The sequence below is a fragment of the Limanda limanda genome, chromosome 15, assembly GCF_963576545.1.
Source record: "Limanda limanda chromosome 15, fLimLim1.1, whole genome shotgun sequence".
In the NCBI taxonomy this organism is placed as follows: domain Eukaryota; kingdom Metazoa; phylum Chordata; class Actinopteri; order Pleuronectiformes; family Pleuronectidae; genus Limanda; species Limanda limanda.
In genome coordinates this window covers 7208722-7444237 of record NC_083650.1, presented here as the reverse complement: position 1 = coordinate 7444237, position 235516 = coordinate 7208722, and the positions used below count along the sequence as shown (strand labels likewise).

The following is a 235516-nucleotide window of genomic DNA, read 5'->3' as shown; positions in this document are numbered from 1 at the left end:
TACTGGGTGGACTGCCACAAAAGTTGCAACAGACTCTTAAGGTCCTTTGAGGATAAATTTAAACATCTTAACTGTCTTTTCATCTATTGCCACCAAGAAGTTAACGTTTCTGGGAATATCTTAAACGTTTCCTAGCAATCAATGATATTCGTGATTCCTTTGACTTTTTCCTCTCAGCACCACCATAAATTGAACCATAATGGATTGCCATAAAATTTGGTACCCAGTGTTTGTCAAAACAAACTGCCTTTTATCCCTGAATGTTCTTTTGATGCTTTTGGGAAAAATCACAACTACTGCATGTTTGGCAGAAAAAATACACGCGGACATTAATGGTCCCCAGACAATGATTCGTCATAATGATCCTCTGACATTTCATCTATAGCACCATCTTCAAGCTAAGAGCTGATTTGTTTTTGTTTACTACTCATTAGCGAATGTTAGCATGCTACATTTTATTAAAGAAAATTGATGTTCATCGTACACATACCTGCTTTCATTCTTCACTTTCATTGTTTCATACAAGTTTTCAAATTGTTTTAACGGTATATCAACCATTCTCATAACTCCATTACCCTGTGAGATGCAGTACTAGCATCCTCAGCATTTGACCCATGGCTAAGGTTTCATGGATCAAAATGTTCAAATCAAAACAATAGAGCTGGACCGACCAACCAGAAGACGTTGGGGGGCCTTTACACTTTTACAGCCATGCATGTAGCATGACTAAAACATTAAGTATCGTTCTGCTTTGACATCAATCTATTGTGACACCAGTACACCTTGTGATAAGCCTCTTACGTCTGATTTGGTGCCTGTATCCAACACCGCATGGTCTCAACCAGTTCCAACTGGCTGAAGACTTGAGGGGTGTTGTTCATAAATGAATCCCACCAGGGTCGTTGAAGATGTTAGCCTTCATAATGTGCGCGCTGTTGAAGGGGAGCATGGCAGTGACGACAGGCTCCCCAGGTAACTGCAGCTTGCTCACAAACACAATGAGTTCAAACTCCCCAGGATGAAAATATAGGCCGACACCCCGACCATTAAATTGACATCAATATATTTGTGTCCATCCACTTGCTGAGTTCTGGTACAACTGAAGTGAATACCTTTGTTTTTCTATTATGTTCCAGTTTTCTCTCTTGCTGCTGAAGCCAGCAACCTGAACTAATCCAAGCAGGAATCTGGACTGGAGGCTCGGGTTCTCCACGCTGGGTATTGAAGTTGGTCTTTCACCTCTGCGGCTTTATGGATCTAGGTGGCCTGAACCCTGAGCGATTTATCCAGACGGCAGGGTGGCTCTGTGTTTTTACAACTGCCAAGCCTGTTGCGTAAAAGGGCAGCAGGGTGCTGGATCTCGGGTGTCACAAAAAGCGAGAGAGAAAAAGAAAATATACTAAAGAAGTACGAGATCATCTCGTGTAAATCTGCTGGGAAGTGTGTTTTCCAGGTATATTATCATGTTGTGGGGACTTGATTACTCTGGCAAATAAAAGGTCCCCATAACATCAGTCATTGCATTTTAAGGTGAAGAAGCTATGGTCAGTTAAGGTTTGACAGGTGGTAGAAGTGGTGTTTAAGGTTATAGTAAGTCTAAAAGTTCATGTAAGTCAATGAAAGGTTATCTTGAGTCAAAACGATGTGTTTACTGATGGTCTGTTACTAGGTGATGTCAACTCCACATCAGCAGAAGGATCAATACAACTTTCATATTAGTCCATTTTGTAGTTTTCATATTTATAATAAATTCTGAGGTGACACATGACACATAAAAGACCAAAACGCTGAAACTGGGTAATGATCCCTGGTTTGATTATGTAAATAGTATTTCCATTTCCCAATATACTTTCAACAAGTTTGACTAAATGATCTATCCTAAGCACAGCAAAGGAAAAAATAATAATAATATTTACAATTTCAATAGGGCATCACTGTCTGTCAGTGCCTGTCAGTGCTTGGGCCCTAATTATCATCAACAGCAAATTTGAAAACAAAGTACTGAATAAATGAAGGAATGTGTCAATATTGAGCAAAAACAAATGGATCCTTGTGGGACACCATCACGAAAGTAACACAATGTCATTTTCAATCATCAAACTAATAATATTGTTTATATACAATTTATTCATCAGATCAATAATGTCACCCACACCAGCAGCTGCAACAACAATGAAGACAAAATCCTCACCACTGTGGCCCGAGCACATTACTGACGTATTATTTAAATCAACAGTGACTATCCACCTTCACTCAGTGGAACCACTTGATCAGTTCATTCGCAGAGAACAGGTTTTACCCTGTTATTCTGAATTAACATTATTACCCTTCTTAAGTCTAAGAAAATCCACTTGTTTATTCAACAACACAGGGCAAACATGTTTTTCTAAACTAAATGCATCTGTCTTCAATAAGAAAGTGGGCCAGTAGACTTTATCTGCCATCATGTGCCCTATGCTAAGATGTTGACTTGTCAACCCTGGTACTGTACATAGATTTGTTATCAGATAGATCATATAATGATTTAAACCGTGTTTTAAAGCTGCAGGTATGTTTATGATAGTCTGGCTGCAATGTGGAGATTGCAGGAAATCCCAGACTCTGCTGGCTTGAAAGCAAGGTTATAGAAAATCAAAGGTTGTTTTCCTCATCCAGATCACTAAGATCACTGCTACTCATCTTACCCAGTAGAAGAAGAGGTCCCTATAAAGAAACTGGAAATGTTTCAATTCAGGTATTGAATAAACTATGTCTGCATGTGAAATTCAGCACCAACATTGATTCTTGCACTTGTCAATAGTGTTATAAATTAATCACAGCTGTTGTGTAACTCTCCACCCCCCCAGCCCTCAGATTCACACACACACCCTGTCCCCTACATGCACTGTTTCTGCTTCAAACTGGTCTGGCACAACATGTCAATGTAATGCCAGTGTAGAGTACAAAACTGGGCCTCACTTGTTCTTTTTTCACCTCATTTTTCTGGCAGAGGGGGGGATTAAGGAGCCAAATCTTTTATGTAAGACCCTTTCTGGCTGCAGACCTCAGCTATGGGAAAAAGCATCAAAGTTTCTGAAGAGTCATCGGGTCATTCGGTGCGAAAACCAGGTTGACATGTGGTCCTGCTCTCCTCATCCCTCCCCCCGCTCGCTCTAGCTCTGCTCCCTGGGCTTTCATCTTTTGTTTCTACCTTTCTTTAGGGTTCTTCTTTCCATTAACTCTGCTCCACATTGTGACTGACCTGCAGGTCACGAGAAACCCTGCACGGTAACACGGGGGTGTCATTCTGATGCTGCTGCTGCAGTGTGGTAACGAAGAAGAAGAAGTGTGGATCTCGCTGCATGTGAATGCATGAAATCCAAAAAACAGAACTGTGAATAAATGTTAAAAAAAAACACATTACAATGTAAGCAATAATATAACGTGTCTATTCATTTGTGTTTCTTGAAGTAGAAAGTAGAAGAAACATGTGAAGTTGGAGCCAATAAAATGCCACTAAGTTATTTAGACCTTTAGAAAATGAGAAAGTGGATAAATGGCCTTTATAAATTACAAGTTATATAGGTCTATAAGTCACCTGTGTTTCCATGGTTACAACCATTTTACCCCCCTGATAGAACCCTACTCTTTACAGCCTCACACATTTCAACTGCATATCTAGTTATTTCTGTGAAACTGTCTGTTTCTCCCTCCAGTCTCTGCAGGATTCCCCTCCTTTTGGTTTATTTTCAACTCATTGTGTCTGCCTGGCTCTTTTCGAAACGCTGCTGCCACTTCCTGTTTGGCTCTGAACTTCCTCGAGTTTTAATCAGCATGAATGTGTTGGAGTCACGTGAAGGGCTGAGAAGGATTTGGAGTTTGGTGGGGGGGGTTTGGGGGCTTTAATCATGGGGGGAGAGGCAGCTGCGCCCTGCTGGTGCACGGTGGTGGTGTTATTACCATCTATCAACCGGTTCAGACTGGCCTGATGGCTATATGAACAGTTTCCTGGAGAGAGGTGGCCCCACACACACAGAGACACACACAGACACGCACAGAGACACACACACACGAACACAGCCTCAGCACATGGACCCACAACTCGCAGCACATCTTTTAGACGAGCTTATAAAACAGCTCATGTTCATTTTTGTAATAAGTTGATATTATTTTTTATGGTACATTCATGCTTTTTTCCCGTTTTGTGAGGAGGTTTCAAACCAGGTCGTGATTCGGACACCTATCAGGTAAACGGTTTTGTGTGTTTATTGTTATGCATGTGAGTGTGTGTGTGTGTGTGTGTGTGTATGTCTGTTTGTGTGCATGCTCCTCGTTAAGTTTTCTTATCCTTTTAACATTATTAGACGCTCATCCTTGCACAGTTTGAGCCAGAACGCCGCTCCGTGCGCGCCGCTCCGTGCCGTGCCGCGTCGTGCCGCTTCGTGCCGCTCCGCTGCCGCGTCGTGCCGCGTCGTGCCGCTTCGTGCCGCTTCCTCTTCCTCCAGTCCGCTGCTGCTGCTGCTGCTGCTGCTGGACCAGCAGGAACAGCTTTGAACCGGTTTCGTGCCATCTTTCAAAGCGGACTGATGCACACAATGCGCATTGTTGCTACTCGGTCCTTTCCTCGAACGCGCACCGCGGCGGAGCAGCATCCGCGGAGGATGCGCTCCGGTTCTCGTGATTAGTGAGGATCCGCCGAGAAGGGATTCTATTCGTGCATGGAGAGGTTCTGTGAGCAGCAGCTGTGCAGGCGCCTGCTGCTGCTGCTGCTGGTTGTGTAGATGCTGTTTGTGTAGATGCTGAGGTGAGTGCATCATGTGTTTCTAACGGAACGAGCACAATATGCGTGTGTTGATACGGAAGTAACGCGGTGTTGTGATGATAACATGGTGTGTGTTGGTGGTGAACATAGAGATGACATTTTTTTCCTAAGCTGTCATCGTTGGATTTTTTTTTTATAAGATGGCACCTCGAAGTCAAACCTGATTTACAAGCAAACACATGAAATGTGCAGAGCTCTGCACCAACTTTTTGTTTTTCTCACATTCATCATGATTCCTCATCCTGGAGAAGGAAATGCTGCTGCAGTGATGTTTGAAGTTGCTGTGGTCTACAAATTATTCATGATAGAGGTCTGAAAAACTTCAGGTCAGCCCAGGAGACAGGCCTCTCCCTTGTGTGTTCAGGGGGGGAGGGGGGCACACACACACACCAGGCAGTGCAGGTTCTTTAGTTTCTCCTCCTCCAAGGTGTGGTTCTAGAGAAAGGAAACAAAAAGGGGCAGCGGGCCGTGTCTGAGTTGCAGTCACACTCTTGTGATCAGGACCTCACACAGGTGACCTGCCTGTTTGGCCCGGCCATGCTCGGCAGCAGCCTCCGCCACACAGAGGCTCTGTGTAAGTGCTCTGTGCTGGAAGTGGACCGCTTGTATCGTCTTTTCTATTATCTGGCTCTTATCCTTATTTCTGTGATTTGTTTTTTTGCCATTCCCAGGAACCCCTGCTCCGTCCAAGCCGCTGCAGATCCCAGAGGGCAGCAGTGAATTCAGCACCATGGCTCCATCCGCTAAAGTGCTGGACGGAGGCTGGGGATGGGCCATCGTCGTGGCCTCCTTCATGGCCCAGCTCCTGGCCTATGGGTCGCCCCAGTCAGTGGGCGTTCTCTACCCTGAGTGGCTGCACGCCTACCAGGAGGGCAAGGGCATGACGGCCTGGGTGGGCTCCCTCGTGGGTGGAGTGGGACTAATAGCCAGTGAGTATTATACACTGTAATAATGCATCTGTACCAATATTTTGGTATTGAATAGATTATTGAGAATATATATCTGCTGACATGAAGGATTGAGGAAGATATGTTATATCTATTTATATGGCTTAAAGAACCAAGCAATAAACATTCACCTTTACCCGTGTTTTCTATTTCCTTAACGTCGATACACAACGCCATTGATAACAAAGCAGATACGATAAATGTGCAAAGTCTGCAATCAAGCTGTCGTCGTGGAACATATTTACCATAGCTACAGGTGTTAGAGAGTCCTTTTTACAATGCCACTGCCATGATAAAGACGGGCACTCAGCGTTGCTGTTATTGATTTTCCAGCAGAGCGATGCAAATGCAAGTCATCCACACTATGAATGTAGGCAGATCTCTTAGCTCTTAATCTAACCCCAGTGGGAGGAAAAGGAAGACTGATTGCGAGGCAGCGTGTATACACTGACTTGAACCTGATCGAAGAGTCTAAAGGTTTGGCAGTGTTGTTAAAAGCTGGACTTTGAAAACAAGTAGGGACATGTCATCTTTCGGCGAGCCTCTGATGACTGGACAGATTTAGCCTCGGACCTGGCTAAGTCCTGGAAGTGCGTTCTAGCTGTCAGACAGCTGCGATATACGACCTCCTGCTGCACAACAGTAGGGTCTTCCCCCGGGTTACTGGAGGGAAGGAAAACAGTAAATGATGTATCACATGATTTATGAGTCCAACAGCCTCAGGATATTGGAGTATTCACCAAGCACAGAGTAAACATTGCAATGCTGCACTCAGTTTATACATCATGCAGCGCTAATGAAAACGGGAACAATGAGATAAACAAGCATCTGATGCCAACGGGCAGGGAGGAATAAGTTGGTGTTTTACCAAATTGAAAGTGAGTTAAATGGGAAACTAACAGGTAAACAAAGAGTTGAGGATGAACACCGGTCCTCTCATCCTCCTCTGTGATGCTCGACACCTCTGTCAGGCTGCCATTTTGAACTTAATGTGGTCAGACAGTGTCATGGTCAGACTCAGCAGTGCCTTGTGAGACGGGGGTTGGATTTCCTCACAAACTCTCCAGACAGAAACTATCACCATGTTGTTTCTTCTCTCAGTATTTTTAGCTCTTCTGTCTCTCACCTTCTCCTTCTATCTCTTCTACTGTCTGACCCTCTGTTTTGTCCTCTCTCCTCTTCCTCAGGTCCCATATGCAGTGCATGTGTGGACAACTTCGGGGCTCGTCCCGTGACCATCTTCAGTGGCGTGATGGTGGCAGGTGGCCTGATGCTCAGTGCCTTTGCTCCCAACGTGCAGTTCCTCATCTTCTCCTATGGGATTGTTGTTGGTAAGGTACCATTCTATTTCTGTGTGTATTTTATACTATACAGGACTGTATATGAACTGGAAAAGCTAACGCTAAAAAAAGTGATCTAAGTTGCTCTGGTCATGGGAATCCACTAAGCCTCTTATCTCTTACACATATGGAAATCTAATAACACATCGTATAATCATGTGAAACAAGCTCGGGCACATGCCAAGTCCAACTTTTATGTAACTACAAAGTTTATAACTATTATTGTCGACAAAAAAAAGGTGAACGCCATACCCTTAAAGAAAGTAGCAAAATCCTGTGTATATACTTATTTTGATTCATATAATCTTATCCAGATCCAGACCATATGTAATATGTTCATAGATGTTAACACTGGAAACATAAAGATCTTTGTTTTTTTACCTGAGAAATTCAGAAAAGTGTAAAAGAAACGCCCTTCCTCACAAATATCAAAGAAATTGGAAAAAAAACCATTCCTGGATCTGCCCTCTGGTCTGGATCAGGATCTGGATTTCTTGACTCATACAGGATCCTTCTACCAAGTTTCAGGCTGAATCCGTCAACTCGTTTTCGCAGAATCCTGCTAAATAACAAACAAACAGCTGAAAACATAACCTCCTTGGTCGAAGTTATACAAATAATTTCAGGTTTGATCCATTTTTGACATTAATGCTTTGTGGGATGTTGACTTCCTGTTACAGACTAGTCCATCCCAATGTGACCCTTTATTGCCTCTGCACCTCCACCCAGCACCACCTGTTCTCCTGTGTAAAGTGACACCAAAGCTCAGTCATGCTTAATCCTGCTGAACCCCTTCACATGCAGCCAGGTCTTTGGCACATGCAGCACTGGAGAGAGAGCAGGGAGGCCATGCATATTTGAAGACAGACATTTATTTTTAGAGATGCCCTTAGATGATGGCTGTGACCGTTCATTCACTTGCCGCTTGTTTACGGCAGCTTGTTGACACCTTGAGCGAACCGCCCTCCGAACTCGGAGGTTCACGCTCATTGTACATTCATGGTTGTGATGATTCCTTGACTCCATACATCCAACCACAGCGAGCACAGTCTTGTTTTGCTGCATCGTAGTAGCGAAACAGCCTTAAATTCACTTGCCTCCTAGTTTTGCCACTCGTCATTTGAAGGTCGCTCGGGGACTCGAGGCGGTCCGAGCTGAGGGTGAAACCCTGGATAGGTCACCAGTCATGATCATTCATGTTGACACTTATTCAGAGTCACGTATTTAACCCAACCTGTCTTTGGACTGAGGGAGGAAGCCGGAGTTCCTGGAAACAACATTTCAGGTTCAGGTTCAAACTCAGTACCCCCTTGCTGTGATGTGACAGGAATAGAAATATGTCACCCCCCCTGGTTTTGTATTCAACGGAAAGTATTTTGCCCTTTCATCCAGGCTAATGAAAATTCTTCTTCTCTCTGTCCATGTCCTCTCTCCTGCCACAGGCCTGGGTTGTGGTCTGGTCTACGCTGCCACGTTGACAATCACCTGTCAGTATTTTGACAAAAGACGCGGCCTCGCTCTCGGGATTGTCACCACAGGTACTGCTGAGCACACCAGTACTTCTTCATGCATGAGCTGTAGGGAGCGTTTTGAAGCCAAGGAAAACATCTGTAGAGAAGCAAACCCAGTGTGGCCAGTTACCAGATTCTGTTGAGCTGTGAATCAAAACTTGTATAGTTGTAAGTTGGAAAATTTGACGTCACCTTCCGGAACCTTACTTCATTTCTAAAGTGTATTCAGTCCATTGTTAATGCTCAACATTTTAGCTTAGTCACTGTCGGAATATTTAAGAGTAATACACTTCCCAATAAATCTTTTCTTTTTTCTTGCTGACCTCCTGTGCTTTAAATAATTGCTTTGCTGCAGTGATGTAAAAAGTTTCGCAGGATTGTATTATTTTTTTATGGCATCAGAATAACTTGAATAGTAATGCAGTCATTGAAAAATGTACACATAATTGCTAAGTATTGATTAGTCTTTGAATTTCTTGAACAAACCAAACATTTCTGTCTTCCTCTACCTCACGCAGGCACAAGTGTTGGAGCGTTCATCTACGCCACCGCTCAGAATGAGCTGATTGCCCTGTACGGCCTGGACGGCTGCCTGCTCATCATCGGCGCTTTAGCACTAAACCTCATGGCGTGCGCCGGCTTCATGAGGCCTCTCTACATGCCGGGGTACTACCTCAAACAGAAAGCCGCCCTGGAGCGCAGCACGGAGGAGCAGCTCTTCGAGAAGCCCCAGGTGAACGACCTGCAGATCACCGCAGGCTCCACCGTGACCAGTCCAGAGAAAAGTCTGACAGTGAAGGAGATGCTCATCACCATCGATGGCAAGGATGTGGGAGTCCAGACGGATAAGACAGGCAGCTTCCTGTCTGGGTGGGCCATCATGAAAGTCATCAAGAGCAAGCAGCAGGCGTACTCCAGGTACATGCACTCCATGTACGAGATCCTGCAGGACCAAGCCATGGTGGCATTCTGTTTCGCTGTGTTCTTGTTCAGCCTGGGGGCGTTCCCTCCTGTGCTCTTCATAGAGGATGTTGCGCAGAGTCAGGGACTCATTGAAGGAGTGAGCGTCATCCCTCTGGTATCCATAGGAGCCATCGCCTCGTGCGTGGGTAAACTAGCGCTCGGCGGGCTGGTGGACATCCGGTGGATCAACAGCATTTATCTGTATGCCTTCACGATGTTCGCAGGCGGTGTGACGCTACTCCTTCTACCTCTCACTAAGACTTACATGGGACTGCAGATCCTGTCTGCTGTGTTGGGTTTCTTCTCTGGGAACTGGTCTCTCACCTCTTACATCACCACCCAGATTGTTGGCTTGGACAGACTTACCCAAGCACACGGCATCCTCATGTTCTTCGGGGGACTTGGGATCATGCTTGGACCCCCGGTTGTAGGTAAAAGATCTTGTTTTTATTTACATTTCTAAATACTGATAAACTAGTGATTCTAGGTAAATATTTTTTTTTTTACTTGTGCAGAAATAAACCTTATCATGTTTTCAGATATATGTCAAAAATCATAATGTTAAATCAGACAGTCAGGCGAAACATGACTAAGGTCAAACTAACCTCAATGTTGAGGCGGTCATTTTGCTGACTGCTGCATCTGCCAGGAAGCTCTGCTGACCAAGCTCATGTCTCTTTTTCCCATCTCCTCCCAGGGTGGTTCTTTGACTGGACACAGTCATATGACTTGGCGTTCTACTTTAGTGGGAGCTGTGTGGTGCTGGGAGGATGCATTCTCACTCTGCTCACCCTTCCCTGCTGGAACAGGAAGCACACTGAGAACGACAGACCTGACGTCCACTACACCAGCAACTGTGACAAAGTTGCCTCGGTAGCCTGAATATGACCTTCTCTCATAAGGACTCACATTTTACCCCTACTGCCAAACAATTGTCCACTATACCTAAACCACCTGTAGCAGAATTTTCCTTTGAGTGTATTTAACCAAATTAAGTTGCAGAGGTTTTGAAATTCAGGCCTTTCTTCGGCACTTTGCCTGCATTTCTCAGGTTCAAGCAATTTTACTGGAGATCTTTACCAACCAACAGGGCTCGTTTTATTTTCACCCTGTGTGTCTTTGCGTTGGACAACGTGGCAAGGTGTGGTGGAGTACTGCACCCACTGTACCATGGTGGCAGTTTGGCATACTTTGGCAACTGTGCAAGATAGAGACACAAAGATTGACAGGTGTGTAGTTGAGATCAAAACAAAAGCTTAGTTTGAAGTTAGGTGTGGTCTGACTGTAGACTGTGTGTAAGATGGACGGCATGTCCCATTATTCAGAAATTAAGCCAAAATGTCCTAGAACCCTTCGAACCCTATCATGCTGGACCTTTGGGGCCAGAGTCTGAACAGAGGTGATCAGGGTATGGATCTGTCGTGAGGTCCCGCCGATACACACGTTGAACCGCTGGTGAGACGGTCTTAGCTGTCATCCTGTTTTTATAGCATCAAATATCTAATTAAAATCAAACTTACAAGAAGGATTAACACTTGAGAAAACATCAGTGTGATAAGAACTACCCAAAACAACAGAACTGTATTTAACATGCACTTTGACCTTTTGTTTGGTAGATGTCCCATCCACTAACACGAAGGAGCTGGTGTTTATGACCTATAATGCAGCCAGACACTTTGGCTTCCCTTTTGAGGATCTGTCATGTTGTCCTTCCTTATATACTGTGTATGTGTCTGAACCATGAGCACTGAGAAGTAATGATGTAATAATAATAATAACTTCTGAGTACTCATGGGTTGGAACTGGTGAGGTCCCATTGCAAGATGATGTCTGGCTTTAAAGATTTGACTCAGGTGTCTGTGTTGATAATCCTTTTTTTTAAAGTTGCCTCATTTTACGAGGCAAACTGAACATTAGTGTTCAACTCCCAAATTCTACACTGTGTTTATACAAACAGTGGCTGTCACTTAACTGAGGAGCTAAAGAAATTGTGGTTGATGGGAAACTGGGTAGGGAGACATCTGTAAAATCAGCAGTTAACCTAATGCGGCGGTTCATTTGTCACAGTAAGAATCCCTCTGCAAATGCACAAAAATCTCCCAGGAATCTGACTTGAGCAGACAATACAGGGATCGGAATGAAGGAGGGAGTCTTCTTATGATAATCGTAATTATAGCAACACACCTTTTGTTTTGTATTTTGGTTTAAATATATACAAATATATCTTTAAAACACCACTATGTATCTTACCAAAGCATCAATTATAGTCAATGCCTGTCAACACATAATGCCTGTTGAAACAATACAAGAGCCTTGCTTTAAAGATAATTTTTGTTTTCAAGTGCATTGACTGAATTTCTACCTTTTTGTAATTGTTTGAGTTCCACATACCTCATGTTTATGGATAATACAGAACCTTTTTAAGATGCTGATTCAAAAACATGTTAAAACACTGAAGGGGTCGTACTGTATTTCAACGTCATGAGCATGTTGATTCTCTGTGGCATGTTTATCATGATCTCTGCTGGCATTTGTTTTGACCTGGCTGGTCCTTTTCATCATGTTGTGTACGTGTAAACGTATATATGTATATGTTAATGTGTGCGTTGTGTGTGTACGTGTTTGCACATGCACAGCTTCCTTAGTGCACAGGCGTGAGGGTGCATTGTTTGATAAACTTTTGTACTAGCACTAATTTGTAAGTCCCACATGCTAGTGACTTTTGTATGCACAAAACTGGCCATAGAGCTGTAATTTTTTTTATTTTAAAGTTGAAAGAGGATTAGTGTGACTATTGCAATGAATATGTTGCAACACACTTTGAGAATCACTCAAATGCTGTTAAATACACAACTGCAAATGTCGTTTTTGATAGTTTCAGACTTTAGTGTTTTCTTTGTGTTTGTAGATGATATTTACAGTGTGCTGATGATGTACAATTAGTACTGATCTAAAAGTGACAGTATGGTTTGTTGTCACCTTTTAGCTACTCTTATTTTTTATGCCAGTATTACAATATTTATGTATGTATTTCTGATTTATTATTTCGTTTATAAAGTGCCAATACAATATATTTGGATTAAAGAAGTTTAGATGTTGGTATATTTTTGATGGAGTCTAAATTTCATAAATGAAAGGTAAAAACCTGCTTTAGCCCATATTTTGTGGAAAAAAGGGAAAAGCTGCTATCGAAACATGGAAAACATCTTGTGTTCCAAACTTTTGTTGAAAATATATATTCTTATATCATATATCATAAATATAATTACAACATACATATATCTCCACACAGTGCAAGTATTTACCTTGCAACAAGCTCTTTTTTAGTTTTTCTGGGTTGCCAACTACGACTTGTTAATATCAATCAATCAATCAATCAATCAAGTTTTATTTGTATAGCCCACATTCACAAATAACAATTCGTCTCATGGGGCTTTAACATTGTGTGACATCCTCTGTCCTTAACCCTCAACAAGAGTAAGGAAAAACTACTAAAAACCCTTTTCACAGGTAAAAATATGTAGAAACCTCAGAGAGAGCCACATGTGAGGGATCCCTCTCTCAGGACGGACAGAAGTGCAATAGATGTCAGGTGTAAGAAAACATCATCAGGATTTTTAGCAGCATCCATTAGGCTAAACAATATGGGCTATACAAATAATATTTGATTGATTGATTGGTCATAATAATAAGAAAAATACGTATTGGTGTTGTTCTAACTGTTAATGTATATAGTACCTTTCTAAAAAGAAAAATTAAAGGATGAGAAGAAGCAAACAAATACAATGGCCTTTATTTAAATTAAAGATACGATTCAAAATCAAAGGGAGCAGATTAAAATATTACAACCTAATTCAAAAGTTATGGAAAATGATAGAAGAAACATAGAGAAATAAACAAAAAAGACGATAAAGTAAAGGCCATTGATTAAAAAACAAACTTTGAGGTTTTGTCCTGGTGGAATAAAAGAAGCATTCAAACCCATTTTAAAACTCAGAGGAGCAAAGCGAACCTTCAGATTTTAGCATCTTCCTACTTCACTTCTCCCTGGCAACCCCGCCTCCGGTCGCCATGGCCACACACCTGTCACGTGACTAGCAACGTAAACAACTGTCAGGGAGCTAACGCTGCGGGAGCTCCATGCTAGCGCCGCTCCGCTCCGGGACCGGGAGGACGGGATTCTGAGGAACCGGGACCGAGGTGCAGTCCGGGGGGGTGTCGGGACCGAGGCGGGTCGTTCCTCCTCCTCCGGGTGCGGGACTCCGGGTCAGTTTGAGAGGCGGACTCGTCGTGTGGAGGAGGGGACATGGAGAGATGTCCGAGCTGAACCATGGGAGCCAGGGCGTCGGTGGCGCTGTGTGTAAGTGTGTCTGTTGTTATCTCTTTACTCTGATGTGTGTGTTCAGCTGCTAGTGTCACTGTTTTATTAGCAAGTAGCTCCACGTAAATGAAGAAAAGTGTTGGTTTTACATAGAAATGTGACGCTATAAGTTAGTTCATGTGATGCTCCTCAGTGTAAAAGCTGAATTTACATAGAATTTTATGCCATTTCATCCAAATATGTGGCATTTATTGTGTCCTGTTCTGTTTTTGTTGTTTTCTAAAGCCTCTTAAAGTGGGTCATCATCACCAACCTCCAAGAATGAACTAATTTAATAACCCAGCGCCCAATTATCTAAACAAGATAAACTCATTGAATTCCTCCATTTGAGTTAACCCCTGCGCGTCCTGTCTCCTCTCAGAACGACCCGTCTTCGGTGAGGATCCTGAGGCCCGGCGCTAAGGTCAGCCCGCAGCCCACTGGTCCCACCCTGGACTGGGAGCCTGAAGTGGCCTCCAGCTGTGTGTTTGGTGTTGCCTTGGAAACGCTGAGGGAGGAAGGGCAGATGGTCGGTGGAGTGCCCCTGGTGTTAAGAGACATGGTGGAGTTTCTGGAGAGGAATGGTAACACAGGCACATCCTTTGTTTTATCCTATACATCTCATCTGACTCCTCCAATCCTAACAAATACTCACACGTCCCATGCTTGTGCACTGATGGACCATACTTGTGTCCCCATCACAGGAATGCATCACAGGGGTTTGTTTCGTCTGTGTAGCTCGGTGGCTCGGACCCGGCAGCTGAGGCAGCTGTGGGACCACGGAGAGCGGGTGGGCCTGGAGGAAGAGGCCGATGTGCCCACTGTGGCTTCGCTACTCAAACTCTTCCTCCGGGAGCTGCCCACCCCCGTGGTGCCGGAACCCCAGCGGCAGCAGCTCCTCCTGAGCCTTTCAGGTACGAGGAAATCATGCTGGCGTTGTCGGGGGTCAGATTTCGTGATCTGTATGTGTTTAAAGCCCTAACATGCTAATGTGAACACAGGGTACGTTCAATAAGAAAATAGTAAACAAGATTTATTCCAGGTCCATCAGAATACAATGGCCTTTATTTAAATCAAAGATATGCTTCAAAATCAAAGGGAGCAGATTCAAATATTACAACCTAATTTAAAAGTTATAGAAAATGATAGAGGAAACAGAGCAATACACAAAAAAGACGATAAAGTAAAGGCCATTGATTTAAAAGCAAACTTTGAGGTTTTGTCCTGGTGGAATAAAAGAAGCATTCAAACACATTTTAAACTCAGAGGAGCAAAGCGAACCTTCAGTTTTTAGCATCTTCCTACTTCACTTCTCCCTGGCAACCCCGCCTCCGGTCGCCATGGCCACACACCTGTCACGTGACTAGCAACGTTAACAACTGTCAGGGAGCTAACGCTACAAGCAACAGCTTTTGTTATTTTTCTCACATGCCCATATGTGCGAAATTGCATTTCTCAGAGGACATATGGCCTCAAATACCAACAAATGCAATATAAATTTGGTTACATGCCGTATATCCATTGATACTGAGGATTCATATTGATTGAAGTGTGGGTTGATAAATAAGGTTTTTTATGTTTTTGCTTATTTTCAGGATATGCAGACGAGGCAGAATTTAACCAGTCTCTGACGGGGAAACTTCGCCACCTCCCTGCCGACAACCTCATTATTTTGTCTTATCTCATCCACTTCCTGTCCAGGGTGGCTGATCACAGCCAAACAAATCACATGCCCGTGGAAAACCTGGCAACCATCTTTGGGCCTTGTATATTTCAGTAAGTAGCTGTTGTAATGTCTCATTCAAATGCTATTCAAACCACTGTTAGGACAAAAGGTTGCTCTAATCAAATCAGTACATTCAAGATACGTTCTGACCTGAAAAATGAGGTGTAACTTGTCACTGTGTAAATTACAAAAGACTGTTCCCCTGTGTAGACATATAGATGAAGATTTTCACACCAGTTTTGCTGTAGTGAGTGTTACGCCGAGAGATTCCAAGTATGATGAACAGCAACAGAATAATGCTTTGTCTGATTGTCCCGAGAGCAGCGTTCTAAATGTCGAGCCCAGTTCATCAGCCTCTGTGGTTTTGGGTCTGCTCCATTTTCCACTAAGTTTGGGTGGAGTCGGGTTCGTCTCTTCAAGGAAATGGTTGTGGATCATGGTTGATAACGGAGAGCATGACACTCAGAAGGACAGACACATCACAGTCGTTTTTCTTCTCGTGTTTATAGAACGTTGACGTCACTGTAAACAAATACAATCTCTTCCGGGGAAAGACTCAAACTTACTAGACTTGTAAGTCGCTGCCACTGAAGAAAAGACTCATTACATTCATTCAATATAATTCAATTTCATTTATATTGCGGAATTTCACCACATTCATTACAGCGTAGGTCAAGACAATACAATATCAAAGGGATGCACACAGCAGGCTTTCAGTCTCCCAAGAGTCTCATCGACAATCTGTCTATAGTGTGGTTTTCCTGTGAAAGATAAAGGCATGTCAGTGGAATGTGGAATTAGTCCCACACTGTGAAGTTCTGCACATGTTAGGGAAATGGAAGACGATTATAGCCGGAGAAAGAAGAGTCTGTTGGGGTCTGTTGAGTTGGTGTCAAAGGCTTTGAGCAAGTTTGGGGTGGGTGGGTCTGGTCAGCAGAACATCATGTGCTTTCTGCCTTCGGTTCCACAGGAATTAGAACAACAAGCAGGGCAGGAAATGAACGGCATAATCGTTTGAATGATGAGTGATTAAGAGATAAATATATCCCAAAATATCCAGCTGAAAAAAAGCTGCTATTTTGTGCAAAACAAAAGCGACTGCAGGTCTAGGCACATATTGGCTCTATTTTTTGCTATTGCTAATATTTCAAAAAGTTCACACAGGTTGAGAATTTGTTGTGGTCGTGGGTGAGAGGTCGATGCAGGATGCTGGAGGACTCATGCAGTTTAGATGGGGAGTGTAGTGTTCTGATTGGGGCAGCTCAGGTGGTACGGCAGGTCACCCACTTACCAGAAGGTTGGTGGTTCAACCCCAGTCTCCTTCATTCCCCAGGTGGCGAACTGCCCTTGGGCCCCAAATTGCATTGCATTGTGTGAGTGTTGTATAAGAGAGAATAGATAGATGCACTGTATGAATGTATGAATCAGACGACAAAAGTCCTATGTAAATAGAGACGGTGAAAACGTAAAGGTCTTATCAGGAGGATATCAGTTGTCTGTATAAAGTGAATACTAGCTCAGCAGTAGGGCACAAAGAAACATGTAATTGGTTACTGCACGCAACAGATTTACCTCAAGAGCAGTAATTTCCCTGAGTGGAGCAGGCTGCATGAGCACAGCCGGTATTTGGGAAACTCTGCAGCACATGCTCTTCAGATGCCATATGTGTGACATGTTCTTTGGCAACGTACCCCCCCCCCCTCCCCCCAAATAACTCCTTAATATATATCCAAGCAGCTTTCTATCTCCCCGTGGCTCTGTGAGTGTGTTTGTTAGGAAGTCCACGTGACTGCTCCTGTCCTCACAACAAACACATATCTATTATTACCCAGATTTTTCACATTCTCCTCCCCTGGGTGCTCGCTATGGCAACCAGTGCCTACTATGTATACATGCGACACAACCTAAACAAGACCCGGAATTGATGATAACGACAACAGCAGAATATACGAGGACACACCAACAGTAAAAAATAGCTGCTTCTATTTGAAGTCACATACATCTTGTTCGGAGGTGGGGCTTAGACACGTGTTGTGACCAGAATCTCCACATATCTCTGACATGTAGAGGTTTCACAGGTAAAAGGGAAACTTCTTTAGCTTATACTGCCTGTCTGCTTTTATCATTTAATTTTATTCAGGGTTTTATTTCACCATTTGCAGTCTGAGTAGTTTATCTCATGTCTTTGCTGTGTTCTGCCACTAGATGGAACCCTTTGCAATTATCTGTGATGCAGCACTTATCAGAGGACCATTGTGAACACACAGTACATGGCACTGTACTGTACATGTGACTCTGCATTGTTCCTCTACCACCTCCTCTTCCTGCAGCGTTCCAGCCGGACCCAGGATGCTGGAGGAGCAGAGTGTGTGTAATGCCCTGTTGCTCCATCTTCTCAAGCACCAGAGCGTTCTCCTTCCAGTCCCAGCCGAGAACACTCTGGTCCCCTCCATCACCTCCTCCTCCATCGCGTCCTCCTCCATCGCCTCCTACTCCATCGCCTCCTCCTCCATCGCCTCCTACTCCATCGCCTCCTCCTCACCACCTCCTCCTACTCTCTCCGCTCTCTCACACTTTGAGGTGAACAGTTTTTTAAAATTCCTTCCGGTGGAAATTTCACACTTCTTAATTACATGAATTATTCATAAGTAATCTTAGCACTTACTGACAAATAGTAGCCATGGTTGCACCAGTGTCTCAACTCATGTAATACAAGAAGCACAATAATTTCAGTTCCCTTACAAATTATTTTAGAAGTTTTAGGAAAAAGCTTTAGGAAAACAATCTTAAATCACATTTAAAATGTTTAGAATATATATTTTTTTGCTTTCCATATCCAGTAAGATTTTCAAACCTTTAAACTAAATGTAGGATTGTTGCTGCAGGCTGTTCAATTATTTTTGGTATGATTTGATTACTGGCCTCAGACCTGTAGTAGTTACTAAAGAGCTCATTATATGGTAATGGGGAAGTGACAGGTTTTAGAAAAATTAACTGAACAAAATTATTTTTGAATTAGTTAATCCACCGCTTTCCACTTTTCTGGTTCCAGGTTCTGTAAATTGATTGATTATGTAAGAGTTACTAGGAATTAATAATATATACAGCGGGGAATCAAAAAAGCTTTGTAAATGTCAATATATTCATACAAGTAATAAATTATAATAGGCTTCACTGTCCCTACTGGTTTTCCATCATTCTTTGACTGGTATGACTGTGAAGACAGTATCATAATGTGTTCTGTGTAGTATGTAGAGAGGTTTTTAAAAAAGTCAATAAAAATAATGCACAACTACGCTCTGAGGTTTTAGTACCTCTCTAGAGTGCTTTGTGTTTGTTCACTCCTGTTGTCCCTCGTAGGTCCGACCCAGCAGCCGTCACTCAGAGCGGAGCAGCGTGGACAGATTGGAGGGAGACACCACGTCCGTCTCACCGACGAGTGCTTGTGACCAAACAGTATGGATCAGAGCTCAACTCAAAAGGTACTGGTGATTGATGTCCCTTTGTTGTAACGTTAATCAGATCAGGTCCCATTTCATCCAAAAACTAGAGCTATTCATCGGTGCTATAGATAGTGGTGGAACTAATCTGTATCTAATGGAAGGACATCATTGCTGTTTGTGACATGAACAATCTAACTTTGAAGACAGGTAGTAATATACCCTGGTGGCTACATATCTGGGAACACAGACTGTGTCCCCCAAGTAGCAAACAGGAAATAGAGCTTGTGTCGCTCACCGTCCTTTCAGTCTAACCCTGAGTAAAATGGCATCTCTGTTTTCCTGCTGGATGGAGCAGAGAGAAGTAGAATAATGACAAATTGGTCACCCAGACAGAATCAACATAATGACAGTCATCTGCTTGTGGTGAACTTCAAGGTTACCGGGCAATTATATATTTGTAGCTCGTGAGCGTAGTTTGCCACGAGCTTGCTATTAAGGAATTAAATTTAATTAATATATTATCTGTTTCCATCTGCTGTCAGTGAGCATGTGACATGTTGACTATGTGCGCGCTGATGCTCGCCACGCGCGGATTCATTTTGTGGCAGTTAGCCATGTGTGCGTGTATTTGTTTGTCTGCTGTCTTGATTTGTGTTTCCCGTGTGGATGAGAGATCTGCTTAATGACGCTAACAGATATATAAACAATTTCTTGTTTTCTCAGCAGACGGGCAACTGAAAACGATCCGTCCTCGGTGGAATTCAGAAAACACGCGTGAAGTAGTCATTGATAATATTGTGGTGGACTTAAAGTAGAGTGAGATAAGGTCACAGAATTATTCAATGGCTGCAGCACGATATGGCGGCCAGATGTCGGACGAGCCAGACCGTAATTAAACCACCCACACGTGTCAGTTTGAAAATGAGTCATCAGTAGATGCGGGCCAGTTTTTTCTTGTCCAACAGGTGGCTTGAAATGTGCAGCGTGTGTGGTTGTGTGCGTGTGTGTGTGTGTGTGTCTTTCCCAGCTGACGTGGGAAAAGGTTGGTCGACGTCCAAGTCTGTGCACAGTAGACACGGCCCTGTATTTATTTCCTCAGCTCATGTTGGTTCACGACACTCAGTCCAGCTGCCCACCTGCCAGATCACTGTTTCTGTCCATTAGGCACTTAAACGGTTTCCTCATGTGGTCCAGTGCAGGATCAGGTTCGTCCCTCTGTAGTAGCATCATCTTACTTCAAAAACCTTGTAGTGAATTAAAGTGTAAAATTAGAGAGCCTCAGTTGTTGTTGCTTCACAGATCTGTCGACAGAGAAGATTCTGTGTTCGTCTCACATGCAGGCAGCTGCACAAGAGAACAACAGAAACACCTCGGTATTAAACCACATGGGAGGGAACAGATGATAAGTCGAGGTCACAGAAATTCATGTCAGGGTCGTCATTATCATGGTTAGAGTGGAGACTCTCTGAAGGTTCATCTTATCTCTGTGTAGGAAACAGGATGGTCACTCGGAACACAAAACATAAAACATCTACTCTAAAACATTCCTGCTTAGGCCTCATGAGTTCTACTCCATCACACGTCTAAAACAACACTTCAGTCACTAGTTCCCTGATAAACACAGAAACTTGTGGACACACCACCTTTAGATTTAATCTAACATCTGATGTGGAAGAGCAGCAAATGACCTGAAGACCATGGAGAAAACAATGGATCCAAAGTGGACCCTTGAAACTAACTAATTTAGACAGAAATGAGCTCGGACAATAAATAAATATCTTTTGACCAAGTTTCAGGATACTGTCAGGAAGATGGAGTGTGGATCTGCTACCTATCTACCACTCATCTATCAATGAGAATGGAGCTTTCACTTTATGTGCAGCAAGGAAGTCATTTGTCACTTAAAAGAAAGTCTCTCTCTCTGCACTCTGCGGAGTTCTGACAGTTACTCATACAGTAAAAGCTATAATTACCTCCAGAACCTTAGATAAGAAAGACATTTTCAAAGTAGGTCAGAGAGTGGGCAGGTCAAGATGAACTTTCTTTAACGAAGGCTGTACAGGTCCGTGTTTGTGATAAGACGGAAAGACTGTGAGTGTAGAGGGAATAATATCAGGCAAAGGAGGATTTAATATGTGTATGTGTAAGGGGAAAGGATTATTGAAGGGGAGGGGGTGTCACTTGTGCTCTTGACCATCAAGTGCTTGTCGTCTGTGCCCTATTTTCTTCACGTCTGTGGCGTTCTGCGTCCCTCCAATCCAGCGAGCGGTTGACTGTCACGTGTAGTTAGACGGCTGTGTGGTTCGGCATTTCAGGAAAGGATGTTTTCTGGTCTTATCTGCTTCAGCATCAGTGACACTCAGGGTCGAGTCTACATTCCTCCACAAGTGAAAGAACTTCTGCGCTGTGGTCGTAGATCCAGAGCAGAAACGTGGTTTGTTCACCAGCAAATGCATCTGTGCTTTGACTAATGTGTGCGTCTTAGAATCAAATGTGTCGTGTCTACACTGCTCTGAGAGAATAAACATTAATGAGGGTGAGGGTCGTCTGCGGTTTTTCTTCTTCCTACAAGTTCACTCAGTTTGTTTCTGCCACTCTTGCCTCTCTTCAGATGAAAGATGTTTGAGGAAGTGGGACTCGAAGCTGAGAAGTGATTCATGTTTATCATGCAGCGGCCGTCTGCTCGGGCACATTCTTTGATAAATGTAGCAGTAACAGTCATTAGTTCCTTGCTGCCGCTGCGCTGACCCGTCGGGCTGCAGGTTAGAGCTCCGGAGTCACACACCGTTTTACCCAAGTATACGTGACAGATGGGCTGCTTTTGGTTCACGTCACAGCAAATGAGTTGTGCTTGTTTTTGCTGGGAGCAGCTCATTAGAGCCTCTCTGTGGCTTTAAATCAAGCTCTGCTGAGTCATGCAGTTTGTTTTCTTCCCACCTGCTGCTCAGGGATATAAGTGTGGGACACAACTCGTGTTAGCCTTGTGATATGCTGATCAATACACTTAAAATCTGCTGTTATAGATTTGACTTGCATGTATTTCCCTCCAACATGACATGGGTTTGCTACTGCCAGTTTTGACATACTTGTTAAATGTTTTACTGATTTAGTTGTAGCAGTCACTTGGACTCAAAGATGAATTGATTAGATGCATTTGTCAAAAGTAAAGATCATGCTGACCTCATATGAGTGTGGGGAGGAGGGGGGGGTGATGTAGACTGAAATTGTCGGTTTTAATAAGCGTTATTGTTCTTCAGAAAAATGTCTACAAATGAGTGTTTCAAATACCTCTGGATCACAGGGCCACAGAGAATCTGGATTAAAATCCATGTTTTGTCATTATATTTAAAAATATCACGAATCATTCAGAAACACCTATTAATAACAGTATCAACGTACAGTGACAGAACAGCAGTTCTTGTTTTAATACTTTAAAAAGGATGCCTCAACAGAGAGTGTTATTTTCTCTTCTCCTCATCTCTTCCTGTCCTCACCCTCTGTCTCTTTCTGTCCTTCTATAGTGCTGACACTCTGATGCCGAGATGTGAAACCAGCTCTGACGTCAGTGCTGACATTCAGAGGCTGATTTCAGACCGGCAGGCTCTGGAAGAGAAGGGGAAAAGTACGGGGGCAGGCTGTGTGCCCTTCCGCCTCGCTGACCCAGGGCCAGAGAACCATCTGCACCAGAGGGGACAATTTCAAAAGGTTCAAGAGACACCATCAGAGGTGATGTGTACCACAGTGGGGTGAGTGTCTTTGCTGTTTGCCATACACACAGGATATATTTCCCCCTAAACTGAAAAATGTGTTTTCTCTATTCACAAAACTTTAATGCACAATCAGTTTTCACTAATAAAACTCTTTGAAATTGTGTTATTGTTCATCAACAGGACCTTTTCATCGTTCAAATCGTCGTCAAAAGAGAAAGAGCGGACAGAAGGAAACAAGGAAGAGGACAGACGGACACCGTCCTCGTCCATTAGAGATGACTGTTCACTGGTGTGCAGTGTTCATTTTCTCGCAGTCTTTGCATCTTGTTTTTTGGTTTTCTTTTTAAATTAATATTTTAATTTCTTTTTTTTATTCCTATTCTCCCTTTTGCCTTTTAAATCTCTCCAGTACTCACAACTCTTGGTGTTAATATAATTCAGCATCAACAGTTTTTTTGGTTTTCGCATTTATTTATAGACCTGTAAAGTGTGGTGAAAACGATGTACTGTAACTTGCTGCCTCCTACATATGCTGACAAATACATTCTGTGGAGTGGAGTGTTGCAAAATGATATTTCTAATGTGTAAAGAGGAAAGTCCTTTATGATATGCCTGAAAAGTTATACATCATGGATTCATTTGTTTTTCAGGCTTCTACAAATCCAGGAAGGACATCTGTTTCCGACTGCTGCATAGCCAACGGATCTCAGAGAAAAAGCCATGTGCAGAGTCAGCACACAGAGAGGTGAGAGGAAAGCTTCCACATGAAGACGGAATTCAATCACAATGTTGATTCTGCAAACATTTGTTCCTATTTATTATCATAAAGCAGCTAAGTAACAAAACATTTCTACCAAGATTCAAACACAAGTATAATACTGAAGCACTTTAGTGAGCCAGGATGTTTTGGTAGTTTTGGATCAGCCCCTCGCTCCTGCACTGGATTCCTCAGTTCAGCTCATGTCTCAGGCCTGCAGTCAAATGGGAAGTAGGTTATGGGAGCAATGTGCTGCTCACAGTCATGGTTTTGATGGGATTCCAGTCCAAATAACACCGACTGCCACGGGGTTCCACGTGGTGCAGGCCGACCGAGCTATCTTGACTGGGTCGACCTAGCATGGTGGCGCGCTGGTGTTTTTGTTTTGCGCTGCCTCCAATGAGCCACAGGACGGGTCATCTCAGTTGTGCCTCATTAGTGTCTGATATAAATAAGCCATGACCTTAACAGTGGCGCCAGATGACTGTCTGGCCTTCAAGGTACATCTAGCACACATCTGACTAAATACAGATAAAGCACAATGTGTGTCACAGTTATATGGAGTCTGTATGTATGTTGTTGACATCATTTTGTTTTTCAGTCTGCTGTGCTGCATCGAGTCAAAGACAGAAGACAAAAGCAAAGGGCCTGATAGGAAGGTAAACAAACAGCAATCTCCAAATCATTGAATAAAGCAACTGTTTAAAGTCAGGTCGGAGACGATCGTTCTGTGAAGGTCAGGTTACAGAGTTTGTAACCTTAAGTTTGCAAACTAGTGAAATGCAATGTACTAATGCAGCTTAAAACCTACCACTGAGAGAGAGAGAGAGTTCAGTCAGTTCACTAGAATTAAAAAAACAACAATTAAGTGACGTGTGAAATGATATAGCATAGAACAGGTGCTGACAGTGATGACACCATTATATTATTTATTTACTCATATTTCATCATATTTTTCAATATCAATAGTAATTGATGGTTTTAATTAGCAGTAACAAAAGACACCCACAATTCCAATGACCCCCAATCTTGGTGAAATTTATTTATGTGTCACTATACAGTATGTGGATGTGACACATGCTAGTGTGAAGGTTTCAGGGATGTGCCTTCATCAGTGAGTGTACTGTCTGCTCCTACAGGGGAGAAGAGGAGGAAGAGGAGGAGGAGGAGGAGGAGGTTGTGGTTCTTCTAACACTCTCAATGATTGCAGAGGCAGGAACAACAGTCATGACGTAAGTTCTCCTTCCCCACAGTCTTTTTTAGATACACAAATTAAACCTTTAGGTTTAGCGTTTCTATGACAACAGGACCATCGATACCTCAGGTGATTGTGTGCGTGATGCGTGCCTATGTGTTTATGTGCACACCTACAGTAAATGTGTGTCTGTAGGTGTGAGCACGCCTGCCTGTGGGTGTTTGACTTCGGTAATAGCAGCCTGACTCCCTCCGCCTCCTCTGTGTGACGCACAAAGCAGCGTTTCTTTTTTTTTTTATGAATGAACAGCCGAGGAGGGTGAGAAAAGGAGAAACCCAGCCCTTATCTGCCGCTGCTGCTGCTGCTGCAGATGATGATGATGATGATGATGATGATGAAGATGATGATGATACTGAGAATGTCAGAGCATCTAAACGCACAATAATATGTAACAAGGAAACAATCTGCTTCATATCCTCCTCATTGAGATCAGGATGCTTTTAGTGAAATCTTTATTTCATCATGAGAATTCATTAATTAAACATCCACGTTCACACACCGAGGCAGCCGGCTACGTGACTCTCTGCAGCTCTGTCAAACAGACTCGGTCTGACAACGTTGCCGTGGAAACGCCTCGTCATATAGTACCTCTCCTCCCTCGTGCAAACGCCCACAACGCACGCACCCACACGAGCGGCATTCCCGCCGACCCCCTTCCTCCTCAGCATGATGAATAATCCATGTGGAGGTGGTTTAGTAGCTGAGCTGCCGGGAATGCCATTCAGAGGGAAAACCATGTGGATGTAGGGATTCTCTTTGAGGGGGGGGCAGCTCACACACCCACAAACGCATCGACCAGGTGATGGGATTCACACTGTTAAAAGGAAAGCGTGTCGTTTATTAAGGATCCCACGCTGGATGCTGATGCACGTTAGGAATCTGACTCACTGACTGAATTCAGCAGGAGACATGTAGCTGGTTGGATGACTGGCAGAGACCTGAGGAGAGCTGCAGCAGAGGAGAGTCACGTTTTGGATTTGACCATTTTTATCTGGGATTGTACCTGACTGGGAGCTTTGAAAGATAATTTTTTTCAAGATTGCTCTTAGTTATTCAGCCAAAAGCCCAGCCCTGCTCTGACTACAACCTTTCTCCAGGGGACAAGGACACCACCCAGACTATTTATTTTCCCGTGAGAGAATAAAATGATTTTGCAGGACTTCTCCAGCTTCCTGGGCAGTGTGTGAAACATTGAAGACGACACATCTCCCTGACTTCTCCTCTCCCTGCTCGTCTGCATCCCTGTAGCCATGTTCTGCTTCTGTTTCCAGAGCCCCTTTCTCAAGCTACAAGCCCTGGAGGCTGACTCGGGATCCCTGCCAGCAGCAGGAGACCCCCGAGTTGGGGAAAGCCGTCCTGCTGAGGAACAGCCTCTTTCTCCTGAAGAGCAGAGTCTGTATCTGAGCCACAAGCCGTTCCTGCACTTGCCACCATCACCACCAGCTCAGGATTATAACACGGTGGACTTATCACAGCCTGGTAAGACAATGGCACACATCGTGGTATACAGAATTGATAATACTTAAGGTTTTGAGTTAAGATTGTGAAGATTTTAACTTGTGCGCCCTAATAAAAAGTAAATAAAAGTCGTAATAACACTAAACCAATTATTTATTTGATCTACCTATATCATAAATGTATTTATGCCATTGTGTTCTCAAAGGACCACACAGTGGAGTACGTTCAGTCCATTAGTGCAAGAGCAATACTCTGTACATGCTGTAGTAGTACCTTTATTTATAGCGTTTGTCATCTTTCATTCAGAGCATCTTCCAAGCTGCTGTAATTCCTTATAAGGGTTCATTAACAGGTGGCGAGCTTCATCATCTCCCAAAGCTGGGTGTGTCTTTTCTTGATAAGTTGAGTAACAGCTGGTTACACAGGGACGATGCTGTCGCTGTTGCATCACTGTACGGCCACCAGTGACATAATGAAGAGGTTCATATATTCCTTAACATATCATGTTTTTGATATCAAGACACCAAAGTAAATGCTCTTGTTTATTTTCTCACGGTTGATCTCAGTAAACACTGCAAAAAAAACAGTGTTTTTTAACTATAGAGATAAGAAGCTGTATTTGTAACAAACCAAATTAATAAAGAATTCCAGGAAAGATGTCACATGTTTAGCTTGTTCATTCTACTTCCTTCTCTACTCCCTCTCGTTCTCTGTTCTACCTCCTCCACCCTTTCTCTCCACTCTCCCTTCTCTCATGTCGTCCCATGTGTATTAGCAGAACGAAGGAAAATTAGAAAAAGTCCAAATCAATATAGATTCCATACCTTATCCTTTCTGTCTCTCTCTTACAGTACAGACACCTTCCCCTCTTTCATCAGAGTCCAGTCCCGTCCCCTCCACTGCCACTCTCTCTGAGGATATGTCGGGAGACGAAACCCTGTCGAGCACGACGGGCCCCCCCACCAGCCCGCTCCTGTCTTGTTTTACGACGACCGACGGGCCCGTTCCCTCGCCGCGTTGCTCCAACCTCAGCGACAGCCTGCGTTACAACTTAGACCCGGAGACGGCTCCTTCTCCACCGTGCTCCCAACACATACGCATGTAAGAAGATCATTTCCTCCCCAGCTTTATTCAGATGTAGTGGTTCACAGCTTGGATAGACTCAGTTTTTAGGTTCTCGATACATGGTTGGATGTAGTTTGTAAATAATCAGAGTGTTAATGAGGTGACACATTAGAAGATTTTACTTTGGTAGGAATTTGTTACTTGGATGTGTTCTAGAAAGTCCTGATTCCATAATAAGGCATAAATACGCAGGACGTCAAGAATGCAAATGGGCTGATGTGTCCTTTCCTGTCCTCAGGGCCCGCTGCAGCCTCCACACAGAGCCAGATGAGGGCTCGGTGTCCGTCTCCGTGCTCAACAGACACATCCACACCCTGAGGAGGAGGATCAGGCATTTTGAGGAGCGTTTCGAACAGGAGAGGCACTATAAGGTGAGGAGGGAGAAATCAGAGCTGCGTGGACGGTTGTATTCTCTTGAGTCATGATTGCATTGGAAGTTATTTCCTTTAGAATTAAAAACTAAGATTTATTCCCCAAACACATAACAAGCGCTCTCAGCCTTAGACGATTCATTTATCATGGTTTTTTAATCCCATGCTGAACTGTTGGTGATGGTGATGTTTTGGTTTTAACCAGAGGCTGCTGCTGCTGCTTTCCTCAAACACGTCATGAATACTAAAGTGAATTACTCCCTCTGCTGGTCCATGGACAAAATTACTGTTTGTTACACAAGTCATCCTCAGTCAACTGGTTGATAAACTGTTGCGGCACACAGGCCATTGACTGCTATGACAACCGAGCAGCCCCAGAACAAGGGACTAACTAAAGAAATCTAAACTAAAGACAGCCTCTGTACTTTTCATGATGAGATTTTGTTATAATTTTCTTTTTCCAGCCGGCTCATAATGACAAAACATCAGATCCAGAGATGGCCAGACTAATGAAGGAGCTCATTAAGACTCGCAAGCAGCTTAAAGGTCAGTTACATAACCATAAATACACAGTAGATTCCTAATGACTGCATCGGTATTTCAGACTTACAGTTTGTAAAAGTGCTAATAAAACCATGTCAAATACATGTACCAGTAACTTGATGAAATCTATTTCGCAGTTGTAAACATGCTAAATTAATTTTTGTTGTTCACACCTTCGCATTTTAGATTCGAAGGGTTCCGGTTTTCATGTCCTTTCTTTTTCTAAACTCTGGTTTTCCCTTCAGAGCTCAAGCTGAGACAAACGGAAGAAGCCGGGTTGAGAGGACGGGGACGTTTCAAAACACGCAGGACCAACACAGACCAGGGCGAGGCAGCACAGACAGGAACGGAGCTGCAGCAGCTCAACAACAACGGCAACACAACGCCAAACGTGGAGGAAACCGTCAACATGATAAGCAACCGACTGAAGGAGAGACGGAGGGAGCTTCGCCTGCCCGACCACATTAAGGTGGATAGTAAGAAATGAAATGTCCTGTTGTTACATCGGTTTGTTGTTCTAATTGACCGGAGATAGAGAGAAACTGTGAGTTACTGACCCTGGATGGATGGAAATCACATTTGCTTCATCTCTTGCAAGATAACACATCAAAACAGAGCCTCACAATCATCTTTAAAACGGTCTTACTGATTGATGGTCTGTTTACAATGTTCCCTGTGCCTACTTGTGCAGGAGATGACTCATTACCAGATGACCATGGAGAAAACTAGCATGCAGAAGTGTTTGCTCTTCTTTGAGAGTCTGCACGGACGACCGGTAAGAACAAACTGTGTTTATCTCTTATTTCTTACCTGAGTAGTTTGATTCTCTTCTCTCTGTCCTGACTGATTTCTATTTCTTTGTATTTGTATATAATCCCCAGTAACAAAGTTTTTTCTGTTTGTGTCTCGTTTGTGTCGTCAGACTACAAAGCAGGAGCGGACGCTCATGAAACCTTTCTACGACCGATACCGTCTTCTCAAGCAGCTTCTGCTTTTTTCTGCGGCCTCGACCGTCATTACGACCATTGTGAGTATCCATCTGATTCTGAATTTTGAATAAGGGCAAGTGCTCTTGTAGACAGGGACAACATCTTGACAAGTACACAACCCTGCTGGTTTTCACCCATGAGGATAAAACTGAGCTGCGCCTCTGAGGGCCCGGGCAGAGTCACTCTACTGCCACCTCCTGGCCTGATATAAGAGCTACATTAAACTTCTATGAAACAATGATCAGATGATTATTAAACTAATATTTATGGGGATTAAATGTCACTCAACATTTTTTGATATATTCCTTAAGACCACAGAGCATTGTTAACACTGCTGTATATGTTTGAGAGAAAATGAACCCCCCTGTGTTCTGTGGGCACAAAGGAGGAAGAGGAGGACTCTGATGAAGGTCATCCCAAACAGCGAAGCCCCAGGCAGCAGCCAGATTGGCTTAAATCTCCCAGGTGTGCGTCCTCAGACGAGTTGCTGCAGTTGCCTTCATTGGAAATGTCCGAAACGCCTCTGGTGTCTCCGCTTGAGGAGGCGAAGAGTCTCGAGCCGCAGATCATCACCTTGGCAACATTACACGAAGCTTCCAGGTATGGATTCTGCATCCAGCTCCAAAAGCTCTTCAGTGTGATTTACAGTTAATTTTCCAACTCAAATTAACTTGTTATATTTGAATTAAATGCACCACTGCATCCTTACTCGTAAAAAACGATTTAAGAGATGATAATAAAGTGTTTATTTCTCTGTTTGTACAGATCAGAATTGCTGGATCACCTCAGAGTCGCTCGATCAGAGAAGCGGAGGCTCCACAAAACACTCAGAGAGTTTGAAAACCACTTCTACACGCAGACCGGCAGGTAAAAGCTCCACACAAATAACACACACACACACAGCTCCATCCAAACTCCTTGGGTTTTGAATTTTATTTTTGTCTTTTAATAAACTTGGAACATTTGGTTTTCAACAACGCCGTGTGAAAAACAAAGAAAAAAAAACATCCACAGAAGAAATAACGTCGCAGTGGTACGACGTTAGTGAAATGCACACTTACGTAACGTTAACACAGCACAGAGAGCTCAGGAAAGAGACGAAGAGATAGAAGACGTTTGCTCTGGACTGTTCACATCCTTTGTACATGTACATGTTAGTCGTCCAAAGCAAAATACAGTCAGATCTTGATTACAATACACACTGTACATAGCAATCTGAGTAAGGCAACATAGGGACTATCAACCAGTTATGGAAGCTGCTGCAGGTTGTTAAGAAACTACAAAATAAGTTTTGCCTTTGTTTGCATCGTCTTCCCCCCGTGTGTTTGGAACAGGGCTTGTCAGAAGGAGGACCGTGGACAGATGGCCGAGGAGTACTGCCAGTATAAGAACCTCAAAGCGAAGCTCCGCCTACTGGAGGCCCTGCTCAGTAAACAACAGGACTCAACCAAGACCAGTTGAGTTGACTCACAGTGGGACTTTAATGTAACTTAACAGGACTGGATCAGATCTGAGAAGCTGGTGGGACTGGTCTGTTTTTTTCTTTTTTAATGCCATGCTCATAATGTGGACGCACTTTACATGAGGAGAGCGGTGATGGAAGTTGGAGAGAATCTGACTGAAATTCTGGGCGACTGCAGAGTTTTTTTTCCGTCCCAAAAACAACACATCCTTTATCATGTCGTGACACGTCTCGTTACAAACCCAATGTAGCACGTGTATCTTATGTAGCATTAGTGTGTATCAAAGATGAAGAGCTGTAACTTCTTGATGTTAGTTACATATTAGTTATTTTAAGATGACCGTACGTATAGCTATCGCACTTTGCCTTTTTTTTTCTTGCCAAAGTTCTATTTTTGGACAACTGTGTCCATAGTACATGTGGAGCATTTTTTTTATAGTGCTGTCTTTGTTAAACAAAAGGCGAATGTTTAAATGCAATCAGTGAGACAATCCTGTCGTGGCTGTGCATGTCAGTTTTTGTGCTATGAAATGCATTCTGAATTTTATAGTGAATCTAAATCGTGACCATGTAAATGATGGTGAACCTTTGACATTGTAGTGCAAGTTTTACTGCTGTCGAATTTGTCTTCCCCCCCATTTTTGCCTTTGCTTAATTAATTCCCCATAAATGCTGTTGTTGACAATGATCAGAGTGTGTGACATTGTGCACTTCTGGTTTATATAATTTTCTATATATATACAATATATATATATATATATGAATATCAATAAAAAATAAATATTTTTTCACATTTATTCTGCTAAACACAGTTTATGGTTCTACTTTCTTTGCACTGACTACAGTAAAAGAAGAGCGAGTGTTACAGAAAAGGTTGCTATGTGAGAGGTCAGCTTTCAGAACTGCATCATGCTTTGCTGCTTTTTCATGAGAAGTTCACATGAATACACATTTTTGACTGGTTGTTGCATTAGATTCCACACCAGTTTCATGTCTGGTTTTTAACACCTTTGGTTTAAAGAAAGATTACCGTTGATACTGCAGCCCTAGAATGCTGTAGTACCATTTCATGCCACTAGTAGTAGGTGGTAAAAAAAGAAACAGAAGTCAGACTTTCTCTACTGTGGAAAAAGAACAAAACATTTCTAGAAAGAGGAAAATTGGAAACAACAAAATGCTCGTCCACAATCGTCGGCATATCAATAATAACAAGGCAAAGGTTATGAACAAAATTAAAATGAAAAAAACTTAATTGAAGCAGCCCATGTTTTTAGTAGAGTTAAAGGGTTTGGGTCAGTACGCCAGAGATGACTTGCAGGATGGATGGATGAGTCCGTGGTGGTGTATCAGCTGGTGGTCCCTTGTGTGGACATCTTCACGTTTGATCTGATGTATGTTTTCAACATTTAAGGACAACCCCTTTAAAGACGAGGAGTCAATGGTGCAGGTGTCAAAGTGTGAGTCCCTTCCTCTCTTTTCCTCCGTTCTTCTTTGGGGACTGTCGGTCTCTTCAGAGTACAGAGCGGTGTCAGAGAGATGTCGGTGTGCATGTCTGGGAGTCTACTAAATCTGCTGCTTCATGCATGTGTTGGTCTGCTTCATCAGTACACGTGACCTTCCTGTGTGTGTGTGTGGAGGCCGGTCCCCTCTGAGTCCTTCCCTTGCTCTCCTGCAATCTGCTGTTGCTTAGCGCCCCACACTGATGTTGCAGGTCTTGCAGCTCGGGTCCTTCTTGGCGTTTACCGTGGAATTGCTCATCTGCTGGTACCCGCTGATCTCGGCCACCGTGCCCGACGACAGGTCCACGGGCTCCGTGTAGATGACCTCCAGTATGACGTCCTGGGCGTGATGGAACAGCAGGCCGCCGTCGCCCTCCTCGATCCGCTTGCAGGTGAGGAAAGGGTTGTTGGCCATGTCGAGCAAAGGGAGGCGCTGCTTGCAGAAGTCGTCGCCCTTGGAGCCCTTCGGCGCCAGGACCAGAATAACGAAGTGGTAGGCCGTGTACATGCAGTAGAAATCCCCAAAGTACAGGTTGGTGTCGGGGTTGAAGAGCGTGTCGGCCTGGACCTCGAAGCGGTGGCGGCCGTAAGGGGAGTCCTGCGGCGGTTTGCCGGTGTTGAACTCTGTGTTGCAGCTGAAGAAAAGGCCCTCCAGCTTCCCACTGATGGGCGAGCCATGGCTGCCACTGTCGTCCTTCACCGACGGCAGCATTCGGTTCTCCTGCTCGTTTCTGGAGGTCGGACAGAAGAGAACGAAATGTGTCGTGAACAAACAGAAAACGATTCATCAGCTTCCCTCTGGGGCCGATCAGTGACAAACACTGCTCATCTTTTAATAAACCCTACTCCCTAAATAAACTCCCTACTAAACCAGTTAAAGTGATTTTTGAATTGCCAGAAAGCAGTGGCACCACTTTACTCAGTTTCATTAAAGTATTATGAACAGTGTCGAGACAGCACGTGACAAGTGTGGGGGGGGGGGGGGGGGGTGTAGAGTAGAGTACACAGCGAGTAGAGAGAACTCTATCTTGTACGTGCAGCATTTCTCAAGCTGTAATCACATTAACAGAGTCAAGTTCGTCCTGGGGAGAAAAGATTCATGTTCGCTGAAAAAAAACCTGACACTTTTCTTTATCATTCTCAAATACTGCCAGAAAAGAAAAGCTGCTTCCAGACTGCAAATTAACAAACCAACATTCAAAGCAATGAACACTATTGTGGCAGCTGCACCCCCCTCCCGCAGAGCAAATTAAATCTCCGAAGCTCCAGCTATGAATCATAATTATATGATATCACTCCAGTGGTTGTCATTATATTCATAATTGATGCTTTGTTGTGGGCATTACAGAATTACACAGCTCCCAGTTCAGGTCAAACGATCTGAGGCCCCATCGGGACAGTACTGTTGTTTGCCACACGGTGGTGCAGTTTGACAGAAGCACACAGTGGCAGCTGCGTCTCAGCTAAAGGGGATGAAGCCTGTGCAGATGACGTCATTTTTTTTAAAACTCCAACAAAAGAGTGCTCACAGGCTCCAGTGCAGAGACAGAGAGGATGGAGAGGAGCCATTAGAACCAAGAGACAACAAGAGGAGGATGAGACGGGAAGGGACAGAAGACAGACTCTACTGAAGCAGCAGAAGCTCCAGGGATATTCTCCCTCTCTGTCTGTCACATTCTCCTCCTACAGTAAAGCAGACTTTTGCTGCCACGAGTATGATTTGTTCTGTCTCTATTCATTCGCCCGGATCTCCGAGCAACTGTCTGCTGTTGTCTGACAGAGTTACACAAAGCTTCGCTGCTTTGTTCTCTGCTGTATTCGACTGTGCAGAGTAAGTCACTGGATGCTGCTTCAGTAGATTGAAGTTCACCTGTGGATTTATGGATCTAATCATCAGGCTGCACTCTAGAGGTGAATCATCAGCTTGATCCGGAGTCCAGTGCATCGACCTAAAGCTACGTGCTCTTTATTTGCCTTTTACCTGGCATGGTCAAAATATTCTTTGTTCTGGTTCCTGTAGAAGACGGAGAGACGCAGCATCCGGCCGGCGATGGCCTCGGCCTTCTCCAGCAGCTGGTTCAGATGCACCGTGGAATAATCTGCAAAAACACAGAACAGATCATTAATGGAATTAGTGAAAGGAAATGGACAAACATCATTATAGGAAATCCAATTATTTTGATGTGAATTCTGCATATGAGCTCAGGGATCCAGACGCTCTTCCCTCCCTCACGTCTCCGTAGTTATTCAGAGGCTGAAGTGACTCAGCATTTAGACCAGAACCCTTCTCAGTCAGTCTTATAGTATCATCTACTTTCCCTCACCACCACCAAAACACAGCTCTGCCAACTGGGTTTGGAGATGATCCAAAGCATATGTATACAAAATCTGAATGATGCAATCATCCCAATTTCACTACGGGAACTCGAACACACCACTGAGGACGATTTGAGTAAAAAGGGAAGATGCTCTGCTCTCTCGTTTTGAGGAAAAGGAAAAAAAAAACATTTAGAAGAATTACTCAGCATTAAAGCTGTCAAAACATTTGTTAGACCTTGAGTCTATTAGTCATAGTAAGGGAAAGTCTCTGCAATATATTTAAGTATTTTCCTTCATCACCTCTTCGTATGACACATGCGCACACACACACACACACACACACACACACACACACACACACACACACACACACACACACACACACACACACATACACACACACATACACACAGACACACACACACTTTATTTTTCAACACATATTTCTTTCTGCATTTTCTCACATGTATGACCTTGAGTCTCTACTGAGAGAAGGAGGATTTGTTTTCATGGGCATTTATCTGTTAGATTCCAGGATTACACAAAAACTACTGAATCCATTTCTCTGACATTTTGTGGCAAAGAAGACCCAAAGAAGAACTCTTTAAGATAAATCTGAATATACAACAACAAAGTGTTTTGGATTTGATTAGCTTGACAGGTATAAAGTTTGATTGATTGAATCATAGCAGTCCTGAGGGGACCTAATGCTTCGTGACACTTTAACTTCAGGACAAAATCTCTGTTTGATTAATACTTTAGTTTATTGTAAACTCGAGACATAAACATGTCATTGGGACCATGTTTGCATGTGCACATTAGTAAACAAGGGGGGGGAGCTGCGGGGGCCGTTACATGTGATTACGTCTTGTATGTTTTAGCCTCCTCACCCTCTGTGATTACTCTGCTCGCCAGTCTCCACGCCATCATCTCTCTCCTCCTCCCCCCCCACGCTAAGCCTCCAGCCTGCGATGTTGAACCCTGTGACCCCTTGCATCAGAAGATATACAGCACGGCTCCCCTCCTTCCTTTAATCCCTCTCTTCCCTCAGCCCTCCCCTCCTCCATCTCTCCATCCATCTTTGCCTGCACTCCATTTAAATTAGCCTCCCTTCAATATGCACTGTGCTGTGTCCTTTCCTCCATTGTCTCCTCCCTCTCTGTCCTTTTTGGTTCAGTTGGTCACTTTTGAAATGTGTGATGTCACCCGTGGCCTGTGTTCCTCACCGCCGGTGCAGAACTCGATGATCTCACTCCACTCGGAGACGGCGTAGTCCCCGTCGGTCTGCTTGGAGGCGGTCTGCACGGCCACGGTGTACTCGGTGCGTGGGCTGAGGAACCAGTGGCCCCGGACCGTCATGGGCAGGGGCACGGCCTTGGCCACCAGCTTGGTCGGAACATCCTGCAGGGAGGGAGAGAAGAATGGAGTCGGAGAGTCAGGAGGAACTTCTCCATTTATGGCCGTCTCTCGGCCCCATGCAGGTATTGGCAGACGTCTGCTCGTAAACACTTCATATACATAAGTGCTGGACTGTAGTTTGTGGCCGTCACTGCAATTTTATTTATGTGTGTACAACTTTTTTTACCTCATTTAACCTACGCAAGTCTCCGAGGGTGTGAGCAGGTCATTGATTGGACCAGGAGCCTCTGCCTAGCAACAGACTCAGCGCCATCACTGCACAATCACTATTGGTCACAGACTAAATACAAATACAGTGTTTGGACCCTTAACTACACAACACCCAGGAAGTGACTGCAGGATTAGAGGAGGGAGAATGTTAAAAGGAGTCTGTAAGAAGCTGCAGTCTTCCTCCTCCTCTTCTTCCTCCTCTTCTTCCTCCTCCTGCTGCCCCTAAAGCAATTACTCTCAGGCAGAGAGAGAGAGACTGTGTGTGTGATATACGCCCATTACAGCTCAGACCACCAGCACACTGGGAGCAATAGCCACCGTGCAAAGTGTCTCCTTGCCTAAAGAAGGGTTATCTGACATGGTTACCTGTGTCCGAGCCTCAAACAGACATTTTAGGTTTCAAACTTCAAACTTAATCAAAATTCAGAATGTTTCAGAATGGTTAGGACCATTTAGTGGCATTGTATAGTTTATATTGCTTATAAATGCATCTCTTTCACACAATATAAATATTTGTAACACATTACACTGTCAAGGGATTGTTATTGTGGCCACAGAGCTCATGAAAAAGATTTAAATCTCAAGGACATTCAAATAAAGAGATGAAATAGTTTTTTTTAGAGCTGAATGATCACTGGGAAAATTGTTCATGTTTTTATAGTTTGGTAAAATACTTAAACTCTCTCTTTTGTCTCTGCTAGCTCATTGTGATTCTTCACTTTTCTCACACACTGAATCACATTTTTTACAAATCCTCTTATCCTCGACAAATTACTTCCTTTTCTTTGCGAATCGAATGACACTTCCATTTGAGGCCCTTTGTTGAGTCATCCCTCTGCAGTGAGACGAGCTGCTTCAACCGTTACCTTGTGCTTGAACTTGTTTGAGTTCTTGTTCTCCTTCTTGTTCAGGTCGATGAAGTAGTGTGTGATGCGTTCCTTGCTGCGTGGCTCCATGTCCCAGCAGATCTTGAAGGAGTCGCAGGTGATGTTGCTGATCTTGATGTTCTGGGGAACAGGAAGCTCCTCATTCTCCGAGATGCTGCCGTCCTGGGATTTACTCCCTGTGAAGGTAACAACAATCAATGTTGATGTTTCACATAAAAATGATCATAATTATTCAAGTTAAGCCTGAAATACTTTGCTCATTATGACTTCAGTGTTTTAAGACGTCAGTGAATGTAACATGTGGTGCAGACTGTATCTATGCCAAGCTTTTATTCATCCATTATCTGAACCCCTCGTCCCCTGAGGGTCGCTGGAGCCAATCAGCAAACATTTGGCAAGGGGGGGGGTTTCACTCTGGACCGGTCATCAGCGTATCACAGGGGTGACTCACAGAGACTAACAACAATTCACACTCACACTCACACCTGTACGGTTTACTTACAGTCAGTGGACTGTGGGAGAAAAGCCAGAATACCCAGAGAAAAGCCAGATAAGGGAAGAGCATCACAAAGAAAGGTTTGCCACTGAACTGTGATTTGAACCAGCAACCTTCCTGCTGTGATGTTAACCACTGTATCACCGTGCTTTTATTCAGCCCTCAGTATTGCACATAAAGGTTCCATACTACAATGCTCTCTAAGGAAACAGCACTCGTAGTGTATCCACCATCAGCCAAGCCCAGAGAGTTGCCATGGAAACACATCAGTCCCTCATCACACACACACACACACACACACAAACACACACACACACACACACACACACACACACACACACACACACACACACACACACACACATACATATACACACATACACACACACCTATCTGCTGCTCAGAACATACGCTGCATTAAATATTTCAAACGCTGCTGAATGAATCTCCTCTCTGCATATAGTCATTTCTAATGACCTACTACATATTTGTATATTTTTCTTTGTAAATCTGTTTAACAGGCACAATTTGTTTTGAGAATAACGTTTTGTAATTAAGTCGTTCATGCCCAATGACAGTAACGTTCTTGAATCTCCAGTTGTTTAAGAGCCTGAAACTTTAACGTTTAAAATACTGGTGAAAGCTTAGAACGTTTACTTTGCATAAACGTAGAAAATTACAATTTCACAGTATTTTGTCTCGTCGCTCTTCAGCCTGATCAGAAATTCACTACACCAATTAATCAGGTCCCTGCAAGTAACACAACATGGAACAGAGGAGAAAAATCCCAAGTGCACACAGAGGCCACAGCAAATGTCATCGGTTGAATGAGAGCTTTGTAGTTTTAGGATGAATATAGACTTTGCGTCACACTGGGACACGCCCACTTGGCACCGCAACAATGCGTTTTCTGTGCACGCTTAGGGGTCTAAACACGAGAGTGAGTAAAAAACAAGAATGCAGAAAATGCACAACCCCACTGAAAGTCCACGGAGAACAAACAAAGGAAGAAGCAGCAGAGCATGGAACATCCATCTCTGCTCATCAGCTGAGAGAGGGCCAGAGAAAAGAGTAATCCCATAATTGGGCTGTGAGGTCTCCTCTGTCTCGCCTCAACACATCAATAAGAGCGTTTGTAGATGGATTCATTTTAGGAAACGGACAAAACAGGAAGTGACTCCTATGACCAGGGAACATCTTACAATTGTATTCTGGTTTGGCTCATTTCCCAGTCATGACTTACGACTTAAAATAGACAAAAGTATGGTCTCCACCCCCAGACCAGACCAGACCCCCTACTTACTTTTATCCTAATCACTAGTTCCTAATCAGGACTATAGCTGATTACTGCAAATAATCATCTTTAACCAAGAGAGAAACCCTCTTTGGTTAAGTGCCTGGAAGATACCGCTCACCCCGATGAAAACTAAATACATGCACTTGGGAGTTTAGAGTTTAAAGATGACTGTAACAGAAAGAAATTATATAAATCTTCAGACCAGAGAAAGCTGGTGTTTTTAAACATGAGATTATTTTTTTTAATCAGAAATCATGTGAGCACTCCGTCCCGTTTTTTATGAAAACACCTCGTCCTGCTGCTGATCCACATCTCGTCGTATAAACCCCACTAAGCTGATGAAGTTCGGTTCAAACTGAGATAATCAACATGGGACATGACGCTGCAGAATTCTGTCAGAATCTGCTCCAGTGAGTCAGCGCAGAGCAGACGGTGATCTCAGCGAATTAATGTTCCCCCCGAGACCTTCTGCTGCTGACCTCTACCAAACACAAGAGAAAGACATCTCTAACATCTGCGTCAGGGAAAAGAAGGAAAGGCACTTAAGTTCAGACACGATCAAAAAAAATGACTACACCTAAAAGAACAGATTGTATAATAGAGTATCAAGTTTTAAAGAATGACGGATAAAAGACTTGAACAACTTAAATTTGAAAGATGACACAAAGCTCACCTTGAAGTTGAGTTAACTCTCGGAACTTGAGTTTTCAGAGTGAACCCCCTGAAGGACCAGTTTTATACAGTGTAACCTGTACGTTACCGTAAGCATGAACCTAAACCAACCAGCAGCGATGCTCCTGTTAACCCAGTCGCTGTGTTGAGCCTGATTGAGGTTCAACATCAACACCGATGTTTCCCTTCAAACCGACCTCATGCAGGTTGTTACCAGCGCAGCTCCTTCAGACTCCACACTGCTGATTTAGCTCCTGTTTACTCTAATGCTCTCTTAATTAACCTGCACACGGAGGCACTGCACCGACACAGCGAGGCTTTCCTAACCCAATCAGATATTGCCCACACAACACTCCAGAGGCCGCTCAGTCAGGCTGAAAATGAGGCTATCAGGGAAAACAAGACCTGGACCGCCTTCAGTTTACTGGGCAGAGAAGAACAGAAACTCTGTTCACTCTTATTCTTCTGAAATGAAAACAGTATAAAAACATGAATTTCATTAATGAACACATGTATTATATTTGTATATTTAATTAATCTACATGTCCGCCCAGTGATGTGCTGGGTGTACCCCGCCTCCTGCCCACTGTCAGCTGGGATTGGCCCCAGCAACCCTTGCAGAGTAAGTAGTATATATAACGGATGGAGAATGTCATTTGGCAGTATACCATTATGCAAACAAATTCATCATCAAATGTATTAAAAAAAATGCAGCTTGTCAATATAAATATATAAGCTGCGTGCAGGTAAACACACCGGCTTAGTGAGATCCAGCGGTTTAGCTCGGCACCGACTCCTCTGGGACTCAGGGAGAAAGATGGAGTGAGAGCCAAGGTCATTAAGGTGAAGAGCAGAACCTTTTACAGTCTCACACGGGAGACCTTCACCCCTCAGCATCACATCAGTACACCAGGACTGTAGCCAGCATCACTCTTACAGATTCGCTCTTGCAACCGGGTTGCGGCTGCAGCCAATATTTATTTTGTTGTGCTCTAACTTCACCGTGGAGGCTCTTATACACTGATGTTCTTCTGTTAAAGTATTAAACTCTTACAATGCACGATGCAGGGGGTGGGGGGAGTTTTGACTAATCATGATCAAGCAAAATGAGTCCGTTTGTAAGCCCTCGCTGTGCAGATTACTCATGCTGTGCACACATGTGGGGGGGGGGGTCAACAGAATGTAGCAGCACATTCAACTTGATACACAAGAGCGGCGCACATGCTTGAGCAGAGAAACAAAATGGAGGACGCAGAAATATCTGCACTGGTGCTGCTAAAAGCATCACATTTCACAAGATGGAAAGTCTTCTCTGTTGATTCTGACAAACCCGATCCAACGCTGCCTGCTGCCTGCTGCCCTTTCCCTCAGCGTGCAGCCAAATGCCAGAGTGGAATAGCAGCAGACGCACCAGGATCAATAGGAATCTTGTTAACGTGCATAGGTTGGTCCTAATGGCTCTCTTTGGGGGAGTTGGTTCCAGTCACACCTGGCCTCATGCTGGGAGTTACTTATTCGATCTGATGAGAGATTCGATTCCCTTTCAGGCCAAATGTACTCAACGGAACAGTGCAGGTAAACAGTGTGAGACGTATTCTCACACTGAGATTCATACTTCTTTTTCTTACTTTTCATATTTTCACTAAATAACTAAAATATCCACTCAGCCTTGAACAGAGGTGCAAAGAAATACAAGCCACAAAGCAGCTCCAAAAAACCCTAAGAAACTTTATTTGTAAAGCCCATATTCACAAATCACAATTCGCCTCAGAGGGCTTAACATGATGCGACATCCTTTGTCCTTAAACCTTAACAACAGGGCATCAGTACTAACATGTGAAATGTCCAGTAGAGCTGTGCAACGTCCACTGTGCCACCGTCACATTATCAATTCTGTTGCAGCAGCACCACGTCCATCCCTTCATCGCTACCTCCAGCTCACAGGGGAATATTCACAGATAGTCTCATGTCGAAACAAAGACAGTATACAACAATTTAAAACATTCCCCATTCATCACTGGGTTCTTCTACCTTGTTTATCAGCGGCTGACGTTCAGGAGGGAGAGCAAGTCGTCCAATAATCATAAGGTCTACGATCCCAGTCTCCCCGAGTTTCACGGCCCCTGGGAGCTGTGGCAGTGGAGTGTGAGTGATGTGTGAGAGAGAAAGAGCTGCACATAGGTGCAACAACTGCAAAGTGCTCTGAGTGGTTCTTCAATTTTAGCTGATTTTTTGTCAACACGACTAGAGAAGCGTTATAAAAAATACAGACCATTTACATCAGGCTATTTTATATTGTTTTCAAAAGTCGCCACCATATCCAAAATTAAGGCTTAAAGCTAATGTGAAAGAATCTGTTTAAAAAGTGTAGGAGGGTGTAGGATGTGAAAACGAGACTGACTGTCTCTGACTGCATATAAGTGGCCACTCATTTCAGACGGATGAGCCTCCTACCGTTTAAGTTGCAGTAGTTTCACATCTAAAATTGAGGTGTAGACACGAGCAGAGCAGCAGACAGTCACTCAGCGCTGGAGCTCGCAGGCCTTTTGAAAATCAGGCCTTTGTTCCTCTGAATGCAGAGACAGAGACAGAGACCACGCTGGGAGCGAGAGGAGCTGCCAACGGGGAAGCATCTTTCTCTCCGATTGAGATAAACAAAGCTCCGTTCATCAGGGTTGACAATGTGGAGTTCCACCTTTTTACAAAAAACAACAAGCTCCTGAATAGCAAGCTACGACAAATAAATTACACAAACGTGCTCATTGGTTCAGAATTGCCACGCCCCTATTCTTATACGTTCATTTTAATAGAAGGTCAGAATTTGGCCGAACCCAGAATGAGTCATCATTTCTCATTTGCATAGATTTTGAAATCAAAAGCAACTGCAGTAAAAATCCATATAAATTCTGTATAGAAGGATTTTGAATTAGCATTAGTGTCTCAAATCAAATTTCCAGTTCCCATATTCACTAATCCAAGTTTGCCTCAAAGGGATTAACATTGGTTCAGTAAAACTACCGCTATTCATTTAAAATGTTATAAAACAAAACAACACTATTTAAAAAATTCATGAGAAATAACCGTCTCAAACATAAGAGGAGAGGTTTATCAATGTTTAAAGCATTCGTGCCAAAAAGGAAAATGTCTGACAGAAAAGGTTTGAAGCAGATTTCCACAGCAAATCAATTACAAATAACATTCTTCACTATTTTAATCAGTAAAGTGAATCATAAGTGGCAGTGCACTATCTGAACCTGTTGCCAGCACAGTCATGGCAAACAACTGCTCCCACTGAGCACTGGCCAAACTGAAATGCCAGCTTACTCAGCCGGTGCTGTGTGTCACCGGGCCGGCCTCCTGTTGCACCGCCACGAACTGAAAGAGCTCCGTTCAACCAGATCGAGCAGCACTTTGAGTCTGTATGTTTCACTAATCCTCAGCATATAGTGTTTATCAAATCCTCTTGATCTGGAGGCTGGGCAAGGTTAACCCCACCTCCTCCATGTTAGCAGATGGCACATGGACCAAACTAGTAGTACAAAAGAAAAGATTCACAAAAGGTTTTCTTAAAAGATGGTTTCTGTCATTTCAGGTAGTTTCTTATCACATCGATGAAGCGTTCGATTGGCTGACCTGGAATTGGTCGGAAAAATGCAACTGCCCAAGATGGCGGCACCCAAATTCTGGTTATTTTAGCTTTAGTTTTGCACATCGTGAGAAAGCAGAGATGCGTCATCCATCTTTATACACACTCTATGATGTCACTATAGTTGAGATGTTTCAGTTATGACTGTGTTGGAATCAAACCAAGATGTCATAGTTAAAAAGAAATATCAACTTATGTCTGAGAGGCAGCATATTTTGTGTAATGAAAAAGAAAAACAGTCCCTGCTCAAAATATTTCTCCAACTACTGATCTAATCTTGCAAAACTAATTTTCATGATGATTCTCAGCTCAACAGTGTTTTTGAAAAGTGGCGAGAAAGAACAACCATCTCTCTATCACGGACACACACTGTCAGATTGAGGGTGACACAGCTGGAGCTGCAGTGTTTTCGCTTGGAGAGATTTCACAGAGTGCAGACAGAGTAGTACTTGGATGCATAAATGGCAGTCATCCATCACGGCAACCGAATGATGTCAACGGCCACAGCGGAAGGTCTTCGGAGACATGTAGCATGTATTTCATTATCCCCTGTAAATACACAGTAACTGGGGATGTAGAATCAAACAGGCTGTCCCTTCAGTCACAGCGTTTCAGAGCTCGGGGACAAATTTCTGTCCAGCGCAACATTATGGAACCTCTGTGTCCCCGGATCTCCGCACACATGCAGCAGAGACGTCTCTTTCATAAGTGCAGATTCTGTTTTAGATTCACTCAAAGAAAAACATTCCCCAGCTCTTGCTTATTCATGTCAAGACCCCGTCGCTAAACCGAACCATTAAGGCTGTGACATCCCCTGGAACAGGGCTCACACACAGAAACAACTTGTATCCCACTTTTGTGCATTGAAATTCTCAAACAGTCCTCGGTGTGTGTGTGTGAGGGAGAGAAAGCTCTTTCCCACAGATTACTGGAGCTGCATCTATTTTCCATTTGCTGGGTCAGCACAAGGCACGTAAGCCTCTCCTGCCTCTCAATTAAATATTAATGGATATGGGAGATAAATTTAGACGGCTATGCTTAACTGAAATGAATAGGGTGAGAACATTTTGGGGCGTATTGATCGGATAATAAAAATAGTCTGTTTCTGGGAAAACTGGAAGTGAGCGATCTGCAACACTGGGTGTGGCTGGGTAGGTGGAAACTTTTCAGTATCTCTGAAAGTTATTCTAAATGAACGTGTGCAATATTACATTTTAGGGAAATAATAGGAATACTAATATAAAACAACCACTACCAACCAGAATTAAACACGACAAGCTTCACCTGCTGTTGAGTGAGTGAGGACACTACTGGATTACGTTGATTAGTTAATGAGGGAAGTCAACTCAAGTCAATTTGAATGAAAGTGCTGGACAGGCTTAGCATATAGAAATAAGAATTTAAATATTAAGTCAAAATAAATTGAAGATACGAAAAGCAACAGAATGTTTAAGACCATGGATATTTAAGAATTATAATTTTGCCCAATAGAAGATGAAATCGAGGTGTCAAACTCAACTCTAATTGAAAGCAATGAGTTGAATGTTTCTATGGTGACAGTAGTTCTGACAAACTGTTGCAGAGATTAGCCACCTCAGTTCTTGAGTCTACACACATCAGGTTGGTCGACCCCAGTGCTCAGGATGGAGCAGGAGGTTGAATCTGAATAAAGTGGTGCCCGGCCATTTAAAATTTTAAACCCATCCTGAATTTCACAAGAAGTTGCCAGTACTGGTGTAAGGTGATCAAGCTTTCCTTTTCCAGTTAGAAGATGATGATGAACTCTACGAAGAGAAGTCGGTTCTACACCAGCACAAAAGGAATTATAATAATCGACCTGCGAGGTTACACCATTAGTAACTCTCTTGAGGTCTTTGGTTGAGAGATTTAGGTCCATATTCTATTGACGGGCATTTCCAGAAACTACTCAGCTATACGGCAACCACTGATAGTTTGTTTGCACAGAAGCTAGACATTGTGACTGAGTTGCTCCACAAACAGACACTATGTCGGGGTCTTAATGAAACACTATTAACACCCGACAATCTACCCGACGAACAGGAAAGTGCCTGTTTTGCTGCAAACACCAACACGGCTTCATCATAAAAGCTCCTGAGCTGCAGCATTGGAAGCACAACACCGGCACAGGGGTCCATTAGAGAGACGGCCAGCCTCAGCCTGTGTACACCATTATTCAAATTACAGCTTTAGGATCAGGCCAGCGAAGCACTAAGAGGATATAAACTGCATCCTGCTGTATTTCACTATGAGGAGCAGCTCCGGCAGATGAGAGAATGAAGCATGAGTGTTACACTGATGGCAGAGTGATAAGAAGCTAGGGGTCATTTGAAGGCTCGGTGATGACACACCATTGACTCCAGGCGCGTCCTGACCGACCAATCCAAATAAAGATCGAGGAAATCTGGAAAAACTCATTAAAATCTCCTCAGCTCCGAAAAGGTGCCCTCTCATTTCAATGTCATGCATGTGCATTAATCGACACGCTTAATTAAAAGGGGGGAATCGCTGTGACCATTAGTCTCAGATGTGCAATCAATGGGTTGTAATTGCAGTGATGGGTGTGTAGGGCTCCACCGCCTGTGCACACACACACACACACACATGTGGGTGCAGCCATGTTTGAGCGTCTCCTTCTCTCCTGATGATGACTTGCTTTTTTCCCCCGTCCTCACCATTATATTTGCATCAATGTTAAACCTGCTCATTCAAAAACGGCTGATATACTTTGATATGATATAAGTGGCTTATACATGCATTCTAAGCAGCGATCAATTTGATATCGAGACTATATTTTATGATTTATACAGAAAGGAAAACTTTTATGCAGCACAGACCTAGTGGGAGTTATTACCAGTTGATTATGGGATATGAGATTATAAAGATGCTTGTTTGTGTCATGCTTCAGATGCAAATCCATGAAGCCAGGAGCAGCGGTGATAGGGGGGGCTCTGTCCACGTCTGTGGTGCTGAAATCAAGTCTCCCATCACTTAACACTGTTCCCTCGTCCGTGCATGTTCAGTTTGCAGGAATGCACGTTTCGATTTCTGGCAGTGATTAATGCACACAAGCCCGACTGCAACAGAAAAGACGCTCAGCTATTCCACACACGCACACGCACACGTACACGCTCCATCCATCCATCCATCCACTCAGCAGAGGAACCGGCGGAGCGAGCGGCCCCTGGTATCCCCTTAGAACACACACCACGGGGACATGGTGCATCTACAAGCCAAAGAGGAACCCTCTCTGTGCACCGCAGCATGGTGCAGACTGCACCTTTCATGCATGTTGTAATGTGGAAAGCAAACCTGCTCACCATCGCGCTCGCACAGCTGTATGGCGTCCAGGCTCAGGTCCTTGATCATCCCCTCGCAGGGACTCAGCGGACTGGTGATGCTGTGCGCCAGGGCTGGTACCTCCATCTCTGCAGCGGTGCCTGGGTGATGCTGTCACCGGGGAAGGGGGGGGGAAATGCTGCGGCTCGTTGAGTGTCGTCCACGGGACTTGCAGGAGCACTGCTTCGGTCCTTTACGCACGGAGGAAGGAAAGAGAAAGAGGAAAGGGGAGAGAGAGGGGGAGAGAGAGGGAGAGAGAGAGGAGGAGAGAGAGGGGGAGAGAGAGAGAGAGAGAGAGAGAGAGAGGGAGAGGGAGAGGGAGAGGGAGAGAGAGAGAGAGAGAGAGAGAGAGAGAGAGAGAGAGAGAGAGAGAGAGAGAGAGAGAGAGAGAGAGAGAGAGAGAGAGCAAGCAGCTCAGCTCTCTGTCCCCTGGGTGGTGCGGCTACTGGCGCGTCAGTGGATCTGCAGGTTCGGCTCTTTGTGACGTGAAGCAACAGCAGCTCCTGCAGAGACGCGTTTGCACTTTAAAGCCAAGACAAGAGACCCTCTCGTCGTCTCTTGTCTTTTATCTTATTCCACTCGCTCCTCCGTCGTGCACGCGGCGCATTGTCTGGAGCCTTCAGAGCCACAAGTGCGCGCCGCCGCGGGACAGTGGAACATGAATAGTAGTTCAGTGGATTAGCGCGGCAGAGACGTTCTGCAAATTCAATGGCTTCTTATGTAACCAGATTATCCATGTGCCCCCCCCCCCCCCCTCCGGTACTGGTGCGGTCAAGCCAGCCGACACTCGCGTCTCTGTGGTCAAATCAGCCGACACACAGAAATTCTACTGCGCGCATATACTGATATATACGGTAAACGCATCCAAAGGAAATTGGATTGGATTATATCCAGAAGTATATATCGTCTCACGTCTCATTTCTAGCTGTGTATAACTTATAGAATAGCCAGAAATGAACTGATTTGATTGTACACATGTAGGACTTTACTTTGAAAAATATCCAAGTATATACAGTAAATATGTTTGATAGTGTCTCTCTGAATTTATTGAGCAAAGTGTTTTTACAGTACTTTGAAATATCCAGAAATTATATATTCCTAAGTGAAAATGTTGGACTTTACTTTGAAAAATATCCAAGTGTATACAGTAAAAATGTTTGATCTTCAGTATGTAGGTAGTCAGAGTGCTCCTGAACACAGGCATATCAGTCTCTCTCCAGAAATTACCTACTTGAAGCTAAAAATGTGTCATTTTTATTTTGTAAAATCTCATAATTGATACCGTCAAAACGCTATTTATAAAAATGGCACATGTTATACAATATATACTTCTTGTGAATTTAATCCAAGAAATTATTTTACAATTATGCATTTTGTATTGGCTCCATGTCAACAGTTTATTTTGAAACCGGACGTAGGCCCACATGTGTTCTTCCTCTGAGTACTCCGATGCCTTCCCCTTTCTGGGCGGTTTGATGCGTTTACCATAAGTGTCAGTATATACGCGCAGTAGAATTTCTGTGTCGGCTGATTTGACCACAGCTCTCCATCCAGATCCGCGCGCACATGCACTCCCTTTGAACGACAAGCGAGGGGCTCACGTGTCCTTATATGGTGAGCCGGAGGTCTCAGGTGCAGGAGGAGCCCCCAGTAATGAGCAGTGGGATGACTGGGACATATCGCTCCAGCATAATGAACGCGCCCCCCTGCTTCTACCCCTCATAAAGGATCATGTGTGCGCTGTGGACATAATGACACATAATAAAAATGCAAAACATGTCAGAAGACCATGTGCTTCTGTGTGTGAGGGGGGGCCCTCAGGACTAAATCAAGTTCAGGTTGTGTTAAGGTTAAGGTTAAGGTTAAGGTTAAACTTAGATTAAGGTTAAGGTTGGGGTTAGAATTAGCTTTAGGTTCAAGTTAGAACAAGGGTTAAAGTTAAGGTTAGTGTAAGTGTTGGAATAAGGTGTAGTTCAGGGATTAAATTAGGGTTAGGGTTAGAATTAGATTTAGAGTTAAATTTAGGATTGGGTTAGGTAAAAGTAAGGGGTTAGGGTTCGAATGCCTTTTAGGGTTAGAGTTAGAATTAGGGTGAGTTTGTATTAAGGGTTAGAACTAGGGTTAGGGTTGATGTTGGGGTTAGAATTAGCTTTAGGTTCAAGTTAGAACTAGGGTTAAAATTAAGGTTAGTGTTAGTGTTAGAATAAGGTGTAGTTTAGGGATTAAATTAGGGTTAGAATTAGATTTAGGGTTAAATTTAGGATTGGGTTGGGATGTAGTTAGGGTTAGGGTTATGATTACTTTCAGGGTTAGGGTTAGAATTAGGGTGAGTTTGTATTAAGGGTTAGAACTAGGTTTGGGATGGGGGTTTAAATTCAGGGTTAGACATGTAGTTGAAATGGTTAGATCAGTGGTTAGGAATGCATTATGCAAATGAATGTCCTCACTAAGTAGAAGTACAAGGTGGAGAGTGTGTGTTATCTCCCTATAGACTCTAGCTCACTACACCTCCTTTATCAGTGGTCCACAGAGGCTGCACTGCCGAAGCATGAAAGGTCAAGTGCGTGGGTAAACTGGGGCTAAATGCACAATGAAGGCTGCAGGCGCCTCTTTGCTGCCTACCACACAAATCTGATCATCATGAAGACATTTTAATTTTCATTCTCCCAAAACCAGTGTTGTCTCTTCTCTCCATCCTTCACAGGGGAACATGGGACTGAGGCGGTGTCACTTACCATTTGTTTTTGTCTCTGTGTGTTATACACGGCGCCCTGAGGAGAGGAGACACAGTGTTTATCTATTCAGCGGACAACGGATTCTGCAGCTGCGCCCGTGGGGCCCCTGAGTCATGCTGTTCAAAACGGCTGAGAGGGGGGGGGGGCTACTGCACCAGTCTGCTCTGAATCATAGGAGGGAAGCCACCTTAACTCATCTGTCACAGCATCATCATCTTCATCACTTTGGAATATGAGGAGGAAAGTACGACAGAATCTCAAACCAGAATATAGTTGCCGAGCGTTTTCATGCACGCCCCAGGATTAGTGGATGAGGTTATGGCCGGCAGGCGAATTAAACTCAGAGTAAGCTCATAATCACTGTGGCATTCAGATTCGGTATCAGACGCATTCACCGCTAGAAGGCCCGACTTTAGTCCACGCTCGGATTTCATGAGGGCGACGATGCATCTGGCTCAAATATCCTGCCGGGGAAACACAACTGATTAGAAGTGAAGGTCAGCTGCAGATCTCCTGTGTGTGAGGAGGAGAGGACCAACACATGAACTGATCTGAGTTCTGTTATGCATCCCTATAGTGCAGGGAAGTTTCATGCAGCTTTATGTTTACAGTGTATATACACACGTCTGACCCTGACTCTGTTCTCACTGACCTAGTGAGTGAGCTCATCCGAGGTCTAGTGGCTCAGACATAAACAATAAGAACCAGAGCTCATCTAACAGCCTGAAGTAGCTGCACCAAATAAAAAGCAGCTCATTGGTATGTACACCATCATCTATTTCTCTTTGTGGCCCTCCCCCCCCCCCCCTGTCCGTTTCCCAGCTCCGCCTGATGTGCTTATCTGCTACTGGAAAGGAAGAGGAGGACGAAGAGGAGGAGGAGGAGGAGGAGGATGTGGCTGACCGACTCTCGTGGGCTCCTTCTCATCCTATATCTCCAATCTGTCCTCCTTGCCATCCCTCTCTCCATCCCCTCCAGCCAGAGTCGCCCTGCGTTAGCGTCAGTGTTTCCAGTGGAGCTGCAGGAGGACGAGGGGAAAGCGACACAACGCCCGACACAACGCACACCCAGCCACAGGCCTTCCCCTCCCCCCTTCATTGATATCCTCCCTCTCTTCCTCCTCCTCACTTCCTCTATACCTTTCTTTCCCTCTTCAGATTTTTACCTTCTTGTCTCCTGTTCTCTCCATCACTTTCCCCCACCTTCCCTCCTCAAATATGTAAATCCTGCTCTCTGAGGTGCATCTGACTCTGCTGTGTCAGTGTGTGTCTGTGTGTGTACCACACGTCACAGTATGCCCTGTATTGGCAGTCCACTCGGATTTGATCAGGCCAAATGAAAACAGAGACAGATGGAGAACTCGCAGGAAAAGAGGTGCAGTGACAGTATAGGACCAAACTGGCCAAATTTCAGAATAACAGAAGGAGGAGGACAAAGAAGTGATTCATCGCTAAATATCTATCTCATTATGTTTACTCATCACTTTCTACATTTTCCTCTGGCTGTCACACACCAACATTCACACACACATACACACACACACACACCCTGCGGTCACCACACATCACTTCTCATCCCAGCCAGTATATGGAACACAGGTCACAACATTTTAAATGAGCAGAACACAATACCATAGTCTGCAGGGTTCAGTGTGTGTGTGTGTGTGTGTGTGTGTGTGTGTGTGTGTGTGTGTGTGTGTGTGTGTACGTGCACCACAACCACATATATCTGGGGGAAGCAAATGAAGTGTGTCATTGATTTTCACCATGAGCTCTGCCTTGAGCGGTTCTGCAGTACGATTGATAACGGTTGTGTGTGTGTGTGTGTCTGTTTATCTGGGTTTTCATGAATGGAACGCCTTCACTGCCCCCCCCCCCCCCCCTGTTGTCACGGTAAAAGATAATGAGTGTTAAAGTAACATTCAAGAACAAAACACACGTAATTGAAACAGAGTCGGATCATTTCTTAATTTATTCAGTTTATTTAATATAATGTAGGAAAAGCTTAAAGGAACAGTGTGGTTTTTGGGGAAATATGTTTATTTGCTTTGTTGAAGAAATGTTGACGATATTCAGCAATATCAATTTAGCTTGGACTGGCTGGAACCAGAACATCCTGGAGTTACAATTGGCTGCTTGATCAAGAAATATAGAGGAGGCCTTTATAAAACTAATAACTAATACTATTCATAACCTTTTAATGCCTTACCTTTTTGGTTTGGTACAAAAAAAACCATAACAAAACAGCATATAACTGAGTTTTAAATGATGCTGGGTTTTGATGCCCATGTGGACAGAGTAAGGTTTGGTATATCCCATAGTTTTTAGTCTTTACGCTAAGCTAAGCTAAGCTAGGCTAAGCTAATGTGCTGCTGCCTCTAGCTTCATCTTTAGTGTAAAAGTGGTATCAATCCTCTCGTCCATCTCATAGCAACACTGTGAATAAGTGTTTTTTCAAAAATATGAATCAATTGTGTTCAGAGACCAAGAATCGTCATTTTACCCTCTCAAGAAAACTGCTATTTCTTAAATAAGTTGTCTTAAAATGTTCTCTACTTTTAGCTAAAAGAGATAAACTAGTTCTCACTCAGTAGAGTAGAAACCTTCACCACGGCCCAACTGTTCCTTTGTATTCAATCAAGCTGCACCAAATGTCACCAGGCTCCATTAATTAAAATCTGCCTTTCACAATGTTAAATAAAGTGAAAATAAAATCCCTGGAGCCAAATTGTAATGGGTTCTCTTCTGGCCTGCGTCCCGTCCTTCCATTTAGTTTTGGGGGGAAATCAGTTCAGTCGTTTCTTTGCATAATCCTGCTGAAAATGAACAAACCGGCCGACAAACACACCAAAGGCTGATCCTCTTTGTCGGAGGGAATAAATGAAAGGAATACAAACACACTGAAAAGTGAAGTGAGAATCCACTAAGAGCTGCTGATATTCAAACAGTGGGAACATTGTGGTTCTCTGTGAGATTTGAGTCATTTAGCAGGAGAAAGGATGAAAACAGAAGGTAGACAGATACAATGAGCCAGACGGATCAGCCACTGGGAGCATATTGTCCACTGGACACCAGCCGGGTACTGTGAGGCAGCAAGTCGCAGCTCTATGTTACACCTTTCCTGCAGAGGCAAGCTGCCCATGAGAACAATATGTGATGCCTGTGGACTCTGCTGGTCTTCAAGAGGCGAGGGCGCCAGGATGCTGAATAAATGCATGCTTGGTTGGTGATTAAAAACCCTTTGCTCCATATCACTGCAATTCAGCCATCCTTCATTCTGTCTGTCTGTCACAATAGCACATGCAATTAAAATTAGTCATGCAGGGCACTAAGAATGATGGGCAGCTGGGCCATGCACGTAATCGCTGAAAATGAAACGAGGAGAGATTCAGATTTTTTTGTTTTTTAAAAGCTTTTCTCCAGAACTATTATACCTCACACATATGGGTGAAAATGTGTATTTGTTCCCATGGAAACTCAAGAGATCAAACTGTTTTCTCATCAAGATAAATAAGTTCATTTTCAGGACCTGGCAAGCAGACACTATGATAAGTGTTTTCTTAACATCCATCGTTTCTGTGTATGATAAGAGTCGAGAGAGAGAGGGAGTGTGTGAGAAAGAGAGAGAAAGGGGGATAGAGAGATAATGGGATAGAGAGATGGGAGACAGTGAGAGAGAGACAGAGTGAGATTGAGAGGAGATGACTAAAATGAAAACTCCTTCCTCACCTCAAGCAAAGGTGTATGTTTTGTATTTTGTGGACACACACACACAAATTAACTTAATTTATTGACCCAACAACTCAAAACTTTGTTAGAAGCAAATTTGTTGAATCCTATAAAAAACCCATCAGTATCTTTGTATTTTTGGAATAATTTGTAAACGTCATCTGTTGCTGAGTAACCTTGTCCTTTTTGAGGGGCAACACTGCCCCCCTGAGACTTTTATTGAAACTGCAACTCAGAGCACAGTCACAGTGATTCTACAGGAAATCATCACATTAAACACAGGTCGTCTGTTTATCTTTTAAATACATTGGTTTAATTCTCTCATTTGCTGAAATGCTCATATACAATAAGAGACTCTCATGGTTTGAAGTACACAGGCCCAGCTGAGCGACACAGAGCAGAGAGGTGGTGACACTGACCTCAATCCAACAGATGAAATGAAAATCTGAACCCTTCACCCAATTCCATCCTGATTTTCTTCTCGTACATTGCAGCATGTACAGTCCCCGTCAGTCACAGCAGATTCATTTTGATGGATTAAGCAGATCCAAGCTGTGCGGATTAGGTCTCATGTTTGCATGTGTGGTGCTGCGACGACTCGGCACGGCAGCGTGTTGCTCCTCAACCTGCAGAGTGTGTGTTGGTTCTCACTGTGGTCGACTGTGAGGCTTTGAAACTGAGATGTGGTGTGAAAACAAAAAACAACCATTTACCTGACTCAACATCATAGTTTTAACATTGTCAGGTGAGGTATCTTTGTGTCTTTCAATGTCCCTTAAGATCCAGGTTTATGAAAAATATTGCAAAGAGAGAACCAGTCTTATTTCTCCTGAATAAACCTTCAGGGCAGATCTCCTCTTCCGATGGACTGAGAGTTTATTTGTTAAACTTCTACTTCTAGTAAGGCAATGTTTTTTGTTCGAGGAAAAACCTCCCAGAGAAGTTTTCCTATGGAATGAATCAGTGCTGTGATAAAACTTTCTGTTATAATGTCCGACAACCTTGTTTGCCTACTGAAGAGGGAAAGACCACACCTAACACATCTCCCCCCCTTTGAAATAGGTTCACAACAAGGTGGACTAATCTTTTCATGTTTTACAATTCATGCTGTTTAGTTGTACAAGATGAATAAAATATTATAAAACTTTGTCAGCTGTATTTTTTGGCGTAAATATTTAAAATGTTCTGATTTTATAACACCTCATTAAAATTGCTGGCAGCAGCAGAGGAATCAGTGTTTCTGTGCTTTGGTTTTCGCTATTTTTATTTCTATTTTGCTACTTGCAAAACATTCTCTAGTTCGAAAAGTCTGTGCAGAGAAATCCAGGATTTCCTGAGAGCTGACAGATATCATCTTCCTTCCAGACTTTGGAGAAGGAATCGAGGATGATTGACGCCGATGTCTTTATATTCTGTGAGCTGCAGAAAACACAACATTTTAGAATAAGAGCCAAACACACATTTTGTTTGCATACATTTATTACCTTAATATCATTTGAATGTTTGAACAAACATCTCCTTTTGCCTGCTTGACAGTTTCTCCTGTTTATGTCTGCACTACAACACAGTCAGAATAACAACAACAGTGAACAGAGCTTTGGCCACATGGCAATGTTTACACACAAATTCTTCTCCTCTGGAACCTTTGTGCAGAATTGTACCTTTTTCTCACACACAAAAACAAAAAGGTTGTACAAGATGAAAAAAGTTGTACAAACGTTATGCGATACATCATTTCCTCTAGTGGTTTACATTTATTATAAATGTACCATTTGATTGCAGTTCAGAAGACTCCTTCGAATAAATCCCTTTGGGAACAACACTGTGACTAAACACAACAAATCAAAAGACATAATTGTGAAACTTTCCTATCGAGGGCAAAGAATTGACAAGCTTGGCAGTAAACTTTTTTTGACTTAATGAGTCCCTTCACTGATCCGTGATAATTCTGCAATAACATGCATCGATATTTGTTTTATTTTGAAACAACATTCACTTGATAAGACAAGAACCTCCACAAGAACCTTGAAAACAAATGTCTGCTAGGCAGGAACACGAGTCACAGCACTGGGAGAATCAGTGCTCAACAATTTAAATCTAGTACCATGATGAGTGGGGGGCGAACCAGCCCCAGGTTTTCCTCTCAGGATAAAGACCCCCCCGCCCCAATATTATTTATCTTCACACTTATACTTTGGCTTTTTCTTTTTGCCTCTGTAGGGCAGTCAACAGCAAAGAGGCGGACAGGACGTGAGACACGGGGTGAAAGAGAGAGACAATTATCTGGTTGGCGTCAGCAACCGTGTCAGAGTGTTATTCAGAGCAGTGTTATTATCGTGACATCCACTGAGAACGGCTCTAATCAGATGGGAGGGAGGATGGAAAGTGGTTTAAAGTGAACATGATAAACAACAAATTAAAGGAATTACTGCAAATTAAAAGAGGCGACTGGCTTATCTCCGAGATGATATGAGGAACGTTCCATCAGATTTGTCTACGTTAATGTTTGAATTCTCAGAAGTGTCTTCTACATACTCAATAGATTTCAAACACTGTATTCTCTTTTAAACCAAGATAAGAAATTCTTCAGTCTGAGCTTTTTATATTGAATCCACTACAAATAAACATCTTTTCCAGAAACAAAAAAGAAAACAAGCTACAAAGAGACTTAATTGCACTTGATACGAAATGCTCCGGACCTTGGAAGATGATTCGGCTCTTAGGCTAAATCCTCAGACAAATCTGAGGAACATCACACACGCAAGAAAAAAAAACCCACTCTGGAGTGATCCCACGTTAATGAACTGTTCAAAAAAAGGATGTTTCCCTTTTCAAAACAAAATATAGGAGCGTAGAACAAACACAAGCTTTAATGATAAATGCTGCTGCATGCATAATCCTGCGACTTCATTAAACAACGCTTAACCTGGTCTCTCTGGATATTTGATTGCGAGGCTGATACTAGAAAATTCCAGACTTCTATTTGTTTTCATCTTAGATCTCACGGCCCTTTCGACGACTCGGCTCGTCTTCTTCACTCCTGTCTCGCGGTAGCGCTCACATGCTCAGCTGTGAACATACTGGCTCTTTGTGTGATGCACCTCCTATCTGGAGAGCAAGGTCAGACCAAAAATATTAGTGTTTCTTAACGAAATATCTCCCTGCTGAAGAACTAGTTATGTACATTGGCACTTTTCTGGCACCTCTCACCACAAAGGCACGGCTCGCTCGGCGATGAGGTCGCTCCTCGCTCTGAACACGACAGCCAGTGAACAGAAAGACAGACAAAAATATCACGTGGCGGTTCTAGCGAGGCGACTCCTCTTCCGCATATATGGAGGAGCGCATTGAGATTTAGTCAGACAGCGGGAGCCACAGAGGAGGCCCGACAGACGCTGACAAATAACACATCAGACAAAAGACCATGCACTATAAACAAACAGAGGGCAAACCACAGAGAAATGCCTGCAGACAGAATCAGAGCTCCGGCCTATAGAGCTCCGGCCAAACTGCCTCACGCCTCTGCTGCTGTCGGATGGCACAGCCACGCCACGGCTCCACAGATTGAAAGGGGCAGGAACGAAAAGGAAGTAAAAGATACTAATAATCTAATCACAAAAAAAAAAAAAAATCATAGAAACTCATTCATGAACGTATAAAAAAATACATATGTAAACTGATTACCGTTAAACATCCCACCCGTTCCCCTAAAATAGTAATAAAAACTAAAACTAAAATCATAATGTATAGTGAGTACAAAATATGTTTTTTTTTGTTGTTTTTAGTTTTGTCTAGAAATACAAAGACAGACAAACAGACTGTGGTTGGACACGAACACTGACCTTGGAGGAATGTCCACCAATTAAAACACTTAAGGCAGCCAAAGGTCAAAGGCCACAACGATACTTTTCTTTGGTAGATGTGTTGATGAAGTCGCCACGTCGGCGACTCTGCACTTCATTTGGTGGCGCCCTTATCTCTCTGGCTAAGTGCTAACATTTGGTTTGGTACAAAATGCATCTGTGCTTTTTAGTCAATAAAAAAAAAGAAAGAAAAATGCATAGTTTTCATTGCTTCAGTCTAATGAATTAAGGCTCTCACAGGCAAAAGTCTAGTATTGTTAAAGTGCATGTCACTGATACGACAGCATAATACAAATGCAGGTAGTAACAATGTGTAAAATGATTGTATTAATCATTCTGCCTGTTCCCTTGAACAACAAAGTGGACAGAAATACTGGACAGTACCTTTCCTTCAGAATCAGAACAACCTTCATATATAAATGCTTCAAATAGACTGAATGTCTCCATCAGGAGTAAACACTGAACCGCAAGTGTCTGAGTATTCCCTTTTTTTCTTGTTGGCACTTTAGGTAAAACTATGGCTTTTTTAATATACATATATATGTATGTATGTTTACACACACACACACGTATTTATTTATACTATATGGTAACAGTGTTACTTCAGCTGAAAGAAGGGAAACAGCCGCTGCACCCTGGGCTGCTGAGGCTTGATGCTGATCTCCATCGTGGACGGTTCAGAGACGGGCTGGACGTCCGCAGGCGACTACCACCGCCCGCTCACGCTGGCCATGTCGGCGTGGAACTGGCGCGAGAGGCGGCCGCTCGCCCCCCCTTCCAGGAAAGAGGACCTGATGGGCGGCTCGAATAACTTCCTCCGGTTCTTGTTTAGTTCTGTGGAAAGAAAAACACTGTTTTTTTAATGAGAATGACGTCACTTGGGCAGCCATTGTAAATCAAAGTAAAGAAAAGCAAAAGAATAATGTACATGTTTCTTTTTCGTCTCCATTGATAGTCTGTGACATAAAACTGGGATTTAAATCATTACAGGTTTGCTCAGAACAAGAAAAGCTCTTTGTGTCCATCTGGCTTTACAAATTAGCCTGGACCAAACGCTTTCATAAAAATGTCAGAGGCGCACCATGGCATCTCGGGGCTGTTCATATGATAGCCACGTCCTGCGGCTGCCAGTACAAACCTCCAGATAGATTTCTGGAGACAGGCGGCTCACTCCTGCAGCTCTTTTTACTGGCAAACCTGCAGGAAGTTGAAACCTGGATTGCCTCGCCTGGCTCTCGATCTCTTTATAAAGAGGAAGAAAAACACGGCAAAAGCAAAGAGACGTGCATGCTCCTCTTCTGGAGCCGCTGAGTTGTGTCAGCAGAGATCAAAGCTGACCTGCACTTGGCTGAGGCGTCGGGCGGCCAAACTATTTTTGCCTTGGATCACCCTGCTTCCTTATTAATCAGAGCACTGGCCTCTACAGTTTCCCCTTGTTGCTCGCTCAGTCCAGCCTGGCTCAGGTCTGAACCATTGGTCCCAACACGGGCATGATTGACTTTGCAGGCTAACAACTGCGGCAATTACAATCTCCAACATATGACATCAGTAATGAAGTGAGACACGGACAAGAGTGTATTGAGACCCGGTGCTACAGCAGGCTCATCAGCATTCAGGAGACAGCTGGAGTCACTGGACAAACACCAATATACTCATGTGAGAGGAATGTGCCTTCATGCCAGTTATTCCTGCTGGTGAAAATTACTGCAACATGTTTCCTCATGTGTTTACGAGATAAATTAGTTGGAGCAGCACTCTTTTGAACTTCTGACACTAATAAGGGACACATATAGCTCTCACATCCAGAGGTCGGCGGAGGTGATGCACATATGTTGTCTTGTGGACGTACAGCTAGACTCTACTCACATAGCAGCGACAAAATAGGAAAGACTAATGAAACACAAAAAACAATTTGTGTGAACTGCCTTCAGCAGGAGTGAGCTGGCAGCACACAGCCCCCAGTTGGCATCAGCGATAACAGGCAGAGAAAATGACTAATGTGGTCGTGTGAAGGCATCTCTGCACCATCATCCATCCTCATGCTAATGTTCTTTGTGTCAGTTCCTGCTTTGCTGGGCAGACGACAGCAGAGAGAGACAGAGGACATGAAAAATGAAGTGTAATGAACTCATGCTCTTCTTCTTTTGTACCCGAGATGGCGAGCAGCATTTTCCTGCGGGCGCCGAAGGTGGTGATGCCGAGCTCCTTCAGGTCCTGGTCCGTCAGAGTCAGGAACGTCTGGAGGTCAATCTGGAGGCAGCAAAACGTCCATTTAATACGACAAGTGCCACAATTATACATTTTCCAATCACACAAACTCTGTACAATTCTTCCTCTGGGGACCAGAAATGTTTGTACAAAATGTCAAGTTGATGGATTGAATGGTTATTGGGATATTTGGCCCCTTCAAGGAGGTTTCACCCCTGTCCAATTTTGTGTTTGTCAACAGGATTACACAAAAAGTAATTTGAAACTCATTGAAAGTTGGAGGAGGGATGAAACATGGGCCAAGAAAGAAGCAGTAAAAAAACCCTTCAGATTTATGAGTTCCTATAATTTAGTGCAGATCTGAATAAGACTCCAGATCTAGCAGAATTTTATGTGAATTCTGAATTGACTGAATTTAAGGGAACTGTTGAGTCCCATCCATTTAGCCACATGACTAGCATGGATTCTTTTTTTTTTTTTTTTTTAAAGGCTTGTGCCCAGCTTTTTAATAAAAATTGAACACCAGAAAAAGATGGTTCACATTCTACGCTACCTCTTGCTGCTGGAAGACGTCCGTGTACTTCCCCAGGCCGAGCTTGCTGAACAGCTCGGGCAGGTCGGAGCCTTTGAGAGATGAGCTCAGGCTGCAGCCGTTGCTGCCAGGCACCGAGGGGATGCAGTCCATGTAGTTGCTGCTGCTGAGGAAATGCTCCGCAGCTGTCCATACCAGGATTAAGACCAAAATGGAAGGAAAAACAAAGACAATTTTGAAGGAAGCAAAGATGATTACACACTTGTCAGATACCCAGTGGTGGAATGTAACGAAGTATTTTTACTTCGTTACTGTACTTAAGTTAAGTACAGATACGTAAAATTTTACTTAAGTACAAATAATAGTGCATAGTTTTTACTTTTACTCCGTTACATTTTGCAGCTATTATCTATACTTTTACTCCGCTACATTTCTACAATATGAGTCGTTACTCGTTACATTTTATGAACACAGTTTCACAGAGTCAAAATGTTGCCGTCACTGACCGCCAGCGCTCCACGCGCGCACACACGCCAACAAACATGTCCACTCTTCCTGTTAAAGTTTGTAGTTGATCACTATCTAACCATCAGCTACTCTGTTTAGCGCTCGGCCGACGGAGGGTGCCCACTCGTCAGCTCCGCATCTGGGTTACACACACAAACACACACACACACACACACACACACACACACACACACACACACACACACACACACACACACACACACACACACACACACACACACACACACACACACACACACACACACACACACACACACACACACACACACACACACACACACACACACACAGACACAGACACAGACAGACACAGACAGTTGCTGGTAAGCAGTCGTCCGGACCACTCCGTGAAGAAGGAGGAGGAGACGTTTCTTTAGTTTGAACGCCGCCACTTTATTTATTGACTGGCCACCGGAGCAACACTCTCATCACCTCTAGGTGCTCGTTCACTTCTCGTATTCACACACTTCTTGGGCTAGTTACCCAGGTGCACTACGCCACTCTCTGGGCCCGTTCCTTAAAGGGGCAGGCCATACCTGCAAATGTTGTTGCTTATAATTATTATTAGTGACATCTGTAGAGGCATGAGTATTACCAGTAGCTATATCTGCATTCTTTATAAAATGGCACAGCCTAGACATTGAGAGACAACCCATTGCGTGAGTACTTTTACTTTTAATACTTAAAGTAAATTTAAAAGTAAGTACTTTTTACTTAAGTAGGATTGTTGATGTAGTACTTTTACTTTTACTTAAGTATATATTTTCTTGGGTACTTGTACTTTTACTTAAGTACTAAACTTCAATACTTCCTCCACCACTGCAGATACCACAGATGTAGAGTTGTAAAAAAACAAAACAAACATGCGTATTTGGTGCAAAGTGACTGGTGAATCAGTAAACAAATGAAACTGATAAAAGTGAGATGACAACATTTAACGTGCTGCTACATCAGTGACAACCTGAGGACGTGCCGAAGTGGAGGAGCCGGGGATCGAACCACAGACTTAGTGGACGTCCTGCTCTACCTCCTGAACCATGTACTAACCTCGTTAAACTTTGCTCTGCTAAAGCTGCACTGCTGGGAAATGATCAGTGCTTTTTGTCCTTGTAACAAAGATGCTATATAAACATTTGCTCCACTGACCAGATTTGTTCTGCTTCCTCTTGGGGCTGCCGATGGCGGTGGGGAACTCTGGGTGACCCGGCAGCCCGTTACCGTTTCTGTCTCGCCAGTTTTCCGACTCGCTGCCGTTCCCCAGAAGCTCCCGGCTGCCGGATCGCGACAAGGACAGCGGGGACCCCTGAGCAAGGCAATGCAAACATTAATAAGGCCATTGCATCAATGTAATCTTTTACAAACAGACACATAATGCCAATAAATAAACTCGAGAGGGATGAACACAGAGGGCCTGAAAGTCTGACCTCGAATGTGGTGCACATGCTGGGCTTGTAGGGCACGTGATTGGCTCTTCGCAGCTCCTTGATGGTCTCAGCTGGCATCGACTTAGAGAAGCCCAGGCCGCTCCAGGTGTTGGTCGGGGTCCGCACCTCAGTCACCACAGGCTTCTTTAACATGGCTGCGTGGATATAGACATTAAGTGATGCACACATACACCAACAGCGAGATGATAATACTTCTGGTAAACATTTAAAACCTACCCCAAATAAAACAGACTTGGTTTTTAATTAGTTCAATGTTCTTGAGTGAAATTCATTTTGTGGTAATTTATTCACATTTAGGAATAATTCACTGTGTTGGTGTCTTTGAAATCTTAACTACATTTTCAGATAATTGTTTTCATTTATTTGAAAAAGCCTGTTATATATTTGAAGACCAATGTCGTCTGTATGAATATGAGAATGAAAGAACAAGGAAATGTTACATAAAGCATTAAGTACTCAAAAGACACTTCTGGCAAGAATGAGTGTTATAATATGGGAAATATATTTAAGTGTGTATTTACAGACGTCAGTATTCATGATTGAAAATCAACAATTACTATATATTATATCACCTCAATATTAACAGCTATGTACCACTTCAGATTATCCAAACATTTCCTTGTTCTTTCATTCTCATATTCATACAGACGACATTGGTCTTCAAATATATAACAGGCTAAAATTTTGAAATTAGTACATAAAGCATTAAGTACTCATAAGGCACTTCTGGCAAGAATGAGTGTTATAATATGGGAAATATATTTAAGTGTTTATTTACAGACAGAGATATTTTTTTCAAGTTGATGAATTCACTGGCAGTTGTGACCTTAACATTATACAAAGTGAAGTTATGGTCAAATGACACAAACTCACCTTTGGTTGCCAACAGCTTCTTCTGTTCATAGTCAAAAGCCTGAAAAGTCAGCAAACAAGAGTTTTATTCCTTTATTCCTCAAAAACTGAGCATGATGTGTGTGTGTGTGTGTGTATGTGTGTTGGGTGAATGAGTGCACTTATACCTGCATGTTGGCGAAGGCCTCCTGCGGTGACAGCCGGATTCTCTCCCTCTCGTTCAGCTGCGCCGCTCGCTCGGCCGCCCGCTCGCTGCCCGGCGCCCTCTTGTCCGCTACGGGACTGTCTGACGAGCTGGACTCGGCGTCCGAGAGGAGACAGTCTGAACTGTTGGGATTAGACGAAAATAAACAGTATTGTGTGAGCACAGAAAAAGCACAGAGCCTCCAGATGTTGTTTTGCTCCAAACTCATCTTCTCCTCACACCATCTCTGAGGCTTTTAATGTTTCCAGCTCACTGGTTACAGCTGGTTACTCTAACACCTACTTCACATCTACAAGATTTTCAAAGTTGTCAGATGGCTGTGCACTTCACACTTCATGACTTGCTGTCCTGTGATTGGAAGTATTGCAGTCGTGGGTCATACAACACGACTGAACGGGTCACACACGTCACCAAGTTTCACCAGGAGAAACCGCCCACCAGTATGTCAGGTCTCCAAACTACGCACATTGCTGTTACAGATTTGTCTCGATATTTAGTTAGAAACTTGGACGGAGGAGACGATGTGTCAGCGAGCGTTCACACAGTGAGATCTGCAACTGATGATCAGACGCCGACTTGGCTCCAATCTGAGGCTTATGTTCCATAATTTGTTGGCAAGGGAGTTGGGGTAAAAATCGTCCAGCTCACGCAGCAGCCAATAAACCCATAATGTCCACGTGGGACAAAATGTCCATTTGGATCACTTTTCAGTTTTATCTAATTAATTCATTTTTCAATGTACAATTTACAGGCACAAAGAAATGAAGTGTGAACTCAGATTGTACTGGATGTATTTCCACACCTGTGTTTCAGTGGTTATCCTCACTCCATCCATGTCTAAAGGGATTAATAGAATACTGCCAGACATTCTACTCCCAGAGGGGAATGATGAACAGTCACGAGCTGTAAATGATCTCTCCATTAAAACGTACTGTAGATGAGAGTTCTTGGTGCCCTGCAGCAGCTCCACCGCCTGTCGCTTCCCTGATGACGTCTTGCACGAAGCAAGCATCTGTTTCAGCTCGTTCCCATTAGCTGAGTGCGAGGGGCTCCGGGGCATGCCCACCTCCACAAACGTGTCAGAGCCTGAAGCCAAAAGAAAAGACAAGCACATTTGGATTATTATCCCTTATTTCAAATTTCTTTCCAGTTAAAATCGACATCTACATTTCAACCAAGTGAAAACACAGAAACAGACTTTACTGCTGGCTCCTGTCCTCAGAAAATACATTAAATGCATATCTGAAATGCTTATTGCTTTATCTAAATTCCAATTTGTGCCAGTGTGTTCTCAGCTGGCTCACTGAGTGTAAAGTAAAGAGTGTGTGCAGCCTGGTGGGCATCAGTCCACTATGTGTGCATGCATTAAAGTGCGACAGGTCTCAGCTGGATCCTGGATTAATTAAAAGCATAGCAGCTCTGTACTTACAGTGGTTTTCATCTGCTTCTCTACTTTCAGCCTGACAGGAACCTGCTTTGTGTAACAGGACGTGCCATGTGTGTGTATGTGTGTGCATTCATTAGTATAATCAAGAAAGCCTGAATGTGCATGGTGCACTGTATAACATAAAATAATATGATGTCAGTCAATCTAATGAAGCTCTCTGGGGTTTAATGTTTGAACAATTCTGCAACGTTCCCTCATTCCGCGACGCAGAGTCGGCTCGGACCAGGCGAGCCAGTCCAAACAAATTCCGGGACACAGAAGGAGGCAAGGAGAGGAAACCTCACCAGGACCCGCTGCAGTCGGGGTAGGACCGGCTCAGAAAACAGTGGGGAAAAACGAGACGCGTGAGAGTGAAGGTTTGAGGGGGAAACCGCGAGTGTGAGACACAGAGGAAATGAGGGCCTTTCTGAACCACTAGGAGACCAGCAGCTAATCTGTCTCTGTTCCAATACAATAAAAGTAGTCAGAGGCAGTGTGAGGTTAAGAGGACAGTGCAGACAAATAGAAATAAGTTCATTCGAGGCGTTTTCCTCAAAGTGGGTTTAAGGGGTCGCATAAATCTCGAGTGGAAAAGTTTAAATTGTACATTTATGTTAAGTCGGCAAAGGCCAAGGTGAAGCCGAGTTAAAAATGTTAACAGCTCGAAAATTGTGTCTCCAGTGTTAGAATAACACATAAATCTGAAAGATCTCTAGTGACTCATAAGAGGGAGAGATTCCTGCTTTAAGTAGACTTAAACAATTGACTTCTTAGCCTTGTAGAAGTTTTGGTTCACGATGGTTTCCTTAACATTGAATTGAAAGTTTCTTGAAATAAAGATTGAACTGCAGTAACAATAAATAGTTAAATGCACTGGTTGTTTCCCACATTCTCCCACATGGTATGAGCAGCTTTCTTACAACAGTAAGATATTAAAAAAATATATATGTTAGAATATTCTAGAGAACATATTACACCTGTGGATTAGTCCAATCTATTACTACAAGTCTAACTCTTGTGGAATAAGTAGTGCTGTATTTATTAAATATCTTCAATTTTGTATTTCTTTACTTAATTTTTTTCTGGGAATTGCATTTGTTATGTGTACTTAAAACAATAAAGAATATATATATATACACAGAGAGTGTCTCTGGTTAAGTCAGGACAGTACAGATGACGGGCATGGGGGGGGCTCTGCTCACCTCATAACTAACACGTTTCACAGGAAAAGCTCATGTTTTTTGGATGGAAGGTGATTAGCACATGAGCTTGGGAGTACAGGTGTTTTCACTAACCTTTACGTTCTGTAGAGCTGAATATTCTGTGTGAATATATTCAAAACAGATGCGGACATGATTTTATCCAGACGACATTAAATGGCTGCGTAGACTGACATATTCTACACATGTTCTTCAGTGTGTGCAACCGGCACAGACATAAATCTGAATTCTGGCCCTTGCAACATGAGCAGATGGATCATGCACAAAGCCAGAATCTGCATCTTTCTGAAGAGACAATAACAGAACCGTCCTCTATTTTTCTGAAATGCCCTCATACTTTTTTTTACTTTCATAGAATGATGCAAGATTTTTGCAGCTAAATCCGGCCTTTGGAAATTCATGCGAAAAACCGCATCCAGTGGTCAGAAGGAGAGATTTCACAGCGTGCAGGCTGGGCTAGCAGAGTTTACTCAAGAGGGATACCTTCATCCGGGCTGGACTTGCTGGAAAGTGGCTCAGACGGGTTGTGTCCGCTGGCCTCTTGGACCGAATCACATGGAGCTGGATTCAAAACTGTTTCTGCAAGTGACGCAGTCGACATCCTCCCATAGACTGAGCCAGGGTGCTAAAAAAAAATAATACATGTAAAACATACAAAACAGATGAACATGTGTCAATGTGTTGAATGTAAAACCTTTTTAAGACCATAATGAATGAAATTTAAGTCTCAAGATGCACACTGCCAAAACCCAAAGAACTAATTTAAAAGCCAATTAAAGAGGTGTTAAATGAAAACTTAAAAACCTTAAGACCTAGAAAAATGTACTTAAGATCCAGAATGCAATATTTTAGACTTTTTAAGGCATTCAATTCATATTATTATAATATTTTAGACTTGTTTTAGACTTTGTAAGACCATGCAGAAACCCAGAATGTACTTAAGGTAATTGCAGCATGTGCCGACCTTGACGTGTCCATTGAGAGTGCAGGAGCCCTTGCTGCAGTCAGGGACCCCGTTGGGCTGCTTGTCGATGGGGGCCAGGCCCGGGGGAGGGGACGGCGTGCTGTGTGTGTAACCCTGCACGCTCGACAGCAGGATGCTGTTCAGGGTGGCCTGGGCGGCCTGGTGCAGCATCAGCTGAGACGTGAAGCCTGGAACCAAAGAACGTAGATTAGATTTGATGAAGTCGTTAGAGAAATACAAGCTCTGTCGGCTCCTGTGTGTTCATGCCTCTAGATATTTTACAGTAGTAGTTACAGGAAAAGTCCAGCAAACGACCTATAAAGTTCAACCACAAGTTGTATGTTTGTTGTTTTTATGATGGACAGTATAATGTCTCTACAATATCACACTGGTAAAAATAACACCTCTAATTTGAAAATGCACTTGAAATGAAAGGGTGCCAACAAAACCACACACCAGGGCGACTAAGTGACAGAAATACTGCAGACGGACCTTGGGTGCTGGTGAGTGAACTGGGCCACAGGGAGGGGGGTGTGGGGGTGCTGGGGCTCGGGCTCTGCAGAGGGCTCATGGACGAGTTCAAGCTGTTGAGGAGGGCGTTCGGTGCCGCCGAGTTGGCGAGGGAGTGGGCCGCCGCTGCACCCAGGAAACCTGAGGAGGAGAGAACAGGAGCTCAATGGATCAGCGGTGGTCCTGTCAAGAGCGTGGAGACATTTTTCAAGCTAATCACACGTTACCCCGAGGCCCTCAGAAAATAATCTTCGGTCTTCAGGCTATTAAACTGGAATTCCCTCGAACTGCCATCAACCAGACAGCGAACGTCGGGAAGGATTACTTACATTTCTACAAGGTCATGGATGCAAAAGTACATAACTCGTGCGTCCATATACCCAACCAAACCATGTTATTGAGAGCACCAACAATGTGGTGCTTGGTGTCTTTACCCAAACACAGTGTATGAAAACAGAAAGAAGCAGGTCTGTGGCTTTAACAAGGGGCTAGTTTGGCTCCAGGAATAATGCCATGGATTCTGCTGGCAGACAGGTCTGTAATCTGAGGAAGAGAAGCATGTAGCAATTACTAAAGGCCAGGATGTGGCCGTCCACAGCTTCACCCCCCGGCCCCTGGGTTTAAACTAGACAGCAAGAACCCAATTCTACTGTACGGGGACTTCATGGCACATTGTTCTTCATTTAGCTTTTTTTTTTATTTGATTGTCCCATCTGAATTGGTGAGGACACAAGGACACCAAACAAAACCATGAAAATCATTAACTTCATATATGCTACATTTTTTCAAAAATCAATAAATTCTCAACACAAATCAAAATCAATTTGTTTTACCTGCAAATTGCACACACTTACAAATATCAGTCCTCTCAACATGCCAGTTTTTTTTTTTTTTTTAAATCAAGATCCATTAACTATGTTCCGAGAAATTAACAATTTTGTTTCGTTAATTTCAATGTTGCAATTTAAAGAAAGACAATATATATTCCAGGCTCTGTGCAATGATTCAGATCCACACGTTATTCCTGACCGATACCACATCTTGTCATAAAGTTTCGTGGAAATCCGTCCAGTAGTTATTGTGTTAATCCTGCTTACTAACAGACTAACAAACAAACTTGGATGCAAACCTGAACTCCTTGGCAGACGTAAACATATCATGGTGATTATTTAATGATCATAATCTTCCTCCTCTTTTTGAACATGCAAATGTATAAATAATATAAATGTCGATTTGTTAAGGCAAGATTTTGAAATATGCTGCATTTATTTGACTTAAGCAGATCTGTGATGGATCTATCGCCAGCAGCAGCAGCAGCGCTTGTAGCAATAAATCATTTTAATCTTCCATCTCATTTCCTTTGATAAATTACTCACGTCCTCATTTCCATGTTGCATCCGAGGCCCAAATAACTGCATCATATTTAGGCAAAGAGCAGATAATCAGGGCTAAATATCCATTATGAAACTAAACTTACTAATTCCAGTTAAAAGTTCGCCCATGGAAACACTGAAGAAAATCTTGATGCCTTCCAAGCTGAACTCTGTGCCTTCATGCTGAGGTCAGACAAACAAACTCCTACGCCATAATAACTCTTCATCATCCTGTGATTCATAAGCTCCTGATTCATTCAAACTAGCACAACTAAACTGGTATTGAGGTTATTTTCTGATGGTTGACTGATCAAAGATTTCCACATTGGGAGCTCGCATGAAATCCAGAGGTTTGATTTGCGGACCAACATCTCCTATGGTGGAGTGCGTATAGAAACGACAGCATCACGGCTCACTGGATGTGATTTATGTGGATGCTGAAAAAATATTTGTGTCTAGAATCACATGCACTCAATTATTCGGAAACACGGAGATAGGAGGCTTTAGGGACATCTGGCTCCGAGAGATCTTCGCTGGTTGTTGTTGCTAAGAGGGAAAAACTCTCTCGTACAGACACGACACAGATGTACGAGAGCATTCGTTCATCTGCAAAAGATATTCAAATTTTAATGGATTCCATGCGAGAGACAAAAAAAGGTTTTATCTTTATCCTCCATTGTGGAAAAAAAAAACAAATAGCCTCTTAATAATTTAGTCAGTGTGATTACCCAGATTGCTCAGCCCCAGGCCAGCTGAGGCCAGGATGTCCAGGCCGACGGGGCAGATGAGGGACGGGGACGGGCCGCTGCTGCTCGGGTTCAGGGCCACGGAGGGAGAGGAGCACGACACCCCGTTGCTCTCCAGGCCCAGGAGGAATTTCCGGGCTTCATACATGTTCACTGCGTTCCTCTCCACGCTCTTGACGATCACAGACTGGGAGAGAGGTTGAGGGAACAGGTGATGAGCAACGAAAAACAAATAAAAAAAGAAGCAGGTGGAGGAGAGAGTCAGAGGACGAAAGGAGAGAGGCAGAAGAGAAGGAGGCAGGGGAGGAGGGAGGGGTAGATAGGGTAGGGAATGCTGGCCCCAGAGATAGGGAGAGAAAGGGAGGATGAGGGGGGGGGAAACATAAATGGGAGGAAGGAAGAGGGAATTAAAGGCAGATTAGAAGGATAAACATTGAAGCAGTGTGGGAGAGAGAAGGAGACATGGGAGCGAAGTCTGACGAGAAGCGTTTCTCAATCTTCTGCATAGAACACATATCCAGCTCACTGATATGACTGAAGAGAAGGCGAGATAAGACTATTTGCTCATATACTACGAAGCACCACATCAACACTCGAGTGGCAAAAACAGTAAAGATTGAAGTGAGAGAAACTGTTTCTTCATTTTACAGAAACCCTGCCCTTTAGAGTCATCAAATAAAAATAGGCACGTGCATAAATCATGCCCGGGCTCTTTGTGCTGTGCCAGAGCTGAGTCGTAGGAAAAATGGATCCCAATCAGGATCGGTGACTCCGACACAAACACACACACACACACTCACTCTCACACACAAACACAAACACACACACACACTCTTACACATAAACACACTCCTTTACAGGTCTGCCAAAGCGCCGCGAGCACAGAGGCTACAGAATGTGTTTGGAGGGGCCTTTTAGGATTACTGCTGTCACCTCGTGAAAATGTTAAAGTGAAGGGGTCTTAAGAGGATCTGGGCTGGGTCCGTGTTTACACTGGCACCTCCACACCGGTCCCCACAGGCCTGTCTGGTTCGGGCATCGAGCCCTGGCTCAGGCTGGGACGTGGGCACCTCGAGGAGACAGTCAGGACCGGGCCAAGTGGTGAAACATGATTACAAGTCATATTGTGTGCGGTGGAACATCGGAGGTTGTCTTTGAATACAGGTGCAGCACATGTTAGTGTAAGCGTGAGCAAATCCTCTTAAGATATATGAAAAATGATGAACATGATTTACTGACTCAGGCTCAGTTTACTGAAAGGCCAATTTACGACAGGATTTACTAAAAAAACACTGAAAATCAAGTCGGCCATTTCTTAGTTGGAAGAGCTGAGGCATAATAACAATATTTAGTGCTTCTGTCAGTCAGGAGAGGCACACACACGGCAGGCTGTGTGCACACTGTGATTCCCCATCGGGGCAAATCTGCCAAAACTATTCTCAGTGTTGGTGTGGCATGAGTCCTCCTGGTGTAAGATTCCACTTTTTCCTTTTCGAAATTTCATCAAGAGGTGATGAAATGTGACATGGCAATCTGTAATTTATTTCAGTTTCACGCTGGGACATTTGATGATGAGTAGTGATTCAACAGAACAGAGGCTCATTTGTTTCATGGTTGTCTTTTTCTTTTTTTAGCCTGACTGTGTTGGAACAAGTACGACAGCAGCTCGGTTTTCTCTGTGTCAAGGGTTCGGATGTTTTTCCTTCAAAAACTTTAAGGTTTGGTAGAAATTAGACATTTTATTTATCTTGTAAATGGACTGTATTCATGTTGTGTTTTCCAGTATTATCGACAACTCAATGAACTTTAAAGTCCAAGTCACACACACATTCATTCGGCTCTCCTATGTGCAGCCATCGTTTTTCATACACTATGTGCACAGCGATCAGAGGCTATTTGGAATCAGTATCTTGCACAAGGAAACTTCGGAAAGCAAACTGGTTAGCGGGCGACCCTCTCTGCCTCCTGAGCCACAGCCGCCCACTTGTCTTTTCTATAACCCAACATTAACAAATGTAGGTATCAGCTCCAAGAGCACAATAGAAGAATGAGAAATCAGAATCAGTGGCTTAGTATTTAATGTAACATGTATTAGATGCCTGTATAACTGCATTTCAACATTTGCATTTTATAGACCCTCTGGCAGAATAACAGTGTGAACTAAGATGCTCACAATGACATTGATGGATTGATTAGCATGCTGGCATTTGATAATTGCCATAAAACACCCCAAGTACAGCTGAGGCTGATGAGTTGATTTTTGCTGTTTCATTTTAAAAGTCCATCTAGAAACGAACACTAGAAATGAGCTCAAGCTATAAATTCTGTTGTACGTGGATTATTTTCACTAAAGAAATGAAAAGGAAACTGCAATTTTGAACTAGATGAACTGTCAGGTCATTTCCAGGGGAACAGGAAGATGCGCCAAACTACTTGATATTTCATTCAGAAACCTGGACTTGAACCCCATTTTGTTCCCAGAGGAATCCGAAGGGAACACCAAAGTTATTGGGAACAATCCACTGGGCACCACAAACCAGTGTGCAATATTTTTGAGTCAATATCTCAACATTAAACAGTTCCCTGAAGCTTAGTGGGCGGTGTGAGTGTGCAGGCCTGGTCTCTTACCTTGCTGGGCTGCTTTGGCTTTGGTTTGATACTGATGAAGACGTCCAGCTGCTCCATAAGTGCTGTGATACACTGAGGCTCCACCTCGATGTCCTCTTTGATGTCAAACATTAACACCAGAGGCAAGCAGCCCTGCGGAGCAAACAAAGATCAAATGAGTAACAAAAATACTTGTTTTCTTTGTCAGGAGCAGACCTTGATGCTTCTTTGTTCCTATATTGAGCCATTTCTCCTAACAGTAGTAAAGATTTCTTTATAGTTCACCATTGTAGACCTACATGTTTGCCATATACCAATAAATACAAGATTCACTGCTGGATCCATCCCACCCTGGGCTCGGGGAAATTCCGCCAAGAGCAATCTGTTTTGCATGATCACCACCGCAAGTGCCACAGACGTCTATATTCTGCGCCGAGAGCTGGACAGCGCTCCTATTGTGAGTGGGTGTAATTAGCAGCAGAGTATAGGAGCAGGATGGCTGTGACAGGGCCTGGGATCCGAGCTGTAATCTACAGTCTGGCTGGAAGAGGCCAAATCACACAGTGCGGACTTGCGGGCAGGACGGCTTTTACTTTCATAGTGACTCCCGGACTCCTCTTTAAACTTCTATTTCAATGGACTCTACAGTCCCCCTGCTTTCTGTGCTTCTGCTCCCTCTTCTAAAACCCTTCTCTCGTAAATCCGCCGCTTTTCACTCCCACTCAGACAGACAGTGAGAGGATCCCACTTGTGTGTCCTGTTTCCAGAGCAGGAGAGAGTCGTGTTTAGTCATTACAGCAACTTTGGCATTTGCTAAGTGTCTCCGGGGCCGAATGGGAGACCGCAGACAAAGAGAAGGCAGCTCTGGCTGAATTACTGCCCCACATTACCGATCTCCAAACACGGAGCCAGAGCTGTTTATGGCCGAGATGTCTCATACACACCAGCTCAGCAGAAGCTCCGAGCCAACAGTAATTAAGCAGCCATCACTTTTGGACATTTTTGAAGCAGATTTCTGATTCTATTCTCTAGTCGTTCAGATAAGAGCAGCCTCGGCGGTCACCGGCAGCAAGACAAGAATGACCGCATAACATTTCAGCTGTTAAAAATTTAAATCTGAGGCTGATCCTGCTGCTCCAAAACACTAATGCTAACGTGCTGACCTCTGAGTTACTGGCAGGGATGAGATTCCAGTTTGCCAAAATCTACTGTCAAGCCAAACCATTAACACCAATAAGGGTAATCTTCATGCGCACGAGATATTAAGAACCCAGGGAATCTGATGCAAACGTGCGTGACCTCCTGACAGGCAGGTATGTGGTAGCCATAAATCGCACAGACCGACTTTGAGGTGGCTACAGATAGTTGATGAACCGACAAGAACATTTCGGCAGTTTTGAGCAGAGCCAAGAGAATTGATTCAAAGCCCTCGAAAGCATCCGTGGCTGAGTCCCATCTCAAACCCCAGGCATCACTCACACATACCATGATGACGTCCATGAAACAATGACATCCCATTACAGCGACCGCACTGCATGTGGAGTCTGTGCATGTGAAGAATATATTGCCGTTGCCACCCTTTAACCACATAAACAATGCTTAGAAGTCTCGAGTTATTGTTCTTAACCGGCAGACGCCATTAAACCAAACACAGAGCCACGCACCATGAGATACTGCCGTGCCAGGCAGACCGACTCGATCGTGCCCTGGATGTAGACGGTGGATTTCTTCTGGGGGCTGTTGGGGTCAGGGAAGTGGATCTGGGCGCCCGTCCTCTGGGTGATGTGCTTGATGTTGCTGCCGTTGCGGCCCTTCATGAAGAGGTGGTGCTGCGGTGCGATGTCCAGGTGGGTGGTGACCGAGATGGTGCTCGCCAGGCTGCCAGCCAGGTGCTCTAACAACAGAGCTGTACCTCTCTGGAGAAACAAGGACCACAGGAGACAAATCATTGAAATAACATCGAAACTGAAGTTTCCCTGCACTTAATGTGTTTAGCTTATTGTTACCAAATGATCATAGTCTGCATTGGTTCAAGGACAAAGTGTGTTAATGCATTGACTTTATTATTATTCCAAACTGATTCTTTTTATGTCCTAAAATATGACTGCAGGGGATCTACAAACAATAGAAGTGCAGTGTATCTACTTTTTCAATAGATGCAAAATGTTTTTGTCTGTTAGTTAGCATGATTATGCAAAAACTACAGTATACGTTTTACCATGAAACGTGGGGGAAATATGTGTTTGATGGGTCAGGAAAGAACCAAATCTGAATATACGGACGTATCCAGGAACTTTATAAAAATTTTATCTACAGCGTTTCACAAATAATTTATTCCATCTACGACGGTCGCGGAGGCAGATGCACACAAACACTCAAGTGCAACAGGTTCTGAGTGACGGATACACACACTAAATATTGACATACAAGTTTGGCGTGAGGGAAACAGCATTGCAACAAAACTGCACCGAGCAAATAGTGCGCCAAATACATCTAGAGCTATACAATGCAGTAATTGAGCAAAGCACCAAGTTAAACATCTCCTATGTTACGAGTAGTGTCACATTTTTGGGGGGTTCATTATGAAACTGTGGTGGGACAAATTAAAATTTGGTGGGTCTCCACAATCTAGATAATTAATGGTAAACAAACACTGCTTTGACATGGTGAGATATGGCATTAGCCTTCGTGGTGGTGGTATATGCTCTCAAACTTCGCTGTTCGTTTTCATTATGATCTGTGAATCATTTTCTGGATGAAACTGTTTGGTCTATAACTGCTTGGAAAAGAGTAAATGACTTTAGCATTTCCCTGCGGCATGATGTGATATCTCCTAATTACTTGTTTTGCTCAACCAACAGTCTAAAACCCCCAAGAGCTTCAATTTACCCACAAAAAAACAAAGAAACACAATAAAAATACTCACAAGAGCCAGAGAGTGTTTGGTACTTTATGTCAGATAAATAAATTGTTCAGTTAATTGTTTATTTCAGTTAACCTCATTCATTTTAATGATCAATAAACACCTCTTTTCAGCACTTATCCCAACTTTCAGTTTATTTGTCTGTAGTGTAATGACACAATAAAATCCCACTTTTAATGCCCACTGATTTCTATCAAGAATTTCAAACAAAACTATTGAAATCACAAAGTTTTGACAAATTGTTAATTTCTTACAAAAAGCATTAAATGTTTAGTGTGGAAGAATATCCATTAACATCAGTGAACAATGAGAGATGTTGAACCATGTGGGCTCTACAAATTAAACAAGCAACAGTATTTTCTATATAACTGATGGAAACTATTATCTTTATTACTGTATTTTCCAGTATCTGCTGCCCAGTTGAACAGTTTAATTCCTCACTGTCTCTGCAAGCCATCACTTGGCCCAGTAAAGTCAGTCATTTCCAGCGTGCTACAGGAATCTACACACTGCGGCCAGCGTAACACAACAAGCCGCGGTGGTTTTGGCAACTTGATGGTGTTCCAAGGGTCTCCCACTACCACATAACATCGCACACATATTCCTCCAGTCCTCCAGGCTTCATCTGGCACGCTTCCCCCTCTCCACTGACCCCTCGGACCCACCACACATTCAGAGGCTGTGCTGAAGCATACACATTTATGCATTTGCAGTACACAGCACATAGGAATGTGCACTACAAGGCACATGGGTCTGCAAATGCAGTTGCTGGCCAACTGACATGAGGCCCAGTAGTGGACGGGATAGTTGGTGAGTAGGATTTCTTGGCAGAGATAATGGGAGGACACTTTAGAACCTTTTACTAGACACAGCTTTGGACATTCGTATTAAAGAAGTACAGCATGTCCATGAAGCTGCAGGAGTGAAACAGTGAGAAACTCAAAGACCAATTTTCAAACAGAAATGTGACCAAGGGGAGATGTATGAACTTGCTGCTCCAGTAGTGGGCACAGTTAAAAGAGCCGTGCAGACGAGCAGCGTCCGGTTAAAGCTACCGAACATCTCTCATCACTCTCCTGCCCCTGTGGTGCTGATGGGTAATGAGGCAGTTTATACGAGAAAAGTGAGGAACACCGACAGTGCTGGTGGGCCTCGACGCGGTGAGGCTCTGGAAACCTTTTCTGGTTCTGTGGCTCGCCGTGTAAGCGCGGGGGGGAGAGAGGGTGCGAAAGCAAATATTGATCTAATCTAAAATGACTGACACAGAGAGAGGGAGAGAAAGAGCACAGGTTCAGTTATTAAAGTAACACTGGCTGGTTAGGATCTTATTATTTGGTCTCTTGCTGAGGGGGTCAATATGTACTGTTAGTGCTAAGTTAGACGGCTGTAGCTTCATAGGGTAGAGCGGATCGTCCACCAACTAGAAGTTAGCGGTTCGATCCTCTGCTGCTCCGGTCCGCATGCCGAAGTGTCCTCAGGGCAAGACACTGAACCTCAAATTGCCCCTAACGACTGTGCCCACAGCGTTTGAATGACGTGTGAGAGGGAAAATGTGCTGCATATAGAAGCGTTGCACGAGTCCGTGTGTGAACGAGTGAATGTGACTTGCATTAAAAAACGCTTTGAGTGATCTCGACTTGAAAAGTGCTATATAAATACAGCCCATATTCCATTTACTTTGGATGGAATGTACCAGATGGCCTGGAATTTACATTTAGCACTGAAACAACTAGAATGGCACTCGGTGGAGCGCCTGCCTCTGCCAGGGCCCAACAGTGCACTTAAGTGAGGAAATGTGATTTGAATTCACTCCTCACCTTGACCGCGTTGGCGTTGTTCTGCGAGCCGCGGACCACGCCCGTGGCCCTGTAGAGACGTGTCGGGGGCTTGAAGGAGACTGTGAGGTTGTAGGTCTGCGAGATGTGCTGCACGGTGGGGGAGCTGGGGTCGGACTGCATGATGGCGGGGAGCTCGAATGACAACACGAGAGGGAGCAGCTCCTGGAGGGGAAGAGGAGGAGAGGAAGGAGGGAGGATGAATGAAAGAAAGAGAGAGAGAAAATGAATCAGATTTCTACATGAAGGTAGAGATGAAACATCACAACTGGAATACCGCAGATATTTAACATTAGAAAGTGTGTTGTGATTCTGCAAAGGGGAAATAAAACACAAAGTAAAACTAGACAGTCTATTATCTTTACTCAAACTAAAAAAAATGCCTTCTTTGGTGTAGACGTGTGTGAAATGATGCAAAACCCCTCCTTCAGCAGAAAGTTGCATCTCAGTCTGCTTTAAGTCTGTATTGGGATCATTGGGGCCATTCATTTAAATATTATGGCGACCCAGTCATTCAAACTATGTCTTTTAAAATTCTGCAAACCATCAGCGATCTGTGCTCTGTTCACTCTCATACATTAATTTCAAGAGTGCGATTCAAACCACAGGCGCAGCAGCAGACATTAGCTCCCGTCCTCTGCATCCCAGCAGTCGCTCAAACAAAATAGATGCAGACAGGAAGGCCTCGCTTTGTGTATACACTTACTTATGTATGCACGGGAGAGGAGTCACACACCCATACACAGACAGACTAAAGGGAATGTACACGTACACACTTAACAAAGGACACACGCTCACGTGCACACACACAGAGCACTCGCGCACGCACACACGGAGCGCTATCCAAACATTGACTCTTGGGCAGAGCGCCACTAGGGTTTTGGCTGCCAGTGAAGGGCAAGCAGCATGAATTGCTCTGACCAAAGAAATGCATCCCTGATCAGTCCCATATGCGCTTGGCCTTACATTTATATCACGTTTCAGCACTCGCTCTCTGAGGGCTTGAGAAATGTAGGTCAGCACTGAGGGAAATGCAGGAGAGGACAGGCTGAACAGCAGGAGTCGAGAGCAGGATGAAGAATGGACTGATTTGTCTGCTGGAGCTGACTGCAGCTCTTTCACCTGGCAGATATGAGTTTCACATGTATTCAGTCTGAGGGCGCCGTTAAAAGGCCTCAGTTCTCCTGACACGAAGGTGAGAGATGAAGAGAAATCACAATATCTTCAAGGAACCGAGCTTTCATCACCTGCCCGTCAGCTCCACCTCATAGAAAACCCCCCGGAGAATCCATCGCCTCAACAACCGACTGTTACCGACTCAAACAGAGCTCCACCCAAAAGATCTCAGAAATACAGTCGATCTTAAATGTCCACAGCAGTGTATCTGAAGGTTTAAGGGACATTTTTGCTAGTGTAGCTCCTCAGGAAGAGGGAGGGAGGATGTGGGTTTAAAGGCCACCCAGGACCAAACACACTGATCTGTATTATGTTATGCAATGATGAACCTCTGCCATAGGGTAGTGGTGATGGGGGGGAGGTTCAAGAAACTGCAATAGACCCAGAGCTATATTTTACAGTGTGTTGCCAAAAATCAAAATTGACTTTTGAGAAACACAAATTCCTCTCTTCATGTATCTGTCTGTTTAATATGAAGCTGGGATAAGGAGGTGGTACACTAGCTTAGAATGAAAAGGAGGAATCGGGATCGTAACCCGCAACATGTTGTCATTCACACTTGAGTCTTTACATTTTTTTTTAATATGCAGATAGGACAGGATTATTCAAAAACTACTGGATGGATTACCACAAAACATGGCAACAGCATACAGTATAGTATAGGAGGGAAACCATTCAATTTTGGTGCAGCTCCAAACAAATGGGTAGAATTTTGTTTTGCACGTGCCAACATAGATAGGGAATTAGACTTGGGGGGAGGAGTACACTCTCAGAGCGCCCTACTAGTTCTAATCTTTGTTTGAAGCGAGGAAATAAATCCTTTAAACCATAAACCGTAAAAAAAAAAAGGAAATTATGTTTGTTAAATTTGGTGTCCATTAATAAAATATGGAGATTAGATTGTGCATATATGTTATTTGAGGAGAGCTGCGTTCTACAGTGCTCCAGAGTGCTTCAAGTGGCAGATATGCGTCCTTTTATTTTGCTGAAATGTGAGGAAATTGCCTCCAGGTTTAGTGGTTAAGATAATAAAAGATCAAATTAACATGTGGAAGGACTGTGTAGCTGTGACTTTTGAGTGTTTTATGGATCAGCATTCAAGGTAATTGAGGATCACGGAACGAGGCGAGTATCAAGGTCTGGCTCTATCAAAAGACGCCCAGTTGACAGAGAGGGAAACCTGTCTTTAGATCCACCCCGCTCATTCGCTGACTCCGTGTTCTTTGGAGGGCAGAACAATCTTTGTGGTTCTCTACAGCTTATACTATAAAACCCCTTTGTACAAAGCTGCTACGTTTCGGTTTGATTCCAATTTTTTTTCTCCATCCATAGCAAAAAAGAAGAGCTGAGGAACTGGGTTGTGGCCTGCTGCTTATGAAAACAACCATTAAACGCAGAGAGGGAGGGGTATGCATACATGCTGACATTTGCCAATACACACCGCACAAATATTCATTATGACCTTCTCCACCCACCCAGCCCCCCTCTCCCTCCTCATCTCTCACACACTTCACTCAGTCAGCCTCCCATGCACGCACGGTTCGGTCAGTCCACAGTAGAGGACCGTTAACAGTGCACGTGAGCACGCAGACCCTGTGCCCACAGAGCTGAGGCTGGAGGTCCAGCTTCCAGTCAGATTGAAACTCGAGAGGGAGATGAGGCTTGGACGCGGGCTGGAGATTGGCCGGTGAAAAGGCCTGCATTTTAATAAATGTTCTAGAGAAGTGGTCTGGGAATAATTTAGGAATAGTGCTTGTGGCTTAGAGGAAGCGCTGAAACTGTCCCTGGAGTGCACGGTTATTTACTATACAACTGGCGCTCTTCCATTCCTATGATTCGATAGTGAACTTGGCTGTGTCGAGTCTGGTAATTGAGGAAGTATCTGTTTTTAAGGGAAGCTCGTGAACCAATCCGTTAACTTCCAACAGAATCCCTCCATCTCTGCTGCTGGTGGTTTTAAAACAAATATATAAATAATTTATATTTCCTGAATGACAGATTAATCCTAAAGCCTCGTCAGATAGATTTTAATGTGTAATGGTGGAGAAGATAACTACTCCCATGATTCCAATCTGCTTCTCGGAATCATCAAACTAGATCTTTTGTTATGGTTTTGATTGAGGAACCCCTAGTGGTCGAAGTTACGTATTGTACCTTTAAGTCTGACTTAACTCAGACAAAGTACACTGGAGTATTATCAAAGTAATGGGACTTTACAATAATCTGTGAAACTAATCCACATGCCTGCTCTGAAGCTCAGCGGGGTCGTCATGTGTCCAAGCTGCAGCAGCGGCAGACGTGTATTTGGCAGAAACAGGCCTGTTATAAGCAGTGAGCTGCAGGAGTGGTTTGAAAAGTTTTTATATGGATGTTTTGATGTTTTCTTCTCTTGGACTGCTATCGGCCTGTTGAATGAAGGTCAAAACTACAAACTTACAAGCCTGCAGGGCAGGAAATGACTGTTACTCAGAACTTTGGACTTCAGATGGAGTATCCCTTCAGGACAGACGTGGCCGGGTTCCAACTTACCCTTATTTTCATTCGAGCCGCCTCCACCCCTCCTGGCTGCCCTGCGATGGACACCTGTTCACAATAAAAAGGAACAAATGTAAATCAGTTTGCCAGTTCGCCAGGCTCACATCCCTGCATATAGCTGCACTTGATTTCAGTGTTAAGAGCAAAATCTAGGACAAATAACAGGAAACATTTTCCTCTTGACTTAAAACTGATGTTTCATATTCATGAACCACATCACTAACGATACCATGACTCTAACATCATAATCAGTCATTCTTGTCAGCTTTCTCCTCTCTTTTTCTTTCCCCTTGCTCATAGGGAACCGTTTATCGATGTGTAACAAACCAAGAGCTGCTTCAGTGTTTCAGCTCCGGGTTAAATCAAAACCTGCTTCTGAGGAGCCATTGCTGAAAAATAAATGAAACTGAGAACAGGAGTGAGAACAGCAAACATCGAGAGTTGGTTCGCCAAAGCAAAATAAGACAAACACTATTTGTCTATATACTATGGATGTTTTGTTGTTAGCATCCATATGGTTGTAGTGATAGTGTCTCAGTGTTTGTTGCCATTTGTCAACGCATGTGTGTAAAGCTAAATCAAATTATGAATAAAAAAGAGACAAGAAAAAGGAACAGGGTTGAGGGATTTTCACAATATAATTTTCTTCAATAGCAATATCAAAAAAGTGATATCATGATAATAATCAATATTCAAAAAAATATGTAAAATAATTTGTCTTTACATAATTTTTGTCATATCATATGTCGCCTAGCCCTAGAAATTACTAAAACTCTCTGGCCTTCTTTACCTTCACAAATGAGAGAACACACACACAAACACACATTATATTGGTTGTGCTGTGGACACAATTTTATCTTTAAAAATTAAAAGCATTGTTATAGCTACTCCCACTTCATTGATTCTCAGCGTTACATATATATATATATATATATATATATATATATATATATATATATATATATATATATATATATATATATTTGCTCATCAGAATCACTGTGCTTGTTAAGATGCTTTCTGATGCAATGAGAAAGCCTTTGAATAGACAAGCTTAAGGCTCCTTTGTCTAAAGGAGTCTCTTGCTACTTATCAGCCTGTACTTGCATCATTACAGTAAGACTGCAGGAGGTTTGTCTGTGAGATGCTCTGAGATGCCTAATTGTGTGCACACCATGCAATACCCGCAGAGATGAGGTCAAAATCACTAAAGTTCCAAAAAGGAACCCGTCAGTACTTTCACAGGTGAACTGCAGAGCACCTGGCAAACATGCGTTCCTGATGCCGTGCCTGGCTGCAAGCTCTCCTCAAATACTTAAACTAAACTTTGATGGTAATTACAGCAGGATCCTACTGCTCTTCTAGCGAGTCCAGCCAAAACACCTCGGCTTCCTCTGGGTCGGCCAAACTAAACAGCCGAGTCCACCAACTCTCTGCAACCTGTCCGGTCTGAGACCCCGTGACACTCAGTTAACAGACTAGAGATCCAATACACTTTCCAGAACGGAAAAACCAACACCAGGAGCAATGAAGCTGTTGCAGAGAGATGACAGTTAAGTCGAGACAGCAGAACTCAACGGACTTTAACTCAAACCATAATCATGCTGCAGTGTTGTGATCCATTAGATTAAAGATTCAAGGCAAACTCAGCAGGAAACATCTCGCTCCACTCCCAATTGACCCGGTGTGTCTGCACTGTGTGAATCCTTGTCTGCAGCTCCACTCACCTGGTTGCTTTTCTCTGTCTGGTTGTTCCTGTTGGAGTCGGGGAAATGGATGTGGCAGCCCGTCTCCTCCATCACCCTCTTGATGTTGTTGCCGCCTTTGCCGATAACGTGGGAGTGCTCTGTGTGGGAGACGTCCATCTTCAGCGTCACCCTGTTGCTCTAATGAGCAGAGAAGACAGGGATGGGGTGAAATGAAGATCGATAACACTTTACAACGGATGTCTGAGTGGATTGCGAATATAAGGTGCATGCTGCTATATGAGAATAGCAGAAACAAGGCAATATGAACACAGCGTCTGAACAAATATTGAACTTTATCCCGTAGATGTCCTACACCGCATTTATTTGGGAAAAATATTGCTGTATCGGCCAAATGAGTTGTGCGTGCAGGCATCTGGTACAAACTGTACAATTGATTGTGTCCCTGCGGCAGGATTGTGTGTCTAATATCTCCTCTGACAGGTTATAATAATATTTTACAGTACCCGCCATCTCGGTTCAAATCTAATTTGTCTGTTTTAATGGCCAAGTGACTTTTATAAGTGCAAACACCAGGAGGACCAAACCTTAGTGCTCTCTCTGGTTTGCACCCCTGCTCCTCTGATTATAAATATTGCTAGTCAGTCGGTCCAGGTCAGCATCTGCATCCTCTAAATAGCAACAAGATCCAAAGCAATTTCCTCTCCTTTAAACACTCTCACATGCTGCAGTTGTTTAGAAATGATGGAAACGAATGAAGTGCGTTAAAAATAAAGTAAAAATATCAAATAACTCTGCAGCGATTGCCAGACTGCGTCTCTTCGTGACAAAACCACATGAAACGCTGCAAACAAAGCCAATTATGTGTTGTTTGTTCCAAAAGTGCAAGGATGACTGCCTTCCCCCAGGGGGAGCTACGGTGAAGTTGCCCAGGTGGGGGGGATTTCTCGTGTTGCCATGGTAACGGACACCCCCATGCACACACTGCAATCCACGGCAAGCTCGGGATGTGAGTATCTGGCTAGATTGGTGGCGAGCTGGTGCTGTGTGCAGTCTGTCACTTGGACAAAAGGGACAGGGGAGGTGAAATACGTTCAGTCCGACTGGAGAGCGAGAAAGTGTGAGAAGCAGAGGAGACAGGGAGAGAAGTGCACACATAAACATGAAGTCTACATTGTATTAAAGATGTGTACTGCACCTTTGTGTCGAGGACTGACATGATTCTATCTTTGGCTTCCCTCACATTCTCCCTCTTCCCGCACACTTTGATGTGAGGATCTGCAGAGAGAGAGAGGAAAAAAGAGACAGAGCAACATTAAATATGGGAGAGACAGAGCTGGTGTTTAATACGTGTGCTTGTTCAAACAGTTCAGTGTGAGTGAGTCCGTCAGTGGTGATGAATGGCAGACAGAATGTGAAAGTGGGACACAAGTTAAACCCCATTTAACCAAACACGACACGGCAGTCAGCATTTATCAACAAATTACGGCGCGTCACAGAAAAGCTCCGCAGCAGTAATTGGTGCTTTGATATCTGCCGGGTCTCATTTAAATCGGCGAGTAACCACACGGCACGGGGAGGGAGGGGGGTGCACGCAGATGAGTGGAAGTATACAATCCCTGAGTCAGTCGAGCTCCATAGAGACACCGTGAGCTGTAGATAATTGTTCGGCTTCAATTTAGTCTCAATACAAGACAGACGCAATCATGGGATGTTTATCACGACATTTCCCCAAACCTCATTCTGTCATTCAGAAAACACACAGTCAGTGATTCTGCAGACGTAGTAGCAGAGGAGTCAGTGTGTCTGTGTGTGTCTGTGCGCTCTCTCTCAGCTCACACGCACAAAACCAACGATGTTTCCACAAATTCAAGCCGTCATGATACCAGGCCGCAGCAGACACTGCGACATCCCAGTGTTCTGTGGAAATACACGGAGTGCACGCACAGAGAAAACGTGCAATTATGGAGCTAATAGCTTGAGAAAACTTTGCCTCCGCAGAACTCTTCAGCTTCAAAACACTCCACTTAGAAAAAAGAAACAACAATAACAAACGCTGCATACCTAGAGTTTTGAAAGCTAATGCTCGTGTTTGTGGTCGACATCTGGCTCCGGCACATGCAGGACCCCTGGAGGATCAAAACGTGAATATGTGGGCAAACACACACACACACACAGACACACACAGAAATACACACTACATACCCACGGCCCATCGTCTTAATTGTAGTGAGCAGCAGGAAGTCAAGTAAGCTCCGTTCCAGGAATACCCCTCCCCACACACACACACACACACCTCAGATTTACAGTATGGCCGTAAGACAGGACCTGCTGAATCAGATTTATTTTTTCTAAGTCACTGGGACCTTGGAGAACCCCCTGATTATGCGTGTTTACATTTTTGCAGAGGTCTGCATGTGAAAAATCCTCAACGGTTTTCCACCATGGCCAAACAGCCTCCTTATGAAGCTACATTTACATTAGCTAGATACAGATTTTTTATTTTGAATCTCATGGGAATCAGTAGTTTTGGGGGATCTTCGGATTATTTAAATGCACTGCAAATTATTACATTTTATATGTATTCTTTTTGCCTAATTTACTCTTCCAAAGTGGGATAGGATTGTTTGAAGTAGGTCTAGATTACCTCCTTGATAAATTGGAGATAAAAACTATAACTCTCTACTTGCACATTGTCATAAATGTCCACAGTCTCCTTCAGAGAACAGCACAGCCTGGCTCATGGCCGGAGTTTGAAGAATTCTGTTGCTCTGACACATCAGAAGAAGCTCCAGCGCTCGGTTTAATAGGCCCTGGGAACCATGAGAACCACCGAGTGCCAGCAAACAAGCACTGATCTTGTTAAGTGTGTCACGAGGGTCAGGCGATTTCAACACACTCGTAGACGAGCCGCGTCGCAGGGAGCAACAACCGCTCCAAGACGCTTCGAGGGGTCAGCACTTAAGAGCCAAGCTGCAGACTGACACAGGTAAACAACGCAGAAAGAGAAAAGAGCAGCGAGAGCGGTCAGAGATGCGTTGCAGCCTCAACACCGGCTCCAGGAAACTTTCCCACCATTGAGCGGCTGCCGGGAACAATAGAAATCTTTTACACTTCCTCCTGTGGCGCCTCATGTGACCATTGGAGGGAGTATGATTCTTCCAGCTTCTAACCTGTGCAGCACATCTGGCAAACATTAGCAAAGGCTGAACGAGCGTTGCAGCCGTGATGTAGAACACCCCCGTATTTTTTACAGCGGAGTGAGCTGTATGCTTTTTTTTTTCGATGATTGATTGTGGAATAAAAAATGAACACCTACAGTCTTAATTCGGCAAAGGCAACACATATAGACTCAAACACAAACAAGGGCAGGCTTGCAGCTGTGAAGTGTTTTCAATCGCACCGATTTTACACAGTTTCACTTGACAGAGAAAAAAACCTTTTGACCTGCAGCTCTGTCCTGGCACGGCCGGAGCATTTTTCCAGCTCGGGACTACGTTGGAAGAATACCACACAAATGAGGGGAATTAAGTCCTTTTGGTTTGGAGTTTCTCATTCAAAACATCTGCGGAAATGTTGAAACAGACAAATGGCACGAAGCAGGGAGTGGTATTAAAATATAAACTGCATAGAAATATTATACATTTAACTTTTAGGATTAAAAAAAGTGCTTTAAAACAGGAAGGCAGGCCAGAAGCTGTCTCGTAGACACGTAATCGCCGACAGCGTCCTGATGACGTCCTGCCCCCAGAGGCTCACAACAGCCCTTATCACACTAGTGCAGGTGGCAGCCATAGCTAGCTGCAGGTGATAAATGAAAAGGCGGAGCTGGCATTTTGATGGAGTGCGGCCCCGCATGGGCAAAGGTCACAAACAGACAAAATCCCCATCGCATCAGCAGCCGTCCCGCCAAGGGTAACTGGTTCCAGACTGCACAAGAAAGAAGACGCCGATGCAGGATTCCAGGGAAACGAGCCGAACAAACCCAACGGGATCGGGATAGCTGAAAATAATCCAGAACCAAAATAGATACATCATCAGCTATTTAAGGTGCAGAGAGGGTTTCGTGTTGTCACATCCTGTGTTAGATGAGGAGGGGAGACAGGAATGTGGATCATCATTTACCCGGTGGCCTCCGAGAGGTTTTAACCCCTCATACATCTTCAGCTGTCCTAAGAAGGAGAGAATAGAACTAGTTCTAAACCTGTCTGTTTGAAATGGGCTGTTTCAATCCCCCTTGTTCCTAGATTTCCTTTGGGAACAATAAAGTATCCATCCTTCTGTCTGTCTGTCTAATGAAATATTCCTTTTATTAGGGAATTCTCCTCAAACACGTCTACAATATACTGTCACTTTTTTTATTGTCTGTGTTCTGGACGTTTTGAGTAGAGCAGAGAACAGTCGATGGTGCAAAGTGAAATTTGAAAACTTCACTTTGCTTCACTGCGTTCATCTCACCTGGTTTATGAAAGTGTCATAGTCAATGCTTTGTTCCAAAATGAAACTGCATTTAATAAATTACTGTTCGTGTGTGTGGCGTATTTATAATATTGATTTTACTGAACTGATGTTATTCTTTCACATATTGCACGTTTGCTATTTCAGAGGGTTGCTCAGCAATTGACACGATCTTCAGACTGAAGTTCACAACTTTTTAGCTATTCAGCTCAACAGGAGGCTTTGCAGCAACAAGTCAAACATTTAGCTTTTACATTAAAGGCAATTTGCTACAGAGGAAGTGATTATTGCTGCCGTGACTGAGAACAGCACCTGCAACTCTTGTGAAATAAAAAGAATCGGATTCTCAAAATGATCTGGTGGAAAGTTCTGACCTGTGGTTTGACCCAGTAGCTTGCACTAGCTGTGGCTTATCCAAGGACGTAGAAGAAGACTGAATGTTCTAGGTTCTGCATCTCCCTGGGCAATTAACCAAAGACAAGCCTAGTGTGAAGCTAATAAGATGACCGGCTCACGAGATGTGTTCCACAAACAGACATGTTTAGTAAGAAGATATGATATCTAGTCCTCTTGTCCTTTCTCTTGCACTCGCTCCCTTCTCCCATGAGCCCAGGTGGTTGAACCACTCACAAGTCTCATAAGACAACGGCTGATTACCCGACTTCCTTTCCACTTCTCTCCGTTTACGTAACACAGAGTCTGCCATGCTCCAAATCATGGGTCAGATTTTTTTATATTCTCACTTTGAGAACAGAACATCCTTCCCAGGTGGTGCTGGAGGCGAGTTTTGTGAATGAAATAATACTTGGGTCAAATGAATGATTGTGTGTGAGTGAGTGAGTTGCCAGTTCTTGCAGTTTGATTAAGTATCCAGCGAGACAAATGTTTGAGATTCTGATGCAACCATGTCAACTTTCCTTCCCGTATAGAGAGTGAGTGAGTGAGGAAGTTACATAACGACATCGGACTCCACATCTGGCTGGAGGACGCATACTCTCAATCCTCCTGAGAACAACAAAGTGGGCACAACTGCACCCCCCGCTCGTCTTAAACCCCGCCTCACTCCCTCCCAGAACAGCTTTAAATAACCATGGTGTTTTTTTTGCTATTGGTAGGAGAACAGGAACAACCTCAGCCAATAAATGTGTGAGATTCATACAAGAAACTCCCAAATTCCTCAGTGCAGATGAGATGTCTCGCTTGTGAGGAACAGAAAACATGCGAGCTTTCATCTTCTCCGTTGACTTATTACTAATGACAGACCAGTGACGTTCCTGAGAACATATGCCTGGTTAAAAACAACAATGACTCGTAATCATTAACCTGTGCTGCCAGCTTTAGATTCACACAGACAGTCCAGCAGCTGGTCTTGTTGCCGTCTAATAAATTCATTGTGAGTCTTGGTGAAAGGAGCTGAAGTGATACGTTCAGGGAAAGTCCTGAGATCTAACAAGATGAAAACAGAGCTCATGATGCGATTTGTGGGAAACTTTTAAAAGTTACCTTTTTTGGACTTGGCTCCAATTTTCAGTTTGGACGGCCAGGCTATCTGCGTTTGGGTCTCATCCATGATCTGTAACAGAATGAAGCAGGACAGACGTTAGCTCAACACACACGTTAAAAACAAGCAAAGAAACATATGTTGATTCTTCAATCTTGACTTTCATGATTATATAGTTTCATAGCAGTAAACTCTCAGTTTGGAGCATTTGAGTTGGAGGAAGAGTAACAGATCATTAGCCTACACTCACTCTATGTTGATTAAATATGGTCGTTTTCAGACTTAAACTCCAGATAATGTCCAGACATTTGGGATCGGACATTTTTACATGAAACAGATTTCCCAGGAAAAAGAAATCCACAAATTGATCTTGATTTTTTTTTTTGTTAATCTGGAAGTTAGAGGACTGACGTGTATGACTGTTTGCAATTTGGTGCAGATCACCCAAAAATCTGGATCTAGAGGATTTAAATGTGGTTTCATGAGGGGACTGTTGGCTCTAGGCGGATGTATGCATTCTACAGAGTGCAATTCCAGTTTCATGCTTTAATAACAGTAACAAAACCCTGGTAACCACTGGGCTCTAGTCAGTATTATATTGGAATTTGTAGATTTTTTTCTCCAGCGCCTTAATGTGGCTTTGGATTTGCATGAAGTGGGGGAAGCTATTCACCAATTCGCAGCGAGCAACAGCAACAAAGAAAAGCTTTACATGATAAAGTCGCACAGAGAGACTTCTTCATACGTTATGGAAGCCGGAGAAGTCAGAGGAGTACACTTGGCCTCGGAACATGTGAAAAGTGCCAACTGCAATTAGCATGAGAGCCTTTTGACAAGTCTAGTCATCGTAACCAGGAGCATGTGTCCTGACGTGGAAATAAAAGCAAAGTGCTGCCGGTGTAAGGTGCCGATGAAGATGCTGTCAACGGTCCAATCAGGACAAGTCTCTCCCCCGATCTTCTGCTCCTCTTCTCAACCCACAGGAAAACTTACATTGCTCGGTTTTCTGGCTGCAAACCCACAAACAAACCCCTTGAAAAAATTATGAAGGGGGAAGAAAATACAAGAGGAAAAAACCATCCGACCTTAAGAAAGGAGGGAGGCCGTGTCTCATAATGTCCTCAACGTGCACTATCCTTGTTTTCACAAAGGCCCTGTGGTCTTTTGTTTGTTTTAGTTCTTTCCAGGGGTTTGATCTTTCAGAATATGAATTTCTTAAAAGCTCTCAAAAGTTCTCAAAGTCACGTGATCATGCACCGGAGGATTCCCTCAACCCATTACATGAGCTACCTCTTCATATTCCTTGGTGGTCCGGTGCATTAATGCAATAAGCGGCGTAGTGTAACTCAAACGTGAGAGGAGGTGCATTAAGAGCCATAAGTGCTTCCTATGAAGATTATTTATTAGTTTTATTAACACTGCAGCAGCAGCTCGCAGCCTTTTAATTTTTTTCACAAATATGTTTGAATTATCTCAGCTCTTGTTCCTTGCCAAAAATATACAAAAACAACAGCCTGTGCACAAATCAAAATGGGAAGTGCTTAAATTCCTCCATATGCTGTTGTGGAAGTAGCACAGTCTGTTTGGCATCTTTAAAACAAAACCTGACAGCGAATCCACTGCCAGTCACACACACACACACACACACACACACACACACACACACACACACACACACACACACACACACACACACACACACACACACACACACACACACACACACACACACACACACACACACACACACACACACACACACACACACACACACACACACACACACACACACACCTGTACAGCACAGAGACAGCTCTGCGGCGAGCTACTCACAGTCCATGATGGTTGACTGGAAGCCCTTTCAAGCCTCAATGATTTTCTGTGAAAGCCTATAAAAAGTGGACGGGGCAGTGCCTGAGGAAATCAGGACGGATCACTCCGTGATTCCTTTACTTGGACTCGCCTGGTTTTACTTGAGCTTCAATTTGTTAGAATTTTCGCATAAAATAAATTGTTTGAGTACATGTTTTTGCTGAATTTGTTTTATACGCCAATTGGTTCCTTTGAGAAGCGGTTGGTTTTAGCGAATAAAAAGGGCCCTATGAATAAATTACAATCACATAACTAGAAGAGTGCAGACCTCCACCAAGGCCCAGCGGTCCCCTTATGAAACCACATCTGAATCTACTTGATCCACATTTTTATTTGGATCTGAACCAAATTGCCAACACTCGTAAATACATTCATTACATTGGTTTTTATTATTATTCTGAGAAACAATAAAAATTGTTGAAATTTTGCAATGTTGAGGAAAATATTCCAGGATCTGCCCCCTGATCAGTATCCACACCAAAATCGGATGAGTTCTTCCTCGGGTAATGCCCCCCCGTCCCCCCCTTTGTTAAGTACTGCTTGCTGTGTAATCCTGCTAAAAATCAAACAGAAAAAAAACATAACCTCCTTGGCAGAGGTGAAAGTGAACAGCCGTGATGAGCAGCAGCCTTAGGAACCTCTGTTACTAGAAAACCAAAATAAAACCTGGACTCAGGAGTGTAACTTTTTCAAAGCATCTTTAGATTTATCACAACCAGATGGAAGAACTTTTGCAGTGAGAGATTTTTAAGTTGCTCAGAAAAACACAACCAATAAAATAATTGCAAAACACATTCGTGTAACCAAAGTGTTTTTTTGTGATATTCTTCCTTCTCCCTCCTCAGCTCTTGGCTCATAACTGAATTCCTTTGGTTGTTATCATTATTACCTAAACACAGAAACATCCTTACTTCTTATTACGTCTCCTGATTGTGGTGTTTGATTCCAGCTGGAATCAAAATAACAAAACTAGAATAAATCTGATTATCATTCTGTGCTGTGGAATTAAAGGAGAATTCCTTTCTGATGATCTCGGCTAATTTAGTCAATTCTTCTTCTATGGTATCATTAGAGTGACGAAACCAAGCATAGTTCTCACCGATCATCCCCCCCCTCAACATCCTCCTCAACTAGAAACCTGCTGCACCATCATCATCAGTCTCTCACTTTTACACGCAATGAATTTCAGCCGACAAACAGAAATCTGAGGAATCTGTGTTACAGGGTTTAGCAGCCGGAGGCACAAGCCTGTGAGATCTACCATCTTAACATCGTTTGATTATATTTGGGGAAAGACATTAATTCACTAATACGCCAAAACTGTTTTCCTTCATCGACTGAAGTCACATGTTCACACCAACAGCTGGACGCGTCACGAGCAACATTAAAACATTCTGTTCTCTGTGATAAGGACAAAATCCTCCACGTTTGCCTCCAACTTTTTGTCTTGTTTGGCTTTTGTTCTTAAAAATCTGTCTCTTGGAAAACAGATTAAAATTGAAAGAACTAAAACATGACTGTGACTCCGAGGTTGTTGGAATAACAGAAGAAAACAGAGATCCAAATAAAAATAAAGATAGACTTGTTTATTTACCAACTATTTAAAAACATTTAACACCAAACAAACCCAGTAAATGCTGATGATAGAAACAGCAGAAATATCAGGTGACTCCGATCATACTTTCCTTGAATTATCAAACTATATGGCCTATGCCTCATCAACTTTTTCTCTAAAGGGCTTTGTTCGGAGAGACCTGTTTCCTGTCCAGTGTTGCTGTTCTTGGCAGCGTCCTGCAGATGGGACTGATTTCTAACAGACCACACACCATTTTAAAAGGATTGACGCCGTTTATTTTTACGAAGGAGCGACCAAATACCTCTCAAATGGGTCAAGATATTTGCGCAAATTAAGTTACCTACGCATTTAGTGTTCCTCTCCGTCGCCCCACCCAGGCTGAAAAGAATAAATACATAAATGACGACGGTTCTGATCAGTTCCATGGCACAACCTTGACGTGATGATTGGCTCTTAAGAGGTCCGCAGCTGGTGCACGGAGGCGTGAGGGTGAAACCAAACAGTGAAGTCCTGGAAGACGGGACATGTGCTGAACACACGTGACTCTGTACGTAAGAAAGCAGCAATCAGCATGGCGGAGGTATGTTTCCTGGGCCGCGCTACGACGGTGCAGCTGTTTATTCAGCTGGAATGTGTGCGTGTGCATGTGTGAGTGTGTGATTGGGAGGGGGCACCGAGGGATGTTGGGGGGGGGGGATGTAGAGACCGACTGAGGGAACAAAAGAGCTGAAAGCTGTCAGCTCAGACTGGACCAACCTCCTGAGACTCAGTCATAACGGGGTTCATGTTAACAATCCGGGTGCTAACTTGCAGGTAAAGCCTCATTACACCTCTGGTCTAATACCAACATACGGTTATAGACGAGCAACTCAAATTACAACTAGGGATGCACCGATCCGATATTTGTATCGGTATCGATATTGAAGAAATTTCTAGATCGGGTATCGGTGACAATGGGCCGATCCATATCGGCTGATCTATTCAGTGTAATTCTATGCTGTGCGGTGTGAGTCATACGCAAGCAACACGCCGTGCGGAGCCGACAGTGCCCGGCGCCTCTCCCCGCGGCCCCGGTGCGAGCCGAGCCGCCTCCACCGGGGCCGCGGGGCTCCCCGGAGCCGGGCTGCCGGCTGCTGGTGCTGCTGCCCCGGGACCGGCAGCCGGAACTTTGCCCACTCCGCCCGCCGCCGCCGCTAGCTTCCCCGGGGCGGCTGTGAACCCCGGTCCGGCTCCCGGTCCGGCTCCCGCTCCGGCCCCCGGTCCGGCTCCCGCTCCGGCTCCGGCTCCCGCTCCGGCCCCCGGTGCCGCTCCCGGTCCGGCTTCCGGTCCCGCTCCCGGTCCAGCTCCCTCCGCCGGCCCGGTGCCTAACGGGGCCCGGTCCGGATCTCCCGCCCTGCTCAGTTTGAACGGAACCGGCAGAGCTGCAAAGTTGGTGAACTCGCCCGCGGGTGACTTAGAACTGGTGCGGACCAGGGGAATCCAACTGTTTAATTAGTATCGGTATCGGATCGGTATCGGCCGATACTAAACCTCAGATATCGGTATCGGTATCGGAGGTGAAAAAAGCGGATCGGTGCATCCCTAATTACAACATCTGCAGAAAGTTTCTCCTTTCCATCAAGATTTGAAGCAAGGATTTTCATCCCTGTCCAAGTTTGTTTTGGTTTGTTGTCAGCAGGATTAAGCAAATTTCATGAAACTTGGTGGAAAGATGGAACACGACAGAACATTTTTGTGTGGATCCAGGATTTGTTTCCACTTTGCAAGATTTTTGATTTTTTCCATTATTCATGGATCTTGATGAAAAAGAAATTGGCTTATTTGAATCTAGGGTTGGTAATCTAAGAAAAGCTAGAGCAAAAGCAGGCTTCACTTTGAAAAGAAAATACAACAGATCCATCCCACCCCCTCGTCAAAGCTACGCCCCCAAAACACGAGAAGGCCTCCTCAGCAGAAGACTCGTGCACAGGGAGAGCTCGGGCAAGCAGGTCAGTTAGTGACGGACAGGTAACCCGACAAATTCAGACAGTCCAAATTAAAGGATTGATCGTGTTTATCACAGTCCTACGAGAGCCACAAACACCAGAGGTTTTCTGTCAGTACCTGAAGAGGATTTCAACAAATGATATACAAAAGTCTATCAGAAACAAATCACTGACCAAACCTTTAAGGCACTGATAGGTTTGTGTGTGGTGCAGCATGATTGAAATCAAGATTTTTTCTGTGCCCCGGTGGCATTAATGCACTGAACAGAGTGTTATTCTAGTTTCTATAGTTTGCTTTGATGGCGCTCATACTGACGTAGTCGATTCAACATTGCACAATTTTCTGTCACCAAAATATTCTATATTTTTTTTCTTTCAACACCCAGAAACGCGAGATGTGCAAATGCTATGAAACCAAATGAAATGAATTACGCCTGGCCTGAGATCAGAGTGCGCTGGCACTTACATGTCATGTCTGGCTCTATTCACGCAAACCACAACTCCCGGGAAGGAGCCATGGAAGAGGGATGAAGTGACTATAGGGGTTCAAAGGATTCTCTCAACACAAAGCCACTCCGAGCTCTTCTGCGGTTATCGCCTCAACCAGCCCGAGCTTCTCCTCTCTGTCCCACGGCTCAATTTCTGCACAGCTCTCCAAACAGCTAATTGGTCAGTGTCCTGCTTTCAATGCTGCGACAGTTAACAGTCTAAAACTTTCACTGCAAAAACAGTCCCCTGACACGTTTTTTTCTTCTGTTCCAACAATCGAGCATTTAATTTGTGGAGAAATCCCCGTTTAAAAGATTGATAACAATGACACACTTGTGGTTTGATGGAGTGAAATGATGAAATAACATTAAAAACAGCAGGAGGGAGGAGCAGCAATGAGTGGAGAGCGGCAGGGAAAACATGAGATTGAGATTTGAGACTATACCACAGCTGGAAAAGAAAGAGGGGCATGAAGCTGGTGAGATTCCACAATGTGAGCAGCAGGGCTAATTTCCCAGCTGTGGCACCCTCCTGTGGTCCCACTTCATCATGTCTTCCTTTTTACTTTTCAACTGACTAAATGAAGAGGGAGGACTGTTTACGCTCTATTACAAAAATGTTTCTTTGGACGTAGAGGAAGTTCAGCAGACTCTGAGAAAGAGGGAGCAAGAGCAACAGGGGAGAGAGTGCGGGGGTGGATCATCTCATGTTGCTTTCGTCACAGACTGAACTCTTAATTCTCACTGCTGAGGAAACAACCAAATCTAATTCCCAAAGTCTAGAGTGCACGTGCATCAGAAATCACCACATGGCTCCTCATGAGGGAGAGTCATAGTTACAATCATGAGGTCTCCGGCTTGTGGCCGTGAGTTCACCTCTAGTTTCTACTGAGTGAGAAAAAAAACTATAAAGGAAATATGATTCAGGTTCTGTGCCATTAAAATACAGGGAAAATCCTTTCAGACGATATAACTCAACTATTTTTAAATAATTCCTCATCATTAAAGTGTCAAAGCTCAATCAAATACTAAACTCTACTCTACTATCTAAAAAAGTTTCCAATACTGAAACTGATTGATATATACATTAAAAATAACATTGGCAATCATTCTCAAGATGTTATCAATACCTTTTGACATTGAGGTTTTATGTTTTACAGGTTTACCATAAACTTTGTTAGAAATAACTATAATGGACACACACACACACACACACACACACACACACACACACACACACACACACACACACACACACACACACACACACACACACACACACACACACACACACACACACACACACACACACACACACACACACACACACACACACACACACACACACACACACACACACACACACACACACACACACACACACACCAAACTTTTACTTCACTTTTTCCTTTTGTTGTCTTAACATCAGTAACTTGGGACACAAATCCCTCTAACACAACTGCAACCACTCACTAGCTGTTAACATCATAGTGGTGATACAGGAGAAAATCACATAAAGTATTGTGAGATATAATAATCAGGGTTCATACACATTTTGACCAATGGATTTCCATGACTTTTCCATGACTTTAAACCAAATTTCAATGACCGAACATTTCGTGAAATCTCGGTGTATACGCGAAAAAGTGACAAAATGTAGTATTCAAACTAACAATGAGAATTCCAAGGCATACAGTGTACCTTAAATTACACAAACCCAAGTATGCCTGCTTATATTTTGAGCATATTTCTTTTAAAAATATATGAATTATTTAAAACTCAGCGTAAATGAACTAGGGATGGGCATTCGATTAAATTGTCTTAATCGATCGTCGGAAGAATTAACGATCGTTTTTTCGATTAATCATTCGTATTTTTATATTAAAATTTACTATTTATAGCCTATATTAAAATGCAGTGAAAATAGAAAAAACAGCGTGTTTCCTCATTGAGGTCTTTATTACAAGATGAACAACTCTTGTGGCAGTTAAACGGGATCCGTTCAATGTTACACTTGAAAATATGCGCTGCTGTAATCTTGAGCCCCGAGAGAGAGCAGCTAGCCGCTGAGAGCTAGCTCGATCTGACGTCTCTCGATCTCTCAGTCCGGTCGTTGTAACGCCCTCACTCCCGGAACCCCTCACCCAGACCCGGGTCTGTCCGGGTTACCCTCCGCGTGGACTGACGGTCCGTGTGCGGACATGAAGCCGAGCCGCGGAGGCTTAACTCCGGGCTGCTTCCTCCAGCTGCTAACAGCCTCGCTGTGCTGCGTTCAGGGCAACTCGGATATTCCGACCTCCTGCCACATAGCGAACATGCAATAGTTTATCGATGAAAAAATGTCATCAATGAAATTCTTAATGATCAATTAATCAATAGTCGAGTAATTATGCCCATCCCTAAAACGAACGACATGAAAATAAGAATAGAACAAATTTCCATGACTTTTCCAAAACTTTTGGGAGATTATTTTTTTCCATGACTTTTCCAGGCCTGGAAAAACACATTTTAAAATTCCATGACTTTTACAGGTTTTCCATGACCGTACGAACCCTGAATAATATCTTTGTGAAGGGCAAATTTTAAATAAAACTGCCAATTTTCGTGCTTTCATGGCAAATAAGTAAAAACATTTAGTCTCATTCCCAAAGCTTTGTTCATACCAGTGCGTCAGAAATGAGCTGCGTCTCACATGAGGGAGAGCGTTGCTACGCGTGTTCTTTATTAGTCAGAGCGTGTGTGCGTGTGTGTGTGTGTGGTACATGGGTGTGTTGGACAGGCAGGAAGCGGTCCAACTAGGAATTTCCATTTTCATCAACTTCAAGGTATTCGACACACACACACACACATACCTCATCCATATTCTTTCAACAATACCGTTCCACAGTCGCGCTCAGGGTTTATTTTCCTGGCTTTAATTGGGCATGTATGGTGATCACGCTATCAAGAGGGACCCTGCCTTGTATATATCCAAATGGAAAACCTACAGTAAAAACATGAATGTACTCCTCCTCCACCAGGCTCGCCAGCCTTCCAACCCAAACAGCTGCACCCTAAATTCATAATTGATCATTTAATCTTTGCTAACCACCGACTCTTTGAACTGTGACAATATTTAAACCAGGGACTTAAAATAAAAAAATCACAAGCGGTAGAAGTTGATGCTCCAGCAGCCATATTTTGTCAGACTTCACACCTACATTAAACATTTACAGTACACTTTACAGTTACATCCAAACCAAAGGAGGTGGAGACACAGCTTCAGTATATCTACAGCCCCTGTTAAAATTCCATGGAGCAGAATCCCATGCGCCTGGTTTGTATTACTTATTTTTTTTTAAAAACTGCTTTAGGGACAGTTAAATTGCCTCCTTCTTTGACATTTAACACGAGCTTCCTAACCTCCAAAACCAAATACGGAAAATAGACAAAAGGGGAATACTAAACCAAACCGCTGTCCATCATTTATTTCATTACAGCCCATTAACATGCTATAGAGGGACTTAAACATTCTCAGGAAACATAAACAAATCCACTTCGGACACTTAAAAGGAAAACCACATGATTAACAGGATACCTCCATGCTTATGAAACTCCGTTAACGCGAATACTCGACTGTGATGATGGAAATGTGACCGCTTTCATTATTTTCTGATTCATTTCAATACGTTACTTTATTTATCATGACAGTACTCACACACACACACACACACGTTAGGGTTTAAAGGATTTCAATGGGGTGTATCAGAATAATTTATTTGCCAATTCTTGAGACATGTTCTCTCTCCTAAGCCCTTAATGTCTGTTTTATCTAATAATGAGGCCAACTGTGGTCAGATTTTGCTTCACAATACAATGAACTGTGTCAAAATTAGATTCAGGAAATATGGAATAAGAATTTACCAAGAAAAATTATTTTCCGATGGATTACGGCACTTTGAAAAATAGATTTCATGAAGTTTGGATTCTTATCCATCACACTCCATGAGGGAGGCCAAAATGAATACAGCAGCACGACAACGACTCAAACCCAGAGTCATAAAGAACCATCTTCAGTGACAAGGAGAAGAAGAAGTGAGAGAAAACACTGAGACGGCCTCAGAGGAACAAGGGCAAAGTTTCCAACAACTGACCGACCTAAGTTGAAGAATGTGAGCAAGTGTACCAAGGAGCACTGGTGCTTCATAACACTCATGCAGATAGTTTGCAAAACTGGATGGAGCTATTTCGTAAAACAAAGGCGTAGATGCAGATTTTGGCTAAAAGAGTAGAAACTAGAACGTATTTGGAGTAGTGTAAAGAATTTGAGTTAGTTGATTTATAATAACTGCATATGTCATTTATGAAAGCAGCACTTTTGTCTTATCGGGGAATTGTTCACACACATGTTTGTTTTATAAAGTTGATATTTATCAGCCATGATCAGGACTAGGAAATAGAAATTGAGGAAACGCATAGCTGCAAGATGAATGAATGTTCATATATAATTTCTTTATTAAAGACATAGAGGCTTTATTCGGGACAACCATAATAAAAATCCTTGTTGTTACAACTTGGATTAAAGATCATTAATTTAAAATTACCGTAAAAACCAACAAGGTCACACACTGAGTAAAGAATTCCCATTCGACACTGTTTAAAATTACTGAGGCGGATCCTTGTTTCACTGCATGTAATGAGCCTTTATCACATTAACTAATTAAATGAGTGACAAAGTCGATGAGGCAGTTCTGTCCCGGTCAGGCATGTGTTTAACTGCTCTCTCCTATTAAACGGCAGAGATGATCTGGTTTACTATGGTGCATTATGTAAGGGGGAGTGGGGGCTCAGTGTGTTGTGTCAGCTGTGTTATAGGATCAGAGCCCTGGAGTGACTTCACGTCACTTTCGTTCTATTGTCTTTGTTTGTTTGGATTTGTCGGTACGAGTGACCGGAGGAGCACCCGACATCTGCAGCCTTCTAGACAGAGAGGGAGAGAGGGAGATAAGAGATAGGGAGAGAGACAGAGACAGAGAGAGAGAGAAACGCTGGTCTGTGGGCTGGAGCGAAAGAGACTAGGAAGACAAAGCAAACACGACCCAAACGCAGACGACACACAAACTCACCGTCTGGAAGAAGTCCTCCCCGCCGTTGACTCTCCCCTCTGTGGCAGCTATAGAGAGAGAGACGGAAAAAGAGAAGAAATAAATATCCGTTCCCGAGAACCCGGTGTAACGTTGACACAGCCAAATCACACACTGATTATCTGGTCACCTCAGAGTGTCACAGTATCTTCACTCACACTCACAGAGGCTCTCAGCTTCTTTGGATATTGTATTTGGCACCGGGACTCGCGCTGCTAATTTGCAGTAACGGCGTAAATTCTCCAAGTCATTTTCTATAATCCTAGAGATTGGATTCAGCTTCCGTGTAACAAATTGATGGATACAGTGAAAATATTTGGGCGTATTTCAGAAGCAGTTAATGGAATATTTCGTACCACACTAAAGTCCACTGGTGTCGGTTTCACACTTCTTCAAATGAGGCATCCGCACGTTTGAAATCCGTCTGTCAGCACACTGTGCGCTGCCGGCCTTGGGAACCACAGTATATGAAAACTTGTGAACAACCTGTTAACTAAATAAGCACTTAGAGAGAGCCCTGGTGTTTTAAAGTAGTTTTCCCAAACAGGTGAAAAAGCCAAGAAACTCTATCCGCAGTTGATACAGTGAGCTGGACAGAAACCCAGGGCCCAGGACCAAAGACAGTCAGGGCCTGTAGTCACTAAGACACATCTGCAAATCCTTCAAGTTGCGGGCGGCTCTGTTGATGCAAAATACATCTCTGCTGTCCAAGAAGAATTCTCATGTTCCTCTGTCATTTGGGAGAACAGGAGAGGTTTAATGATGCATAACAGCCAGCCTTGTCCAGGAGGGATCTGCTGCTTTCTGCGCAAATCTGGGTCAGGAGCAGTCGATCCGGGTTAAACAGTTCAGTCGTAAAAGTTATGATGATAGCTTAAAGAAAAAGTCCTGCTGAGTGAGTGATCCGTCAGTGGGTCGACTGAACGTTCATCAGGGACTCATTTGATTTTATTCAATGAATCAATCCACTTTTTATACAATTAATTTGAGTAAATTCTGTATCTTTATAGTTTGCTATTGTTTAGATTGGTGCTCCACCCAATCTGAAAATGTTACCTAGGGCTTTAAGACACTGTGAAGGGAATAAAATGAAATAAAATGAATAAGTGTGTTGTCATTTCAATTGTTGTGAACGCCCTGTTATGATCAACCATGTCAATTACATTAAAATGAGTCCAGAGCGCTGGTCATCAATTATATACAAGTAATATACTAATACTAAAATACTAAAATACTAATATTAAAAGAATATTGAAAAATTGCGTGTACAAATCGCACCAAATCCAACACTACACTTCCTTCTGCACGGTTCTGGAGATATGAGCCAAATACAGACAGGCAAATTTCTGGAATTATTAGATGGATGATGATATATGATGGTGTTTCCCCTTCAGACTGACAATGTCATGGCTATAAGAAGTGTTCTTAATGGAAACTTATATTCTCTAGATACTATTTTATGCTAAATATATTTTAATGTATACCCCTTTAACCTTAGAAAGAATATATAATGGCAGCACTGCACGCAGAACTGAAGGACGATCACCATTTTAAACTTGGGTGTGAAAAACATTGTTATTACTCTTCATGTCAACACGACATTTCAAAGGAGAAACACGGAAAATGAAAACCATCACTGAACAGTTTCATTTCCAACCATTGCTGCTGGAGTTATCGGGAGAATTGAACACATGTCCTTATGTAGGCTGCCCAGTCAACAGGCCTGACTTGGCTGAAACAGCGATTTGTGTACGTAAACTGCTCAGCTCAGCTGATAAATAATGATTTGAAGGAAATTTAAGAAGGACGTACTTTAGAGACTGACGTCCAACGCAGAGAAACACGATAGTGTCACAGGATTCTCAAAACTGTTTTCTTAAAGCGGTCAAAGAAACGAAAGAAATATTCCAACCACCAACTATCACCCTTCCGTCATTCTTATACCGCTTAATCTGCATAGACTCAATTTAAACCCGACAATGTCCAATTCAGTGTTTTTACCCACAAAGTAAACCTGTGACACATCCAATTACTGCGGACCCATGTTTTAAATACACGACCTACTCTGGAAACACAGTTTCAGTGACAGAAATTTACAAAGAGAGCAACATCAACAGATGGAAACCGTCACAGATGATGAAATAAAGTTGCGAAAACAAGTTCTGACACTTGTTCTGCAGCTTCCAAAGCAGCCAGGATTTTGTTTAAAGTCACAGCAGTGTTACCAAGTGGCTGATGCTCTCGAACGCAGCCTGTGGATAATCAGATGACAGATCCTGCCGAGAATGGAGAAGACAGTGGAAATGACGTGCGGCTCGCCAAACAACACTGACACATGTCTCAGAGAGGAGTTAGGACCATCGCCGAAACAAGTCTACAATAGTTTTAAATAATTTCACCAAGCAATAACAGACAATTCTTTTTAAAGAATATGACAACTTACTCAATAACTGAATGTTTGAGATTTAGAGCTGAGGGAATTAGTCGGGGTATTTGCCATAATTTGTGAAATATACAGGATAACTCATTACAAAGACTCAGATTAACTAACACTGAAAAGGAATATTAACGGCACAGGCACTGTTTAGTTTCATGAGGACCAGCTGTGACAGGAGCTCTCAGTTCCTAGGTGGCCTGCAGTTATCCAAGATTATGAAAGACACGGTTACTGGAAACGTTTCCTGTAAGAACTAAGACAAACAAAAAAAGACGAGCAGTAACATCTAACAGCCTGTCCCCCCCCACCCCCCCACTCGTCTACTGAGACAGTTTAGCAGAACCAGGTCAGTGGCTGTTTTTCTCTGTGGTTTATATCCTTTCATTAAAAAAACAATAATAGATCCCAAAGGTAAAGTAAAGTCTCAGTGGCAAATGAATGCAACTGGGTACTTGACAAACTAATTAAAATGCCACTTATAAGCAATTTGCATGAGGAAATTCTCCTTGGTAATGATGCTGAACTCTTTTGATCATTCTGTATTGCTTAAATGTTCAACTAGAACTGTCATGGATGTGTAACAGATGTTTTCTCTTTGAATAATACGATGCATGCATGAAGAAGGAATAAAAGAAAACCATCTGATTTGTCTGAGTTGTGTGCATGGTGTCAGTAACACAAGATGTGTAGCTACAGCAGAGCAGTCAGATCTAGTAATTACACACCAAACACCAGCTCATTTTAACACAAGTTCGACGACACTTTTAATTCCGTTTCAGCCTCAACCCAACTGTGCCGAATGGAATATAATTTTCGTAGTATTAATTCATGACAACGAGTTTCCGTACATGCAGCTTAGACATATTCCAATACCAGGATCCAAAACACCTCCAATACTGCCAAAAATGTTGGGTTGGACATCGACGAGTATGCAAATCTACGCACCGGTCTGATAAACAGTGAATTAGTTTCAGCCAGATAAAACAGCCATTTGCTTTTCCCAGAAATCACTTCTTCGTCACACCAAAGGTGCAGTTGCATTTCACTGCCACTGGCAAGTACTGCTTTAAGAGCTGTGAAGAAGATAAAGTGATTTGCAGGAGAGAAACATTAACCAGAACTGAATAAAATGTCAGCAATTTGGCAAAGATTTCCCTGTGGAATGTTCCACAAGTAAAATGGCCATGTGTACTGTGAACAAGACCTGAGTTTCGGGGGGAGTTGCCAATAACAACACTAGTAACAGCACATTCAACAATGATAGCAATCATTACACATAGGTTCTGGATCAGTTCTCCATATTGACCGATATGCAAAGTCCAGGTTTCGGAATCTGTATCAGGAACATCTCTAATCCAGTCTCACTTTCTCCAAAACACAAAATCAAAGATGTATTACAACAGATGAATAAAAACAGAACACAAACTATAAAACTTTGCTTGCAGTGTTCCTGCATCAGCAGTTCAGAATCTTCAAATATTCAGATTCAAGTAAAAAACTCTTGTCAGCGTCAAACAAGAAGGTCAAACGAGGCCACGACATGATTTAGAGACACAAATAATGACAACTAACTTATACAGTGTGTTTAGTTATCAACCTCACAGCAGCCGAAGACTGAGACAAACAATGCAGCCTAATCTGTGGCATGTGAGCGCAGGGAGCTGAAATAAATCAGAAGATGAGTGAAAATATGAGCCATGTGCGGAGAGCAAAACATCCTGTTGGAACATGTGTGCTGTGTAAACCGATCATGGGAGAACCCAGAGTGGAGATAGGAGAGGTGCAGCAGGGGGGCGTCCAATGAGCTCCGAGATATATATCAGTACGGAGTCTTCCTAGATCTGCAATAACAAACAAATTCCTAAAAACACACAAATGACTGTTTTAACTTGAATCTGCTCTTAAAGGAAATGGCTGCTTAAGGCATTTGCAGCCACTAGAGCTTTTTAGAGAGCAGATAAAGGTCACTACCCAAAGCACTACACTTGGTTCATGACCTCTGAATAGAAGGTTTTAGTGCTGTGCTCATTGATTTGAGTGGGGTTAGCAATGATGATGTTATCATCCAGTGCAAGGGCCAGAAAAGCAGAGCTACATCGGTTGTGTAGATTGTCAAACATTAAAGAGGAACTTAACACATGAAAGTCTGTTTAAAAGATCTTGGAGACAACTACTGCGTAAGTTGTATAAAACTTCTCTAGAGGAAGCGGTTCCAAGTCTGATGAGTTGCCACAAGTGATGCCACTTAAATTAGTGTCAGTTGGATCCGCTGCTCAGGGCTGCATTAATCCTGACCAGCATAAGACAACTGAATCTCCACCCAAACTGTCAGTGGTGAAGTTATTTTTGGGTAATGCTGCAGTGATTAAGTGGAGTGCTAAAAGTTCAAGAAGCCAATCTAATCCGTTTAACACCGACTTCAACACTGCTGTAGGTCATTAAAACTGCACGTTGAATAAACGTCTTGATCACTGCTGATAAAGTTACTGTGAGCTGCTGGTAGTTGGACTCACCCATAGGGCCTCTGTTTTCAGGAATCGTTCTCCTCCCCTTCCACCTCCAGCCTGTTTCCATTTTCAACATCACCTCTGCTACAGGAAGTTCTCAGCGCACATGTGAAACTCGCCCGTCACGCAACATTCTTCTTTTGAGGCATTTCCGAGCCATTTTTAAAAAGGGATTGTCGCTACTTTGCAGCAGTAGTCCCTGGATCCATGCCACCTAAGACGACTGTGATTAAAAAAAGAAACGCACACAAGCCAGATTGTGTTTTTTTCCCTTCCTAAAGCCGAAGGATACTGGGTGCAGCCAAGCCGTTCTCCAGCGCTGACACAGCACTATGGAGATGGCTGCTGACTGGCAAACTTTTCAATGCCGGAAAACACCAAAATCAAATACGGCGGTCAACAAATTGACGTTCTCTTCTACAAGACGTCTCTGTTTACTTGTGGATTTTACTTGCCAACGACATAAGATCAGAAGGAGGAGAAGCAGAGCGGGGAGATCTTTTACATTTGTCTTTGCCCCCTTCCTCAAAGTATTGACAGGCATTTCACCACAAGAATGCATAGTTCATGGCTCATTACTTAAATAGCCCAGAAACCCACTTCTTTGCCTGCCAACCAAAAAGCCCGGGTGTAAATTATAGGCCTTCCATAAGTCAAATCGATGGAATGATTGGACGAGGAGTTGAAGAGAATACCCCTCGGTTAAAGTAGGTTTTTCAGAGTTTAGTAGCTTTGAGTTGCATCAAAGCGGATTCGCTTCATTTGTTTCACGAGTGCTCGAATGTTCCGATGGTGTTGTTCTTTTCAAGCAGGTTATATGAGGACATTGCAGCGCTCCTCCCTCCCAGCGCAGCAGATTGTAAAGGCATCACAGCTGAACCATGACAAAAGACCCCTGAGCTTTGATCACGTGTCGCAATCAATTCTGTCCTCTTGTTTCTTTTTTTTTTAAACATGGAACATTAATCTATTAATCAAATAAACACGGTTAATGAAATCCTGTAATTTTCAGTATTTGATGTTTTTAATCACTGTCACACTTAAAAAATAAGAGTGAGAAACGTTACAGTGGAGGAGCATAGAGGACTGGATGTTGGCAGATGTGACCGGGTCTGGTATCCATTATTTTGTGGAGGGACTTGACTTTCGGGAGATTCCGCTGTTTTGACACTGGAGGAATGTAAATAGCGCAGATTTCTGCAGCCCTGGCTTCAATCCACACACAACAATCAAACAAACAATAGGCATTTAATCCCAATAAATCCAATCAAAGGACTTTTTTGATACGGATATTTTCACTATCAGCGTGTTTGAGTTTCTACACTTCACCAGGTACAATGGAACGCTTGAGAGTGAGGCGCAGTTTAACAAAAGCCAAATTAGAATTGGCAAATCCACAATGACTTTTATAATAACACAAGGGAAAATACCTCATAGCTCACATGTAAACCAATATCCACTTATTTTTGAACAAGTTATATCAGTCATTCAAAAAAACGATCAAATAATGAAAGGGGGAGTTTGTACACCTGGCTGCCGAGAGATTCGTGCTGTCCCAGAATTATTAAGCGAAATCGTTCACGTCGAAGGATCTCGACGGAGACGGGAGGATTTAGATTACAAAAAGCAAAAGAGCCCTGAGGCACCAGCTAAATCTCAAAACTGCAGGGCTGCTCAGACAAAAGCCTCTGTTCTGGCAATAACCACACGAGGACTTAAGGTGAGACATGGGACATTTCACCGAAAACGTCTACGCAGGCATTCCAAGTCTATTTCCCCCTGGATAGGATTTCATAACAAATGACAACCTTAATCTAGGAAACGGTCGACATGTCAGTCCTCTGATGTGAGACAGATTAGTATTAAAGCCAGACTTTTGACCCAACCCTTACATATACACACAGATGACATCTACTATTACATTGAAAAAAAAGGACATTTCCCTTAGATATCTTAAAGGAGCAGGTGGGCACCAGCTCTCCGACGTCCCTCCCTCCAGTGCAGGCAGCAGCTCACAGCTGATTCAACATGGAAGCCTCAGGGAGCCGCAGGCAAAACATGAAAACACATGTGTTGCAACAAGCTCATTAGGTAAGAAACCGTGCTCACTGCTCTGTGTAGTGACCCTGTATCGGCAGCAGGCCCGAGTAAGACAGCACCATTTATCAACCTGGATTACAACGTTTTTTTCTATTTTAAACCATTTTATAACAATTTTTCTATATTAATCTGCAATCGGACTTTTTCACAACTCAATAACCTTGAATAAAGCTAAGATGGCCGCTTTGGTGCTCACTTTTCTGCCGTTTATACTTTGACAAACACACAACAGCAAATCCCATGTAGGTGTAAACCTACATGGCAATAAACCCTGATTCTCTTATAATGAAATTACAGTGATGTTGTCGCAAGTAAAAGTGAGACAATTTACTTAAAAGCTGAATTAGTACCAATTTATAGTTGTTATACTCATTCAGGGAGAGCAGGTGAAATGGTTTAAGTTAACTCTCAGTTTTGTAATAGTACTTTTCCATATTGATATGTACAGTTGCATTATATAGTAAATTGCCCAGAAGATCAATTGAGAAAAATTTAAAATCTGACAAATGCATTATCACACTGCAACAAGTACGTCAATCCAGATCAGATGCTGTATTCTTCCAGAGATGTAAAATAAAAAGATGTGTTAAGAACTTCCGTCTCCCACTAAGCTGCTCTGGAAAACATTGGGCGAGTTGGCATCTTGAGAAACACTTCAACTGTTGGCAGCTAATCACCAAGTAAGGATTGGAGCAGAACACATATACAGCAGAAGCAGCCGTCTACCTTATGTGCCCTTTCATATCAACACTGCCAGAGAAGCATGTTGAGCTTTCAACACCGACTTCTTTAACTTTGTTAAAAGAAAAAACGGAGGCTATTTATATTTTGTGATTTTCCTCCTACTACAAATCATTCTTTTGGAACAGAACTGTTGTCATGTCATTTATTTATTATGTGAGATGTTTTGCGTAATGGTTGTTTCTCAAGATTCACTTTACACAGATGCTTTCTGAGCGAAAGTGATGGCAGGATTCCTAGCAAATGATAGTTTACTGCCAACTACCAAATACATGTTGCTATATTTTGTAATAACACACAAGATTTTGATGTTTTTATATGTTCTGTATTTACTTCTATGTTCGGTATTAACCTCTATATAGTAGCTTTTTATTGATTGTGGCATAGTCAGTTATTTCCCTCAGATTCAAATTGCCAACTAATGGACAAGGAAATCCAGGGATACAGAATGTAATCCAGTCTCACTGTGAACAATGTTTAACTGTGCAAAAAAATCGGATCACAACTGCAGTTATTTCTGCAGGTTTAGCACTGCAGCCTCAGGGCACGGAGGTTCTCAAGTTTGCATGTTCATGCCATGTCTGTGTGGGTTTTATCTGGTTACTTCCTCCCACAATCCAAAGACTGGTGATAGAGATTGGTGTTAATTGGAGACTTCCAATGCTTGAGTGTGAACATGAGCGTGTATGGTTGTTTGTCTTTGTGTGTCGGCCCTGCGATATCATGCAGACCAGTCCAGGGTGAACACAACTCTTGCTCAATATCAGCTGGAAATGCCTCTAGCCCCCCAAAGGATAAGCGGTATAGATAATGGATGGATGGAGTTTGTTTGGCTGCACTAAAACAGATAAAACTGTCTCTTTTGCTGCATTTCTGAGAAAACAGCTTTCAGTGCGTGTGTACTTTAGTATCAAACTGAATCTGTTCCCACCAGTGACTGCGGGTGACACTGGACTGTAAACCTGAGGAATATAACTTGACGCTTCGAAACCACAAGCACTCCCAGCTTTTGGTAAAGAAATTATCTCCCATAAAATTGAACACCTGTCAATGTATTTCTGTGTCGAGCAGAAGTCACCTCAGTACTTAGAGCGCCTCCTTCTCGACTCCTGCAGTGTTGCCAAGTAACTGTGCTATCAAATACAATCCCTGAGTGCCAGATGTTGCTTTCTGGCACACAAAGACAAACGCCTGCCAGAGGAAACTAGGACTGAGTGACCCCGGGGTCAGACGGATGACACACTGGAGAAGTAATTAGAAATATTCCATGGTCTTAACTGTTTTTTTCACCACGTCCATAAACACTAAATCCATTATGAGTTCACATAGTTATATCGCACAGTCCAGGAAACCAGACATCAAGTATCAGGCCGTCGCTGGTCAGATGTTTGGGTTATCGTCTCCTCCTTCATCTCCCTCGTGTGAACGCTGCCAAGTGATTACACAACACTGTACATTCCCTGTGCCTGGTATCTACTGTGATGGATCCCCCATGGAGCGAAGGGAGTCAGTCTCACTCCACGGGTCGAGAGCTGCACTGTCAACATTGTAGTCTTAAGAAATCCCTCGCATTTCACATTTGTCTGTGTTTTTCAAACCATTGCTCCCACTTGAGGAATCTGTACAGGATTTCAAAAAAAGACATTCTTTCCTCAATAATTGTCCTTGATAACTCAGCCTTAGTTTTCTCTACTGATATGAATTAGCAGTAATTTATGCATAATAGAACAGCTCTATGGTCTTTAATTAAACGCCAGCTCTCGGACCAATTTATGCTAAACTAGATTTCCTTCCCTCTTTCCCCACCTTCTGTCTTTTGTTCAACTGGAGATAATCTGGCAGCAGCAGCAGCGAGCAGATTTAAAAGGCACCGTTATAAAAAGGCTTTCTCTCCAATCAAGGCAAGTGGAGAAAAGGCAGATTGTGCTGGATGTTGAATGAGGAGTGAGAACAACAAACCAAAACCCGAGGTTCTCCAAAGGATAAACACTGAAAGCTCTCGGGGGGGGGGAGTGGTTAGTGGCTGGGTGGCGTGCATGGGTCTGTTGTGTGTGTGTGTCGGGTGTGCGCACGCGTGCGGCATCACTCGGGCCTGCACCCCCAAAGAAACCTTTCTAAAATAGCAACCACAAACCAGACAGAATGTAAATCTGCACTTTGAAAAGAGTTGAGGAAAAAGAGCTTTGAGGGATGTAGAAAAACAGGTATTCATTTCAGCCCATTTACAGTTCCAGGAGCGGGGAAATGGGTCACAGCACTCCAGCTCCACTCGGACTGTTGAAATAGGACTCCCGGTTTTATTTTCTCGAGTAATGAATTACAGGTTTTTCCACGGACTGAAGGTGAACTATATTACAGCTCCTGAAAGCTTCATCATGCCCAGGATGAAGGAATTCAATGCGTAAGCAAAGTTGAATAGAATTGTTTAATTGTATCAGCATGTTTCTGTAAAAACGGCACGAAAGAGAGGGGGTTGGCGAGAGGTAACTGGGCAAAGCCGACTGAAGAGTGGAATTGAGTAATTAAATCTACTGAAGCATCTAAATTGGAGTCTGGTTGTTTTGATGCTGTACTTTCCTTGAAAACAGTTTGGATTCATTTTAAAATGCTGCAAAATGTTCTATCTAAGATTTTATCAACATAGTGCTGGTGGAAATTATTCTACTTAACATTCAACAGATTCACTGGCAGAGGCAAATGATTAATTATTTTCACAAAGGCAGGAAGACATATTGCTGTAGAGGGAAAACCTCACATTTCTGGACAAACTAAAGGAGTCGAATGCTTATGCCAGAGTACTTTTCCTGCTTTGGGAAAATTGGCCATTTGGGAGATAACCAAAATACTTCTCAACTGATGAAGAGGTGAGAAATTCTACTCGCTCTAAAATGTATTTTTGTGATCAGATTCTACATTTACTCAAGTTATCATCTAAACATAGAATATGTATCTTCAGCTGCTAGGGCTCTTCTCAACCAAAACACTAACGAAAGACATAGTTTGATGACACATCAAAGCAGCGTGGAATCATGGGAGTTGTTGTCATCATAGCCATGGTCGATGAAAATCTACCTGACGATACTCAGGGGCGTAAATGATGTGCATGGATGAGGGAATGTTTACGTTTTAAGAAGAAAACGGTAATGAATAACCACGATCCATTAACTTTGGAAGGAAGAGCAGCCGACTGACTTACTGGCCGTCAGCGGGATTTTAGTTCATCATTTACCCCAGAAGTTAAAGAGGAGACGGGCAAAGCCACAGGTAGAGCAGATATAGGTCGACATTCTCAGACTTTTTAATTAAGAATTATTACATCTATCTTCACTACTCAGTAAAAATTTAATTTTACAGGTTTGTAAAGAATATAGTTTAAACAATACAACAATATATAGAGGAAAAAGCTGCTGGAGCAAACCTGGCTAGTAAGTCAACCTCGGGACATGATCTTTATTCCAATACTTATTTCCCCCAATATTCTAGTTCTTGCTCTTAATTAAATGCAATGACCATCCTGTATTCACTCTGCATGACATTAGACAAAAGACACAAATTAACAATATTTCCTGCAGGTCACTCCATCTTTCCTTAAACTGACAACTGAAGAATGTCACCATTTCCCAGGCCAAAGTTTATTCAGACTAAAGTCAAGAACCTATTACTGACTGAGGTGAATGCATCTCGATATAAACCCATCTCTACTTTACTGAATAAGAAGCGTCTCTTTCTCCCGACAGCAGCAACTACTCTTTAAGTGGATCCGAGGCTCCAAAATAAAACCAATAGCTGCTTTGGCACGGCCACAGCTGCCACACACAGAATCCAGTCTGAATCTAGCTTAAACAACACAATGTCTCCGGATGACAGATGATAACCTCATCTGAGGGGATAAGGGATTTTCACATCTTTACATGAGAAGGATTTTCCTCTGGAAAGCTGGCTCTGTCCATTGTTTTCCACTCCTTACTGCATTTTTTCCAAAGGGTGGTCTCTGTAAGATTCCCCTACTTCACCATCTCTGTCATTTCAGATTAGGGAAATATAACAAAGTAACATGACATACAGCACGATGTCTGAAACTCGAAAATACTTTCGACCAGTTTGTGTTTAATTGTGCAGCCGCAGCTTAATTTTTTTGGCTTCAAAGCCGAGCACGACAATCAGTCAATTCAATAACATTTTTGCTTGGCTTTGCTTTGGTTTGAGTTCGGAGGTTAGAGGAAGGATTGTGTTGTAGTGTAGAAATAATGACCCGTGAAGGTCCAACGACTCAGTAGTGGATCTGATGGAAGCTGGAACAACAGAGCAGTGTTTGAATGCTCGGGAGGGAACAAAAAAAAAGGGGGGGGGGGGGGGACGGACGAGGGAGCGAAGCCTGCAGCACATTCCCCAAAAGACACTCACTCCTTCCTGTCTGCGAGTCTTACTCAGCACCCAGGAGGAAGAGGAGGATGAGGCCCTCACACATACTCCCCTCATTATGTGGGCATAGAAAAAGCCAGAGAAATCATTGGGAAAACATTAAGGGGAGAAATATTGAAAATGTAATAGTCCAATTTTCACTGGAGGGATGGTTTACTTGCTGAGAGGAAGCTATTCCATTGGCCTCCATTATACTTTTCTGTCTGTTGCCTCAAATTGCAGTTTTTCCAACATGCTCATTCAGAAAAACTCCAAGAATAAGTAACCAGAGTACAACAGTTATAATACTTTACTCATCACTACATATTGAAAATACCTGTGATACCCTTGTAATTTGCCAATCCCTGCCATATGGAACAGTTTTTCCCCATTCTGAGACAAAGCCACCCAATAATAGTCTGTGGTTCAGGAGCAGCAAAACAAATTAGCTCAATGAGGAAAATGATTCACTTAGCCTAATGTAGCCTAATTGTAGGCTTTTGTCGCCGTTACTCAGCAAACATGTTGTTACGATGTGTGCGCACACACACTTTCCTCCACCAGGACGTTGTGCACAGTCACTGAACTCCCATTAATACCAGTCTGAGCAGGAAGAGCTCTTCAAACTGTCCCAATCCCGTCAGAAGACATCGGTAATGTACGCTTGAATAAATCCATGGAGAGCGATTTTTTGCAGATGCTCAATTGCGATTAATCTTGCTTGGAGAAAATGTTACCTCTTTCCCACACTTGTCCCTGGTCTCTTAACTTCATAATGAATGTTTAAAAAAAAAAAGAAAGTCACAAAAGTTCTCTTACACTGTTCCCTGAACGCATAAAATTATCTTTCAAGCCTTCGTGCCTCTGTCAAGGTCTCCAAGCTATTAACCGGAGAGTTCTATTCCAGGGTGCCAGCAGTACAACAGTAAACCCAGATGGCTGTCAGGGTGAGATCTAGTTGTCACTTTACACTCTATTTACCGATCTCAGCACAGAAACCTGAGCGCCAGTGAGAGAGACAGTAAATCTGTAATTACTCGGCAGTTAATAATTTGCCATTTTCTCCTGATGCAAATTGGGCTCAAACGGGGGAATTAAACTACGACAGAGTCAAATAATGGCTTGTTAAAGTGTGTACGCTGGGATTTCACTTCAGTGCGGGGAAACGCTGGTGAGTCACAAACAGGTTTTAATGAGCCCGGTGAGCTTCTGGGCCATTTTTACTCTGCAGAATTCATGCAACCCTTGATTATATGCCTCCCCACCAGTCCCACGTCCCACTATGACCAACTTCCTTTACCGGTCTGAGTACAGCTAGGCTTATTATTAGGAAAAGATCTTCCAATTTATAATTAACGGCCTAAATAATTGCTTTTAACGCCTTGGCACTAGATATACACTCAACTTAAAGGACATCAGAATCTTCTGGCAATACCTCAAACACTTTAACAGTCTGTCTGTTGTACCAATCAGAACAAAATGCTGAGCCATATACACAAAATGATTGAATTAATAATCACACACTCCAATTTCCAAGCTATCTTTTATTTCAAATATTTAGAAAAGAGTTGTCTTCCCCCAGTCCTCCCCCAACTGAAAACCTTCCACAGGTACACAATGACATCTGCTGTTTCTGGTTCTCGTGCAATTTTATTATCACAATGCATTGACTCTATCTTCCAGAAATACAATATTCAATAAAAACTGTATTCATATGACACACAGCTTAACCGACCAGATACACCTGACACCACCTACTCAATGAACCTTTTTCATTATCGTGTCGACAAAAGGAAAACTGATACAATTATATTTAGCTCCTTGTGCTTCAGCCTCTGTCTACACCATGTTGTTATGTTTTGTTCCTGGACAAGTTTCTGAAACTAAAAAGTTAGCAGTGAGAGTAAAGGTCAGTTTTTATCAGCTCTGAACCGCAGCCAAATTAGAGCTGTTTTTGTCTCAAGAGGACCTGGAAACAGTCGTCCATGCTTTTATCACCTCTCTGCTGGATTACTATAAAACCTTGTAAATGTGGATTAATCCATTCCGCTTTTTCTGATCTACAAATGAAAATTCAACATGCAGCTGCCAGACTTTAAACTGGTACTACAAAGAGACCATATTGCTCCTGACGGGCAGGTTACTGGTTACCAGTGAAATACAGAACACTTTTTGTTAAAAAAGTCCTTTGTGGTTAGTTCCACAACACCTTAAAAAATGTTCCGATACCAAGGTGGTTCTCACAACAAAACAAGTCAAACTTCAAGACACATTTGTGTAAATCTTAATTTATTTACCCGTTTTTAATTGTTATTTATTGTTGTTGGTTTAATGCAAATCTCTTGTTTTTCTTACAGTTCAAATGCTTCATAGTTTAATTAATCATTTGATATTATTTGTGCAATTTATTGATTAAAGTGTTTATCGGGTCAGATTCTGTATTTCAAAAGAAACAAATCTTTCACAAAAAAATCTCGAATGAATGTGTGCGGAAGAAATGTGTTAAAATAAATATTGAGTCTTACTAGAAGAGTTCCAAGCGTCCGTCACAGCTTCTTTGATATGTAATATTCCTGGACTAGGTGCTCAGTGAACCGCGTGCAGACATATTACCTGGATCTATCAAATACATGTTAACTTACTGTTGTTTTGGATGTGATCGTAGTTTGATTTAACCTGTGGCTCTTTGCCGTGGGCTCAAGCACAATTAATTTTCCAGGACCAAAAAAAAGGCAGGGATACCGTCACGGACAATAAAACATTGTAAAAATATACTGAAGTTCCCATCAAATTATTCAATTATAGTCAGAACATGATGTACCGAGTCTAAATCTACATTATATCCAATCAAAACACAGCCAGATGTTATACAGCCCTGGCTGAACTGGATAAGACCAAAAAGGCAATTTTTCTATTTAGAATATTCGAGTTTAAACTTTCAGTCAAGGAACAAAAAACGAGAGGGGAATCTCTGATTCTTTCAAACAAATCCAGATGATAACTTATCCATTTGTGGTTATTAATACATCATATCTGCAAAGTCAACAGACGCCTCAACTGCGTAAAGTCTACTGAGAGACAACAACGCAACGTGTGATGCAACCAGACATCCTGGATTCTCCCCGAAGGCCTGAGCTCAAAGGTTAAAGCAGTTTCACAGTGGAGATAACTTTTTTTATTTTATTTAAACCTGAACCTACAACTGACCAGAAAGACCGGGACATGGTGGAACACAGCGGTAAGTCCTGTTCTGCATCTCAGCTGCAGCAACACGACCAGCATCAGCCATCATGTCACGAAGCAACAGTTGGGAAACAGGATGTTGGCAGATATACAAGAGCAAACTAACAAACTGTGAAGATCCTGTAAACTACATATATTAAACACAACGTTCAGGCACTTTCAGACGCCCTGTGTGTGACGTGGCGCGCGGCATGTCCGGGACACTCAGATTTAGGGCCGGCCTCTGGTTAAGTTGTTTTCCTGGAAGAGTTTGGGATGACATGGAGCTTTGAGGAATGTACTGAGGAGCGAGGCAGCAACCAGGACATTCTCAGGGGGAAATGTGTGTGTGCGTCTGTGTGTATAGGATAAAGGATAAACTTACATCAGGACCAGCTGCTCGCTGAGGATTTCCCAAAAGTTAGTCACAAACTTAAATACTGCGAACGAGCAGTTTACATGAAGTTTGTGTCTTCAAAGCTATACACATCAGAAATGTGGATTTAGTAAATGTTATGTTATAACTACAGGGCAAGTATGTCTGTTTCTCATAAGGTCATGTTTGGCTGCTTCCCGGCTCTGGCTTGTTGTCTTCCGGTGGACTTAATAAGGAATCCAGCCAACTTACCTAACGCTATAACAATATTCCATTCCATGTGATAAATGCCCAACACCTCCCGAGTTTCCAGGGACCTCAGGGGCCGGCCTTGGCTCTTTATGAGCCTGTCATCGTTTGTTTAACTGTTCACTGTCACGTCATTAGAGCTACAGATCACACACTAGATCAATTTAATCATGAAAAGAAAACATGCCGCAACGCAACACGTGCAGAGAGAGTCCACATGTGCTGTCGCGTGTAGCCTGCAACACAAAGGAACTTTCTGGTTTCGAGGTTTGAGGCAAAATGCATCGATGTCAGAAAGGAAAATGTACTTTTCTAATTAAATCTGTGGTTAATGTACTTATGATTATTTATCATGTTGACTTTCTGTTATTGTTTGAGTCCACTGGGGCGGTTGCATCAGTTGTGTCTCCATGCAAACTGTTTTGCAGATAAGTAAGTGAGCTGCAAGTTCAGGTCAATTTCAGTTTAGTCTACAAACAAATGGGCGCCATGGGAGTTTGCACAGCGACAGCTTGTGGCCGGGGCACGTTACTACCTCTGCATGCACACACCACGACTCACTGATGGTTGACCTGCTCTCATGTCTTTGACCTCCTCAACCTGCATGTCCAATGTTAAGCTTCACTCAGCCTGAACGATCATAAAAGTGTAAGTCCAGAAAAAAGTTTTTAAATGTTGTTTTTATTTTGTTTGTAGAAGGTGGTGACACTAATTGGAAGTCCTAAATTGACTTGCGTTAATTGGATTAATTGATTGGTTCCAGATAAGGCACGTGACATCCTGAAGTTCCCTGATCACGCTCCCGACTAATGCAACACATGGAGGTTGGTAGAAGTTGTAGTTGTGTTGTTTAAATGTTGCTTTATGTGTGAAACACAAACAAAGGAAAGTCAGAGGACATATATATATAAAAGGAAGGAAGTTTAAAAAACGTATTAAAAAGTGAGACTATTCCAGAAAACGAGCACATGTGTGGGTGTGTTTTCTTTACCTAACAACATGACCTCCAACTTCTTACGGTCCACCCGGAACCTCTCCTCGGTCCACTCCGGGTCGGGCAGCGGATGCGGTCCGCTCAGGTCCTCCTCGGAGCCGGGCAGAGGGGAGTCGGTGCTCCGCTCGCTGTTCGAGCCCTGGTCCGACTGCTGCTGCTGCAAGTATCCGCTGAGAGTGTCTGGGCACTGGGAAGCCATTGGTGCTGCGCCGCTGCTGCTGCTCCGGAGGCCACCGAGTCAAAGTTCAGTTCTCTCTGCAGCCAAAAGCGTCGAGCTTCGGTAAAAAGAAAAACTTTGGGGTTCTTAGTTTTCTCCCTCGTCACTCCGCGGCGCTGTGCGAGCTCATCGCAGCTCGGTCCAGTCCCGGTTCCTTTCTCCTCTGCAGTTTTCCTCAAGCCCCTTCGTTTCCCCCCATTGGTCTAAAAATAGGTCTGGAGGGTTTGAGTCCCTCCCGAAGTGAACGCAGCTCCGCACGGCTCAGTGCTGCACACACACCAACCAGCAGCACCTCCTCAGCAAAGTTTCACGTGTCATCCTACTGGGAGAAGAAAAAAAAAAAAAAAAGAGGAGGCAGGACTCCTCCCAGAACCAGCATCCACTACCTCCCCCCTGGGTTCCTGTGAAAGTCCCAAAACTTTAGCCACTGGATCCAATTTGTGCACTGCAAGACTTTTTATGTCTCGTTTATGGGAAAGCGTTGAGGGGTTATAGCCAATTAGAGCAAACAAAACCACAATTAGGATGAGTTTGAAATCACATTACAAGTCAATGTCATACCACTAGATTGTATAAATAAAGTAAACATGAACAACTGAGCAGGCCTGACTTGAAGATCTAGTTATATTTCTATATACGTCGTGGCTGGTGCTGGTAACACCCCATGCTTCCCATTTATTGGTTATAGAGGAAACACTACACACCCTGAGAGTGCTGAAAGGAAGTAATACAGGAAGGAGAAACCAAAACAACGTGGAGCAAGTCTGCAATAAGTTAAACAGACTCGAACTAAAAAAGAGAGGCCATAATCCTCCTAAAAACAAAGATGCTCTTGTAAAGTAAGAAAGAACCGAGAGGTCTGTGAATCCAGTAAAGTCTGCAGGTCCTTGTAGACATGTTCTTCTGGGCTTCTTCTCACGCTGTGTCCAGGAAATGACTGATGACAGTTCCCAGTGTTATATGACCTTGTTAAATGAGGTTTTCCATCTGATGAATTTACACGTCTTGTGTCTGTTGGTCCCTCTCCATGTTCGCAATAATATTTTCTCATCCCAGAACAGGCCAGGCCGTGTTGTTGGTGATATTTTGCCACCATCACTGTTAATCTTCATGTTCAAATAAACTAGTCAGGTGTGAGTCTCACTGGCAGCCTGGGCCCTTCTTTACAAAGCAGTAACCATAGAGCAGCAGGACCAGGTCTCCCTCTCGGTCCACTTCAACATTATACAATCCGGGATCAATGGTAGAAATTACCTGATAACTGGATTTCTTACTCTGAGAAAAACCATCAACCGAACTTTTAAAAACTGGGAATCGCTTTGACATTTGTGTCTTTAACCTTAATTTACAGTTTTTTCCACAAGAGTTTTGAAGAAATTCTTAAAGTTCAGAATTCAGATTTCATTATAAGGGCCAAATTATCTAGTTATGTGATGCTCCAGGTCACATTTGAGCCCCAGGATATAGACAACTCTTACACTGTCCTAATGAAACTGATATTAATTGGTATCGGGCTGTTTGCCAATAAGTCTAAAAGGTTAATTTAAGACATGTAAAAATCGAGAAATTCCCTTAGACCCCAGAGAGTTATGACAGGCTCCTCATTGTCTAAACTACACCAGTGGGAGTAGAGTCACATTTACTGTCATTACAGTCTAGTTGGACTTTTTGAGCAGCCTACCACATTTAAAAAAAATCCCGAATTTCACTTTGAAGTGTTTTGTACATCAAGTATTTCTCTTTGCTCAATTTAAAGTCTAAATCCTAAACTCACATGAAGTAATGGTTTTTCCCATGTGAGAAATCCTCAGCTGCAGCAGAGCTGAAGCTGTTGTTGACTGGAGCATCATGTTCTGTGGATGCTGGAGAGCAGAGTTCCACTTACACCCCCCCACGTACACCTGAGAGACTGAAGATGCTCTTCAATCCAACAGTTGTATCCTCCATCATGCTCGGCACCTCAAAGCAAGAATGTTCCCCACTTGCATTCCAGTCTCTCCGTGTTGAGTTTACATGTTCTTCCTGTGTCTGTTTGGATTTTCTCTGGGTATTTCCCTCCCAGCTTCCTCCAACAGGCCACAGACATGTAGATTGAGATGAGGTCAATCGTAGAATCGTGGTTGTGTGGATTTCTATCTGTCTCTACCTCTCGCCCAGTGGCAGCTGGCTCCAGATCCCCCTGCAACCCTCACAGGATTAACAGTACAGGTAATGGATGGATGGATCTTATCAGTATTATCACCATATAATATCTTACCCCTTTGCATATGCAGTGATTTTTACTCAGTTCATTTAACCGGCTTACTCAATACTTTTATAGTTTTTAATTTTGTGCCATTAGAGAACTTAACCAAGTGTGAAAACATCCAACTGTGCAATATTATCATATGCAATATAACTGAGTACACAAGCTTGACTGTTTTACTACCCTGTGTTTGATTCAATTTGTTGCTTGTTTTTTAATGTTTATTCATTAGAATGTATTGTACTTAATGTTATTGTATACTATGCAAGGACCATAGAGGCTTTGCATATGAATGAAATAACAGGTAATTTTACTTCTACTTGAGAGACACGAGTTGTCCTTGAGTACAATTTTCACAGCAATGTCCTCAATGCTGTTTTTCTACTGGTGGATTATTATTGCTGAAAAACTGTACAGTCATTGTGCTGCAGCCAGCAGAGGTGAGATAATTCCTGGCTTGATTTCAATGGACAGAACAGCTCTTCTCTTTTCATTACCAAAACAAGACCCTGTAATAGACACTATCCACATGAATCAATCACCATTAGGCAGATGGGCCTGGATTGGATGTAATGCAAATATGAAAATTCAGTTGTCAAGGACAAAAAGGGCCTTATGTAAAAAGGCTTGGGAAGTAAAACGTAAAGACTCCCCCCTAGTGGTCATATGACTAATAAACACATCTCGTTTCTTTATATTACAATGCACACATTTTATGATGATAAATAAAAATATAATGTTTTATGTGTCACAAAAAAAACAACCCTCAAAGGTAATTCAATTTCGATTAATGCTTTTAATGCAAAACAATGCAAAATAAATTCAGTACAGGTTTGTACAATATACAGTAAATATTTTAAAAGAAAAATACAATCCGGGTATCTCGCCACTGCTAATAATAATAATGCCAATTTAAGGGGAAAAATAAACAGTAAAAACAGTTGAGTCAAGTAAAATCTGAGTAGAGAAAGTGCTTCAAGCGTATAAAACACCTCAGCTAGAACCAGTGTGGATGAGCATTTCGAACAGTACTGTCATATTACGAGGTGTTCCGGGATGCTTTGTTGTTGTAGAGATACGTTCCTTCACATTGCATACTTATGGGTCCATTCCCTGGCTAGTTTGTTGTACCTAGAAAAGAAAAAAGGACATCAGAATGGACCTTAAAAGATAAAGTGAATGTTTTTAAGTTTTCACCACAAGTCAACCTCTTCAGGCAGCTTTCATACTTGCCTTGGTCTGTCCGATTTGTAGGTGTGTGCAATGTCAGGGACTAATGGATCATCTGGATTTGGGTCACATAGCAAAGAGCATATGGATAGTAAAACTGGAAAAGGACACAAAAAAAGAAGAGTTAACATGACTTTTCAATTTATGAGCTCAATCTCCACAAACCAATATAAATATAAAAGGACAAGCTTTGATTTCAAGCACCAATCATATCAAAAATGCTGTTGGTTCAGGTCCTTGAAACCTTCAAATTCTTCAAAAATGTAACAAGAACAAAGTGTTCGCAAATCCTGTGTTTCAAGCTGCTGAGCATCATGGCTTTACAGCAGAGGGATGGTGCAACCAAACAGGTTTCACTGCCTCACTTGTCTGCTGTGATGTCAAAACATTCTTTGACACTCTCCCACATATTCACTCAAATTTGGTTGAAAAATTTAAAACCCTTGTTAAATTAAATTGTACAACCCAGATCACACCAAGTGCCGCTGTAATGGTCTCTACTGGTTTTGTTACCTTTTGACACTGTCAGCGCAGGTGACCACTGGGACCTCAGGATGTCCAGGCAGATGCTACCATTGCTGTTTATGTTTGGGTGATAGATTTTCGTTGTAAAGGAAATCTGTGGAGAAAACAAACCCTCAAATAAAACTGAAAAATTTCATTTAAATGCAAATCTGCATCTTTAAAATGAATAGTTACAATAATCTGTATTTTTGGGATACGAGTGTTAAAGAGAAATATTCCTACCTTTGGTGGTTTAAAGGGATAGTCAGTGGGGAAATGGACAGACAGGAAGAACACTCCTCCATGATATGGGCTGTCATTCTGAAAAACAAGAGGATTAGAGAAAAATGTTAAATAAAAGGTTGGATCCTGAATGAGATAATAACCACCTCCAGGTAGAGAGGAAACAAAAGATGCTTAAATGAAGATATTATGGTATTTTTTCCCTGTAATGCTATGGGCTGCAGTGAGGAACACTGGGATAGAGGTTGCTAGTATGTGTGTGTGCGTGCTCCCCCACACCAGAAAAAAAAAGTAAAGTCAACAAAAAAAAACACTATTGTCTAAAGATCCAGAAGCAGCTTGGCAAAAAACACAAATATCCAGAAACCATATCGAGAAAAATCTCACCGGTCCTGTGATGGTGGCTTGCCAGTGAAACACTAGAAGAAACCAAACGGGTAAAGGAAGAGTCATTGGGGATCTTTACACAATATTAACACATATAAATACACATCTTTATTGTATTTTCGGTCACGTACTGTCCTCTCCTACAGGTCCAGCCGAGCACGAAGCCGGAGGATCCCTCTGTAAGTCATTCAACTCCTGTGGGGGAAGGAGACACACAAAAAAAACACACAACATCATTGTTTCACAGCCTCCGCCCAACAATGTACAGCCTTTAAACTTTAAACTATTTAATGACGGCGGACCAACGGAGCTGACCGACCTTTAATAACAACCTCTGACACCGAGAAGACATCGAGCACGGCGCAGGAACACAGCTACAACTCAAGAGACAAAAACACAACCGCACAGCTCGCCTTGCTAGGCCGTCCTTAGCAGGAAGTTAGCTACATCGACTTTTAACCGCTTTAATGTCGTGTCACCGCCACGAAGGCTCGAATCCCCAGTGAAATCCAGGGGCGAGGGAATCGCGATTGAGCCTTTAGAAAACCGGGGAGAAGACGCGGGGGTGGACGACGACGAGGCGGCACTGGGGCTAGCGGCTAGCGGAGCGAGGCTACGAGGCGGCCGGGGAGAGGCTAACGAGCTGGGGCGACGTTTCCGTGTCGCGGCGACCTTTTCAGGAGCATCAGACAAACTGCAGCCTCACCTTCTGTATTCTCTTCAGGGCCATGGCGGCTCGCTGGGGACGGTCGGGTGGAACTGTGACAGCTGTCAGCTACGACTGCGAGGGCGACTCGGGGCTTATTTGTTTTGACAAACTGATTATTTCTTTTGTTTCCGCGTTTTTGTTTGACGACGAAGAATGCGCCAGTGCATTGTGGGAGTCTGAGTTTCAGGGTGAGGTGCAGGATCGAATCACTCCGTGGCAGCTGTTGGGACGTAGAGAGGCTCTTCCGGTGTCAAACGAATCTGCCACTGATGTGTAGAGGCAGCTTTCTTTTAAACAGTGGCAGGTCGTGGGCTCACAGTGTAGGCAGATGACTTTGACGTCATAATGTTTGATGCCAGCTGCCTTGGTTGTCTCACTGTTTAAAAGGAGCTGCCTTTTGTACTTAAATGTATGGAGGAAGCTGCCTTTAGTGTTGAATTGAGCAATATTGATACAGGCTGATCAAATAAAGTGAAATGTACTGATATTGAAGCAAACTGTTATTTATCAGAATCAGAATTAATTTATTTGCCAAGTATATTTGCACATACAGGAAATTTCCTTGATGTGGTTGGTGCACTGTAAATAAAACTTACACACAAAATGGACCTTAAACAACAATATACACACTAAGACACCTTTCCTGGACAACCATTCATTTCAAGTGCATCTTCACCAAGGTTACAGGGAGTACCACTTGTAAAGATAAAAAAAAAAAATATTGCTTTTGATGACAGATAGACATTCAAAATGTGTCGCTAATTGCCTTTATTTTATTATTTATGAGTAATTTGTGCAAACGCGGATCATAAGTACTAAATTATAGCATTGTCTATTGTAATGGTTTTCCCAAAAAATATTATTATGTTACTTGTTCTGTGTTGCTGTTGGAGTCTGAAGTATGGCACAGGGACATCTTATAAAATAATTAACATGGCATGGGCCCATAAAATGCTTAAAACATCTTATCACAGTTTGAATAAACAAACCCCCCAAAACATATTTTTCAGATGAAAACCATTAACTCTGTATATTTAGTAGAGAATGTTTTTATTTGGGAATTCAGCCGTATTTAAATACAGTTCACATGAGCACAGAAAGCTGAAGTAGTTGCCCTCAAACCGGGGGGCAGAAGTGGCAGCTGCCTCCAAACAGTGTGGCAGTTGCCTTTCCATATCGGTGGCGTTTTCTATTGCCACCGGAAGTGCCTCTACGAGCTGCCGCTGTCTCCCCTGGTTGTCTCCCCTATGGTCTCCCGAGCCTCTTAAAGGGACCGTTCACCCGAAATACCTGATCAAAGGCTGGTTGTTCAATTTAGTAAGTTCGCTAGAAACACTACTAACACTAACACTAACACTCTACTACTACTACTACTAATTATAATAAAGCATGTTAATAAAAGCCATTTACTAATTTCATATACAAGCCTTAAGGTATATATTTTGGTGAATGGTCCCTTTAAGCGGCTCGACTGAAAACTCAGAGTCCCATAATAAAATATAATATAACAGTACTCATCTAAACAATGTTACAAAATGCCCTAAAAAATAACATGGGAATAAAACGACACAGAGCAAACCAAGACAAAACAACCAAAATAAGAAAGATAACATAAAAGAAGATATTACAAACAAACAACATGCATTTCCTATAAGACTATGTTTTAAGAAATTATTGAATAACTGTTAAAGTGCTGTGAAGTCTTATCTCCCCAGGCAAAGAGATTCAGAGCCTCCGGGCTTGACTTAATGGATAGTGCAGGCCTCAGGTTTATTTCAATCATATTATTCTTCAATGTAAATGTCAGTCACATTACATATAAATTATTCACCCCTTATTGACATATTGCAGCTGGGAATGACAGCTGACTCAGACACCTTTTCTGCAAAGCTGTTACATTTTTAGTATTCAAATAAATCATACTTGACAAGGATACATTCAAATTAAGGCTTATCTTTCCCTAGACATGTGATTGTCTATTAGCCTCTTTTTATTGCATTTACAGCTTTAGAATCAGTGGCGCTCTGATGAATGAGCTGCACTCAGGGTCCTGTTGTGACTGATGACTGACCTTTCAGGAACATATGGTATTTGAACTGGACAGATGTGACTATGATGTAAGCTTCACTAATGAGTTGGTGATATCTTGGCGCTTTGCTTATTCAAAAGATACAGTGAAAACAGTCAGAAGAGATTGTAAATAAAACTGCCTACCATAAATCAACCAGCTGTTTAATGGCTTTAACAATTTTAATGGTGCAAAACATACAGGTGGAAATTATTTATTACATAAAAGTATCCAAATGTTTTTAAAACAAGAGAGAGCAGAATTCATGTTTAAACAACAAATACAGAAGACCAAAAGATATACAAGATATATTTTAAAACATGTTTTATGTTTTTGTTAGATGTCAGCAATAGAGTTTATGTCAAATGTGTTTTGTAAAAAGGTTATCTACAATAAGTTGTAGCCTCAGCCTTTTTGGTTTGAAAAAATCTTTAAAAACTATAAACATTCTTTTCAACTGTGACATTTCAAAGAAATTCAAATGACATATGGAATACCTTGACCTAATGCTGCTTTGTGGAAAAGGTTATTTCTGTGGTTGGAAGTGTCCTCATGTGCAGAGGGGAGCAGTTTGATTGGTCAGGGTGAGGCAAGACAGATGGATGGCATCACCATGAGCATGAAATATTTATATAAAAAAACAAGGCGAGGCAAGTTTATTTGTATTAAACCTTTTTAACACAGAAACTGAAACAACATTAAAAAAAAAATCCTTTATTTAACCAGCTAAAAGTCTCAATTAGATTGAAATCTCTTTTAAGAGAGACGTGGTGAGAGGCCAACAAAACATTGTTACAACATCAATAAAACACAAAACAAAGAGACAACTACAGCTCTCATACACAACACAATCCCAATAGCAATTTAAAGGATTTCCATATGTGAGCATAACAGCTGTTTTCTCGATTCTTTAATCGATTTAAATTCCCTCATTGTAACCAGGTCTGGCAAGTTTCTATTTCAGTTTATTGAAGGGAAGAGAGGCAGCATGGTTAAAATGTTTTTTTTTTTTTTTTTTGTATTGTGAGAGCACAGCACGTTTTCATATTGGCTTTTACACATGTATTGTATGTACATACAAGGAGGAACCAACCCATGGAGATACATGTATCGACAGAGAATAATATAATTCAACATATATTATTGTACAGTATAACAGTGCATTACAAGAGTAATGCATAGGGGCGGATGTATACTTAATAGAATATACTCAACCAAAGACAAAGGATATATTTATATTTAATTTATCTTTCAAAGTAATTGAGTTGAGGTAAAGTACATGATGGGTAAATGGGGGCTGGTTCCGTCTGTGAGCAGCAGAGTCGCTCAGTGTAATGTGCTGTTTGATTTTTGCCTGAGGCCCTTTTAGCTGAATGCTTCCTGAAGAACTGAGGGTTCCGTTGGGATTATTCTTAAAATACTTGCAACATGTATTCAATTAGCCCTTAAGGAATTTATACACTTCCTATGTTACTCTATAACTAACTGGAATGATAACAAAATGTCCGAATGGTTCCTCGAGTAGCATCTTGAATTGGTCAAGATGCTTGAGTGGATTGTTTCTGAAAATCAAACAAGCAACCATTGTTTAAATTGAATCTGTTGACAAAACCGAGACTGAGTTTTTCTTCACCTCCTGTAGAAATTCATCTTAATTGTTGCGATGTTTGGATCATAATGGACAGATGCCACGACTGCTTTGACACAGCTGCCGGAGCTCATATCTGAATCCGTTATAACACCAACGTTTAATTCTCTCTGTAGTCTCTTAATGCATTTACATCCATGAAGCGACTTTAGAGTAGTTGGCGGGATTACGGGATTTAGATTAAAAGTAGCATAATTAATCTGATTCATGAAAAGATTCATGATGGAAAATGTTAACAACATGACCCCTGACTTCAGCGCAGCCATCAGACAAATGTAGTAGACAATCAAACCTCAATGTCCAATCTATTTATAAGTGTTTTGTAGTCAGTGGTTTAAAAGGCTGCATTCATTTCTTGCAGCACAGTCGGATGTTTTTGCTGAATCATTAAGACATAAGTAATTTAATACATTAAATAGTGCTCTCCGATGCCATTTTCAGATAAGATCAATTTATGTTAAAGTTGTTGACCTGAAAATTTGATTTTCCTTAATTATTGCCCAATATACGTAGGATTTAAGTATTTTATGTTGCTTTCTTTTGTATTGCTTGTTTTTGAGAAGGCAATAAGTGACAGCCTGATCAAAGTGACCCATTTGCAGCAGATCCTGCTTAAAATAGACACACAAGCAAAACATAGAAGATAATGCAAAGAGAGAATGAAATATGGACATCATCTGACTCAGTATCCAACGCTGTGACATCAGTTACCAACTCTAATATCCAGGATTGTATGTTTCTGATGTTGCAGCTCACTGTGAAACCGAGTGGACTCGATTGTTAGATCCATCTTGCAGAGAGCTTCAGTCCTGAGAGAGAGCCACAGGGTTGATAAGAAGGACAGGAGGGAAAAAAACATAAAGACACGGACGGCATCTACAGAGGGAGGAAGGGCACATCTGTCATCTTTCACGCCTGGACTGCTGCATATCTCAAAACCACAGATTGCAAGCGAATTAAGAGGTTTTCTGTTTATTCATTTATCGCTGCAGAGCTGGATGCTCCGCCGCTGATTCACAGAAACTCATAGATGATTTATAACAGTTTCTTACATTTGAAGTCAGTGTCTGATACAGTTTTATGGAACTTCCTGTAAAATATAAATGCAGAATTTGACTTGAATATGTTCTCTTATACAAGTAAAAGAGGAATTTTCACCCAATCGTTTTTTTTTGTAGAATAAAAAGAATAGAATTTATAATTTGTTGTAGTGTATGCATAAGTATAGGATCTACTTTAGACTATGGACCTATACTTGAGGAAATGTACTCGTAGTTACTTTCCACTACTGATTTAATCCAATTTACCAAATTAAGACGAGACAATATCCCATAACATTCAAATACAACAATAGTGCAGTGTTATAGCTCCGTTTTCTCATTAAGCGGTTGTAGTGAGTAAGTATATTTATTTTATAAAGCACCTTTGAAATCCAAAGTAACAAGTTGCTTTACAAAACAAACAGTAAGAGAAAGACTGTAAATAACAGAGTTAAACACAAACAACAGAAGAATAAAACACGACACAGAGGGCAAGCAGAAACAATAAGGAACCATGAGGACTGGACCAAGTTTAAATATTTACCAAATAGGTGAGTTTTTAACAGTCTCTTAAAGTTGTTGACGGTTTCCGCATTTACTGAGGGAAGACGTTTCCAGAGGGTGGGAGCCATGACAGAAAATCCCCAGGGTTAATTATAAATCTGGATTGAGGGATGGCCAGAAGTCCTTGGTTGGTCGACCACAAAGATCTCACCGAAACGGGGGACAAAATAATTTAGAAATATGATTTGGGGCCATGCACCCTGCATGTGTAGTGCTTTATATGTAATTATAATAATTCTAAAATCAATTATACAGTGTATGGGTAACCATGAAGACAGACAAGACAGTTTCTCCTCCAGGTGCATAAATAATTAAATATGAAATATGCAGCATGCAGCTTTGACTGCAAGATTGGCATTTGTTCAAATATTAATAACCTGCTAGTCTCTCCCTATCACGGACCAGCTTCTCCAGAAGCAGCACGTTTATCTCTTCAGCAGCATAGCAGCACAATTTGAGAGAAATGCTGTTTGTCTCCCAAAACGCGTTGTAATTTATTCCTCGCACGCAATTGGTCGTGGATCGATGCGCGTTCACGACGCTCGGAGGTGGCGAGCCCGTGCCTCGGTATACGGCATCGTTTGGAGGGAGAGAGGGGAGAGGAGAGAAAGAGAGAGCGAGACGGAGAGGGCTGCCACACCGAGTGTCCACCGAGTGTCTGTCTCCTCCTCGCGTTGCCAGTGAACAGTCCTCGCATTCCTATGTCTGCCAGTTGACACCGCGAACCAGAAGGGACGGGCTTCCACCGCTGCACGGATTCAGGAGTCCTATAGCGGGGCTGCGCGTTTTTTCAGGTAAGCCCTTCTCCTCCTTCTCTCTCTCCTCTTATCCGCCTCTCCTCCTCTTATCTCTCTCTCTTCTCCTCCTCCTCCTCCTCCTCCTCCTCCTCCTCCTCCTCCTCTGTGTTGTGTGATCCGTGCATCTATTCGTCTTTGAAGCTGAATAACGGATCCAACGGGCGCGGGCGTGTTTTCTTGTGTGCGTGCAGTCGCTGTCCAAGGTGCTGAAGCGGCCAGCGGCTCGTGGTAAGAAACCTCAGCTCAGTGTTTATACAGAGAAACGGCCTCGTGTTCGGAGCAGGTTACATGACTTCGCTGTTTGCATGCTACGGGCTATTCGGTGTTGCAGACTCCCAAGGATGTCGTGTGGGAGGAAATCATCGAGGAGCTGCAACGTGCATGTGCGATGTCCGCTGCGATCGTGCGTGTTTTGGCTCACGGTGCAGGCTGTAAGCGAGTAGATGGAGCTGAGCTGCATTGTAGAGCCTCCTCCAGGGTCGGTGTTTTTGTTTTACTGCATTTGCCGCTGGCTGACAGGGTCCGGGGCTTCACCTTGTCCTGTTCTTCTCAATCTTAACGTGCGTCTGCAGTAGGAGGAGACGATGGAGCGCACCGATGTCAACAAACAGAAATAAGGACGGGTTCAGACAGTTTTTTCGCGCACAATGAATGCAACCGAAAAAAAGAGTGATGGCACTCCTGTATTTCACCCATCACTGCTTTTCAGTTTAAACTTTTCCCCTGTGCAAAAATCAGCTTCCTTTCTTTTCAAATAAATGTCCTTGTGAAGACCTTGTGAGATGAGCACAGGTGTAGCCAAATATCAGATCTGCGCACCTGTTCCATGTGGAAATGTCAAATATGTTGAGAGGTGATCCAGGCCACGCAAGCTATGTAAATTGTTCCCCTTCTTGGCAAGGTAAGGGCAACGTTCAAGCTCTGTTGTTCTTCTGACGGACCAAAATATCCATTCTGTCCACAGCAGGAGCACCTGACATTTCCTGTGGCAGATTTACTCACTGGATCATGGCACAGACCAACAGTGGTGGGCAGGGGACCAATGGGGTGGCGGATGAGTCCCCCAACATGATAGTGTACAGAAAGGTAAGGCTGCTGCTATTTTTAGCCTGCACGTGCATGTGTGTGTTTGTGAGTGTGTCTCTGTTGTACCTGTTTACTTGATGACGAACAGTGCAATGGAAATTGCCAATACGAATGCCGAGACTTTGTTCCTGTGCCGTTGTTGATTTAAGGGTGTCATTTCAGCTTGTTGAGGGCATGGAGAGAACATGCAATTTTAATTTCACATCATACATGACATGCAATGTTGATTCCAAGCTTGGATACACACATAAATAAACACCCACATTTCCCAGTTAAACCATCAGCTTTTATCGCTAACAAGTCGGAGGATGGATTTTTATCTGACTGACATTAATGGAGCTGAAAGGAAGCCAAAGGCTTTTTGAGCATCCACCCAGTTCCACTGGTGTATCTCTTCACTGTTAAATCTGTTCCTGTATTAGAGAATGAGAGGGAGGGTGGGATGTGAAATGGCCCGATGTTGAGACACCTTAATCCAGTACCGCTTTAAACATCAAATGGATTAATGAAATTATAATCCGCAGGGAAAATAGCACTTGTTTACTTTGTGGCTCGAGGTCCAGTTCAAGAAACTCTAACACATTTCTGGTGGAATATAGATGTGTGAGGGTACTTCTGATGTTGTCTTGTCCCAGGATAAAAACAGCAAACTTTAGGATTAACCTCAAATAGGCCATTTAGAAAATTGCTTTTGCTACAACAAGGTTTCTGTTCCCTGGTGGCACATCAGCTATTGTCTAAGAGTTAAGGTTTTTCTTTCTGATCCTTTTTAGTAGAAACCATATGGTATGTTCATTTCTTGCATGTGAAATCTTGTGCATAATTCACTTAAACTAAGCATCATTACACAATAAATAAATGAGGCTGCGGTTTCTAGTTTGGTGTCCTGGGAATGTATTAAACATTTAAATTATCTCCCCAACAGCTGTATGTCTGTGGACAGGACGAGTCCTGATGGGCAGTGTAAATGTTTGGCTTCAGACTACGATGCACCAATGAAGAGGTCATTTTCGCGTCCTACTTGTTAACGACTCAAGCATTGAGTGAATTTCCTCATTTCTTTCTTTTTCACCTATCGGCAAATGCACCTATTCCATCACCGACTGCTTCTGCACACCGGGAAGAGGATACGCTTAGCATGATAATATAGATTGACGGTCCTTTATAGCCCTCACAGCGTGTTAGGTAATAATACTGCCAGTATGGGACAAGATTTGCTGGAAGTGTTGCTATGCTTCTAGGAGGAAGGGGTGCTTTGCAATTTTTTTCACCAGAGACACAATTTTCTGCATTTTCCCAAAGTACAACAACAGGCTTGTGAAGTAGATTGTTCATAAAGTCGGCCAAATATTAAAGATAACGGAGATGGATGAGTGAATCCTGTTTTGTTTTTCTATTAAGTTTTACTTGTGGAGACGGTGGAGGAAATCTCTTATTGAATTTCATTTTAAACACGGACCAGTAGGAAATTTACGAGGGCCTTTAAAACTAGTTGCATCCTGTATAAGAGCATCAAGTATTGACTTGAGGTCTTTGCTATTCAATTACATGCTACTTCTCTTTCTTTCTCCTTCTATTGATTTGAAAGTCCTGCTTTTTCGATCATGCCATTAAGGATCTGCTGAAGAGGATATGCAAACAGGAAAACCACCAGGGTATGTGTATATTAATTCAGAGCTAGAAAGAGGCAAGCATCATTTGAGATTAAAGTAACTGCTGTGGTAAAATGCTCGGCCTGATTAATATCTCAGTCATTAAACTTCCTTCTCTACTCCCAACTTGACCACAGCTTGGCTCTGTAAACTGATAAACTCTGTAAACTCATCCAGATACAATGAAGAGTGAAAGAACACAGTGAGAGCATTGAGGATGAAATTGCGTTTCTGGAGTGGCTTTAACTCAAAGAGCACCGTCTCCAGACATGTGGATGCGGTCGGGGTTGAGCGGGTGCCTCAAATGCTATTCAGATGGAGATGACTTGGCAGAGGTGTTGCAACCCACACTGACTGGGCCACACGGAGATGGAGCCGGATTCTCAAGTGGAAAACCTGCTTTAATGTTGTGCTCTGCTGCTCAAACCCTCTCACAACAGTAACTATACAGAGGAAGTGTTTTATAAAATGATTATATATTAAGCAGGCGGCTGCTTCTACCTGACAACGGGCTGATGTATAGGAGTAGAAGGATTATGTAAGATCAGCAGAGGGAGTTTTATAGTGCAGGACAGCAGATCATGCTTTGATAGTCTTTCTACTGGGAATTTCCTTTCACTTCTCTCAATGTTTCCTACTCTCTGGTCCATCTACCCCTCCACTCTCGTCATTATGGTCTAATGAAAATGGTTGGCTGAGCAGAGGTGTTGACCCGCTTGCTGTGGAGATGTTTGCAGAGACGCACACACACACATGCCTTGATGAATGCATAATACAGTTATATCAAAAATCTAAATGCACAAAGCACAAACTCACACACAAACAAAGATTGTGAGTAACTGAATTACGTGCAGCAATCGATCTTGACCCGGAAATTTTCATTACTCACCCAATGGATCCGAAGAAGATGCTAACATGTAATGTGTCAGAACTGCTTCAGTTCATCGTGAAATCCCAATTAAACATTCATCGTTCAAAGGATAATCATATAAGAGTCTTCTTGATGTCTCGCTGCTCATCCATTAACCAGGATTATATCATCAAGTGTACCTGTGTGTATGTGTGTGTGTGTGTTTTTTTTTCAAGCCCGCTCACATGTGTGCACCATGAATAATGCCGCGATGCATGTGCGAGCGTGTGTGTGTGTGTGCTGTATGTAGGGCGAACGTTGCTCAGAGAGAGTCCTGAATTTTTTATGCGAGCCTAAAACAGCTCCAGCGAAGTTCACAGCTACTCAGCGAGGGGGGGGGGGGACATCTTCATTCACCCGCCGACGCTTTGTGTGCGCTTGTGATCTTTCTCGTTTAGTTAAAACGTATGAAAAAGAATAATAATAATGATCATATTTCAGGTGGAAGGCAAGACAAAGTGAAATATTGATCTTTTCTCTATGTGGCATCACCCTCAGAATGTGAGGGTCTGTATTACTCACCAGTTTCCTACAACTTTGCTCAGTTAGTAAGAAAAGAATGTAAGTCGAGCACCGTGGCTGCAGACACCGCCAACTGTCTCCCCACTGAAATCCTGTCATGTACCAGACTTCCACCTTTACTCCCTCGTGTAGTTTTATATCTTTGACACAGTTCCTCTTAGAAATGGAACAGGAGGAGACTGTGAAAAATTTTCAGATGCATCTCACACCACATCGAATTATCCGAGATTTAGTGAAAACAAGAACGTTCATCGGAGGAAGTGATTTGCCTTTTTGTTGGAGTATTTGAGGAATATTTGCAGTTGATTCCAGATTAGCCCAACAGCAATTGCAGATAGTTTCTAGAAAGATAACAATTCAAGACTCCATTTAGGATAAAATAAATAAATAAATGAAGATCACCTTTTTGCATCTTAACAGCAGGAGCCTGATCTTCCTCTGTGGTGTCGTATCTGACAGCCCACTCTTATTTACATCTGAGCTGCCAACGTGCATCCAGCAATTGTTCTTCCAATCTCTGTCTCTTTAATCCTATACTCTATACTTATTGTTGTTCCGTTCTGTGATTTTTTCCCTTCCGAGTAAATCTATCAAGCATTTATTGTTGTCTTCAGCCGATGTGGGGGAGGACTGTTTTCCATTCCGGTGTTCAGATGGATGTCAGTACCCTGCGTCTTTGAAGTAACTGGTCCCCTGTTGAAACTTGGTGTTTGCTGCAGCTGACGATGATTCACAATGTGTGCGTCTGCAGTTCTCATTTTTCATGTACATGTCACCACTTGGCACTTTAAGTCTGAAGCTATTAAGGCCAAACAGTGGCAGATAATGGAATATAACACCTCACTTAAATTATGATATCCCTTCATGTTGATGTTTGACCTGCAGCTGACAGTAGACAGATTTCGCATTTTGTGTATTCATGTACTTTACTGATCATAACGCTCTTTATGTTTTCGGCTTCAGGGAGCTCTGTCCTTCACACTTCTCAAAGAGGTGTTGATGCACTGTGCGATTTAAAACATTCCTCCTCTCTGTGACTCACTAATGAACAAACAGAAATAACAAACAGGGCAAAGGTATTAAAGCAGGCTATTGATTTGCCAGCTGATTAAGTGGTTGTGTAAAAGAGATCATTTCACTTGAACACGATTTTCCCCTGTCCTCCGCATCACTGCAACACCGCAGTAATACAGTGTTATTAGACGATGCAGGGATGCATTAATACGCAGAGTTTTGTTTTACATTGCGAGAAATTCAGTGGAGACCATCTCCCAACCATCCTGCGTGATTCAAGAGTCGTTTAGGAGAAGCAACGGAATACATTTTCTACTTTTTCTGAGGTAAGAGTCATATTAGGGTTCTCGTGCTGCCTGTCTCCCCCAATCTGCAATCAGAGGATCAGTAAGACCGGGGGAAAGAGGGAGAGTAGGGTGAGAGAAGGGTGAGGTGGAATGATCTATAATTGCCAGATCAGAGAGAAGTGTGTGAAGTACGGCACTCCAATGTCAGCTTGCCAGCCGGGTGATTTTCTCCCACAGCGTCTGAAAACATACATGTTCTCTCTTTTATTCTCTGCAAACACTGAGAGGAAAAGTGCGGTTGTTTGGCAGACACGGTCGGATGGAAAATGGCATTTATGGCTTTGTTGTAATCCATTTTGCTTGGATTTTCTGACGTCAATACCTCAACGCCAATTAGAGCTGCTGGCATCTCTGACACATGCGACAGTCAATATTACTCCGGGATTCTTCTGGTATCCCGTCATACGCCTGGGGGGGGGGGGGTGGGCTCAGATAATCCATCCGGTCATGCTGCACCTGGTCACAATGCAATTTAAATTTATATATATATATATATACATTGCACAAATGCCACAAATGACTTGAGGCTCTCTTGATAAAACCAATTTGAGAGCGCACAGAGAGCCGTCTATGTGGGTAGTTCAGTCTCCTCAGTCCTACTTTTAGTCTTCAAAGAGAGAAAGTGAAAAGATAGAACAAACAGTCAGGGAGAATACACGCAGTAGGTGGTACTACGATGTTAGAGGCAAGTGATCACTGTATCTGTTTCTACATCTAAACACGCATTGTTTTCATTGGTTCTGTGTTTGGTAGCTTAACAGTTGGTGAACATTAGTGCTTATTGAACTTAAATACTGAAACTTGTTTTGGCGATATAAACTACGTTGGGCTGAGAGCCAGGTCTGTTAAAGTGACACTCTGCCACCCTTTGCAAACCATTACTTCCATAGAGGCACTATTTATTGGGAGTGGGTGTCTGGGAGGGTTATGTTTCTTCCAGAATGTGATAAAATATCCAACTTTGGCACCCTCCTGTGACAAAATCACAAAATGACACTGTGACACACAGAAATCTCTTTTATCTCTTATCATGTTGAGGGTCATGGGAGGGGGGGACTCCACACAGTGAGACCCACCTTGCCATGAGGGCACCATGCAAACCACCATATTTGAAGTATCTGTTACATGTTCACTGTCGGAGTTAATCTGTTTATTATAGGGAAAAAAAATGTTCAAAGATATAATTGTGTGATTTGAACAAATGGAATACAGTGTGATATATATGAGGTTGGAGGTGTTGATAGGAGGATTGTCTCACCTTCAGACAGAGCCAGGCTTGCTTCTCCTTCCTTTCTTTATGTTAATCTACGGTAACTGTCTCCTGACTCTGGCTTCATATATTGAACAGAGACAAATGCGATATTAATATTCTTATCTGCTATCAACAATTTCCTTAAGGTATAATAATTTCATGCAAACTTGCTGAAGTTGAGCAGAATCAGAATCAGATCCTGGATTTCCAGTATCAGATGTGTACATGAATGTTGTTTGTTTTTCAGGAGCAGAGCTTGTTATCGCACATTATTTGCATATTTTAGATTTGAAAAAAAGCTGAAATTGTATTTTGTGTAAAAAAATGTAGTTAAACGTATAAATGAATGGTAATTATACAAAATTGGACTTCAGTGGATTCGGGCTGCTCTGTGAAGACAGTTAAAAAATAATACTTCAGCCCGTCCTGCTCTAAGCTCTCTCTCTTCTTTATACGTCTGCCAAGTCTTTGGTCCTGTCTGTTTGGGTTACATAAGGGTCTGAGGAGGAGCATTAAAGATAGAAGCTGACTCAGGCCTCGCATCCGTCTGGTCACTTAACTGCAGCTCAGCATTTAGCCAAAGACTCCGGGACAAACTGTGGCGGCAGTTGTGAACGAGTCCTCCTTCGTCTCCGGTGTGATGGTCTCATTAAGGACAGAGATGCTCAGTAAGGGAAACCGGCAGCGTGACAGATTGAGCTCTCTGCCATGTTTCTCCATGTCCACTACACGCTGGTTAACATCTACATGTGTTAATTTTCTCCTTGTCTATGTCTCTGTCCCGCCTCTCCCCCAGCCTCCAACTCCACATACCCCATCTGCATTTCATGTCCATGCCGTCTCATCAAGTTTGCCTCCTTGTCTCTCGTCTTGGCACGTGAGAAATGTTGTCTTTCGCAATTGCATACCTTTCAAATACCATAACTTTGAGTTATATTTAGCTCACAGCACCATTTTCATACAAGAGGGCGCTACAGGGGTTTGTTTCTTCTGCTGTGACATAAATCAGATAAATTGGATATTTACTGTAAAAAACTGTAATGTCAACATGTGCTGGTTTAATGTTTGCAGTGCAGACACCATTTGGATTGTGAACCATCAGTTTTAATAAATGATCCATTATGAGAAATAACGCAACCGACCTAATATCTTATTATTTTTTTCTAATGTCAGTGCTTCTCGAATCAATAATTAAAATCCACTGAAGCGTTCTGCCAAAGAAAAATAAAATAATTGGACGGACGCTTTTCTCCAAACAACCGCTGCATATTTCAAGGCAGCCTCAAAATCGTTGCCAGAGCTAAAATCATATTTGCACGTCAAGCGCCTTCAAAAGTAAACAGAAATAAGAAATCGTGTTATCTTCTCTGCGGAGGATCTCATGCATTACCTCCCCTCTCCTCCATGTGTGTTGGCAGCTCGAGGCAGGAAGAATATTGTCTCTCTGCAAAACATCCTTTCCCTCCTCTGTCTCTCCCTCTGCGCGTCTGTCTGTCTCTCTGCGTCTAGACCTGTGGAAATATGTCTGTGTGTCCCAAGCCTCTCTGTGTGTCTCATGCTCCGGTTGTTCGCACTTTGCCCTTTTTCCGTTTCCATCTCTTTTATCCCCTCACTCTCCTCACTCTCCCCTCCCACGCTCGCGGCCTCCTTTGTTCAGTTTCGGGTCTTTGATGTTTTCTCATATACTCGCACTATCACACTAACTTTTCTCCCTTTGCCTCGCCTGCACCCTACCTGACACACGTGCACTCTCTATCTACACCCCCCCACCCCCGGCTCCTGCCCCAGCCGCCCTCCTCTTCCTTCTCCTCCCCTGTGTTTTGTTCCCTACCTGTGAAGCAACCCTCCACCTCTATCTCGCCGTCCCCTCCTCTCACATCGCTTGCCTCTCTTTGAAGTCATTAGCGCACAAGTCAAAGCCCATGCCACTCCAGTCAGCTTTTATCATCACAGGAGAGGAATGGATTTAGACCCTGCCAGAGCACAGTCATCTCTCCTCCTGTGTGAAATGATTCACGTGTGACTCATTGCTTTATTGGGAACTCTCTCCCTCTCTAAACACACAACCATTGGATGTGGCATTCTCTATCCAAAATGACTGTAACTGTAACCGAGAGAGCCGGCCTGACGGTCCCACTGCAGCTCAGCGCCTCTCTCTTCAAAACGAGGAGCCGCTCTCCCAGAAGCAATCACGTCTCAGTGATTAGCTGCCGCGACTTTGTACCGTTGCACCAATCCAGTACTGACTAAATAATACAACTCCAACCCATGCACGTCTTCATCTGCCAAACAGACAGACACACCTTTGTCAAAAATAAAACCTGTGACCTCTCAACCTATCACTGCGGCTGACACACACAAACACACACACACACACACACACACACACACACACACGCTCAGCTTGATGGTTGCAGTGTTCTGAGCTGCTTCCACCTGCAGCCCACTGAGGCTCACAGCTTCACACCATTAGTTCAGCTTAGCAGGCTCAGTCATCCACAGTGCAGCCCGGTGTATAAACCTCAGGCGCCATCTTGACTGAACCGGCTGCTGCCTCCTCTTCTCGTCTGGTTCCTTCCACTGCTGAGGGTTGCAACCATAAAGATTTCAAGCCATAAACAAAATGCACGCAGCTTTAATAGGCCGACTGTATACATAAGTGCACCTATATCAAACAATAAAGCCTCAGCAGAGTTCCCTAATAATGTTGTTCAAGTCAAGCAAACTTTAAATTCTACACGTAGCTGCATTCTACATATATAAATATAGATGAGATCTGTTAATGCCCGGACGTAAATAAAAGATTAAAAATGTGGGGTTTAAGTATCTTATGCAATCTGGAAGCAAACGCTAAGCAGCCAATGTTATTTCCATATATTTTAGCATTTGATGGATGTAAATTAGGATCTGTGTGGAGAAAAATTGGCCTCATTAGATGAAATCGAGTTCTGTCTTTCGTGTCCGGGGTGGAGATGTAAACAAGATGATGAATCCCTGCTATTCTGGTATGTTGGCAATGGAAACGCATATTAATTCCCCATTTCATTTGAATGCACGTTGTTAGGATGAGAGCTGTTTTTAGGCACGTTGGCGGCTATACTACTTTTATCGAGACTGAAATATCTCACTCCAGTTTAGATGGAATTGCCGTGAAAGTTTGCAGAGGCGTTCACGATCTACAGAGGAAGACGTGTTATCCCACTGATTTTATTTTAGTCATCAGTTCAAACATTTAAACTTCTCTAATACTTCAGTTAATGACAAAATAACTGCAAAGCTAATGGCATTCCCATCTGGCTGAGCTGTACTTGGTACTTTCCACCTGCTTGTATTCCTAAGGAAAGCATTAAGAGGTGAACAAGGCAGCTAGCTTCTCTCCTTCTCATGTTTGAAGTGGACCTCTAACAAAGCGCTCTTTTCAGGATTGATGTGGCCAATATCTTCAAGGAAACTCTTGTCCCACTGCTTTTGTTTCAATTCCTCACCTTGAGGGCCATTTTATTCCTGATTCCACGACTCCTGACTCCTGGCAATAGCGTCTGATTTGTTAATTGAGAGGTGACATCACTGCGTTTAGACGATCATGTCCAGAATGGTTGTGCTTTCTCCTGCCCTCCATTATGTTGGTGCTGCGGTGGCTGGTGGCGGTTTTATCGGGATCCCCATGACAACCACACCAGCAGCCTGTCAAGTGCTATTATCTCAAACACTTCAAGAATGTGTCCAACACAGCCTGAGCTGAGCGGCAGAATGTGTGTACATGTGTGCGTTCTGTGTTTCTGTGCGTGTCACTGTGTATGAGTGAGCAAACATTTACACGCTTTTAAGGGCGCTGCTCCGTCTGGTGAGTGCAGTGGCTGAGTTTACGCTTCTGTCACCAGAGCATTTATTTTCCAACTACACAAATATAAGGATGAAAAACTCTTGGATCACCAGACCTGAGAAATTAATGTTATTTCATATTTTCTTTCACTGTGTTGCTTCTTGATATGTTTATGCCGAAGATATAAAGATAAAATATAGTGTGTTTTTACTCCTAACCCTTTTTTTCAAGTTCCAAGTCAGGCTTGAAATCAAAATGCCAAACATGATGAGACCAGCTTCGTAAATGTCACCATTTGCAGATTTCCCTCATCTTAATATTAATGTGAATTGCATTTCTGTGGGCTTTAGACCATTTATCGGACCTAACAAAAGACTTGATATTAGGAGGCTGGGAATTGTAAAGGGCATTTTCACAGTCCTCAGATTCTTTAGAAAAATAAGATCATCAATTAATCAAGAAATCACAGATAACTGATGATGAAAACACTCGTTTAGTTGAAGCATTAATCACGTATCCAGTTCTGTTATTACATTTAAGTTTGTACCTATGATGTTACTTTTTGACCAAATTTGTTTGTTCATGACTCAGGTCAAAGAGTAAATTTACACCAGACTGGGATCCACTGCCTCTCTGTGGCTAGAAGTTAGATTTCTGTGGCATCTGTAACCACGCCCATTTATAGTGATGTCACTGTGTACTGACCCACCCTGAAGTACACGTCTGCATATCTGCAGCAAGGCAAGAATTGAAACCTCAATATTTTTACTCATTTCAATCTTTTTACTAATGTTATTTTGTTGTTTAATTTTACTTGAATAAAAGATATAATTACATGATTCACCAGTGATAAATAAAACATAGCGTGTATTAGATTCTCTGCACAGCCTGTATATCAGTGACTGGATATAGTAAGTAGTGTTTCTCATCTACCAGTACAAGGCCAGCCCACATCTCCTTCTTGATGCCTGTGCTGGACAAAGAATAAAACGTGTTATCTAAGCCAGAGCTCAGTAGAAAAAAAGAAGGCGAGCTTGGATCTAACAATGCATTAGGATATGGCGGGAAGGGTCTCTATTCTTTGCAACAGACTGATTTGATTTGTTGATATTAGCTTCCCTTGGCTTCAATATTAGAATCTGTTGCACAGGAAAAGCTGGTATACTGAGGCAGGGGACAGAGGAAATGACAGGGTGAGGATGAACGGGAATGATTTGAATCCCCAGATTTAAAAAAAAGTCACTAGACCAAGTCACTCGATGCATATGGGGTTAGATTTGGCTGAAATATCAAACCACACCATTACACACAGCTGTTTGCAGGATGCAGAGGGATGAGGTGATGTATGGTGATTCACATTCTGACCCCATGGGTAAACCGTCCCTGGCGAAAAAGATCGAGAATAGTTTATAGAAAAAGCCAATTTTCTACCTGAACATCTCTTTTAAGTGTTTTAGGCAATAAAGAGGCAGCAATATTAAAATAAGACCATTTTATAACCAGTTAAAAAAAACCCTGTAGGGGCTACAAATAAATCGGTGGGGTCCTCTGAGTCAAATTGTGAAAAGTCTTTGGAAGACACCATGACCTGGATGACTGGGAACCTTCAGATACACCTTAGTGATAATAATGATTGGTTTATAATAAATTTAGCACATCAAGTGTGGTACTGTTGCTTTCCACTCATCTGCGTGAGGCATTAGCATATTTACGGATTCTACCTGCTGATGGTCGCTTTGAAAGGTTCAACAATCGTCCATCATCTTCACTGCTCCGGCGGTTCAAGTGTCTCTTACGTCAAACACTCGCTCCTCATCGGTTTATCATCTATCCTGACTGATGTGTCCTCTGAGGTGTGCACGTGTGTGTGCATGTGTGTGTGTGTGTGTGTGTGTCCTGTCAGACACCCAGTCCTTGTCTTGTCTCTGTTGTGCAGACAGGAGAAAGCAGAAGAATGTCAGCCTGCCAGAATCCAGCTGCTTCTCTCTTATTGGTATTCAGGTCACACCGAGCCGTCCTGAGTGTCTGTTGCACGTGCCAAGGAGGAATGTGGGAAACGAGGGGATGGAGAGAGGAGGAGAAGAGGAGAGAGGCCCCATCTCTCTCATGTTATCTGGACCTAAAAATAGACAGCATCCTCCCTTCTTTTCTATTCCCAGAGCATCCATGTTTCCATACTCAGCCTCCCTCTCTGTTTTCCTCTCATTCATCTCCTCTTCCTCTCCGTTCCTCTGTTTGGTGTAAGTAAACATGCTCTCTGGTGCCCAATGATAAGACTCCTTAAACTTAATAACAGACAGTTTGGCCACTAACAGCCTTAACGAAGGAATAGCTATGGGGGTGATGCAGGATTCCAATGGCCAGACTGCACTGTTTAACCACCAACAGTCAGAGCACGATTCTTATAGCTCCTAAATGAAAAATCCCTCTGTGTAATCACTGCATGATATTTTAAAACCAATCTTTATGGAATTATGGATTGGATGTAACCGGTGCACGACTGATTAATAGAGCATCCATGTGTACACCATAATCTTTCAGCAATCAAAAACTTTTGCACAGTACATCTGAAAGTGATGCTGCTTTCCACCTCCTTTATCTGCTAATTTATGATAGCATGCTGTTTGAGTGATGAAATCATGGTAGGTGGGCAGGAGGGATATTGGCTTTCAGTGGATTATGTTCTAGCACATGGCCAACCTTGGCTTAGTCATCCCGCCCACTGCCCGCCCACCAAGAAGATGAGAGTGAGAGAGAGAGAGTGTGAACGTGAGAGAGAGGCCTTGCCCTCGGAAAACTATCCCACCACCACCACCAGTACCAGCATTAGCAGCAGCAGCCAGGAACAGGAGATCATAGTACGTAGTCTTAGAAATAGACAGAAATCAGTGTCTGCAAAACAGAGCCAGCTGAAGGTGGAGACAGAGGAATAAAGAAGGTTTTACTGCAAGATTATTGTGCCGACATGGACCAGAAACTGACAGTGCAATGTGAGTAGTGGTGGGAGTAAAACAAAGAAGAAGACAGCACTGACACTGAAGTAATAAAGGGAACAAGTGTGTGTGTGTGTGTGTGTGTGTGTGTGTGTGTGTGTGTGTGTGCGTGTGTGTGTGTGTGTGTGTGTGTGTGTGGGTGTGTGTGTGTGTGTGTGTGTGTGTGTGTGTGTGTGTTTGAAAGTGCGTGTTTGTGAATGTGGGTTCATGGATTCAATGCCCTGAGTCACGTCTGTCAGAAAAAAGCACAGCATTTATTTATCTCTTACCAACGTGTTATTGTCGACCTTGACACTCACACAATCAGACTATCACTTATCAGTATCAGTGTAATTTATTTAATCTTCAGTTACGACAACCTTCCATTAATACTCAACACTAACACTATCAGTAGATAAGGCTGCATGCAAGACACATACGATTAACAATCCATACTAGAGAGAATTGCCGTAAAGGATCAAGACAGTAATATGTACACAGTATTGTATTATTGTAATTTAAATAATATTTATGGTTGCGAGTATTCACATTTAAATAAATCTCTTCTCTGATGAACGTTCCACTGTGTTCTCTGCTCAGTCACTGACTCGTCTACCTGCTGTTTGTTGCAGAAGTAGCAAACAATAAATAAGTTTCTTTTCTTTTTTTTTAGACAGCTGCCTGCTTTGGCTTCAAAACGAAACTGATTAAATTAATGAGAAGGAAACAAAACAATGAAGTTCTACTCAAACTGAAACTGAGCTGAAATATGACGATGGCTGTGGGTTTTTCTCCATGCAACCCTTTCCAATCCCATGTAGACATGATCCACTGCCATACAAATTACTAATGCTGCCTTATTGTGAATAAATATAATTGTTTATAACTTTACTTTTCATAGTAAAAGTATTAGATTTAAAGTTCTTTTATCACAGCATTAACCAAAGACAGAAATCTGAACTGCAGTCGGTTTTTAAACAAGTAAACAACAGTAAACAAGCCCAGTTCTTTTCGATCAGAGAAACACATTCACAGCTGCACCAGCAAAGTTCAAACATTTGTATTAGTCATGAAAAACAAAAACAGATGAAGCAGAGAACAGCACTTCCTGTTTGTGTCAGCACCATTCAGTCGTATATATTCAAATATCAAATCCTTAAGGGTCTATTGTTAAAATAAAAGGGTATTTGCTTCATGTCAGCGTCAAATACAATGATGGGTTTGTATTTTACTTTCTAAATAGTCATCACATAGATGTTTAACTTGAAAATGAATTTGAAAATAAGACTATACGCAGTTATTCCATAACGTTTGTGAAAACGTTCTGTGGTTGCATAAAACATGAAATGACAGAAACCTACCGGCTGGCAATTCAAAACAAGAACTGCATTAACTGCAGCAGTGTTAAATGGGGATAAATGCCCGTGCTTCATTTTGTTTCTTTCCGGGGAGCAGGCATAGGCGGCTGTTTACCTCTCATCCATGAGTCAAGGCTCGCCTCTTTCTGCCTATAGCAGAGGGTCGTCCCTGGGGGAGGGTGATGTTCAGGAGTCAGGGGAAATATTGAGCATCCTTCTGCAGCCAAGCACCGGGGATGATGATTCTCTGGGGGTGCAGGCATGAGGAGAGAGGACGTGTGTTCTTAAAAGCTGCAGAAGTTGACAGGGAAACACTGCGAAGGAGGACTCAGTGAAAGTATCTGTGGCAACCATCTGGAAAGCATTTAAATAAAATAGTGTTAATACCATCTGCCCATCAAACCAGATGACAACACTGCGCATCTGCTTCTGCACAGGAATTCTGTAGCAATGTGTTTTTATCGTGAGATGAAGACGCAACACCAACCAAGTAGTCTGTTTTATAAAAAAAGGCATTTAATGATATTGGAGCTGCAAAGGAGATGGATGAGTGATAAGATAACTGCAAAGTGAAACTATAATAATCCAGCAAATACAAGATTGTTGATCGGCCAATGTCATGCAGATTTACTCTTTGCTGATTGCTGTCTGCACGGATTAGCTCGGGACAGACATCAAGACGACTGAACAACAGACGACTGACAGGTCTCTGCTTCAGTCCCACATCAACATCGATCTTTCCTATGGCAACACTCGCTCGGCCGGGATTTGGTCTTTGTCTGCCTGGGAAGAACACCAGTTGTTCACTGCAGCAGTTTTTAATAAATTAGAAGCCGGTCGTTCATTATGCAGTTGCAGTATCTCATCTTGTTTTGCCTTCAGCAGGACGTTTATATATTTGTTGTGGGTAAAGGGACTTTAACACAATCGACTGAAATCTTCCGGCAGAAGAACATTAAGAGATGTGACGTTAAAAGATTATGAGTTCTATCACATCTGCACTTTATCAATTGTTTTTTATGTCACAACCTAGACAGTGTGTTGCTGCTGCAGGAAAACAGCAGAGGAGATGATTTATGGGCCCGAGACTAAAGGTCAGTGTTGTCCAACAACATCTGAAGACAAATAAAAGAAATGAGAAATGAAAGAAGTGAGATTAAAAGAGAAGCTCAAATTACTTCCTATTTTCCCCTCTGGACCTGGTGAGGATGAATCTTTAATAACTTCAACCACCATCAGTTACATCTAGTCATGCAGCTTTAAATGTTTCTTTATATTTTATACTTTGTTCCTATTGTGTATTATTTGACAGCCCAAAGCAACAACGATTTATTGAGCAACATTTGAGGTTCCAGACCTTATGAGTGGGCTCCTGTTTAGTTCATCTTGTACATGTGCTCAGGGATGACATGACACATATTCCTGCCGATGATATTACAGTATTGTGCTGATCTACAGGTGATGGCAACATGTCAAGACGTGCAGCATCTTTCAGATTAGGCAGAATATTAGAAGACTGTGAGCAACCAAACACCAATTTAAAAATTCTGGAAGATATCTTAGCACTTAGAATTACAATCATTAAACATTGAGGATACAAACAATGTGTTTAATTGACCATGCTGTGAGTAAACTAGCATTTTGTTTGTTTGCAAGAAATCTCCACAGGGCTACAGATCCAAACAATACAGTAATCAGTTTTAAATTTTTAAAATTTCAAGTGTATTACATTTATTTCAAATCACTGAAGTATTAAATTGTTATGATTTTAGAAAAAGGATGCTGCATATTCTGCTCATGTTCAGGTTTCATTTGTTTTATTACCGTGGAGGTTTACGCGCTCTAATGTTCAGAAAACACATTCAGCAAAGGACAGTATGATTACTGACAGTATGATTAGGGTCATTGCTGCAGCTCCTCTTTTCAGCTTCTGACTGAAACACTTTATGTTTTAGCTCCTGTCCCTTTAAGCCCCCCTTCCCCTCCCAATATAGCCCAGTCTGCTCTGATTGGCCAGGTTGGACCACTCTGTTGTGATTGGTCACTTCCAGCACATGTAGGAAATGTAAGCTTCTGCTCTCGCTTTTCCACCGACAAGGCGTTTCTGGAGCTTCCGTGTTTTCTCTGGTGAGGAAGAGCTGTAATATCTCTCTCCTTGAAGTCAGTGACATCACACAAGGCATCTCAGATCTATTTGTTTCCTACGAACATCAGTCTCACTTTCCGCAATTGCAAATCCGACCAAATTGAGATTAGGTCATTATGAGTCCCTCACTCCCACCTCGAGGATCGTTTCAGTCGACGACATTCAGAATCGTCCAGATAAACCGACGTCTGCAGTAAGACCAACATCTGTCCTTCATGATAATACTGCAACTAAACCCTGACGCCACTGGAAAAAGAGTGTTTTCTAGTGGCGTCAGTCCTCCATTATGGAAATGATGGATCCAGCAGTACACCACCAACTGGTACATTATGAAACACATTAATGGTATTAGGTGTGAAGCGAGAGAGAGAGGAGGCGCCGGAGAGGAATAATTTTCCTCTAAAAAATTCATAGTTTGCTGCAAAGATAAAGACGAGAGCTGCAAATGGCAGAGAGGAATGCTACCTCCTCAGGTTCTTATAAGCAAAGTGCGATGTTTTTGCAAATGACATATAATGAAGAACAAAAATGACAGGGGGAACAAATGTGCCGAGTGAGAGAGCATCCTGGAGTGTGAAACTGTGAAGTGACATTCCAAGAAACAGATGCTCTCGTCTGACTGATGGCTCAATGGATCTTGATTGTGTGCACGGCGACTGTGGCGATGAATGCAACCGAAAGGAAAAAGCCTTATCGAGCACCGAACTGCAGATGCTGTTAAACGGCTAATCACTGGTTTGCAGAGTCTGCCTGCAGCATGGAGAAATAAACATTGTGTTTGGATGGGAGTAATTGCCTTCTCTGCAGACAGTGTTGTCACCTGGACATCTGCTGCTCGTGCTCTCTGACCCGGCCCGCTGTGAAGCAGGCTGCTGTCCGATCCGCGTGTGAGAAGTCAGCGTCGACACGACTCCGGGGAATTGAACGGGCAAAAGGGAAAAAATAAGGGAAGAAAAATGCATAAATAAGCAGGCGTGAGTATTGAGGGGAAGAAAATACAAATCAATTTTACATAGGATGGATTAGAAATCAGGACGTTTGCGTGTGAGCAAAGCAAACAGAGCATGACCATCTGTTGCCGGGGCGAAGGGAAGAGTTGCTGTTTTTTTTTTGCCCTCTCACTTTCCTCCCGTCAGTTTGTTGGTGATAACTAACTCTGCAGCAGTCCAAAATAATACTGTGGAATCATAACAATAATAATATTACACGATGTACCCCACACACACACACACACACACACACACACACACACACACACACACACACACAAACACACACACACACACACACACACACACACACACACACACACACAAACACAGTGTATCGTGCAGCTAATAGATGAACAAATGATTAAATTCTAAGTAAACAAAGTGTTATTTTAAGTGATGGCAACAAAGGTAAAAGAACATAAAACCAAATCCCATCTTCTGATCCCCTTTAGACAAAATCTTCCTCTGTCTCTCAGCCCTGTCTCTGACCCCTCCCCCTCGGCACCACCCCCACAGCCACCTTCTTTTCTTTCTCTCTTATGAATGAGCGATGGCAGGCTGCCAAAGATGTCCTTGTGATAGTGGTCGCGGGCCGTGTTGCTGTGGTAACTCGGAAGCGGTAACCTCGGAGAGACTTAAGATTCATGGCATCTATTCAACAACCTTGTCAGCGTGCGCTCGGTAACTTCCCTCACCTATCTGCAGGGTAATTATCATTTCCAATGCCCCAAGCGGTGCAGTGCTTTACAGGTGCAGCCTGGAACGTCTGAATAACTTTGAGTGTATTCCAGTGTTTTCAGTTTCGTGTCAGCGAACAGGAGCCAGTTAGCAGAGTGAATGGGTTTACTGTTTAATCTGGTGCAGCACTTGTGCTTGTTCTTTTTTATTATTTGACATATAAAGTGTTTATTCTGACTCAATTATGAGTGCCCTGCAATATAATTGGTTGGTTGCAGTTGAGTGTTATTATGACCTGGGGTTGGATTTCTAGTGCACTATCTGCTGCTAATAATTAAATTGATGATTGATACTTAGAAATAAAAATAATTTTTTATTTTATTTTGGGTGTGTAATCCTGGGAATGTTTTCTGCCTCCACACAGTTTTTGTCTCATTAGTTTTGTAAATTTATTTCAATACTCACTCATTCAGTAAACGTCCTGATCTTATATGTGGGCCTCTCTAACAGAGGGCGACTGTACAAAGCATTGAGTCAAAAGAACATTATTCTTCATCACATGTTTGTGTCGTAATACGTTCATATAGGACCCAAGGTTGACCTATAGGAGCCCAGACAGATAAAAACTGGAGGAATAAACTAAATAAACAAAACAGGCCTGTATCATAAGAAAGCAAACAGTACTCATAAGACAGTATAATGTTTGACCAATGAGGACATTACATTACTGTGAAAACAAAGTCAACTGGTTCATTAATTTTCTCTGTGTAAATCGAAGGACTTCTATGTACTTTATTAAAACGTTAAAACACAACAACATCAGATCAGCCTGTCTACCAATCGATGTCAAGTATAGGTAGAAGCAGCAAACATAGGTTCAAGGTTCAAGGATCAAGGCGTCTTTATTTTCCCTGAGGGGCAGAATGATGACATGAATGACGACAGGACGTATGTTTGTCACACAGAGGTCAAAGGTCTCCTCTCTTAATTGAGATGTGAAAACCTAAATCAAATGTAAACAATGTTAGACACAAATCTTGGTTTGGACTGGTGTAAAACACTTGTATTGATCATTAGCTTTATCTTGGACTGAATATCCGTCTTCTAGCCTGTAGAATAAATTTGTGCCGCTTTTAAGTTGAAGCCTTGCATGTTCTACTTCAGAAATATAATGGCTGATTTGCCTGTCATGCATTGTATCTACTGCTGTGCAATACAATGATAAGTCTTTCACTCTCTTTTAATATTTGAATTATTTAACTCAATAATTGTTGTGAAAATGTTCCCGTTTAATTATTCAAAAGCTGCTTCACGGTGCCAGACATGTTTCTGTAACTGCTGTCAGGTATATGATTGATGTGTTTGTATATAAGAGCTCGATACAATGCCCATGTAAAGTGCTCTTGTTTAACAAAGGGCCGTTGTGGTATGAATGCCTCTGGTCATGTTATCTCCCTCGTGTTTGGTAGTAAATGAGCAGTTGACCTCGACGTTCCTCAGTGGGGTCTAGGAGCGCGTCCATTCATCATCTGCTTGTTTGTGTGTGTTTAATGTCTCGTGAAAAAGAGAAGAGAAGAAGAGAAGAAGAGAAAGTCTTTCACCCGCTCATAAGCACTCGTCTGTCTTCAGAGATTTACAGCTTATATAAGAACGGATAATCTAATTACGGCAGTTTGAGTTAATCAAGCGCTGCGATTTCTCCTCCTCACCTAAATCTAGGTCACCGCCGCCGAAGAGGAACGGAGACATTCGAATATGTCACCTTTGTACAGAGGGAGGCAGGGAACCTTGTCGATCAAAGATCAAATAACATCGAGAGGTAACTCGATCAAAAGCTGCACCGGGGGGGCAATACTTTCAGACACAGTTTGTGGGGCCTACGTGTCCCACTCTTATCCCCCAAAAGCATGGCATGAAGAACATGGTGTTTTTGGACCTGCTTTATATGCTAATGCACCGGGTTGTCTGGAAGACATACGTGATTCATTTCGTGGTGACTTAGCGTTTCCCTGCGAGTTAGTGCAGCTGCAAAACCTCTGAGTGCTTTTATTATCACAGTATTGATCCTATTAAAAATTACTGACCCCAGTTCTGATATGTGTAATGTATTTTAATGTAAAAAACCACGGCTGGTTTTTGAAGGCAGAAATGAAGTGTGAAATTTTATCGCTCAGCCTCCACCGCAGGTTCGGCCTTGTTCACGGAGCCGAGGTCTGCGGCTCAGAAGGAACCGAGATCAGACAACTGCAAAGACGGTTATATCTGGTGGAGCTGCCATGTGTAGCCACAGGGTCTGTTCAGGCTCCCCTGCTCCGCCTCAGGAAGCCAGACACGAGCTCTGCTGCTCACCTATTTTGATAATGCACATTATAAAATATAATCATCTCCACCTTCGCGGTTCATAAGCTTTCAGACAGTGTGTGTGTGTGTGTGTGTGTGTGAGTGCATCCTGCCCCTTGCTCTGTTTGCACGGTGACTGATAGTTGCTGTGTTTTCGGTGCATCCTGTAATGATGGGACTATCTCTGCTGTTCCTCTGCGTGTGTGGATGTTTGCGTTCCCCTCTGTAATGTACGATGTTGAGCTGGGAGGAATATCTGTTCTCCCCCATGTAGACACACTCGTCCACAGATAACACTGTCGAGGTAATACCGTTCTGCCTGCACATCTGATGCAGTACAGCACTCACCCATCACAGCACAGGAGGGAGGAGGAAGAGGCGAGAGGAAGAGGGAAAGGAGGAGAAGATGGAGAATAGAGGAGCTTTTAATTTCCCCAGCAGCACAGTTAGTTAGTCTGTCAACACAGACAGACAGAAACTGGAATTAACTCGGTATGAATTTCCAACAGGAAGACAAGCTGCATTTCAGAGAGTGTGCAGGCCTCCAAGTTTTGTCAGTGGACGTCATGGCAACATTTCTCTTTATTAAAGCGCATCTTTATGGATTATTTAGTCTCAAATAAATTCTGATCTTTCTTAAAGGATTTAGAGCTCAAAGGTAAGCATGTTGAATAATACAAATAAGAAGTCCTTTAATAGTAATTTGCAATATAAAAAATGAATGGAATTAGACCAATATATACAGTGTTAAGATATGTGAGAGAATATGTATAGTGAATGTTTTGCGTTTATATTGCACAGACAGATGATTATGGCACAGGGAATATTGCACAGTTGAGAAGTGTAACAGTGCAGGTGCAAGCTTTGGAGTTCATTGCATCCTGAGAAATTAGTTCTATCTTAGAAATCTAGGTCAACACTACAAACTACAGCCTGTAGACTGTGCAGCACAATCAACAACAAGAACAACCCCCCCTGCTTGCAGCTCAATTCAGGTGTCGAAGGTTGTTCAATGGTAATAATGAGCCACATTTCTTCACCTGCATCAGTGAGCCCACCAAGGTCTCTATCGTAACATCACTGAACTCCAACTAAATAAAAGCTCTCAGGCTCAATCATGGTGTTTATTTATTTTATTCACAGGTACACATTGGGGAAGGATCTTATTTGAACAACTATTCACTTTTGTCTGTCGCAAAATGTGCTCGAGTGAACCAATTCCACCTTTCCACATTCTACTGTTGCTACCGAGGCAGCAAAACAGTTTTCCAGCCTCCCCTTTTTTTTATTATCCTTCCATTGGCTGTCTTAGGATATTGAAAAAAAATGGTGTTGTTCCCTTTTAAAAACCTCCCACCTTCCTGGTGTGCTCGGGATAGAAGCTTTCAAATAACCGGGCCTTTTATCGGCTCCTTTTTCCTCGAAAAAGCCTGTCAAATAAGTGGACTTATGGTGCACTTAACAGCGCCTAAAAAGAAATCTAAGAGGCCAGGATTGATTTACAAACCCGGTTTGAAATGTTACTTTCCTCCCAACGTTGCTTCAGAACATGGTGATTGCACCCTGAGTGCCCTCGGTGATTGTCTTTGAAGTGCTCGGAGCCGTGCGTCGAAGCCCACTATGCGCTGATATCTGGAGCCTCTGTTAGTCACTTCATATGTACTGAGTCCTGTGCCATCATTATTCAATGATTCACACTGTGCAGCCAAAACACTCCCTCTTATCTGTTAAGGGGCTGATGCAGTCAGACGGCTCTATGTGGGTGTATGGGTGGATGGGTGGGGGACAGAGAAGAAGAGAGGGACAGGGAGAGGGAGGGAGAGAGAGAGAGAGAGAAAGAGAGAGAGACAGAGAGAGAGAGAGAGAGAGAGAGACTTGCTCTCCCTCTCTCTTTTGGGAACCGACTTTCCTCTCTTCCTCTCTTCCTCTCAACATGAGGCCAGAGAGCATCCTGACTTCAAGAGCTTTAGATCCCGAATATTCACGCTGGTGGCATTTCACCATGTGTAGGCGGTGAGGGTTTTGCAGAGATAGGAGCGAGTGTGTGAAGTATCGATCACTGCCGCCGTTGTCCTCGTTTGCTCTGAGTCTCACGGTGCCAGCAGACTCTCAGAGAACGATAGAGAGACTCAGATGCCGGGAGGAGGCTGCCGTTATAAGCCATACTTATTCAACTGGGATGAGCTCAACACAATTAGGATTAATTTAGAGACATATGTTTGAAAAACAACAAAAGGAGTGATGCACACAGCACATAAAAGTAGGCCACGCGAGCACTGGAGATTTCTGCTTTGCTGCTTTTTTTTTTACCAGCCTGAAGAGTGATTCTAATACTGGGAGGATTTTTGTATTTAATTTTAGCACCGACTTCCTGTCTCACTTTCCCCTCGAATTGTTGAGGAACACCAGAGACGGATTCAGACGTTTGATATTCAACTGTCAAATGTCAACATTCCCTGAAGTTCAACAGCCTCCATCCATTATGATGTGATGAAATATCCTAAGTCTGTCTGAGCTGCACCCTTCAACCTGCCTCCCATTAAATCTTCTCACATTTACAAAGTGCATATTTCAAATATCAATTTGTTTTCTCTTGGCCTTTCAACTTTCCTCCAGCAGCTCTCACAGTAGCTGCCTGTGCTCCATCATTGTCAGTTGGGCTGCGATCACTAACTGGGAGGATTTTTAGCTCCGGGGTGTTTGACTAGCTAAAAGCTTTCTTACAAGCTCGTGAAAGTGCCAAACCCAAGTAATCGCATATTTACATATCGAACCCAGCATTTTATTTTCCATAATCAGAACTGTTCCTTATTCACCACTTCTTCTTGCCACAGAGTTTTATTTTCGCCCACACAAAAGCTCCATTTGTTACAAAATGGAACTGGCTGCTTTAAAATTTTGTGTTGCCTTTCCAAGATGAGATCCACTGATAATGTGTGTATATGTTTGTGTGTGTATTACACAAACATGGAGGAGAAACAGAACAACGGGTGGAGATCCATTGGGTCAGACCTGTGAGAACAACCTATCACAACTTTCCTACACAAGGTTACGATTGGTTTTATGTTTGGAGTAATTGGAGAAAAGAAGATTATTTTAAACATAACGTACAACTATACAGTGGTAATATCTTTAGTCGTGTAGGCATTTGGCTCTTTCCAGATGAGGCTCCTCAGGGATCTTTCTTGGTTTCCTGCATGTTAACATTTTATGAACATGTTTTTGATTTGAAAAAATTGCCTACATTTTGTACAAAATACAAATCGTCATATTGCTGTAAATTTGTGGCAAAATGGTTTGTCTTATTTTGAATACTGGTGGATTTTAGAGAACTATCTGCAACTTCTCGAATCTGAATAAACTGATGTTATTATTTCTGTCAGCATGTTAAAAATAAGTCTTACTATCATTTGTCACCTACAGTGGATTCATTCTTATCGGTTTACTTTTTATAGAGAGGGGTAATTCAATTGAGCAACAAATTCAATACATTTTACAACTGTGTACTCAGCCAGAAAACCAATTTCCCATTTATTGTGTCGGTTCACTGTGGTGTTAAGAATAGATATTAAGAGTTTATTGAGGGAAACATTTGCTTGATTAAAAGATTAATAAGGTCAAGCACCCCCATTACAGAAGCAAGCATCACTGTATATCATAATAACACTGCCATTGAAAGGAAGCAGTCAGAAATGTTCTAATTCTACATATAGTGGCTTCAATGGGTTGAATGAGACTGTTTACCAACCTTGATCGTTTTGAAGTAAAGACACTGACAAACAATTTCACCTTAATTAATTAAATCTGCCAGCCCATGATCATTTCTTTTCAGATTAATCTCGGCGTAAAAGCTCCAAATTGATGTGTTATTTCTCTGTTAAATTACACAGACAGAATTACCTCAACATTTTGTGTGCCTGTTTCACATATCAGTGTGTTGCCGGGCAATTAAAGTTTGCGTAGATATTTCCATGTGTATATTTTTACACCGAGGAAGGGGTTTAGAGAGATCGCTTGGCATCTGATCTGGCTGCTGCACGGTATCGGGGCCTTGCTCTGCTCTCTGCTTCGCTCCCTTCTGTGTGTTCTTGGAAACGTTGCTGCCTTGTGCTGCTCTGCCAGGCCCTTGAGACAACTCCCAGTACATTTGAGTCCCAGTGACGCTCGCAAATGTTTGTGTGTTTGCATGTGTGCCCGTTTGTGTCTTATCGACCATGCATGTCATCGCTTTGTGCAGCTTTTGGTTTGAATTTGCAGCTCCGTCAAAGCCGAACACGAAGCATTTTCGTGACACGAAAATGCTTCGTGGACACGATGTGTTTTGACTTTGAAGCGACAAACATTTATCTTCTCCGCTCCGCAAGATTTTGTGCGTGTGGCTGTTTGGGGACACAGATATATTGTGATGGATAATAACTAGAAACCTCATTGCTAGGCTTCCAAAATTCAATTTGTGTGCTGCAGAACTCAATGAGTGCAGCTTACTGGCAGTTTCCTGTGATAAATGACACAAATCACAAGGATTTGTCAAAAAGAGGCTGAAATCTGACAGCAGACACTGTTAGTCGCCAACTTACTTGCCTCACTTTCCCCTGGAGACATGGCCGTTTGTATCTGTTTACGTCTCTCTGGGCTGCACACACACCACCACCACCACTTTCTAAGGCAAGTTCATGGAAAGAGCTCACCCTCTCTGTTCCTCTCTCCCCCCTTTTCATCTCTCCCTGTGCTGTCCAGATGGAGGAGGTAATAGCCCACATGCAAGATGAGAAAAATGGCATCCCCATCCGAACGGTGAAAAGTTTTCTTACCAAGATCCCCAGTGTTTTTTCAGGTAAGTCTCTTCTCCTCTATTCTATTATATTCTCTTCTCCTGTCCTGTCCTGTCCTCTCTTCTCTTCTCTTCTCTTCTCTTCTCTTCTCTTCTCTTCTCTTCTCTTCTCTTCTCTTCTCTTCTCTTCTCTTCTCTTCTCTTCTCTTCTCTTCTCTTCTCTTCTCTTCTCTTCTCTTCTCCCACACACTAAGTACCCAACTACACTGTTCATGCCAAACAAAACACTGAAAGTATTTGGAGAGTTGTCCATTTTGCATTTCATCTCGGCAGTGCTGGTGTCAAGAGGATCATGTTGGATTTTTCGAGCTGTGCAACCTAATAGATAAGATTCATGCTGGAGTGATACTCTATAAGAGATGAGCTCAGTTAAACACTGCATTTAAAAGCTAGACAGCGCTCAGCCATCGATGTAATTTTTTACTGCATAGGAATATAAAAATAAACAATGCCCTGTAAGTGCTCTATATGCACTTACTGTATTAAACTTAAAGTACTACAGCATCATTTCAAAAGCCTATGTCAGCTAATAAAAGTTAGAGCTCTTAACAAAGCATAGTGTATTAAACAGCTACAGATCAATAGAGCATCAAAGTCCTGATAAGACATTAAACATTTATACAAGTCTACTTATAAATTAGTAATCCGAATCCTTAATGTAGTTGTTAGATTTGTCATATAACGTCTTCTTCCTGTCAACTGTGCACAAACGTGCACATCTCTTAGGATGCATTTGAATCAGGGACCACCACTGGTTGCTATCACTGCTAATAAGTGTGTAGCCTGTCACAACACGGGACATGTCCTGGATCTTTTGACATGTTTGCTTAGAACGTTAAAAAAGAAGAGTGGCAGTGAATTGCACCAATGCATCAGCACACATATAGATTTAAATGGCTAAATTTAGCTGTGGTGACGTTGGTGGAACAATGACGACTGCTTTGGGCATCTAAAGAGCAGCTGATGCACAGGTCGTCTCTGATGCCAAGTCTGCTACACAGTGTGAGTTTGTCTTTAGCAAAACAAACAGCGTCAGACAATATTGATCAATGATTTTACACCTGGCCAAAGCAACATCAGCTCGGATCCTGTCCTGTCTTTTTTTGTCAGATATTTTCGAATCAGTGCAGGAAACATGAACGCTGTCACGAACATCCCAGAATGCAACAGATGGCGTTTGTATGTAGCCCTGCTTTGCACATACTGTTCAGTACATACATTTACAACTACAATACTATACTAGAATATCCTAATAGTGTCTAATACATCGCAAACACAACCGTCACAGTATATTTCAATGTGTGATAGCTGGACTGAACCTCCCCCACACCTCACAGCTCCCCTGCAGTCTCTCAGGCTGTAACAAGGACAACGGCCCTCTGTAGCTTCCCCTCTGTGAACACTGCCACTTGGCCAAACCGTAAACAACAATGTTACCAATGCAGGTTTCTGTGACTAGTTTCTCCTCTGCACCAATTAGACCCACAAATTTGACAAAATACATTAATCTCTACAATTTCCATTTTCCATTGTTTTCCCTGAGCTTTCTGAGAATTATTTAAAAACAATTTGCATGAATATCTAACTAACATTTATTGTTAATATCTACATGTGCATACTCATACAGTTGTGTTGTTTGTGTCTATTGTGGAATTTTCTTTATAGCATTAAGTGAGAAACAAAAACGTAGCTAAGAAGCAACGCTGTCATCCTCATTTTATTTCCATTGTTTTTACGACTATTCGTTGTTTTTTTTCAACTCTTCAAGGATTTTGCTACTGTGATTTAAGCAAACCTCTAAATGTTTTAAGTAAATTTCATTCATTACATACTTTTATTCATGCATCCTCTCTATTTGAAGTATTCCTTTGCAGTTCTATATGCTGCCCTTTGCTGCAGCAATTATCGAATATGTGCCCTCACTGGGATCATTAGGATTTGATCTTATTGTTTATCACTTTGTTTTTATTATTGTTACATTATAAGACACACAGACACACACACACACACACAGACACACACACACACACACACACACACACACACACACACACACACACACACACACACACACACACACACACACACACACTAATCTATGGTCATGTTACTAATCAATTCTGAGAACAGCCTTGTTACATGATTACATTACACATCTCATTAAAGCTCTATCTTAGAAAGTGGGTCATCTTTGATAGTGTGAAAATGGGGTTGTATTAATGATGTCAATCCATGGAAAATCTCATTTGACTATGGGGGCACTAAACAGAAAGTGGGTACAGTGATAGAGAAATGCAGAGACAAACCACAGACGGACGCATGAATTCCCTCATATCTCCATTTCACACCTTTCTCCCCCGGCCTGCTGTGGCTCTGTCTCCTCGACACACCTTCACCTGTCAGCCTGACAGACAGTAATAGTAACTCAGTATATATATATTTAGCCAAAGTGCCAAAGTCTCATGTTGCGGCGAGGTGTGAAAATGCCCGGGGGGACGGAGGGAACTGTTTTTCTGAGATGTGAAAATGATTAAGTTGCATCCTCAAATGGAAAATAGCAAAAGGTGATTTACTAGTCATGTCTAGACATTTGCCTAAAATACTTTTTGATGACTACACTGTGTCATTTTAAAACAATGATGCAGTGTCCTGTCTCAATCGTTTTCCTTTTATTTGATAGTGCTGGATATGTCAAACATGACGCACGGACCTACTAAATAAAAAATGGCAACTGCAATATCTGTGCTGTCACAGAGTCCTACACATTGTGTTGTTACCATAAACTAGGGATGCTTAATTATGTCTTTACACCTCTCTGGTAATTTATAAAAGAAAAGAGCTGGCTCGGAGAGGATGTCAGAAAATAATATTTGGTAATGGATTACCATTACCCACCCACGTGGTGCAAGGTGAGAGGAATTGGTATGCATTGTGATGATAGCGGGTGGTGGGTAGAGTTAACAGGGCCATTGTTTTCTCTTTCATTTGCATATATATGCAGAAAATGTCTCGGCCCCCTGTGAATACATCAGCTATTTGGTAATTCATATTCATCTGCTTTCTCTGGTTTCAGGCTCTGAAATTGTTCAGTGGATGATCAAGAATCTGGACATCGAAGATCAAGGTAAAGGAGCCGATCAGTATTGATCTTTGGGACAGTTCAGGGTTTGGGAGATGATTTGTGATCAGATGTTGGAGCTGCAGAAGTGGAAGTCACATAGCTCATTGAGGCTTTAGAGGACATGATACAAATATCCTGACATTCATTGCTACTTACATTTTCCAACATCATCACCCCAGTGTACAAAATAACACCCACAAATCAAGAACTTAGAATCATTCAGAATTTACTCCATAGTGGTCTCTGCATCCGTTGATACATTTTCCAAAGGAATTGCTAATAACAAATTCTGACAAATTACTTTCCTAATTTCTTAAAGATGTCAATGGTTTAAAATGTACAATAAGTAACTTCATGCACTATGGGCGTGTCAATCAAAACAATAACAAAATACCTACTTTGATGACATCATGGGATCATGGGAGTTGTTGTCCTTACCACCTTTCTTGTCCCAATATCTTGGGACGCTAGGGGACCCTGTGTGATTGCAGCTTTAGGGACAGAACGTGCAGAGAACAACAATGAATAATTATGATTCATGACTAAGGCACCGATACAAACAGACGAAGAAAAAAACAGGCAACTGGTTAGCAGCATGTTTTTCATTTGTCATACTTAAAGACCATGAATCAAATTGGGGATTTCTCTGGCATGATATATATAACATAGGTCTACTTGTTTGAATGCATTTAAATGAAGATTCGTTAAATGTTATATCTTTAACAAATATAGGCTAAAATATGGCTTACGTTGTAACTCACACCCAACTCACTGACTGTCGCAGCATATAATTGATGTTTATATCATCCCAACATTTTTTTGTAATACACATTTATAGTCCACACTGAAAGAAAGAACCCCCCCCCCCCCCCTCCTCTGTGCCTCTGTGGAACCTGCGTGAAAGTGTCCACAGCTCTGCTTCTCCTTTGATCTGTCTTTTTGTGTCCTTCAGCCACATCAAACTGTGCAATTCTTGTTCTTATTTTTCCTCTTTTCTTTCCCTCCTGACTTTTTTTTCCCATTCCACTGCGATGAAGTAGAACCAGCGTGTCTGGAGGCGCTCGCCAGATCATTAGTTGAGCCTTTCACTGCACATAAAATAACTTAAGAGTTGGCAGGTTTGAGCTGTGATAAATGTGGAAAGTAAAAAACGGTTTGCTTGCTTGAGTTACAGATAAACAGAAGCACGGTTAACACATTTTTAAAGTTCTGTAGGTGTGTGTTTACTGCTGTTATTGCAGTGTTTACATGTGTGTGTGTGCACATTCATCCAGTGTTTTCCTGCTCTAGTGTGTATCCTCAGTGTTGCACAATCGAGTTCGAAGTGGTGACATTGCCTATTGTGCACTTAGCTGACTCAGAATTCCTTTGTGTGGTTCCATTTGTATGCAAGGATCTTCCTATCGGTTTGTGTGTGTGTGGGTCTGTCTGTGTGAGTGTGCGTCCCTTCCTGAGGGAGTGTTTGTGTGATTATGTGTCATTACCTAGAGCATATTTACATGTATAGTGCTCTAATTTGTGTCACCTGCAATTTTCTAAATTAAAATTGTCAAAAGCTGCAGTTTTATATCTGTTACCCGAGCAGATGTTCTCTGTCCTTTAAGATTTTATTCTATTGCACTTTTTTTTTGTTGCAAACAGATACCGAACCCGCTGTCAGTTGCCCTGCGGTGTTGAACACAACACAGCGTTGTGCAAAGCGACGTGACTCTTCGCACCGAGCAGCTCCTGGCGGGGCTGACAAAACACGGCAAAGTGAAATGCAATTAATTTGGTTCACAGCACGGTAGCAGCATGTTTATTATATAAAGGCAGATTAGTTTATATCAAAGATGACTGGGGATTTAGAGTGTTTTTGCCAAATGCATGCAACGAATAATATACAGACGCCCTCCAGATGAACCCATTATCGTTCCATTGGGCAATCTCTGCAGCGCCTCAATCCTATTTCCATCCAATGCTACATTATATTAGCCAATGCAAATTTCGGCCTGCAAAGCTCTTCTCAAAAGTTTCATGACGTCTCAGGGGGATGTTTAAGAAGTCGGTTTTGCACTTATCACGTTTAACAATAATACTTTCATTACAATTCAGACCAGTACAGATTATCGCCAGTCATTGTTCTTCCAGAGACAATTGGTTTGGCAGGCAGATTTGATTAATTAGCATGCAAATACAGCGCAGCTCAGTCAAGACGGGGATTAGAAACACTTAGAAGATAAATGTGAACGAGGAGCCACAGCATGACATGATCTGCAACCTTCTGTTTTCGCTGTATAAGTTCCCTTGATCATATATGATCAGAGAATATGAATTTAATGTTCATCATTATGCTGATGACACACAGTGGTATATTTTTTTGCCGGAGCCAAACAAAAGTAATTCAGTTAACTATTGTTATATTGCCGCTACAGAGAAAACAAGAAGCACTATTCACACTGTAAATACACAGCATAGGGAGCCTGCAGTCACTGAGAGATGTATAGTAGCGATGCCTTAAGCCTGTAAATGAGCAGAGTGGAAATGGAGCAAAAACAGCCGAAGGGTCAAAGGGGTTAATGGACTAAAGACTGATTCTCTCAGAGTAACTTACTCCATGAATTAGCTTTGGTGTATTATGATTTCATTAGAGCTGCAGGGTTGTAAAAACCCGTTAAGTGTCACCAGCTCTTTTGACCTCTCATCTGCCTGAAAATAAATCCCTGCCGGAGTAGAACTGGTCAATATGGCCTTTTATTGCTGGAAATAAATTCTATGGTGCTTCAACGCTCTTACACATGCATCAGGTCTGTTCCTTTAAAATAAGTCACATCGATATAACAATGAAATAATTTATTCAGAAACAAATCCTACATATAAAGTAGCATCACTATAGTTTTGCTGCAAAAATACTGACCCTCTTCAGATCATTATGAGCCACGTGTAGTAGTAGATCATCAGTTCAGGGAGCTCAGAAACTGTGTACACATCTGTGATGGATGCTGACGTATCAGGTCGTCATGGTAACATCTAATAAGTAAGCAGTTAAGGTTACCGAACCACCAGGGTCTCCACTCACTCGTCACTCGTACGTCACTTCTCTGCTCCCATTGTATATTCTACAGGCGCATTAGGTCACCTAACAATAAAACATAAATATGGGCTGTAATAAGCCTCTTGCACAGGGAGGACAGTCACGTGTGTGTGTGTGTGTGTGTGTGTGTGTGTGTGTGTGTGTGTGTGTGTGTGTGTGTGTGTGTGTGTGTGTGTGTGTGTGTGTGTGAGTTAATGGGAGAGAAAAAGTCAATATATTGAGCTGGACCACACATAGGATAAGAACAAAGCACTGTCCCTTTTTATAGAATCTGAAGCGTACACAACACCAAGTGGAATTTGTGAGGTTGATAAAATCTCTCCCCCTCAGGATGATGTTTTGTTTGACCTGTCGACATGTCGATGGCTATAAGAGATTGAGTTATTGTCTTTGTGTGTGTGTGTGTGAGTGTGTGTGTGAGTGTGTGGAGGACAGAAAAGATATAACAGATGATTGAAACTCTCATTTAATCACCATAGCTTACATTAAATAGTAGTACAATAGTTAAAAGAAGTGTTAAGATTTCTTAAATTTTATGTGAAATAGTTTATTGTGATGCCCTTAAATAGTTTCGTTTATAATAATTCAAATTCTTAAGGGGGATTTAACACCGGCCGTTTAAACAAGTCAAATTCCCCCACGAGCACATCCACTAAAACCAGCATTCATCAACCTGTCAGTGAGCGCACACCAGTGTATTATCAAGGGTGTGAATGGCATTTGGAAGAGCACCTATGATCTGCTCCGCGGAGCATCAGGAAACAGTGGCGTGATGTCGGAGGGGGAACATATGGCTCGTCAGAACAGCCATGGAGAGGGTGCACACTGTTCTGCATAATGGTCCTGGTCTCCTCCTGCAGCCTCCTCTAAGCCTCCTGATCCTTGTGAGTCACTGCTGCAGTTGAGCACTTCACATGCTCTTTTTCAGCCTCCTGAGATCAGTGAACTGCTACAGTGGCATGAAGTCGGCAACTCACTTCAAAGGAAAAGGCATGGATATAGGAATCAGTGTCAGTTGTCTTTTATCAGTCCCCTTATTAGTTCAGATGCACATTTTATTCGTTTGATGCTACTGTCTCCTCCTAATTAGCTCAATAAAAGCTTTGGAATAACAGTGGGTAGATCCTTTAATTAGGAAAAACAACATGGAGGACGTGTCCCCAGTTCCTCCCGTTGTATAAAACTGGGGCTAAAATATCTCGCATTCACATGCCGCCATCTTGTGCTCTTGATGCATCTACTGATGGAGTGAAGCCACAAGTACGAGGTCCTGCAGATACACACGAATCATATCACGAGCCAAACTTAGCACTTGAAAGTCAGTTTGGTCCATGTCCCATCCGCTTATATAGAGGAGCCTGAGTTTATGACCTATACTGCAGCCAGCCACAAGGGGGCGAGGCTGCAGTATAGGTCTGTAGAGGCTTTGGCTTCACTTTTTGGGAGCTGTTACATCATCCATCTTTATATACAATCTTTAGGTTCACAAAACTAAGCTGAGAGGTTGTGAGACGAGATAACACTTACAATCATAATGGAAATACTCAAAGCACAAGTACCAAATCTGCACCTATACTTGAGTCAATGTGTTTATTACTTTTCATCTCTAATTAAAACTAAGACTCGTCGTCACCTCAACCTCTTCAAACTGTGAACAGTGCAAACATAAATCATCACACTGTAACAATCTCCTGCACATCTTTAGGAAAAGCTCCACCGGCTCCCACACTCTACTTGGCAGGCCTCCAGGCTGCTGGTTTTTTTGGCACTGAGCCGTTAATATGATGAAATCAAAGGGTGTTTTCCCCCTGGACTCTGAGCCCTTCTCCACAACTTGACTTATTCCAGTCCAAGGTTTACTCAGCTGTAAAGCTTATAGAAAAGCCTACGCTGTGTTAAATTAACTCCCCTGTAACCACTTGATCCTTATAAACTCCTATACCAGAAATGCAACAACAAAAAACCTTCTTTGTTTATCTTTTATTCATTCCTCAGAAAACTCTCCATCACATAAACCTTCATGTATTTGAATACTCTCTATATACTTAATGTAATTACATCTATGTTATACCTGTCTTTTAATGTGTCCCTAAAGTGCAAGTGCGAGTTTACATTCAGCATTCAATCCTCAAAATACCATCAGAAAAATGTCAAAGCGTCACTGAGATAAAAGCAGAGAGAACAGTCCCAGGTGACAGCGCCGCTCAAACACCACATCAGAGCACATCAGCCCCCTGGTGGAAGGACAGGAGACAGAGATCTCTGTCAGATGTCACTTTTCATACTCTGCTGACTTTACTTTCATCTGACATCTTTCCTACTGAGATAACATTCCAGAAAATTAAATATTTGAATGGATTATAAGTAAAAAGTGTCCACGGATGAACGGTTTCAGTTTGTAAATGTCTGTCTTGAATTTCCTCAGTATTTCATGGACAGAAGCTTCATCCCTTTGGTTCTCTGACGTAAATGTAACATGCATTAAAGCGCATTAATATAATATATGGAGAAAATGCATATGTATTTATAAATATGAATCAACATAAAGAGGGTGTTGCTGTTAGAAATAGTACAGTCGATGGATGAGGAGGAGGAGGAGGGGGGGGTGTTTATAAACAGGCTTGAATAACGCATGACTCATAATTTATTAATTTATGGACCCCAGCCATACGAATGCACACAGATGCACACATATAAGTACCCTGGCCTCTCAAAGATGTGACAGTACTGAAGGAAAAGCCAATCTATATTTATAATCACATGCACACACACACACAAACACACACACACACACGCACACACATACACACAGACATACGCACAACTGTGCACGCACACACACACCCTCTCTGTGTATGTGTGAGTGAGACGGAGTGAGAGAGAGTGAGACAGAGTGAGAGAGCAGGGATGTTGCATATTTTATGCATGCATAGTTATAGCATTTACAACGCCGCCTGTTTTGAGCATGTCAAGCATTTGAACTGAGCTTATTAGTGAGTTAGGCCAGTTTACTCCCAGTCTCTCCAGGGCTTTGCACAAACCATTCCAATAAATAATCAAATACGGCGGCAGGAATAGAGGAGGACACGGAACAGTGTGTAAACAGACTCTCCTACTATTCTTCATTTTACCAGGAGTCAACAAAGAACTGTGAGGACGTTAAACCAGACGTGAATAACAGACCTCTACAGGTCGAGAGCAGCAGGGAATAATTGGAAGCAGGCGAGACACGCAGCTGATTATATGTTTTCATTATCTGACGGTTTTAAATCAGGGACAGTCTTGTGCCGCGGAGCTGCCCGAGGGAAGCGGGTTTTCACCCTGACACCACAGCGAGTGATTTGACTGATGAGTTCCGGCTAAAGACGGAATAATCAGCGAGGCCCCCCCGCTGTCCTCATGGGTTCAGAAGCCTTGACCCGCCCATCGTTCTGTCAAAGCTGTGTCAGAGTCTATTAAAACACGGCTCAGTCCGGCCATTTGTCAACGGGGAATTTTATACTTGGGGGGTGAAAAGGTGAAACATTTTTAATTAGTGGCCGCGAGCGAAAAAGGCTTCATGCTGGCCCGGGATCTGAGACAAGAGAGTATTGATCGTCAAATAATCCAATTTTAACAAAGTAGAAAAGAAAAGGATCCGAGAGCTGATTCATCTTTTAACACCTCAGAGTAAAGTGAATGTCTTTATAAACAGAGCTTTTCTTGAATTTCAATTAAAGAACGGTTTTATCGCCCTTGTACTCAAAGCAAAAGTTTGACAGTGTGGAAATCATGGTTATTGTTTTTTTAGGCAAAAATCAGTACAACCTCTTTTAAGGCATGAGAACCGATTTTCTGTTCAGTTCTTTGAATGAGGAGTAAAGACAACATGAAGTGAACCTGAAGCTGTTTTCATTTATCTTTGACAGTACTTGTAGTCATGTGTGTGTTCTCGTGCACTGTGTCGATGCCTCTGGTTTTTGTTGTTGTTTGGTAACAACACCATCTTCCTAAATCTCCTTGAGCACAATCTCAAGACATCAGGATTTGTGTCTGTGAATCTTTTTAAATTAATGAAAGTTAAGAAGCACATGCTGGTGACTAATATATATATTTATATAAATCCCTGTGTTCTGTGTTTTCTCATAGTGGAGGCTCTTCACTTAGGAACTCTGATGGCTGCACATGGTTACTTCTTCCCCATCTCAGACCACGTCCTCACACTCAAAGACGATGGCACTTTCTATAGGTTTCAGGTAAGAATGATATACATAATGCAAGGATTTGTATTTGCAAGCCATATATCAGCCCTGAGTTGTACAGGGTGGTGATATGTTTAAAAATACCTCCAGAGAAGAAAACAATTAGAAGATCTTAATTGTAAATGATGGGGTCAATGACATTCAAATGCCCTAGTAAATCAAAAAACAATTTAGTTTTAATTGTAAACTCGAGGTATGTTGATTAAACGTGTTTTATGTCTAATAATGTTGTTTCTGATTAAGACTGATATTATGGGATAGGGCTTTAAAAGTAATGATATTACTAATACTAGTTTAGATTAATGTAATTATTTTATTGGATATTTCGTCATAGGCTTGTATCTGAGCATGTGCATGTATGTTCATTTATATATATGTATATAAACTTTAGTGTTGGTGTTTGTGTCTGTGTATATACAGTGAAATACAGTGTATATCCATCTGTATTTGTACATATGCAGTACCATATATCATTTCTTTACGTGACCAATGGAGAAATTCCCTTATGTAAAAGTATATTTAAGCCCCAGTCATGTGAAAAGCTGACAGGGTTGCACAAGATGTCTACACGGATATTAAATGATTTGTTTTGTTTATTTTTTATAGACAAAGAAATACATTTAGTCTATACAAAACACAAATTGGAAATAAAATATAATATAAAGCATTTCCAACTCTATAACCTGCAGTCACAATATTTTTTTTTAATCTATAAAAGGAGCAACAGGCAAAATGAATAAATAGAGCTCATTTCAACTCTCCCAGTGTGATTTCCTGGAGTTCTAAGACTAATTAGGAGCTGTTGGACTGCATAATACTTACAGGTTCATGAAAGAAGGAAAAACCCATTGCTCTGACTGTCAATTGGTTGACTGACACTTTTAGTGATTTTACACCCAGTGAGCTCCCTGAAGTGTGCAGCACAGGACTGAGCCAAGTAAATCAATGTCTGTGTGTCTGTGTGCGTCTCAGGCTTCATTTAGCTCTTTACATGTTATCAGCTCTCATCTGAAACCAGTGTGTACACCGGTGAACAAGGAGGGTCAAGATTCCTGCCGCTGTCTGCTCTCTCCGCTCGCCCAAAGGAGCTTATGTGCTTTAGACATTACGCCGACCCCATTATACAACAAAATCTTTTGTTGTGACAGATGCGGCACTGTGCCTGCATGCCCACCTCGTCTGACAGTGCACGCTTTGAATCCAAACACCATGCGGTTAGACGCACGCTGTCAGAAGCCAGCTCTCTTTTTTGAGTTTCTTAGCTTCTTTAATGACCTGTTCTTTTCCTCCCCCTCAGACTCCATACTTTTGGCCATCAAACTGCTGGGAACCAGAAAACACAGACTATGGTGAGAGAGCCGCTCTGAGTTCTTACTGGGTGCTGCAGGTGTGTTATCAGTGCTGGCGTCACAAAAGGTTCAAACGATGAAGCTGCAGAACGTGGATGTTTGGGAGAAACATAGAATCACTTTTAAGTTCTCCTCAAATGCTTCAGCTACAGCACAATCAATTATAGAGCCGCGGACCGGTATTTACTCTGTGTGCTTCCTGCTTTATTTATATTTCACCATTTAAAAGTATTTATCTTCATGTATTCCATCCTCAGTCCGACTCTGGCTGACGCAGGCTGATCACAGCCAGGGTGACCAGGAATGTGCTCAGCTATTGTTGCACTGAACGTTTTCACGGTCATAAAGAAAGACAAGCTCCTCATTGTTTACAGTGTAACGCAGTGAGAGATATTGGCATTTCATTTTTCATTGTGCCGAAAATGGTTCAGGTTGAATAGTCCGCCGCCGCCCTGCAGGTCTTTCATTTGTTGTTTGAATGGTGGGAATCGAGGATAAAGGCGCCTGTGCTCATTGTGCGACTCGTCTTGTGGGCGTTCGGGGAAGTTAGAGAGACTCGCCTGTGATTCATGTGAATGGTGCACCTTAATGAAAACAGCCTAATGGGGTAATGAAAGCCTCCACGTAAATGGTAAGTTAACAGAGGGAAGGAGGGATGATGATAGTGCAGGAAGACATCAAAAGTCACACACACACACACACACACACACACACACACACACACACACACACACACACACACACGGTAACAGACGCTCAGACACAATCCACAGAGAATGACCTTTGTGATTTGCAGGCCAGTGTAAATGTGCTGTTGAGAGGATTAAATGAGTAAACGCGCTGGGGCCACTTACGGCTGTTAAACCGAGCCGAGGTCCCGCTCCGCCTCTATTACCAACCTCCCTGACCCCCCCTCCCTCTCTCTCTCTCTCTCTCTCTCTCTCTCTCTCTCTCTCTCTCTCTCTCTCTCTCTCTCTCTCTCTCTCTCTCTCTCTCAGCTGTTTACCTCTGCAAAAGAACAATGCAAAATAAAGCACGTCTGGAGCTGGCAGACTATGAAGCGGTAAGTGAAAGAGGTCTCGTGGTGTCAGCCCCCCCCCTCCCCCCCTCACATATCTGCTCTCCTCCTGTGTTGTCAACCTCTCTCAAGATTTATTCGCCATCTCCTGCTCGCACAGACACCGGGAAACGTTTGATTTTCATCCCCTGCGTGTCACTGCACCATTTGTTACTTTCCTTTACCCGATGCCATCAAACGAATCAGTTGCACTCTGGATTTTTCACTGTTTGATATGCGAGCAGGGATCATTAAAGATGGAACCCAGCTGCGCCCTGCTTGCAGCATGTGCAGTAAATGTAATCATCGGATCAGATCCCTCATAAGTTAACGACAACCCCCCCTAAAAAACTTTCTTTTCCTGTTTGGTTCTCTTGCTTTACTTGCAGGAGAGCTTAGCGAGGCTACAGAGAGCTTTCGCCCGGAAATGGGAGTTCATTTTTATGCAAGCAGAAGCACAAGCAAAGTAAGTCTCACACACACTTAACGATAATCACCATGTCATGATTAACCTTACAGCGTTTCCTGTAATTTCCTGCACACACCTTCACAGACTAATCCTGCATGAGGAGTATACAGATGGTATGAGTTAGATAACGTGTTGAAGCAGTTCTGAACTCCTCGTTCTTGCTTCTTTTTCAGAGTGGACAAGAAAAGAGACAAAATTGAGAGGAAAATCCTCGACAGTCAGGAACGAGCGTTCTGGGATGTGCACAGACCAGTGGTGAGGGAAATTACTGATGTTGCTGTGGCGATCACCTTTGGCTCTGCTGATATCACTGCTGACATTATGAGCGTAGTAAAAAAATTGTTGAAAATAATAATTTCACAATGCTTCACGGGGAATCGTCTACGCTCTGCGGGTTTGTTTTTTTATCGGTTTCCCCACATTTCACCTGCAGCAGAGATTCGTCAGGCAGTGTGACGAGGAGATTGTGAAATGTTTTTTTATGATTCGTCCGACAGTGTGAAGAGACGAACTCTGTAGACCCTCCATTCGGTCATTCGCACACAGCGTCACATCAATAACTGTCACAACACATCAGCTTTACCGCTGCTCTTTACCTTGTGCACACACACTTTCGGAGCATTAGTATTTTTAGTCCCCCCCCCCCTCCAGGGTCTCAGGGTCTCCTCTGCTGTATTTCTCTGAAAGCCACTGCTCCATGCTTAATTGGAAAAATAACACGTTCAATTTATGCGTCCTTGGTGCAACACAATCAATATTAATTCAAATTTCACAGTGACGCCGTCAAGCTACTTTAGTTCTGTTGAGGAGACCTAGATTAGACCACTTGTTCAATCAGCCGGAATTTGCACAGTAAGACTCTGATTTCCCTCTGGTTTACTATTTTTGCTAGATTTGGCACATTCCATGTTTAATTAACCGGCATCTGACACATCGTTTTGCTCTGACTCCTCGGCATCACTTCACGCCCCAGACATAAGCACGTCGGGTTTAATTTAACAAAACTCATCTAATGGCAACGAAACGCACCTTTCCACGTCTGACTGAGGCTCCGGCCTACAGGGAAGAAGCATAAATGCTCGAGTCGTAATAAAAAACACAATTCAGTCTGGTTTAAATCGATGCTGGTTCTCTCCTCTCACAGCCTGGATGTGTGAACACAACAGAAGTCGACATAAAGAAGTCGTCCAGAATGAAAAACCCACACAAAACCAGAAAGGTACAGCACTTCTTCTCACATCCCACCTCCCTGTTAACGTCAGGGCTGATAACACTGAATTTCACGCTGTGCCCGTCCTCAGCTGTAAGTCCAGTATAAGTCATTGTTCTGTTGTCTCTTCTTTTCATGGTTTTCCTTGTTGCCTCAGTCTGTGTACGGGCTGCAGAACGACATCCGCACCCACAGCCCGACCCACACCCCCGCCCCAGAGGCCAAGCAGCCCACAGAAGAGGAACTGCAGGAACAGGTTAGACCAGCAGGGGGTGCCTCACTATTACAGTCAGGGTCTTTAACAGTTTACCTTCAGCAAGGAGGTTCGTTGGTTGGTTTACTACCGAACAGGAAGTCTGCGTTGTGGGTCAGGAAGTGGATCCAGGAATTCTTTTTAACTTTAAACATTTCAAGATACAACGTTTTTCAACATTCTCACAATTTCCCCAGAGAATATTTATTGGATATTTATTGGAAGTCAGGTATATTAACAGAACTGATTTCATTGAGCTAGTGCGATTAATTGCAGCTTCAATTGATTCAAAGGATCTTTCCGGCCTTGGCAGATTTATCCACTATGTGTTTTATCTCACCACTTTAATTGAATTCTGATCTTTACACAACGAAGCAGATGTAGCACAGCATGTAGTCGAGTCAGGTTAAATAACAGAAATACCTTGAAGTCGTTTTTTAAATATAACCAAAATGTGTCTTGTGTATTCATGGAGACGGATGCTTGGTAATTGCTCCCTGCTTTGGTTTCAGATCACCTTTTGGCAATTGCAATTAGACCGGCATCGACTGAAAATGTCCAAAGTGGCGGAGAGGTGAGTGATGTTCTCTGTGTCTTTATTCAGTTTGGCCATCGATCCGTTTATCGAGCTGTTAAACGGCCCAACGTGGCGAGGGATTAAGAGCCCTGGTGACCTTGAGGAGCGATCGTGTGGGCGTTAATGGTGCAGACATTTCCTTTACTGATAGAAAGGTGCATTCAGCGGTGAGCTCTCTGTCCTCGTGCCCTGAGTTCAGTCGCTGGTCAGACACGACCTTTCATTCCAGTTTTGTTCTCAAGAGGATTTAATTTACAGGTTGCCGTTTAACGCTCACAGATAATTTGATCACTCACAGAGAGGTATGGAGCATAATCTAAACAGATGTGATGACAGTGGAAGAGACGTGACTTCATTAACATGCTGTCTGTTGTTTCACAGTTTACTGGCCTACACAGAGCAGTACGTCGAATACGACCCGTTCCTCACGCCTTCAGATCCGTCCAACCCCTGGATCTCAGATGACGCCACGCTCTGGGAGCTGGAAGCCAGGTGGGTGCGCTATACGTCTGTGATTGCGTTCAGATAGACACAGAGTTCAGATGATGTGATTTAACAGTTTACCTGTTTCTCCAGTAAGGAGCCAGGCCAGCAGAGGGTGAAGAGGTTTGCTTTTGGCATCGATGAGGTTCTCAAAGATCCTGTGGGGAGGGAGCAGTTCCTCAAGTTCCTGGAGTCTGAATTCAGCTCAGAGAATCTCAGGTACACACACACACACACAAACACACACACACACACACACACACACACACACACACACACACACACACACACACATGTACAGAGAGAGCGACAAGTTATTTTATATATGTCATGTTATTCATGGTATAGCAGAATTGCTGAGGTGAATTGAAAGGGTAGACAAACATTTTTTATGTATTATGTGTAAAACTGAAAGACAGGGCACTTTATATTAGTAACTGATGATTTATTGTTGTTTGTAAATTCCATCTGAAGTATTTTAATGACTAATATTGGAGCAATAAGAGTCTCAGCTCCAGCACCTCCTCTGGTTGTGAGCCCTCATTTTTACATATTAGCCATTAGGTCTCTTGCCAAACCGCAGTTTTTCTAAAGTTTAGTGATTGATGTAGAAATTAAAGTGGGTTGGTTTATCCAGAGCTGAGCTCACATCAAGTTTGAGCCACAAAAAAGTTGGATTAGGTTGACTTCTGACATTCAGAAAATAATGAATTAATTGTTAAACCTATCATCAATCAGCTGACAACATTCTGAAATAGTCCCAGTGTGGATCTCAAACTTTCCTTGACATGAGCTGCTGTGTTAACATGTAACTATATTTGGCTGACTGTGGTCTGCAGGTTCTGGCTAGCGGTCCAGGAGGTAAAGAAACGTCCCATCAGAGAAGTTCCGACCCGGGTCCAGGAGATCTGGCAGGAGTTTCTGGCCCCCGGAGCACCCAGTGCCATCAACGTGGACTCCAAGAGCTACGCCAAAACCACCCAGAATGTCAAAGATCCCGGTCGCTACGCCTTTGAGGACGCACAGGTGAGTGTCAGGCAAAAAGATGATTATTCAAATACAAAAAAAGGAGTTAAAATACAGGATGTACAACTTTAAACATTTTCACTGCTCGCTACTTATGAATCCTCGCACGGATTATTGCGTTTCATGATTTCCATCCAGCACTGTTCTTGCATCTGACGCTTCGATACATCATGTTCGTTTTATTTGTCTCCACACAGGAACATATCTACAAGTTGATGAAGAGTGATTCTTACAGTCGTTTCATTCGTTCCAGTGCCTACCAGGAGTTATTACAGGCCAAGAAGAAGGTAAAAAAAACAAGAATACTGATAGGAACACAAGATAAATAAGATGAAACGTAGACGAGTGCATGCAGGTGACAGTCAGGGACAGGGACAGGGACTAGAGGACATTAATAGAGTCTGCTGGAGGTGAGGATGATGGAGGAGCTGATCAGGCCTCCTGTCGAGCTCGAAGGAGCCGCTGTGAAGCTGCCATAACAAGAAGAATCATTCAGCACAGGTGGATTAATGTGCCTCCTACACTTTCTCGGCCTGTGATTCTGGAAAAGCAGATTTTATTGTTATAGCTGGAGATATAAAAGAGGTAGAAACAGACAAATCTACATCAGCATCAACAGCATTTTGTTTGTGAATAAAATGCACTGGAAGACAATCTTCACAACATCTACACAAAAAGTGTATTTTTGCTCTTTTTTCATGGTTTTATAACAATGGCAGTCAAATCTTCTGCACAGTAAAATCCCTTTTTATCTTCACAGAAAAGTAAGAACTTGTTCTGAAGACTCTTGCTTCCAGGTAACGTCCCACACAGAGTCATTCATATTAAACATTTGAATTTCGGTGGCTGTAAATGAAGTAAAACCACAAATAAATGCTGCAGCCACAAACATATTCATTCATTCTCTCTCATTTCCATCTGTTCCACTCTCCTTTCTCTTCCACCAGCGCAGGGGAAACCACTAGCGTCCAAGAGGCTGACCAGTCGTGTGCCATCATGCTAAAATCAATGCCATCCTTCTCTCTGGGACATGGGGAGGGGGACCATTCCATCTCTTCTTCTTCATCATTGTCTGTCCATCTGCTCTCGGCTCAGCTGGGCGACGAGTCGGGCCGTCTGTCCGTCTGTCGTCCACAGGATGTTGCATGTCCACCGAGAGGAAGCCTCTCCTTCTCTCCTCTTACAGTACCTGCTATATTTCCAGTATTCCCACAGAGGAGGTACTACTGGACTTGTGAGGACACTGACAGACTGGCGAGAGGAAAAAAAAATACGTCATTGAGAAAAAAGAATAAAAATCCAGTATTCCTGTTCTTTCCATCGTAACTGCTGGATTTGAGCCCCCTCTCTCACTTCCAGCTAAAACAAATGATGTCAGAGAGAAAAAAATAAAGATAAACACAAGGTTAAATAAATAAAATGACAGCTTCAACTGAAAAATCTAACCAATGTCATTGCTTTACATGATCTGAGGTCACAGATACTTTGTTACGCTATGGGAAGTGTTGTGCAGAATGAATATACCATATATATATATATATATAAATATATACATATATTATTATTATTATGATTATTATGATTATTTATTGTGCATTTATTTTACTTTGCATTATTTTATTGCACTACAATAACTAGCACATATGGTTTCCATCGCACTTGTAAAGTCACATTCAAAATCAAACATGAAATGCTGTCTCCTGTCATATGTAGAACATAATTCTTTGTTATTCTCTCTTGCATTTATTTTTATACCATATTTAAAGACACTTTTAATTACTTGTATTATTAAAGTTGGCCCTCTATCTGTTACTATGCATGGATCTTGTTTTTTTACTCTCTGCGTGAACACAAAACATCTTGTCTCATTCTGCAGGGTTTTAGCACAACACAATAACACACGCCGCACAATGCACTGTTGTGTTCCACCAGCAGAGGGGGATACATTATTTCCTAAACAAGCAGCTCCTCATCAGTGCAGAGCAGCAGAATGCACCACACTCCTTTTCAGACAAATGAAGTTTTGTCGTGCAGAACCCATCATCATCCTCCTCCTCCGCTGTGATGAAGGGCGCATTGTTCAGAGTGTTTCTCAGAGGCTGAGGTTCCGCAGGGTCTGTTGCACTTCAGCCCTTTGATGACACAAGTGACAGTGTCTGTGCCCAGTGGTCAGGGCACAGAAAGGGGCCACAACACAGACACACATCTTTGTCTCCGTTTGCATCACGGCCCTTTTTCAAAGCATGTTGTTTGCTGTGTCTGGGGTAGAGTGATTTATGGATTGGGGGATTATGGGGCCGTGATGTGATGTGGTCACAGTGTCAACGAGGGAGGGGGATTTACTGTTGGGTTGTTGTTTTTTTTTATGAGGAGATCATTGTTTCTTTACTTAGTGGCAAAATGTCTCAAGCTTCCTGAAAAAACAACACAAACACAAGTGTCAAACAGCACAAAAAAAAAAGAAAAAAGGCACATAAAGGAAAAGCTGTCAGTTTTGAATTTGTCATGGACGGGTTTGAATTACCATAAAAGATGTAAAACTATCAATAGGCAGAGAGAGAGAAAGGGGGAGACAGACTTAAATGAAATGACGTGAGGCTTGGTTTGATTCACACAATGACCAGGGCCAATAGGAAAAACCCTCCCAGTCTTGAGGAGGGAAGAGGAGGTGGTGGGGATTCAAACTAAGGCAGGGTTTACAGTGAGTCAAACACTCTCCAAAGACAGACTAGAGGCAGTCTGCACAGCGCTAAGATACAGGCTTACTGCGACTTCAACCTGGAGCTTCTCTCCTAAACCCGAAGACATGACCCAAACCAGGGAGTTAGACAAAGAGAGGAAGTGAGAGAGAGAGAGAGAGAGAGAGAGAAGTACTCATTTTCCAGGGAGATGGAAAGCTGATCGTGTGTCCAAGACTTTAAATCTTTAGTAGCTGTAAGAAGGGAGAAGAAAAAAAAAGCAGCAGAGAAGCAAGGACGAGCCGAGCCTGAGGATACTACAGACTATGTTGCCATGGAAACCCAAACTTGGAAGCGGGCGCGAGGACCAGTGAAGGTGGACGACCATCCTTGACTCCATCCTTGACACATTACTGCACACTGTGGTGAGAGGTACATGAACCATAGTTTATCCTCTATATTTCTTTACAACTCTTTGTCAAAATCGCTCTTTCAAACGTTTTACACGTTAGAAAAACTTCCTATCGATGTTTTAAAATGTTACGTATTATAATAAATAGCATGCACTACTTCCAAATTCATGTTTCCTTCAAGGGCATTCTTCATTTAAGAGTTTACATATGGAAATATTCAAATTTAGCCTCTTCATTGGTTGATTTTAATTCCTAATAACAGGATTTCAACATATAATATAAAAGATAATCTCATGATGTACATTCTGTGCAGTGCAGGTGATAAAACTGTGACTGTGTATGTGAAAGCATCGTGTGCGAGTTAGAGAGAAAAGTGCAGCTGAGTGATCCCGGTGCTCCCACGTGAGTGTGAGACCGAGTGACTCAGTGAGTCTCCGGGTGACTAAGCAGAACCATGTAATTTGAACAGCAGGAGTCGTGCAGCTATTTAGTTAGATCTGCCAACAACTCTGGTTTGATTCCCACTGGGGGCCACCCATAGCAATAAAATGTGGTGCCTTCAAGGTGCTGTAAGGTGTACGGGATAAAAGTGTTTCCTAAATGACTATAATTAGTGGCTGGAGGTTCCAGGGAATTAGTGTTGTGAGTAAGAGAATTAGTGAGTGATGACAGTATGTTCAACCTTGTCTCAGTGAGATTTAGCGTCAGTTCAGTTTTTTCCATTGAAAATAAAAAACATAAGAATGCAAGATAATGCTATTTTTTTAAATATACACATACCTATATAAACATATATAAATAACCTGTATTTATGTTTACAAAATAATATTTGTATCTCTGTTCATGTGTACAGGGATATATCCATGTTCGGGTGTTCACCTTTGTATCATTGGTGTATTTGTGTGTAGTCATGTGTATACTGATGTGTATCTAAGTGTGTGTGAGTGAGTGAGTGAGTGTGCGTGCGGTGAATGGTGGAGCGTTTTCCCTCTGATCCTTCTTACAGCTCCGGCGACTGCACCACCTTGCACAGTCCGCTCTGATGTCAAAGAGGATTTAGCGCACGGACACATTACAGTTTCTTTAGCAACTGAAAACACTTCATTCTAAGCCTCTAAAGATAGTAAAACAGGTATTTGATAGAGACCCTAACAGCATTCCTAAGACCTGTAGTTCACACATGAGCGAGCGCCGAGAAAATCCTGCAGGAAAGTGGATTAGAGTGGCAGAGAAACGCTGAACTTCAACCAGCTGCGGCGACATTTTTAACCAGTAGAGAATTCTGTGTTTTTTTTCTTCTTCTTTTTGCTTGTGTGCAAAATATGGCTTTAAAGAAATGCATTTAAACTGTTTAACATGCTGCGGCCTGTCAGAGCGCCAGCCATTGGGAACTCACGCTGCGCCGGCCAAACATTGTTCAAAACCGCAGAACTTTATTTTAGGCTCTAGTGGAGATCCCGAAAGTTTCCAAAGACACTTGAATAGATTTAAAAATGATGCTCGGGACATGTGAAATATTTTCTGTTTGATTGATGGCCAGCCCATAAAATGCACCGTCTCGGTCCCGGGCTGTTTCACTCGTAAAAAAATTAAACAGCTTCAGTAGAGATCTGGAAGAAGCCGATACAGACTATAAATGTGACAGTTTACCACAGTGTGAAATGTGGCCGTTTGAGGAACTTTAAAGATGCTTAAGGGGGAAATGTGATGGGAAAAAAAATTATGTTAACAGGAATAAATAAACTCCACTTTAAGTGCAAGTGGAAGGTCGTGTTAATCACCGCAGCTAAGTAGTGTCGTCCTGATGCGGAAGGAGAAACTCTTCACTATCACAGCATCTCTAATTGCTCCTCATCCTCCACCAAAGCGCTTCGTGTTACTCCTGCCAGTGCTCAGCTTGGAAAGCATTATATCTGGGCTGCTAGTCATTATCAAGATGGATTGTGGTGACAAATGGCTGCCCGAACGGCCCAGAGCAGCCTCCTGGCCATGTTGGCATTAAACACATTTGCACAGAAAAGCCCCCCCCCCCGACAGGAGCCCCCACCAACTCCCCAACTGTTAATGAGCCAACAGCCGAGCGTATGGGAAAATACAATCCGCAAATGCAGATAATGACATGGTTCCTCTTTGTGTAATTGGCTCCAAGTGAAAACATTTCATTTACCTCTCTTTCCCTCTGTATCCTGTGTGTGTGTGTGTGTATGTGTGTGTGTGTGTGTGTGTGTGTGTGTGTGTGATTGAGGTTTGAGCTGCACGGTGAATTAAATGCAGTTCTACTGTAATTAACTGCATTTACCAGTCTGTGTATGAGACTTTCTGACGCACCAATAATTGAGGCATCAGGTTTTGTTTGCTTTAACCTGCCTTTGAAGACAAGCTGGGAGGATGTTTCACATGGTTTTAGCCCGAGTACATCTGTGTGTACAAATTTGAAAAAAACTCGACAGGGTTCTCGTCTCTTTCTTCAATTATTCCACAAGCGGATTTTTAAATATTCAAATATTTAGCAGCAGGGGCCGGATATTTTTACTGAAGAGTTTTGTTTTTCATTTGACTCTGAGATAAAAAAAAAATAAAAGACCCATTACTACACAGACAGAAAACATTACCAGGGTATTATAATGCCACTCTGAAAAAACGAAACATAACAACTTCCCGCTGATGATAATGGCTGTTTTCAAAAAGCCTTGTGTCTAGCTCAGCAGTCTCTCTGGTATTTGTAATTTCATTAGAGGTCTGAATTTTGGAACCAAGGTCTGCCACAGTTCAGTGAAGCGTAGCCCCAAGTATTTGTGGTTCTGGTAAAACATAAAGCTGTGTTTGTGGACAATATTAGTATTTAGCAGACAGAAAGGTCCAGTTTTAGTTTTTTTTAGTCCTGTCTCAGCATTAACACACGAAACCACAGTCTCCTTCCGTCTCCGGGACTCTGCGATGATTAGTGCTGTGCGTCGAGGAGAGACAGAAAGATAGAGTGACAGAGCGAGACGGATGGAAAGAGGGAGACGAACAGCTTGTGGAAAGATATGCAGGCGTGGAGGGACGGCAGAAACTGTGCATGAAGCCCAACCAGGCCTGGTTTTGTTTCCCAGTAGGTCATTTGTCCCATACCCCACCATCTTCACCCCCTTTTCCTTCTATCTTCTAACCTCAACCACTAACCGCCCGCCCCTCCACCTCAGCAATCCCCCCAGAATCCCTGCCCCAAAACCACAATTTGTCTTGCCGCAGAGATTGATGAGGAGAGCTTGGCAGGGCCGGCACTATCATACTTAGGCCCGAGTTTGGGAGTGGAGAGGGAGCTCGGCTGCCGACTGTATGGGTCATCCGTCATGCCATGTGAGAACACAGTCGCTCGGGTCATCCCTCCCACAGTCCCTGAGGCTTTGCAGACCGTAGCTCTTCGGAGCAACGGGGCGCCTCTTTAGGCGATGGATGGTGGAAAACAGAGAAGGAGACTCTGCACACAGAAGCTTTGCCTGTTTCCTCTGACTGGGGGGTTGATGCTTTTCAACACACAGTCAGCAGGACGGTGCAGCGAAAAGACAAATGAGACTGTGTAGCACATGGAAGGTAGATCACTGGAAGATGGAGTGGGGTCACGACTCCCCGATGCTGTAGGTGGTGGAAGGACCCAGTGGGAGTCTTTGGTTTAGTTATTGTAACCTTATGATGGGTGTGGGCGTGTGCACTGGCTCGTGTGTGCGTGTGCTTACAGATCCATCAACAAGAGACTTGACTGTAAGTGTAGAACACCTACATCTGATTTCTTGGCAGATAACTCACAAACTCTGAAATACTTCCTCCCTGCACAGGTTTGATCTCTCAATGAAGACAACAAAGAACACAAGGAAGGGTTAAAAGGAAAAGGAGGTGTTCTGTGTCTATCTAACTCCAATATGTCTCCTGATATGCTTGAGAAAGAGGCTGGTTAGAATCCATGCAGCACCTCAGCTCGCTGGACACACAGCTGCTGTGTAGCTCACACTAAGTGCTGCTGGGACAGTCATCTACGGGTTTAAGTGCTCGTGCAGCTCGGGCAAAGCTGCCATGACCTCGAGGTCAAGGGCAGAGAAAAGGAGGCAAAAAAACTAAGTAGGATTATGAAAAAGTTATTTGCTCCATGACAGCGTGAGTTTCAGGTCCCGGAAAGAAAGACAGAGAAGAAAGGGAACATACTACATTTGCACAGCAAAGGAGAGTCTCTGAATATGAGCAGCCAGTGGCCTTGAGGCAGTTTGGTTTTCTGTCAGAATTTCTGACTTGATGTCATGCAACGCTTGTCGGGAGCAACATCTGCTGGAAAGATGCTTGAGTGATGGTCAAAAATGTGCTGGCACAGATACTGACAGCATGCACGCGGGCGGTTGCTCCGTCCTGAATGGCAGAGGAATCATTTCCCTGGATCTTGCTTTCATACGTTTCTCTAACATGATACAGAAGATACCATGGCGATTATGGACACAGGTCATTCTCAGTTCAGTTGGCTCCACACTATATCACCAAAGAGAAGAAGCGGTGACTCCCAAAGGGTACTGTAGAGTTCCCCATCTCTTCCCCTAATAACATACAGATGGGCCTCTCTAATGCCTGTTTACATATCTGCGGCATAGTTCATGACTAAAGTAAGCAAAGCCCTAATTATTTTACCCGGCGACGGGACCAATAAAATCAACTTCCCCTTCTCGTTATGGGTGTTTAAGTGAATCCTTTGATGGCAGGGATCTGTTTATTTTTGGAAGAGTTGCGTAGCCGAGAGGAAAGCAAATAGAAGTAATGACAGAGATGCTGACAAATGGAGGCCCTGGTGATGGATTAATTTCCTCAATGAAGCCTGGAAGGCTCGACTCCTGAGGTGGTTCCACGTGAACGCACGTTCACACAAATGCAAACACGATCGATAAGAACATCATGTCAGCGGCTGTTGTGCAACATCACACGCTGCCTGGATTAGACCTATTGTGTTAATCATTTGAAGATTCAATTAATGTGACAACACGTGTTGGACTCTGTTGAGACATGTAATACATCGCAGTGTGTCTCCTTCTTTTTGCAGAATGCTGTGGAGAATAACTATCCCAGTCATACTGGCTGGCGTGCTCTGCATCACCGCCGAGACCAAGAAGCTTCGGCCCCAGGGATCCATCCCGTCCCCGCACAAGACCAAAGGGAACCTGTCCTCAGAGCGATACCACCGGCTCCTGCAGCAGAAACCAGAGGTGTTATCCTCCAGCAGAGAAGCCCTGGTGGTGACAGAGCGCCGCTACCTCCGCAGAGACTGGTGCAAAACCCAACCGCTCCGCCAGACAGTGAGCGAGGAGGGCTGCCGCAGTCGCACTGTGGTCAACCGCTTTTGCTACGGCCAGTGCAACTCCTTCTATATCCCCCGTCACATGGGCCCGAGCTCCGGTCAGGGCCAGGGCCGAGGCCAGGCCTCAGGGTCTGGAAGGAAAAACCACAACAAGGCCCAGGAGCCGTTCCAGTCCTGCTCCTTCTGCCGGCCGCACCGCATCACGCAGCTCACGGTGCAGCTGGACTGTCCGGACCTGCAGCCGCCGTTCAGGCACCGCAAGGTGCAGCGGGTCAAACAGTGTCGCTGCATGTCTGTGGAAGTGAGCAGCCATGGGAAACTGTGAAGGACTTCAAAGGTCTTTGAAAACCGAAGGGACATCTGAATATTGTCAAAAGGCGAACATTCCCAGACTTTGCCAAACAAAGACTGGCTTCAAGTTGAACTATTCTGCATCTTGTTTGACAAATTATGGCCTGTCACACAACAAAATGACATAAAACATGGAACTGATATTAATACACAAAGGCCAACATTGATTTAATCAGAGATGTTGGTGAGCTGATACTGTTGAGACTGATCCAAGTGGCTGTGTAAAAGACACTGAAGCAATGTTCCTCCAGTTATTTGACAAAACTCATATCTACCTGCTATTGGACTGTTTGTTACTACAATCCTTTGTGAAGAAGTTGTGTTTGAAGCAGTGCTCAGTCATTTTGACTCTGAGAAAAACCCCAGTCATGCCGATCAGTCGTCAGGTGGAGACACACAGACGTCGTTCACATCTACCTGTTACTTGTAGATCTGCTCTTTTGTGATAAAGAAGATAAGAATGTGACTCTTGAGCTCTGAGACACATCATGTGCACCGTCAGAGACCATGCTGATAATCAATTTCCTTAAAGGAAATAAACTGTACCCTGTGACCCCTTTAAAATGTTTTGTAAGATGACATCTGCAGTAATTACAGTTTGACAACTATATTTTTTAAATTGACTGTTTTAGAAGAATTATATCTGCTCTTCTGTATCTTTTCCTTCACTCACATGATGTAGCAGATGATCCACACGTTTATGTGAAGGACAGGAAGTCAAGAAACATGAAGCACCACAGCAACGGCCGGTGGGATCTACGTGCTTGGACACAAGCCCGGCTGCATACTGTACATTCACCACTCGCCAGCATGAAAGCATAAAACAGCATGTCTAATCGGGGTGCAATGCAATATATACAGTATATATGTTTTATGTATGTGTGTAAGTATGTATGTAAAAAAATATATTAAATCTATTTCATATAAAACAGCCGTGAGTGCATCTAGTTCTGAGTTACACAAGTGACAAAGAAAACAGTGACAGCTCCATTTATATCAAAGATTTATGTAATTTCTTTTATTCAATAAATATTTTTTCATGGTCCAGGGTATTCAATCCAAACATGTTGTTGGCATATTGTAAACGAACATCACATGATAAATGTTGCTCAAACAGCAACTGGGAGTTCACACACTCGCATACAGTCGGAAAGGCAAAACGAAGGCATAGACTTCAGCTCAAAACATAAAACAAGTCGACAATAGCACTGAATAAAACAACATGAGATCACAGCCCTTAGGCCTTTTCTGTTGAAAGAACATTTAACCACACTAGATGAGGTGCTGCCTGGGAAACGAGTCCGAAACACACTTGATGAAATGATTAAGAAAAGTCGGGCATCAGCCTGTAAAAGAAACCCCACTCTTCTTCTATACATGTAACATTTAATCACAGATGATGTGTCTCAAAAATAAACTGCGATAAGGCACTTTTCTGTCCAACGTATAGAAAGGTTACAAAATTCTGTGCTTTTCACCACTAAGGGAGAAATGAAGAGAGGGGGTTCGTGTCTTACTAAGAAAAGTCGGCTTTGACGTTGAACTACAAATGATAATAAACCATGGCTTTAAAAATACTGAGAGAGGTTCGTGTTGCTACAAATTATCTGATGCACATTTTCATTTAAATGACTCAGTTTCATTTAATCTCATCTTAATGGTGTCTCAGCAGCATTTCTGGCTGGTGCCATCAAAAGCTGGCCGAGAAGGAAATGTTTTGATTCCACTTTTAAACAAACAATATAACATCCACTTTGAACCAACCTAAAATAAAAACAGCTCTAAATCAATTGAAAACAAATACGGGAAGCACATAAATATAAAAATGACTGATGACTCATGTCAGATTGTACAAACAGTGCTTGTGCAACAGGCTTGATGATGATCATTTTCCACTTTCTGCTTCAGATCTTCTGACCCAGCTTTGCTTTCTGTGGAATGAAATAAGAAGTCAGGGTTATTTACAAACTGGCAGCTCCACCACTCGAGGACTGTTGTTCACTCTAAACACCCCAGGTGAGAAATTACTATGCAGCAAGTGAAGAAAAGGGAAAGAGGGTTGATGCCGCTGGAATTAAATTGAAAGAAGCAGAGAGTAATAAGCAGAGCAGAAAACGTACTATTCCAGTTGCGTGTTTGGGTTTCACATTGTAGGCAGCCTTCTCCCTGGCCTGCTTGAAACAGTCTTCAGCCATTTTGACCCTGAAAAAAGACCAGCAGTAAATATCAGTCATCCTAAAGAGAATTAAACAGCCATGCTCACTGCTGCAATACAGAATTTAACCATTTTAAAAAGAACGCCTGCACAAAAGTCGTTTCTTGGATCGTCCAGACGATGGTCATGTGGTATTTGGACACGATGCAGTCGGTTTGTCAAAAGGCCAAAACTCCAACTCTGAAGTGACTCACTCCAGTTTACTACTGCAGGGAGCGAGCCAGCAGCGTCACTTATTGGGCTTTAAAGAGACAGATCAGCAGCGTGTTGGCAATGAGCGGGTACAACAATTTACATTGACAGACTTGCATCTTTGCCGTTACTCATCACGTGGAACCTGAGTGCCAGCACTGTGTGTCCATATAGTGGAAGCGAGGATTAATATCTATAGTTCCTCTGCAGTACAAAAGAAAGAAAACCGAGCAGGAGTATGTTGGGATGACTGCCGATGGCAAAGGGCAACGAGTTAATGCTTTCAAATTTGTTTTTATTCTTTCCTACTGTACAAGCAAAGCTTGTGACATTTCCCTTCTCTCACAAACACATATCACAGTTCAATCTTCATTTGGCATAATGGACCAATTTGCTCTTTGTTGACATTTGCAGCAGTATCTTTATATCCATCAAACCACTGGAAGCTAACTGGATGCTCCATGTGTTTTTTTCATTACTGGGGTGAGGACATAGATTCGGGTCATTTAACCTCTTTTCCCTTCATGAATGTGGATGAATCTGATAGGATCTGCAGCGAACACGAGATGGACTGCAAGTTATTAATGGTTCGGAAACTTACGCTTGAGGAGAATTTGAAATGTGGGGAACACTGATGTTTCTGTAATGACATTGCAAGGGTCAGAGTGTGGTGTACCTCTCCCAAAGACAAAGGCAAATAAATGAAAAGACCCCGGTGTCTCCGCAGGGTTTGATTTTGGGCCGATAGCTTCAAGTGTCCTGTCAGAAGAAGGTATCTCATGTCACATTCCGAAACAGGAACCCTCTCTCACCGTTCCTCTAACATCAGTTTATTCTTCTTTTTCCACTGGTCTTTGAAATCAGTGGAGAACTCGTGCCAAATGGAGAAGAGCGTGTTGGGAGAGACCTCTTTCTCTCCTGCCTTGGGTTTGACTGAGAAGGACGAGCTCAGCTCCAAGAAACTGAGGGCAGAGAACAAAAACATTACTTCAAGACCAAACTATTACAACATGAGATTACAGAAACATACAACCGATTGTTGTGAAATCGGGCTGTGCTACGCAAATATGCAAAATATGAAAGTTAATCTTAGAATAATATGCTTTTTTACAGACTTAGTGGTGAAGTGACAGGAACAAAACACAACCCAACGATGACTCTGCAGTTCAGAGGAAACGCGTGAGGAAACAAAAATGCATCTACTGACACAGAAACCGCACAGTCACTCACTGTGTTTTCTGTGGGATTAACTTCCAGGCCGAAAATAAAACTCTTATAAATATCATGCACAGGGTTTAGCTTTGTCACCGAGCTCCTTGGCGAGCGTTAATTTCGCAACTTCCATGTTGCGTGTGTGTGTGCATAAACACCCACATGCTGCAGAGGCATGAGTGGGAAGAAAAGATGCACAACTTTGCACACAAAGGCAGATCGAGCCAAAGAAACACATGAATGCGGACCGCATTCGCAGTGGATCAATACAGTGGACAGGTTGGGGTGTCTTTGTTTGGAGTGTGCTATAGGAACACATTCCTCGCCAGCAGTAACAGAAGCCTGGAGCCAAGGCTGTCTACTCTCGCTCCGCTTAGATAAACAAGGCAGACACGGCACAGGGGGCCTCCCGTCTGCTGATGGCCTGGCCTGGCATGACGGCCCGCACCTTCCGTGTAACTGTAGGAACCAGGACTCCTAAATATTGACAAAGCAGCGAGATTATATTTCTTCACTGCAGCGAAGAATACGTGCGTTTGAATGGTGCTATGCCGCGTTTTCAATTTCAAATTCATGGACTGATCACTGGTGCCGCGTTTTTAGACAAATAGCAACAAATGTGACAGAAACGGAAGTGACTGCGTTTACTCTTCGGCTGCAGGGAAACGTGTAGAAAGCAACAAAAAAAAGTTCTTACATCTTCTGAGTGTCTGCCAGCTGCGTGTCCTGAGTTTCCAGTTCAGTTTTGGCTGTGAAGTAAATTAAAAAGAGTTGGGAAGGAGGAGAAGAGCACAGCAGATTGTTGGTACATAAAGAATTATCCCATTCACAGGAGAAGATCCATCTTTCACCTGCAGGAGGATTCCACATGTCACCATTACTTAAAGCCACCCGTCTTTTCAAGGTCAGTGTTGTGCCACCAGGTTATTAAGTGTTGAACTGTCCACCGCTGCACAACTGACAAATGAGTCCTGCAGACCTCGGGACAAGTGCTTCTTTGTGCAGGGGTTACTGCGAATGGAGACAGATGACTGTGAATGTATGTGTGTGTGTGTGTGTGTGTGTGTGTGTGTGTGTGTGTGTGTGTGTGTGTGTGTGTGTGAGATGTGTGAGTAACAGAGAGAAGGTAAGAAAACGAGGAGTTGGACACCACGGTATCCATTAGGAGATATTTCCAGCAGGCCGCAACATTTATCTCGATGTGCCATCAGGCCCCTTTTGACTGTGTTATAAATTATGATATAGGAGAACAGCAGTGAAATGTGACAGCCTCAGTCAGGATATTCCCACAGGTTCCTACTTATCAAATTTCAGAATCTAGGGGGCTGATTTTTAATATATAAAAGAGCTGCAGTGGAGTCAATCCAGCTGTATTTTATGCCGGCCTGTATCTACAGTGCGCTGACGGACAAAAGGTTGGACAATAAATTCTCCCACACGGCTTCTCTGTCCCCCCCGTAAGCTGCTTTTGGCTTAAACTGTCAAATGACCAGAAAAGGCCTCGTCGTGGCTTTTTCCAAGACACACATGACAGTAGATGGGACGAAGAGTCTTTTCCTGGCACTGATCTGTGTTCTCCACTCTCTTATGTTGGGAATATCTGGTTGCTACGTGTAATTGAAGCCAGAGCCACATCTGAAAGGTCCCGGACAAACCCGCTGAGAGCAGCACTACGCTCTACCAGTCCTGCGATTTAAATCACCCAGTGGCCCACGATCACGTCTCTCTCTCTCTCTCTCTCTCTGCTGACGGCCCATCGATAAATTATGACATATTGATACAAAAATGGGAATGTGACTTGCTAAAGGCATGTTAATATCAGTGTTCCAGTCCTGACAGTTCAGATGATTGAAGATGTGACTTATTGTAACACTGACCCTGGAAGATGCTGTTGTGATGTGAAATCTATTCGTAGAAACATTGAATATCAATTAAGGGAAACTCTGACACTTAACTTAAAGTTTCCCCTGACACTGAGCAATTCATGGAGTTGGTCTTATTGATGAGTGCAGTGCCGGCTCTGGACCTCCCTGTTTGGAATGGGCTGCTCTCTTGTCCTGTATTAACGCTCCGGAGCTACTTCCGAATTATTCCCTGTCATTAGTGAGTCCTCTGCAAACAGCTCTAAATTATAGGGTCCCTTTTTATTTTGTGTTCATCCTACCTGGTTTATCTCCATTGTTTTTCATAAAATGAAACAGAATTTGCCTTGTTATTGTTCGTGTGTGTTTTATTTAGTTTAAAGATGGACTTAACGAGAGTTACTTGGCATGTTGGCTATTTCTTAGGTCTGTTAAGCAACACGACACCACCTTCAGACCCAAATTCACAGCCTTTAAAAATCAAAGCTTCTTAATTCAGCTCAAAACAAAACATTGCAGCAAAAAGTTTAGAATAAAAAGTTGTGCGTTTACGTTGCAGAGAATTGCGTTTACGTTGCAGAGAATTGTTGGAAACGGGTCTAACTCTTTAAATGTTGCTGCTTGAGCGGGGATCAACACCCGCGACTCACGTCAACTGTGTGGTAAAATAAAAATAATACAATTATATCAGTTATTATTGCTGGTGGACCAGTTTTGACCCGCGGGCACTAGTGTAATTTACCCAAGGATGTAAAGGAACACTGACTGTTTGTCTGTTTAATCAAAGTTTGTTAATACTGAACAGATCATGTGTCCAACACGTATCGAATTCAACACTGCACTTTCTCAGGCCATCGACAATACCAGTGATAACTGTGAAGCCGAGGAGATGAACGCCTCTCCAGATATGTGAGCAAGAGTCATACAGACGTTTGTAGAATGAGAAGGTAGATCTGAAGAGAAAGAGGGAAACCATGAGACCCATACAAATATACAGAAATAGTTTAAGTACGTTATTTAAAGGCTGTGTTACTGAACTAACATCAACATGTCTACTTTTGGGGTATTTTTCACAAACACACATTAAAAGATTCTATTAGGTTTGAATTTAAACCACATCCAGCTACATAATGGAACAGGATGAGTCTGCCAGTCTCACTGATCTATACGTCCATCAGAAACAGATTATCACATGGCCGATGCTCCCTCGCAAGTCCCAGCGACTCCATCAAAGGCCTGCATGCATGAGAATTGGTGAAGCGAGCGGGGAAAATTGAGCTAGACCAAACAGCCGAGCTCCGACAAGTCCGCTCCCACTGTTATTCTGTGGTTAGTTTCATGGTCAGAAAATAAACAAAAGCGGCTTAAACTATGGAGCCAGAAACAGTTTAACCTCAGGCTTTTAGAAATTACAGAAATAACAAAAATAAGACATTTGGGCTGTTGTTCTTTTTTTTCACCGCAGCAGTGGAGGAACCCCAAGAATCCCGTCTGGAGCCTCTCGAAGTCACATGTCCATGTTACGGTGCGTACATTCGGCTCTCGGAAGGGGGGGGGGGGATCTCGTCATTTGCATCAAAGAAAGAGCTCCCATATTTCTCCCAAACACAGAGAGAAAAGAGAAGAGAGGAAAGGAGAAGGGGGAGAGGTGGAAATGGGAGACATGCTTTCATCTGCAGACTTCCTTTAAAATGGACAGTGAGCATTACCGCGGAGGAACACATGCTACACATTATGCTCTCATTTGAATACAAAAGCAGTTGGTGAGAGGCCTGCGAGCCGGGTCCTTCCGACAGATTGGACGCAGTTGAATGAATGTAGCCGGGGTTCACAGCCAACGCCACACAGGGAATGACAGTTGGCTTGTCGTGTTAAAAACATGCAAGTCAAAGTACACATTTGAAGTGAACCACTTGTCAGATTCTTGAGATTAAAGCATGAGTTTGAGACGTCTGCTGGACGTGACGCACAAACACAACTGCGTTCACAATGGATGAACAAATATCTAAATAAAAGGTAATTCTAGCTTTTGGACTCGAAACACAATATTTATTTTCTGTATCTTGATTTAATAGTTTGTACTGGAGATTTAAACTCTTTGGTTTAAATGGTCTTGTTGGAAATCCGCCAAGGATGTTGTGTTTTCATGCTGGTCTTTTTGTCTGTTGTGGATTTGTTTTAGTGTGTCAGAATTACGCAAAAACAACAGAACAGATTTCCATGAAATTAAGTGGAGGGCTGCGGTGTGACCAAACAAAGAACCCTTTAAACTTCTGTGTGGATCCAGGAATCTGCTCGGGGATTCTTTAACATTGTGAGATATTACGTTTTTCAACATTTCTTTGATTTCTCAAAGAATAAATCACGGAGTTTGACAAAAACAAAATCTGGATCTAATGATTTTAAATGTTTCATAGGGGGCCAGTGGAGATATGCGCTCTACTGAATGCCATTCTACTTTCTTCTGTCTTTAGCTTGATCTATTGGCATATACAGGAGATATTTAACCATCTCATGGTGCCAGTGTACATAGACCTTTGCAGAGCTGCTGGCAGTATGCAATATATTAAAGCTGCACGTTTATTGTCCACGGTTTCTTTAAATTCATCGTTGTCATTTTAACGCGCGTGGAGCGATAGAAGCAAAGACGACTGGAAAAATAAAGGAGGCCAGGAACTGAAACAAGAACATAGGAGGACAAAAACATTTCTCGATGTCAAAACCTCCAAGAGAAAGGAATCTTCTCGGGCGTCCAGCTCTGCTCCCTGCAGTCAATTTAACTGCGTGACAGTTTCACCTTCTTTAACCACCCTGAATCCTCCTCTGAGGCAGAATGAGACGTTCTCTGTTTTCGTCAAGATAAACACTGTTGCTACCAAGTGCGATCGTAATCCATCAAAGCAGATAGGCAAACTCTAAACAATAGCTGTGAGTTATTCAATACACCCTGGAACAAACACGCGTCCCTGCGGAAACAACACTGAGTGAACCCTCGTGTGAAAACAGCATCAAACAGATTTGGAAATGTGTCGGCAGACATAGAAGACCTCCATCAGTCTGAGTGATGAGCTGCTGCACAGGCTCCCACACCACAGAGGACTCTGAAGCTCAGATATACCAGCAGCACACCAACACAGAATACTCTATTAAATAAAAAGGAATACATTATTTGCCTTATTTAATTTTAACCCCTCTTATGATGGTAACACACATGAGCAAACATTATGTTTAAACAGACTCAGCATCACTTGATTCATCAAATCTAAAAAGATTAGCCTGGCGATATTCTCATGAATATGATGAATAGACAAATTATTTTAAACTCATCAAAACTTTCTGATCCATCTGAACATCTTGGGGGGGGGGGGTTTGACATTTTTTCGTTATCCTTCATGGATTTTAATGGGGGGGGGGGAATCAGGCATATTTAGGAGATAACTGTCTGTGACTGTGGACATTTTGGTGCCGATTAGCATAAAAATCTGGATGTGGTGAAATTTAAATGTGATTTTCTAAGGGGACTGTTGGACTTTGATGAAGGAATGCTTAATAGAGTATGACTTTGGTATTGGACAACAACAGACTCTTGGGCAACACAGACAACACTTGTTAGTTGAATCAATTCCTTGTTGCTCCTGATCTTTTTTCGTGGAATTTGTTGACAGGAATTAAAAATGAAGAATATAACCCTTTAATGAGACTGTTGAAAGTCTCATCAGTTATCTGTTTCAACTGATTTGGAAAACAGGCTCACCTCGGCTGAGAAATGTGTCCATCTTGTCCTTAAAGGGTTGCAGGATCTCTTCAGAGGACAATTTGCAAACTTTCTGCGTCTCTGCCGAGCACGCTGAAACAGCAAGAGGGGAAAACGTCTGTCAGAGCGATACAGCATTAATATCCTATCCAGAATTTCTGTTGTGATCACAAACTTGACATTACACTTCACCCTGGTCGTGCTCGCTCTGATAAATCGCTGCTGAACTTCAGACATAATGACCCATAATGACTAATAACGCCCCCCCCAGGAGCCAGGGATCCCGGGGGAAACTCATCGTCACGCACAATCTGCAAAAACAACAGATACACAAACTTTGCCGAGGTGGAGAGGCCATGAGACGCTTAAGGGAAAGGGAAGGTCGGGAATAGGCAAATGGTAATTCATAGACCATATGGCGCCTGGACCTGAAAGGTACACACTGAGCTCCCTCCACTGTGCTGTGTTGTGCTGATGTCCTTCAGGCCAGCCAAGGCCATTTCTGCGCCGCCCACCGATTAGAACCTCCCTCTGGGAACTGTCATCGAAGCCCCGGGTCTGTTAGAGCGCTCAGCTGGCCCGGCAAGGTAATGAAGAGGTCTGCAGGTATAGCATGTGATGATGTATTTATGTAGGGACAGCATGTGCCACTGCCACTGGGGTCGGAGCAGACGCAAGTCCGTTTCCCCAGCGAGCAACTCCATCTTTATGAATTGCAAATAATGAACAGCCTCAAGAATCATTATGGCAGAGGAACAACAATATTTGGCAAAAACGGACCAGGTACCTGATTGGTTTAGCAGCAAAGATACATAAAACATGATAGAGAACAGACCAGGTTCGGGGAATAGTCGATCAAGCCACGAGCACACAAAGTCACACACACACACACACACACACACACGTACTCACTCACACGTTTTGCACAAAGACACACAGACGTTTTTTACCACCTGTTTGAAGTGCAGCGTTTGGAAAGTGTTCCGGGTGCTGTGTGACTTGAGACAGAGTAATGAAAGGGAGTATTTCCCAACTGGCTCGTTCATTAGGACTCTCTTTCACTCAACAGCTCAGTTTAGCTTGTCAAGCATAATCCAATTGCCACACTTGTATCCCGAGGTCCTGACATGCAGCAGCAGGGCACATTTATTCTCGCACACAGCATTTTGGATCATCCATGTGCCAACTGCATGTTTAATATATCGAAAAGCAACATATCAAGTCTCTGCATGAGGTCATACTGTCATTGTGAGTCTCATTTTATTGCGTATCGATTTCACTGGGAGATTAAATAAATGTAATCAGAGCTGAACGGAAAATTCAGTCTCCAAACTTCTTGGCTTGTGAAACCAACTCAAATCATTTCTGTTGTTTTATTTCCTCTTTCCTCAGAGTTGATTAGCGATGATGATAAAGTTTTACTGAATAATAATCACGGTTCATGACATTTACATTGGTCAGTAGAAAATGAAAAGTTTTCTAATAGATGAACCACATGTATTGGTTCAGGAACTGGCTGAATAATGAATGGCTAAAGAGTTATTATAGAGTGAAATATTAAACCATTCAGCTCTGACTTAGTCAGCTATTAGTCAGCTCGTCTGTGAATCACATTGTGGACCCCTCTGGGTGAAATGACGACCTGTGACGTGCACAACCACCCGCAGGAATATTCTGAAATTCTCATTGTTGTGTGTTGGAGGTTTGTGGGTCGCAGGGTCAGCGAGGGGATTCAGAGCTGCAGGACAGAGTCTTCCAGGCTGATGAACCTTTGACAGTGCACACAGGTAGTGGAAGTTCCCAGACATCACCCCTGTCTAGTTTGATCTCTGTTTCACGAGGACAGTAAAGGAACGCCAGGTTCAACAGGAGTCTACATCTGACAAGTCCCATCTGCTTCTGGTTAGCTCGTCTGTACGACAAACAGATGCTATCTCTGTGTTGACCCGCCTCCAGGATCCACACGTAACCATAGCTGGTAAGGTTTGGGAAATTATTTTCCATTGTACCAAGAGATATGCACATAGATTAATACGTAATCTATGGCATCAGACAGCGCAGAGGTAATGATGTCTAATCTACGGAGCACATGGCTTTCATAGTTCTGCTTTACGAGCCAGTAGCCAGTCAGATTTACCTGAAGCCTCAGCGTACCCTCAAGCTCGGCCTGTATCGTTAGTTGGTAACTTAAATTGTTCAGAAGTCCTTTAAAAAGTACAAGGGATATTCACCATCTAGTCCTATATTCTAAAATGTCTACATATATCTCAGTGTGATGGGATTTTAAACATGATGATGGTGTTGTGGAAAGCGATCATACCGTTGAGATCTTTCCTCATCTTGCGCAAATCTTTCTGAAAGTCCTCGAACTTCATCTGGGAGGCCTGAAAGAGGTCCTGGGGCTCAGGCAGAGGGTAGACCGACGTCTCCCTGCCTGCATCCTGGTAAAAGCACAACAAAAAATATCACATACACACACACAAAAATGTCAAAGTCAATCTCCCTCAAATGAGAGCAAGCCTCTCTGGTATATACTGTACGCACCAGGGCCACATTGAAATAAAGGTTCTCAGAGACCTACATGCATGTATTAGCAGCCCAAACGTCCCAGAGAAGACACGACAGAAAGTACAACAGAAATGAGAATTAAGCTCCGTGCAGAAAGTCCACAGCAATTCCCTCCATCAGGGTTACTACAAGGGATATTATGAGAGCTATATTCATGTCATGCAGGTTGTTTTTGGCAGGCAGCACTCTACTGAGTTCATCTCATCTGGAGAACCTAATTATTTACACTAGCGCTCCTTTGGATGCTGTGCCAATGAACAGGCTGCAGGTTTGAATGAAGCCAGACCAAAGCGGAGCGGCAGAGCGGGAGATGAAGAGTGAAAGACAGAAAGCGGATCAGAAGAGAGCCAGAGAGGGAGAGAGATTTGTTCCTGCCGTAAATGAGGAAAGGGAAAATAAATAATTTGATAAAGGATAAGCCATGGTATCCTCTGGCAAGAGGGGAGATGAAAAGAGAGCTCTGGAAGGATTTCTAAGCAAATTAGTCTGAAACAGAAAAGTGATTCAAATAAACAGGAACCAAAACATACCTCATCAAAGTGCCTTAGATAGTAAGCAACGATGTAAGACAAAAGACTCTGGGAGTTGTCCTGAAAGAAAGAAAACGATCCAAATAAATAAACCAAAACCTCTTTATTTATTAATTTAATCATTTCGGAGCAGGATGATTTAATTTGCATGGGGCAAACAAGAATAAGGACAGCGGTCTTAGAAGTCGGGGATAAATCACGACGTTGGAGAAGCAATGCAACCAAACACAACTGTGCTGGTCTGGCTGTCATAACTCAGAGTTGGTGGAAAGTTTGATGTTCTTTATGGATACCTTACTCAGTCCACCACCACAAAAACTCCAACCACTGTGTCCTTATATGGCAGTGCCAAGGGTACGCTGAACCGCTTGTGATATTAAATAAGAACAGTAAACAGAATGGCCTCTCCTCTAAATCTGCTGCAGCTACGTTCTACATGTTTGGCAGCCGGGGGGGTTCGGTCTCCTTCTGCTCCTGGAATCTGTGTTTATCACATATTTTCAAGTATAGTGTTTTATTTCAGAATAACATTGCGGTTGCAGATAAATCACGGGGGGGCTTGTCTCCTTTCCTCATTTTGCACAGATTCAAACATGTATTTTCTGTTTGCTTGAAAAACATTTCACAGAAGCTGCGTCCCGATTCCGGGGGCCGGTGGTCTTCGTGGGCCACAAGAGGCTGAGCTGAAACGAGACGGTCCGGTCTACAGAGGATTTCCTCGATCAGCGTCACCAGCTTGTCCCGCCCTCGCTGCTGTCACCTAGCAACAGAGCTGAAGCTGGACCCGATGAGAAGGATTTAATGCCCCTTGGTTTGTTTAAACATGTGTACCATTACTTCTCGTCGCATGCCGGCTCCATTACATCTTTGAAAAAACGTTTTTGTCAACAAAGCGCAATGAATCCTGGATCCACCTGTTACTCGACGCATTTGTTGGAGCCTTCGGGGATTGGGACAGACTAGTCGCACCGCTGTCATGTCTCCAAATGCGAGCTCCGAGAGGATTGCGGCCCCTGAATTGAGACGCAGCTTGAGGGTGGGCTCTTGTAGCGCGACTCAGACTCTCACTGTAACACTCACACTGCTCTTGACGTCCTTCAGTTTTGGCAGAATGTCCAAGGAGAAGCCGTCGGCCTGCCCTCTGGACCGATTACCCCCGTTCATGAAGTTGCCAAAAGCCAGCACCAGGCCGAGCACCTGCAGAACAATCTGACTGCTCTGGAGAATCTGGCGCACACAAACAAACACACACACACACACTCACACAAATGAGACAAAGATGTGAAGTTAAATTCAGAAAATAAACAGGAAATGAGACATGCAAGTTGCTCACCTTGCACACTCGCTGAAGGATTTCTATTTTGCGGAGGACGGAGGTGACACACTCATGGAACGTGGATTGAAACAGAATGCAGAACACCCGCTCGGAGAAGTTGGGGATCTGGGACAACTGGAACAGGAACCTGACGAGGGGACACGATGGGTCATGATAACATATCTGTTCAATGACACAGCTCTTCATTTAATGAATTTGGATCAGCAGGGAGGTTTGGCTCTCACTGTTCAGGCTTGTCCAGCGGCTTGGCATCCTCCGTGTCTTTGGATGATTTAATGTGCTTCTTAATCTTCTCCATCTCATCATCTTGAGCTCTCTGTCAAAATAAAGTGCAGAGTTATTTAGGTAGGAAATGAACCATGAACAGTTAAGTGCTTAATACCACCAGGTACACATCGGGGATATGGACAAATTCCAAACAACACGTATCTGCAGATCTTATGGTAAAAAACAACAGCAAACTGCAAGGAACGTCTGAGTTGTAACTCATGACTTGCAAAGAAACTAAAACTGTTTCAGCTACTAATATTGATGCATTTGCACATGTACCATTCTCAATATTCACAAACCTCATTACACACTTTCACACGTTTGCAAATCTGAGTATGCACACACACATTCTGAAAACACATTAGCTAATCCCAGCACACATTAGTGGATTCCTGCACACATTAACAAATCTGATTACACACACACGGCTTGAGATACAGTTTCACAACTCTCCGCACACGCCAACAAATAATATTGCAACAATATTGGCCCCATGCTTTTTATCTGATGAGGATCGTAGGAGATGATTGACAGCACCACACCACTGACCAATGGACCTCGACAAACTTGTGCTCAAGAGTAAAAGTATTCTAAAATTGGGCCACTCTGTGCGCAAACTCGTACCGTGTGCCAGTCTATACAGTATAAATTTCCCAACTGATGAAGAGTTGCTTTCAGCCGGAGTACATTCCTGACCATTATGCTGCTGTCAGACTCTGGACCACAGTTTCTATACAAGGTGGTTTCAAAAAACACGGGCCAGAAATGCCCCATCGTTTCACAAGAGGCAAAGACAATAGATGTTAATGGGTCTGACGCACACGGGCAAAACAATAAAACCATCCCCAGGAGGAGAATGTAAACTGTGTCTCCGTCCCTCCAGACCCCGTCGACCCCCTGAGCCTGAGCAGTCTGCTCCTTCCTCCTCTTCCTCTCCATCGTTCTCTCTGGGGTTTCAGCATCGGCATGGATCCTTGGGAAACATCAAACACGGGCATCAAACGCAACCGAGGGCCCGATTAGTATTCTACACACTGCCGCCTTCTGCCGAGGAAGGCAAGCTCCCCTTCGCCTCCTCTCGAGATGTTTTTCAAGTGTAAATATATTTAACACAAAGCAGATCCATTTCAAAGGGCAGCGGTGGAGCCCAGCAGTGTTTGGTGTAATTGGGGACAAGTAGGCATTAGCGTGTGATCTTTGAATTGCTAGGGCATGTTGCAGCGGCTGTTAGCATGAGAAATACAGGCCCATGTGGAATATCGAATGCAAAGGAAAGGAGGATGATATTCGCGATGCCAGCACTCGAGCGGGAGCCAAGTGGTATTCATTAGCCATGTTTCTAGAGAAGGGCCCGACTGAGCCAGCCAGGGCTTGATCACGATTTATGTCACTCAATTTTCAATGAAAGGCCATTCATAAGGAAAGGCCCATATGACTGCATCATGTCGTACATATATTTAGACTTCACAAGGGCGTTAAAAAGCACGAGGACACGATTTGTAGTGTTAAAACTCGTCGGAGGGACTATAACTCTACTGACCTCCATGACATTTAGCTACCGTCAGCTGAAAGGAGCCAAGTTCAGACAACCAGTCTGGGCCCAGATTAAGGCTGGGGACATTAGAGGGGAGGGAGCGGCGTCCCACTATCACTGTGACCCCTTCAATGGCATTGGCTTATTGTTCAAAGAGGAGTGGCTGTAATCCACGGCTCCGAGGCCGAGCAACTCCGTCCCTGCTTCTGTGTGTTTGTCCTACAGTACAGTATGTGCACATTGGTGTGGGCCAACATGTTTGTTTGTGAGCACGTCGGTGTGTGTGTGTGTGTGTGTGAAGAGAAAAAGAGAGAGTGAGAGCAGCGTGTGATCGAGCTCCGAGCGCAAGGGAGCGAGGGTGTAACCATTAGAAGCCCCTCGCATTCCTCAAAACAAGCTGACTGTGCTGCCAGCTGTGGTTTAGGGGGCTGGAGACCCACAGACAGGATGGAGTCTCGCAATACAAAAGAGAAACAATTTGGCTCCTCAACCCAATAACACAGCCCCGGGCCATAAGGGGGAGACGGAACCAGAGCGAGAGGGAGAGCGCTTGAAGTCTCGGGGTGAGCAGAGAGGTTAGAGGACTTTTGATCCTCAGTTATGACACATTGGTTCATAACTACAGCTTGTCTCAAGCCTTAGTCTCATTCCCATGATCAACATTATTAATATGCCTCTGGCAGCCAAAGGTCCAGGCCTTTCCTGTGTAGTTGTGCCAAAAAGCAATTCACAGGAATTTCACAGCATCTTAAAAACTGTATCACTGTTGAAATGTGGAAAACATGCCCGTTTTCATGTTCCATTATTTACTGACCCGGGACCTGAACAGCTTCCACTGGGCGGGGCAGACGCTCTATCGGTGAAGGTTGATGAATACGTATTTACTATAAAGCCCTCGTAGCCAAAATGGAGACTTGTTGGAAAACAGATGACAGCTCCGTAATTCTATTTATGCTAATATCATCTGATACAATGTGGTCATTTCACTTGGCAGAGCTCAGTGAAGTCTTTTTCAAGAGAAGCCGTATGACACAAACACTGGTGGGTTTCCAACTGCCGCTTCCTTTGTGCGGGGGCATTAGAAAAATGGAGTCAATCAGATCCAGTATAAAAAACTACCCTAGCACTCGGTGGAGCTCGTACCTCCAGCCAAGGCCCAACAGTCCTCTGGTGAAACCACATTTAAATTCGCTAAAGCTGGATTTGGATAGAAGAGAACTATAGGATGAGGTGGGATTATTGTGTGGATTTGTAAAAGGAAAATAACTTTGGTGCCACAGAATTAATAAATCTTACTCAGAAATTATACTCACTATGGTGCGGCAAACTTTGGTGACTCCTCAACAAAAGACAACAACACAAGTCAATATCGCCCACACAACAATAACCATGTTCACTGCATCAGTTTGCACAACAAACAATAACCCGTGCCATAAGAGTAATTTGACATATATACTGAAGTAGAAGTGGAGCATTCACAACAAACACCAAGCCAACAGAAACCCAATTTGAATTCACTAGGTACAGGTTTGTGTTTGGATCTGCAACAAATTTGCTTTTACTTTTCTTCAAGATCCATTTATTATTCTCTGAGAAAATCAGAGAAACAAAGAAATGAAAAACACTTAATTTAGCAATATTAAAGTGACCAAGTTCACTGGAAATCCATTCATTTACTTGTGTGTTAACTTGTTCACAAACAAACCAACCAACAGACAAACCTAAAATATTTACTATGTAAAAAATATTGCTCTCTTTCCAGTCCAGCAGGCAGACGTGTATAGGAGCGACTCAGCTGCCAAACAGCACACATACCAGTACAGCTCGGGACTCGCCTGTTTGTTTTGGTATCTAATGCACACTTCCTTGACTTCACTCCTTCAAGTGCAGCGTGGAATAAGAGCTCCACATAGAGAAATATGTTCCCTGACAGTGAGCTGACATTACCGACACTGGAATTGCATTTAAAAGAGGATATTTTCCCACCTACACTGTACACAAACGTTCAGGCTGATCTCGAGTACATCCTTTGATGGATGGCAGTTGATGTTTTGCGGTTTACCCTGAGTCAAGTGCCAAATAAAACAACACTAACAGCTGATGAGTGATTTTTCTTTTTGCCATTTTGTTGACATCACAGCTTGTTGAGACTTCTCAGGTTTCCTCCTGTAATAAAATGATCGTCCTCGTTTCCTTCGTCTATATGGCATGAAATCGTAAATCTGGCGAATTCTCACAAGAAAAACTGCTCCAAAATAACACTTTCACTGCAAAACCACAGAGGGAAAGGGGGAGAAAAAGTGTTTTCCCAGACCGAAGGCTGCAGTCGGGATCAGCCTGAACTGTCAGTGTTGTTACTTTGTATAATAATTGTACTGGGCTTGTTGCTCAACACTTTGTATTCATATGATTCAGCATTGGCAGGAAAGTGCAGAAATGAATTTTCTTTTCACTGGTCTTCTGGTTTTACTGAAACCACTGTCCACATGAGACTTCATCATCCCACCTCCCCCCTGCTTTCAAAGTCAAAGAATCTGCAAGATTTGAAAAATGTTTATTACTGTTGAAACCATAAAGACTAATGTCTAATTCCAAGTAGCACCACAGCGTGTTGTTGTACTCACGTTTTCATACAGGGCTTGCAGTGTCTCCAGATCCACGACCGTGTTGTCCATATTTAGGACGGCTGCGGACGGAGAAGACGACATGGTTCATGTTAAACGTTAACACTCAAACATGTCATGACATTTCTCGGCTTCCTTCGAGGAAACGCCGTTAACAAGTCAGAAATCAAACCAGAGCAAACGGGCCGTCGCTTCCAGAACCTCTAGATTGTTGCTTTTTCACCATAAACAGTCACAGAAACACATTTTCAAATCTGATTTTATTTCACTGGAGTTTAAAGGGAGGAAGGAGGGAGGGGGGGGCTTGATACAAGGGCAAAACTCTCCCTGTAAGGCCAAAAGAAAGCGTCATGCGCCGTATGCTGCGAGTTACATAGTTATCAGCCCTCATCACGATAGCATGCAAGGGGCCACAAACTAAAACATAAATACGAAGGTCTTAGAAATCTGTCAAAGGTACAAAGATCTGTGTTTGAACTCCAGTGTTTGAATTCCTGGTGTCGCCTTTTTGTCTCGGCGCGAGGACCTGGCGCCCGTGAGCATTAATCCTTTGAAAGTAAATGTTTAAAGACAAACAGAGCCCGGGGGTCTGCGGTGTTGAGGCTGAGGTGTTGCTCTCCGCACAGTCATCCAGCGAAGCACTCGACACCTATATATGTATTTCACCGCGTGCTGTGGGTGTCCAAATTACTCACATTGTTTTGATCTGCTGATTTGGTGTTGAGGTACAGGGGGAAAACTGGTGTCAGACGGGATAAAGGAGCCGGAGGAATGGACTCCGTGCGTAATGTTCACTCTGCGTCACGTCTTGTGTCTGGACATTGAATATGACAGGACTTCTTCTAAGCTTTCCACTAATGTGAACTTAAGAGAGAAAAATGAAAAAAGATCAAGAGAAAACGAGCGAGTACTGATCCTGTCAGTTCTGTGTCATGTTTTTACCTTTGATATTCTCTTCTCTCTCTTTATTTAATCCTGAAACCATTTTAATCTCATCACTTCTATGCCACAAGGACAAATCCACTCCCTCTTCCCTGGTTGTTTGCTGTTAGTCTTCTAAACTCTTCACACTCCTCCAAAGCCACCACAAAAATAACTTCCTTCTGCCTGACTCTCCCTTTTTCAGTTATTCTCGCACTCGTAAGCATTTGGTTTTCATTACTATGTGAACCAGAGTTTGGCTGGTGACGGGTTTTTAAAAGCCACGGGTGAAAAGCCGTATCATCGCTCTGACACGGACCTCTTGTAACCAAAAAGGCACGACCCATCTGCCCGGGTCAACCTCGACTACCACAGTTAACCCCAGTGTGGCGCCAGCAACCTCCATCTGATACTGTGGCCGGCGCTCCAAAGCCTCGCAGGAAGCAGACACCGCGCGGAAGTGACCTGTGAAACACGCAGAGTGTCGGGCCAAGTCTGAGAACAAACAACAACAGCTGTGAGGAAAAAGATGAATGTGTTTTACTTCTCACTGAGCAACTGGGCTGTCATTAAAACACACAAACTAAATCCGATGATTCAGAAGTTGTTTTTCTTCTTGGAAGAGATATCCGGCTGACGAGGGCTTCGCTCGTCATCGTCTTCATCACAGAATCAAGGGGAAACAAAACAATGATTCACTTCACATGAAGGGACAATTAAAAGGTTTAAAACTAAATGAATCACTCGTCTATGAACCTTCTTTAATCATCTTAAACCTCTGATGGCACGAGGAAACATGAGATCATTTCAGGAATGGGAAAACAAACGTATTTGCTAATATAAAGTTTCTTAGGATTTGTTTTTTTATGGGAAACAATGCATATTTTAAGGCTATAATTGTTCATGCCTAATAATCATTCAATTAAAAAGCGTGACAAAGTTAAATAAACACCTTCTAGGGTTACTTTGTGCAAAGCAGTAAAAATCCCACCGTTTTGAGGAGACACAAGCACATGATACTGAGCCAACCGTGATATCTTCACTCTGATCTTACTCTCCATGATATACTGAAGTTTCCAATCAGGGCTAATTAAGCACTATGGCAAAAGCTGTCCTAACATAGGAGATGAATGAAAGTGCTGATGAGAGTGGCCCTCGCTTGCCCTCCCACTCTGACCTGAGATGGAAACAGACTGAAATCTAAAAGTCAGTCAGCGAGATGCTCTGGAGATACTGCAGACGAACCAGCCCTCCACAGTAATGCTTTACAACAAGTATACAATATGTACATCTGCAGTTTCAGTGGTATACGCATTTGTTTCGCTGCAGCTGCCAAATACATGGAGACGAAAGATTTGAAGCCGTAATGAAGGCTCCGGCTGCGGAAGTGTTGAATACGATGGAAGAGAAAAGGGGAAGAGTGTTTAGACACATGGATGAGCGAAGACTGGCGAGCAATCAGAGAGAAACTAAAACAGGAAGACAGTCTGTTCCCATCAATATCTCCCGAATGACATCAACGTTAACTAAGACGTTTAGACAAGATGGTGACAAGTCATCAGAGGAAGACTGAGGAGCGTGATGGGGATGTACGATGGGGAGAGATTATGCTCAATGAGACCCGATGAACAAAGGAAAAACATTGTGACGTGATAAAGTTACTAGAGGAAGGTTGGAGATTTGGCAATGACCTCAGCCAGGAGTCAATCTTCTCCTCTCAGCAGACTGGAACAAGATGTACATTACCGACCCGGCAGCAGAGCAGCACTTGATGAACAAACAAAACTTCTCACCACTAAGGTCCACATTTTCTGTAGACGTGTTTAGAAAATCTTTGTAGTCATAAAATGATAATTACATCAGCATGCTCACATAAACAATTCTGACATGCTGGTATTTCGCTTTAATGTTCACCAAGTCGCTGTCTTAGTTATGCTATGTTAGCATGCTAATATTTGCTAACTATGGCTCAATACAGCTGAGTTTGATGGGGATTTGCCTGATGGTGGTTGTAGTTTGTGGACAGATAAAGTTATGATTCATCCTGACTGGAACATAACGGTCTGCACAACATTTCCTGTGAATCCATCCCATAGCAGTTACGACATTTCACCCGAAACCACAACTGTCAACATCATTACGATGCAAGAGTTGGAATTCATCCTCTGGGAACCATGAATAACTGTACAAAATGTCTTTCCAGTTTATTCACGTTTAGGAAATGTGATATTACAGCTTGGATTAAAGAGGTGGAACATCCAACTGACAGACAGGCATTGTCACTTCTAGGATTTTAAATAAAAGTACATTGAATGTCAGAACACTATTGTCCAATAACTACACAAATTATCAGTTTGTATACATGACCACGTGACACTTACCATTGCGGATGTCCTTCATATCCAGATGAATGCTGGACATCAGAATTCCCACAGCCTGCGAACGCTTGTTGCTCAAAAGCTTCACCACCTACGAGACGATGAGAGAACAGGGAAATTACTACTACACATACCATTACATACACATGCACACACACTACACACACACACACACACACACATTACTTCCAGGAGGTTAACCCTAACCACTACTCGACAAACACTAACCTTAACTGCTGACTCACAAATCGTCTTTTTGACCTTCTTTGGTCTAAAACTCAAATATAGCCTTAGACAAACTGACACCCAGACAGACACACACACACACGCAGATGTAATAACTGGACCGGAAACAAGAGACATCATCATCACTCCCCTCTGTCTGCTTCTTTCTGTGGGAGGAAAACTTAAGTCTATCTACATCATAATTCTCCCCTCGAATAATTACAGTGATTAATATTTTTTTCCATTTTCTCTGAATTCTCCACATTCATCATCTTGCAGTCTGGAGATTAAAAACTTCCAGATCATTCACACAACGGGAGGCTTATTTGCTAAGTAGAGCGTGATGACATGGATCTACTGTTTAAACACACAGAGAATCTGCAGGCTTTGGTTTACATTATATCAAATAATAATAGTTTGTAATCAAAACGTCTCTTTTCCAAAAATCAAAACAGCTCCGAAAGCGTCGATGTAAATGTTTGACTTGGCTGAATAATAATAGCTTCCACTTGTCAAAGAGCCAGGAGTTGAATATCAAGCCAGTTGTTACGATGCATGAGAAGCTGGATCCGGGGGGGGGGGGGGGGGGGGGGGTTGATTATGAAGCATAGCGAGTTTAAGTAAGCACTGGGTGAAGCCGAGTAGTGGAGGGACCGGTCCTGAAACCCAGAGCCTACTGCGATCCAGACAGAACGCTTCCATCTAAACCAGATCACACAGACCACAGACTTCTCCAAACACACAGGAAGTTATATCACCAGGCCCCGACTGTCTTTGTTTTCCTGGCTCAACCACAGCTTCAGGGGACAGGCCGTCTGAGATACGATGCCGAGCGGCTTCCACAGCGAGTCCGTGATAGCGAGTGCACATCGGCCTCATAACGGGCGTACAAAAGAATAAGACATTAGTCCTGTTTTATCTGACCTGAGACTCAAATGTACAAACAGGTTTAAATTGCATTAAAGAGTTCAGTAGTTTAGTCCCTTGCGCAGCTCCCTGATATTACAGGGGATCACTTTCCTATTTTATTATTTTATAATGAAACACAGCTGGATGAGCCGCCACAGTCACTGAAATTATTTTTCTTGACGAACATCTTCAACATTATCCTAAACAGCCTGAAATTTTTATCCGATACAGCAGTTTTTTTTTGGTCTCATGAGAGCCATGTGTCGGGAGCTTTTGGTTTAAAGAAATTCTTTTAAATATATCCTATCTCCAGCTTTTGATCCATTTATCATTTCAGGGTTCGGCCAATAGAGACTTTAATTAAATCCATTCAGCACTGAGTCCCAAACAAAATCCCTGAGGTGTAATGTTTTCTCTCAAAAGTTCCGAAAAGCGATTTGAAAAGTACGTCGAACAAAAAGTAGCAATTACCTCCAATCTATTTGTCTCGGTTATTTAGTTAAACTTTGGATTAAGCTGAAACTAATAATCAGAATCACTTAAATGTGTTTGAGATTATTACCTTCATTCAAGTTCATTACTGAAAATGTTTTCTAGTGGAAGGCTTGGTGTCTGATTTGCGTTCAAAAGTACCAGTCCTTTCCTGAGTCCTATCTCTGGCAAATCTAAACCCAAAGACATGTTACACATACTTTTAAATATGGTGCTACTTATACCTTCCTTTAGATCAGGGGTTCCCAAACTTTTCAGCCTGGGACCCCCAAAATAACAGTGCCAGATACTGGGGACCCCCAACGACACTGGAGGTGGTTTATAATGTTGCGCACAGCCACGCACATGCACTATGCGTGCGTGCGTGCGTGCATGCTTGCGCATGTCTGCTCAGGTAGCCTCTCCTTCTCCGCTAGCCTGTCCTGTTCCTGTGGCCTCCTCCATTTGGTTGGTATTAAGCAACGTTTCATTGTGACTGTCAATCATTTTCAGCTGCTTTCCAAAAGAGTTTTGGCCAGCTACCGTGTGACTGGTGCTGCTGTAAATTGAACTGTCGCTAACCTGTGTCGTAAGATAAAAAAAGGAAATGTTATTTTTTGTGGAGGAAAAAAAGGGGAGAAAAAAGAAAAAAACTGATGGGAAATGTGTAAGCTATTTTATTTAGCTATTTTGAAGAGGGGTTTTACCGGAAGGATGTGCTGTACTAAATGGCTGCTATGTCTCCTGTGTCTTCTTTAGGCTGAGGCCTTATTCAATACAACTAAACGCTCGGCTACAATTGCATGGTTTTATTCTAATATCAACTCATATATATTATACACAAAAAAAATTATTATTATTTTTTTTTTTTATATAAAAAAAAAAAATAATAATTGTATTTTTTTTTTTGAATGCATTTCGCGACCCCGCCTCTGTGTCTCGCGACCCCCCGGGGGGTCGCGACCCCCACTTTGGGAACCCCTGCTTTAGATGACATGATCTTTGAGGTCCATCATGAATAAACGGCCATATCCTTTTAAAAAAGACGCTCCTTTAACCTACAGATCTTGCCCGAGTATCATCATGTTTCTAAATTGTTTTCAGCATAAAAGTAACAAAGTAAAACTTGTCTGTTTATCCTCATTTAACCTTCTAATAAGAAGTAATCATTCTTGCAGGATTGACACTGAGGAGACGTAAACTGTTCTTCAACATTAATTGGGAGAAAGTACAATAAAACAAAAGTCTAAAATCTTCCATTTTCAAATTCACTTCACACATCGAACCAAACATTCACTGCCTGTATCTGTAAAACAGTTTCTCTTCCTCTCTGCGATGGTCAACACAACCACCACCCACACATGGTAGCATTTCATCACATCTGATAGTGATGTCAGCGGAGGCCTTTAAACTGGCCTCTGCCAGTTGACGTCAAAGCTGCTCTCTAGTGGTCGCTCTGCAGAGGAGGCTTGTCCCCTCCAATCAGGGAAACAGTTAAACTCCTAACACACTGGGTGATGGGAAGAGCGGGATGAAGCAGGAGAGTGATCAATTGTCTTGGGGCCTGGGGCGGATTCACATGAGCTGGAGATGTCAAAGGTTGGCTCCAAATTGGGGTCACTCGCAGTTCTGCGTATGTTTTGTATTTTTGCCGTTATTGATCGTAATATCTGCAGCACCATTGTTGTGCTGGAGAGAGCATCGGCAACAGCGCCGACCAGGGGAATTAAACCCACACCCACCTCAATTTGTCTCCCGTCTCGCGCAATTTGGAAACACCACCACAACACGAGCCGCCTCCTGATGTGGTGGCTTACTTATTTAGAGCTCTATCAATCAGAACATCACAGTGTTTGGAAAGCTGGTTTTATTAGAGAAGAGGATACTCATTGTGGTTGTTCGCCACCTCGCTGCCCTTTGTCCTTGCCTAGATCCCATTAGTGATTGTGCAGCAGCGAATTCCCTGGGTTGTGTCTCTCAGGTGTTGAAGTAATCACCCGACAGCTCCCGCTAGTGTCAACACGCTTGATGCGGCTATTTCTGAAGTGGGTTTGAAAAGGAATTCCAGTATGAAAGTGTGATTCTTCTTGTGAAGGACAAACTCACTTAGCTTATCTACTGTTTCCCGTCGCTGTTGACTTTTGTGCTCGTTGGATCAAAGCTGCAAGGTGAGTTTTCCACCCGTTTCATACATGGACTCAACTTCAGTGGGTCAGAGCAACATTAACATAACAACCGTATCTGCTTGGATATCTGCTATAGACAGAATAATAAAAGCAGTAAACAGAAGTATACAATTAGGTGGGATTACTGAGTGGATTTGTGAAGGTAAAAACTACTGGAAAACCCTTAGTATCACAAAATTAAAAAAATCCCTTAACACTAAATTATATTCACTGTTGGGCAAGGCCCAGTGATCTGACATAGAACAAAGAGTCGTAAAACCTTAGGCCAGGCTCGGGTAACCCCTTACATTTAAAAATCCAACATGGGGCCCTTATCACCATGTGGCAGCAGGTCACTTCCTGGGTCCCCACTGTAAGCCCGCCCCTGGGGGCCAAATCCTGACAACTCAATTGGCTGGAGGGCCACACTGACCCCTGACCCCTCCTCCCAGGGGGGAGTCACCTAGAACATGACTTAAATAGGCTGAGCTCACAGAAACCTTTCTCTCTTTCCTCCGATGCTGACGTCGCCACTAGACCCCCCCCGGGGGTCTTCATAGTCGACCCAGTAAGCTAATGGAGGCGATAAGACGTTTGTTTTATTCATTTCAATTCATTTCATTCATTTCTTCTTTTACCTTAGTTGACGTTTTATTTTGGAAAGGACTTTTCCTGTTTTAACTTGGAAAGATCAAACAGGAAATTGCTCGCTGGACGATCTCAAACTGTTTAATTTTCCCCACGGACTTTACTTTTGTTTTTCCAACGATCTACAAACGGCTTCAAACCAGCCGTCCCCTGCAGAAGCGCGACGTTCATCCCGCTGAGGAGTAAGAGGCAATCCACTCCGTTCCTGTAAAACAGCACGTTCTCCGCTGTTACAGAAGAAGACGACGTTCATCCCGTCACGGAGCACGAGAAAATCCGCTCCTTGTCCGGTCCAGCGGCTGAGCTCCGGAGCTCCGCTCGTGAGAGAGACCACGTGATTCACTGGCCCCCGACACATTCGCGCAGGCACATCGCGAGGGTTGTACAGTAAGAGACTTATGTTGTCTGGGCAGATGTTAGTTTTGATACTTAGCATATTGTTTAATATTTGATTGTATCTGTTGCGAGACCGCTGAGTCTCATTGTTTTAGCCGGCTACGACGAGCCGCTACTTCCGGTTCATTTCCGGGTTTTGTGTTAGTGGTTGAGCGCTGCGAGGAAAGCCTCCAGCCACGCTGTTAACGTCTGTGTTAGTCTGCAGTGAGTTTACCGATCAGAACCTCCGCCCACAACGTCCGCTTGGGGCTGAGGGGTGAATCACTGTTAATCTATCTCTGGCGTGTTTTTAAGAGCTTCTTTGAACTCTCCTTACATGTCTTCTCTCTCTCTCCTTCTAAACCGACCTATACACACTTCTGACCTGTATTTATAATACAGGTCATGTCACATAGTTAAATCTATGCTTAGAGAGGCTGAACACATCTGGAAACCATTCGGCCCCCAAAGCCAAGCAGAGATAAGAATTCTCTTTGTCTAAAATTTCCTTTGTGTAATTCATGTGATGACCACCAGTGTGCGCTCCGGCCACATGGTGTCATTAACATAGACTCCATCTTGAATAACGCAAGTTAACCCACCATTTTGAGTCTATTATTGCCACGCCTCCGCTCTCTCTCTCCTCCCATCCTGGCTCTAAATTCATAACGGCTCCGCCATCTTGTTTTGTAGTCAATCCGCCATTTTGAGAGTTTTTAGGCCTTGATTCCACGAATCATGATCGGCCTCCATCTTAGATGTGATGTCACTACGCGTCATCGCCACGCCCCTTCTTTTTCTCTCTCTCTCGCGCACACACACACACACACACACACACACACACACACACACACACACACACACACACACACACACACACACACACACACACACACACACACACACACACACACACACACACACACACACACACACACACACACACACACACACACACACAGATGGACCAGAGGTTACATGCGTGTTCTAAATTGTGATAAGCTGCTGTTGTTATCTTTGAAATATGGGAGTTTGTTAAAATGATAAATCATTAAATAACACTAACTTTATTTCACATACACACACATAGACACACCCACACAGAGAGACACCTTGACACAGACACACACACACACAGAGACAGACATACATAGGTAGACCGCAGGTTTTACATGTATTTTCTGAATTGTGATAAGTGCTGCTGCTGTGTTTATCTTTGAAATATCGGAGCTTGTTAAAATGATAAATCATTGAATAACATTATAACTTTATTTCCCCTTTTTAATAAATACTTTTGTAATTAAAGTATCTGTAGTCTGTGATTATTTGTGCATATGTATGTGATTGCAGCTGGATTATGATCGCCTGTGCTCGAACTTAGAAGCCTTCACTGTTCATTAAGTAATCGTTAATATTAAAATATTGACATTATTAATTTGACATTTATCATTATGAGACTGATAATTATAGCTTGACATCGTTGGTCCCTGGAAACCAGGGTGGTGCCCCCTTTCTCAATTATTAATATAGATAGTATTATTCTTAAATTGATAATTTTATTGTTTTTGACTAATTATTTTCATTATTCTTGGTTGATTACCTTATCATTGTTAATTGATAGCTTGTACTTTCTAATTGATAATTCCTATTTTCTCATTAGTGGTTTTATTGTTATTTGATTACTGATCATCTTCAATTAATAATTTAATTATTTTTGATAGATAATTTTTATTATTTTAATAATCATATTTCATGATTATTAATAATTAGCCAACGTCAAGTCTACTCCTATTGCACAACATCACTATGTGTAGGTCTGAAAACCCCAAAATGCAAAAACACAAGCCAATATTCCTCGTCACATATCCCATAGCAACACAAATTTGTTTGTACTAGGTCTTACTGGAATTGGCAACTCAGCCATTAATTATATTGTCTGACAGAATTTAAATCCCACTGTGTGTGACAGTTCGTAAGGCCCATTCATCCTTGTTAGTGAGTTATTTTCAGATTCAGTATCAAGTATCAAAGCTGAAAGGGAAAGTAAATGCAAAATGGTCCTAGAGGACATCAGATATTTCTCACCTTTCAGACCATGAAGCAAAGACAATGGGAACGGGAAAATCACAGAGAATAAAAATGTATCTTTGGAAACCGATACATTTCATGCAAGTCAATCTTTGAGTTAAAATGTCGTCACCTCAGAGCCACATTGCAACAAGTGATTTCAACTGTGACTTTACCAGATAAATATGAACCAGATCAGCTTGTAGGTTGTAGATAATGTCTCACTTGCAGATTGATGGAGTGACACACAGGGCAGTGGGGAGGGAAACAGCCGGACTATTAAACCAAGTCATACAGAAAGCACAACGGGAGGAACCACATCACGAAATATGGCTCCCAGGCTTCTCCTTCCCTCCCCTTTTTCCTTCTCATCCCCCACTCTCTCTCCCTCTCAGCAGTCATCACCGTCGTGAGGTTTCCTCGCCGCACGCGAGACATTGGCTCGTTTCCACTGGATGGTCATGGGGGAGTCGGGTGGGAGCCAGAGCTCACACCACATAATAACTGTCTGGCTGTAGCAGTTCCTCCTGTCACTCAGAGCAACCCGGAGGCCGAGGGCGAGGAGGAGAAATGAGCAAAGGAACGGGCATCGGATGAGTGAGGGTGAAGAGGGGGAGAGTCCAGAGGAGTGTGTTAGATTAGGTGACCCATGATGTACACCTACACACACACACTTTTGTACTTTGGACAGTCATCCCTAGCCCCTTACACTAACCTTAACCCTTAAAACTAAATGCCTAACACAACCTCTCACAAAGGTAAAAGTACAAGTACACACACACCTCAATGACTTCAGTAACAATAGACAAATACACAGCCATAAAGTACACAGTACCTGTTTGGCCTTCGACTTGCTGATCGTATCAGAAATTGGCTTTTTCTTCTCCTTAACAGCACTTTTTGAGAACAGTTCCACAAACTCTTCAAAGTCCACAGTCGGTTCCTCGATTTTCTCCCACACCAGCGAGCTCGCCTGCCTGAACAGAGGAGGAACCAGGGAATTATTTACAGTGCACGTAGGCTATCTTCAATCTGCCTTGGATTGTTTGAAAAAGTCCACTCGTAACGTAAATCATGTTCTTTCACCACAACAGACATCTTTGACATTTCTAGATTATCTTCCTGTGTTTTATGGCTTCTCATTTGTAGAGTAAATCTCTATAAATTATACACTTGTCCGATCTGTCAGGCAGAGAATTAGAATTCAGTATCAAGTTCTTCAGTGGCGAGTAAATCAAGCGCTCTATTTCTAGATGTTTACTCAACTACAACTTTCCAAGCCTTATTAAGGAAAGAAAACCTGGTTCACGTCTATTCGCTGCTGACCACAATGCCTGGACTGCATCACTTTCGTTTTCCACGAGGTTAGCATCTCTATTGCCGTCACAGCATGCGGCTGATCTTTATCTTAAGTGGACAAGCTTCCTCTCAATTCTCTACTGTTCAGAGTGTACCTCAGCGCAAATGACCCGTGTCTATCTTCACTTTATGCAGCATATTCTTACTTTTTAGCTTCCAGCTGTATGCGTGTCCAGTAAAGTGGCTTCATTGGCTTGGGGGGCTCGATCAGAGGCTTGGCAGGGGCGACTTCCTGCACCATCATGGAGGGCATGTGGCCTGGTGGAGGTGGAGGCCCGAAGCCTGGGGGTGGTGGTGGAGGCGGGGGGCCCATTCCGGGAGGAGGGGGTGGTGGAGGAGGGCCCATACCAGGCAGGGGAGGGGGCGGGGGAGGACCTCCGAAGCAAGGTGGTGGGGGAGGTGGTGGAGGTCCAAACCCTGGCGGCGGTGGAGGAGGAGGAGGCGGCGGTGGACACGGTCCAGAGCCAGGTAAGGGCAGTGGAGGAGGAGGAGGAGGAGCGACCCCCCCTGGTAAAGGTGGAGGAGGAGGTGGGGGTGGAGGTGATGGTTGGGTGCTGCTCTGTTGCCTCTGCTGACACGTGCAAACAAAGCTCCCCGTGGATTTGGGGACGGAGGAGGAAGCGGAGGACGAGGTGCCGCCTGCTCCTCCGCCGAAAGGCACAAAGTTAAATCCCTCCTCCAGCGGCGAGGTCTGGACCGACACCCCCTGGCCCATCGTTCCCAGTCGACCTTCTCTTGGCCCAGCGGCCTTGTGGTGGGCAGCGCTCAGAGCTCCCATGTTCTCCCCACTGCCCAAGGAGACCTGCTGGCCCTGCAACACAGCAATCTTTACCCGCAGGTCTTCGATGGTCCTCTCAAGCTGAGGGATGACACAGCTCTCATCCTCCGAGGATGACTGACCTGACCTCAACCTGCTGGGTTCTGTCTGTCAGCGGACGAGAGAAATCATTTTCACTTAACACGCAGCCACATTGGGGTTTTTTTTCCAGCATGAAACATTCTTTAAAATCTACTAATCAACTTGTTCTCTAAATGTCAAAGTCAGATGGAAAACGAGCTGCCGTTAAATCTTTTGGACACACTATCATTCAATAAATTACGCTCTGTACACAATAGAAAAACACCCACAGCTAAAGGGAGCTTAGTGACGGAGCTATGAGCGAAAGAGGAGTCAGGAAAGTCCAGGATGTCTAGACTCCATCAGACCCCTGGCTCCAGACTGGTTAGAGCCGGGACGAGGGGCTACTGAGAGATTTGACCCCAGAGACAGAGAGTCTCATTGGGCCTCACATGGGGAGAGACTGTGTCTGCTGGTGCACATTCCCCACTTGTGGTCACATCATTGAGTCTTAAGGAGAATGTTCGGTCAGTTTGGTCTTTCCTCATTTATTAACTACTCGAGGAAAGAGGGAGGGTCACTGCAACGACCCCACGAGTCTGTCAAGACGAGCCTGACCTCTGGTGGACAGAAAGAGAACGGCATTTGAGAAATTGAGCTGATGGAAGTTTATCCAGAGCAACTAAATAGGGACATTGTTTCAGATTATAAAATAAGATCAAATGTGAATCAAAATCACATTGATATCCGTCAATGTCTTATAATCTTGGATCTTATAAATAATCCAACCAGCTATTTTGATTTAAATCTCTTACATTTATCAAGTCTGGGGACAATCTAAGTATTTGTGAGTCATGCCAGTCTTATGATGCAAAAAATGTATATCCACAGTTTCGGATCAGAAAGACGATTCGGTAAGAAAAGTGCATTTTCTGCATTGGGCTCAGTCTAGAACGTAATTTAGATTTTCAAGGTAGTAGAAGAATCTACTTTGCAAGAAAACCTCTGATGTTTTAAATTTGATTCAATGTGTGTAGAATTCAAATTGAACAGACAAATGCTGACAAAAAGAAGACATGCTTTCTGATGATATTTAGCTCTGAATCAAACCAGGCACAGACAGAGTGTAGACAGGGCAGCCATACTATTAAATATTAACCTGAGAGAGTGGAGCTCCTGGCGTCTTGGCGGACGACTGATTCAAAGGGGACCTCATGGTCGGCACTCGGCCTGTGCTCCGGCCGCCGTACAGTTCCCACAGGTTTGGAGCCACCGGCAGGCCGACAGAGGCCCAGGTGTACAGCTGCTCCTCCTGCATGCACACAGTTCAAAACACAACCATGTTCATAAAGTGGAAGTGGAGCCAAGATCAGATGTTTGTGCTTAAAACTACCTGCTCTTTATGTGGAAACAATTGAGGATAATAAGCAGCATAACAAAAACAATTTCTCTTCTCCCTTCCTCTTTTGCACACAGCCAATGTAGAAAAACAAAGAACTCACAGTGTGAAATCCAATTAGAAGCTAGTTCAATGTCTGAGAGCATCATGTTGCTTCAATTTCTAATGTGCACTCACACTGTTTATATTCTGTGCAGTATGTATTCTATTTATATGTTTTTTCTGTTGTTTTTAACACTTTCTCGTTTTTTTTTACTGATGTTTCTATTTGTACTGTCCTGTGTGCTGTGGGGCTAATACAAGATAATCTGAACTAATAATATAAAAGCTAACATCTACCCTTTTTAATCTTTTATATATAATATCTAATCTAATGTTAAAGGTACAATATTCAATGACGGTCTTGACGATCTGAAGGAACCTTTCCATTTCCTCTCCTTTCTGTTTCCTGTAAACCTTCCTCTTCTGGACATCTCTATGTGATACTACCTACTTGCTTCGATACAGAACCTCTTAAGCAGCAGGTCTCTTAATGCTCCTATTAAGAAAAAGATTCCATTCACAATCACAGCTGTGTATAGTCTGTGTGCAATGTGTGTGTGTGTGTGTGTGTGTGTGTGTGTGTGTGTGTGTGTGTGTGCGCCTGTGTGTGTGTGTGTGTGTGTTTTTCCATAGCAAATAAAAATGCCTAGCTAAAACTGTTTGTCAGACAGTGTTGTTACATAATCGTCCTGGGTCAGTGTGTTTGTGTATCCGTCCACGCTGCAGTACTTTTCATTTTAATGACACCAAAGACCAGACCAGACTTTGAGGATCAGTGTGAAGATCACTCAGACAACCTGGTCATGTGGGGGCTCTGCTCAGCGGCCGGAAGGTCACAATATGTTCTGTCCTTTCATTAGAGGTAATCACATTATTCCAGAGACTGTGGATGATTCCTATTTTCATACAGCAAGTCACTTTTAATGGAAAGTGACAAGTAGCTCATCGGACAGTCAGAGCATATAAATCTATTTAACGTGTGCATGCATCATGTGTCAGGCTGTTCTGTTAAGTTTTCAGACTGTTTTACGAATGTAATCTTTTCCAGAAACTTGTGGCCTTCTTCTTTTAATGTATATTGAGATTTTCTGTGTGTCTCTTAGGTGAAAATCAATTTGCTGAACTTTGGTAACCTGAGCTGCAGCCAGCAACATGCACACAGGTACAAAAACCATTCCAGGCTGATGTAAGCCGATGCCTCTCATTAGTATTTGTCCACTCAGTATGTTTCCTCCACTGTAGAAATGGATGACACAGGATTTATAAAGCGTCCTTAGATACTTATCTTCCCCTGATTGAAGCTGATGGAGTATTTGATTTCACGCAGTATGCAGAGCAAAAAACAAACCATTATCCGTTCAAGATAATGAAACTGATACAAAAGCCATATACAGGAAAAAAGGGATGAGAGATGCAGCAGGAAAATTAAAGAACAGAAAGATGGAGAAAGAGAAAAGGGGATTCGTTAATATTTTCTGAAGGATTTAATTGAAATGAGTTTGAAGAGCTGAGATATTAAAAAGGTCTCAAATGGGAAAAGTGGCAGAGAAACAAACTGGAGATTTATTAAAAAGGAGATTAGCAGCGCGACAGAGAGCAACAACAATGAGTTGTGGACTCTCAGTGGAAACAAGCAGAGGTTGTTCCTGGTCAAGCTGAATAATGCAGGACTCCAGGCCAAGCTCAGAGGGAGGAGGGGCTTTATTTTTTTGCTGGGGAAGAGCAGCATGTGGAGCTGTTGCATAACATGGTCAGCAGATGGTCTACGCAAGCACAGAAGTGTGTCTGTGTGCTTTTGTGTGTGAGTGTCCGAGGCAGTGCTATGAATCCAGCCATGCGAGGGAATGTCTGTACATGTATGGGTGTCTCTTGCCCTGTTGTATGTATGAGTGCACATGTGTTTCAGCACACTCATGCTGCCGTGGGCCGTTGGCAGAGTCGCACATAAAAAGAGAAGCGTTCTGCATTTGTGGCCTAATGCGAGCGCACGCTACACAAGCAGAATGAGACGTGACTGATTTTGAGAGGCTTGTGAAGAAAGCAGCTTCCGGGCATGAACACAATCTTTGTTGTGTGTGTGTGTGTGTGTGTGTGTGTGTGTGTTTAGCTGTTTGTGTTTATGGATGCATATAAGCATGTACAGTTTATATCCATGCATGCAAATCTGTGGGGGAGGTGCATTTTGCGGCTTCAGACCAACACTAATCTGTTGACATTCTTTGCTTTTCAAGAGACAAACATAACCTAACCTAACATAATAAATAAGGACCCACAGCCGAGCTACAGCAGCTCCAGAGTTTATGCAAAACAGCATTAAAGTTATACCACATGTATGTTCTATGTGTCTGAAACCTGCAGAATACTAACATGACACCCAGGGACCCAGATAGTGGTGGGTGTGGGTGTGTGTGTGTGGGGGGGGGGGGGGGGGCATTATTCTGGGATGAATCACAGTACAATAGAGATATATCAGGGGACACTAACTAAATGAGTTTTACTGGACTCTAGTAAATTTGAAAACAACTAAGGCCTTAAATAAGTATTTCATCTCATAAGCACATGGTCTCTTTAATGAATGTTTATTGGTGGGATAACCTTTTCAATAAGGTTTTACACAAGTTTAACTATGTCTACTTTATTCAGTCTAAGGTTATTTGATTTATTCTAAAACACTTTTTAATGTGACCCTTTTACATTGAAGTTAAATACATATTGAAATAATATGAAATTTAATATAAAAAGTCAATATTAAGACAAAATGACACACCCAGTCACACCCACTAGTTTCCCCTCCAGGTTATGATTTGCTGTGAGATGTGAGAAATGCAATTCACTTTGTTCTCAAGCTTTGTGGACAAATCAATAACACAACTTTAATCCAAGGTAAAAATCAATGCTGTCTGAGAGCGAAACCATAGTTCGGGGCAGAGCTGAACTAAAGAAGCTTGTGTCAGTGAAGAGAATGGTCTTACGTTAAATCCTGCAGAGCACAGGCCGTCACCATGTTGCTCTGCGGAGCCGCTGAAGGGCTGAAGGAGACCCTGAGCCAGCATCCGGCCACACAACTCCTTTCCCTCCTCTTCCCTGGACCCGTCTTCATGATGCATACACAGCCGGTCCAACAAAACACGACCTGGGAACATAAAGAGAGATGAAATGCGGGAATGAAACTGTTCTGGAGAAGAAATCTAGAAGTCTTATTTTTAGATAACCGAGGTGAGGACAGAAGTCTCAGGTTTCACATGTGCTAATGAAACACCTACACTTGCACACGCTTTTTCGCAACATTAACTCAAGGGTGACAAAAAAGGAGGTGTTAATTGTGCAGCACAAACAAAATGTACAAATGTTTAATGATATTCAAGACAAGTTACCTCACAGCTACTATTATTAACGCTCTCAGCTTTGAAACTGCTATTTGGGTTTTTAAACTGACTGGATTGAAGTACATACATGGTTTAACTGTTAAATGTGGTTGCAGAGCTTGTTAAGTCTTCATTTGAATATAATAAAAGACAAAGTCTGTCGTGGTGAGCGTGCAGGCAGAGAATGAAGATGAAGACTCTGATGAGTAAAAAAGAGAAGTTGTTTAGAGCTGTGATCATAGAAATTTGTAATAATCTAAAAGTCCCACAGTCAAAGAAACAGAGCTCTCTCACTTTCGAGGGGCCGACCCTGCAGACACACTGTTAATGTTGTTAGACTGGTTAAATATTTTTGAAGCCATGTGACTCGGGGGACAACGCCAGTGACTTAACTGACTTCATCTCATGACTCATGGTCTTGTGGACAATTATATGAAGACTTTGTAGTTTCTTTGACAAACACTAATAAAGGATTAAACTGATTGTGTGTCATGGATTTGTGTCATTTATTAATAATTCAAATGATTAGATCCAGATTTTTTGTTTTGTAATCTGGTTTGTTCCTGTTTTTGTAGATGTGATTTAAAAAAAATATTTCCCCCCTTGCTGTTCTATTTGGCCTGTTTGTGACATCGTGACCGATCGTTTCACAGTCAGGGCTGAACTTGTGAGTGATGGAAAAAAATCTTTCCAGATAAACAAACAAAGTCTACGTCCTACAGTTTTGTCAGTGAGACCAAATGTTAACAGGAATTTGAGATAAAAATCCACCTCCATTGTTTAACCACAGTAAATTCACCTGATCTGACATCATGACTTATTTTTGTCATGCACATAAGCTGTCACTTTGTTTTAGTGTCCAACAGTGTTTGTGCCTGTGTGCTCCCGTGCCTGCGCTCATGCATGCGTGCGTGTGTTTTGTCTCGGCCGGTGGAATAGGAGGATGGCGTCGCCGTGCTGTCACTCCGTCCTCTGCTTGACGAGCACAGGCACAGACAGAGCGGAGCAGCTGAGCTCTTGAAGGCACCACAACAGAGAGAGGGAGCACAAAGCGACACTGTTTTATTAGAGGGACTCATTTGTTCTGAAAACACTTCTCAATAGAGCCACCAGTGATTCATCGTGGTTTTCATGAGCTATTGTACTTTTAAACCACGACTTTACGCTGACGGTGATGATTTGTGTAATGTGATTATTTGTAAGTCAACAGGATTTAAATCGTCAAAAAGGAAATTTCCATAATTATTATTTCAAAGTCAACTTCGGCCCATTGGGGGATTCACACACCGTCCGAAAGCAACAAGTCTCAAAAGTACGATCATAGACTTAACTCTCAACAATCCAATGAAAAAACCATAACCCAAAAAGTAATTGTTCTACAAATCCTATCATGAATGATCTAAATCTGTGTCGTAAACATCTACTGTTGTGAAAAACACATTAAATCAAAGTGTTGCTCTGGGTAACACGATCCTTCGTTACTATGAACATGGAAACTGATGTTCATCTTTATTTCCCAACATCTGGAGCTGAAAATTGTTCCCAATAAAAACGACACATCAAGGGAATTATGTTGCTGTTTTGAGGGGATTTTATGGGATATGTTGACGATAGAAAATTATAGTATATCACTCTCTAAAGTCAAAAGTGTTTAATGTTGGCTTGAGCTCACAGGATATAAAAGGATTTGTTCCATATGTCGGGGCTGTGACGTCAACCTTCCAGAGGTCATGAGTGTGGAAGACTGATTATTTCTTAATCCTTTTCTTCTCTGCCTCCTCATTCATGACTTCCTCTGAGACCGCGTGGTTTCTTCCATTCATATTTTCACACATTCCTGTATCATCCGGCTGGTGAGACTGGTTCACACCATCCAGCCGAGTTACCTGAGCCTACATCTCTCCTCCACTCTTATACCCAGATACAGAGATCTCACTTATCACTGGGATGTATAGAGATCTCAACAGTGTGGCTCTGGAAGTAAAAATCACATTCATTTTCTTATAATAGAATATTTTAACCATTCAATGTAGACTAACCTTTCCTCGATCCTAGATCAAAAGTCAAATCTATTATTTATCAAGATGTCATTGTACCTGTTCTGAGAGATGTTTGTGTAGCAACAGATCAGGGACGTGGTTCACGTGTGACTCACCTGAGAAGACATCCAGATAAGTTCCTGTAGTGGTGGAGTGATGTCGTCCATAATGTGCTCTCCTGGACCCCAGTGTCCAGTAAGTCCCACCTACTTGACTCCTCTCTGGAGCCTCCTGCTCTGGGAAACTAGCACCCTGCCTTCCCCTGTGCTCCTCCACCTCCGTGCACCAGTCTGCAGACCCAGTGACCGGCCCCCCGATGGAGCAGGACCTCTGCTTGCGCCTCCTTAATCCCGGGGCCTGGTACGATTCCACCGATTGGTCGGTTCCGTCTGTTCTCCTGGGCACATGGGGGCTGGTGATAGGGGATCCAATGGGAGAGGTGAGCTGCCTGGTGGTGGTCTTAACATACGAGGGGTGGACTGGAGGGTAGAGCTTGACAGTGGAGGTGGAACTGGAGGACGTCCGTCTGGGTTGAGAGCCGTCTGTTGTCAGTTGGTTATTAGACATACTACTCTTCCTCCTTTTGAGGGACAGGAAGTCCCATCTCCCAGTTTCCTCTCGCTCCTCTCTCTCCATAGACAGCTCCATGCTGCTCACACTTTTGTGAGGCCCGGGCCCGGCCACCACAGGGTCCAAGCGAACACTTGGCAGACATACGTTTTTGCTCTGTGCAGCTCGATTACCTTGACTGTGATCTGGGTGAAAAACCGGGCTCTCCAGGTCGTCCTGGGGCTCCTCGGCGCTCTCGTACGAAGTGGTGGTGGCTGTCGTGTCAGGGAAGCTGTACGTGCTGTTGGTCTTTGGGAAAACGCTGCCACTGCTTCTCTCTGTATCAGCGGCAGAAGACGATTGGCCGCTCTCACTCGGAGAACCAGGACCAGAGGAATTACTTGAAATGGGTAAATCACTGCTTTTGTCATCTACTTTTTTATTAGCTTTACTTTCTTGAGCTTTACTTCGACTTTCAAATTCCTTATCCAGGTCCAACTGCTTCTTATGGGCTTTGGTCGCCTCGGAGGTCATGCCCAAAGATGATTGGCCGTTTACCCTTTTGAGTCCCCCATCACTGGCTGCACATTGTTCCCTCATGGCCTGCTGGATGTCAGAGAGCAGGTCTTCATTCTCAGCAGAGTGAAAACTGTAGAGGTCAGCATCCGACCCCGAGCTTCCCTTTCGGCCAAGCTGATCCACCACAGATTGGCGACTCTCTGTGTTCAGACAGCCCAGTCCTCCCTCGACATCTGATGGCATCCCCGTCTCATCGGCTGTCAGGTTCCCCTCTGCACCGGGTTTGAGCCCCGCTTTGCCAACGCGTGCAGACCTTCCATCTTCCAACATGTCCTCCTTGGACAAACCTTTAGCCTTCGACAAACTCTTCCTGATGCCAGAAAGCACAGAACCTTTTGACTCTGATTTGGATTTCTTCTTACCACTGAGGTCCCCTTTACTTGTCTTGCTGTTGGACTTTTTGGATTTTTTGTCCACTTCCACCTCATCAGGGTCCCCCTCACAGGACACGTCCCCTGCTGCTCCACCACTTCCTCCCCCTTTCTTCTGCTTCGTCTCCTGGTTCCCCATGTTTCTGAGCAGACGGACTCCCTTGGCTAACAGGCCATACTGCTGGGGCCGAGGCTGGGGTCGAGGTTGGGCCCACTGGGCACTCTGGGCACGCTTGGCACGCTGGGTTTCCTCCTTGGCTGCAGCCGATGCTGATCTTCTGCTGGTCAGAGCACTCTCAGAGCTGCCTAATCTCCGCTGTCTGCCCACCACAGGCAGCTGTGAGGATGATGCTGCCTCCCTCGGCAACGCTGATGCGGATGATGCTGATGATGATGAGAGGAGGAGGAGACTGGCACTGACAGCCGCTGGCTTCCTACCACTCACTGACTGCCTTTTTCCCCCCCTCCCCTGCACAGCCTCTTTCACTCTCTGATCCTTCCTCTCTTTTTGCCCCTCCTTTCTATCCCCATCTGCTCCTGCGCGCTCGGCTGTCTTGCATAACGGGCTGCTGGTCGAGCGAGCCAGCCGCCGATGATCTGGAGTGCTCTGCCCTTGCCCATTTTCAGCTGAAAGGGGAAGAAATGGCCCCGGGGGCTGCTGGTGATCCTCTATGATGCTCTGCTGTAGTTGTTGTTGAGTAAGGAGTGAGTGCTGTTGATTACGGAGGATGTTGGAAACGCTGCTCTTCCTCCTCCCTTTGAAAGTGGAGGTGAAGAAACTCTCTTTCAGAAAGGGCACCTGGGTCTCTACTGTCTTGATAGTTTGCATCCTGACCACTGGGGCTTCATCCAGAGAGGAGATGATCTATAGAGGCTGCAGTGAAGAGAAAACAACAAATTACATTTAAAAGGACTCAGATTTCAGATGAATTTTACTCTCATGTCACATGTGTAGTGATCACAAAATGATTATATTGTATTGATTACACTTTGTTTGAACTTATGTGTTGTTTATTTATAAAAAATGTGGAGCGATTCAGGAAAAGGTCCAGTGAGACTCATGTGACTCTCCCGATGACAGCAACATAAACACAGTTTCTTTGGTAACACGCAGAACAATATAGAGCTATTTGGTTGATTAAATAAATGACAACCCATTTTCTATGACTATTTATCATAAACGGTTAAAGTTTTTACACAAAAATACCATGAATTTAGTATTTTAAAGTTTCTCAAATGTAAAAATTTGCTTCTGTATGACTCAAACCCAATGTTTATGTATTGAGAAAATACCTGGGTCAAAACATCCAAAATAAAAATAGCAATGATTTAAAGATCATATTTAATGATCAAGAACATATTAATCACAATGTGCATTTTACAAAACCTCTGAAAAACATTTTAAATACAAAATAGAGCTAACATATTTAATAAGGTGTGTCTGTTTCAGTCTGAAACCAAGCAGTATGGAAGGTGATTAATGCCTATGCGTCTTGGTACAAAGTAACATATTCTAACATTAATTATAAATATTGTCACCACTTGTTGAATTGTTTTAACAGACACCAATCCTAACCATAACAATATATATACAGTCTTGAATTAAATAATCAAATTCAAAGAAGAAGAAAAAAGCACATTTACCAGAAATCAACAGTTCACATATTCAATAAAGTTTGTGTTCGTGATTAACTTTTCTTCTACTATTTTTAGTGCTTCAGAACATGTCCGAGTCTTTTCTTTCTGAACCGCAAATGTAATGTATGTAATCACATCAGCGTGAGTCAAATTTGCTAAATTTGTTGTCAAATTCAATCATATATGAAATAGAGGAAAAACAAAGCATCTTGAATGTTTCTTAAAATTGTTGGACTTAAAACGAGTGTACTTGCCTGACTGCTGGATTCTCCTCAGTGGCTCAGCCCTGACTGGAGGAAGCAACACAAACGGGCGCTTGTCTTTGCCTTGGAGCCGCTCCTTAGCCATGGGTCACATGAAGTTGGTATTTTCCTCATCACATGTCTGGTCTCCCAGGCCATCTCCCATCAGCACTGTCTGACAGGCCTCTCACAAGCTTCATCAGGGAACATGCAGGAATGGGCCATGCCGACTCTTGTGTTTATTCAGGTTCTGGTTCAGGTTAATGTTATTGTATTGTCAGACAATGATGAGGGTCACATGTAACAGAACAATAAATAAAAGCTCTCCCCGCCCCACTCACGTTGCATTGACTCAGAGAGTTTTTGCTGCATTTGTTTGAGTGAAGCCTGGAGCCACTTTTAAGTCCATCCCTCCAATCAACAGATGACCATCAGCTGCACAGGTCCTCCCAACAAAACCTGTTCCTGTGTGTGTGTGTGTGTGTGTGCGTGTATGTGTGTGTGTGTGTGTGTGTGTGTGTGTGTGTGTGTGTGTATGACCTTAATCTCTACACGCCTCTGTAGTTGAACCAATTACAGGCAAAGAGAAGCAAAAGTATACTGTATTTCTTTAACAACTAGAATATTAGCACCCGAAGTTCTTTGTTGATATTTCTACTATAGACAGACTTAATCTTTCCCCAAATTTGAACAGGGTCTGAATATAACAACCAAAATTCATTTGTCTAAATTTCAGAGACTCTTGGAAACTCTTAATTTCTTCAACTGTAATTGAATCATGTTGGAAAATGTTTGAGTCATTGATTTTAAGTGTCATGAATGCTGAATGCTAAATTAGATTTGAAATATCATGCAATAATCTTTGTTAGGGCTAAATAATTACACAGTTTTATAATTATCCAGAACCCTGCTGAGATAATATCATCACACTTATTGAAGACACTCTCAAAACAACGGAGGGTCCAGACTTCAATGGGATTAAACACGTCTGCCATTTTTTGGTTTGGGAAAAAAATTCCAAATAAGATTTTGGGGCTCTTGCAAACAGCATGAAACCATTTTGGAGCATATTTCTAAAATAAAAAAGGAATCCTAGGAATAGAGTCTGTAACAGTGAACATATTCATATGTGTCCTCACAGATCTTATATTGCACAGTTGGTGTAGATGTTTGTTGCATCCTTTAGTGTCACTTGGATTAAAATAACTCGTACTGAATGGACCAGGAAACTGAAAACAATAGAACTGAGCCCTAGCAACAGTTCGGACTTTTTAGCACTGATGGAAAAATGCATAACATTTGCAAAACATTATAAAATATTGAGACACTTACCCAAACCTCATTGCCCAGTCTCAGATGTGAATTTGTAAAATTGCCAATATGAGGCAGGGTGATATTCAGGTAACACAGAGTTAATTAGTTTATTCAGCATTCTGAGTGAAATAAATATAGGTAAACTGAATAGAAACATTCATGTCAGGACTTGTGACACAAAAAAACTGATGATTTGTGTCAAAAAGTTTGTTTATTGACTTAAAATATGAGTACGATTGGCATACTTGAAATGTAACAAAATGTTTGTGTTCACCATTTTGGTCGTTTACATTCCCAATATCGAAGTACAAAAATCCCACATTTTGATGAAGAGTTTATGGTGACACTGGAGCACATTGTGTTGAAAGCAGACATCACATCCACTGTTGACAGGCAAGAGATATATATATATATATTTTTTAACATCTCCTTTGCATACAGCACATTATGTTTTACCACTGCATCCAACATAATCCACTCTACTCCTTCTTCAGCATGTCAGGCACCGTGATGCAGTTTGTCCCCAGCTTCAAATACATTAAGCTCTATTCATACGAAAATAATGCAGTGCCGCAACAATGTAAAAACCATCCACGTAAGATAAGAATAACATAATGTGCATTAAAATAAAACTTCTTGCCTTAGTGCTTACTTTTGTTGGTATGTGGTGTTTCTCCATTTTCTATATGGAAAAACATGATGTACCGTAGACCAAGGCAGGTGTAAACTCTATATACAAATCAATGACGAGTCTTATTAATCATTTTAAAGAAGAAATACTTCACCAACAAATCATATGAAATTAAAGAGAGAACCCAGATGACGACAGAAAGTTAAACATTGTACCTTTTATGAATGTAGCCATTCTTTTTTTATATGCCAAATATAGATTTAAAATATAGATTTATTCAATATAAGCAAAATGATGAACTGAAACATACTTGGATTGACAGTCTGGACTGCAAGTCTTTCTCAGGCCACTAGAGGCTGCCATTGCTCTACCATACAAAAGATGGGCCACCTATACAAAGATCTTCTAGGATGCTTAGTTTTGTATAAATGTAAAAGGGAGTGTAGAATCAAACACACATCTGTATAAATGGACATCTTTATGTGTGTGTGTGTGTGTGTGTGTGTGTGTGTCTGTGTGTGCAACCAACCATTGTGTATCAAGTCAGAAATATCCAAATGTACACAAACAGAATATCATCATTGTATAATCAATACTCTTGACAAAAAACCGCAAGTACATAAAACACAACCAATGTACTTATTGTCTCCACCATAAAAACCACAACAATCACATTGAACACAGCAGCAGTTCACCGACTGTAGTGCCACACAGAATATTCACAACTCAGGTCATCAGAAGAATCATTTTCAGACTGGCTCAAAAATCTCAGGAATATCTAGAAAAACCAAAGATGAATATCACAAAAATAACAAATCTCTGTTGACGAAAAAAGTAAGGACACAATTTAAGAACTTCTTTATACTCCATCAGACAGGAAAGCTATATCCATGTAGAAAGGCAATGTACAGATGTTCTGATAAAAACACAAGCCAGTCAAATCAGTTCAATGTAGAAGCCTGTGATACACAAATATATGTTGTCTTGGCTGTCAGTGACACATTACAGATACATAGTTTTGTTTAAAATGCAAAACCACGTTACAGATCTAGTTACCCACAGAGAGCTATGATAAGAAATATGAATCCCAAACCCTGTGACAAAGATATCTTCTCCCCCTTGTGTCGACTGCACCTCAATAACTCTCCTGCGATACATTTTAAAGCCCTTTTCTATTGTTTCCACTCAGTTCATTTCTCTCAGGTGTACAAACGTGACATGGTTCTCCAAGTACGGACGGAGAGGTTTCATCTCTGGACCTCACCTTAAAAAACCCTTCACACATACAAACAGCTTCTCTCAATTGATGAACCGACACAAACAGACACCTGACGTCCACCACATAGGATCGCTGTGTGACGTCCCAGCAGAGAGACACATTGAGGATCTCTAGGTAAAGAAACTCCACAGAAATAAATACATGGATGCTTCTTCCTCTTCCTATGTTCAATCTTTAGATTTCGACCATCTTAGTGTATTGTCCTTTACGTAGTCTCCGTAGGAATCCTCCTGTGGAAGACCACTGAGTGCCTCTGCTGAAACTGCTGCTTCCTCCTTTTCTTCTGGTCCCAGCGGCACAGCAGTATCATCTTAAAGGTTGTGCGGAAAGTCTTGTTGCACAAGGCGTAGCACATGGGGTTGACTGTGCTGTTGACGTAGCAGAGCCAGTACCCGACCGCCCACAGCGTCTCCGGGATGCAGTCTTTGCAGAAGGCATTGATCAGCACCATGATGTTGTACGGGGTCCATGTGATGATGAAAGCAAAGAGGATGGCGCTGAGAGTTTGAGCTGCCTTCTTTTCCTTCACTAACGACATGCGCTTCCTCTTTGTGATCTGAGTCCGAGCTCGGGAGGCAAAACGCGTTGCAAGGGCGGCCTCTTTGAAGGACATTGGGAGAGAGGGGGATTTGGTGGTTGTGCTGGTGCTATTCCTGTCAGGGGCAGTGGCACCAGATGCTGGAGGATCTTCCAGAGAGTCTTGGTTAGACGTAGCCTGGATGATAGGCATTGACTGTATCTTGCGTGAGCAGAAGCGTTGGTGGTAGCTGTTGTCTGAAGTGTTTGCTCCATCAGGGGTCGTGGTGGTAGTGGTGTTGGTGGCGACTGTTGAGAGACTGTCCCGGCTGTACTCCGCTCCTTTAAGCGGATCCTCCTCTGAGGCTGCGTCCAGTTCCTCACATGAGGAGAGCTGGGAGTTGACGGCTGCCTTTATACCTGGCAGGCTGAGAACAATGGAGAAAATAGCATGACTCTGGGAAATCATCTCTCTGCCCCCACAGTCCTCATCCTCTGAAGACCCAGAGTGGTCTAACGAGACTGGAGTATCATTGTTGTTCCAGCTGTCACTGCTACTCTGATCCGGATCACCTTCGCTGTGCCTTGTACTACCAGGTCTCCAAGAACGAACCCCGGGCCAGCAGTGGAAGAGGCCAACCAGCTCCCGACATGTGCTCTTCCTCTTGGACAACCTGGTAAGCTCGTAGCTGTTGCAACTTCTAGAACTTCCTGTCTGATGGACAAAGCGGGTTTTGTCAGCCCCACCGTTCACACCTCTTCCCGCTATCCCACCACGAACCCCTGAACCCTGTAGTCCAGCTAACTCTTTCGAACGGTTCTGGGTCTCCAGGTAAATGCGCCAGTAGAGAACACTCATTATCGTCACAGGCAGATAGAAAGCAGCTATGGCTGTGCAGAAGGTTATGGTTGGCTCTGAGAGGAACTGAATGAAACATTGATCTGTGGGTACTGTCCTTTCACCCTCAAAATACTGCCAGAGCAGGATGGCAGGGGCCCACAGAACAAGGGAAACAACCCAGGCAAGGCCGATCATCATCCCGGCTCGCTTTGTGGTTCGTTTGGCCCGGTATGTCAAGGGCCTGGTGATTGAAAAGTAGCGATCAAAGCTGATGACCAGGAGGTTCATAACTGATGCATTGCTGGCCACATAGTCAATAGCCAGCCATAGGTCACAGGCCCAGTTGCCCATGGCCCAATAGCCCATCACAAGATAAGCTGTGTAGAGGTTCATGGAGATGACCCCTATGATGAGGTCCGCCACAGCCAAGCTTAGAAGGAAGTAGTTGTTGACCGTCTTCAGCTGGCGATTAACCTTGAAGGATACCACTACCAGGATGTTGCCAATGACAGTGATGAGAGACAACGTTCCCGTCAGCAAGACAATTAGGACAACCTGCCACACAGGGTGGCCAGTTCTGTTTCCATTTTGGGTTTCTGAGGTGAGGTTCAAGAGTTTGCTGGTGGAAGAAGAATTATCATCCAGGGTATTCACATGGGAAAAGAACGAGGCAGCCCCTCCAGATCCTCCTTGGTGTAGAGCATTGGATTGTGGGTAGCCTCCGGCTGGTGGCGAGGTGTTGGCACTCAGGAAGAGACCAGGGTCTGTGCTGTTGGAGCTCATTTTTATGTCCTGGCATATTCTAAAGAGAGAGAGACAGAAAGACATAAAAAGGAGGCAGGAAGATGCAGAGAAGGGGGAGGGAAGAGAGACTTGGTGTAAAGGAGGAGAAGAATAGAGTGAGAAAGAGAATGAAACAAGATAAAATACACATGAGTAGCTGTCATTCCTCTTCACAACCAGTAGGTGAGGCTAGAAACATGTTCTTCTAAGCAGGGTGTCTGAACAGACTGAAAGGATGTTTGGGTTTAATTTGTCTTTCCTGTTAAACAATCACTCATAACCACATTTGTAGACGATCAGTTTGAACAGTGTAAATAGACGGCGAGCCATTTATTAAATTACAACTTGACAACTGAATCAACGAGGCTAGACAGCCAAAGCATTCAGCGACAGAGAGGGATCGCAATCAGCACTTATGGGGTTCTTATGTCATCCGGGAAATTGAAAAGACATTTCACTCACACACATGTAAGATATCATCAACATGGCAGTCGTGGTGTTGCACCATGCATAACATCAAACCCTCGACAGGGTGTAGTTTTAGATGCTCACACCAAGACACACGTGAACAATCAAAATCTAGCTTTCTTGTTTGGTGTCATCTGGTTCTGTCCCAGTCATTCTGCCTCTGTGTTCTGTAGTTATCCCACTGATTCATCTACAATATCGACACAACAGACAACAGCCCCAAAAACAGCAGGTGCCGTCTCTGTTCATACACGAAGTCTAAATAATTAATGGCATTCGTAGTGTGCAACATTACGTAGACAACAAGTTTAGGCTTGAAGCTGGAGGACAATGAAGATCATTTAAAGGAGAAAGCACTGCACAGGCTTGGGAAGTGCTCTGTTACCTCTTCTGTTCTGAATACAGTGGCTTTTGGTGGCAGCTTGATCATGGAAATTCATGTTAATCACCCACCAGGGTAGATCTGATGTTTCGTAAGCCCCCTAATTAAGAAAAGGTTGAAGACACCTTTTAGACAGAGAAATTTGTGCAGAGATAAAAGAGTGTGGTGGTGAAACAGAGTGAAAGTTGCACTGCAGGAGCTAACAGCGGCGGTAATCCTGGGGAGCGTAACGCACTGTTTGGTGTTTGTTGGGGATCACTTCCCGACGCAGCAGCAAACAATCACAAGAAATGTCCTGCTGAGTTCCGTCAAAGCAATTCTTGATAATTGGATAGCAAGATGAGGACTTTTGTAATAAACGTGTCATTTCCAATTGAACATTTCCTGTGCGGTCGATTATTATCACAGTGGTGTTTTGCATTCAGATGTGTAGATGTTTGTGTGTTTGTGTGTTGCAGGCAAAGATGAGATATTTAACAACAAATAAAATAAAGTGAGAAAGATTGAAAGATTTCCTTTAAAGATTTGAGGCATCCTTTAATTTCTTGCAAACGTCTCCACGGTTACACAACACAGTCATGAAGGAAATATAATGTTATGAAAATCATTGTGCACATATGCACGCACACGCCGTTTGTGCAAACGCCCTAATAACATTTGCTGACAAACATGTATGCGCAGCCACAACAATCCTATAATATTTCATCCCAAGGGGAGAGGTATTTGAAGCAGAGTGCTGCACCTGTGCCTTGACACAATCTCAGACCTCCCACTGAGTTCTTAAAGGACCTCAGTAGCCGACAGCGACCGACACTGAGCACACACCGAAATAACTGTTATCAGGAGACTCCCCTGCTACGGACACATATTACTGCAGTCATGCACATACACGGATTGTAAGCTCTCACATTTAACACATAAATATGCAATATGTGCAACAAATCTGCAGAGAAACATGCAGCGTATGCATGCAGAGTAGTATGGTAGGTAAAGCAAAGAATCTGTTTAAAAGCTCCAATATATGATGAGGGGTAAACTTTTCACAAAACTAAATCTTGTGATTGCACGTGAAAGAAAAGTGCTACTATTGAGTGTTAAACATCTTTTAATTGGAGTTTGAATACAGGGGCTTAAACAGTTTGGAAAACAATCCTAAATCTGCTGCACTGACTTGATGGAAACACTGAAGGTGGAAAATGAAGTAGCTACCCTTTAAAACAACAAAAATAAATTCACTGTGAAACGTTTAAAATCCATTTTGGGTAACGGAGTCAGAGGTTTGCAGAACAGAGATTGGCTGTTATGGGAAAATATCACCAAACACTCCTTTTATCCGTCTTATTTATCAAAAACACAATTTCAATTACACAGGGTTAGGAAAATAACACCTGTCTAGTTTTGTATGTATAGAAAAATGCAGCATAAACCCTACAAGTGTCTGTATAATGTAAGTAAACTGTTTATTCAAGCTCTTGTTTTCATGCATAACATTGATTTGACCATGGCAAATATATTTATTCATGATCAAACCTTGCTGCTGCCTCACATTTCACTGATTAACTACCATAAATTAACAAAAATGTATGTCTGTAGTCCACCAGAGCAGAAACCGGCTGCACAACACAGGGAGAGCAGCTATGTATAGTTTGTTTTCCCCTAAAACTGAACTTTATGAAGCCTTTTTGAGATTAAAAACTCTGAAGCTGCAGATGACTTCACCCTCTTACAACATGGGTGGGCTCGTGGAACCATTGAAAACCTTCTGCTGCTCCAGGGAAGCTATTATAGTGTCTCTCTCTACATTCTCACTTTAAGCCCTATATCTTAAGTTTGACTCGCAGGCACATAGAGAGGTGATGGTTGCAGGTACGCGACCACAAATCGATACTCGGTTAATGTGTTGCAACACAACCTGCTCCCTGACATTTTGAAGCATTTGTCCCATCAGCGCTGGACAAAGCAATCCAAGTTGGGTCCAAGGATCCATCTGAATGATTGGGTGACTAATAAAAGGCCATTTCGGGTTTCTATTTTCAGCAGCTCATCTAGCAGAGCAGTGATATCCAGCAAGTATGAGTCATGTTGACAGGCACCTTTTTCAAAAGTTATAGCTGCCAGAATATTATCCTTCAGCAGCACAACATTTCCTCACTAACAGGTTATCTGTTCAACAAGTCTTATTTTCCCCAGCCGGCCTATGTACATCCAGTACAAGGGGGTTAGTCGTGGTCTGCTTTAAAAGAAAGTAAAGAATATTGTTAACTTCCTTTTTTATGGGTCTCTGTCAGATCTTGCATTGTTCATGTGCCACCTTATGTAACGTGCACTTCTGTGCTGGAGGAAAGAACAAGGGGACATCTGGAGGCAGACAGGGGTTTGAGGAGTTTACTGTAATGAGGCCTCTTTATAAAAAAAATATGTTAGGCATAAGTGGCTTAAACACAAAAAAGGTTTCTGCCAAACAAAACAGAATGAGATTCAACTGCAGACTCTAAGCAAATACAATAAAAAAGATACCTGGCAGATACAAGCAGCAAAAAACTAATCAAATATTGGGGGCTGGATCCGACCGGCAATTCTAGAGTCGGGAAGCTTTGGTAATCCCGAGAGTGAGGAACTGCATCCATTTTTAGTCAACCCAGCCGATGCAAGCAGTGGCTCTGTGATTGTCATCACTGACTTGGCTGTGCTGCATTGTCACGCAATATGCAGATTGCAGCCTATGGCAAGAGGAGGGAGTCAGGACTTTCCACAGTGTTACACACTGACCATGTATTTAAAGCAAGCAAACAGATTTGCACAGCATGCACAGTTTAAATTAGTAAGTGGGGTTAGGGTTAGGGTTGGGGTCTCGAGAACCGCTCATCCAGCACATTTAACAGTTCACGCTACACTTCCCCAGCAAAAGTTTGAAGTCAAACGGACAAGTGGCTGTTGAGAGAATCGTAAACAGAAAGAGAGAAGTACAGAAGACAGAGATTTCTGGATTTATTGGTATTGTTATTTATATGACATTTACTAGATCGTGTCGGTAAAGCCTCAGCTACACCTTAAAGCCGGATGATGTTGTTACGAGGCTTAACTTTCAAATCCAGTCCAGATCGTGATCGGACAATAAAGTTCTGATCAGTCTTTCATTCATAAAAAGGTGGTGAGGTTGTGATTCAAGGAAAAATGTGATGGAGCAAAGTTTTGCCACAACAACAACCACTGCAGCAGTAATCGAATCGAGTCTTGTCGGTGAGCAGAACCTGCGGTAGATCACCTCTGGCCCAGAAGTTTTATTTTACATTTGCAAATACAACATGTAAAGTACGACTGCAGTGGAACTTTCTAAAACGAGACTCAAAGGAAGGTACCGTCATCTCGTGAGTTGTAAAAATCCTGTACAATCTGCTTTATTATTCATTAAAACTAAAAACGAATAACAAAATCTAGGAATGGCTTTGAACTAGATCTGTATTCTAGGTGGTGGAAAGCAGAACCTGTGTTTGCACCGCAGGACAGATCTGACTTTCGATTGCCCAGAGTGCAGTGACACAATTTCAGTATTTGCACACAGCTGTTCACTAAGCACGAGATGAGGAGCAACCGGGGACTGTTGCTCTTTTTCCCGCCACATCTGACACGTGAGTCCGGTGAGACGTCACAGCCGCTCTAACAATGCTTTTTGTAGGCTTGTAAATGTCTCGCATTTCCTTAGACAACACAGGGAACCAGAATAATTTAAGATGTTATTCTGATTTAATACAAAGCTGCAATGGTCTTGGTGAAAAGGGTTAGTTTTTTTTTAAAACCTTTACATTTAAAAGAGGCAGCGATAAGAGACACTGATAAACCCACAAAAGAAAGTTGATAATGTTGTTTACATGACAATAATTATCCTTTTCTTTCCAGTTTTGTTAAACGATTTTAACTAGAAATCAGGTTTTGAGAAAAACCTAGCATTTCATACCGAACAATTACATCAGAGCACGGGTGAAGCGGTGCCGGGCCTGTCCTTCATTAAAGAAAGGGATTTTTCAGATGCTGATGTTTATCTGAATCTATCACAAGCTGGTAGTGACGGGGCCGCTGCCAGAAGATGGTGGCAAGAGTTGTGAAGTAGCACAAGACTATCTGTCAGGTACTCACTGCTGACAAGAACAAGTTAGTGCCGTTTAGTGTCGGTTTGCTCCGAGTCAAAATCCGAGACAGATTTTCAGGCAGAAAAATCCTAAACGAGTGTGTTGTTACGTGACAGCTTTACAGCAGCTCCAGCTCCGAAAGAAGGACGTCACAGTCTCGCCTGAAATATTACAGAGCAAAAGGTGATTCACTGGACAAGTAATCACGAGTGGAGCCACACTTTGTGGGACAATGGTAACACACCTGATGGGATCAGAAGGAGACAAGTGACTGATGGAGGAGGACGACCGTGACCCATGAACTTCAGAATCAGTTGGGGAGGGAGAAGCTGAGGAGGACGAGCTCGAGCCAGCTGCTGATTCTCTTCCAGTCAAGTGGTACAGATAGAAGCTAATCAGCTTATTTTAAAATGATCTTCTTTGAATGCTTTTAATCTGTGGATTCCTGCCACTGGTTGAGGAATTATACCCATGGTGCATCATGTTCAACCTCACAAATGCACTGGAAACTAAGGGGCTCTCTCATCCGTTGTGTTGCCAATTTAACGCACTCACAAAGGTGTTGTTTCCATCTCTATTGATCGGAGCCTGAGCCGATAATAACAGATGTCTACCATGAAGCCATTGGACCAGGAAGTGAATGACGTTTGTATCCATTCCCATTGCAGACAAAAGCCAGATGTTTGTGGGTTTCTTGACCACTGGAAAATGGGCTATAGTGACAGAATAGATCTCAGCAGTTAACAACTGTACAGAGGAAACTATTCTGTTCAAGTTACAACCCTCTCCAACTATTTCTATTGCAATTTTTGGTTTATTTTATATTGTTGTTATGCTTTATCGTAGTTTTTTTTGGCAGCAGTGAAATCAGTCATTTCCTCTCTGGAGTCAAATTGCCCTCATTGCTGGTCTCTGCCTTTTCCGCAGCCGTACGGCTCTGTGAAGTTTCTGCTAATGCAAAACAACATTTCCTCCTGTTGGGCTGACTGCGCTAACCTTTTTTTGACAGTGGATCACTTCTAAATATAACTGGGAGCAATGAAACAAGAGGGAGCAGCCGCGGTGGGCTGCTCAGTGAAGGCTTTCAGGTGACAGGCTCCACACCTCCAGCTTCTTACCTCCCCCTCCTGCTGTGTGCGGTGTCACGGAGGGAAAATGCTGATTATTTACTGACATCTTTATCCAAACGAGTTACAATAACAAAAAAAATGTTTTTGGGCTGCACTGTTAACAGATACAACCGCTGCTCCTCCAGTGTATTTCTTACACTTTTCAGTTACTGTGTTCCAGGAGTCAATTGTTAGATGAACGTACCTTTTGACTTCACAGTTAACATTTCGGTAATTTATCAGATGCATCTGTGAGGCCCCATCTTTCATAGTGTTGGTCCAACTGACATGAAATGTTCCTCCAAAAGCAGCGAACCATTCATTGCTTATCATAAACGGTGCACGAGGTTCTCTGCATCCAAGGGGCAGACATTTGAGGATGCAACGAGCCGATAAGGTGAATTAAAAAGCCAGAAAAACAATGGCGTGCTTCCTGCAATGCATGAAATCAAGTCCCTGAATGTCTGTCTCTTCCAGCCTGATGCCGTATATGGATGGCTGTTATTTTTCATTGTGATCATCATATAATACCTGAGGTTGTTCAGGGTTTTCACTACAATATCCTCATTTGCTCTGCATTTTAACTGATATATTCAACATTGAATTACTACAATCTGTTGCTCCTCATTTGCATAAACGTGAACACAAACGGAACACAAACACACTCCCTGTGACTTTGTTCCGCTCTCCGGTGCCTCTTGTCTACCGGCATTCACAGGGAATGAATGACAACTAATCACTTTCTTTGTTAGCGCTGCCGATGACAGAACGTGGCTCTGCTGATTTTGCTTTGTTACTGCCTCGGTAATTCAGAGATAATCACAGTTTTCTGAGGCAGGAGCTGAATAAGTGACAGGTCGCTTAGGTCAAACAAGGTTCTTCATTAGGATTTCTACAGATTTTCAGTTAAGGGTTAAATTCCAGACTTGTGGGACAGTAGTAACATTAAGTGAAAGTTAATATAGTTAAGAGGTACTGACATTATTTAAGACATATTAACGCTTCTTACTGAACGTAGCACTATTTATTTGTTCACAGGTAAGATCAGTGAAAGAAGAGAATTGTTAAAATAAGCATGTGTGACATAATTATGTTATTTTTCTAACATCATATTAACATAGTAGTCAGTTTTTAATATAGTAGTCAGATTGAATGTATATTTACATGAATCAGTAGTAAAAAAGCATTAATATTTGTATTCAATAACTGTGATTTGTTTGTTTAAGGCTTTAATGAAAATTAGTAAAATTATTAATACACAGTCATCAAGTGTGAATCTTGCTTCTCAAATAGAAAGTGTAAACCTAACCAGAGTAAACTCTTCGCCTCCTGCAGAGCCAGAAAACAGTGTCTTGTGTCTGCACAATGGAAGAAGTCACGTCAGTCCCTTAATACCAGGAAGCAGCTCCGCATAATTATTCTGCTCTAACCTTGTTTATTCTCCTTTATGACCGTGGGCAGCCAGGAGATCTGCTTTTATTGAGGTGTCTTTCTTTTGCTGCAGTCCAGATTACTGCAGCAGAAGTGTCTGCTAGCACTGGCACCAGGAGCCAAACACACAAATGGCATTTTGACAGGAGCTTGGTCTGATTAAGTAAAAATAGGAGGAGGTGAAATAGTAATCAACGTGAGAGGTTATGCAGAGTGCCAAGGGCGGCTGTGCACAGGATCCTGCCAAAACCCGGGTACTTGGACAGACCTGGTATTTGTCTCGTAGAAGGACAGTGCAACTGTTTATGAGTCTCAAAACGTAAGCTGACTGGTATACAGTACCTTCCTTCCCAAGGTTTGTGTCTTTTGTTTGGTTACATTGAATTGTTCCAAATCTGAACATGTGGCAGGCTTCGCATTTTGAAACCCTGTCCTTAATTTTCACACGCAGCGAGTTGTGCGATCGTGATTTACATTCACTGGAACATTAAGTTCCAACACAGGAAGTATTTGACATTCTTACACTGCAGCACAGGCACAGAGAGAAGGCTGAGGTGTGTTTGACTTCGACTCAGGAGACATGTCCTGTCTCACACTTCAGGTTATTGTTGAGTTTTTCAATATTTAACCATCACTTTTCCTTCATATACACCGAGTGCTTTTCGTTGCTCAAAGAAATAACTGACAGATTTTTTTGTGTTATAAACACATTTCGAATATAGACTGTCCTACCACAAAACCAACTTGTAAAAGTGACGAGCCCTCTGGTGACCTAAGTGCAAAGTAGAAAATAGTGTTATGGCGTTTCAGAATAAGGGCCCTTAAGGTGCATCTGGTGTTGTTACAGCCACAAAGTATACACACTGGAGGAGTTGGTTTGGATGAATGGATCAGAAAAATGTTAATATATAAAAGACCCATGTTTGCTTCCCAGCTTCTTCCACGTGTTTTCAATCCAATGATCTCTCCCTGAACATGCAACCTTAAACCACACATCTGTCAGATCGAGTCTTCCAAGGGACTGACGTCCTGCTGACAGGGACATTAAATTAGAAAATGGCTTTATATTTGTCACTCCGGAGGGAAATTACAAACATATGCTGCCCTGAGAGCTTCACGCACTTGCACACATGCAAATGGAGAAAACATCTTAATCAATTTGACAACAGATGTGATGTAAAAAGAAAACACAAAGCAGCTACTCACAACACAACGAAATACTCACAACACAACCAACAACACACAACACAACCAAATACTCACCATACAACTAAATACTCCCAACACATCAAAAATATTCAAAACACAACCAACCACAACACTTAGAACTCAAAACACAGCCACATACTCACAACAAGAACAAATACTCACAACCACATACTCACAACACAAAATCAAACTGGCCCTGAGAGCTCAACACACTACAATTTAAGAAAACACATTTTTTGGCATATTTTGCCAGTTAAATAAAAAAATTTGTATAAAAATGTATATTTAAATTAACACTTTGTTGATATGATTCTTTAAAAGACTTAATGTCGACAGCTTAAAGTAGGATTGTAATTCTTCTTGTTGCAGGCTTCAGCTCCTGTGTTGCAGCAGTTACTTGTGGGGACAAAACCTCCGTGTGGAACGAGGAGTAGGATGTTGTTATGCATCTGACCAGCGCCAGAGGCTCATGGGATTTCACACACATCCTCACCTCTGTGGTGGGTCTCCCTGCTTTTTGACAGCCCCAGTAACAAGCTGCTGGAAGTCTTTAGACATGGCACTCTTAAGAAACTCAGACATGCTTCTGTAGTATATGTGTGTGTGTCTGTGTCTGTGTGTGTGTGTGAGAGCAAAAGACAGGGAGAAAAATAAGAAAGGCAAAAAAAAGAGACGGTGGAGGAGCGTCTCCGGGAATATGTCAAAGAAAAAGTCTGCGGCAGTTTGAGGATGACGCCGCAGACAAAGCACAGGTTGAACTTTCCTTCCTTCTCATAGTAAATCTCAACCTGGATGAGGTCCAACGCATACCTCGTATGTCTTTCAAAACAACGGCAACGGCACTGTCACTGAAATTAGGCCTGAGTTTTATGGTGGATGTCAGAGAGAAATACAGGAGATAAAAAAAAAAACGTTTTACTTGTGCGCTAAATCTGCCGCAGTGACAGCCAGCTCCCAACAAGTCTAACAATCCAAACTATGAAATAACACGCTCCGAGAAACAATGTCGTTTTTTTTCCGCGTGAGGCTAATTCCAGGCCTGACCCTCATTCCTGCACTTCAGTACAATCCCACACAGATGCTATACACATGCACTGTAAGTGATAGGCTATTGCGATCAACCCCTTAAAAGGAGGTGCAACCATAAGCCTATTGAACAGGCACTCGAAGCTTTGACGGTGAGGGAGAAAAAACACACACTCACTCCTATGTAAACATGCTTGAGCAGGAAGAGAGGGGTCTTTAAATGCTTGAGGCGTGTGGGGGGGTGGAGGGGGTACAGGAGGTTGAGGGGGGGAGGGGGGGTGAAGGGATATTGTAGGGGTTGAGGAATGTGTCAGGAGACGTAAGTAATCACACCTTCTGCATGGGGAGTGTACGTTATCCAGCAGTGGGATATTATGTGTTCAGGAGAGAGAGGGGGAGGAGACCATGTCCACCATTGCACTACGCACGGCTACACAACATGCACACACAAAGGGAGGCCGAGCACACGTGGACCGGGACACCATGCAAACCTCGAGTCTACCTCAGTGCCCCCTGTTACTCGCACACTTGCAAAACACACACATCATCACCTGCCAAAGCTCAAACACTTGAGGGGGTTCGTGAGTCAACAAGGTGATTACAACCAAGTCTTGAGAGCGATCCAAGTACCTTCGGGCCACAAAAGAGAGGTGGCGCTGACAGGACCGGTTATAATTCAGTCCAAACACTTCTCTTAAGGCTCTTATATACTACTACGTGTCCGTTTCTCGGAGAGTTCTCAGAAGGGGGCAAAGACTCTTTTTGATTTTTACTTCTCCGTCAGTCTACGTCCGGAAAAAATTCACCGCCAAACCCATAGGTG

At 42.9% G+C, this 235516-nt stretch overlaps 9 protein-coding genes across 11 annotated transcripts; 4 read left to right on the top strand and 5 right to left on the bottom strand.

Moving 5' to 3' along the window:
• Positions 1–5531: 5531 nt before the first annotated feature.
• On the top strand, positions 5532–12564 carry LOC133020839 (monocarboxylate transporter 9-like). Its single transcript, XM_061087566.1, has 5 exons — positions 5532–5730; positions 6936–7079; positions 8531–8626; positions 9118–9993; positions 10260–12564. Exons 1-5 carry the CDS (start codon positions 5532–5534, stop codon positions 10442–10444), a joined length of 1500 nt encoding a protein of 499 aa, XP_060943549.1. The 3' UTR covers positions 10445–12564.
• A 1328-nt stretch (positions 12565–13892) lies between these two features.
• On the top strand, positions 13893–31438 carry LOC133020990 (protein FAM13A-like). The gene is made up of 22 exons (XM_061087761.1): positions 13893–13922; positions 14305–14506; positions 14627–14836; positions 15518–15698; positions 17979–18099; positions 18172–18228; positions 19009–19130; positions 22613–22837; positions 22982–23090; positions 23452–23546; positions 24160–24217; positions 24698–24790; positions 26085–26292; positions 27123–27372; positions 27635–27767; positions 28232–28313; positions 28556–28779; positions 29002–29085; positions 29233–29337; positions 29688–29899; positions 30065–30166; positions 30634–31438. The coding sequence occupies exons 1-22, from the start codon at positions 13893–13895 to the stop codon at positions 30758–30760; spliced, it is 3030 nt and encodes a 1009-aa protein (XP_060943744.1). The 3' UTR covers positions 30761–31438.
• Positions 31439–32447: 1009 nt separating this feature from the next.
• Positions 32448–46650, bottom strand: phyhiplb (phytanoyl-CoA 2-hydroxylase interacting protein-like b). Its single transcript, XM_061087831.1, has 5 exons — positions 46545–46650; positions 37075–37271; positions 35806–35980; positions 34242–34359; positions 32448–32991 (listed from the first exon to the last, which is right to left on the bottom strand). Exons 1-5 carry the CDS (start codon positions 46648–46650, stop codon positions 32448–32450), a joined length of 1140 nt encoding a protein of 379 aa, XP_060943814.1.
• A 7837-nt stretch (positions 46651–54487) lies between these two features.
• Positions 54488–116191, bottom strand: LOC133020600 (protein bicaudal C homolog 1-like). Of its 2 annotated transcripts, none has more exons than XM_061087221.1 (21): positions 115708–116191; positions 98666–98712; positions 87642–87711; positions 82879–82958; positions 81702–81860; positions 79969–80022; positions 76246–76428; positions 73170–73421; positions 71527–71658; positions 68881–69085; positions 66762–66920; positions 66270–66457; positions 65789–65930; positions 63592–63745; positions 62622–62781; positions 62476–62515; positions 61582–61736; positions 61304–61460; positions 59651–59814; positions 59040–59139; positions 54488–57723 (listed from the first exon to the last, which is right to left on the bottom strand). In XM_061087221.1, exons 1-21 carry the CDS (start codon positions 115907–115909, stop codon positions 57596–57598), a joined length of 2931 nt encoding a protein of 976 aa, XP_060943204.1. In that variant the 5' UTR covers positions 115910–116191; the 3' UTR covers positions 54488–57595. The 2 variants fall into 2 exon arrangements, with proteins under 2 accessions (XP_060943204.1, XP_060943205.1); XM_061087222.1 differs by having other exon boundaries at positions 57678–57740.
• Positions 116192–118948: 2757 nt separating this feature from the next.
• LOC133020429 (ubiquitin-conjugating enzyme E2 D4-like) lies at positions 118949–121408 on the bottom strand. Of its 2 annotated transcripts, none has more exons than XM_061086987.1 (7): positions 121243–121408; positions 120668–120731; positions 120537–120568; positions 120150–120227; positions 119916–120021; positions 119406–119499; positions 118949–119303 (listed from the first exon to the last, which is right to left on the bottom strand). In XM_061086987.1, the coding sequence occupies exons 1-7, from the start codon at positions 121264–121266 to the stop codon at positions 119258–119260; spliced, it is 444 nt and encodes a 147-aa protein (XP_060942970.1). In that variant the 5' UTR covers positions 121267–121408; the 3' UTR covers positions 118949–119257. The 2 variants fall into 2 exon arrangements, with proteins under 2 accessions (XP_060942970.1, XP_060942969.1); XM_061086986.1 differs by lacking the exon at positions 121243–121408 and adding an exon at positions 120856–121221.
• A 5682-nt stretch (positions 121409–127090) lies between these two features.
• Positions 127091–170925, top strand: rgs7a (regulator of G protein signaling 7a). Its single transcript, XM_061087354.1, has 17 exons — positions 127091–127359; positions 128327–128448; positions 153192–153288; positions 156359–156409; positions 163608–163714; positions 165018–165069; positions 166068–166132; positions 166516–166592; positions 166769–166850; positions 167740–167814; positions 167963–168061; positions 168571–168632; positions 169017–169127; positions 169212–169337; positions 169958–170144; positions 170342–170431; positions 170905–170925. The coding sequence occupies exons 2-17, from the start codon at positions 128371–128373 to the stop codon at positions 170923–170925; spliced, it is 1380 nt and encodes a 459-aa protein (XP_060943337.1). The 5' UTR covers positions 127091–127359; positions 128327–128370.
• Positions 170926–178295: 7370 nt separating this feature from the next.
• On the top strand, positions 178296–178874 carry grem2a (gremlin 2, DAN family BMP antagonist a). The gene has a single exon (XM_061087807.1). It carries the CDS (start codon positions 178296–178298, stop codon positions 178872–178874), a length of 579 nt encoding a protein of 192 aa, XP_060943790.1.
• Positions 178875–180804: 1930 nt separating this feature from the next.
• On the bottom strand, positions 180805–218526 carry fmn2a (formin 2a). The gene is made up of 17 exons (XM_061087755.1): positions 216315–218526; positions 213767–213927; positions 210513–210665; positions 208662–209440; positions 207992–208133; positions 200300–200387; positions 196998–197059; positions 192794–192885; positions 192567–192696; positions 192314–192460; positions 191234–191293; positions 190456–190576; positions 188136–188228; positions 183217–183268; positions 182120–182269; positions 181021–181102; positions 180805–180831 (listed from the first exon to the last, which is right to left on the bottom strand). Exons 1-17 carry the CDS (start codon positions 218524–218526, stop codon positions 180805–180807), a joined length of 4551 nt encoding a protein of 1516 aa, XP_060943738.1.
• Positions 218527–223006: 4480 nt separating this feature from the next.
• chrm3a (cholinergic receptor, muscarinic 3a) lies at positions 223007–224941 on the bottom strand. The gene is made up of 2 exons (XM_061087615.1): positions 224826–224941; positions 223007–224777 (listed from the first exon to the last, which is right to left on the bottom strand). Exons 1-2 carry the CDS (start codon positions 224939–224941, stop codon positions 223007–223009), a joined length of 1887 nt encoding a protein of 628 aa, XP_060943598.1.
• Positions 224942–235516: the final 10575 nt, after the last annotated feature.

Coding starts and splice junctions, on each gene's coding strand:
- LOC133020839 (XM_061087566.1), top strand. CDS start 5,532: ATGGCTCCATCCGCTAAAGTGCTGGACGGAGGCTGGGGATGGGCCATC. Junction 5,731..6,935: donor TGGAGTGGGACTAATAGCCA/GTGAGTATTATA, acceptor CCTCTTCCTCAG/GTCCCATATGCAGTGCATGT. Junction 9,994..10,259: donor GCTTGGACCCCCGGTTGTAG/GTAAAAGATCTT, acceptor ATCTCCTCCCAG/GGTGGTTCTTTGACTGGACA.
- LOC133020990 (XM_061087761.1), top strand. CDS start 13,893: ATGGGAGCCAGGGCGTCGGTGGCGCTGTGT. Junction 29,900..30,064: donor ACATTACACGAAGCTTCCAG/GTATGGATTCTG, acceptor CTGTTTGTACAG/ATCAGAATTGCTGGATCACC. Junction 30,167..30,633: donor TTCTACACGCAGACCGGCAG/GTAAAAGCTCCA, acceptor TGTTTGGAACAG/GGCTTGTCAGAAGGAGGACC.
- phyhiplb (XM_061087831.1), bottom strand. CDS start 46,650: ATGGAGGTACCAGCCCTGGCGCACAGCATCACCAGTCCGCTGAGTCCC. Junction 35,981..37,074: donor CAAACAAGTTCAAGCACAAG/GTAACGGTTGAA, acceptor CCCTCCCTGCAG/GATGTTCCGACCAAGCTGGT. Junction 34,360..35,805: donor CATCGAGTTCTGCACCGGCG/GTGAGGAACACA, acceptor GTGTTTTTGCAG/ATTATTCCACGGTGCATCTG.
- LOC133020600 (XM_061087221.1), bottom strand. CDS start 115,909: ATGGCTTCCCAGTGCCCAGACACTCTCAGCGGATACTTGCAGCAGCAG. Junction 76,429..79,968: donor CGGCTCGAATGAAAATAAGG/GTAAGTTGGAAC, acceptor CTTCCCCTCCAG/GAGCTGCTCCCTCTCGTGTT. Junction 62,516..62,621: donor AGGCCTTCGCCAACATGCAG/GTATAAGTGCAC, acceptor CTGACTTTTCAG/GCTTTTGACTATGAACAGAA.
- LOC133020429 (XM_061086986.1), bottom strand. CDS start 120,888: ATGTCTTCTCGGTGTCAGAGGTTGTTATTAAAG. Junction 120,732..120,855: donor GTCAGAGGTTGTTATTAAAG/GTCGGTCAGCTC, acceptor CTTCCCCCACAG/GAGTTGAATGACTTACAGAG. Junction 119,304..119,405: donor TACAAATCGGACAGACCAAG/GCAAGTATGAAA, acceptor TTTCTTTTCTAG/GTACAACAAACTAGCCAGGG.
- rgs7a (XM_061087354.1), top strand. CDS start 128,371: ATGGCACAGACCAACAGTGGTGGGCAGGGGACCAATGGGGTGGCGGAT. Junction 166,593..166,768: donor CAAGCAGAAGCACAAGCAAA/GTAAGTCTCACA, acceptor CTTCTTTTTCAG/AGTGGACAAGAAAAGAGACA. Junction 168,633..169,016: donor ATGTCCAAAGTGGCGGAGAG/GTGAGTGATGTT, acceptor GTTGTTTCACAG/TTTACTGGCCTACACAGAGC.
- grem2a (XM_061087807.1), top strand. CDS start 178,296: ATGCTGTGGAGAATAACTATCCCAGTCATACTGGCTGGCGTGCTCTGC.
- fmn2a (XM_061087755.1), bottom strand. CDS start 218,526: ATGCAAACTATCAAGACAGTAGAGACCCAGGTGCCCTTTCTGAAAGAG. Junction 191,294..192,313: donor TGAAGGACGTCAAGAGCAGT/GTGAGTGTTACA, acceptor TCTTTCTTTCAG/GACAACTCCCAGAGTCTTTT. Junction 180,832..181,020: donor CCAAACACGCAACTGGAATA/GTACGTTTTCTG, acceptor TTCATTCCACAG/AAAGCAAAGCTGGGTCAGAA.
- chrm3a (XM_061087615.1), bottom strand. CDS start 224,941: ATGAGCTCCAACAGCACAGACCCTGGTCTCTTCCTGAGTGCCAACACC. Junction 224,778..224,825: donor GGATCTGGAGGGGCTGCCTC/GTTCTTTTCCCA, acceptor TTCTTCCACCAG/CAAACTCTTGAACCTCACCT.